This window comes from Pogoniulus pusillus, chromosome Z (assembly GCF_015220805.1).
Source record: "Pogoniulus pusillus isolate bPogPus1 chromosome Z, bPogPus1.pri, whole genome shotgun sequence".
NCBI classification, from domain to species: domain Eukaryota; kingdom Metazoa; phylum Chordata; class Aves; order Piciformes; family Lybiidae; genus Pogoniulus; species Pogoniulus pusillus.
Window position 1 is genome coordinate 111,176,237 of NC_087309.1, and position 241,114 is coordinate 111,417,350.

The following is a 241,114-nucleotide window of genomic DNA, read 5'->3' on the forward strand; positions in this document are numbered from 1 at the left end:
TAGCAAGTTGATGATCCAGATCTGGTTTGCTTTCAAACCCTTCCAGGTTGGGATGTGAAAAGTCAGAATACTGAAAAAAAAAAAGAAAGAATTCCTATTCTTCACGTGAGGCCTGAAAAAGGACTCATCCCTCCTAAGCAATAATCACAACAACATGCGAGAGGAAGCATAAGCTGAATGGATTACCTCACTCCAGCTTCTGACATGCCTTAAGAAGCTTGCATGATTTTGTTATTTTAAGAGTGCAATAGCATAGAAGGACACAGAGTAATGCAAATGTGAATGGCATTTCTTTCTTTTCACTTCAAATCTTTGGAAAGAGGGTGGCTTTTCTGGTTCTGAGCATCCATATAGCAAAAATTGCGCTTCTAGAACAGATAAGGGGGGGAAGTGGAGGATTTACAGAAGGCAGGTAAATAAATAGAAATTAAGAAATCTAAGCATTTTATTTCTATTTTGATCCTGTGCTCTTTTTGCATCCTCTACAAGAAGGCTCCGGGAAACAAATATAGTGCTCTTCAACTGAGGGAAGTAGAGTCAGGCACTGAAAGAGCAGAGCCCTTTCTTCAAACACCAGAGTAATCTTGTGGCTGTTCTTTTTCTCTTCCTGATAGAGCTGAAGCTGCAGTTACTTGGTAAGTAAAATTATAAGATGATATACTTTGGTAAATAGTTATGGCCCCTTTTGATCAGCTGTATGAGATGTGGTGGCACAGCCAGTATGTAAAAAAGTCAGGCTAAAACCTCTTGCTTAGATAAACAAGGAACATGCTTTAGAAGATGTATTTTTCCAGTGCTTTGCTCTGTGGAAAATGTAGACAAAATGTGCAATTTGCTCTTTCTTTTTACAAAGAATAAAATCTAAGGCATGAAAATTAATAAAAGGTGGTCATGTTATGTCTGTGTTTAAACTGGTTATTGTTTCATACTGTTCTACTCTGGTTCATCAGGAGTGCTATCCCATAATCACCAATGAATGCACACCATGTTTGTTCAGGGCAACTCTCACAATGAAATTAATTTACCTTTCGAGAGTACAGCCCTGTTATTCTGTAGGTTTGTCTTTGTTGAGAAGACCATATGACAGGATCACAGCGTGTGATCACTGCTCGTGATTGGCCACTAACTAGATTTAACTCCATTTGCCACTACTCTTTGGACCCATCCATCCAGATGGTTTATCACCCAGCTTGCCCACCCACCCAGCCCATGATTGCTCAGTTTCTCCAAGAGGATCCTGATGGCTGAGAGGTGTGAATCCCTTTGTAGAGCTGCACCAAGTGGTATAAGCATACTCAGAGACAGCTCTGACATTGTGAATGCTAGGGAAACAGAGCTCTTAAAAAAGCTACACTGAATATTTCAGACTGAAAGAAAAATGATAGACAAAAATATGTCTCTGTGTATCTTGGTTCTAATTTAAATTCCTAGAGACTCAAATAAATTTGATAGAACCAAATAACAATTATAGAGTGCCCTTCCTTCTTCCCCCTTCTTTCCCAAAAGAAAGAAATTAGATGTAGAGAGAGAAAAAAAGTTAAGCACACCCAAATAAATTAATCTCACTCATTTTGGAAGCTAAAAATAGAAGTTTAACAATAAATTAAAAAGGTATCTGAGGTAGGGAAGTTACAAAGGTACAGAGAAGGGAAAAACAAATGCAAAATGTGTAAACACAACCCAATTTTGATGGTGATGGCTTTGTCTACCTCATGGGTGATGGCCACGTGGTAAAACAAAGAGGAACAGGAACAGGATGGTGATGCTGGTGAGCAGGGAGCGCAGAGAGAGAGAGAAACAGAAAGTCCCCCTGCATTTATAGATCTTTAGACAGGAAGGGGGAGTGGGCTAACCATTACCTGGTAGTGCTCAGACCCACCTCTGAGGAGGGGTCAAGACCACCTAGGGACAGGTTCAAGGTTACTCCCCCTGGAGGGCTAACCCTGTACACTGTGTTTGCAAGGTGCAGTGCAATAGAGGTGCTGCTGCATGCAGTCACACCCAGTGCTATCGTTGTTGTCTGCTTTGTATGAGGCTTTTGAAAACATCTCAGGGAATGGTACTGGGACCAGAACTATTCAGTGTATTCATCAATGACCTGGATGAGGGCACAAAGTGCACTCAGAGCAGGTTTGCTGATGACACCAAACTGGGTGCAGTGGCTGACACACCAGAGGGTTGTGCTGCCATCCAGCAAGACTTGGGCTGAGAGTTGGGCAGGGAGAAATTGAATGAAGTTCAACAAGAGCACCTAAGAAATAACAACTTCATGGACCAGTTGTTGTGGAAGGCCAAAATAGGCCTAAACATGTCCTGGCTTGTCCAGACATGTTTTCTGCTCTCCCTCCTCCTGCTGTTGGGGGAAGCAACCACAGGAAAGACAGACAAAGGCCTGGTGCCTTCATGTCTCTTCCAAATTGAAAACAGGGTGTGCACATGTGCTTATAAACTTGTTTGTGGTCTGCTATAAAAGGGTAAAAGTAAGCCCTGACTTTACCTAATATGGTCAAATTTAGCAAACTGCCATCCTGATTGGCTAATCTATGGCCAAAGTGCCATTAGCCTCGGGCTGAATGGATAAAAGAGATGAGCAGGTAAAGACAATGCCCTACTGTCATTGCTTCTGCCATTGCTTCTGCCTCATTGCTCTCTGCTATTGCACCTGCCACTCTCTGCCTGCTACATAATAACAAGCCCTATTACTTCGGGTTTGTCTGCCTTTAAACTGCCTTACCCAAGTTTACCAGGAGAAAGCATCAAGTGCCTCACAATGTGGTGGGAAGTGCCACTGGTATTGTGCCAAGTCTGGAGTCAGAGAGAAATCAGGATCAGGTCAGAGATCGTCTGCCTCTCTCCCAGCACCCTGTTAGACCCTGGGAAGATCAACAGCTATCAAGACACCAACAGAACTCCATGTGAATGTTTGGGTACTGTATGTAAAGTGTAGTTAGCCCTGGAAATTCAGAGATAATATTTTTGAATCATAGAATCATAGAATGTTTTAGGTTGGAAGTGACCTCAAAAATCGTCTATTTCCAACCCTCCAGAATAAGCAGGGGCACTTCCCTCTCCCACTAGAACAGGTTGCTCAAGGCCTCATCTAACCTAGTCTTAAACACCTCCATAGAGGGAACAGCCACAGCTTCCCTGGGCAACCTGTGCCAGTGTTTCATCACTCTCACTGTGAAGAATTTCTTCCTAACATCTAGTTTAAATCTCCCTTCTGCCAATTTAAACCCATTAATCTTCATCCTGTCACTACAAGACCTTGTAAATAGTGCTTCCTCAGCCCTCCAGCAGGCCCCCTTCAGATACTGGAAGGCTACTACAAGGTCTCCCAGAAGCCTTATCTTCTCCAGGTTGAAGAGCCACAACTCTCATAACCTGTCTTCTTAGGAGAGGTGCTCCAGCCCCCTGATCATCTTCAAGGCCCTCCTCTGGACTGGCTGCAACAGTTCCACGTCCTTCTTGTGTTGGGGGCTCCAGAGCTGCACACAGTACTCCAGGTGGTGTCTCAGGAGAGCAGAATAAAGGGGCAGAATCACCTCCCTTGCCCTGCTGGCCACACTTCTCTTGCTGCAGCCCAGGACATGTTTGCTGTCTGTGCAGCATGTGCACACTGCCTTTTCCTCTGGGCTGCTCCCCAGCCATTTGCCACTCAGCAGTTGTGAGTAAATTCTTAAAGGCTCTCTCTAACTGAATCCAAGCCTTCTGCCTTAAGCAGAAAGGAGCTTCTCGAGCTCCTCTCATGGGGGAGAAGTATAATTGACCATAAGAACCTCTTCCAGTTCAATTAAGTTTAGTGTTTGTGTTTTGCTAGTTATTTCTTCAGTGTTCTGGAAATTCTGTTTTTTTTTCATTTGTGCAATGTTTTTCATGACCATGTGTCGTGGAGGGCCCATAGGCCTGAAAATAGGCTTATTTATGCCTTGCCCTGCCTGGATATGTTTTTCTGCCCAAACTAGAAGTAAACACATAACAAGCACAAAGGGGCACAATAGGCTTGGTGCCATGAAGTCTGGCCTGCCCAGGGTCTATGTTGTATAAGCTGTTTGTAAACATGTTGTGTAAGCCTCCACACACCCAGCTCATGTCTGCCTAGTGTAAGGTCCATGTGATTCCCATACTTGGGGAAAGTCCAGGCAAGTGGCTTTTGCCTATTATGGCAAGGTTTGGCTGACTGCCAACCTGATTGATCATTCTAGTGGCCAAAGGGCCATTAATCTTGGCCCACATTCAATAAATAGGGGTACACAGGTAAACAATGTGCTCAGACGCCCCTGCGTAGCTCTCATTCATTTGCAGCTCGGACTCCCCTGCTTATGTACTTAGTTGCAGAGCTCACCTAAGCCTGCCTATATATATATGTGGAGCCCAGAGTCTCCTAGCCAGCTGTACACACTTGCACACCACTGTGTTATCAGGATCAGATCCTGTATTGCCTGCCTTTACCTACAGAGCACAGACTCCCAAGCAGCTGTGCGCAACTTGCACGCCTGCTGCCTATCATTGCCTGGTAAGCGCTATTGCCACTGAGCTAACAGGAAGCATATGAATTGTCTGCACATGATCAGTCTGCTAGCCACGTGAGAACTGTGCTCAGACTGCACAGCATCCTTCTCCTGCACCTGAGATCCTGCATAAGAATCCCTGGACAGAGCACCCAGAAGAAGCCAGGAGGCAAGGGCAGAGATTACATCCTTCGCCTGGAGAACAAGGTCAGAGACCATAATTTCCCCACAAGCCGGGAAGATTCATCCTTTCCCCTCAAACCAGAGTATTCCAGCCTCAAAGTCCACAGGCAAAGACTGCCCTGAAGTTTGGTCACTGGCATAGGCTGTGATGTAGCCCTGCAGAGTGATTGATAATTAATAAGAGTTGTGAGTAAATGCTTTAATGCCTCTGTAGTATCAGTTGTCTCTACCATAGAGCAGAAAGATTTTTCATCCCATTCTGCTGGGCAAATAGTATATAGACCCCAAGCGGCATTAAACTACAGGGAAAATCCTCTGTATATAGTTTGAATGTTTCCTAGTTATTAATAAGTTATACTGTAGATATTTATCCTAGAATGTTTTCATAACCATGTAGAATCAATTTTAACATTAATATACAGTGGTTGGGGGTGGCAAGAGTTCAGAATATTGAGTTTAATAAATATATATTTTTATTGAATATTATCTTGCCCCAACTAATTTCTCCCCTCTGCCAAAATCAGCACAGATGGCAGAATACCCCACCATGACACCATGCAAAGAACCTATTGTTAAAAATTATGGTCTGTGGTGAGAGTCTTGTATATCAAATTATAAACTGTATTAATCTCAAAATTAAAACCCACCCATACTACTACCCCAGTGTAGGCTGGAGAGCAGCAGAGGTTGTAGGAGAGGAATGTCACATTTTCCTCCATCTCCACATGAGATTGGCTTGTCTGTACCCAGCCTTTCTGCTTTCAGGCTATTGTGCATGGCTTGCTCTCCCTCTCCTGCAATTCTTTATGTGTGTATACAGATATATATATACATATACACATGCATGATATACATGGTTCCCTCCATTCCACTCTCATCCTTCAAATGCACATTCTTTGTAAATAAAGTGAACATCACTAAATCACCAAAGACTGAGAAATTTATGTATTTTGTTAAATTTTCTGTTAACTCAGGAGTGAATTTACCTTTTCTGTACTTGTAAAATGCAAACAACAGCAACAATAAAACACACCAAAAAACCCACAGTCCTTTCAAAACCTCTGATTTTTTATAACTGTAAAGATGACCTGTGTCCAGTTCTGGACTCCTCAATTCAAGAGAGATGTTGAGATACTGGAATATGTCCAGAGAAGGACTACAAAGCTAGTGAGGGGCCTGGAGCACAGCCCTGTGAGGAGAGTCTGAAGGAGATGGGATTTAGCCTGTAGAAGAAGAGGCTTAGGGGCGATCTCGCTGCTGTCTACAGCTACCTGAAGGGAGGTCCAGTTCTGGGCTTCTCAGTTGAAGAATCACAGACCCACAGAACTTTAGAGGTTGGAAGGGTCCTCCAGAGATCATTTTGTTCAACCTCCCTTCCAAGCAGGACCCCCTAGGGTAGTTTGCACAGGAAATGCATCCAGGCAGGTTTTTAAAGTCTCCAGAGAAGGAGACTCCACAGCTTCTCTGGGCAGCCGTTCCAGGGCTCCATCACTCTCACTGCAAAGAAGTTTCTCTTCATGTTGAGGTGAAGGAAAAGAAAGTACTTGAGAGAGCCCAGTGCAGAGCCACAAAGATGATTAAGAGAGTGGAACACCTCTCTTACAAGGAGAGACTAAGGGAGTTGGATCTCTCTTGGAGAGGAGGAGCCTGAGGGGTGACCTCATTTGTGTTTATCCATATGTGAAAGGTGAGTGTCAGGAGGATGGAGCCAGGCTCCTTGACAGAACAAGGGTGCAGGCTGGGGTACAGGAGGTTCCACAGAGAGGATTATACAATGCTGGAGTGGTCGCTGGAGGTGTTTAAGCGGCCTGTGACCCTGACACTTAGGCACATAGTTTAGTGTTTAACCTTCAGTGCTGGGTCAAGGGTTGGACTGGATCTCAGAGGTCTCTTCCAACCAGATGTTTTCTGTGATTCTGTGACATTTGCAAACATAAATGAGATCACCTCTCATTCTCCTCTCCAGAGACCTATCTCCCTCAATCTTTCCTCACAATTGAGAAGTTCCACTCTCTTAATCATCTTTGTGACTCTGTGCTGGTTGTTTTCAATCAATTCTCTGTCCTTGAACTGCCCAGAACTAGACACAATATTCCAGATGTGACCTCACCAGGCAGAATAGAGGGAGAGGAGAACCTCACTCAATCTACTAGCCACAGCCCTTCTAATACACTGGAGACCTTCTTAGCCACAAGAAGACATTGCTGGCATTATGGCCATCCACCAGGACCCCCAGGGCATACCTTAAGCCTTCCCTTGCTGAAACCCAGGTGGTGGTGCTAAAACAAAGTAACCAAACTTTGTTCCTGTCTTCAGAAATACAGAATGGAAGGACAATTTGCAGGTGATGCTGTAAAGATCACTAGTATGTCTTGAAGCTATTAATTTTGTCTAACCTCTTTGATGCAGCTGCAGCCACCAGCACCTTGCACTAAGCCAAATGAGCTGCATCAAAGCTATGTGAAACAGATGGCTCATGACAGCATCTCAGGACCTCTGTTTGTAGCTTACTTGTAGCTGGCCAGCTACTTGTGACTTGGTGGGAGGAGTTTGGCTGCTGGTTGCCTCCCAAAGCAGAAGAATCACAGAAACATTTTGGTTGGAAGAGATCTTTAAGATCAAGTCTAACCACAGCCTGGTTCGGCAAGAGAGCAGGACCGAGGCTAGCTCAGCTGAAACGCGCTTTCTCGAAGCCTTTTTTTCTCCTCCATTTTGAGGCTCTCTTGATCTGAGGAGCCCAGAAGGGGGCAGGGAGCAGCAGGTGCTAAGTGCTCGCAGGAAGGTGAGTCAGAGGGGCGGTGCCTGGCGAGCGGCAGATTTAAACGAGGAGCATCAGAGGTCTCTGCTGAGCCCAGCGCAGTGCACGCCAGGGGAGGAAAAAAAAACAAACAAAACAAAACAAACAAACAAACAAACAAAACTACAAAAAAAACCCAACACTCACATTAGACCTTCAGGAAAGCCAGACATGGTGCAAACTAGGTCCAAGCTGTACAATACTTGTAAAACTGTGGGCACCCAAACAGAGCCCACCTGTAGGAATGCAGGTGTGCAGACGACTGGATGTGAGGAGTGCTGGAGCCTGGCACTCGAAGTCGAGGGAGACACAGGCATTGGCTGCATTAGGTGTGAGCAGATTAATAGTCTGCTTAACCTGGTAGCTGAACTCAAGGGAGAGGTGGAACACCTGAAGGCTGAAAGGGAATGTAAAAGAGAGCAACATGCTCTGCAGTCCCCCTTGCCAGAGGGAGATGAACGGAGCAACCAAGGAGAATGGATGCAGCTGCTTGCCAGAAGGGGCAAGGGAAAAGCCTTCCAGCCATCTTCACATCTCCAGCTGCCCTTACACAACAGATATAGGGCACTAGAGGTTGAGGATGAGGTGATCCTGGAGCAGGCAGAAGCATCACCGGCTGGGAGGGCAACTGAGACAAATCAGTTGCCCCCTCGCATCAGAACAAGTACCCAGAAGAAAAAGAGGAGGGTAATTGTTATTGGTGACTCCCTCCTCCAGGGAACAGAGGGCCCCATATGCCTGCCAGACCCCTTCCACAAGGAGCTCTGCTGCTTCCCTGGAGCCCGGGTCAGGGATGTTACCAGGAGGCTGCCTACTGTAGTGCAGCCCTCTGATTACTATCCCTTATTAGTTATACAGGCAGGGAATGATGAGATTAATAACAGAGGGCGAAAAGCTATCAAAAGGGACTTTAAGACACTGGGGAAAGCAGTTGACAGAGCAGGGGCACAAGTAGTCTTCTCATCTATACTCTTAGTCACAGGCTGGAATACAGAGAGGAATAGGAAAGCATATTTGATTAACAAGTGGCTCAGAGGTTGGTGCCTCCAACATAACTTTGGATTCTTTGATCTTGGGGAACTTCATCTTGCCACAGGTCTGCAAGCAGCAGATAAGATACAACTGACACAGAAGGGGAGAAAGACCCTGGCACATAAGCCAGCTGGGCTTGTTGAGAGGGCTTTAAACTAGAATGGAAGGGGGAGGAGGTTAAACATGACAGCACCAGAGATAAACCAAAGGGAATTGAGGATGGTAGGCTAGAGCTAGGGGTAAAAGCAGCAGCCCAGCTGAAGTGCATGTACACTGATGCACGCAGTATGGGTAACAAACAAGAGGAGCTGGAAGCTCTGGTGCTGGAGGAAAACTATGATACTGTTGCCATCACTGAAACGTGGTGGGATGGCTCACATGATTGGAGTGCTGTGATCAATGGCTACAGACTCTTCAGGAGAGACAGGCAAGGGAGAAAAGGTGGAGGAGTGGCTCTGTATATTAGGGATGCTCTGGATGTCACGGAGGTAGAAATCAAGGATGATCAAGTTCAGTCATTATGGGTGAGACTTAAGGCGAAGGTCAACAAGGCTGATATCCTGGTTGGACTCTGTTACAGACCACCCAACCAGGAAGAAGAGGTTGATTTATTACTCTGTAAGCAACTGGAGGCTGCCTCAAGATCACCTGCCCTTGTTCTGGTGGGCGACTTTAACCTACCAGACATCTGCTGGGACTTAAGCATTGCAGAGAAGAAGCAGTCTAGAAGGTTTCTGCAATGTGTGGAAGACAACTTCCTATCCCAGCTGTTACATGAGCCTACCAGGGGGGCAGCCCTGCTTGACCTGCTGCTCACAAACAGAGAGGGGCTGGTAGGGGATGTGGTGGTTGGAGGCTGCCTGGGGTCCAGTGACCATGAAATTATACAGTGTTCAATAGATGGAGAAACCAGGAGGGGATCAACAGAACCTCCACACTGGGCTGCTGAAGGGCAGATTTCAGCCTATTTAAGGAACTAACTCAGAAAGTTCCTTGGGAAAAAGCCCTTGAAAACAAAGGGGCCCAGGAAGGTTGGACCTGCTTCAAGAAAGAAATCCTGAAGGCACAGGAGCAGCTGTGCCATTGAGCCGGAAGATGAGCTGAGGAGGGAGGCAGCCAGACTGGATGGGCAGGGAGCTGCTGAAGGGATTAAAGATTAAAAAGAGAGTGTATCACCTTTGGAAAAGAGGGGAGGTGTCCCAGGAAGAGTTCAAGGAAGTTCCTGGGTCTTGTAGAGGAAAAATGAGAGAGACAAAAGCCCATTTGGAGCTCAGGCTGGCCACGGCTCTCAAGGATAATAAAAAATGTTTCTTTAAATATATGAATGGCAGAGAAGGGCCAAGGACAACCTCCAGTCCTTGTTAGATAGAGAGGGGAATATAGTGACAAAGGATGAGGAAAAGGCAGAGGTGCTTAACACCTTCTTTGCCTCAATCTTCACTAGTGGGACAGTTTTTCTCCAGGACAGCTGGACTCCTGAAGTGTCCTGGATGGAGTCAGGGACCAGTAGAGTCCCCCTCTAATCCATGAGGAAGCAGTAAGGGACCTGCTGAGACACTTGGATCCTCACAAGTCCATGGGACCGGATGGGATCCATCCTAGGGTGCTGAGAGAGCTGGCAGCTGAGCTGGCCAAGCCACTCTCCATCATTTATCAGCAGAGCTGGCTCACTGGAGAGGTCTCTGAAGACTGGAAGCTGCCAATGTGATACCCATTCACAAGAAGGGTTGTAAGGAGGAACTTGAAAACTACAGAGCTGTCAGCCTGACCTCAGTGCCAGGCAAGGTGATGGAACAGATAATCTTGAGTGCCATCACAAAGCACCTACAGGATGGCCAAGGGATCAGGCCCAGCCAGCATGGGTTTAGGAAGGGCAGGTCCTGCCTGAACAACCTGATCTCCTTTGATGATCAGGTTACTTGCCTGGTGAATGTGGGGAAGGCTGTGGATGTAGTCTACCTGGACTGCAGCAAAGCCTTTGACACTGTCTGCCACAAGAAGCTCCTGGCCAAGCTGGCAGCTCATGGCTTGGACAGATTCACTCTGATGGGTGTCAAGAACTGGCTGGATGGCAGAGCCCAGAGAGTGGTGGTGAATGGTGCCACATGCAGTTGGCAGCTGTCACTAGTGGTGTTCCCCAGGGATCAGTGCTGGGCCCAGTCCTGTTCAATATCTTTATTGATGATCTGGATGAGGGGATTGAGTCCAGCATCAATAAGTATGTAGATGACACCAAGTAAGGAGCAGGTGTTGATCTGTGGAAGGTAGGAGAGCCCTGCAGAGGGACCTGGACAGGCTGGGTGGGTGGGCAGAGGCCAATGGGATGAGATTTAACAAGGCCAAGTGCAGGGTTCTGCACTTTGGCCACAACAACCCCAAGCAGCGCTATAGTCTGGGGACTGAGTGGCTGGAGAGTAGTAAGGAGGAAAGGGACCTGGGGGCACTGGTAGACAGTAGCTGAAGATGAGGCAGCAGTGTGCCCAGGTGGCCAAGAGAGCCAATGGCATCCTGTCCGGGATCAGGAACAGTGTGTCCAGTAGGACAAGGGAGGTTATTCTTCCCCTGTACTCAGCACTGGTCAGGCCACACCTTGAGTCCTGTGTCCAGTTCTGGGCCCCTCAATTCAAGAGAGATGTTGAGGTGCTGGAAGGTGTCCAGAGAAGGGCACCAGATCTGGTGGGGGGCCTGGAACACAAACCCTATGAGGAGAGGCTGAGGGAGCTGGAGTTGTTTAGCCTGGAGAAGAGGAGGCTCAGGGGTGACTTCATTGCTGTCTACAACTACCTGAAGGGACATTGTAGCCAGGTGGAGGGGTGGCCTCTTCTCCCAGGCAACCAGCAATAGAACAAGGAGACACAGTCTCAAGTTGTGCCAGGGTAGGTATAGGCTGGATGTTAGGAGGAAGTTCTTCATAGAGAGAGTGATTGGCATTGGAATGGGCTGCCCAGGGAGGTGGTGGAGTCACCATCTCTGGAGGTGTTCAAGAAAAGACTGGATGAGGCATTTAGTGCCATGGTCTGGTTGAGTGGCTAGGGCTGAGGGATAGGTTGGCCTGGATGATCTTGGAGGTCTCTTCCAACCTGGTTGATTCTATGATTCTGTGATTAAACTAGCATGACCTAGTCCACCACTGAACCCTTGTCACTAAGCATCACATCTACAAATCTTTTAAACAGCTTTGGGGAATGTGACTCTATCACTCCCCTGGGCAGCCTGTTCCAGTGCCTCACAACCATCTCAGTGAAGAATTTTTTCTTTCTGATATCCAATCTAATCCTCCCCTGGCAAAGCTTGAGGCCATTTCCTCTTGTTCCATGGCTCGGTATTTTGGAAGAAAAAAATGGTGACCAGCAATAAGGTCTCCCCTCAGCCTCTTTTTCTCTCAAAGAACCTGTGTTCTAGACCCTTTGTCAGCTCTGTTGCTCTTCTTTAGACGTGCTCCAACACCTCAATGTCTCAAGTCCTGAGATTGAACACAATATTTAATATGCCGACAGGTGCTGGCATTTGAGATACAGGGATAATTCTTTCCAGTGACAGGGAGTGAGTTCTTACCCTCTTCAAGCAAGCAACTCCTCCTACATCTACAGTTTGCCACACAGGCAATGGCTGTTTTGGTCTGAATTCACCATATGAGCAGCATATGGGATATGCTTGCTGGAGGCAGGTATCTGTGTATCTTGGACTTTGGATCCTGGTAATCTTGGACCATAACAACACATTACACTGTCTGAGGAAGTTATTACATCTAAGCACATCCTGCCTTCTCCTTCCTCACCAATTTTTCTCTTGGAAACAAATGGCAAGGTAAACATTACATTCTTCCTGTAACTCTGTACAGAGCTGTGATGTAAACTAAAGCTGGCGGGTTTGGTGTCCGACCAGGTTGCTGGAGTTCCAGCACTGTCGCTGGAATGTGCTGCTTAGAGAACGGTTTGTAGTCTACTGTTGAGGCCTGGATAAAAGCCTGAGGTCCCAAACACCTGCCCAGATTTTAGCACTCGATCCCTGGAGAGGGCAAGGGAAGTATTCTCACCATCTGAGACGACTATTTGTTCTGGAGCACCAGGTAAGGGCTGAAAACGCACACAGGGAAAAGTAAGAAACATCTCTTTCAGCCACACTTCGACTGCGAGCCTGACTGGGGAAGAGAGCAGTACCGACGCCAGCTTCTGCTGACAGGGGCTCTTCCCGAGGCCTTGCCCACGTTTCCCCTTCGCTCTGGGCTCTCTCCGCCGCAGACAGCCAGGAGGGGGCAGCAGGCGGCAGGCGCTGGGGCTGAGGCCGAGGGGCGGTGCCTGGCGAGCGGGCGGTGCCAGCGGGGAGCGGCGGCGGCGGCGCCGGAGCCTGGGGCGGGGCGGGAGCGGCGCCGAGGCTGCCTGCTCTGCCGAGCCCGGCCGCGGCGCGCCGGGAGAGAGCGAAACAACGGCGGCAAAAACCCCTCCACACCCAGACCAGCGTCCGTCGGTGCCTCGAAGGACGGGAGGCATGGTGCAAACTCGGCCAAAGCCTTACAGCGCTTGTACAAGTGCGGGCACGCAAACAGAGCCCACCCGCAGGCACGCAGGCGTCCAGGCAACTGGCTGAGAGGAGTGCTGGAGCCTGGCACTCAAAGCCGAGGGTGGCAGAGGCAATGGCTGCATTAGGTGTGAGCAGATGAATAGTCTGCTTAACCTGGTGGCTGAACGGAAGGGCGAAGGGAAAGGCTTAGGGCTGCAAGGGAATGTGAAGGAGAGTTGGACATACGGCACCGTGCGCTGCAGTCCCCCTCACCAGAGGGAGATGAGCCAAGAAACCAGGGAGGATGGATGCAGCTGCCTGCCAGAAGGGGCCAGGACAACCCTTCCAGCCATCTTCACCTCCTCAGCTGCCCTTACACAACAGATAGAGGGCACTAGAGGCTGAGGGTGAGGTGGTTTGGAGCAGGCAGAAGCATCACCAGCTGGGGAGCGACTGAAGTAAATCAGTTGTCCCCTCGCATCAGAACGAGTACCCAACAGAAAAAGAGGAGAGTAATTATTATCGGTGATTCTCTTCTGCAGGGAACAGAGGGCCCCATATGCCTGCCAGACCCCTTCCACAGGGAGCTGTGCTGCCTCCCTGGGGCCCGGGTCAGGGATGTTACCAGGAGGCTGCCTACTGTAGTGCAGCCCTCTGATTACTTTCCGTTGTCAGTTGTACAGGTGGGAAATTATGAAGTTGATACCAGAGGGATAAAAGCTATCAAAAGTGACTTTAAGACACTGGGGACAGCAGTTGACAGAGCAAGGGCACAAGTAGTCTTTTCTTCTATTACCCTTAGTCACAGACTGGAATACAGAGAGGAATAGGAAAGCATATTTGATGAACAAGTGGCTCAGAGGGTGGTGCCTCCAACACAACTTTGGATTCTTTGATCTTGGGGAACTTTATGTGGCCCTGAGTCTGCAGGCAGCAGGTGGCGTACAACTGACTCAGAGGGGGAGGAGGACCCTGGCACATGAGCTGGCTGGGCTTGTTGAGAGGGCTTTAAACTAGGCTGGAAGGGGGAGGAGGTTAAACACGACAGCACTAGAGATAAACCAAAGGAACTTGAGGATGGTAGGCTAGAGCTAGGGGTAAAAGCAGCAGCCCAGCTGAAGTGCATGTACACTGATGCACGCAGTATGGGTCACAAACAAGAGGAGCTGGAAGCTCTGGTGCAGGAGGAAAACTATGATATTGTCACCATCACTGAAACGTGGTGGGATGGCTCACATGATTAGAGTGCTGTGATCAATGGCTACAGACTCTTCAGGAGAGACAGGCAAGAGAGAAGAGGTGCAAGAGTGGCTCTGTATATTAGGGATACTCTGAATGTCATGGAGGTAGAAATCAAGGATGATCAAGGTGAGTCATTATGGGTGATAACTAAGGGGAAGGCCAAATGGGCTGACATCCTGGTAGGAGTCTGTTATAGACCACCCAACCAGGAAGAAGAGGTTGATTTATTACTCTGTAAGCAGCTGAAGGCTGCCTCAAGATCACCTGCGCTTGTTCTGGTGGGTGACTTTAACCTGCCAGACATCTGCTGGCACTTTAATACTGCAGAGAAGAGGCAGTCTAGAAGGTTCCTAGAATACATGGTTGACAACTTCTTATCCCAGCTGTTACGTGAGCCTACCAGGGGGGCAGCCCTGCTTGACCTGCTGCTCACAAATAGACAGGGGCTGGTAGGAGATGTGGTGGTTGGAGGCTGCCTGGGGTCCAGTGACCATGAAATCATAGAATTTTCAATAGATGGAGAAACCAGGAGGGGATCAACAGAACCTCCACAGTGGGCTGCTGAAGGGCAGACTTTAGCCTATTTAAGGAACTAATTCAGAAAGTTCCTTGGGAAAGAGCCCTTGAAAACAAAGGGGTCCAGGAAGGTTGGACCTGCTTCAAGAAAGAACTCCTGAAGACACAGGAGCAGCTGTGCCATTGTGCCAGAAGATGAGCCGAGGAGGGAGGCAGCCAGACTGGATGGGCAGGGAGCTGCTGAAGAGATTAAAGATTAAAAAGAGAGTGTATCACCTTTGGAAAAGAGGGGAGGTGTCCCAGGAAGAGTTCAAGGAAGTTCCTGGGTCTTGTAGAAAAAAAATGAGACAAAAGCCCACTTGGAGCTCAGGCTGGGCACTGCTGGTAAGGAAAAAAAAATGTTTCTTTAAATATATGAATGGCAAGAGAAGGGCCAAGGACAACCTCCAGTCCTTGTTAGATAGAGAGGGGAATATGGTGACAAAGGATGAGGAAAAGGCAGAGGTGCTTAACACCTTCTTTGCCTCAGTCTTCAATAGTGGGACAGGTTGTCTCCAGGACAGCTGGACTCCTGAAGTGTCCTGGATGGAGTCAGGGACCAGTAGAGTCCCCCTCTAATCCATGAGGAAACAGTAAGGGACCTGCTGAGACACTTGGATCCTCACAAGACCTTGGGACTGGATGGGATCCACCCTAGGGTGCTGAGAGAGCTGGCAGCTGAGCTGGCCAAGCCACTCTCCATCATGTATCAGCAGAGCTGGCTCACTGGAGAGGTCATTGAAGTCTGGAATCTGCCAATGTGATGCCCATCCACAAGAAGGGTCGGAAGGAGGAATTTGAAAACTACAGAGCTGTCAGCCTGACCTCAGTGCCAGGCAAGGTGATGGAACAGGTCATCTAGAGTGCCATCACAAAGCACCTACAGGATGGCCAAGGGATCAGGCCCAGCCAGCATGGGTTTAGGAAGGGCAGGTCCTGCCTGACCAACCTGATCTCCTTTGATGATCAGGTTCCCTGTCTGGTGAATGTGGGGAAGGCTGTGGTTGTAGTCTACCTGGGCTGCAGCAAAGCCTTTGACACTGTCTGCCACAAGAAGCCCCTGGCCAAGCTGGCAGCTCATGATTTGGACAGATTCACTCTGATGGGTGTCAAGAACTGGCTGGATGGCAGAGCCCAGAGAGTGGTGGTGAATGGTGCACATGCAGTTGGCATCTGTCACTAGTGGTGTTCCCCAAGGATCAGTGCTGGGCCCAGTCCTGTTCAATATCTTTATTGATGACTTGGAAAAGGGGATTGAGTCCATCATCAGTAAGTTTGCAGATGACCCCAAGCTAGGAGCAGGTGTGGAGCTGTTGGAAGATAGGAGAGCCCTGTAGAGTGACCTGGACAGGCTGGATGGGTGGGCAGAGGCCAATGGGATGAGATTGAACAAGGCCAAGTGCAGGGTTCTGCACTTTGGCCACAACAACCCCAAGCAGTGCTACAGGCTGGGGACTGAGTGTCTGGAGAGCAGCCAGGAGGAAAGGGACCTGGGGGTACTGGTAGAGAGTAGCTGAAGATGAGGCAGCAGTGTGCCCAGGTGGCCAAGAGAGCCAATGGCATCCTGGCCTGCATCAGGAACAGTGTGGCCAGTAGGACAAGGGAGGTTACTCTTCTGTACTCAACACTGGTCAGGCCACACCTTGAGTGCTGTGTCCAGTTCTGGGCTCCTCAATTCAAGAGAGATGTTGAGGTACTAGAACATGTCCAGAGAAGGGCAAGAAAGCTGGTGGGGGGCCTGGAACACAGCCCTGTGAGGAGAGGCTGAGGGAGCTGGAGTTGTTTAGCCTGGAGAAGAGGAGGCTCAGGGGTGACCTCATTGCTGTCTACAACCACCTGAAGGGAGGTTGTAGCCAGGTGGGGTTGGTATCTTCTGCCAGGCAACCAGCAACAGAACAAGGGGACACAGTGTCAAGCTCTGCTGGGGGAGGTCTAGGCTGGATGTTAGGAGGAAATTGTTGTCAGAGAGATTGATTGGCATTGGAATGGGCTGCCCAGGGAGGCGGTGGAGTCACCGTCCCTGGAGGTGTTAAAGCAAATCCTGGGTGAGGCACTTAGTGCCATGGTGTAGTTGACGGGATAGGGTGCTAGGTTGGACAGGATAATCTTGGAGGTCTCTTCCAACCTGGCTGATTCTATGTTTCTATGATCTGGCCAATGCTAAGCCTCTTTGGAAAACTGGTAGATATTTGCCTGTCCTGTGGCCTTGTTGTCACATTAGGGAAGGATGATGGCCTTAGAGAAGCTGGATCACAGATGACAAGGAGGGGAAAAGGCTCACTGGTACCTCACCAAAGAGGATAAAGACTCCTGTAGTAGCAGAAAGATCCAAGTTGTCTTGACCTCTTTGTGCCAGCCTTAGGTGATTTTGGAATGATCTCCACTGCAGTACAGCCTGCTCCCAAACTCCATCATCCTGAAGAGCTCATTTAGGACATGCACACCACACTCCCCATTCTCTTCGTTCCCTGCTTGAAGCTCTGAGCACACTCTCTGCAGGCCCTGCTTTCTGAGTTTTTCCTGCTTAATCAAGGCATCTATCCATTTCTATTCAGTAACTGCCTGGTTTCCCAGGGCACCCATTCTCCTCTCTATCAGCACCAGCACATTCCTAGTTTCCTGGACTGTGGTCATGACCACAATATCTCCTGATATTGGAGAAGGAAACTCTGCTGCAGGCCTCCAAGCACACTTTCTAGGTTTTTCAGGTTAAGTGACAGTGGGATCTTTGCAATTCATTTTACCTAGTCCAACACAGTCCAACCTAGTCCATATTCACTCATGTGAATAAGAAACTTGTTCATCTAAACCACATCACTTCAGGCTCCAAACTGTTTATTAGTTAAGTCCAAACAGGTTTGCAACAGAATTGGCCACTAACAGCATCCAGGCATGGAGAAAAAGCAAGGAAATACATAATGTGTGCCTTTTGTAGTAATGCCTGCCTGATCTCTGGGATACACCAACTTGACCTGTGGTACAAAGACCTGCTTTTCATAGAAACTCTAGTGTGGTCACTGATCCAGCCAGCCATGCTGTGCTAGTTTGAAGCAAGCTAGAATGTTTTGGTAAAAGAACTAGATAACGGGCAGTGAAATGAAAACAATTGTGTCTCCTTCTCTCACAGTCACGCTGAGAACTCTGGGAAGAAGAAGTAAAACATTCTCCATTTTGTCTTTCATTTCTGCCTTTGCCTTCAGACCTGGTCACATCTCATTAACCTTGCTGCCACTAACCTTGCTCCCTAACCTCTTGGCTGCACCTCTCTTCTTCCTGAGAACTCGGGTAAGGTTGAGAGGGCAAGGGGAGGTGTTGGGGTGGTTTGAGAGCCCCTCCTGGGGACTCAAGTTTCTGGGAGGGGAGTTGTGCTTCTGTATTGTTTATCCTTTGTATATTTCTGTATATAACTGTATATATTGTAAATAGCTGCTTGTATATCTGCTGCTGTAAAATAAATAGCTTCATTTATATTCCCAGAGGCTGTCTGAGTTAGCTGGGGCAATTCCAAAGTGTGGGGGAGTGGGTAAGAGCCCAAACCATCACACATGCACAGTGCTGGGATATGCTGTGTTCCTGAGCTAACACTAGGTGTTGGCCATGCGCCGTAGAAAATGATACCATGGGCCGGCAGCAAAGCTTGCGTGAGGGATTTAGAACTGCCAAGGTGGGTACAAGCTATGGGCATCTTGTTGCAGAATTATTTCAGACAGCAGTACAATTATATTTCTGCCCCACTTTATCTAGTAGTTATTTCTTCTTATTTTTCTTCCTACTCTGTTTTCTCACTACTCAACCTGGAGCTGTTTAGTCTGGAGAAAAGACTGAGAAGAGATCTGATCAATGTGTACAATGTGTACAAATATCTGAGGGATGGGTGTTAAGTGCCTGAGGCCAACCTCTTTTTGGTGGTCAGCAGCAATAAGACAAGGAGCAAAATCTACAAACTGGAACAGCGAAGGTTTCAGCTCAACATGAGAGGTGACAGAGCACTGGAGCAGGATGCCCAGAGAGGTTGTGGAGTCTCCTTCTCTGGAGATTTTCCAAACCTGCCTGGATGCATTCCTGTGTAAACTACCCTAAGGGATCCTGCCTTGGCAGGGTAGTTGGATTGGATGATCTCTGGAGATCCATTCCAGCCTCTAAGGCTTTGTGATTCTGTGAGCAGTAATGCATTAACCAATCTTAGTCAAACTACAAATATTCACAAGAACTCAGAACACGCTGCAGAACCTACACTGTCCAACGTTTGTGTGTGGGACATCACCAAGCCAGAACATTTTGAAGGAGGTAGGTTTTTTAGTTTCTGTGAATCACTCTTCAGGCATCAGCCTCCCAGCAGAGAAAGAGGAATCTTCACCACGGTAACCAGAGTACGAGTCCCTGTCATCTCAAAACAGTTCTGTTCACAGGGAAGAACATTGGAGAGATGATTTCTGACAACAGTTTTAGCAAAGAGGGGAACAGCAAAGTGCACAGGTTCATTAGTGTATACAAAGGTCAGAAATGGAAAAGGGAGGTCAGGATTCTTGATTCTGACAAAGAACTCTTAGTTACAGCACTTAAAAGGACGTGGAGACACCTAGCTCAGGAGCTTTCAGCCTCTGCACTGAAGAAATGAGTACCTGCATTTTCAGTGATTTTGGAATCTAGTTTTCTACTTCCCACAAGCCTGACAATCTCAACTGCAGGGCAACTAAGGCTACCTCAGCTGTTTGGGAGGGACAGAGAGAGGGACAATGAGCTCCACAGGCACATGATGGGAATGCCTGTTGTCATGATGACCTCTGGGACAGAGAAGTGTGGTGCCTGAGCAGATCTTGGCCGTCAGAATGGCTTCTTGGGCTGTTCCACTGCAGGCAAACTTTTCCTGTTATGGAGCTAGGCAGAAACGGCTTGATCCAAACCTCTGCCCCTGCAGAGGTCTCTGTAAAGAGCTGAGTAGCGTGTGCAAGCAGTGAGGCTCTGCTCTCCATGCCACTTGCACCTTCAAAGCTTCATTATCCCACGGCTGGTCAGACGTGGCTGATCTGTAAGAAGCAGTGTGGGGTGGGAACCACTGCCTTAGTTCACAGGTATCAAGCCAAGGCCATGAAATCTTCAAAAATGCCTTGAAAGAATTTGATTGCTTTGCACAAAACCTCCCAGGATGCAGCCTCTGTAGGCACACAACCCGTCAGAGTTTAAGGACATCTCTGTTTCCCTGGCAGTCAGGCAGTTGGCAACAGGCTACATAATGACTTACACCTCCAGAACTGAGTTACTCACAGTGCTTCCTCAGGTCTCTGCTTTTCCTGAGTGTTTTATAATGATTCTTCCCTCATGCCGGTGTGGTGGTTTGGCTTCTATCCCACCCCCCCTTCACTTTTTAGAAACACCCAGCTAACTCAGACGGGCTCTGGGAATATAAATGAAGCTACTTATTTACAGCTAGCACAATATACAAGCAGCTATTTACAATATATACAGTTATAGACAGGAATATACAAAGTAAAAATAATACAGAAGCACAACTCCCCTCCCAGAAACCTGAGTCCCCAGGAGGGGCTCTCAACCCCCCCTGCACCTCCCCTTACCCCTCTCAACCTTACCCCAGTTCTCAGGAAGAAAAGAGGTGCAGCCAAGAGGTTAAGAAGCAAGGTTAGTGGCAGCAAGGTTAAGGAGATGTGGCTCAGTCTGAAGCCAAAAGTAGAGAGAGAAAATGGCGAAAGTTATCTACTGTTTACCCTTCTTGTTCCCATACATCTCAGCGAGACTGTGAGGGAAGGAGACATCACCAATGTTTTCCTTTCATAGCCAATTATCTACTTTCTCTCACCAAAACATTCTAGCCTGCTTCAAACTAGCACAATCCACCCCTGTCTACTTCGCTCAGAGTATCGCTGAGAACTATCTGATCTAATCTAAACCAATATTTACACTAAAACAATATTTACAAGTTCAGTTCACACTTCATTCCAGCTATCTCAGATGTAGGTGATTCAAAAGCTCAGAACAGTTTGTCTCCTCACAGATGAGACAAGAACAGGGACTCCCAGGTGACGTTGGGTTCGTGCTCACGTACTGTAGATTCTCTCGTAAATTCTTTCAGCGTTGGACGCTGATGGTACCTAGAACAGAAAACTCCTAACAGCTTGTATTATACACTCTGAATTTAAACTCTCTCAGCTAAGGTTAGATTTCTCTGTGTAATACACTGGATTTCACCATTCTCCTGCATTACCCAGTAGGTGTGACCAGGACCTTCAGCAGAAACCACCCCTCGGACAGGTTTCCCTTCGCCCGAAGGAGAAAATACTCAAACAGTTTTCCCTAACAGATTCTTCTCACGTACAACAGGAACTTTATCACCGTCTCCTGTTTGGACCAAATCTGATTGTGCAGGTCCTGCTCTGTTTACTGAACCTCTACTTTTTACCAACCAGGTAGCTTGTGCTAAATGTTTGTCCCAGTTTTTCAGAGTTCCACCCCCCATGGCTTTTAGAGTGGTTTTCAGCAAACCATTGTAGCACTCAATCTTCCCTGAAGCTGGTACATAGTAGGGTATGTGGTAGATCCACTCAATCCCATGCTCTTTGGCCCAGTTTTTCACAAGATTGTTCTTGAAATGAGTGCCATTGTCTGACTCGATTCTCTCTGGAGTTCCATGTCTCCACATGATCTGTCTCTCCAAACCAACAATGGTGTTACGTGCAGTAGCATGTGGAACTGGATAGGTTTCCAACCATCCAGTGCTGGCTTCTACCATCGTCAGCACATACTGCTTGCCAGAACGAGATCGAGGTAAAGTGATGTAGTCAATCTGCCAGGCTTCACCATACTTGTACTTTGACCATCTCTCTCCATACCATAAGGGCTTGATTCGCTTAGCCTGCTTAATAGCAGCACAAATGTCACAGTCATAGATGACTTGGGTGATAGCATCCATGGACAAGTCAACTGACCTATCATATCCCCATCGGTATGTTGCATCTCTGCCTTGATGTCCAGATGAATCATGGGCCCACTGAGCTAAAAACAGTTCACCTCGGTGTTTCCAATCAAGGTCAATGTCAGAGTTGGTATCAACTTGAGCAATCTTAGCAGCTTGGTCTGCCTGCTGGTTGTGTTGATGTTCCTCAGTAGCTCTGCTCTTAGGCATGTGTGCGTCTACGTGCCGCACCTTCACTGGAGTTCTCTCCAGCCATGCATCAATGTCCTGCCATAGATCAGCACACCAAATAGGCTTTCCTTTCCTCTGCCAACCATTCTTCTTCCAGTCCTTTAGCCAACCCCACAGAGCATTGGCTACCATCCACGAATCAGTGTAGAGGTAAAGGATAGGCCAATTCTCACGTTCAGCCACATCAAGAGCAAGTTGAACAGCTTTTACCTCAGCGAACTGACTGGATTCTCCTTTGCCATCTCTCGCTTCGGTAACTCTCCTGGTTGGACTACAAACCGCTGACTTCCATATTCGCTTGTTCCCAACAAGACGACAGGAACCATCTGTGAACAAAGCATAGTTCTTTTCCTGATCAGAGAGATCACCATAGAGAGGAGCTTCCTCAGCACAAGTAATTTTCTCCTCTGGAGATTTGGAACAGTCTGTGCCTTCTGTCCAGTTGGCAATCACCTCCACCAGACCAGGTCGATCAAGATTACCCATTCGTGCTCGTTGGGTTATCAAAGACATCCATTTAGACCTGGTTGCATCTGTGGCATGATGTGGTGATGAACCTTTGCCTTTGAACATCCAGTTTAGAACTGACAGTCTAGGAGCTAAAAGCAATTGTGACTCAGTTGCAATCACTTCAGAAGCTGCTTTCACTCCTTCGTAGGCTGCTAGAATCTCTTTCTCTGTTGTGGTGTAATTTTTCTCTGAACCTCTAGCCACATCCCCAGAAACCAAGTGGATAACCATGGGTCTCATTTGGAGCTCTCTGCCAAAGGCTCCAAGTTGGATTATTTCCACTTAGCAGCCATGTACAGAATGTTTTTTAATGTCCAGACCAGTTCAGACAGGTCCTAGACCTACTGCCTGGACTACTTCTTACTTCATGTGTTCAAAGGCTGCTTGTTGTTCAGGTCCCCACTAGAAATTGCTCCTCTTTCGAGTCACATCATGCAGAGGTTTAACAATCTGACTGAACCCAGGAATGTGTAGTCTCCAAAATCCCACTGCACCCAAGAAAGATAGAGTGTCCTTCATATTGGTGGGAACTGCCATGCTGGAGACGTTGTTGATCACATCCTGTGGAATGTGACGGCGACCATCCTGCCACTGCACTCCCAGAAACTGAATGTCTCTGGCAGGTCACAGTATCACAGTATCAGCAGGGTTGGAAGAGACCTCACAGATCATCAAGTCCAACCCTTTACCACAGAACTCAAGGCTAGACCATGGCACCAAGTGCCACATCCAACCTTGCCTTGAACAGCCCCAGGGACGGCGACTCCACCACCTCCCTGGGCAGCCCATTCCAGTAGCAAATGACTCTCTCAGTCAAGAACTTTCTCCTCACCTCAAGCCTAAATCTCCCCTGGTGCAGCCTGAGGCTGTGTCCTCTCGTTCTGGCGCTGGCCACCTGAGAGAAGAGAGCAACCTCCTCCTGGCCACAACCACCCCTCAGGTAGTTGTAGACAGCAATAAGGTCACCTCTGAGCCTCCTCCAGGCTAAACAATCCCAGCTCCCTCGGCAAAACCTGCTTGCAACAGAATATCAATGATTTTGTTACCTTTCTCGAAGACTTCCTCCACAGTTTGGCCCCACACAATGATGTCGTCGATGTACTGGATGTGCTCTGGAGCTCTACCTTTCTCCAGTGCATTGTGGATGACTGAGTGACAGATCATTGAGCTGTGTTTCCACCCCTGAGGCAAACGGTTGAACTGGTACTGGATTCCTCTCCAGGTGACTGCAAACTGAGGCCTGCACTCCTTTGCTATGGGAATAGAGAAGAAAGCATTAGCAATGTCTATGGTAGCATACCATTTAGCCTCCTTCTGTTCCAGCTCGTACTGGAGTTCCAGCATGTCTGGCACAGCTGCGCTCATGGGTGGAGTCACCTCGTTGAGGGCACGAAAATCAACTGTGAGTCTCCAATTGCCGTTAGCTTTACGCACAGGCCAGATGGGACTGTTGAAAGGTGAATGAGCTTTCTCGATGACAGCCTGACTCTCCAATTGACGAATCAGCTGATGAATGGGCAAGAAAGAGTCACGGTTAGTTCTGTACTGCCTGTGGTGCACAGTTTGAGTAGCAGTTGGCACTTCCAGATCCTCTATGTCATGATGTCCCACAACTGCAGATTCATCTGAAAGTTCAGGTCTAATGGACAATTTCAATTTACCATCCTCAATCTCTACAGATGCTATTCCAAAAGCCCATTTATGACCCTTAGGATCTTTGAAACAACCTTGTCTCAAAAAGTCAATTCCCAAAATGCAAGGCGCATCAGGACCAGTTACAATAGTATGTGTCTTCCACTCTTTACCAGTTAAACTGATCTCAGCCTGTATCTTAGTTGACTCTTGAGATCCACCAGTGATTCCAAAAATAGATATGGACTCTGTCCCTTTACAATTTGATGGCAGTAAAGCACACTGAGCACCTGTGTCAAGTAAAGCCGTGTATTTCTGAACTTTTGAACTGCCAGGCCACCTAATGAATACATTCCAATAGATTCGATTCTCTCCACTATCCCTTTCCTCCTCCTGGCTGGAGGCAGGGCACCCCTAATGCTGAACATGGCATGTAGGGTGTACACAATGATTGGTGTTGTTGTGACTGCAATTGCAGTTGCTTTCGGGAGCTGAAAAAGTGACAGCTACTTTTCTGGCATTGGCAACAATGCCTCTGTTTCTGCCACTCTGCAGATCCCTGACTCTCTTTGAAAGAGTTGAAGTAGGTTTATCATCCCACTTGTTCATGTTCTCACCATATGTGTCACACAGAAGTATCCACAGTGACGCACGTGATTGCTGCTATCTGGGTGGAATTTGTCTCCTCCTGGGCTGGAATTGCCTTGCAGGAGGTGGGCGTCTGTTCCTGACTGCAGAAACATGCACCCATTCAGATGATGCAGGAATGGTATCTCTTACCAGATTGGAAATTGAGGTTGTAAGATCCTCCTTCAGTTCTTTCATGGTGTCTTTAATGCCATTCTCAATGCCTTGATAGAAACTTACTGGCCAAAATGTTAGCATAGGATGAAGGAGCAAGCTTAATCAGCTTCTTCATGAGACCTGTTCCAAGAGGAATGTCATCAGGCTCATGAGTACCATGATCTCCATAAAGCACTTCCTTCACAGCAAACTCTTCAGAAGCTTAATTCCCTGCTCAATGGTGTTCCACTTCTTAGCAGCCCATGGCAGATCATCTCAGGAAGGATATCTCATAGCCACAGCCAACAGAAGGCATGTCCAGAAGCTAACCTTACCAATAGGACTTGCTAGGTATTTGTCCACTCCATTCTCCTTGGTGAGTGGTCCCAGCTGCTTGTCAGACTTGTCTCCTACCTGCAGAGCATTAGCACCAATGCCACGGCATCTCACTAGCCAGTTTAGAATTGGTTCACCTGATTCCCTTGAGTATTCCTTTCTAACTTCGCTGACCTCTCTGAGAGGATCGTTGGAGTCCTGGATGTCATCCTCCTCCTCTTCCTCCTGTTGACCTGGTTGTCCGTGGCCTAGAAACAGAACCTTCCTCATAGCACTCTTAAACTCATTGGAACCATCCTCTTTCTTGGCAGCCAACCTCACAGCACTCTTCTCATTTGAGTATTGGGATCTCAGCATGTTTGCGAGGTCTCGCAGACTAAATGCCTCCTCTTCCTCCTCTTGCTCACCAGAGGTCCCCTCTCTTACATCCTCCTTTGAATCACACTTTGTCAAAAACTGTCTTGTCTTTCGCCTTAGCAGGTGCCAAAAAGGCCTGCACAGCAACAGACTTTAATGTGTCTGCTGGAGGGTTTGAATCACTGGGGGTCTGACTTGGGGTCTGTGAGTTCAGATCTGCCTTAGATCTAACAGGGTTTTGGTCTGCCGGCTGGGAATTCGAACTGGCTGAGCTAGTGTTATCAGTAACATTCTGATTTTGAGCCTGTACTCCTAGGACTCCTGCCAAACCTGGTGCATTATCTTTGTTTATATTCCCGCCAGGAACATTGGCAGCCTTCCCAGAATCTAAAGAGGGGGGTATAGTAACTGGTGGTTGAGACGCTGAGCTGCTCACTTTTAAAACAGAAACCTTTCTAGTTCTTACAGGCACTACATTTGAATTTTTCACACATAATGCCAAAATTAATAACCCATAAGACATAGATTGAAAATTGAGAGTAGCAACACAATTTTACATAAGCAACCACCTAAACAAACATCTGTCATCCCAGTTCTGGGGTGAATTACCCTCATCAGGGCTGTAGTTAAAGCAGTATTTTGATTGCTTGTAATATTATTGACAAGTACCCCTGTAATGTTACTGGTAAGATTTTCAGTGACATTAAAACCAGCATACCCAAGAATGAAATCACTCCAGGACCAGAAAATGCTTGTAAGTTTAGCTTTGACCTTCTTAAAAACTACATGAAGCAAGAAATAGCCAGTTTGGTCTTTGATCCAATTGTACACAAAAAAACAGCAAACAGGCCACACAACAGCCTCCACCAAGTACAATAGCTGCTTTATTAGCTTCATTCTGATTCCCAGAGTTAATTAACAGTCACTCAAATGAATTTGCCCCACACTGGGGAAGCCAAATAGAAGATGCGGTGGTTTGGCTTCTATCCCACCCCCCCTTCACTTTTTAGAAACACCCAGCTAACTCAGACGGGCTCTGGGAATATAAATGAAGCTACTTATTTACAGCTAGCACAATATACAAGCAGCTATTTACAATATATACAGTTATAGACAGGAATATACAAAGTAAAAATAATACAGAAGCACAACTCCCCTCCCAGAAACCTGAGTCCCCAGGAGGGGCTCTCAACCCCCCCTGCACCTCCCCTTACCCCTCTCAACCTTACCCCAGTTCTCAGGAAGAAAAGAGGTGCAGCCAAGAGGTTAAGAAGCAAGGTTAGTGGCAGCAAGGTTAAGGAGATGTGGCTCAGTCTGAAGCCAAAAGCAGAGAGAGAAAATGGCGAAAGTACCCTTCTTGTTCCCATACATCTCAGCGAGACTGTGAGGGAAGGAGACATCACCAATGTTTTCCTTTCATAGCCAATTATCTACTTTCTCTCACCAAAACATTCTAGCCTGCTTCAAACTAGCACAGCCAGCCTCAGAAAAACATTGGTGGTTGTTCCAATTGGCTCAGCTGCCTTCCCAAAGAGGCAGCTCAGGAGCAACCAGAGAGGAGGAAACAAAAGCAAAGGTCATCCTGGGGTTATTTTGCACAGCAGTCTTTGTCTTGTAATAGAAAAACAAATGGAATGTCTGTCTCAGCCCTTTCTCCTAGTGCTTCCAGGACATTTTTTGTTAGGTTTGTCATGCACACATGACAGGTCATAGAAGTCACAGAAATCAGAGAAACATTCAGATTGGAAAAGCCCCTCAAGATCACCAGGTCAATCTGATATCCCTACAAGGTGCACCCTAAATCATATCTCCAAGCACCACAGCCAAACAACTTCTAAACGCATCAAGGCTTGGTGACTCCACCACATCCCTGGGCAGCCCATTCCAGTGCCTGACTGCTCTTGCTGGGAAAAATATTTTCTTCCTGTCTGGTCTAAACCTACCCAGTGGCAGCTTGAGGCCATTCCCTCCTGTTCTATCTCTACTTACTTGTAAGACGAGACCACCAGCAGCTTCTCCACAACCTCCTTTCAGGTAGCTGTATACAGCCATGAAGTCTCCCCTCAACCTCTTCTTTCTCAAACTAACCATCTCCAGTTCCCTCAGTTGCTCCTCATCAGATTTACCCTCCAGGCCCTTCCCCAGCTTCCTTGCCCTCCTCTGCACTCACTCCAGCACCTCCACATCCTTCTGGTAATGAGGTGCTCCAAACTTAACAGAATACTCAAGCCGTGTCCTTATCAGAGATAAGTGCAAGGGGACAATCACCTACCTGCTCCTGCTGGACACAGCATTTATAATCCCAGCCAGGATGTCATTGGCTTTTTTTTTTTTTGCCACCTGGGTACCACTGGCTTTTTCTTTTCCACCCTTCTGCAGATCAACACTGCCACCTGAATTGGCATCATCTGCCATCTTACTACTGACACACTCTTCTTCAAGGTCATCAATAAAGTTGTTAAACAGAAGTGGTCCCAAAGTGAGCCCTGGGGGACATCACTTGTGACTGGCTGCCAGCTGCATTTATATATATATTACATACAAGTTTAAAGCAATACAGAAACACAACAGCCCTCCCTGAAACTCGAGTCCCCAGAAAGGTTCCCAACCACCCTTCCACCTTCTCCCACCCCTCTACCTTACCCCAAACGATGCCTTGTGCCCCAAGGAAGAATGGAGGTCGGCCAGGGGGTTTAGAAAGCAAGTGGATTAATCAGAGAGACAGAGGGTGAGGTTAGAGAGAAATGCAGCTCAGAACTCAGGCTGTGCTCAAACTCCCTTATCTATGTTTGGATCCTTGTTCTTGCACATCTCAGCAAGCCTATGAGCACAGTAGACATCACCATTGTTTCTCTTTTACAGCCCGCAATCTAATCCTTCTCACCAAAACATTCTAGCTAGCTTCAAACTAGCACACTGCTGCTATGGAAGTTTATCAAAGTGTTAGTGTTATTCTTCTCTCAGCAGGCATATCTGTGCTGGTTTGAGGCTAATTGGAATATTTTAATGAGAGAAATTAGATCCTTGGTCGTGAAAAGAAAATAATAATGAAGTCTATATATTTCACTGGTTTGATGAGAGGGATAAAAACACATTATAGAAAGAATTTGTTTGCCACTTTATCCCTGGACATTGCCCTATTTGTTCCTACTTTATCTGTTCTAGTATCTCTCCTCTAATCTCAGCTAACAACTAACGTGTAAGCTTTGCTGGCTTTTCTTTTTGTTTACCTGTCTGAGGTAGAGAGGGAGAAAAAGTGAGGTAGCTTTGAGTCCTTTTGGGCAGTTTCCTTTGTCAGGAAGGGAGTTTCTATTTCTATATTACTTCTAATTTGTGTGTAACTGTAAATACTTGAGAATACTTGTAAATGTATGTCTCAGTTCTAATTTAGATTTCCCAGAGACTGAAATATAGTTGATAGAACCAATAACAATTTTATAGAATGATCTTCCCTCTTCCCCTTCTTTCCCAAAAGAAAAGGAATTAGATGGAGGGAGAGGAAAGGTAAAGCAGACCCAAATAAATAATCTCACTGCGATTTTGAAGTTAAAAGAAGAAGAGTTTAACAATAAATAAAAGGTATATGAGATAGGGAAGTTACAAAGATATAGGGAAGGGAAAACAAGATACAAAATAAGTAAATATACAACCAGATTTGATGACAATGGGTTTGTCCACCAAGTGGGGTGATGTCCACGTGGAAAAAACAAAGAGAACCAGGAAATAGGAATGGTAATGCTGGCAGGCAGGGAGAGAGAGACAAATAGGAAGTCCCCCTGCTTCTATGGATCTTAGACAGGAAGGGGGAGTGAGCTACATGCTATCACCAGGTAGTGTTCAGACTCCTCCCCTGGGGAAGGGTCAAAACCACCTGGGGTCAGGTTCAAGACCACTCCCCCAGGAGGGTTAACTCTGTACAATGTATTGTGTGTATGTGCTTGTAAGTTTTGCCATGCTGTAAATGTATATTCATCTTACTTCCAAGCTGTTGCGGAGAGCAGGAATTAATTCGTGGCTGAGTCGGGAATTTATCAAAAATAGATATTTTTTATTTTCCCAAAAACCCGCCCCCACAACTATATATACAAAGATTAATTTAGTTTGATAAGCAGATTCAGTTGCATGAGAATTAATCTACACGGATACCATCAATAATCTGACTATATTGGAAGTCAGAAGTTGGAAAAGGCCTCAGCTATTAATTAATAGCGGTTTCTTACTAAATTAAGCTAAGCCAAATAACTCACTCAGGCTGACTCATGCGGTCTGTGTTCCTCCTCCAGCAACTGCAGGTGAGTCCTTAAGGGTCGTTAAGGGTCGTTAGGCACACAAAGGTGTCGACAGGAAAGCGAATTCCTGAAGGTCTCTGCAGTCCAGGCACAGGGGAGTGTGTGAGCTCAGGCAGACACATACGTCCAGGCACGGGCAAAATCCAAAGCGGGAACCCCAAAGGCGGGAAGATCCCCAATAGTTATAACCTTCGCTAGACAAAGGGCAGAGTTACCACACCTTAGGCGCGAAAGCGCACGGCCAATCCCAGCCTGGCTCCAGCGCGGGAACTCATGGGGCAGTCGCCCCTTCACGGGGTAGTCCTCCCCCCCTTGATGGCTTCAGGGCAGGCGAGGGGGGGGGAAACCAGGCGGCTTTTCCCCTTTCCCCCCGAAGTCCGGGCAGGAGAGGAATTTAGGGTTACAGGACTCCAGGACACAAGCCATCTGAGCTAGTCTGATAGATTTCAATAGTGGTGGTTGTGGAGGTTCCTAACCCACATAACTTCTCCTTTTTTGGCAACAACATGGGGCTAGCTTGAGTTGATTTCTTGCTAATTACTTCTGGAAGCTAAGGTGAAGCTTTTATGTGTGCCATGGCACTTTATTTATCTGATGATTTTTTGGCTCTTATACAAGTGGCTGATACTGCCTTTTTATCAAAGACTTGGGTGGTTCATGCTGACTGTGATACAGAAAAAAGTGAAATGACATTTGCAAGGTGTGGTGATTATTGTTTTGGTTTGATGGGCTGTAATCCTACTGCTTACAAAAATGCTGCTGTGATTGTTTCATATGCTTTAATGGAGTTGGTTCTCCCTGTGAGTGCAGCAGAGTTTGTAGAGCTAGGAGATCAGGTACTAAGTACTCATATAAGTCTTTTATGTTTAATTCTGGTCTTTGTAATTTTAGTAATTGGGCTACCGTTGTGTGTAGAGAGATCAGGTAATACCACTTTAAGAAGGCATTCCTGTACTCCACGTGGATGATGTAGTCTTATCTCAAACATCTGAGATAAGACTTGAGGCTCAAGGTCAGGAGAAACAACAACTAATAGTTAATAAGAGCATCTGTGAGCAACCCACGGCAGGAGATAAGGGGGAGTCAGCCATTACTAATGAGGCACAGACATTTCTGCCTGCAGATGCTGAAATAGGTCTGGTAGAACCTGGGAAGTGTGCCAAAAGCTTGCTCACTGCTGTTTAAGTCACAGACAGCCAAAAGACTTCTGACTCTGCCAGTCCAGCTGCTACTCAAGTCTCTTCTATTTCTAACATTACTCCTAATCCAAGACTGAGGAAAATGACAAGGAAATCAGGCAATTCTATGTTAGATAACCACTTGGAGGGGACTTCTAAAGCTTTTTTAGCTCCAGCGAAGCCAAAGACTGTAACTTGGACAATCAGTGGTTCTATAGAGGATCTAGGAGAAGGTACATCTAGCAGACTGGATGAGACAGAGGAGGAGGATGAAAAAAATTAGCCATATGGACATTGATAAGGTACTGAAAGCCACAGTATAATGATGATGGCAATGGGAAAGGCTATTTCAAAGTACTTGTTAAGGATGAAGGCTCTGAGGAGTGTAGGAATGTCCTCAGGAGATTTTTATTTCCAGGCCCAGGAGAAGAAGAGGCAAATGAAAAGGATGATATCCAGAATTCTAGTGAACCCTCTTGGTAAGGTTGCCCTGTGGACATACCTTTTGTTGGCTGTGCTAATGAAGTACCCTTCCAGAGATGACTTGTCATAGGCATCTAGGAAGTGGACCACAATTGAGCAGGGAATTAAGCTTCTGAGGGAATTTGCTGTGAAGGAAGTATTTTATGGAGATCATGGTACACAGAATCCTGATGAAATTCCTACTGGAACAGATCTTTCAAAGGAGATTATTGCTTATTGCTCCTCCATCTTATGTTAGTATCTTGGCAAGCAGATTTGTGGGAAAGAGCAATGATGGAAGGCTTCCTACTGTTGGTGAATTCACTGACCAAATGAGACAATTAGAGGACAGTCTGTTACACACTTCTGTAGTGTCTACCATAGAATCATAGAATCATAGAATCAACCAGGTTGGAAGAGACCTCCAAGATCATCCAGTCCAACCTATCACCCAGCCCTAACCAATCAACTAGACCATGGCACTGAGTGCCTCATCCAGTCTTTTCTTGAAGACCCCCAGGGACGGTGCCTCCACCACCTCCCTGGGCAGCCCATTCCAATGAGAAATCACTCTCTCTGTGAAGAACTTCTTCCTAATATCCAGCCTATACCTACCCTGCCACAACTTGAGACTGTGTCCCCTTGTTCTATTGCTGGTTGCCTGGGAGAAGAGGCCAACCCCCACCTGGCTACAATGTCCCTTCAGGTAGTTGTAGACAGCAATGAGGTCACCCCTGAGCCTTCTCTTCTCCAGGCTAAACAGACCCCCAGCTCCCTCAACCTCTCCTCATAGGATTTGTGCTCCAGGCCCCTCACCAGCTTTGTTGCCCTTCTCTAGACATGTTCCAGCACCTCAACATCTTTCTTGAATTGAGGGGCCCAGAACTAGACACAGGACTCAAGGTGTGGCCTGACCAGTGCTGAGTACAGGGGAAGAATAACCTCCCTTGTGCTACTGGACACACTGTTCCTGATGCAGGCCAGGATGCCATTGGCTCTCTTGGCCACCTGGGCACACTGCTGCCTCATCTTCAGCTTACTATCTATCAGTACCCCCAGGTCCCTTTCCTCCTGGCTGCTCTCCAGCCACTCTGTCCCCAGTCTATAGCGCTGCTTGGGGTTGTTGTGGCCAAAGTGCAGGACCCTGCACTTGGCCATGTTAAATCTCATCCCATTGGCCTCTGCCCACCCATCCAGCCTGTCCAGGTCCCTCTGCAGGGCTCTCCTATCTTCCAACAGATCCACACCTGCTCCTAGCTTCGTGTCATCTGCAAACTTACTGATGCTGGACTCAATGCCCTCGTCCAGATCATCAATAATGATATTGAACAGGACTGAGCCCAGTACTGATCCTTGGGGAACACCACTAGTGACAGCTGCCAACTGGATGTGGCACCATTCACCACCACTCTCTGAGCTCTACCATCCAGCCAGTTCTTGATCCAGCATAGAGTGAATCTGTCCAAACCATAAGCTGCCAGTATAAACTCTGGCTACAGAGATAAAAGATGGCATAAGAGAGAGCATAAAATAGATGAAGGAGGAACTTAAAACCTCCATATCCACATTGGCAAAGGAAAAAGATAATATTCCTTCACCTTCTGAATGGGTAAATGTTTCTGCCTTTGGTAACAGATGCTCACCTCCCAGAAGGCAATTTCATCCCAAGAGACAAGTTCCACCTAGATATCAGCAATCATGGATCTCTTTGGATAATCCTGCATGACCAGTTTGGTGAGAATAAAAATAAGTGGGACAGTCAACCTACTTCAGTTCTTTTGAAAAGAGTGAGGGAACAGCAAAATGGCAGAATCAGAGGTAATAGTGCCAGAAAGGTATCTATCACTTATTCAACTTCCCAAAACAGCTGTAATTATTCCAATAATTGCAATTATTCCCAACATAACACTAATTACTGCATTACCTCAGCATTAGGGAGGGCCTTGCCTTCAGCCAGGATGTAGGAAGGGATAATGGAGAAAACTGAATCTATTGCAATGTGCTTATTAGGTGGTCTGGCAGTTTAGAAGTTCAGAAGTAGAAGGCTTTAGTTGACACAGGTGCTCAGTGTACTCTGTGTTGTGAAGGGGTTTTGTTTGGGCTCAGGGAATTAATTGTGAGGCTGAATTTAAAAGGGTTTAAATAATTTAATATTATATATACAAGGAATTCCCCCCTTCCCCAAACTTATATATGCAGGTAACCTACACAAGTCCTTTGTATGCGGTTGTGAGATTATTTTACAGAATGTCTATTTACAGCAAAAACTGGGAATTTAGTAGAGGTTTGGAAAGATTTTAGATAGAGAGTTTTGTGGCATGAAAGTGCCACTGGTAATACTATTGAGAGTCTATGCTGCCCGAGTTGAGATCGCTCAGTTACTCACTGACTGGATTCACAGTTTCAGTGATCCCAAATATGTGCAGCAAAGCTACGTTGTTGACCCTCATGGGCTTGAATAGTTCAGTGCAGGTGTTATTGGGGCGCGCTGTCTGAAGGCTCCACGGGCACAATCGAGCTGGTAATGATGGGCTGGAGCGGCAGCTGGCCAGGGGCACCTTAGTCAATTTTCTCTGGGCTGGTGCGAAGCGCCATGGGTCAAAATCATGCAGCGGCGGTGGTCCCAAAAAGCGGCAAAGCAGCTAGGAGTGGCAGGTGGAGGAGGGGGTGGCAGGAACACTGAATTGTCCCTTTTATGAGGTATGACCCCGAGATTGATGGTCCTTGGCTGTGGGAAGCTTTCTCCTGCAACGAGGTATGGAATATAAACATCAGGCCCTGTGATGGGAAGTGTCCTTGGAGTCTTACTGATTCCCAGGGGCCTAGGCTAACAGAACCATGAGCAACCCACGCACAGCTGTCAGAGGGTGGAATCTGCCGTCCCCCGGGGCGGACACAGCCTCAAGGGGGCTGACCCTGGCCAGCCCCCCTGGGTGGTACTCACAGGTTGTTTACCACAGGTAACCTATCTCTGCCTTACACATAACTTGGGGCCAACCTGTACTGTCCACTTGTGCCAGCCCCAGGCTGGCTGGAAACACCTCCTCTGAAGCACTATATAAGACGCTGCACTACCCTAATAAAATTGTACTGATGTACTGATGCACAGATGCCTAGAAGCTGCTGTCTCGAGTCGTCAGTACCCCGATCTCGCCTCTCGCCAGCCTCCGTACCCCAACACTTGGCCACAATTCTGTCCAGTAAGGGTCTGGCAGCAGGCCAAAACATACCAAATAAGGTGAAATACATGGGTCTGGTACCCCCAAATTTGGAGGGGGCTCAGGTGGATCCCCACCCTAGGTGCATGAGCTTACACAACGTGTTTACTTCAACCTTGCAAGCAGGCAGCCCAGACTCGAAGGCACCAGTCCCATTGTGCTCCTTTGTCCCCCTTAATTTGTTTTCCCCAGGTTTGGTCAGGGCAACACCTTTCAGGGGGACAACATGTCCGGGCATGAATAAATTTGTAAACACGGTCATTTAAGCCTAGATGTGACCCTCCACCACACTCTATTCCCATCAAATTGCAAAGGGAGAGAGTCTGTAACTATTTCTGGAATCACTGGTGGATCTCAAGAGTTAACTAAGTTGCAGGCTGAAATAAATCTAACTGGTAAAGAGTGTAAGAAACATACTATTGTAACAGGTCCTGATGCACCTTGGATTCTGGGAATTGACTTTTTGAGACGAGGTTGCTTCAAAAATCACAAAAGTTTTTTTTGAATAGCATCTGTAGAAATCAATGATGGTAAATTGAAGTCTCGGGTTGTCATGGTTTTTAAAGATAGCTGACAGAAATGAAACTCTCAAATGGAATTGGAGAAAACGTGCAAAATTATATTTGGAGGGAGATGCAGACATTATAAAGCAATTAGCACATCCCTGCCAAACCCCCTAGAATTTTTTCCCCAACCCAAAAACTAAATCTACACTCCCCAGTGCTCCAATCCTCCCCCTTGCCCCAATGCCTCTGCCATCCAAAAGGCCTAAACATGCCTTTGAAGGCCCCAAAACAGGCCTACTGATTACATGTTCTTCCTGATAAAGTGGCTTCTGCCAGACACAGGGCAGGAGGAGGAGGAAAGGAGAATTAACTGACCTTGCTGTGAGTTTATAAAGAGATAGCAAAATTATGGAATTGAATAACAATCTTGTAGTCCCTAGAAGATTTTTTAACCCTTTAATTATCAGCCTGAGACACAGATGAATCTGCAGCTGTGAGACATCATGACACAGAGGATGCAAAACTGGCAGTTGCTTCCCAAACTGTGTATCATAGGCAGCAGAGAACTAACCAGGACTCTTTGGTGCCCATTCATATGCTGATTTTTTCACTGGAAAGTCAGGAAGTCATTAGCAAAACTCATTCACCTTTCAACAGTCAAATTTAGCCCATGTGAGCACTAAATGGAGACTGGCATTTAACAATGGATTTTCATGCCCTCAATGACGTGACACCGCTCATGAGTGCAGCTGTACCAGATACTTTGGAACTCCAGTATGAGCTGTAATCAAGGGAAGCGAAGTGTTATACTACCACAGACATTGCTAATACTTTCTTCTCTATTCCCATAGCAGAAGAATGCAGGACTCAGTATGCTTTCACCTGGAGAAGAATCCAGTACACATCTAATCGACTATATAACGGGTGGAAACACAGCTCAATGATCTGTCACTCAGTCATCCACAATGCACTGGAGAAAGGTAAAGCTCCAGAGCACATCCAGTACATCGACGACATCATTGTGTGGGGCCAAACTGCAGAGGAAGTCTTCGAGAAAGATAACAAAATCATTGATATTCTGTTGCAAGCAGGTTTTGCCATTAAGAGAGACAAGGTCAAAGGACCTGCCAAAGAAATTCAGTTTCTGGGAGTGCGGTGGCAGGATGGTTGCGGTCACATTCCACAGGATGTGATCAACAAAGTCTCCAGCATGGCATTTCCCACCAATAAGAAGGACACTCTATCTTTCTTGGATTTTGGAGACTACACTAAATCAGTGGGAGACTACACTAAATCAGTGGGATTTTGGAGACTACACATTCCTGAGTTCAGTCAGATTGTTAAACCTCTGCATGATGTGACTCGAAAGAGGAGCAATTTCTAGTGGGGACCTGAACAACAAGCAACCTTTGAACACATGAAGTAAGAAGTAGTCCAGGCAGTGGGTCTAGGACCTGTCTGAACTGGTCTGGACATTAAAAACATTCTGTACATGGCTGCTAGTGGAAATGATCCAACTTGGAGCCTTTGGCAGAGAGCTCCAAGTGAGACCCATGGTTATCCGCTTGGTTTCTGGGGACGTGGCTAGAGAGGTTCAGAGAAAAATTACACCTCAACAGAGAAAGAGATACTAGCAGCCTACGAAGGAGTGAAAGCAGCTTCTGAAGTGATTGGAACTGAGTCACAATTGCTTTTAGCTCCTAGACTGCCTGTTCTAAACTGGATGTTCAAAGGCAAAGGTTCATCACCGCATCACGCCACAGATGCAACCAGGTCTAAATGGATGTCTTTGATAACCCAACAAGCACGAATAGGTAATCTTGATCGACCTGGTCTGGTGAAGGTGATCACCAACTGGCTGGAAGACACAAACTGTACAAAACCTCCAGAGGAGACAGTAGCTTGTGCTGAGGAAGCTCCTCCATATGATGATCTTTCTGATTAAGAAAAGAACTATGCTTTGTTCACAGATGGTTCCTCTCATCTTGTTGGAAATAAACAAAGATGGAAATCAATACTCTGGAGTCCTACCAGGAGAGTTACTGAAGCGAGGGTTGGAGAAGGAGAATCCAGTCAGTTCACTGAGGTAAAAGCTGTCCAACTTGCTCTTGATGTGGCTGAACATGAAAACTGGCCTATCCTTTACCTCTACACCGACTCGTGGATGGTAGCCAATGCTCTATGGGGTTGGCTAAAGGACTGGAAGAAGCATGGCTGGCAGAGGAAAGGAAAGCCTATTTGGTGTGCTGATCTATGGCAGGACATTGATGCACGGCTGGAGAGAACTCCAGTGAAGGTGCAGCACGTAGACGCACACATGCCTAAGAGCAGAGCCACTGAAGAACATCAACACAACCAGCAGGCAGACCAAGCTGCTAAGATTTCTCGAGTTGATGCCAACTCTGATCTTGACCTTGATTGGAAACACCGAGGTGAGCTGTTCTTAGCTCGGTGGGCCCATGACTCATCTGGACATCAAGGCAGAGATGGAACATACCGATGGGCTCGTGATAGGTCAATTGACTTGTCCATGGACGCTATCACCCAAGTCATCTATGACTGTGATATTTGTGCTGCTATTAAGCAGGCTAAGCGAATCAAGCCTTTATGGTATGGTGAGAGATGGTCAAAGTACAAGTATGGTGAAGCCTGGCAGATTGACTACATCACTTTACCTCGATCTCATTCTGGCAAGCCGTATGTGCTAACGATGGTAGGGGCCAGCACCGGATGGATGGAAACCTATCCGGTTCCACATGCTACTGCACACGAGATTTAGGCTTGAGGTGAGGAGAAAGTTCTTCACTGAGAGAGTCATTGGACACTGGAATGGGTTGCCCGAGGAGGTGGTGGAGTCGCCGTCTCTGGGGCACTTCAAGGCAAGGTTGGACGTGGCACTTGGTGCCATGGTCTAGCCTTGAGCTCTGTGGTAAAGGGTTGGACTTGATGATCTGTGAGGTCTCTTCCAACCCTAATGATACTGTGATACTGTGATACAACAGCATTCTTGGCTTGGAGAGACAGATCATGTGGAGACCTGGAACTCCAGAGAGAATCGAGTGGCACTCATTTCAAGAACAATCTTGTGAAAAACTGGGCCAAAGAGCATGGTATTGAATGGATCTATCACACACCCTACTATGCACCAGCTTCAGGGAAGATTGAATGCTACAATGGTTTGTTGAAAACCACCCTAAAAGCCATGGGGGGTGGAACTCTGAAAAACTGGGACAGACATTTAGTATGAGCAACTTGATTGGTAAACAGTAGTGGTTCAGTAAACAGAGCAGGACCTGTGCAATCAGATGTGGTGCAAACAGTAGATGATGATAAAGTTCCTGCAGTACATGAAAAGAATGTTAGGAAAGACTGTTTGGGTATTTTCTCCTTCAGGTGAAGGGAAACCTGTCCAAGGAGTGGTTTCTGTTGAAGGTCCTGGTGATACATACTGAGTAATGCAGGAGAATGGTGACATCCAGTGTATTCCACAAAGAAATCTACCTTTATCTGAGGGAGTTTAGAATACAAAGTGTATAATACAGGCCTTTAGGAGTTTCTGTTTTGGCTACAATGTGGCATCCAAAGGAAGGATCTACAAGAAACCTACAGTACATGAGCATGAAACCAAAGTCACCAAGGAGTCTCTGTTTTCATCTCATCTGTGATAAGACAAACTGTTTCCTGTTTTCTGAGCTTTTGAATCACCTACATCTGAGATAGCTGGAATGAAGAACAAACTGAAAATATGGACTTTACTACTCATCATTGTAAATATTGGTTTAGATGAGACAGATAGTTTAATGCAAAATAATGAATTATATGGGGGGGGGGATTGTGCTGATTTGAGGCTAGTTGCAATATTTTGATGAGAGAAATTAGAGCATTGGTTGTGAAAAGAAAATGATGATAAAGTCTATATCATTCATTGGTTTGCTAATATGCTGGTTTGAGGCTGATTTTTACTGAGAGAAATTAAATCCTTAGCTGTGAAAAGAAAGAATAAAAAAAAATAGTAACCTATATTACCATTCTTCTGCTGAGAAACACCACTAGTCAAAATGCAGATTAAATGGTCACTACACACACACACACACCACGCAGCTCTTCACTTCAGGCTGTGCATTCTTTCTGACAGTCCTGTCTCTGGCTGACTTTGCCTTTAACTCTGTAATACACCCAACTATCCTGGAGCCCTGTGTACCCCTAAATTCCTCTCTCTCCATGGCTTGAATGGGAGGGGAAAGCTGCCTGGTTACCCCGCCTCGCCTGCCCCGCAGGCGTGAAGGGGGTGAGCAAAGGGGTCCTCCTCACACGAGGAGTGCCCCATGCAGTGCGCGTGCTGGAATCGAGCTGGGATTGGCTGTGCACTTTTGTGCCTAAGGTGTGGTAATTCTGCCCTTTGTCTAGCGAGGGTATAAATATTGGGGGGCTTCCCACCTTTGGAGGTTCCCGCCTTGGGGTTCATCCCTGTCTGAGCCTTCGTGCCTGCTTGAGACTTCTCCCCCCCTCCCCTCGCCAGGTGCACTGCTCCAAAAGGATTGCTTCACCCATTGACACCGTTTGTAAGAGCTGAATACCTCTTAACGACTCTCCGGCAGCTTCTGCAGGAGAACGAGAGGGGCAGACTGCACGAGGAAGCCTGATCGTGAGTTATTTTGGCTCAACTTTATTAGTAAGAAACCCGCTATTATTTAATAGCTAAAGACTTTTCCAACTTCTGACTTCCAAAATAGTCAGATTATTGATGGTATCCCTGTAGATAATTCTCAAGCAACTCAATCTGCTAATTAAATTAAATTAATCTTTGTATATATAGTTTTGGGGGTGGGTTTTTGGGAAAATAAAATAACTATTTTTGTATAAAATTCCCGACTCGGCCACACATTAATTCCTGCCTCCACAACACCAACCCCTTTTTCCTGTAATCTCCTTGCCATCTTTTTTTGACATCTCACCTCAGATCTCCAGATTTATTACATGAGATATACGTGAGTTGATCTGGTTATTTCCGAAGGGAGGGAAAGGAGGGCGAAAGGGTTTTGAGTTAGGAGCCCTCCTGGAGACTTTGATTGTTTCTGGGAGGGCTACTGTATTTTCTGTGTTGCTTTTAATTTGTATGTAACTGTATATATTTGTATATATATGCTTGTATGTTGTGCTAAGCTGTAAATATAACTTCATTTCTTAATTTTCAGCCATCTGAGTCTAGTCTGAATGATTTTCTTAAGTGTGAGGGAGTGAGTGACTCCCAATTCATCACAGCTAAAAGGGATAAAAAAACAAAAATAAAGCAATTTTTTCTCACTATGTTCTCCAATGCAGTTTCCTTTCACTTCTTTGTTCTGCTCTAACATCTCTCCACTAACAAATAACAACATAAACTTTGCTGGTTATTTTTGTTTGTCTGTGTGCTAGTTTGAAGCTGGCTAGAATGTTTTGGTGACAAGAATTAGATCACAAGATATGAAAGAGAAACAGGGTGATGTCTACTTCACTCATAGGTTTGCTGAGATGTATAAGAACAAGAATAAAAACATAGATAGGGCACTGCTTCTTCTACTTGGGGCATTGCCTGAGCTGCACTTCTGTCTAGCCTTTCTGCCATCTCTGATTAATCCACTTTGCTTCCTAAACCTGTGGCCAAACTTCCATTCTTCCTTGGGACTGGGGTAAGGTTCAGAGAAGTGGGAGAAGGTGGAAGGGCAGTTGGAAGCCCCTTTTACCTTGTATATTTCTGTATACCTTTTACCTTGTCTATTTCTGTCTATAACTGTATATACTGTAAAAATCTGCTTGTATATTGTGCTAGCTGTAAATATAAGCTTCATTCAATATCCAGAGCCGGCTGAGTCTAGTCTGGGTTATTTCCAAAGTGTGGGGAGCAGGTAACACCCAAACCATCACATTTGGAGAATTAACTTGATGCCTTCTAGCATGTATTCTTCTTTGGAGAATTAAGGGCACTGTCTAGCATTGACCTTTGCAATGTTCCGCTTTCTCATGTTGGCATCTTCAGAACCTTCTGTTTTCCTCTTTTCCCCTGTGGTGGAGATGGATTTTCTAAGGCAAGGTAAATGATTTTTAGTTAATTAGCCTCGCACTTTTGTCTTTGTTTCTCTGCTTGCAGACTAAAAAAAGTTATGGTTTCTTGTAATACTTTTGTTTCCCCAAAAGACTTAAAAAGAAAGCAGATACAGTAATAAAGCTTAACTCATAAGAATTGTGTATAAATTACTGTATGACTCAGTTGCTTCTCCAGCTGTATCTAATCTAAAGTGCGTTGCCTGTAAACCAAATGAAACAACTCCTTTCGAGTCATCTTCCCTTCTTTTTCTTTAACACAAATATCTGAGTACACACAATGAACACTTTAAAGAAATGATAAGCTTCTAACTTCCTTTGTGTGATTCTCTTTTCTGTTTGCATTCTCAGTTCTGTCTCTGCAGTTTGTTCCCACTGAATTGAAAATATTCTTTCCAAAGGCATATGGTCCAGATTTGTAAAAGAGAGAAGCAATGAATCCTGCAAGCAATATGATTACATTTACATAGGATCATAGGATGTTAGGGATTGGAAGGGATCCAAAGAGATCATCGAGTCCAACCTCCTTGCCAGAGCAGGACAAGTGGCACGGCTGCATGGCAGCCCACCACATGACAGGAGGTACAACATAGCAGGAGGTATGAAGGAGAGAGCCTGACACCTCTCCTCCTCCCACTAAACCCACTGCTCACAGCTCCTGCCCAAAACCACTGCAGGAAAAAAAACACACACCTCCTGTTGATCCCCAACCTCCTCAAACACATAACTCTGTCCAAAATGTCCTGTTTTCAACACACCTTCCTCTGTAGACAACTTCATAGATTAAAAGCTTACTTTGACCCCAGGCACCTCTGTGCAGAACTCCTTGGGCTGGTGGACTATAGAAGCTGGAAATTGACTTTGTTGGCTCTGTCATTTTCTTGCTAAACTAATCAAAATACTCTAGTTGTGTTCATGGCACTAAAAGAGCGTTTACAGAAATTAAACCAGACATATTTAACAAAATAATAAACAAACAGGCCTGGTATGTATCTTAATGGAACTTCTCATTTGGATCACCTGTCCCTAGCCAGTAGTAAAAGAAAACTGTTAATAAATGTCCGCTCTACATAAACAAATACCATCAGGGAGGAAAACCTTACAGTCTTCAGTTTTATACAAAAATGTATTTTTATAAACATTATGAACATTTTAAATAGCTTTTATTATGAGGTAAGTTGAAAACATTAGCAACATACGCACAGTGTAATAGTGACATCAATAGTGTTAATGACTCAAGTATCAACATTCTCTTTTTCTTCAGAGAATCAGACAGGGTTGGAAGGGACCACAAGGATCATCTAGTTCCAATCCCCCTACCATGGGCAGGGACACCCTACCCTCGATCAGGCTGGCCAGAGCCTCATCCAGTCTAGCCTTAAACACCACCAGGGACAGGGCCTCAACCACCTCCCTGGGCAACCCATTCCAGCCTCTTACCACTCCCATGCTGAACAACTTCCTCCTCACATCCAGTCCAAATCTCCTCCCCTCCAGCTTTGCTCCATTCCCCCTAGTCCTCTCACTATCTGATAACCTAGAAAGTCCCTCCCCAGCTTTTTTGTAGGCCCTCTTCAGATACTCGAAGGCCACAGTAAGGTCAGCTCAGAGCCTCCTTTTGTCCAGACTGAACAGCCCCAACTCTTTCAGTCTGTCCTCATTGGAGAGGTGCTTCTTGTTTTTTAACTTCTAATAGACCACTGCCCAGTTTTGATTTCTGTGCCATTTCATCTCAGTTCTTAATTTCATTCTATGAAATGCAGAAATAGTAAAGGAGAATTAAACATTTCATTTATTCAATTGAATTTTTCATGAGTGTAGTGTTCTATCATTTCACAGTCTCTGTCTTCCTTTAACGTGATCTCTTATGACAAAATGACTTGCTTAATGGATGAAGGAAAGGCTGTGGATATCATACACATGAGCCTTAGTAAAGCCTTCCTCCTGGACAACCTGGCTGCTCATTTTCTGGGCAGGCAGAACCTTTGCTGGGTCAAAAGCTGGCTGGGTGGGCAAACCCCAAGACTAATAGAGAACAGAGTTAAATCCAGCTGGTGATTGTTCACAAGTGGTGTTCTCTAGGGCTCTACTTTTTTGGGTGGGTTTTTTTTTTTTTCACTTCACTTTGAAACAATTTGAAACACTTCCCTAGTATTTAATAACTTCTATTTTTAATTGTCTCCTGTCTGTTATATAATCTGTCATATTTATGCTGCTAATACCATTTCTCTTGTTTCCATTGCTGCTCAACATGAGTCAGCAGTGTGCACATGCAGCCCAGACAGCAACTGTGTCCTGGGCTGCAGGAAGAGCAGTGTGGCCAGCAGGGCAAGGGGGGGGGGGGGGGATTCTGCCCCTTTACTCTGCTCTCCTCAGACTCCACCTGGAGTCCTGTGTGCAGTTCTGGAGCCCCCAGCTCAAGAAGAACATCAAATTGTTGGAGTGAGTCCAGAGGAGGCCAGAAAGATACTCAGAGGGCTGCAGCAGTTCTGCTATGAGGAGAGGCTAGGAGAGTTGAGGTTCTTCAGCCTGGAAAAGAGAAGGCTTTGAGGAGACCTTGGAGTGGTCTTCCAGTATCTAAAAGGGACCTACAGGAAGGCTGTGGAGGGACTATTCACAAGGTCTTGTAATGACAAGAAGAGAAGTAAGGGTTTAAACTGGCAGAGGGGAAATTTATACTGGATGTTAGGAAGAAGTTCTTTCCAGTGAGGGTGGTGAAACACTGGCACAGGTTGCCCAGGGAGGTTGTGGCTGCTCCTGCCCCAGAGGTGTTCAAGGCCAGGTTGGATGAGGCCATGAGCAACTTGTTCTAGTGGGAGGTGTCCCTGCCTATGGTGGGGGGTTGGAACTGGATGGTCTTTGAGGTCCTTTCCAACCAAAACCGTTCAATGATTCTGTAAGTGTCTTAAACCTGTCTTTCATTTATCTCCTTTGGAAATGGGACAATGTTACATTTGCTTTATAACTGAAAAGATCACTGTCTAGATATTGGGACAAATATAATGCTCTGTTAGGTCTGGACAGAATATTTATATCCTACTTTTAGTGGCAGAGATCCAGTATTTACTTAACTATTACAGAAAGGTCATCCAGTTTTACTGTCAAAACTGAATTATTTTCTGGCATCATCAGAGGAGTGATTACTACTCATTTGGAAAGGCTGGACTTCTGAAACTTAATGGTAGAGCCAAATTAACTCGCTTTGCCTTGTGAGCATTCCTAACTGATGAAGAGTGTGTGATCAAAGTCCAAGTATCTGCTGGGCAGGATGAAGAAATCTTGCAGCCTTTCACCCAGCAGATGGCATCAGGAGAACACAAATCATATCCAGTCACTAGATTCTCTCTCCAAACCACTCTGAAATTGTTTCTCCAACTCTGTTGCTGCCAGGAACCAGGCAAAAGCAACAATACACTTTGGATTGAAGCAGGTGCTCTTTATTCCTTGCCAGTGGAAGCATAAGACCCACGCTGCTGTCATAAGAGACTGATCTCCTGGTGTTGCTAAAGGAACCATGAACTCATGTGAACTTTGCTCATTATAATGTCGATATAGAATCATAGAATCAACCAGGTTGGAAGAGACCTCAGAGATCATCCACTCCAACCTAGCACCCAGCCCTATCCAGCCAACTAGACCATGGCACTAAGTGCCTCATCCAGGCTTTTCTTGAACACCTCCAGGGACAGCGCCTCCACTACCTCCCTGGGCAGCCCATTCCAATGCCAATCACTCTCTCTATGAAGAACTTCCTCCTAACATCCAGTCTGTACTTCGCCTGGCACAACTTGAGACTCTGTCCCCTTGTTCTATTGTTGGTTGTCTGGCAGAAGAGACCAACCCCCACCTGGCTACAGCCTCCCTTCAGGTAGTTGTAGACAGCAGTGAGGTCCCCCCTCAGCCTCTTCTTCTCTAGCCTAAACACCCCCAGCTCCCACAGCCTCTCCTCATAGGGTTTGTGTTCCAGGCCCCTCACCAGCTTTGTCACCCTTCTCTAGACATGTTCCAGCACCTCAACATCTCTCTTGAATTGAGGAGCCCAGAACTGGACACAGCACTCAAGGCGTGTTCTGACCAGTGTTGAGTACAGGGGAAGAATAACCTCCCTTGTCCTACTGGCCACACTGTTCCTGATGCAGGCCAGGATGCCATTGGCTCTCTTGGCCACCTGGGCACACTGCTGGCTCATGTACACCTAGAATCCACCCGTACCCCCAGGTCCCTTTTTTCCTGGCTGCTCTCCAGCCACTCTGTCCCCAGCCTGTAGCACTGCTTGGGGTTGTTGTGGCCAAAGTGCAGAACCCTGCACTTGGCCTTGTTAAATCTCATCCCATTGGCCTCTGCCCACCCATGCAGCCTGTCCAGGTCCCTCTGCAGGGCTCTCCTACCTTCCAACAGATCCACACCTGCTCCTTGCTTGGTGTCATCTGCAAACTTACTGATGCACACCTCCTGGCCTCAGTCTACCCACTTCTTAGGCAGACCACACCTTGAGCATACCTCCTTAGGCCCAGAGCAGACCTTGGTCACTCCTCCTCGAGCATGAATGGAAACCTTACATCATGGGCAGGGCACAAGGGGCAGAGAGAGGGGAGTTCAGTCATTAGCAGGTGTGAAGTCTATTACAAGAGATGTTTCTCTAGCAACAGGGGACACTCCACACCCCTCTTTCTGAAAAACAAGAACAGAAGTTGTCTTTCCCAGCAACAAGAGGAAAGAAGGCTACAGCAATAACAAGAACAAGAGGACCAGCAGGACTGGACCCTTAAACCAGAGAAACATCTCTGGGACCCTCACACTGTTGGTAACTATAGGACTTCTTTCTCTTTCCCCTCTTCATTTTACTTCTCTCCTTTCTCCTCTCACTCTTCACTACCTCTTATGGATAAAAAAGTTTTACTGTTGATTGAATTAAAACCCCTGGGCATGAGCCACCTGTGTTTGGCACTTTGAGATCACACCAACAAACTACCATGAGTCCACTGTTCAGACCCTGACATCCCTTGAGAGATCCACACCTGCTTTTCACTCATAAGAAATGGATGCAGATTTTGTCCTTACCTGGTAGTTGCCATACACAGATACTGCCTCACCATCTGGCAACTTTAAGTCACATAGGATTAATTTGTGCAATGAATGGAATTTGGTAACTGCTACTTTTTCTAATGCACACATGCAATTTGTAACAAGGGCTTTGCTTGCAACTTGAAAAACTAGAATGAGATTCTGTCCTAACTTGGGATTAGTCAACTACTCCAAGGTATCTACATATAAATTATATGGGGAAGAAATTCTATTCAGCAAAATAAATGAAAATTAAAATTGCTGAAATATGATAAAATTTCAAAATAATAATTTCTGCTCTTTTGGAAATTTGCAAAAAGGTTTTGAGTCAACTGGCCTATGAATGTTTGATTAGGTGGTTTTCATGCAAGATTGTTTCCTATTTGTTACACTAAATATATTTCACTCAGAAAATTAAATTGTACTTGTGAGGGGTTATGCAAAATGAAGAATCTGTATTAATTTTGCTATCCAGGTGATGGTTGTTGATAGCTATGAATACTGTTTATTAATGTTGAAACTCACCAGAAAATTTATTCACCAGGTTCAAAAATGCACAGGTTGGAAATTTATACATTCAGGGCACAGGCAAAACTAGAGCACTTATTTCTTACAGTGGCAAATGCAAATATTATACTGGAAGTGGCTTTCAAGTATTTACCTACAAAATTATTATTACTCAACTCACAGGGCTAGCCACAGTCCCAGACAGTACCCAAATGCTTTGAGGGAATTCTGTCTTGTCAGCTGCTGAGACTTGATTCTTCCCAGGCTTCTGGGGGAAGGAGGCAGACAATCTCTGACCTTGCCTGCTGGCTCCTCTGGACAATCTGTGTAATCTCCAGGACTTCACATTTTGGCAGGAGACTTTCAGGTGCAGGCAGCATGTCTTGCCATGTGCAGTCTCACCACAATGCCACACTGGCTATGCAGGCCGATCACATGCAGGCATTTAGAGCCTGTTCCTGGTAAGCTCTCCAGGCAAATTGAGGATGCAAAATGAAGTGGCAGCAGCCTGTACTACCTGCTTATCCCGTTTATCAATATCCAGACCAAGACTAATGGGACACTGGACATAAATTAGCCAATCAGAATGGCACTTTCCCAGGCTTCACCATATTAGGTGAAGCCAGGGCTTTTGCCCTTCCCTTCCTGTGGTTACCTCCCCCAGCACAGAAGGAGGAGCAGGGGAACATGTCTGGGCAAGCCAACATAGACAAGCCCATGCTTGCCCTATCAGGCCTACCACCACACTACTGTAAAGCAGCTTCTGCCATGAGGTTTACCCTTTGAAGTCAGTTCTACACAATGTGACATGACATTTATGCCAAAGTGTTGCCCATGTATCACTTCTTACATTCTAATTCTGACAGATACTGCATATATTCTGTTCCAGTGCCATCACTCTGGATGATTCTTAATGCTATATTAAGAAAACAAAAAAAAAAAAAAAAAAAAAAAAGGAATTTTAATAGTTTCTCTTTTCAACATTAATGTCGTGGCACTTTTAGTACTGTTGTCTGGTTGTTAATAAACTGAGTACTTGTCTGTGGCTAGAGCAGCTTATGATATGCAGTAAGAGAGCTCCTACTCAGAGTGGAGACAAGCCCTGAATTTTCTAAAGCCTGTGCTAAAATGAACATTTCACACATACTGAGTTCAAGTACATCCAATTTACTGTTTCATGTTATTTGTTTGTTTGTATTTGTGGCAGTGCTTATTATGTGGCTTATTAGGCTCATTAAGTTTTATTCCTGACATGTTTGTTCATTTATAGCTTTATTTTACTGGTCAAAGGGGACTTCTGCAAATAAAATCAAGCATGACATTTTGGTGATATTTATGATGTACAGCTGTCTGTCTTCTATAGACCTTGTATGCTGACCACCTGCTCTGAGGTTTGCACTTAGAAAGCTATAGAATCATAGAATCACAGAAGGTCAGTGGCTGGAAGAGACCTCGAAACGTCATCCAATCCAACCACCCTGCAGAACAGGATCTCCCATACCAGATCACACAGGAACACATCCAGGTGGGTTTTGAATATCTCCAGAGGAGGAGACTCCACAACCCCCCATAGCAACCTGTTCCAGCCTTCTGTCACCCTCACAGAGAAAAAAATTCATCCTCATGCTTATATGGAACTTCTTATACCTCAGCTTCCACCCATTGACCCTTGCCCTGTCACTGGGCATCACCCAGCAGAGCCTGGCTCCATCCTCTTGGCACTCACCCTTTACATATTGATAAACATGAATGAGGTCACCTCTCAGTCTCCTCCTCTCCAAGCAGCACAGCCCCAGATCCCTCAGGCTCTCCTCATAACAGAGATGTTCCATTCTCTCCATCATCTTTGTGGCTCTGCATTGGACTCTCTCAAGCAGATTTATGTCCTTCATGAACTGGAAGCCCCAAAACTGAACACAGTACTCTAAATGCAGCCTCACCAGGGCAGAGCAGAGGGGGAGGAGAGCCTCTCTTGACCTGCTGAACACAGCCCTTCTAATCCACCTCAGAATTGCATTGGCCCTCTTGGCCAGAAGAGCACATTGCTGGCTCATGGTCAACCTCCCATCCACTAGGACGCGCAGGCCCTTTTTCCCTTCACTGCTCTCCAACAGGTCAGTCCCCAAACTGTACTATTCCATGAGGTTGTTCTTTCCCAGGTGCAAGACTTTACACTTGCCCTTGTTGAACTTCATTCGGTTTCTCCCTTCCCAACTCCCCAGCCTGTCCAGGTTTCACTGAATGTCAGCATAGCCTTCTGGTGTGTCAGCCACTCCACCCAGTTTTGTGTCATCATCAAGCTTGCTGACTGCTCTCTGATCATTTCAATTAACAAAGGTAGACAGTGTTTGTATAGCTTTCACATAAATCATGGGCACCTAAGAAGTTAAGTACCTTTTCCTTTCATATCTCTGCAGATAGTTTTGCACAGAAGACACTCCTCAACTAGTACAATCTGGCGTCACTTAATTAACATTGTCTGACTGTATACTAGCCCTCTGTGGTTGAAAGGAATGTTGAGAGCTCCATGCGACTAAGAAAACAGGGATAAGAATTTGTTTTGCTTAAGTAGCACTCATCAACTGATTGTTTTTAAATATTCTGAACATGCTATATAATTTCCTGTCTTTTAGTCAGAAATTTTGATCACAAAGTAAGATTTCACTTTTATGATCTGCTGGGATGCACCTGTACAATAAATACTCCTTCCCTTACTTTTGTGGTTCTGAAGCCACAAAATGCTGCAGAGTTTTGTTCTTCTTTTTTCTTCTTGTTCTTTCATTGTTTCTGACAGTGAAAATGCACAATATCCAAAACACAAGTATGCCTCTGCCTTTAGCTTTTGCCTGGGGTGAACAGAATAGCTAGACAGCATTTGCAGTGGAATCTTGTCTCCTTCAGTGTGGGACAGCACTTACATATCACCGGAAAGTTATGCCCAAAGCAGCTTTCCCTGTAATCACTGGAACCTTGGGAGGAGAAAATTTCTCCATTGCCCCCAGCTCCTAGATGCATAAACACCGAAAAAAACTTGCAAAAAGTGTGGTTCTTTTAGGCTACATCATATGCCATTATTCCAAGGCTACAAGAGGCAGAGGCTATGGAACAGGAGTAGAGATAATCTAACACTGAAAGAGGCAATTTAACACGAAGTAAAGTGCTGCTACTGCTGCTGCTGCTGAAAAATATTAAGCTGTGACCACTCAAGATTTTTTTCCTTGCAATTTGTAGTTACAAGTCTGCCAAGAGCAGAGCCCATGTACAGTTTTCTTTCAAGTATTTTAAGCAGGTTGTGTCATCCACGAGGATGCTCAGAGGGCTGGAGCACCTCTGCTATGAGGACAGCTGAAGGAGTTGGGGCTGTTCAGCCTGGGGAAGAGCAGGCTCCGAGGTGACCTTATTGTGGCCTTCCAGTATCTGAGGGGGGGCCTACAAAAGAGCTGGATGAATTTAAGACAAGTATCAAGCAACATTTGATTAATTCTCTGAAGTCACACAAGAAGTCTGTATAAGGCAGCAGGTTCTGCTGTTCCTGATTTTTGTTTTTCCAATATTTCACTTTGTTTCTCTTCAATGGGGTAGTGATTTAAACCCCTCAAAACAAAAATCACAGAATCACAGAACTGAAGAGATTGGAAGGGACCTCTAGAGATCATCCAGTCCAAACCCCTGCCAAGCAGGATCCCCTAGGGTAGTTCACACAAAAACACATCCAGGCAGGTCTTGAAAGTCTTCAGAAAAGGAGACTCCACAACCTCTCTGGGCATCTGTCTCGATTCCAATTTAAGTTTCCAGAGACTCAGATAAATTTGATAGAACCAATAACAATTTTATAAAGTGCCCTTCCCTCTTCCCCTTCTTTTCCAAAAGAAAGGGATTAGATGGAGAGAGAGAGAGAGAGAGAGAGAGAGAGAGAGAGAGAGAGAGAGAGAGAGAGAAGTAAGCACACCCAAATAAATGATTCTCACTCGATTTGGAAGTTAAAAAGAAAAAAAAAAGTTTAACAATAACTTAAAAAGGTATCTGAGGTAGGGAAGTTACAAAAGGTTAGAGAAGGGAAAATAGCAAATACAAAATGTATAAATACAACCCGATTGTGGTGGAGATGGCTTTGTCTGCCTCATATGTGATGGCCACATGGTGAAACAGAGAACCCAGGAACTGATGGTAATGCTGGTATGCAGGGAGCAGAGTGGTGCAGAGATAGGTGCAGAGAGGTGCAGAGAAAGAGAGAGGAACAGGAAGTACCCCTGCTTTTATGGGACAGGAAGGAGGAGTGGGCTTACCACCCTTGGGGAGGGGCCAAGACCACCTAGAGTCAGGCTCAGGGTTATTTCCCCTGGAGTGTTAACCCTACACAGCAGCCTGTTCCAGGGCTCTATCACCCTCACTCTATTCTCATGTTGAGGTGAAACCTTCTCTGTTCCAGTTTGTATCTGTTACTGCTGGTCTTATTGCTGCTGATCACCAAGAAGAGCTTGACCCCATCCACTTGACACCCCTATTTTTGTGCACCCCAATATTTGTGCACATTGGTCAGATCTCCTCTCAGTCTTCTCCAGACTAAATAAAGAATAAGATAATGAAACCTTACAGCTGCCACCATGTTAAAATTAATGTTTTTGTCATCTTGCCTCACTAGTGATCTTGTTACATGAGTTTGGCATCTAATACACTGCTATTTCTAGTGCAAGAGAGTCACTAGTGAGAAGTGAGAACCTGTGAGATCTTTAGCTTAACCTGTAGTAAAACACAAAAATCCTCTCTCTGTTTACAGTTTGAATTGTTTGCTAGCTATTAATAAGTTATGGCTGGATATTAAACCCAGAATGTCTTTCATGACCATGTAGATCCTTTCAATATTAAAATACAGTGGTTGGGGGTGGTGAGAGTTCAGAATAGTGAAGTTAATAAATATATTTTTTTAAAATATAATATTATCTCTCACCAATTAATTTCTCCCCTCCACCACAATCGGCGTAGGAGGCAGAATACCCCTCCACGACACCTGCCCCCCCACGCTGTGGAAAATCAACCAGACTAGACTCAGCAGCTCTGGAAATTGAATGAAGCTTTATATTTACAGCTCAGCACAATATGCAAGCAGATAGTTACAATATAGACAGAAATATACGAATTAAAAAGTAATACAGAAACACAACAGCCCTCCCAGAAACCAGAGTCCCCAGGAGGGGCTCTCAACCACCCTTCCACCTTCCCCTTACCCCTCTACCTTACTCAAGATCTTGACTTATGTTTAAGGTAGTTTGGAGGATTGGCCAGGGAGATTAGGAGTGTGGTGGTTTGGGTGTTATCCGCCCCCCCACACACTTTAAGAAACACTCAGCTAACTCAGTTGGGCTTTGGGAATATAAATGAAGCTATTTATTCACAGCTAGCACAATATACAAGCAGATATTTACAGTATATACAGTTATAGACAGAAATATACAAGGTAAAAGGTAATACAGAAACACAACTCCCCTCCCAGAAACCTGAGTCCCCAGGAGGGGCTCTCAACCACCCTGCACCTTCCCCCTACCCCTCTCAACCTTACCCCAGTCCTAAAGAAGAATAGAGATTCAGCCAAGAGGTTAAGAAGCAAAGGTGAGTGGCAGGAGAAGTTAGGGAGATGTAGCTCAGTCAAAGCCCAGCCCAAAAGTGCAGGCAAAATGGCAAGAGTGTTATCTAATGTTTACATTCTTCTTCAGCGAGACTCTGAGGGAAGCAGACATCACCAATGTTTTCCTTTCATAGCCTATCATCAAGTTCTTTTCACCAAAACATTCTAGCTTGCTTCAAACTAGCACCAGGAGGCAGATGGATTAGTCACACAGACAGCAGGTTAGGTTAGAGAGAGAGGTGCAGCCCACAAAGCCCAGAGATTGGCTCAGTTATCTATATTTATGTTCTTGTTCTTATACATCCCAGCAAGTTTATGTGTGCAGTAGACGTCACCATTGTTTCCTTTTCACAGCCTGTAATCCAATTCTTCTCACCAAAACACTCTAGCTAGCTTCAAACTAACACAACAAATAATGCCTGTGGTTCAACAATTCAAACCCGTGGTGATACTTGTTCAACTTTTTCTAATAGTGAAGGTTTTGACAAAGAACAATGAGAATAGCACACATGATTCTAAACATGTGTGCTAGTTTGAAGCTAGCTAGAATGTTTTGGTGAGAAGGATTAGATCACAGGCTGTAAAAGGAAAACAATGGTGATGTCTACTCCACTCATAGGCTTGCTGAGACGTATAAGAAGAAAAAGCAAAACATAGATAATACACTACCACTTCTGCTGCTGGCAAGCTCTGAGCTGCATCTTACTCTCTAACCTCACCCTCCAATTTCTTTTCTAATCCACTTTGCTTCCTAACCCCCTGGCTAAACCTCTGTTCTTCTTTGGGGCTGGGTTAAGATTGAGAGGGGTAGAGGAAAGGTGCAGGAGTGGTTGAGAGCCCCTCCTGGGGACTCAGGTTTCTGGGAGGGGAGTTGTGTTTCTGTATTACCTTTTTACCTTGTCTATTTCTGTCTATAACTGTATATACTGTAAATATCTGCTTGTATATTGTGCCAGCTGTAAATATAAGCTTCATTCATATATCCAGAGCTGGCTGAGTCTAGTCTGGGTGATTTTCTAAAGTGTGTGGGGGGTGAGGAACACCCAAACCATCACAATGTGGGACCACCTCTGATTGTAGAGTGGCATAGTGCAGATTTATATTCCTTTCAATCATTTTGCATTATCTTTTTTTGTTTCCTTTTTTCCCCCCTCCCCTTTCCTGGCTGTTGCTTTTGCAGTGTCACAGAACTGTGAGATGGCATCCCAATCAGGTTGCTTTCTAGGCAGCATTGGGAATTTTTTCCCACATGCATGATTTTAAATCCATCTACAGTGATTTACATCTTCCATTTGTCCATATTCCTGCAGAAGATTCTTCATAAGGTCTTCAGTTTTCTTTTTTTTTTTTTTTTTTTTTTTTTTTTTCTTTTATGAATATTTCCTCATGGATCATTACCTTTTACAGAGATGTTATGCATGCAATGAAGAGCACAAGGCTGCAGGAAAGAGATTAATGAGACTTTACTATGGATACCGATTATTCATTTCTATTCTTGGTTTCTGGTTTTGGCCAAATACAGACATTGTTTCTTATTCAGCAGTGGGCTACTTGCTTTATCAGTCTCTGTTTGGAGACTTAAATGAATATTTTGAATGCCAAGAATATTACCATTCAATTACAGTTTATGTTTCAGCATGTGCTGCTTGTTTATCTTGCTTGCCGTGGGAACCCTGTCAAAGGCCTATAGACCAGTGTGATCAGAGGCCTTGCCAAGAAGGACTCCAGGTGTGACTGAATGTGAATTATGCCAGAGCCAATTTCATAGAATCATAGAATCAACCAGGTTGGAAGAGACCTCCAAGATCATCCAGTCCAACCTGTCATTGCTGCTGGCACTGTGGCAGCCCTGCAGACACTGGGACATTGCTGTGGCAGCACCAGGTAAACACAACAGGGCTGTTGGCACCACAATGCCCACAGCGCAGGCAGTGGCACAGGACAGGCACCAAGGGCCTATACTTGTTCCAGCTGAGACAGATGTGAATCTGGCACTTGGAGAATAGGCATTTTTATTCTCTTGTTCCTGACTTGCAAGAACAACCTTATACGCAACACAAAACGGCCACCAGTGCCTTCCTGTACCTGAACTTCTACTTACAAATCTGCCCTGAGCAGTTGTGAGAAGGAAGGAAAAAAAAAAAAAAGAAAAAGGCATCCAACTCCCAAGCCCCAAAGTAAAGCAAAAAACAACAAGAAAAACTAGAAGGAGATAATTAAAAAACTGCATAACTTCTGCTTAAAAAATGCATTTCCCTTATTGAAGTTCCCTTTGGTTTGTACTTTTTGACATGTAAGTCACTTCTGTGACTGTAGATATCCTAATACTCAAAGGTGTTAGTCTCATTTAGAAGCCTTTAAAGACCACATATTTTTTTTTCATTCTTGAGGCATCTCTTTTAAAGCATTTCTATCAAGCAGGTATGAGGGAGCTGGGGTTATTGCAAGAAAACCCATTCACAGACCAAAGTCTCAAAATGCTTTGCATATCAGGGTTCATTTATTCACAGTATCACAGTATCAATTTATTATGTAACAGCCCGAAATATATGCACTCAGCCAGTAGAGCACACGCCAACACATTAGCATAATTAATCAAGGACAACCCACTATATCTGCATAAACCACACCTTGTTATTCTCAGTAACAAGGTGTCCATTATCTATCCCTTCTGAGATAAGGTAGCCTGCAGCTGGTGGGAACCCATGGTCTGTTATTATTCTCCTTCACTCCATTCCCACAACTCTTCTGCGCTTTGCATTCCCACAAGTTTAATACAATTTGTAGCCTTCTAATGAAAGGTCTATAAACACATGTTTGGAATGAAATAAATGGCTTGCACCAAGCATCTCCCGGTCTCTTCTGATGCCTTTGGCATTTTAGCCTGTGGCACTACCCTGCAATTGTTGGCTCTCGTGAAGGTTCGCAATGTGCTTATGAGGCCTGATTTCTCTTTACACAGTGATGCTCCTTTACACCGTGACCCTTATTCAGCAAGCTGTGCTTAGCCAGTTTACCCACTAATTCTATTAATTTAACAAAGACTGATTTGCAGCTTCCTAGAGTGCCCCTTGAACCTTTACAAAAATTGGTAGTTGTAGTGGATTGAAGTTACTCCCAAAATTAATCACCAGACAAGCTCAGGCTTGGAAGCAAAATGAAGCTACTATTTATGAGCAAGATAAAAATCTGAAAGCGTAAAATACAATGTATATGTACAAAATATGTTTGCATGTATTTAATATGATTTACAATTCAGAAGCAACAGCAAAGACCCCCCTTGGGCAAAAGGAAAATAAAGCAGCTCTTCTCCCCTATCCCCTGTATAAAGGCAAAAGAGAGAAATCAGACAGGCCTCACTTCTGCTGTCTACTTAGTCATGACAAGAGTCCCAGCCAAGGTCAGAGAAGCCAGCCATAGGCACCAGCCAGAGCAAAGAATAGAGAAGTAAGAAAAGAAACAGAAGGGAAAAAAGAAGCAGTTTGTGCAGCACGCTTTATCCTAACCTGCAAGTGAATGGAATGACACAGACTTATCTCTTAATGCTCTTATGTATCCAATCCTCATTTTATTTACCTTTTACCCAAATATAGAATCATCATAGAATCAACCAGGTTGGAAGAGACCTCCAAGATCATCCACTCCAACCTAGCACCCAGCCCTAGACAATCAACCAGACCATGGCACTAAGTGCCTCATCCAGGCTTTTCTTGAACACCTCCAGGGACAGCGACTCCACCACCTCCCTGGGCAGCCCACTCCAATGCCAATCACTCTCTCTGTGAAGAACTTCCTCCTAACATCCAGCCTATACCTCTCCTGGCACAACTTGAGACTGTGTCCCCTTGTTCTATTGCTGGTTGCCTGGCAGAAGAGACCAACCCCACCTGTTTACAGCCTCCCTTCAGGTAGTTGTAGATAGCAATGAGGTCACCCCTGAGCCTCCTCTACTCTAGACAAAACACCCCCAGCTCCCTCAGCTTCTCCTCACAGGGTTTGTGTTCCAGGCCCTTCACCAGCTTTGTTGCCCTTCTCTGGACATGTTCCAGCACCTCAACATCTCTCTTGAATTGAGGAGGCCAGAACTGGACACAGCACTCAAGGTTTGGCCTGACCAGTGCTGAGTACAGGGAAAGAGTAACTTCCATTGTCCTACTGGCCACAGTTCAGAGGAGAGTGGTGATACTGCTAAAAGGACTGGAGGGAAAGTCTTATGAGGAACTGTTGCAGAGTGGAGTTTGTCTGGGTTTTGGAGAATGAAATGCGAGGCTGAATTTGAAAGTATTTAAAAGATTTATTATTATAAACACTAGGAATCCCCTTCCCCAAACTTATTTGTAACTATCCCACGTAAGTTCTTCGTAAGCGGTTGCGGTTGCGAATTAAATTACAGAATGACTATGTATGAGAAATCAGGAATTTATGAAGATAGTTCCACTGGAAGGCTTTGAGAGATTATTCTGGCTTTAGATCAAGTTTTCTCAGCTACTCACTGTCCGAATTCAGTTCTGAAAATCTTAAATATCGTGGATCAGGGCGCGCTGTCTGAGCTTCCGTGGGTCCAGGGCAAGCTGGATGTTGGCTTCCAAAGGCTGGCGCAGATCGAAACGCTGATTGCAATTGTGCCGTCCCGAGCCGTGCTCTGTGTGTGTGTGTGTGAGAGCGAGTGGTACAAGCAAGCTATTTTATTAGGATAATGCAATCCTTTTTATACTATTCAGAAGAGGTGTGTTAGCCAAACTTGGGCTGACATACGTGAGCAATACAGATTGGTTCAAAGTTATAAGTAATTCACAGATTGGCTAATTTTTACCAAAAACAACCTGTGGTACCACCCAGGGGTCAGCCCCCAGCAGGTGTGTGTAGGGTGCTCACAATGTCTCAGACCCAAGGTCTTTTCCCAAAACAACGGCTAATGTTTACAGCTTTATGTCCCTCTGGGGGAGAAATCTTCCCACAGCTAGAAACGGTGGTTTAGTCAGTTCCCAGGGCTCGTGCCATGGGCTTTTGACTCCTCGATGGATGGTCTCTTGAGCCACAATTCTGTATAAATGAGGGCTTTGCAAGAGGACTTTGCAATCCTTCACGACAGGAACCTCTAGTAGTATGGGCAGAATCTATTCCAAAATTAATATACTTTACTAATTTTTATATTTAGCAGTTTCACCACAGACCATAATTTTTAATAATAATAGGTTCTTTGCATGTTCATGGAAAGTATTACTTAGAAGGAAATAAAGAGGGAATTTAGAACACTTAAGAAATAAGTAGCAACTATATAACAAACATTAACTATTTAGAAAAGACAATCCAGTATGCCAGCATAACAGTATGCCAGGTGGCCTGCAGCAAGAGCAGTGTGGCCAGCAGGGCAAGAGAGATGATTCTGCCCCTTTACTCTGCTCTCCTGAGACGCCACCTGGAGTACTGTGTATAGCTCTGGAGCCCTCAACACAAGAATGTCATGGAACTGTTGGAGCCAGTTCAGAGCAGGGCCACCAAGGTGCTCAGAGGGCTGCAGCAGCTCTGCTATGAGGACAGACTACAAGAGTTGGGGCTCTGCAGCCTGGAGAATAGAAGGCTTTGAGGAGACTTTGTAATGGCCCCAGTATCTGAAGGGGACCTACAGGAAGGCTCTGGAGGAACTATTGACAAGGTCTTGTAATGACAAGACAAGGGGTAATGGGTTTAAACTGGCAGAGGGGAGATTCAAACTTCAGGGTGGTGAAACACTGGCACAGGCTGCCCAGGGAGGTTGTGGCTGCTTCCTGCCTGGAGGTGTTCAAGGCCAGTTTGGATGAGGCCTTGAGCAACCTGTTCTAGTGGGAGGTGTCCCTGCCTATGGCAGGATGCTTGAACTGGATGATCTTTGAGATCCTTTCCAACCTAAACCATTCTGTGATTCTATGCCACTCACCCTTGAGTGAGACCCAAGAGGCTCCTTCCTGCTAAGGCAGAAGGCACAATAGAATTCAGTTAAAGAGAGGCTTATGAACATTTACTCACAGTATTATCTCTGTATTCCCAAGGCTAACTACATTTTCCAAAGAGTACCCAAACACTTGTGGGAAGCTTTATCAGTGTCTTCATAGCCATTGTGGCTTCTAGTTCTTCCCAGGGTAACTCTAACAGGGTACTGGGAAAGAAGCAGGCAAACTCTGGTCTGAGTCTGGTTCCTCTTTTGAACTCCAGACTTGGCACAGAGGTTTGCAGAGGTGCAGGCTGGATGTCTTGCAGATGTACAGAGAGCACAATGTTGGTGGCACTTCTCATTATGTCATGATGGCACTTAATGCCTTCTCCTGGTAAACTTGAAGCACTTTAGTTTCCAGGTAGTTCAAGCCCAAAACATCAGGACTAAGGTGGTCTGGAGCACGAGGCAGAGCAGAACACTCTGAGGCATACACACTCTGTTCCACTGAGAACAGAGCACATTGTCCAAGCAGAGCAGAGACAGGGCAGAGCAGACTGCTTGCAATCTAGCTCTATTTGTATTATTTGCCCATATGCAATGGCTCCTTTGGCCACAGAGATTCACCACTCAGAATGGCATTTGCCAAACTGACCATATTAGGTGAAACCAGGCCTTGCTTACCCTTATTTGGGCAAGACACTTACAAGTGCATGAACACCTGTGGGTACCTGTTTATCACGTTGGGAGAGAACATAGTGGCCCAAGCCTTTGTTTTCCTCCCACCTTTGCTTCCCTCATCAGCAGAAGGGTGGGGCAAGCCAGGACATATTTTAGGCCTATTAGCCTTCCATGACAGAGAGGCTGAGGGAGCTGGGGGTTGTTCCAGAAAAAGAGGAGACTCAGGGGGGACCTTATCACTTTCTACATCTACCAAAGGGAAGTTGTAGTGGGGTGGGGGTCAGGCTCCTCTCCCAAGCAACTTGTGAGAACACAAGAGGGCACAGCCTGAAGCAGTGCCAGGGAAGGTTTAGGTTGGATGTTAGGAAGCACTTCCTCACAGAAAGGGTAATTAGACACTGGAATGGACTACCCAATGAGGTGGTGCAGTCACTGTCCCTGGAGATGTTTAAGGAAAGATTGGATGTGACACCTAGTAACATGGTCTGGTCAATGTGGTGGTGTCAGGTCATAGACTGGACTTGATGATCTGGCTGATGTTATTGCTCTGCCACTCTCCATTATCTTTGCCAAATCGTGCCAGACAGGAGAGGTGCCTGAGAACTGGAGGAGAGCCAATGGCACTCCAGGCTTCAAAAAGGGCAAGAAAGAGGTTCCAGGGAGCTATCAGCCAGTCAACCTTACCTCCATCCCTGGAAAAATAGTGGAGGGGCTCCTGCTGGAGAGCATCTCAAGACACTTGGAAGAGAAGAAGGTTATCAGGAGCAGTCAGCATGGATTTACCAAAGGAAGTCATGTTTGACTAACCTGAGAGCATTCTATGATGCCATAACTGAATGGGTAGATCCAGGGAAACCAGGGGATGTAGTCTACCTTGACCTTAGCAAGGCCTTTGACATCATCTCCCATGACATTTTAGTGAGCAAGCTGAGGAAGTGTGGGATGGAAGAGCAGACAGTGAGGTGGGTTAGGAACTGGTTGCAAAATGGAGTTCAGAGGGTGGTGATCAATGGTGCCAGGTCCAGATGCAGAGCTATGACTAGTGGTGTCCCCCAGGGATCAGTGCTGGGGCCAGTCCTGTTCAGCATGTTCATCAATGACATTGATGAGGGCACAGACAGAGTCTGCTCAGCAAGTTTGCTGATGACACCAAGCTGGGAAGCTTGGCTGAGACAGCTGGGGGCTGTGTGGCCATCCAGAGAGACCTGGGCAGACTGAGAGCTGGGCACAGAGGAACCAGATGAAGTTCAACAAGGACAAGTGCAGAGTCCTGCACCTGGGGAGGAATAACAGACTGCACTAGAACAGGCTGGGAGGTGATCTGCTGGAGAGCAGCCCTGTGGAGAGGGACCTGGAGGTGCTGGTGGCTAACATCCATGGCACAGCAATGTGCCCTCGTGGTCAAGAAGGCCAATGGGATCCTGGGGTGTATTAGGAAGAGTGTGTCCAGCAGATCAAGGGAGGTTCTTCTCCCCTTCTACTCTGCCCTGCTGAGACCTCATCTTGAATACTGTGTTGAGTTTTGGGCTCCTCAGGTTAAGAGGGACAGGGATCTGCTGGAGAGGGTCCAGTGGAAGGCTAGGAGGATGATGAGGGGACAGGAGGGCATAACTTATGAGGATAGGCTGTGGGACCTGGGGCTTTTTAGTCTGGAGAAAAGAAGACTGAGAGGGGATTTGATAAATGTTTATAAGTACCTGAGGTCTGGCCAGGAGCGGGGGACAGGCTCTGCTCACTGCTCCCTGGGATAGGACAAGGAGCAGAGGGTGTCAATTGCAGCAAAAGAGGTTCCACCTCAACACAAGGGGGAACTTCTTTACTGTAAGGGTCACAGAGCACTGAAACAGACTCCCCAGAGAGGTTGTGGGATCTCCTTCTCTGGAGCCTTTCAAGGCCTGTCTGGATGTGTTCCTGTGTGATCTGTGTTGGAGAGGATTGTACTCCTCTGGCAGGGGGTTGGACTCAATGATCTCCTTGGGTACCTTCCAACCCCTAATATCCTGTGATCCTGTGATCTCAGAGATCCATTCCAACCATAGTAATTCTATGATTCTAAACCACCACAGTAGCCATGCTTGCCACACAGCAAAGGAATCTCAATAGTAAGAGATTATTTCTTCCTTGCATTCCCTAAAGTTTTGGTGTCACTACTGCTGTGCCCTTGTTACTTGCAGTTCTCAAATACATTAATGTGTTCTACGACATCACTTCTGCCAATACTGAAATGTGAGACAGATCAGAGATGTCTCAGGTGGGAATTGGTGGAGTCACCATCCCTGGAGCTGTTCAAGGCAGGATTGGACATGGCACTTGGTGCCATGGTCTAGCCTTGAGCTCTGTGGTAAAGGGTTGGACTTGATGATCTGTGAGGTCTCTTCCAACCCTGATGATACTGTGATACTGTGATACTGTGAATTACTCATATTTCATCCACCATCAGTAAATGCTGTTGCGGAGGGCAGGAATACATGGCTGAGTCGAGAATTTATCAAAAATAGATATTTTTTATTTTTTCCAAAAATCCGCCCCCACAACTATATATACAAAGATTAATTTAGTTTGATAAACAGGTTCAGTTACATGAGAATTAATCTACACGGATACCATCAATAATCTGACTATATTTGGAAGTCAGAAGTTGGAAAAGGACTCAGCGATTAATTAATAGTGGTTTCTTACTAAATTAAGCTAAGCCAAATAACTCACTCAGGCTGGCTCGTGCGGTCTGTCCTCTTCCTTTCCAGCGGCTGCAGGAGTCGTTAAGGGTCGTTAAGGGTCGTTAGGCACACAAAGGTGTCGACAGGAAAGCGAATCCTTGGTCTCTCTGCAGTCCAGGCACAGGGGAGTGTGTGAGCTCAGGCAGACACATACGTCCAGGCACAGGCAAAATCCAAAGCGGGAACCCCAAAGGCGGGAAGACCCCCAATATTTATAACCTTCTCTAGACAAAGGGCAGAGTTACCACAGCTTAGGCACGAAAGCGCACGGCCAATCCCAGCCTGGCTCCAGTGTGGGAACTCACAGGGCAGCCCCCCCCTTCACGGGGCAGTCCTCCCCCCCTTCACGGCTGCAGGGCAGGCGAGGGGGGGGGGGGGGAAAACCAGGTGGCTTTTCCCCTTTCCCCCCGAAGTCCAGGCAGGAGAGGAATTTAGGGGTACAGGACTCCAGGACATCCCACCCCGGTGGTAATGAGCATCTTTGTCTAGAACTTGAGTGATAGGTAATTCCCCTTCAATTTAGTAACCTATTAATATATATATATAGCTTAGCCTTTTCCAACATTAACAATATATAACACATTAATCACCCCAACAATATTTAACAATACTTAACAAGGCTTAACAATAGCCCCAAACAGTATTAATAAAGCTACACAGTCAATGTGAAGATTGCTCTGTTCCTGGTAGAGCAACCAAGTTCATGGCAGAGCCTTGGATGCTCTGAGTCCATGGCTGGAGGTCACAGTCCATGGGTCCTGATGCCATCATCCACTGGCCACCCCGGTGATATGACTCCATCTCTCATGTAGCTGGCTCTCCCTTTCCCAGGTGCTAGTCAGGTGGTCAGGAACTGGTCCTCTGCCTCGACCTTAACCTGTAAGGAGACAAAATCTGCCTTGGCCTATAAAGGCCAGGCTTGACAATTAATAATTGGGGACGATCCACCGTGCACTGATCCGGTGGTCTTTTCCATTTGCATCTAGGGCTTCCCAAGCATATAAGCCTCTGGGTTTACCCCGTGCCATTGGCACTACCCCTATAGGTTGGCCTTTTGTACTGGGGCAGGTGATCAGTGACCACTGGTGGCTCACCTAGGCAGCAGGTCTTTATTCTGGGGGCTTCTGTAGCTCTCCCCGTGACTGCTGACCTTTAAAAGCTGCCGAGCCACTATTTCAGTAATTCAGTGTTTCGCCTCCCGTGTGGGAGACGAGAAAGGGTTAACCTTTCTGTCTGAGAGCGAGCTGCAGTTCCCAGTGGGGGGGCTGCCGCTTCTGGGCGAGCCGCTCTGGGAGCCACTGCTGGGCGTGCCGTTGCCGCTGGCCCTGGGCTTCTCGCGGCTGCCTCTGGGCTTCGTAGCTGATCTCTGGAGACACTGCACTAAATCCTTCAGCTGCCAGTCTGCCAGCTGCTTTAAGACAGTCTTTGGTACCCCTAAAGTCAGGGCTTGTCTATACCAACTGTTCTTTTCTCTGGGTCTCCAGTCACTCTGTTGGTCTCTGCCCCTTCCCCTCGGGGAGAAGCCTGCAAGACCCGTCCCCCTGGGGGGGCAGTCCTGCACTGGCCGGACCTGCCTGCGTGGAGCCCTGGAATTTTCTGGGGGAGAAGCACGAGACTGTCTCTCCCCAGCCCCTTTTCCTTTAGGAGACCTGAACCCAAACTGCAACCCGTGGGCATTTAAGTCGGTTAACAGTTCAGCCCAAGTCATTACATGCTCTTTAGCATCGTTTTCTGCATTTTTTTCAAGCACCTGTTGAATCTTTTCAACATTCCTCATTAGTTGGATTTGCAGAGTTGCTGGCAAACCCTTCATAATAGGGTGCAGTCTCTCCGGGTCCACAGGGGCATAAAACGGGCAGTCGTAATGCCCCTTATCATAGATAGCCTGGACACAGGCAAGTCTGCGGAGAGCAGTGATGAGCTCAGAGGAGCTGGTGATCTTTACTTCCGTCGGCTCCCCCCGGCAGGCTGGGCGGACACTGCTTGCCCAGTAGGCTATCCGAGCGGTGAGGCTGTGTGTCCCCTCGGGTTCACGTGTCAGGAACACATCATCCTCCCAGTCTCCAGCCACTTCCTGTGAGTCTAGAAGGACCCGGTCCCCACCGGCTCGGGACACTCGATACACATAGTCAGCGACTGAGTCCCCAGGATCTCTCGCATATTTGACTTGTAAGTCACTGAGCTGTGCGTCTGTGAACTGCTTTTTGATCACGGTGGTCCCTGCACCGCCTTTTCTGCCCTTCATGGACTGAGTCCTTACTACAGGCAGCACGTGCTTCTGCACCATGGCGCCCTCCTCACCGGAGCTCTCTTCGCCGCTAGCCACGGGGAAGTCCGGTCGGGACCTGCGCTTTCTGCGTGGCTTTGAGGCTTTCTGCCGCACAGAGGCATGTGCAGAGGAATTCTCTGAGTCTCTAGCAGAGTCTTTTGTGCCTGGTTTCGGGGAACTCCTCTCCCCCAAAGAGCCCCTCGGGGCATTCTCTGCCTTTTTCCCCGATTCCCGCGAATCACTCCATTCAAATTCAGACACGGAGACTGAAGAGGTAGTGTCTGCAGGCGTTACAAGCCTTTCTTTCATCCGGGCAGTCAGTGCCGCGGTCAGGCTCTTTGTCTGCGCCAGCATGCTTTCCCAGATACTTTGGCTCTTAGCTTTTTCTGCTAATAAATCCTTTTCCAAGGCCTGAATTCTTTTTTCATAATTTTCAAATTCGGCCAGAGTCTGGGTCACGACTGACCCCAGAACAACAGAGAAATGCTCCATTGGAGACTCAGGAATCACAGGGTCTGAGCGCTCAGCTAATTTCTCCAGGATTTTCTCCGGATTTTTACAATTTTGCTGAGCCCAAATTAAATCAAGTCCTGTGATTAGGCATCCCTTTTCATGTAGAAATTCTATGATTGAACTACCGTGCATACACTGCGCCATAATGTTGCGGAGGGCAGGAAAACGATATGTGGCCGAGTCGAGGATTTATCAAAAATAGATATTTTTTATTTTTTCCAAAAACCCGCCCCCACAACTATATATACAAAGATTAATTTAGTTTAATAAACAGGTTCAGTTACATCAGAATTAATCTACAAGGATACCATCAATAATCTGACTATATTTGGAAGTCAGAAGTTGGAAAAGGACTCAGCGATTAATTAATAGTGGTTTCTTACTAAATTAAGCTAAGCCAAAGAACTCACTCAGGCTGGCTCGTGCGGTCTATATTCCTCTTCCTTTCCAGCAGCTGCAGGAGTCGTTAAGGGTCGTTAAGGGTTGTTAGGCACACAAAGGTGTCAACAGGAAAGCGAATCCTTGGTCTCTCTGCAGTCCAGGCACAGGGGAGTGTGTGAGCTCAGGCAGACACATACGTCCAGGCACGGGCAAAATCCAAAGCGGGAACCCCAAAGGCGGGAAGACCCCCAATATTTATAACCTTCTCTAGACAAAGGGCAGAGTTACCACAGCTTAGGCACGAAAGCGCACGGCCAATCCCAGCCTGGCTCCAGCGCGGGAACTCAGGGGGCAGTCCTCCCCCGCTTCACGGCTGCAGGGCAGGTGAGGGGGGGGGGGGGGCGAAACCAGGCGGCTTTTCCCCTTTCCCCCCGAAGTCCGGGCAGGAGAGGAATTTAGGGGTACAGGACTCCAGGACAAATGCAAAGAGAAATTTATGTTTTCTGTCATAACCATTTTAATATTTGATCATTTACTTTACTGGAGATTTCCAGTTCTGGCCTTTTTTGTATTTGGGAATAGATTATTCGTAATTGCTAATGTCTTTTCAACTTCCTTTGTGTTCTTTCAAGCCACACTCACAATACACTTTTGAAGAATGAAGGAGGGTAGGACTTTATTCTGTGTTTCCTCAGAAGCCACACTTCTATTTTCAGCTTATATTGCTTGGTTTGGGTTTGATTTGTTTGTTTGTTTGTCTGATTGTTGGGGGGAGTTGGGTTTTTGTTTATTTGTTTGGTTTTTAATCACATCCCATTGCTTATTTCGCTGTTCACTGAGGGCTTTAGAAGCTGGAAGCAAAAATCTGTTTTCTTTCTGATTTCTTCTTTTTTTTTCCCAGTGTTTTCCTTGAAAAAGCTGCTGCTGTCAGAGTGAATGAAATGGCTGCATGATCCTTTACATTCACTCCTCCTGGGGAAGTATTATATTATTATATCATACATATGCACAGAAGATTTCCAATGAGGAAGATTTTCAAGTGTAAGGTCCTGCACCTGGGTCAGTGCAATCCCAAGCACAACTCCAGGCTGGGTGGTGAATGGCTGAGAGCAGCCCTGAGGAAAAGGACCTGGGAATCAGGATTGGTGAAAAGCTCAACAGGAGCCTGCAGTGTGAGTGCAGCCCAGACAGCAACTGTGTGCTGGGCTGCAGCAAGAGCAGTGTGGGCAGCAGGGCAAGGGAGGGGATTCTGTCCCTTTATTCTGCTCTCCTCAAACCCCACCTGCAATCCTGGGTGCAGTTCTGGACCCCCCAACACAAGAAGGACATGGAACTGTTGGAGCCAGTCCAGAAGAGGCCACCAAGGTGCTTAGAGGGCTGCAGCAGCTCTGCTATGAGGATAGGCTACAAGAGTTGGAGAAGGCTTTGAGAAGACCTTGTAGTGGCCTTCCAGTATCTGAATGGAGCCTACAGGATGGCTGGTGAAGGATATTGACAAGGTCTTGTAATGTCAGGCTGAGGAGCAATTGGTTTAAACTGGCAGAGGGTAGATTGAAACTGGATGTTAGGAAGAAGTTCTTTCCAGTGAGGGTGGTGAGACACTGGCACAGGTTGCCCAGGGAGGTTGTGGCTGCTCCCTCCCAGGGGGTGTTCAAGGCTAGGTTGGATGAGGTATTGAGTGACCTGTTCTAGTGGGAGGTTTTCCTGCCTATGGCAGGATGTTTGAGCTGGATAAGCTTTAAGGTCCCTTCCAACCTAAACCGTTCTAGAATTCCATGATTAGAAATTGTGAGAAAACAATTATTAAGAATTATGAAAAATTATCTCAAAGTCTAATCCAAGTGACCAGTGATCAGGTATAGACAGGGGGATTCTAGAGTTCAATGGCCCATTTAAACAGTGTAGCAAGTAGTGCAGCTTTTGTTATCTCCAGCTTTTTCAAGACTAAAGGTAGCTGCAATTCAGAGGAATTTTTTTCCAAACATTCTAATTTTTAGTCAAAGCACATAATAGACATTATCAGATATAATTATTTCTGCCTTAGGGGACAAGATATGATCTTTGCTTCAGTCATTCTATCTTCTAGTAATTGCATGAAGACAAATCCGTGGAACAAGTTACTACATTTTACATTAAGTGTAGAAGGAGATGAATAAGTTTGCATCTTATTTGGAATATCTGGCTTGAAATTAAGGACAGAGGTACTTTAGTGAAACCTTTGTTGTTGGTGGAGAGATGCCATGGGATGCCCTCTTTTGGATTACAGGCACATCACTTGCTTTGTGCCACCTGTGGCTGTCTGCTTCTGGCATTTTCCAGAAACAAAGAGTTCTGCAGGCTGCATGTTACAAAATGTGACTCAGAATCTAGATGGGTAGCTGGATTCAGCTGAAGCTGTAAAGCACTTGTAGAAGCCAAAGACCCTTTTTTATCTCTTCTAAATGGTTTTTTTTTTTTTTTTTCCCTCTTCTAATTATGGCTATTTTTCCCCTTCTTCTACCTATGGCTTGTCACAGACAACTAAGAGTAGTGTGAGTATTAGTTACTAGTTACTGACAAGTAGGATTATTTCACTAAGCCATGGCATAAAGTTAGAGATACAGCCTCTGATCTGTGCCCCTAGGATCCATTTTAAGGAGGAGAGGGAAAAACATTAAGTACAACATTATTCTCTCTGTTTCAGATTATTATTCTAGCTGATTTTGACATTCTTCTTGGCTTATTGCCAGATGATGACCTTAGTTAGGCTAACAGACAGCACCTTACTTTCTGAAGAATCATCATAGAATCAACCAGGTTGGAAGAGACTTCCAAAATCATTCACCCTAAACTATCAACCACCCCTGCTAATCAACTAGACCATGGCACTAAGTGCCTCATCCAGACTTTTCTGGAACACCTCCAGGGACAGTGTCTCCACCACCTCCCTGGGCAGCCCACTCCAATGCCAATCACTCTCTCTGACAACAACTTCCTCCTAACATCCAGCCTATACTTCCTCTGGCACAACTTGAGACTGTGTCCCCTTGTTCTATTTCTGGTTGCCTGGCAGAAGAGACCAACCCCCACCTGGCTACAATGTCCCTTCAGGTAGTTGTAGACAGCAATGAGGTCACCCCTGAGCCTCCTCTTCTGCAGGCTGCACACCCCCAGCTCCCTCAGCCTCTCCTCATAGGGTTTGTGTTCACACCTGCCAACACTGATGGCGCTAAATTCAGGCTGCTTGACTCTTGTTGCGGAGGGCAGAAATACGTGGCCGAGAAGAAAATTTATCAAAAATAGATATTTTTTATTTTTACAAAACCCGCCCCCACAACTATATATACAAAGATTAATTTCGTTTGATAAACAGGTTAAGTTGCATGAGAATTCTACGAGGATACCATTAATAATCTGACTATATATATTTGGAAGTCAGTTTTTGGAAAAGGACTCTGCTATTTGTATATATAGTTGTGGGGGCGGGTTTTGTAAAAATAAAAAATATCTATTTTTGATAAATTTTCTTCTCGGCCACGTATTTCTGCCCTCCGCAACATTATGGCGCAGTGTATGCAGGGTAGTTCAATCATAGAATTTCTACAAGAAAAGGGATGCCTAATCACAGGACTTGATTTAATTTGGGCTCAGCAAAATTGTAAAAATCCGGAGAAAATCCTGGGAAAATTAGCTGAGCGCTCAGACCCTGTGATTCCTGAGTCTCCAATGGAGCATTTCTCTGTTGTTCTGGGGTCAGTCGTGACCCAGACTCTGGCCGAATTTGAAAATTATGAAAAAAGAATTCAGGCCTTGGAAAAGGACTTATTAGCAGAAAAAGCTAAGAGCCAAAGTATCTTGGAAAGCATGCTGGCGCAGACAAAGAGCCTGACCGCGGCACTGACTGCCCAGATGAAAGAAAGGCTTGTAACGCCTGCAGACACCACCTCTTCGGTCTCCGTGTCTGAATTTGAATGGAGTGATTCGCGGGAATCGGGGAGAAAGGCAGAGAATGCCCCGAGGGGCTCTTTGGGGGAGAGGAGTTCCCCGAAACCAGGCACAAAAGACTCTGCTAGAGACTCAGAGAATTCCTCTGCACATGCCTCTGCGCGGCAGAAAGCCTCAAAGCCACGCAGAAAGCGCAGGTCCCGACCGGACTTCCCCGTAGCTAGCGGAGAAGAGAGCTCCGGTGAGGAGGGAGCCGCGGTGCAGAGGCACGTGTTGCCTGTGATTAGGACTGAGTCCGTGAAGGGCAGGAAAGGCGCTGCAGGGACCTCCGTGATCAAAAAGCAGTTCACAGACGCACAGCTCAGTGACTTACAAGTCAAATACGCGAGAGATCCTGGGGACTCAGTCGCTGACTATGTGTATAGAGTGTCCCGAGCCGGTGGGGACCGGGTCCTTCTAGACTCGCAGGAAGCTGCTGGAGACTGGGGGGACGATGTGTTCCTGACACGTGAACCCGAGGGGACACACAGCCTCACCGCTCGGATAGCTTACTGGGCAAGCAGTGTCCGCCCAGCCTACCGGGGGGAGCCGACGGAACTACGGGTCACCAGCTCCTCTGAGCTCATCACTGCTCTCCGCAGACTTGCCTGTGTCCAGGCTATCTATGATAAGGGACATTACGATTGCCCGTTTTATGCCCCTGTGGACCCGGAGAGACTGCACCCTATTATGAAGGGTTTGCCAGCAACTCTGCAAATCCAAGTAATGAAGAACGTTGAGAAAATTGAACGTGTGATTGCAAAGAATGCAGAGGGTGATGCTAAAGAGCACGTAATGACTTGGGCTGAACTGTTAACTGACTTGAATGCCCACGGGCAGCAGTTTGGGTTTGGGTCTCCTGAAGGAAAAGGGGCTGGGGAGAGACAGTCTCGTGCTTCTCCCCCAGAAAATCCCAGGACTCTGCGCAGGCAGGTCCGGCCAGTGCAGGACTACCCCCCCAGGGGGACCGGTCCTTCAGGCTTCTCCCCGAGGGGAAGGGGCAGAGACCCACAGAGTGACTGGAGACCCAGAGGAAAGAACAGTTGGTATCGACAAGCCCTGACTTTAGGGGTACCAAAAACTGTTTTAAGGCAGCTGGCAGACTGGCAGCTGAAGGATCTAGTGCGGTGCCTTCAGAAATCGGCTGCAAAATCCAGAGGCAGCCGCGCCAGGGCCAGCGGCAGCGGCACACCCAGCGGTGGCTCCCGGAGCGGCTCGCCCAGAAGCGGCAGCCCCCCCACTGGGAACTGCAGCTCGTCCCCAGACAGAAAGGTTAACCCTTTCTCGTCTCCCACACGGGAGGCAAAACACTGAATTACCGTAATAGTGGCTCGGCAGCTTTTAATGGTCAGCAGTCACGGGGAGAGCTACAGAAGCCCCCAGAATAAAGACCTGCTGCCTAGGTGAGCCACGTGGTCACCGACCACCTGCCCCAGTACAAAAGGCCACCGGATCATTACACGGTGGATCGTCCCCAACTATTAATTGTCAAGCCTGGCCTTTATAGGCCGAGGCAGGTTTTATCTCCTTACAGGTTAAGGCCGAGGCAGAGGACCAGTTCCTGACCACCTGACCAGCACCTGGGAAAGGGAGAACCAGCTACACGAGAAATGGAGTCATATCACCGGGGTGGCCAGTGGATGATGGCATCCGGACCCACGGACTGTGACCTCCAGCCATGGACTCAGAGCATCCAAGGCTCTGCCATGAACTTGGTTGCTCTACCAGGAACAGAGCAATCTTCAAATTGACTGTGTAGCTTTATTAATACTGTTTGGGCTATTGTTAAGCCTTGTTAAGTATTGTTAAATATTGTTGGGGCGATTAATGTATTACCTATTGTTAATGTTGGAAAAGGCTAAGCCATATATATATATTAATAGGTTCCTGAATTGAAGGGGGATCACTTGTCACTCAAGTTCTAGACAAAGATGCTCATTACCACCGGGGTGGGATGTCCTGGAGTCCTATACCCCTAAATTCCTCGCCTGCCCTGCAGCCGAGAAGGGGGCGGCGACTGCCCCGTGAGTTCCCGCGCTGGAGCCAGGCTGGGATTGGCCGTGCGCTTTCGCGCCTAAAGTGTGGTAACTCTGCCCTTTGTCTAGCCAAGGTTATAAATATTGGGGGTCTTCCCGCCTTTGGGGTTCCCGCTTTTGGATTTTGCCTGTGCCTGGACGAGTTCGCTCACTCTCCTGTGCCTGGACTGCAGAGAGACCAAAGGACTTGCCTTGGTGTTAGGCACACCTTTGTCTGCCTAACGACCCTTAACGACCCTTAAAGACTCCTGTAGCCGCTGGAGGAGGAAGACCGACTGCACGAGCCAGCCTGAGTGAGTTATTTGGCTTAGCTTAATTTAGTAAGAAACCGCTATTAATTAATAGCAGAGTCCTTTTCCAAAAATTGACTTCCAAATATATATAGTCAGATTATTAATGGTATCCTCGTAGAATTCTCATGCAACTTAACCTGTTTATCAAACGAAATTAATCTTTGTATATATAGTTGTGGGGGCGGGTTTTGTAAAAATAAAAAATATCTATTTTTGATAAATTTTCTTCTCGGCCACGTATTTCTGCCCTCCGCAACAACTCTGCATTGTCACTTCCTAAAATTCCACTGGAATTGTAGTCTCCATCTACAATACTGATGGCAGTGAACCGTGTAGTCCAGGGTAACTGTGTGTTCTCTCTTACTGTCGTGAACAAAGTGGCTGATCATGGTTTAAACAAGCACAGCTCTGCTGGATAAAGCACTCTCTGGGTGAAAGGGCCCAAAGAGTGGTGGTCAATGGAGTTAAATCCAGCTGGCAGCTGGTCACAAATGGTGTTCCTCAAAGCTCAGTGTTGGGATCACTTCAGTTAAGCATCTTTATTGATAACCTTGATGAAAACATAGAGTGTGTCATCAGTAAGCTCACAAAAGACACCAAGTTAGGTGGCGGTGTTCTGATCTGCATGAGGGTAGGGAAGTTCCACAGAAGGACTTGAGTAGATTTGGTCCATGGGCCAGTGTTAACAGGATGAGCTTCAACAAGGGCAAATGCCAGGTCCTGCACTCAGGTCACAAGAAGCCCAAACAATGCTACAGGCTTGGGGCAGTGTTGCTGGAAAGCTGCCTGGCTGAAAGGGATCTGGGGGTTGTAATTGACAAGCAACTGAATATGAGCCAGTAGTGTGCCCAGGTGGCCAAGAAAGCCAATGGCATCCTGTCTGAGATTAGAAAATCAGTGTCCAGCAGGAGTAGGGAAGTGATTGTCCACTTGTACTCTGCTCTGGGGAGGCCACACCTTAAGTACTGTGTTCAGTTTTGGGCACCTCATTACAGAAGGGATATGGATGTGCTGCAGCAAGTGCAGAGGAGGGCAACGAAGCTGTGAAGGGCCTGGAAAATAAATCTACCTGAAAGGACCTTGTGGGGAGGGTTCTATCACAGGCAGGTAGTGAGAACAAGAGAGGATGGCCTCAAGATGCTGCTAGGTAGGTTTAGGCTAGATATTAGGAAATTTTTCACCCTAGCAAGAGTGGTCAGGCATTGGAATGAGCTGCAAAGGAAAGTGGTGGAGTCACCAAACCTGGATGTTTTTAAAAGTCATTTAGATGTGATGCTTGGGAGTATGGTTTAGGGTGCACCTTGTAGAGTAGAAGTATTGGTTGGACTTGGTGATCCTGAAGGTCTTTTCCATCCCAGCTGTTTCTGTGATTCTGTGATCATCACAAAAAGACAACACCGGTTTGGTGCTGGTTTCAGATATGTATTATCACATAATATATCTTTTCTAGTCCATTTTTTTCTGACATAAACATTGGGCTTTTTCTCACATACTGCTGGCTAAGGCAGATTCTCTCAAACTGCTAGCTGCAGCCTGTCTGTGAGCTTTGTCAACAGGAGTGCACAGTAAATATTAAGGCACATCAGTGTCTCAGAATGAATTTTTTTATCTATTTAAGATTTCATCATAGAATCATAGAACACAGAATCAACCAGGTTGGAAGAGACCTCCAAGATCATCCACTCCAACATATCACCCAGCCCCATCCAGTCAACTAGACCATGGCGCCAAGTGCTTCATCTAGGCTTTGCTTGAACACCTTCAGGCATGGTGACTCCACCACCTCCCTGGGCAGCCCATTCCACTAGCAAACCACTCTCTCTGTAAAGAACTTCCTCCTAACATCCAGACTATATCAGTTCCCCTGAGAACATTTTTAATATTTTCTGGAAAGTCTGAGACAGTTCCTTGACAGTTTCTTTCTTAATTGATATTTTGCTTACAAACAGACATTGCAAACCTTTGGCCCCGTTCACTCCCCATTTTCCCCATCTGCAAAATGATCTATACTTCATAAAGTACCTGACAATGTTTCTTTCCCTGACCTTCCCAGAATCTCCTGGTACTTTACATGGCCAAAGACTGATCTGTTTCTGCATGTTCTTCTTTTTGCCTACCCCTTTACACGTTCCTGTTCCTCATTTGCCTATCACCTCTCATTATTTAGCCTGCTTTTAAAATTATATCACCAGGGGCTATTTAAAAAAAAAAATCAGTATTAGTTTGCAGAATGTGATATTTTTCCTAATAATTACAGAATCACAGAATGTTAGGCATCCTGGCCTGGATCAGGAACAGTGTGGCCAGTAGGACAAGGGAGCTTATTCTTCCCCTGTACTCAGCACTGGTCAGGCCACACCTTGAGTGCTGTGTCCAGTTCTGGGCTCCTCAATTCAAGAGAGATGTTGAGGTGTTGGAATGTGTCCAGAGAAGGGTGACAAAACTGGTGAGGGGCCTGGAGCATAAACCCTATGAGGAGAGGCTGAGGGCATTTAGGTTGGAGAAAAGGAGGCTCAGGACAGACCTCATTGCTGTGTACAACTACCTGAAGGGAGACTGTGGCCAGGTGGAGGTTGGTCTCTTCTGCCAGACAGCCAGCAACAGAACAAGGGGACACAGTCTCAAGTTGTGCCAGGGGATGTGTAGGCTGGATGTTAGGAGAAAGTTCTTGCCAGAGAGAGTGATTGGCATTGGAGTGGGCTGCCCAGGGAGGTGGTGGAGTCACCATCCCTGGAGGTGTTCAAGCAAAGCCTGGATGAGGCACTTAGTGCCATGGTCTAGTTGATTGGCTAGGGCTGGGTGCTAGGTTGGAGTGGATGATCTTGGAGGTCTCTTCCAACCTGGTTGATTCTATGCTCTATGATTCTATGATTATCTAGGCCAACCTCCCTGCCAGAGCAGGATCACCTGGAGTAGGTCACACAGGAATGCACCCAGGCAGGTTATATAAGTTATCACATTCTATTTATTCACTATATTGCCTTAATGAGCCTTTAAAAGGATTTTTCTCCTCTCTGAGGCATAAAATTCACTACAGATTACACTGTTAGCTGCTTCTCTATTTCCTTTGAAGTAATTTTATACATAGTTTTATACTGAGATAAAAGATCGCATATCAAAACAAAGGGTTTTGAGTCCTTCTTTGGCAATAAAGGAAACAGTCAACCCTTCCAACTGACAATCTGACAAATATTTGTTAGCGTTTAAGATAACAAATGTATTACTGAGTCCTCTCTGTAGTGGCATTCTTTCTAGTTTGGATTTTTTTTCTACAAACCCTAGTGCCTTGAATATCCCATGAATCAGTATGTTGATGTTGTAGTCATTATGGCACAAAGGTGATTTGTCACTGCTATGGGTGCTTGTCTGATTTTTTGTAGATTCTAGATTAATTGTATTTTTCACAGGATCACAGAATGTCAGGGGCCAAAAGGGACCTCCAAAGCTCATGCAGTCAACACCCCCTGCCAGAGGAGGATCACCTATACCAGATCACACAGGAATGCATCCAGGTGGGTCTTGAATATCTCTAAAGAGGGAGGCACATCCTGGGCAGCCTATTCCAGTCTTCTGTCACCCTCACAGGGAAAAAATTCCTCCTCATGTTTCCATGGAACTTTCTATGCCTCACCTTCCACCCATTGCCCCTTGTCCTGTCACTGGTGGAGTCATCGTCCCTGGAGCAGTTCAAGGCAAGGTTGGATGTGGCACTTGGTGCCATGGTCTAGCCTTGGGCACTGTGGTGAAGGGTTGGACTTGGTGATCTGTGAGGTCTCTTCCAACCTTGGTGATACTGTGATACTGTGATACTGTGATCTCCATGCAGAGCTTGGCTCCATTCTCCTGGCGCTCACACAGCTCCCTCAGTTTTTTCCTCATAAGGAGGATGTTCCACTCCTTAACCAATTTTTTTGGCTCTGTGCTGGACCTTTCGAATGAGGTGTGATAGAAAAGAGTTTACCATAACAGATAAAGCAGTAATGCACTTTCATTTGATGAGACAGATCTTCTGTTCAAATACATCTCATGGATTTGTTTTGAAATATGAACACGAGTTCTCCAAATCTACTTTGTTGCGGTTTATACCTTTATATCTAATCTAGTGTTTATCAAAAGCCCTGTGATTTGTCTGTATTTCCACTACAGGTTTTTTTGTTTGTTTTTGGTGGTTTGTTTTTTTTTTTTAAAGCAAATACTTTAGAAGATACTAAGGAGATTAGTGCATATTGCACATTGTTTTCATCCTAGTTGTGCTAGGTTCTGTTGGATTTAGGACAGCTACAAAGATTTCATATTCCTACAAAGTTCATTCGCTGAATCCTACTGCAAGTGCATCCATTCTTTAACTTGGCCAGCTGCAGAGCACAACAGTCACAGAATCACAGAATTAACCAGATTGGAAAAGACCTTTGAGATCATCGAGTCCAACCTATCACCCAACACCTGCTAATTTACTAAACCAAGGTACTAAGTGCCTCATCCAGTCTCCTTTTAAACATTTCCATGGACAGGGACTCCACCAGCTCCCCAGGTAGCCTATTCCAATGCCAATCACTCTTGCTTGTTCTTCTGCCCCTGTACTCAGCACTGGTCAGGCCACCTCTTGAATACTGTGTCCTGGGGCCCTCACTTTAAGAAAGATGTTGAGGTGCTTGAATGTGTCCAGAGAAGGGCAACGAAGGGGTGAGAGGCCTGGAGCAAAGCCCTGTGAGGAGAGGCTGAGGGACCTGGGGGTGTTCGGCCTGGAGGAAAGAAGACTCAGGGCAAACCACATCGCTCTCTACAGCTACCTGAGAGGAGGTTGTAGCCAGGTGGAGTTGGTCTCTTCTCCCAGGCACGCAGCAACAGAACAAGAGGATATAGCCTCAAGCTCTGCCAGGGCAGGTTTATGATGGATGTTGGGAAGACGTTCTTCACAGAAAGAGTGATTGTCATTGGAATGGGCTGCCTGGGGAGATGGTGGAGTCCCTGTCTCTGGAGATGTTTAAAAATAGACTGGACAAGGCAGTTAGTGACACGATTTAGTGAATTAGAAGGTGTTGGGCGATAGATTGGACTGGATAGTCTCAAAGATCTTTTCCAACCTGGTTAATTCTGTGATATACTCTAAAGACAAAATTTTGTTTATGTTATTAATATGCTCTATGGACTATAGTCCAATATTTCATTTTTACCTACCTAAGTCACAAGAAAAAATGTTAGAATATATGTCATGCATACAAGTATTCCTGTGACAGGTGTGCATTTTGCCCATGTGGTTAGGACTTCCCAAGATTTCCAAGAATACACTGAAACCTTCCTCTGATTACTGAACCAGAAATCCTCAGAAAGCCTGCGAAGGAAAATTTAGTGTTTCAGGTTTGTAGGTGTGGTAATTTAAGTGGTCTCATGCTCCCATAAGACTACAGAGACCAGTAGATGGATCTGGGCATCACAGTTGTGTCAGAAAGCTGTGTGCCCAGGTGGCCAAGAAGGCCAGTGGCATCTTGGATTGTATTAAAAATGCTATGGCCAGCAGGAGCAGGGAGGTGATTGTCCCTTCGGACTCAGCTTTGGTGAGGCCACACCTCAAGTACTGTGTTCCATTTTGGGCAGTGCACTACAAAAGAGATGTGAAGATGCTGGAGTGGCTCCAGAGGAGGGCAACGAAGTTGGGAAAGGGCTTGGAGAATAAATCTTCTGAGGAGTGACTGAGGGAGCTGGGGATGGTGAATTTGAAAAAGAGGAGGCTGAGGGGAGACCTCATTGCTGTCTACAGCTACCTGAAGGGACATTTGAAGAGGCTGCTGCTGGTCTCCTCTCATAGGTGATTGTAGACAGAACAAGGAAAAAGTGCCTCAAGCTGAGACTGGGGAGGTTTAGATTGGATATTAGGATAAAGCTTTTCATGGAGAGAGTGGTCAGGGGCTGGAATGAACTGCTCAGGGAGGTGGTGGAGTCATCAACCCTGGATGTGTTTAAGAGTTGTTTGAATGTGGAGCAGCTTAGGGATATGGCTTAAGGTGAATCTTGTAGAGTAGAGTTCTAGGTTGGACTTGGTGATCCTGAGGGGCTTTGCCAACCTGGATATTTCTGTGACCCCAGGATGTTGTAATATTGTTATTGTGTTCCATTTTCCAGTATCACAGCTTTTTAAGCCAGAATCTGAGTGATATTGCCTTCTTTCCCTTCCCCTCTCCTCCCTTCACATCTCTCCATGGGAAGAGTGGCATTCCTACTTCTCTCATGGTTTGTGTGGGAGATGGCTTCTAGCTGGCAGAGAATTCTGAGCTGTATGTTGGGGCCTAGTAAGCCTAAAATGGTGAGGGCAGTTATGGCCTACTCTCAGGCCTGCCATGAGCAGAATAGGTGGGGGATTCTAGATGGATTTAGTCCGATAGACTTGGCTTAGCTTGTGGATGTGCTCCTTCTACCCAATCGCCTTCTGCATATATGTGCTTGTCAGTAGAATCTCTCTTTCAGCTTCCAGTCAGTGTGCAGTATTTTCATTCTTACTCTCCAAAAGGTGTTGTCCAGGCCTGGGTAGCTCATGGCCCCAACCTACAAGAGTAAGTTCTCATTAAAGAACATTTCTAAACAAATTACATTAACCAAGTTATGCTCCATAGCTTGGAGGACAAATCCGATTGAACCATCATGGTTTGTTAAGCATAAACAGCGAGGAGGAATGGCTTTATTGCTCGTTAGGTCTGGCTTCTCTCATGTGGACATGTAACACAGCATTCTTGGATGTTCTCTTCTATCTGTTTCCTATCAATGCAAGTTTTAATGAAGTATTTCTTGTGTGCAGATTGTAAGTTAGACATTAATGTATACATCATCCATAGGTTTGCACAAATAATCACTTTTCATGGGCCAGTGGCTTTATGCTTTCTGATTACACAAAGGAATGCTTTAAAGCAATACTAAGAAGCTGTTCAGATCCAAGTTCTCTAATGATGCATTTGTTAAATCTTACTCTTTTTTTTTCCTAGGGGAAACCCAGTAATCCTTTAAAACCTGCTTAAGCAGGACATCTATGGCAGCTGAACCAAAATAATGTTATACACTTAGAAACACTCAGGATAAAGAAGTTTGAAATTTTCAATATGAACAAATGGATACAAAAATAATGAGGGGAGTGTGGGGGGGAAATGTTGATTTATGCTTCAGGTCTTGGGGTGGAGCTGCAGCGAGTTCATAAAATTATTGGTCGTGCCACACGTCCCCTGAGTAAACAATGTGATCTTTCTGCTTTTACTTTCATCATACTACATAGTGAGATATAGTTACCATCCTCTATCTGTTATGCTTAATTTGAAAAATATTCAGATTGATTGTAGCCAGCCAAAAACATTTTAAAAAACCATAGAATCATAGAATCAACCAGGTTGGAAATGACCTCCAAGATCATCTAGTCCAACCTATCTCCCAGCCCTATCCAGTCAACTAAACCATGGCACTAAGTGCCTCATCCAGCCCTTTCTTGAACACCTCCAGGGACAGTGACTCCACCACCTCCCTGGGCAGCCCATTCCAATGTCAATCACCCTCTCTGGGAAGAACTTCCTCCTAACATCCAGCCTAGACCTCCCCCAGCACAACTTGAGACTGTTCTATTGGTGGTTGCCTGGCTACAGCCTCCCTTCAGGTAGTTGTAGACAACAATGAGGTTATCCCTGAGCGTCCTCTTCTCCAGGCTAAACAATCCCAGCTCCCTCAGCCTCTCCTCACAGGGTTTGTGTTCCAGGCCCCTCACCAGCTTTGTCACCCTTCTCTGGACGTGTTCCAGCACCTCGACATCTTTCTTGAATTGAGGAGCCCAGAACTGGACACAGGACTCAAGGTGTGGCCTGACAAGTGCTGAGTACAGGGGAAGAATAACCTCCCTTGTCCTGCTGGCCACACTGTTCCTGATCCCGGCCAGGATGCCATTGACTCTCTTGGCCACCTGGGCACACTGCTGGCTCATGTTCAGCTACTGTCTACCAGTGCCCCCAGGTCCCTTTTTTCCTGTCTGCTCTCCAGACACTCTATCCCCAGCCTGTAGCGCTGCTTGCGGTTGTTGTGAACATCCTGGTAGGAGTCTGTTACAGACCACCCAACCAGGAAGAAGAGGTTGATTTATTACTCTTTAAACAACTAGAGGCTGCCTCAAGATCACCTGCCCTTGTTCTTGTGGGTAACTTTAACCTGCCAGTAATCTGCTGGGACTTAAACACTGCAGAGAAGAGGCAGTCTAGAAGGTTTCTGCAATGTGTGGAAGACAACTTCCTATCCCAGCTGTTACGTGAGCCTACCAGGGGGGCAGCCCTGCTTGACCTGCTGCTCACAAATAGAGAGGGCCTGGTAGGGGATGTGGTGGTTGGAGGCTGCCTGGGGTCCAGTGACCATGAAATTATAGAGTTTTCAATAGATGGAGAAACCAGGAGGGGATCAACAGAACCTCCACACTGGGCTGCTGAAGGGCAGACTTCAGCCTATTTAAGGAACTAACTCAGAAAGTTCCTTGGGAAAGAGCCCTTGAAAACAAAGGGGTCCAGGAAGGTTGGACCTGCTTCAAGAAAGAACTCCTGAAGGCACAGGAGCAGCTGTGCCACTGTGCTGGAAGATGAGCTGAGGAGGGAGGCAGCCAGACTGGATGGGCAGGGAGCTGCTGAAGGAATTAAAGATTAAAAAGAGAGTGTATCACCTTTGGAGAAGAGGGGAGGTGTCCCAGGAGAAGTTCAAGGATGTTGCTAGGTCTTGTAGAAGAAAAATGAGAGAGGCAAAAGCCCATTTAGAGCTTAGGCTGGGCACTGCTGGTAAGGAGAATAAAAAGTGTTTCTTTAAATACATGAATGGTAAGAGAAGAGCCAAGGACAACCTCCAGTCCTTGTTAGATAGAGAGGGGAACATAGTGACAAAGGATGAGGAAAAGGCAGAGGTGCTTAACACCTTCTTTGCCTCAATCTTCACTAGTGGGACAGGTTGTCTCCAGGACAGCTGGACTCCTGAGCTGGCAGATGGAGTCAGGGACCAGTAGAGTCCCCCTCTAATCCATGAGGAAGCAGTGAGGAACCTGCTGAGCCACTTGGATCCTCACAAGACCTTGGGACTGGATGGGATCCATCCTAGGGTGCTGAGAGAGCTGGCAGCTGAGCTGGCCAAGCCACTCTCCATCATTTATCAGCAGAGCTGGCTCACTGGAGAGGTCCCTGAAGACTGGAAGTTGCCAATGTGATGCCCATCCACAAGAAGGGTCATAAGGAGGAGCCAGAAAACTACAGACCTGTGAGCCTGACCTCAGTACCAGGCAAGGCCATGGAACAGGTCATCTTGAGTGCCATCACAAAGCACCTTCAGGATGGCCAAGGGATCAGGCCCAGCCAGCATGTGTTTAGAAAGGGCAGGTCCTGCCTGACCAACCTGATCTCCTTTTGTGATCAGGTTCCCTGCCTGGTGAATGTGGGGCAGGCTGTGGATGTAGTCTACCTGGACTGCAGCAAAGCCTTTGACACTGTCTGCCACAAGAAGCTCCTAGCCAAGCTGGCAGCTCATGGCTTGGACAGATTCACTCTGTGCTGGATCAAGAACTGGCTGGATGGCAGAGCTCAGAGAGTGGTGGTGAATGGTGCCACATGCAGTTGGCAGCTGTCACTAGTGGTGTGCCCCAAGGATCAGTACTGGGCCCAGTCCTGTTCAATATCTTTATTGATGATCTGGATGAGGGGATTGAGTCCAGCATCAGTACGTTTGCAGATGACCCCAAGCTAGGAGCAGGTGTGGATCTGTTGGAAGGTAGGAGAGCCCTGCAGAGGGACCTGGACAGGCTGGATGGGTGGGCAGAGGCCAATGGGATGAGATTTAACAAGGCCAAGTGCAGGGTTCTGCACTTTGCCCACAACAACCCCAAGCAGCACTACAGGCTGGGGACTGAGTGGCTGGAGAGCAGCCAGGAAGAAAGGGACCTGGGGGTGCTGATAATTAGGCTGAAGATGAGGCAGCAGTGTGCCCAGGTGGCCAAGAGAGCCAATGGCATCCTGGCCTGCATCAGGAACAGTGTGGCCAGTAGGACAAGGGAGGTTATTCTTCCCCTGTACTCAGCACTGGTCAGGCCACACCTTGAGTCCTGTGTCCAGTTCTGGGCTCCTCAATTCAAGAGAGATGTTGCGGTGCTGGAAGGTGTCCAGAGAAGGGCCTGGAACATGAACCCTATGAGGAGAGACTGAGGGATCTGGGATTGTTTAGCCTGGAGAAGAGGAGGCTCAGGGCTGACCTCATTGCTGTCTACAACTACCTGGAGGGAGGTTGTAGCCAGGTGGGGGGTGGCCTCTTCTCCCAGGCAACCAGCAACAGAACAAGGGGACACAGTCTCAAGTTGTGCTGGGGGAGGTCTAGGCTGGATGTTAGGAGGAAGTTCTTCACAGAGAGAGTGACTGGCATTGGAATGGGCTGCCCTGGGAGGTGGTGGAGTCACCGTCCCTGAAAGTGTTCAAGAAAAGACTGGATGAGGCACTTAGTGCCATGGTCTGGTTGACTGGATAGGGCTGGGGGATAGGTTGGACTGGATGATCTTGGAGGTCTCTTCCAACCTGGTTGATTCTATGATTCTATGAAAGTGCAGAACCCTACACTTGGCCTTGTTCAATTTCATCTCTGCCCACCCATCCAGCCCATCCAGGTCCCTCTGCAGGGCTCTCCTACCCTCCAACAGATCCACACCTGCTCCTAGCTTGGTGTCATCTGCAAACTTACTGATGCTGGACTCAATCCCCTCTTCCAGGTCATCAGGACTGGGCCCAGCACTGATCCTTTTTTATTTTAATTGTTTTCTCTTTGTGCTTCTCTGTCTTCAGTTATGACTACCCATGAGTTTAAAATATCATTCAGGATAACCTGATCTGTTTATCATACTTCTGCCAGTTTCTACATGATTTGTAACCCTTTAAATTTATATTCTACATCTATCTGGCATTAACATATCATTCCCTCTGATACTATCAACCTCAACTTTTAGAAACAGTTTTTGAAAGAATCAATTTACTTACATCATAGTTTTCTGTTCAGGATAAAAAAGCTCCACTTTGTGCTAGTAGTATAATAAAGACCTGATCTTCTTAAGGATGTCCCCACTCACTGCAAGTGGTTTAGACTAGATGACCTTTAAATGTCGCTCCAGTACAAATTATTCTATGATTGTGTTAATCACAAACACTCGATTTCTATAGCAATAAACTGAAGTAGTAGGAAAATAAAGAAGTTCTCTGCCCCTAAAGTATAGGGAGGTGACCCCCTCACACTTAAGTAAAATCACCCAGACTAGACTCAGCTGCTGGAAATTGAATGCAGCTTTATACTTACAGCTTAGCACAATAGACAAGCAGATATTTACAATATATACAACTACTTACATAAATATACAATTAAAAGTAACACAGAAACACAACAGCCCTCCCACAAACCAGGGCTCCCAGGAGGAGCTCCTAACCACCCTTCCACCTTCTTCCCATCCATCTACCTTAACACAGACTTTGCCTTATGTTCAAGGTGAGTTTGGAGGGTTGGCCAGGGGAAGCAGAAGGATTAGTCACACAGATAGTTAGGTTAGAGAGAGAAGTGTAGCCCCAAAGTCAGAGAGCAAACAACTCTTATCTATGTTTATGTTCATGTTTTTATACATCTCAGCAAGCCTATGAGTGAAGTAGACATCACCATTGTTTCCTTTTCACACCCTACAATCTATTTCTTCTCACCAAAATATCCCAGCTGGCCTCAAACTAGCAGAGGAAGATAGAGAAGACAGGATTTAATAAACTTCATTCTTCTAGGCTTGAAACAAGGATTTAATAATATCTAGTACTAAGATAATGAAGTGAAAGCTTTGAAATTGTAACTCATTTCCTGATGATTAAAGTCTTATTCAGGGTTATATATAAGGAGTTTAATGCAAAATTAGAAACATACTGAGAAGAATAAGCTTCTTTATGTAGGAAACAGTGAAAATTGTCTTTAAAATTGTCAGCTTAAAATATTAATATTAATTTTAAAAATTTAATTTTAAATTTAAAACTTTAATTTTGAGTATCTGTCTTGAAGGTAAATATTATCCATGATGTACAATTAAATGGAATAGATGCTGTGGAGAATGAAAAAGAAATACTGCATATTAATTCCTGGTAATGAAATTTAGGAAATATATATTATTATTATTATTGTTGTTGTTATTATCTTTCTGAATAGCTGAGAGCAAGTAGAAAGTTGATACAGAAGAGCAGAACTAAATATTGGAGCAAAATGTATAAATAAGATCATAATCTTAAACATTCTGTGGGAGCACTTCCTATGAACAAGGGAAGAAGAAGCAAAGACAAGACGAGGCCTTTGGTGAAAAGCCCTCTGACAGATTCCTATTGTGTTTTCCTCTATCCAGTGTAAAAGCATAAATAATTCAATTATAATAATCCTTGAGTTGCAGCCAGAAACAACAGCACAAGGACCAGGATGAAGAAGTGATGGGATTCTTCAATCTTTTGCTAGCATCATCTTGTCCAAAATTCGTGGTATAGCAGCATCACTTCTGTTCTCTTTAGTGCTGCTTATCTGCCTTTTAAAGGTTGTTGATTAAAAAGAGTAAAAAATCAGATCACTAACAAACTCACCTCTAACAGAAGAAGTCCTACCTAGTGAAACAGTAAATGCTCATCCAACACAAAATGCTGACTTTCCATAATCATTGAGGTGTTCTGTATTTTGAAGATTGAAAAGAGGGAAAAAAGGCCCTGATTGATGTTCATGGTTAACTCATGGAAGTTGCTGAATCATGAAGCAACAAATTCTCATTTGTGCTTCTGACATCCTCACAAATGTGCTTTGACTAGCGGATATAAAACGAAAAGCAGGGTTTTGTTTTGAAAGAAAATTGTTCCTTTGCTGCGGAGCATAAAACATTTGGGAATAACGCTTCAAGCGCTTCAGGAAGTAAGACATTTAAGCAGTAATCAATTTCATACTGAGCTGGGGTCTTTTTTCAGCTTCAAATATGGGAGCAGCCCAGAGATGTGGAAGGAAAAAAGGAGAGGCTGCCCAAAATTTTCTGTGTAGAAGTTTGGAATTAAAATCTAAGATTCACACAGAACACATGCTGAGAAGTCTGCTATTATTACCACTATGGCAGTCAAGTATGTTTAGCATCTGTACAGGGTTCATCCTATAGGGAGAGTGACCTTGAATGTGACTCTAGATGGTCTTGACCCCTCCCCAGGGGTGAGTCTGAACACAGATCCATAAAAGCAGGGGCACTTCCTGTTCTCTCTCTCTGTGCTCCCTGCCTCCCTGCTTACCACCATCACCATCCTGTTCCTGTTCCTCTTTGTTTCACCATGTGGCCATCACCAATGAGGTGGACAAAGCCATCACCATCAAAATCTGGTTGTATTTACACATTTTGTATTTGTTTTCCCTTCCCTATGCCTTTGTAACTTCCCTACCTCAGATACCATTTTAATTTATTGCTAAACTTTTTAACTTCCAAATCAAGTGATGTATAGGGTTAACACTCCAGAGGGAGTAACCCTGAACCTGATCCTAGGTGGTCTTGGCCTCTCCCCAGGGGTGGGTCTGAACACCACTAGGTGATGGTTAGCCCACTCCCCCTTCCTGTCCCATAAAAGCAGGGGGACTTCCTGTTTCACGCTCTCTCTGCATCTCCCTACATACCACCATCACCATCTGTTCCTGGCCTCTCTTTGTTTCCCCAGGTGGCCATCACCATCAAAAAATCAGGTTGTATTTATACATTTTGTATCTACTCTTTTCCCTTCCCTATCCTTTGTAACTCTCTTGTAAGTTATTGTTAAACTTTTCTTTTTAACTTCCAAATCGAGTGAGATTCATTTATTTGGGTGTGCTTACTACTCTCTCTCTCTCTCTCTCTCTCTCCATCTAATCCCTTTCTTTTGGGAAGGAAGGGGAAGAGGGAAGGGCACTTTATAAAATTGTTATTGGTTCTATCAAATTTATCTGAGTCTCTGGAAATTTAAATTAGAACTGAGACAAGTGAGATTCATTTATTTGGGTGTGCTTACCTTTTCCTCTCTCTACATCTAATTCCTTAATTCCTTTCTTTGGGGAAAGAAGGGGGGACAGGGAAGGACATTCTATAAATTGTTATTTGGTTCTATCAAATTTATTTGAGTCTCTGGGAATTTAAATTAGAACAGAGACATAATCACAGAATGGTTTACGTTGGAAGGGACCTCAAAAATCATCTATCTCCAACCCTCCAGCATAAGCAGGGACACTTCCCACTAGAACAAGTTGCTCAAGACCTCATCCAACCTGGCCTTCAACACCTCCAGGTAGGCAGCAGCCACAGCCTCCCTGGGCAACCTGTTCCAGTTTCTAGGTAATTGATTTCAACCTGCTGCTAAGCTTCAAGGCAAAGAATTCTGGGCAGGAAGAAGACCATTTTGAAGCATGGCCCCTGTGACACGTGGTAGTCCAGCACCAGTCACAAATTCCAGTTGTGAGAGGTACAAATTCCCAGTCCCAAAATTAAGACACAAAGGGTGTCAAGTGCATCCGCTTGTCTTTTTTTACACTCACACAACTTACACACATGAGGGTAAGGAGGGGGGAGGAAGAGTGTAAGAGAAGGGGGAGGAAATTAAGAGAAAGAAATACTCCCACAGAGAATGAAGAAACTACTCTGGAGAATCTGCATCCTGCAAGGCTGTTGCAGAATGCGTAAGTGGATGTCCCACTGGGAGTCAGTGGTTACTCTTCTTTTGTCTGGCTGCCTCATCAAACATGCATTTTCTTCTGGGAACCTCTTAGCATCTTCCAAGAGTGATTTGCTTAGCCACACTCACCACCCAGTGGTACTGTACATGCTCAGTGCCACTACTGGGGGTGGGTCTCCATCGTTGAGCACTCTACTCAGGCTTGATTTCTCTGAAGTCACTTCACAGTCAAGAAAGAGGAAGCCTCCTGTCCTGTAGTTGAGTCAAAATGAACATCATCTTCCAAAAACAGGAAGCCTCCTACTGCTGTGTGTGTTGAGTGACACTGGCTTTGTGGTCCAGAATGGTGGTCTGTTTGTCCATGTAAGCTGTGCAGCTGGGCATGCAGTCCCAAGACAGTGTACACAAGCTCACTTTGCATCTCCCAGGACTGGCCCCTTGCCCAGTTGGTGGTGTGCTTGCTAGGGTTCGAGCTCATGCATAGGGTTTTCAGGAAGGTGTAAATAGTATGCCTGCCCTGGATTTCTCAGAAGCTTACCTCAAAATCAAGTTTTCACAGTAAAGAGCCAGTAATTTTGAGATGTTAGGATATTTGGGGGATTTTTTTCAGTCTCTGGCAGCACCTTCACAGCTTAAGCCTTCCATATCAATAGCACAGAATCATGTAGGAGGCCTACAGGCTGTGTCCAGGAGCAATGCATCCCAACAAAGAGAAAAAGCAGGGAAGAATGCTAGGAGGCCTGCCTGGCTGAGCAAGGAGCTCCTGGACACACTGTCACAGAAAAAGAAGCCAGGGAGGTCAAAAGGAACACCAAGAATTTCTACAGGTATATTAGTGGTAAAAAGAAGCCTGGGGAAGTGGGGGGACCCTCAGAAAGGAAACAGGTGAAATGGTCACAAGGGACATGGAAAAGGCTGAGGTTCTCAATGACTTCTTTACCTCAGTCTTCACTGCAAAGGCCTCCAACCACACTCTGGAGCCATGGAAGATAATGGCAGGGGCTGGAAGGAAGAGCTGCCCATCATAAGTGAAGATCAGCATTGTGATCACCTGAAGAACCTTAAAGTGTCCATGTCCATGGGACCCCCCATGGGATACACCCACAGGTGCTGAGAGAACTGGCAGATGAGGTTGCTAGATCCCTCTCTATTCTGTTCCAAAAGTCCTGGCAGTCTGGTGCAGTCCTCACTGACTGGAAAAGGGGAAACATAACCCCCATTTTCAAAAAGGGTAGGAAGGAGGAGCTGGGGACAGCTCCAGGTGAGTCAGTTCCACCTCTGTGCCCAGTAAGATCGTGGAGCAGATCCTCCTGGAGGCACTACTGAGACAGAAGAATAGTGAAGAGGTGATTGGGTACAACCAGCATGGCTTCAGCAAGGGCAAATCCTGCCTGACAAACCTGGTGGCCTTCTATGAGCAGGTCACAACATTAATAGATGAGGGACAAGCATCTGATGTCATTTACCTGGACCTGAGAAAGACCTTTGACACTGTCCTACACCACATCCTGGTCTCCAAGCTGGGCACACATGGGTTTGATGGGTGAGCCAAGAGTTGGAAAAAGAACTGGCTTGATGGCTGCACCCAGAGAGTGACTGTCAATGGTTTCATCTCCAAGTGGAGGCCAGTGACAAGCAGAGTCCCTCAGGGATCAGTCCTGGGACCAGTCTTGTTCAACAGCTTTGTTGGTGACATGGACAGAGGCATTGAGTGAAGCTTCAGCAAGTTTGCTGACAACACCAAGCTGTGTGGTGCAGCAGCCAGGCTGGAGGGCAGGGATCCATCCAGAGAGACCTGGACAGGCTGCAGAGGTGGGCGCAAGCTGACCTCAGGACATCCAACAAGATCAAGTGCAAGGTCCTGCATCTGGATCAAGGCAATCCCAAGCACAAATCCAGGCTGGGCAGTGAGTGGCTGGAGAGCAGCCCTGAGGAGAGAGGCTTTGGGGTGCTGGTGGATGAGAGGCTCAACATGAGCCAGCAGTGTGCACTTGCAGCCTGGAGGGCCAATCAGATCCTGGGTTGAATCAGGAGAAGTGTGGTCAGCAGGGAGAGAGAGGTGATTCTCCCCCTCTACTCTGCTCTGCTGAGACCCCACCTGGAGTACTGCATCCAGTTCTGGAGCCCCCATTACAAGAATGATGTGGAAGATGTTGAAGTGTGTCCAGAGAAGGGCCACTGGGATGATCAAAGAGCTGGAGCACCTCTCCTACAAGGACAGACTGAAAGAGTTTGTGCTGTTCAGTCTGGAGAAGAGGAGACTCTAAGGTGTCAGCGTTTAATCTGGTGGAGTGCTATGGGAAAATGACTTTTGGTTCACCAATATGGTTAGATGGTCAAATCCACTTTATTTCCATGATACGGTGACTTATATGCATTATAGCAAGAGGTGTGCTCCACCAAGATTGATTACAGTCAGAGGGTCCAGAGTTACTTGTAAGGCATCAATAGGTCAGCATACCATGACAATCTGAGGGTCAACCTCTGGGGCTGGCTAAACTCTGCCCACCTGCAGCTGCACTCCACCCCCTGCAGCTGCATGTGGGGGGAAGCTGCCCTGTGCCTGCTATCTAAACTCCCAGGATGGATTCGAGGTCTTCCCAGCACGGGTTGCTCAAGTTTATCATTTCTGTGTGCTCTGATAACAAGAATTCTCCAACACTAAGGTGGCTTTATTGTGGTCTTTCAGTATCTGAAAAGGGCCTACAAAAAAGCAGGGGAGAGACTTTTTAGGCTATCAGGGAGTGACAGGACTAGGAGGAATGGAACAAAGCTGGAGATGGGTAGGTTCAGGCTGGACGTGAGGAGGAAGTTGTTCAGCATGAGAGTGGTGAGAGCCTGGAATGGGTTTCCCAGGGAGGTGATTGAAGCTCCATCCCTGGAGGTGTTTAAGGCCAGGCTGGACGAGGCTGTGGCCAGCCTGATCTAGGGTAGGGTGTCCCTGCCCATGGCAGGGGGATTGGAACTAGATGATCCCTGTGGTCCCTTCCAACCCTGACTGCTGGGCCCCATCCTCTTTAACATCTTTGTAGATGATCTGGATGAGGGCATGGAGTCAGTCATCAGCAAGTTTGCAGATGACACCAAGCTGGGGGCAGATGTGGCTGGGTTGGAGGGCAGAAGGGCTCTGCAGTGGGACCTTGACTACCTGGACAGATGGGCAGAGTCCAATGGGATGGCATTCAATAGCTCCAAGTGCAGGGTGCTGCACGTTGGCTACAACAACCCCATGCAGAGATACAGGCTAGGGTCGGAGTGGCTGGAGAGCAGCCAAACAGAGAGGGATCTGGAGGTGCTGATTGATACCCACCTGAACATGAGCCAGCAGTGTGCCCAGGTGGCCAAGAGAGCCAATGGCATCCTGGCCTGCATCAGGAATGGTGTGGTCAGCAGGAGCAGGGAGGTCATTCTGCCCCTGTACTCTGCACTGGTTAGACCACACCTTGAGTCCTGTGTTCAGTTCTGGGCCCCCCAGTTTAGGAGGGACATTGAGATGCTTGAGCATGTCCAGAGAAGGGCAACAAGGATGGGGAGAGGCCTTGAGCACAGCCCTACGAGGAGAGGCTGAGGGAGCTGGGATTGGTTAGCCTGGAGAAGAGGAGGCTCAGGGGAGACCTTGTTGCTGTCTACAACTACCTGAGGGGTGGTTGTGGCCAGGAGGAGGTTGCTCTCTTCTCTCAGGTGGCCAGCACCAGAACGAGAGGACACAGCCTCAGGCTGCGCCAGGGGAGATTTAGGCTGGAGGTGAGGAGAAAGTTCTTCACTGAGAGAGTCATTGGACACTGGAATGGGCTGCCCGGGGAGGTGGTGGAGTCGCCGTCCCTGGAGCTGTTCAAGGCAGGATTGGACGTGGCACTTGGTGCCATGGTCTAGCCTTGAGCTCTGTGGTAAAGGGTTGGACTTGATGATCTGTGAGGTCTCTTCCAACCTTGGTGATACTGTGATACTGTGATACTGTGATTCTGTGATTCTATTATTCTAGGCAGTGGTGTTCCCCAGGAATTAGTACTGAGTCCAATTTTGTTCCATATCTTTATCAATAACCTGGATGAGTGCACCCTCAGCAAGTTCACTGATGATACAAAACCAGGGTTGTGGGGCTGACATCCCTCAGGTTCTGCTGCCATTCAGCGAGATCTGAACAGGCTGAATGTTGCACAGAGGCAAACTTTAGGAAAGTCAATAAGGACAAGTGCAGGGTCTTGCATCTGGGGAGGAATAACAACAAGTACCAGTACAGGCTGAGGGCTGCCCTGCTGGAAAGACCTTGGAGTGTTGGTGGGCAGCAAGTTCTGCATGGGCCAGCAATGTGCCCTTGTCGCCAAGAGAGCCAATGGCATCCTGGGGGGCGGCAGGAAAAGTGTGACCAGCAGGCCAAGGAGGTTCTTCTTCCCCTCTACTCTGCCCTGGTGAGACCACACCTGGAATACTGTGTCTAGTGCTGGACTGCCCAGTTCAAGAGGCAGGGACCTGCTGGAAAGAGTCCATAAGAAAGCCAGGAAGGGAGGAAAGAGAGGAAGGAAGGAAGGAAGGAAGGAAGGAAGGAAGGAAGGAAGGAAGGAAGGAAGGAAGGAAGGAAGGAAGGAAGGAAGGAAGGAAGGAAGGAAGGAAGGAAGGAAGGAAGGAAGGAAGGAAGGAAGGAAGGAAAAAAGAAAAAGGAAGAAAGATAGAAAAAGAAAGAGGAAGGAAGGAAGGAAGGAAGGAAGGAAGGAAGGAAGGAAGGAAGGAAGGAAGGAAGGAAGGAAGGAAGGAAGGAAGGAAGGAAGGAAGGAAGGAAGGAAGGAAGGAAGGAAGGAAGGAAGGAAGGAAGGAAGGGAAAAATATATCCTACTAACTCATTTACTGAGAAGATATTCCAGTCACTGTCATAGTAAGAGCTAAGACATTGATCATTTATTTTGTAAATGCAATATACAGCATCATAAGACTGTAAAGATATTTGTCAAGTCTGAGGAATGAATGTCACAGCCACACTAAACAAAAATGATAAAACACAAATATACAAACCAACAAATTGCTGTAAAGGTCAATGATACTTTATCAACAATATCTAGTAGTTCACAAAGTCATAGTAAGACACTGTTATTAGGGTTAACTTGCAATAAATGTAAGTTTAAATTCTCCTCTACTGTTTTTCACAGATCAGGACATAATTACACATAGCACTAGTCTATAAAATAAGTAAGAGAGTTCAGTATATCTAATCCTCAGTACCTACAATCACTAATATCAGGAATACTTAGCTCCTGGAATTGTTTTCATCCCCTTCTGTATGTGTTAGTACATATAAGTACACTTCTCTATTTAATTAAAATATGTAGTAAAATCACTGTCAATATTCACTTTTAGATTATTGTGCTTGTCTCTGAAATGCTTATGCAAAATCCTTTGAAACAGCTTCAATGAAATTTGGAGCAGACATGAGTATTGTAAACGTGCAAATAATGGCAAAAAGGGTAAATGCAACTAGGCATAATCTGTCTATGACAGCGGCTGCGAACTTCCACTCGCTGCAGATCTCTTCACCTTCATCTTGCTTTCTGAAGCGCGTTGCTATGAACTGAACTTCCTCCAAGATCTTCACAATCACTGGCACAGTATCCACCAAGACTTTCTTCTGAAGAAGCTCAATGTCTTCTGGTAAGGGACAAGTAATCTTCCCGCTCTTGCTACCCAGATTATTCTTCTGGGAGCAGCACGGATTATCTGCCATGTGGTAGCTATAGATTGTGTTGCCGTTGCTGGACTGGTGCCCAGGTAGGACATCCATCTCCATGCTGTTCAGGCTCAGATGGTGCTTGGGAATATTGTATTTGCAAGAGAGAGGTTTTATCTTTTCCCCAGGCTTTTTCATCCTTAAAAACCAGGCACACCAGTTCAGTAGGATTATGCGGACCTGGAAGAGAGTGATCATAATAGAAATACAGTCAGGTTCTCTGCATATTAAAATCTTTTTGCAATGTTTTGTGAATATTATAGTTATACCTTATTTTATATATTTAGTTATATCTTAGTCTATATATTATAAAGATCATCCAGTTCCAACCCACTGGCACAGCAGGGACACCTCCCACAAAACCAGGTCACTCAAGGCCTCGTCCAGCCTACCCTTGAACACTTCCAGGGAAGGAGCAGCCACAACTTCCCTGGGCAACCTGTGCCAGTGTTTCACCATCCTCTGTAAATGGTGGTGTTTCACTACCCAGACTGTAAAGAACTTCTTTCTAACATCCTGTTTAAATGTCCCCTCTGCCAGTTTAAACCTATTGCTCCTCATCCTGTCATTACAAGACCTTGTCAATAGTCCCTCCCCAGCCTTCCTATAGGTCCCCTTCAGATACTGGAAGGCTACTATGAGGTCTCCTCAAAGCCTTCTCTTCTCCAGGCTTCAGAGCCCCAACGCTCTCAGCCTGTCCTCATAGAAGAACTGGTCCAGCCCTCCGAGCATCTTCAAGGCCTTCTCTGGACTCGCTCCAACAGTTCCGTGTCCTTCTTGTGTTGTGCGACCACTTTAACCTGCACGAGGCAGATTGTGCCTTATAGTTGATGTCAAGGTCAAGAAATGAGCTAACTCTACAGAGTGAATCCAGCATTTTCTCCCAATTACTTGAACTTCCTATATCTTGTCAGAAGTCTGAGTCTGAGTTCTTATTATGTTAATTTCTGTCCAAGACAGTAAAAAGGCTGTGAAACCTTGTGTAGTAGCATCTTCTGTGGAGGACAGCAAATCAAATCAGTAAAATCTTGTAATTAACCATTTAGACTTGTTTGGGCTGGAGAGATCATCTTGACCTGCCCTCCTGCAATGAGCAGGGCCATCTGTAACTAAGAGCAGATTGATCTTACTGCTACACTTGCCATTTGGAGGTCTCATGCTGAGGTCTTTAACCTCTCATCCTGGGCAAAGGGATGAGTGGAGAATCTAAAAGGAACCAAGTTAGGGTATATGGACCATCAGTCCAGCAGGCAGAGGGTAAAGAACAAGGATAGAAGGATGCTGGGGGGTGCACATGGAGGTGAAGTTATTGTTTTCCTGCTTATGTTACCCTTGTCATTGTGGTCTTGCCTGAAAAGCTTTACCACAACCTGCAGCTTTTGGGGACATCTACTGAGACCTCCAGGATCCTGCCAGTCATTGCTGGCTGTACTACATGAGCACTGAGCCCAGCCTGCAGTCTGGATATCTCTGTCTGCAGGGATTCTTGCAGCCTGAACTTCGGTATATACGTCAACCTTGGCTAGGGTGCCCTCCACCCTGGACAGACAGGAATCTTCCTTGAAAACCAAGCCAGGGCATTTTCCTTGTCTCTTGATATAAGGATGGGATTTTTTTTTTCATTGATTCCTATTTCCCATACAGTGCTGAAAGCTTCCAACCGCAGCCCCAGCTCTGTGGTCAGGGTAGCTGGAAAGTAAGAGCAAATATCCCATTCAACAGCTGTGTGCTTCCACCCAAACCACTGAAGGGCTGTCAGTGGTTCCCAACACAGTATCACAGAATTTCAGCATGGCAAAGATTGGAAAGGACCCCTAGAGGCCATCCAGTCCAACCCCTTCTCACCAAGGAGTACCCACAGACAACTGTCCAGGACCACAATGTCCAGATGGGTGTGGAATCCCCTCCAGAGAAGACTCCACAACCTCACAGGGCATAAAGTCCATCAGGTATTATGTATACAGAATAAACATTTGCAATGCGCTTGTGAGAATCCTTCAGGGAAGACAGGTGTCCTCTTTAATGACTTTATCATTATACTTCTAAGGGAGATAACTTGGTGTTCAGGAGAGAATGGAGATAAACTTTAGTTTCACAGCTGAATATGAGCCAGTATTGTGCCCAGGTGGCCAAGAAGGCCAATGGCATCCCAGCTTGGATTAAAAATGCTGTGGCCAGAAGGAGTAGGGAGGTGATTATCCCCTTGGACTCAGCTTTGGTGAGGCCACATCTTGAGTATTGTGTTCAGTTTCAGGCACTGCAATACAAGAGAGATGTGGAGGTGCTGGAGTGGGTCCAGAGGAGGGCAATAAAACTGGTGAAAAGCCTAGAGAATAAATCTTATGAGGAGTGACTGAGGGAACTGGGAATGGTTAGTTGAGGAAGAGGAGGCTGAAGGGAGACCTAATTGCTGTCTACAGCTACCTAAAGGAAGCTCTGTGGAGAGGCTGCTGCTACTCTCTTCTGAGAGATAACTGGAGACAGAAAAAGGGGAATGGCCTGAGACTGAGACTGGGAAGGTTTAGATTGAACATTAGGATAAAGTTTTTCACCAAGAGAGTGGTCAGGGAATGGAATGAGCTGCCCAAGGAGGTGGCTGAGTTACCAACCCTGGATGTGTTTAAGAGTCGTTTGGATGTGGGATATACTTAGCGATATGGTTTAAGGTGAATCTTGCAGAGTAGGGTTCCAGGTTGGCATTGACAATCCTGAAGGTCTTTTCCAACCTGGATGTTTCTGTGATTCTGTGATTCTGAGCTTTGGCCCAAAATTCCTAGTCCAGTACTTCTCCAGTGTTGGGGTTTGAGCAGAACTGAAGTGAAAAGAACAGGCAGAGTGACTGAACAAACTTAGGTCATTCTGATAAGGAGGCACAGCTGCAGAAAAGTGGCCTTGGGAGGCTGGCAGAGAAGCTGCTATCTGTAGCTGAGCTGTGCTGTGAGGGCTGGCTGCTCAGCCCTGGGAACAAGCAGTGTTGTGGCTAAGCTGCTGCAAAGGGGGATTAAGGGGGGTGGTTGGTCAGGTCTGCCTCTGTGTGTGGACAGCCCATTTCTGCTTTGTAAGCCTATCAAAAGTACACTCCCCTGTACTCAACTCCACTCTATAGGTATCACACTTAGCTCCAGTAAATGGATTGACCATTATGCATCACACTGGTGTAAGCCTGGTGTCTCTCCCTCTCCCATATGGCCTAGAAGAGAGACCAACTCAACACTCCAGTCACTTTGGCCATGTTTGACTCCAGACCACACTTAGCCTCCAAGTTTGTTTTAGTTAGTGCACAACATAGGTGCAGGGATGGGAAAACGATCGCTAGCACTTTGAGTTGCTGCTGAAATCACCCAGACTAGACTCAGCCAGCTCTGGAAATATGAATGAAGCTTATATTTACAGCCAGCACAATATACAAGCAGATATTTACAGTATATACAGTTATAGACAGAAATAGACAAGGTAAAAGGTAACACAGAAACATAACTCCCCTCCCAGAAACCTGAGTCCTCAGGAGGGGCTCTCAACCACCCCTGCACCTTCCACCTGCCCCTCTCAACCTTACCCCAGTCCTAAAGAAGAATAGAGGTATGGCCAAGAGGTTAGGAAGCAAAATGGATTAGTCCAAAATGGAGGGTGAGGTTAGAGAGTTAGATGCAGATCAGCCAGTCCCCCAGCAGAAGCAACAGGGGACTCCCTTATCTATGTTTTTCTTTTATTCTTATGCATCTCAGCAAGCCTATGAGCAAAGTAGACATCACCACTGTTTTCCTTTCACAGCCTGTAATCTAGTTCTTCTCACCAAAACATTCTAGCTAGCTTCAAACTAGCACAGGAGGAGGAATGAATTACCAACAAATGGGAATAATAATACCAGAAGCCCAAACCAATGTTTTTAAATTCTGCAGTGTGAGCTCCTCTTTGTCACAGCCCCGTGAGGTTTTCTGTGAGCCTTTCTGCTTCTCTCCTACTCATGAATCTTTTACTCTTTATCCTGAAAGACCATTTCCCTGTTCTTCATTTTATCCTGCTTTTATTGAGAGCTAATGGCATCCTGGCCTGCATCAGGAACAGTGTGGCCAGTAGGTCAAGGGAGGTTATTCTGCCCCTGTACTCAGCACTGGTCAGACCACACCTTGAGTACTGTGTCCAATTCTGGGACCCTCAATTCAAGAAGGATGTTGAGGTGCTGGAACATGTCCAGAGAAGGGCAACAAAGCTGGTGAGGGGCCCGGAGCACAAATCCTATGAGGAGAGGCTGAGGGAGCTGGGGTTGTTTAGCCTGGAGAAGAGGACACTCAGGGGTGACCTCATTGCTGTCTACAACTACCTGATGGGACATTGTAGCCAGGTGGGGGGTGACCTCTTCTCCCAGACAACCAGCAACAGAACAAGGGGACACAGTCTCAAGTTGTGCCAGGGGAGGTATAGGCTGGATGTTAGGAGGAAGTTCTTCCCAGAGAGAGTGATTGGCATTGGAATGGGCTGCCCAGGGAGGTGGTGGAGGCACCGTCCCTGGAAGTGTTCAAGAAAAGCCTGGCTGAGGCACTTAGTGCCATGGTCTAGTTGATTGGATAGGGCTGGGTGCTAGGTTGGACTGGATGATCTTGGAGGTGTCTTCCAACCTGGTTGATTCTATGATTCTATGATTTCAATATTTCATTATTTCCTCCATGACCACCACAAACCATTAGGAAACTATAAGGTAGCAGCAGCATGTAGCTGAGCTTTACCTGATTACAATGTCCCCTGAAACTGCTTGTGGACTTACAATGGAAAACCACAGAACAAAATAAAGGTCCCAATTACTAGTAATATTTCATCAGTATCAGTGGAAAGGAGAATAAAAAATAGATTCTCCACATCTGTAAGATTCCAAAATATTAATCCAGGCAGACTTATTAGAAAATGTTCCTGTGCCTGCCTTAGCTCTGTAAGGAGATGTGAGTTGAAAAATCCCTGTTCTATGGGTATGGTACTTTTTCTTTCAAAACAAAGAAATTTCCCACTCCCTTGGGAAATGACATTTATAAATACAGCGGAAAAAATATAATTTCCTAGACAAATATAAATACACAGAAGACAATCAATACAGCTTTTTGCTTGCTCAGAATTCAAAATGCCTTGTTTCTTTGAAAATGCAGACATTCGGTTACTAATCACTTTTTCTCATACCAATCAATTCAGGCTGCAGTGTAGGGCTGTTGGGAAACATCTCAGGCATGATGGTGTGGTGGTTTGGCACAGATGCCCTTAAGAAAGCCACAGAATTCTCCAGGAGGAACAGAGGAGTCCAGGAAGTTGACCCCAGAAATACTTATTTTGTTACTTAATCCCACAATCCTGCTATCACTTTTCATATGGGCAGCAAAGCCAAATCTCTCTCTTTTCTCTGTCTTCCTTCAGCTCTCAGTGAGTCCTTATCTTGTAAACCCATGGGGGAGTAACCTGCCTGCAGCCTTCAAGGCCACAGTGAATTTCTTGCTGCACAATCAGGCCTGTTTGGGTCTAAGGGGAGACAATGGGGAGGGAAGTAACTGAGTATTGGGGTTGTATGGTTTAGCTTGGTTGGGACAAGTTCTCATGTATGAGGTGTCAAAGATTCATGTATTCTGTATTTTTTCCCGTACTTCTTTAAATACACTTTTCTGTATTCCTCTCCAATTCAGCAAGAGCATTTTTATTTTATTGCCTTTGAGAGTAAAATAGCAATTATTTCTGTCCACTCTCTGAAGCCAAGACAGATGGTATGAGCTCCTGTTCTCATCTGCATTATCACATCTCTGTTTCAGTCTGGAGAAGAGAAGAGTGAGGGGGGATTTGATAAATGTTTAGAACTATCTGAGGGCTGAGGGTCAGGAGGGGGGAACAGGCTCTGATCACTTGCTCCCTGGGATAGGACAAGAAGCAATGCATATAAGCTGCAGCAACGGAGGAACAGAACAGGGAACTTATTTATCGTAAGAGTCACAGAGCACTGGCACAGGCTTCCCAGAGAAGCTGTGGAGTCTTCTTCTCTGGAGCCTTTCAAGGCCTCTCTGGCCACAGTCCTGTGTGACTTGAGCTAGATTGTATGGTCTTGCTGTGGCAGGGGGGTTGGACTTGATGATTCTCTTTGGGTACCTTCCAACACCTAACATCCCGTGATCAACAGGCTAGCCCTACTGTGATCCTTCCCTAAAAGGCCCTCCCCTAACAATAACACAGCTGTATTACTAATTTCCATCACAGTCAGCCTGCCTGACCTAGTCCAGAGAGAAAACTCTTCCATTAAAGCTCTCCCAAGAGGAGGCATCAAGACCCGAGCGAATCTGTGCTTGTCCAGATTTAAAGCATAACAAAAGAAAAGGCTGAAATGTAACAAACCTCATGTAGGTAAAGCAAAAATCCAGAGTTCTCTTGTCTTTCCTCACACAACTCTGGAAATCAGGAGGAAGGTTTTCTACAGTGAGGGTTATGGAATACTTCAACAAGTTAACGAGAGAGATAGAGGAGGCTTCATCCCTGGAGACAGTCAGGGTCAAGCTTAATGGGGCCCTGAGCAAACTGATCTAGTTAAAGATGTCCATGCTTACTGCAGGGGGCTTGGACAAAGTGATGTAGAAGGGTCCCTCCCAACCCAAGTCATTTTTTTATTTCCTCACTCTGTGTTTGGTCTCTCCATATCTCTTGCCTGTAAAGTAGTGTTGGTGGTCAGTAGAGGTAGGGTGATGGAGCTGTAAACCACACTTGATGTTACCCACTTCCAGGCTGCTCCTTAGCTGGATCTTCTTTAGTGCATTTTCCATGATAGCTCAGCAGATGTTATCAAAAGTGCCAAGCAGGCAGCAGCTCTCATTTCTCAGCTAAGTAGTCAACAAATGCCCTGACTGAACACCTCAGATTTAAATTCCCCTCTTGAAAAAAAAAAAAAATTAGCTTAACAAGTCATCAGGTTTGATATAAAGGAGGATAGTGTTCTCAAAAGTTCAGTAAGGGAAGAATGAACACCTAGAGAGTCTAAATACTAGCATCTCCTCCCTCTTACACCTATAGACTCATAGAATCATTTCAATTGGAAAAGAACTATAAGATCATCACCTCCAATCATCAACCTAAGACCACTATGGTCGTTAAACCATGTTCTGAAGTGCAGTGTCCACACATGTCTTGAACATTTCCAGGAATGTGACTCCACCACCTCCTTGGGCAGCCTCCTCAATGCCTGACTACTCTTTCAGTAAAAAATACATTTTCTAATACCCAATCTAAACCTCCTCTGGCATACCTTGAGGCCATTTCCTCTCATTCTATCACCTGACACTAGAGAGAAGAGACCAACTCTTTCAGATAGTTATAGACAGCAATGAGGTTTTCCTTCAGCCTCCAGACTAAACAACTGAACTCCCCTCAGCTGCTCCTTATAAGACTTGTTCTCTAGACCCTTCAGAAGCTTTATTGCTGTACTCTGTACATGCTTCAGCAACTCAGTATCTTTCCTATAGTGAGGGGCCCAAAACTGAACACAGTTTTTTAGGTGCAGCCTCACCAGCATTGAATACAGAGGCACAATCACATCCCTAATCCTTCTGGCCACACTGTTCCTGACACAGGCCAGGATGTTGATGGCCTTCTTGACCACCTGGGCACATTGTTGGCTTACGTTCAGCCATCTGTGAACCAACACCCCCTAGGTGCTTTTCTGTCAAGTAGTTTTCCAACCACTCTGTGCCAAGCCTGTAGCATTGTGTGGGGTTGTTGTGACTTAAGTGCAGGATGCAGCACTTGATCCTTTTAGACTTCATACAACTGACCTTTGCCCAATGATCCAGCCTGCCCAAATCCTTCTCCAGAGCCTTCCTACCCTCAAGCAGATCAACAATCCCACAGAGTTTAGTGTCATCTGCAGTTTTACTGAGGGTGCACTCAATGCTGAACAGAACTGGTGCCAGTGCTGAGGCCTGAGGAACACCACTTGTGACAGGCTGACAACTGCATTCACCAAAATACTTTGGGCCTGGCCTTTCATACAGTTCTTTATCCCATGAGCCAATCTAAGCCACAAGCAGTTGTTTTCTCCAGGTGGATGCTGTACTTAATGTAGATAACATCAACATCCTTTCCCTTATCCACCAGGCTGGTTACCTTGTCATAGAAGGAGGTCACATTGGTCAAACAGGATTTGGCTTGACCTTCATAAACTCATTCATGTCGACTGGGCCAAATTATCTTGACTTTCCACCTAGGACACATGATGGCACTTGCTATGATCTGCTCCATGACTTTTCCCAGCACTAAGGTCAGACTGACAGGACTGTAGCTTCCCAGATCCTCTTTCCAGCCTTTCTTGCAGGTGGGTGTCACACACACTAACCTCTAGTCCACCAGAGCCTCACTGGTTAGACAGGACTACTGAAAAATAGTGTATAGAGTGGCTAGTAGATCACAGGAAGGTCAGCTCCTCCTCTACTGTGCATTCATGAGACCTCACCTGAAGTATTGTGTCTGGCTCTGGGCACCTCAGGTCAAAAAGGACCAAGAACTACTGAAGAGAGTTCAGTGCAGGGACACAAAGATGATTAGTGGACTGGAACATATCTGAGGAGAGGGTCTGAGAGAGTGGGTTCTGTTTAGCTTGAAAAAGAGAAGGCTGAGTGGATTGTCTTAGTAATGTTTAGAAACATCTAAGGGGTAGGTATCAGGAAGATGGGGGCAGACCCTTCTCAGTGGTTCCCAGTCACAAGTCAAGAGGTAATGGGCATAAAATTGAATATAGTGAGTTCAACCTAAACGTGAGAATGAACTTCTTTACTTTGAGGGGGCAGACCACTGAAACAGGCTACCCAGAGAGGTGATGGAGTCTCCCTCTCTGGAAACTTCCAAGGCTGACCTGGACATCTTCCTATATGATCTCTTTTAGGTCATCCTGCTCTGGCAGGGAAGCTGGACTCAACAATCTTCAGAGGTCCTGTCCAACTCCTGCTATTCTGTGATTCTGTGAAGGTATATAGACAATGAAACTGAATAAATATTCTAAGGCCTCAAGCTGTTCTGACACAAGCTGAGTGCCTTCCCCTTCAACTTAATCCAGCAGCTAATTTCATTTAAGGAGGAGATGAGAACTCCTGCTCTATTGATACTCTTGTAACTATGTGGTTAATCGGGGTTAGATATTTGTGGTAAACAGATGTCTATCTTTGCCAGGATGAGGAGAGTGCAGGGAGTAAGCAGACAGTAGGAGTATAGTCTGGGGCTGGAATTGCACAGAACAAGTTTCAGGTAAGCAATTCCTTTCTTTCTACAGATGGTGCATTTTTGGATTCATGTGTTTTAGCAAGGAAAAATCTTTCAAGGTAAGAAATACCTGCTGTGGATGGACAGGGAAAAAAATGAATTGAATTGAGACTTTGACACACATCCCTAACAGCTGAGCCTCATCCATGCTTTGTAGAGGAATAATGCCCACTTTTGTGGGGGTTACAGAATCACAGAATTAATCAGGTTGCAAAAGACCTTCAAAATCATCAAGTCCAACCTATCAACTAACACCTGCTAATTCACTAAACCATGGCACTAAGTGCCATATGCAGCATCTTTTTAAACATCTACGGGGGTGGTGATTCCACCACCTTCCTGGGCAGCCCATTCCAGTGCCAATCACTATTAATGTGAAGAACTTCCTAATATCCAGCTTAAGACTACCCTGACACAGCTTGAGGCTGTGTCCTCTTGTTCTGTTGCTGGGTGCCTGGGAGAATAGACAAACCCCACCTGGCTACAACTTTCCTTCAGGTAGTTGTAGACAGCAGTGAAGTCTGCCCTGAGCCTCCTCTTCTCCAGGCTGAACATCCCCATCTCCTTCAGCCTCTCCTCACAGGGCTGTGCTCCAGGCCCCCTGAGCATCCCTGAGCCTCCTTTTCTCCAGGAGGCTCAGGAGTGACCTCATTGCTGTCTACAACTAGCTGAAGGGAGGTTGTAGCCACATGGGGGTTGGTCTCCTCTCCTAGGCAACCAGCAACAGAATAAGGGGACACAGCCTCAAGTTGTGCCGAGGGAGGTCTAGGCTGGATGTTAGGAGGAAGTTGTTTCCAAAGAGAGTGTTTGGCATTGGAGTTGGCTGCCCAGGGAGGCGGTGGATTTTCCATCCCTGGGGGTATTCAAGAAAAGCCTGGATTGGGCACTCAGTGCCATGGTCTGGTTGACTGGATAGGGCTGGTGCTAGGTTGGACTGGATGATCTTGGAAGTCTCTTCCAACTTGGTTGATTCTATGATTGTATGATCAGGCCACTGAACAATATCCTCGAGAAAACATAGGGAAGTACTTTTTCACTGTGAGGGTGACAGAACACTGGAACAGGCTGCCCAGAAAAGTTGTGGAGTCTCCTTCTCTGAAGACATTCACAACTTGCCTGGATACATTCCTCTGTGACCTAATCTAGGTGATTCTGCTCTGGCAGGGAGAGTGGACTAGAAGATCTTTCAAGGTCCCTTCCAAAACTTAACATTCCATGATTCTATGATTCTGTATTAATTCAGAACTCATCTGCTCTGTTGTCTTGAAAGTAAGTTAATTCTAAACTTGGTGCCATGGTCTAGCCTTGGGCACTGTGGTAAAGGGTTGGACTTGATGATCTGTGAGGTCTCTTCCAACCTTGGTGATACTGTGATACTGTAAATGATATTACACTGTAAGAAATAATTTTTGGTACGCTTCAATGGTGCTGGATTTTTTTCCCTTCTTTTTTTCTTTTTTTTTTCTCTTTTTTTTTTTTTTAATTTAATTTGCATTAATGCTTTATTTTATTTTTGGAGAGCTAAAATTAGAAAGCTGTGCTGTGCCAGGCAGACATTGGTAGCCATGTGACGTTCAACATAACATCAGGATAATTGTCCTGCATGACAAACATGGTGAACGAGATGCCAGAGGATGCTGTACAGTCAGACTTTGGTGAAACTCAGGTGGGTGGGTAATTGACAGTAGCTGTTTGTATCTGCTTCTGCTTTCATTCCTTTTCTTTTTGCAAACACAAAGCACAGCTTGCCTACTCTAAAATCTATTCTCAGGGGAAGAAGGGGGTGGGGGGAAAAGGCACAATTTTCTTTTAACTGCAAAATCTAAAGCAAATTTATTCCTCCTGAAAGTCAGATCTCAGTAAGCAGAGACTCTGTTGCTGTAGATAAAGGACTAATACTTCAAACGAACACACTGAGAATTGGTCAGACAGCAACAGACAAAACTTCTTCCACACAGACAAACGGATGTGGCTTCAACAGAAGGCAGATTTCCAAGCCAGAGAAATCCAGAGGGTACACCACTACAGGTAGATCAAGGCCAATAGTGTTGCCTTTCTGTTTCTGCTGGTGGTGCAGTAGCAGTGAGCTCCAAGCTCTGAAAATCATATCTGGGTTCAGTATTCAACACCCTCACTGGACTCAGGTATTGGGATTCCTGATCTTCAGAAACTGAGAGATCCAGTCCATAAATTGGAATAGTTGCAAGACAGAAGTAGACTGGGTTCACTTCCAGTTTTTGTTTTGGGTGATTACAGCTCTGTAATGAGCCGCAGTGAGAATCTCTGTAAGGAAATAAGCCAGATAAACTGCTCAGCAGAGGAAACTAAATGCTCAGTGGTTCTAAATGTCACACTTTAGCAGTACTGGTGCCTGCTGGATAAGAAATCAAAGGTATTGCCCAAGTGGTCAGCACTTGCAAAGTGAATGGTCTGCAAGGTTATGCAGCTATGACTTAACTACACATTGTGAGTCTAACAACAACAACAACAACAACAACAACAACAACAAATAATAATTGTTGTTGTTGTTGTTGTTATTATTATTATTATTATTATTATTATTATTATTATTATTGTTATATAATGGTGATAATGCATAGCATTTTTAACAGAACCCCAAATTTCCTGTGTTTGTTCTTTCCCTTCAATAACAAACACAAGTGTCAAGCATACTGTCTGTAGCTGACTCTTCAGAAAAGCTGCCCCTCATCTACAACTAAGTTACTCTACTTTTCAGATCTGATTTTCTTTCTGTAGGCTGTTGAATATTTACCAACAAAGCTGCTTACCCATTTGGGCATCTTTCCTGCTTGTGGGTCGTGATGATGAAACTGCAGAACCAGGACTGTTACCACCACAGACAGACCAACAATGACCATGATACTAGCAAAATACTGAGCTGTAAGTAAAAGGAAAACTTAGTTAGGAGGGGCTAAAAAGCAAACAATAGGCAAATAATACTGCTTGACTGTGCTTTCAGGAGCTATATTTGAGAAGCACTGCATCACATCCAAACACACCCTTCTCTGGTCCTCTGCACTGAAGCATTTGAAGCCTTTGAAGTTTTCAGTGTACATGTTCAGCTCCCTCTTCTCCAGCTAGGGAATGGCCAGAACCAGTGAAAGGTGTAAAGTGCTTGGATTTTGTTCCATGAGAAGAAGGAAGGGCAACTTGCTAAGGACCACTTCCATGACTTCTGCCAGGACAGTGAAAAGCTGACCAGACCAGATCCACTGAACACCAGCATCCTCAGTCACGGATATCCCATAGCACCAGTAGAGATGCTGATGGGAAATGCTGTCCTCATGGTGTCACTGGACTCCCTAAGGAGGTGTCATTAGACCTCTCACCTTGCCCCATCACTGCTCACAAGGAGTTAGGCATTTCTTTTTAGCACCCTTCTCAGCCTTCAAGAACAATTCCTGTGGTTCCTGTGAAAGCATGCTGTACCCTTGCTGAGTGCTAAATTTAAGCCTGCCATAAAGGAAAGAAATCAAAACTCTGAAAGACAGAAATGAACTTGCAAATGTACCTTCTAAGTGGCAGTACAGCTAGCTACTGCTTTAAATAGAAACAGAGGTATCTTTGCTCTCATTCCTAGACTTTTCCTTTCTCTGGCACTGCAGATGACTTTGCAGAAGGGCAGAATTCATCTTCTGAATGACTGTTACACCTTACTTTGCACACACATGTTGATGGAAATGAGGCTTTGAGGACACCTTGTTCCCTCCAAAAAGATAGGCTCTTCTGCAGAAGATGAGGTGCAGAGAACCTGCTGGGCCAGGGGTAAATACTTACTGATGTGAATGCAAATCCCGCGAAAGCTGAGTGAGTGCAGGGAACAAATGCAATCACTTAGTTTGCACAATTGAGATGTTTCTTGGCACAAACGAGGTCTGGATCACCGTGGGAAGCAAAGCTCTACCCATCACACTACAGTGTAGAGGAGCATCAGTGCCTTCATTTCCAAAGGTGTTAAGCAGTCTGCTGCTATTTCTATTCAGGTTTTATCACTTGCTCTTTAGAGAAAAGAAGATGGCTTGTTCTTAACATGTTTTAACACAACAGTCAGTAGGTACACTGAAATGGGAGTCAATTGAGGGGGCAGCTGCATATGCAGAGTGAGAGTCTCTGCTCAGCACAGCTTTACAAAAAAACAGAGAATGTAGAGAATATACCAAAGAATGGGGGAACCACTTTGCAGAAAAATAGAAAAAAAGGAAGTATCCTGCCCCCACCTGCCTCCTTGTCACCTGTTTAGGCTAAGAGGTGCTTCACAATGCAATTGGAAGTTGAAGTTAAAGGAGAGTGGCCTCATCTGAGAAGAATCAGACCTCTTTTCTTGGTGTCTTAACATCAGCTTTCCTTTGGTCTCCCATAAAAGACATTCCAAACAGCATCTGTGAGAATTTCCTATGCTGCTGCAATTCATAGTTTGAAGACAAAAGTCAGAAGGCAAAGAAATGTAGGAGGCAAACCATGTTAGGCACTAGTAGTTTGTACTGGCAAAGGTTGGGAGTATTCATCCAGGTCCAGGTAGGTGTGGATGCATACTTGTTTTTAAAAAACAGACCCTGAGAATACAATGCAGATTTCTAAAGTGTGTTGAGTTGTGTTTTCAGACCTTCTCTCTCAAATATGGAACATGTCCAGAGAAGGGCAACAAAGCTGGTGAGGGGCCTGATCACAAACCCTATGAGGAGAGGCTGAGGGAGTTGGGGCTGCGCATCCTGGAGAACAGGAGGCTCAGGGCAGACCTCATTGCTGTCTACAACTGTGCTAGTTTGAAGCTAGCTAGAATGTTTTGGTGAGAACTATATTACAGGCTGTGAAAGGAAAACACTGGTGATGTCTACTTCACTCATAGGCTTCCTGAGAGATACAAGAAGAAGAACGAAAACATAGATAAGTCACAACTACTCCTGATGGGGAGCTCCGAACTGCATCTCTTTCTCTAACCTCACCCTCCATTTTGGACTAATCCACTTCATTTCCTAACCCCCTGGCCAAACCTCTATTATTCCTTGGGACTGGGGTAAGGTTGAGAGGGGTAGGGGGAATGTGAAGGGGCAGTTGGGAGCCCCTCCTGGGGACTCAGGTTTCTGGGAGGGCTGTTGTGTTTCTGTATTACATTTTACCTTGTCTATTTCTGTCTATAACTGTATATACTGTAAATATCTGCTTGTGTATTGTGCTAAGCTGTAAGTATAAGCATTCAATTTCCAGAGCTGTCTGAGGCTAGTCTGGGTGATTTCCAAAGTGTGGGGGGGCAGGGAACACCCAAACCATCACAACAACTACCTGAAGGAAGGTTGTAGCCAAGTGGGTGTTAGTCTCTTTCTCCCAGGCAACCAGCAACAGAACAAGAGGACACAGTCTCAAGTTGTGCCAGGGGAGGTCTAGGCTGGATGTTAGGAGGAAGTTGTTGGCAGAGAGAGTGATTGGCATTGGAGTTGGCTGTCCAGGGAGGTGGTGGAGTTGCCATCCCTGGAGGTGTTCAAGAAAAGCCTGTCTGAGGCACTTAGTGCCATGGTCTGGTTGATTGGGTAGGGCTGGGTGCTAGGTTGGACTGGATGATCTTGGAGGTCTCTTCCAACCTGGTTGATTCTATGATTCTATGGCCAACAGCAGTGGCTTTTCTGCAGACCAGCAATGAGTCTTTCTACCTAAAGACCAAATTACTTGCATCCTTTTACAAACCATATGCTGCAGAAGGTTTGTTTATTCTTGTAACCTGATGCTGACCCAACTATTTCTCCAAAAACTGAACAAGCTTTCCAAGTGTCCTGCTTTTCCTTACATGAATTCCTGAGGATTTTCAGCTGGACCAGATCACACTGGTTTGATGACCATGGTGCTGCTGGTTTATGGATGGACTTACAGGTCTTTTCCAACCAAACTGTGATCATCAACTGGTGTATTCAGTTCAATAGCTAAAATATTTAACTTGGGATCACCTATAGATCGATTATGCTGTACTATTCTGTTAGAATAAGGATAGGTTTTCAGAGGTCAAGATCATGTAAAACCAGTTTTGAGGACTTGCTAAACAGAGGCTTCTTGGGTGCAGAAGCCACATGGATGAGCAATTTTCCCCAGCCAATCTGGAGTTAAGCAATGAATTAGGAGAAGCTTTTTAACCTAAGAAAACTGTGAAAGGGAGGCCAAATGGAGAAATGGTGGACAAAAGTTGAAAGAAAATGGTGTTGGGAGACTAGAGCAAGAAAACCATGAAAAATTGTGAAACAGCATAGAGGGGCTCATCTTCAGCATGAACAAGAGAATGAAGCCTGGAAACATGCAGGGGCAACTGGAACTCTGCATGTGGTCATGAACCTGTAACTACCATGTACAACTCTTAAGGGGAAACAGAACATAGAAGGCAACTTGGGTTGCCCTCTATATGAAAGAACCACTTGGCTGTGATGAGATCCTTTATTGAATGAATGAAAGCTCTGTGAGAGCTTGGGGATCAAATTCAGTAAAGAATCCAATGAGAGTGATGCTGTGGCAGGAGTGTGTTAGGGACCACACGATCATGGCAATGAAGCCTTCCTAAAGCAACTGAGGGAAGCTTCTGTATCCTGGTTGTTATGAGGGCTTGGACCTGTTGAAAAGGTAACTTGGTATAACACAAGCAGTTGAGAAGTGCATCAGAAATGCAAGGGCTAAACAGAGGTGGTGCAGAGCTAGCTCTGCTCTTCAATAGTGAGGAAAAACTAACCAAGGCTGTAATTATTACAAAAGAGTGGCAGTCAGTACCATGAAGGGACTGAAGAATGAGAACTGCAGATTATAGACCTTGGACTTCCAGTGAGCAGATTTCTCATTCTTCAGGGAGCTATTAGCTGGGAACCTTTGAAAGACAAAGCAGCACAAGAAAACTGTGGAAGCAGCACAAGAAAACTGTGAGGGCTTAAAGTACAGCAGCTCCAAGTAAAACAAAAGTTCCTTCTATTAACCTGAGATACAAACAAACACACCAGAAGCCAGGTGGGGGTTGGTCTCTTCTCCCAAACAACCAGCAACAGAACAAGGGGACACAGTCTCAAGTTGTGCTGGGGGAAGTCTAGGCTGGATGTTAGGAGGAAGTTCTTCACAGAGAGAGTGATTGGCATTGGAATGGGCTGCCCAGGGAGGTGGTGGAGGCACCGTCCCTGGGAGTGTTCAAGAAAAGACTGAATGAAGCACTTGGTGCCATGGTCTAGTTACCTGGATAGGGCTGGGTGCTAGATTGGAGTGGATGATCTTGGAGGTCTCTTCCAACCTGGCTGATTCTATGATTCTGTGATAATGGCTAAACCGTGCTGATGGTGGAGCTGCAGTGCAGGAAAGAGTGGGATGTAAGAAGCAAGGATAGGCTGCAAAAGGAAAGTTTGGAAGCATTATGTGAGAGCTAGGGCTCATGTTAGGAATGTTAAAGATCTAGATTTGAGACTGCCAAGTCAGTAAATGGTAACTGGAATAGTTCCTAGGCAGACAGTAAAAAGGTGAGCAAGGACATCATAGACATGCTGCTGAATGTTTTAGTGACAATGGATGGAGATAATGCCAAGTACCTGTGTGCTTTGCCTCATTTTTCACTACCAAGAACTCTTATATCTCTGTGCTTAGAGACCTAGGTCAAGGACAAAACCAGACACCAACAGTGGGTGAGGATGGGATCAGGGATTGATTGTGACATCTGAAACTGTTGAAGTCCATAGGACTGGACAGGTATCACTAAGCATCCTAAGAGTATCTTTGCCGGGACTTGGAGGTGGGGCAAGGTGGAGAAAGACAGACCTTGTACACCCCTTCACAAAGTCCAAAAGGACAACCCAGACAAGTGGAAGAGAAATTTCTTGGGGAACTGAGAGAAAAGGCATGAGGGAAGAGTCATCCTGCATTTTTAAAGGATAAATAATTTCTTATGGGCACAGAACCATAGAATCATTTTGTTTAGAACAGACCTTTAGGGTCATCAAGTCCTGCCATTGTCTGCTGCTAAACCACAGCCCCTAGCAGGAACCTCTATGAACCTTTTAAACACCTCCAGAGACAGGAAGTCAGATATCTCCATGGGCAGCCTATTTCAGTGTTTCATATCCCTTTCAGTGAAAAAGATTTATCTAAAATCTGATCTAAACCTCCCCTGGCACAACTTGGGCCACTTAACTCATCCTGTGACTTGTTACTAGAGAGAAGGGAGAAGAGACTAACGTCTGCCTCCCTCCAACCTCCTTTCAGGTTGTGATGGTTTGCTGTTACCTGCCCCACCCACCCACTTTGGAAATCACCCAGACTAGACTCAGCAGCTCTGGAAATTGAATGAAGCTTATATTTACAGCTTAGCAGAATAGACAAGCAGATATTTACAGTATATACAGTTACAGACAGAAATATACAAGGTAAAAGATAATACAGAAACACAACAGCCCACCCAGAAACCTGAGTCCCCAGGAGGGGCTCTCAACCACCCTTCCACCTTCTCCCATCCCTCTGTACCTTACCCCAGACGTTGCCTTGTGCCCAAGCAAGAATGGAGGGTTGGCCAGGGGGGTTACAAAGCAGGTGGATTAATCAGGTTAGGTTAGAGAGAGAAATGCAGCTCAAAGCCCAGGCAGTGACCAAATGTCTTATCTATATTAAGGATTCTTGCTCTTATACCTCTCAGCAAGCCTATGAGTGAAGTAAACATCACCATTGTTTCTCTTTCACAGCCTGTGATCTGATTCTTCTCACCAAAACATTCTAGCTAGATTCAAACTAGCACACAGGTAGTTGAGTGAAGAGTTCTCCCCTCAGTCTCCTTTTTTTTCCAGACTAAAACACCTCAGCCCCCTCAGCCAGTTGCTCATAAGACCTATTCTCTAGTCCCTTCACCAGCTTCATTGGCCTCCTCTGGACTAATTCAGGATCTGTGTCTTTCTTATAATGAGGGCCCCAAAACACAATTTCCTTTTATAATAAAATGACAGTATTTGTGGACAACAAAAGTACAGTAGATATACTTTTGTAGTTGGTTTGGGCTGAACTGGAGTTAATACTCCTCAAAGCATCTTTTTAGTAGTATACTTGCAGCGCTGTATCTGAGTGGTGATAATACAGCAGGGGTTTGGCTGCTTGCTGAGCTGAGCATCCAGGCTGGGTTTTTCCAACATCTCCCAGCCTCCAGAGTGTGCTGAGAGGACACAGCAGCTGACCCAGGCTGCCCAAAGGGATTTTCCATGCCATATGACAACAGCTCAGATATAAGAACAAAGTGAATGAAGGAGGTCTGGGGAAATTTGTCTCTGGTGTCTGTCCTCCAAGGTAACCAAGCACAGAGAGCTCTGCTTCCTGAGACCAAACATCATCCTGCTGATGGGCACTAGAGGCTAACATCTCTCTCTCTGCTTTTGCTTTCTGCATGGCCTATTGCTCTGCTTATTGTAATTATTGAATTGCTTCTATCTTGTCATTGGCTTTTGTTGTCCGTGTAAGAAGGGGAGTAATAGAGTGACTCTGAGCCCCAGCCAGGGCCAAGCCACCACACTTTTCCATCATCTTTAGCAAGGCTTTTGACAGTCTTCTACTTCCTGAGGTTCTTCCCAACCTTAACTATCTTTTTATTCTATGAAACAAGAGATTCCATTGCATGGGGATGAACAAGTTTCAGAGCATCAAAGCTGAGTGTGCTCTCATGTGCCAAGGTATAGTTTGCTTTTGGGGTGTAACAGGAAAGCATTATTCACAGGGTTGGTACAGGCATCCCTCACTTTTATAACTGTGTCCGTTTAGCCAGTTGTTCTATCAGCCAATAGTTTGTAGCCTTGCTGAGAAGGAGAATTAGGAAAAGAAGAGACTCATGGGTTCAAATGGGAACAGATTTAATACAGTAATAATAAAATTATCAATTCTAATATTAAGTTGACAAAGCTATACACAGATCATGTACTGCCACAAGCTATGCACCCCCTGCAATGAGTGCAAGATATCAGGCAGCGTGAGCACTACAGCTCCAGCAAAAAGGCAACATGCACAGCACACTGGAGAACAAACCTCAAGAGCAAAACAACAGGTGAAAGCCTCAAAAGATGGCAACCATGGAGAAGAAGAGACTGTCCTTAGTAAACATTATTCAAGAAAGATGTTGAGGTGCTTGAATGTGTCCAAAGAAGGGCACCAAGACTAATGAGGGGACTGGAGCACAGCCCTGTGAGGAGAGGCTGAGGGAGCTGGGGGTGTGCATCCTGGACAAGAGGAGGCTCAGGGCAGTCATAGAATCACAGAATCATAGAATCAGCCAGGTTGGAAAAGACCTCCAGGATCATCCAGTCCAACCTAGCACCCAGCCCCATCCAGTCAACTAGACCATGGCACTAAGTGCCTCATCCAGGCTTTTCTTCAACACCTCCAGGGACAGTGACTCCACCACCTCCCTGGGCAGCCCATTCCAATGCCAATCACTCTCTCTGGCAACAACTTCCTCCTAACATCCAGCCTAGACCTCCCCCAGAACAACTTGAGACTGTGTCCCTTTGTTCTGTTGCTGGTTGTCTGGCAGAAGAGACCAACCCCCGCCTGGCTACAGCCTCCCTTCAGGTAGTAGTAAGCAGAAATGAGGCCAGCCCTGAGCCTCCTCTTCCCCAGGCTAAACAATCCCTGCTCTCTCAACCTCTCCTCACAGGGTTTCTGTTCCAGGCCCCTCACCAACTTTGTTGCCCTTCTCTGGACGTGTTCCAGCACCTCAACTTCTCTCTTGAATTGAGGGGCCCAGAACTGGACACAGTACTCAAGGTGTGGCCTGACCAGTGCTGAGTACAGGGGAAGAATAACCTCCCTTGTCCTACTGGCCACACTGTTCCTGATCCAGGCCAGGATGCCATTGGGTCTCTTGGCCACCTGGGCACACTGCTGGCTCATTTTCAGGTACTATCTACCAGTACCCCCAGGTCCCTTTCTTCCTGGCTGCTCTCCAGCCACTCTGTCCCCAGCCTGTAGTGCTGCTTGGGCTTGTTGTGGCCAAAGAGTAGAACCTTGCACTTGGCCTTGTTAAATCTTATCCTGTTGACATCTGCCCACCCGTCCAGCCCATTGAGGTTCCTCTGCAGGGCTCTCCTACCTACCAACAGATCCACACCTGCTTGGTGTGGTGTCATCTGCAACTTTGCTGATGCTGGGCTCAATCCCCTCGTTCAGATCATCAATAAAGATGTTGAACAGGACTGGGCCCAGCACTGATCCTTGGGGCACACCACTAGTGACAGCTGCCAACTGCATGTGGCACCATTCACCACCACCCTCTGGGCTCTGCCATCCAGCCAGTTCTTGACACCCATCAGAGTGAATCTGTCCAAGCCATGAGCTTGGCCAGGAAGTTCTTGTGGCAGATTGTGCCAAAGGCTTTGCTGCAGTCCAGGTAGACTACATCCACAGCCTTCCCCACATTCACCAGGCAGGTAACCTGATCATAAAAGGAGATCAGGTTGGTGAGACAGGACCTGCCCTTCCTAAACCCATGCTGGCTGGGCCTGATCCCTTGGCCATCCTGTAGGTGCTTTGTGATGGCACTCAAGATGACCTGTTCCATCACCTTGCCTGGCACTGAGGTCAGGCTCACAGCTCTGTAGTTTTCTGGCTCCTCCTTTCAACCCTTCTTGTGGATGGGCATCACATTGGCAGCTTCCAATCTCTGGGGACCTCTCCAGTGAGCCAGGACTGTTGATGAATGATGGAGAGTGGCTTGGCCAGCTCAGCTGCCAGCTCTCTCAGCACCCTAGGGTGGATCCCATCCGGTCCCATGGACTTGTGAGGATCCAAGTGGCTCAGCAGGTCCCTTACTGCTTCCTCCTGGATTACAGGGGGACTGTACTGGTCCCTGACTCCATCTGCCAGCTCAGGAGTCCAGCTGTCCTGGAGACAACCTGTGCCACTATTGAAGACTGAGGCAAAGAAGGTGTTAAGCACCTCTGCCTTTTCCTCATCCTTTGTCACTATGTTCCCCTCTCTATCTAACAAGGACTGGAGGTTGTCCTTGACCCTTCTCTTGCCATTCATATATTTAAAGAAACATTTTTTTTTCCTTACCAGCAGTGCCCAGCCTGAGCTCCAAGTGGGCTTTTGCCTCTCTCATTTTTTTTCTACAAGACCCAGGAACTTCCTTGAACTCTTCCTGGGACACCTCCCCTCTTTTCCAAAGGTGATACACTCTCTTTTTAATCTTTAATCCCTTCAGCAGCTCCCTGCCCATCCAGTCTGGCTGCCTCCTTCCTCAGCTCATCTTCTGGCACAATGGCACAGCTGCTCCTGTGCCTTCAGGAGTTCTTTCTTGAAGCAGGTCCAACCTTCCTGGACCCCTTTGTTTTCAAGGGCTCTTTCCCAAGGAACTTTCTGAGTTAGTTCCTTAAATAGGCTGAAGTCTGCCCTTTGGCAGCCCAGTGTGGAGGTTCTGTTGATCCCCTCCTGGTTTCTCCATCTATTGAAAACTCTATGATTTCATGGTCACTGGACCCCAGGCAGCCTCCTACCACTACATCCTCTACCAGCCCCTCTCTATTTGTGATCAGCAGGTCAAGCAGGGCTGCCCCCCTGGTAGGCTCATGTAACAGCTGAGATAAGAAGTTGTCTTCCACACACTCTAGGAACCTTCTAGACTGCTTCTTCTCTGCAGTGTTTAAGTCCCAGCAGATGTCTGGCAGGTTAAAGTTACCCGCAAGAACAAGGGCAGGTGATCTTGAGGCAGCCTCCAGTTGTTTAAAGAGTAATAAATCAACTTCTTCCTGGTTGTGTGGTCTAGAACAGAATCCTGCCAGAATGTCAGCCCTTTTGGCCTTCCCCTTAATTTTCACCCATAGGGACCTAACTTGATCACCCTTAATCTCTACTTCCATGACATCCAGAGCATCCCTAATATACACCGCCACTCCTCCACCCCTTCTCCCTTGCCTGTCTCTCCTGAAGGGAAACTCCTGAAGAGTCTGTAGCCATTGATTATAGCATTCCAGGGCAGACCTCATTGCTCTCTAAAGCTATCTGAAGGGTGGTTGTAGCCAGGTAGGGTTGGTCTGTACTCCCAGCACCCAGGGTCAGAACAAGAGGACACAGCCTCAAGCTGTGCCAGAGCAGGCTTAGACCAGACATTAGGATGAAGTTATTCATGAAAAGAGTGATTGGCATTGGAATGGGCCGCCTGAGGAGGTGGCGGAGTAACCATTCCTGGGGGTGTTTAAGAGGAGGTTGGATGAGGCACTTAGTGCCATTATTTAGTTAATTAAAAGGGTCAGGTTGGACTCAATGATGTTGGAAGTCTTTTCTAACTTGGTTAATTCTGTGATTCCCATGTACACTGAGCATTACATTTATACAGTGGAATACCATAATAACAGTTGCCCTGGCTTTCCCTCCTATTCTGTTCAGCAAATGGCTAACTCAAAACTGTTAAAGGCTTTGATCAGTATGAAGACATGCATACCATGGCTGGCCATGAATGGAAACAACTTTCTTCTCAGTCAAATACGGTACTTCTGTCTTACTCAAAAATGCAGCTTGCGTGACTACAAAATTGATTCTGTAATCCAGTCTCAGCAAAACCAGGACACTGAGGTCAGCCTTCAGAGTATTATAAAGAGTTCATGTTGTGCTAGTTTGAAGTGAGCTACACTGTTTTGGTGAGAAGAAGTAGACTACAGGCTGTAAAAGGAAAACAAGGGTGATGTCTACTTCCCTCAGAGTCTCACTTAGGAGTATGATAAGAAGAAATTAAAACATTAGATAACACTCTCACCATTTTCTCTCTCTTGCTTGTGCTGCTGGCTGAGCAACATCTTACTCTCTAACCTCACCTTCCATTTGGATTAACCCACTTTGCTTCTTAACCTCTGATCGAGCCTTGATCCTTCCTTGAGACTGGGGTAAAGTTGAGAGGGGCAGGGGGAAGGTGCAGGGGTGGTTGAGAGCCCCTCCTGGGGACTCAGGTTTCTGGGAGGGGAGCTGTGTTTCTGTATTACCTTTTACCTTGTCTATTTCTGTCTATAACTGTATATACTGTAAATATCTGCTTGTGTATTGTGCTAGCTGTAAATAGAAGCTTCATTCATATTTCCAGAGCTGGCTGAGTTTAGACTGGGTGATTTCTAAAGTGTGGGGGGGCAGGGAACACCTAAACTGTCATACCATGTGCATGGGCTATTTATAGTGCTTCACAATATAAATTTGTCTAATGAACAGATAAAGGGAATGGACCACATATGACCTTCATCACGGCTCCAACAAGTGTGTCTCTAATACATCTGATACACTCCATTATTCCAGCATTAGGGAAAAACTTGCAACAATACATGCTGTCAAGGAGGCATATTCATGAGGAAAATGCCCTTTTCATTTCATAGAATCATAGAATCAACCAGGTTAGAAGAGACCTCCAAGGTCATCCACTCCAAACTATCACCCAGCCCTAGACATTCAACCAGACCATGGCACTAAGTGCCTCAGCCAGGCTTTTCTTCAACACCTCCAGGGACAGTGACTCCACCACCTCCCTGGGCAGCCCATTCCAATGCCAATCACTCTCTCTGCCAACAACTTCCTCCTAACATCCAGCCTAGACTTCCCCCAGCACAACTTAAGAGTGTGTCCCCTTCTTCTGTTGCTGACTGTCTGGGAGAAGAGACCAACCTCTACCTGGCTACAGCCTCCCTTCAGGTAGTTGTAGACAGTAATGAGGTCCCCCCTGAGCCTTCTCTTCTCCAGCCTAAACCCCAGCTCCCTCAGCCTCTCCTCACAGGGCTGTGCTCCAGTCCTCTCACCTTCTTTGACTTTGTGATCCAAAAAGATAATAAAAGATTTGTGAACTTGAGTCGACAGTTGATATTACTGAGATGCCAAACTGTAGTAAAACCCAGTCAGTCCCCAAATATGCTTTGAACAACTCTTGAGAAGACTCACACGTTGTGGACAGAGCAAAGGAAATCAACTTACCTATTAATGGGACTGAGTCAGAAGTTGCAGGCATAATCTCAGCCACAAGCAGCATGAATACTGTCAGGGAAAGCAGAACAGTGATACCTGCAGGCAGGAAGCATGAGGGGAAGAACAAGGAATGTGAACGCTGCAGTTCCTTCTCTTGATGTACTTGCTGTTAAACATAATCTTATCCTGATCTAAGGCAAAGACAAACCCATGACTTCATGACTGTGAGCATAGATGTGAACTTTCCCAAAGTGAGAGCATCTTTGGATGCATTAGAGGTTGGATGAGGCATTTAGTGCCATGGTTTAGTTAGTTAGAAGGGTTATGTGGTAGGTTGGCATTGATGATTTTAGAGGTCTTTTCCAATCTGGTTAATTCTATGATTCTGTGATCATCTGTTGGTTTTCACTTTTCACAATTACCCTTGCTCCTCTTAAACTAATAGAGAAATCTTTTCTGTCAGGAGAAATTAAGCTTGCAGAACTGGTAAGCTGCATTGTTATCCCAAAACATAGTGCAAACAAAGCCCAGATGGTTAGTGAGGGCTAGAACAGACTTCCATGGAAATTAGACTACTTTTTGGCTGCTGCAAATTATATAATACCTTTCAAAGAGCACCATCCTGCTGCTTTTAAAAGCTCTTTGTTCTGTCTGGGAAGACAGTTGCTAAACTTAACTACTGTGGTGGTGAGAATTCACAAGGCCAAGCATGTATGTTGTCTCCTATTTTTGTGTTAGCACTGCATTTCAGCTCAAATATTTTTTCCCCTCTCATAGAATCACAGAATCAACCAGGCTGGAAGATACTTCCAAGATCATCCAGTCCAACCTAGCACCCAGCCCTAGCCAGTCAACTAGACCATGGCACTAAGTGCCTCATCCAGGCTTTTCTTGAACACCTCCAGGGACAGTGACTCCACCACCTCCCTGGGCAGCCCATTCCAGTGCTGATCATTTTTATTTCCCATAAGCTGCATTTTACATCTTTTAAGACAGACTGCTCAGATCCCTGATTGTTCTAACAATGATGAAGACATTCCATATTATTTAAAGACCTCTATCAAGATTGGAATTGTGCATGATTAACACTTAAGGCATTGCCTGCGCCAGTCTTGTTTATCTCCAGCTCTCCCCTCTCACCTCTTGGGAGAACCCCTCCCTTCTTTGCCAACACTAACTATAGTAAATCTCATGTAGCCCTTCCTTACCTGTCCCTGCCTTGCATTTGTGTGGTACTCATTACTTGGTGAATTGGGAGCTAAACTTGGAAGGTGAAAATCCAGTGCCTGGCTGCTGTTGCTCATAACCCTTCACTCTGTGTCTTAGTGTGTCCTGTCTGAAAGACAGCTAACCAATAGTGAAATGCATTCAGACAAACTGAAGAGCGGAACAGCTACAATGGTACAACACTATCACTGCTGCCTGCAGTAAACTGACAATTTCTGCCTCATCCTGGGTTAAAATCCAATATATTTTTGAAGTGTTTAGCACAAGCTGTGTGAATGCCATACACAAAGCCATTACCTTAGTTTCTGCAACCAAGCAAGTGCTTCTGTTGCTCCTCCTGGGAAATTTATGATCATCAAGCACCATGAAATATTCCTTTTTCTATCTTGTAGAAAGTGTTTACAAAATAAATTAATTCTTTAGCACTTACCCAAAGAAATCTTCTCCCCTGAATCAGCTGGCAAAAGGAAAACAAGCAGAGCCAAGCCGGAGATGAGAACACAAGGAATGAGTAGGTTCAAGCCATAGTAGAGGGTGCGTCGACGCATGGTGATGGTGTATGTCACATCTGGATATGGTTCTTTACAGCATTCATAGTACATCTCATTCCTCTTTCCTGGGATACCTAGAGAGAGTGAGATCAGACTGGTGGTCATAGCATCACAGGATCACAGGGTGTTAGGGGTTGGAAGGGATCTCCAGAGATCATCAAGTCCAACCCCCCTGTCAGAGCAGGATCCTAGATTCTAGTTCAGATTGCACAGGAACACATGCAGACTCCACAACCTCTCTGGGCAGTCTCTTCCAGTGCTCCATGACCCTTACAGTAAAGAAGCTCTTACTCATTTTGAGTTGGAACTTCCTGGGCTGTACTTTATTCCCATTACCCCGTGTCCTATCCCAGGGCACAACTGAGAAGAGTTGGTCTCCTCCCTCTTGACCCCCAGCCCTCAGATATTTATAAACATTGATTAGATCCCCTCTAAGTCTTCTCTTCACCAGACCAAACAGTCCCAGGTCCCCCAGCTTCATCTCACAGGGCAGTGCTCCAGCCCCTTCAGCATCTTCATAGCCCTCCTTTGGACTCTCTCCAGAAGATTCCTGTCCCTCCCAAAGTGGGAAACCCAAAACTGAAGGCAATATTGCAGGTGAGGTCTCAGCAGGGCAAAGTAGAGGGGGAGTAGACTGTCATTGTATCTGCTGGCCACACTCAATGAACCACATAACCCTTGGAATGGAGCAAGAACAAATAATGGTTTAAGACAGAGTGTGTGACACCTCTGCCACACTGTGTTTTGAAGAATGCTTCTAAGTGTCCTGTGGCAGTTATTAAGGGAGAAAAGATGCCCCCAAATCAATTATCAGGCAAAAGTAATTTCCTAACACTTGTTGCTGGTGCTGCACACATAGATAGATAAACCAAAGGGGACAAAACCAAAGTGCCTCTGTTCAGTGTTGTTTCAAAGCAGAAATAAATCTCTATAGGGTTAAATATGACAAGGCAACTAATGCTTATTTTGTGAGTGTCATCAGCAATTCAAGGCACCATTACAAGATATAGGCTGTTCCTAGTCCATTTTCTGTGTTTTTTAGGATCTACTTTCTCAGGTTTTCTAGGGCCTTCTAAGCCATTAGGACCTGGCTTAGCCAATAAAGGTCATTTGGGCCACATCAAGACAGTTCTGGTCATCTGAACCTCAGCAATGAAAGATCTGCAAGCAGTAGACAAAGATTAATTCTGTATAGCACATGTTCTGCCTATCTGCATCCAAGGAGTAGTGATAAACAGCTGATATCATGTTCTCTAGCCCATGCAGCAGATTTTCTTTCTGACAAATGCCATTAGTTCTTTTTTTTTTCTTTTCTGCCAATCTCTTATAAATATTTTCTTGTCCAGGGGAAGAAGGTAAAAAAAAAAAAAGAAAAAGAAAAAAAAAAGAAAAAGAAAAAGAAAAAGAAAAAGAAAAAGAAAAAGAAAAAGAAAAAGAAAAAGAAAAAGAAAAAGAAAAAGAAAAAGAAAAAGAAAAAGAAAAAGAAAAAGAAAAAGAAAAAGAAAAAGAAAAAGAAAAAGAAAAAGAAAAAGAAAAAGAAAAAGAAAAAGAAAAAGAAAAAGAAAGATATGGCTTAATTTTCAAAGGAAATGTCAAGTTAAGCTTTAAGTCTGTCATATCTGAGGGATCAGAGACATAGTTTCCCAGCATAGCTGTATTGTAGGGTTGGTCATGGAGACCAAGCTACAGCAGACTGTCTGAGATGTCATGTGACAGAGGCTGCAAGCAGCACAGGAAATATCAAGAGGGCTGAAAGAACTCAGCACCTAGTCTCTCACGTGCCATCATTGCTCACCTCTTTTTTGTTTCTGTGCTGTAAGGAGCAGTCCAAAGAACATTCTCTATCGCATCACTACCATCAGGAATCAGGACGCACTTACCTTCAAGAACCTTGACTAAAACTCATGCTAACATCTTAGCAGAAGTCTGCAGCAGCCTACCCCATAATAAGCTGCTATTTCCACACAACGGAATCTGGTACAGATGCAAGATTTTGTGGGAAGGAACTGGCTTGGTATCAAGGGTCTGTATCTGCCACCTCCAATGGACGGTTTCACTGTTTAAGAGCATCATCTCAGAACTAGAAACTGGAGCTGCTGCCATAAGACACTGATGCTTTGGTGTTGCTAAGGAAATCATGGACTCAAGAGAACTTTGCTTATTATAATATTATGATACCAAGGCACACCTCCTGGCCTTAGGCTACCTGCCTGCAAGGCAGACTACACCTTGAGCATGCCTCCTTAGGCCCAGACCACACCTCAGCCACTTCTCCTTGAGCGTGTGTGGAAATCTTACATTGTGGGAGGCACAAGAGGCAGAGAGAGAGGAGTTCAGTCATTGACAGGTGTGCAGTCAGATATAAAAGGATGTCTTCCTAGGAACAGGTTGGAGCTTCAAGAGTTCAAGGCCTCCAAGAACATAAAGAGCTTCAAGAGCTTCTTCCTGATCTTTCAGCTTCATCTCTGCACTTCACTACAACAGAAGAAACCTCTTCCAGCAACAACAAGAAAGAAGTCTAAGAACAGGACCAGCAGTACTGGACGCTGGACCAGAGAGATGTCTTTGGGACCCTCACGTTGATGGCTATAGGACCTCTTTTCCTCTTCAATTTTCCCCTTTCTCCTCTCACTCTTCTCTATTTCTTATGGGCAAACAATTAAGTTTCACTGCTGATTGAAGTAAATCCCCTTAGTATGAGTCGCCTGTGTTTTGCACTTTGAGATCATACTAACCAACCACCACAAGTCCACTGTTCAGACCATGACATGTGCACATGACAGAAGATGTGACAGCAAGTACATTCTAGCAGAAGCATGGCAAACTTTCCATCAAGGATTAGTACTCAGAACTGGTGAGGCCACATTTTGAGTATTGTGTTCAGTTCTGGTACTACAAGAAGAACACTGAGGTGCTGAGTGCACCCAAAGAAGGGCAACAAGGCCCATTAAGGGCTTGGAGCACATGGCCTACAAGGAGCATCTGAAGGAGCTGGGGTTGTTCAATTGCACAACAATTGCTGTCTACAACTACCTGAGGGAAGGCTGGAGCAAGGAGGGGGCAGCCTCTTCTCTTTGGTGACAAGCAACAGAACCAGAGGAAATGGTTTCAAGCTGTGCCAGGGGAGGTTCGAGGCTGGATATTAGGAAATATTTCCTCACTGAAAGGGTTGTTGAACACTGGAATGGTCTGTCCAGGAGAGTGGTGAAGTCACCATCCCCAGAGGTGTTTAAGCAGCCTGTGGACTTGGCACTTAGGGACATAGCTTAATGTCAACCCTTCATTGCTGGGTCAAGGGTTGGACTGGATGATCTTTGAGGTCTCTTCCAACCAGATATATTCTGTGTTGCTGTGATACAGCTATGCCTCACCTAGGATGCTACTTAAAGGTTCTTTTACATGTCCAGAGTGGAAGACAAAAAGTCCTTTTAGCAAGCTCTCCTTAGAGTAATCTAAGCTCTGTTGATTTCCATTGCATTGCTTCTGACAGCTTGTTGTGGGGCACTTCAAATTCCTTCTCCCAGCCTCTGCCTCCAGAGGTTTCAATGGAGAAAAAGAGAGTGCAAAAACTGTTTTCCCCTGCTGCCCCACAGGCCTGAAAGGGGAACAGCAAAAGGCATCTTTTCCACATGTGTACTGACTCGTGTGGAAGCCCACACAGAAACTGGCTGGTGGTAGGCTGGATTCTTCATGACCAGTATATATGGCAAATGGACCCTTTGTCTAGAAAAAGCATTAAGAGAGTGAGGGGAAAGGTGCAGGGTTCCCACCTTCACAGAGTTCCAGCTTTACAGTGTTCCTGCTTTTGGACTGCCCCCGCTTTTGGACAGCTCCTACTTTTGCATGGCTCCTGTTTCCCCACCATGCTCACTTTTGGACAGGCCCCCTCTTCTGCACCATTCTGTACAAGTCTACAAGCTTGGCAAGTCCTTAGGTCCGTTTGAGACAGATGCTGGAGGCAACCAGGTCTGGCTACTCTTGGACCACACCACAGTCAACTTCCTGCTCACTACTCTGAGCTGGAGAAAATGCCAGCAATTTGGCTTCCGTCTCGTGCTGCTGAGGCAGCATCGCTCCACCAATCTTTGTTTCATGGAGACTGATCAGACTCCTGCCATGTGGATCCTCACAATTGGATATAATTTGCAGGAGGCTGCTTCAGAGAAATTCAGCAAGGACTCATTGCCAATTTCCTATCTCTGTTCATGAGTAAAAGTTGTTTTCCTTAGATTCCTTGCTCAGCCTGATTTATAGTGGTGTAAAGCTGTCTTTGTAGCTTAGCCTTTTCCATTTTCTGACTTTCCTACATCTCTAAATTTGCCCTTAGAAATCCTTTGAAAATTTTCCCAACTGAATTAGAGCCTGTAGATAAACTTTTAACTAGTTCTGTATATAGTTTGGAGGTGGAATTTTGGGGAAAATAAAAATAAATCTGTTTTTGTAATTTCTGCCTTGGCCAATTAATACTCCAACCTCTACAATTATAGTGCAGCTTGCAATGAAAGGTAATTCCATTGTGGAATTTCTTCACAAAAAAAAAAAGGATGCATAATCACAGGAGTTTACTTAATTTGTGCTCAGCAAAGCTGTAAAGATCCAGAGAAAACTGTAGCAAAATCAGCTGAGAGTTCTGACAGCAGAATATTATACTGTGGTCTTGGGTTTAGTGCTGGCCCACACACAGGTCAAATTTGAAATTTATGAAGGAAAAAAACTGTGTATTCCAGGAAAGAATTCAGACCCTGGAAATGGATTTATTCAAGGAAAAGAAATGGAGCCAGAATGTTTGGGAAACAATGCTTGTCCAGTCTAGAGGCTTTACAGATGCCTTGAGAGCCCAGGTGGAAAAATCACAGGACAAGTTTCCTCAGATGTCCACTCAGCTACCCCCCTCTCTGCATGAGCTAAGTGATTCAGAACCATGGGAACCAGCAAGGGAGGAAGAGACTGTCCTAATAGATAATGCTGGGGAAGGGAACCCTGCCAAATCAGGTGGAAGAGACACTGCCACTGTTGATTCAGAGGACCCTGTTGTGTCTGTCCCTGTGCAATGGAAGGCTAAAAAGTTGAGCAAAAATCCAGGTCCAAAATAGAGAGGCAAGTGTCAAGGAGAGCTATGGTGAGGAGGACACTGTTGGACAAAATATGGTGACTACACCCCAAATATTGGAGGTGGCAAGGGTGGCAAAAGATGAGCCATCACCACAATTAACAAGCACTATACAGTTACTCAGCTGGGTGACTTGCAAAATAAATACACAAAGGAGCCAGGTGACTCAAGAGCAGAACATACCTATCGAGTCTTCTGAGCTGGTGGAGATAAAGTCTTTTTAGACTCTGAATAAGCAACCAAGGACTAGGGGGATGATTGGAATGGGCTGCTCAGGGAGGTGATGGAATCTCCTTGAACATCACAGGAGATGTTCAAGGAAAGACTGGATGAGGCACATGGTGCCATGGTCTAGTTGACCGGATAGGGCTGGGTGACAGGTGAGACTGGATGACCTTTGAGGTCTCTTCCAATCTGATGGATTCTATGACTCTATGTGTTCCTGACTCACAAACCCTCATGCAGCCTGACCATGCAGATAGCTTACGGGGGCAGCAGATTCCAGCCAGCTTACAGAAGGAAGCCAATGGAGTTAGAAGTCACCATCTCCTTTGAGCTGACCAGGGTGCTCTGTAGGCTTGTCTGGGTGCAGGCAACATGTGATAAGGGAAAATATGACTGTCCCTTAAATGGCCCAATCAGTCTAGAGATGCTCCACCCTCTCACGAGGGATTGCCAGTGAGCTTGCAGATCAGAGCCTTCATGAATATGGAAACAAGTGAAAAGGTGATCATGAAAAATTGCAGATCGAAAAATATACAGGAGCACTTCATGATGTGGGCTGAGCTCTTGGTAGACTTGAACATCCGCAGGCTTCATTTCAAGTCTGACCCCCATGGAGGCAGGTACTCTGGTGGGAGGAATCATAGCAGCACCATGCAAAGATCTCCGTCCCATAAAAGATTCCCATAGCAACCCAGGGTCATCTAAGTCCCCCCGACAAAATAAGGAGAGAGACCAAAACAAACAGAGCAACTGGATGCATAAATCCTGGCAGTCACAGTTCCCTAGAAATAGATGGCATAAAGAAGTCCTCTCTCTAGGTGTACTCAAAACCATGTTAAAGCAGCTGTCAAATTGGCAGATAAAGACTTGGTACTCTACATTCTGTACTGTACTTGTGTGACAAGCCCAGAGGCTACAACTCACCCAGCAGGCACAGCAAGCCCAGCAGCAGCAACCCCACTCCATGGTGGATTCTGCCACTTCTCCAGGAAGGAGAATTAACTCTTTCTCACCTCCCAGACAGGAGGCAAGATATTAAAATTGTGTCAGCAGTGGCTCAGTCAGGTTTTAATGGTCAGCAATCATTGGGAGAGCTACAGAAGCCACAAAATTAAGACCTGCTGCCTATTTAAGCCATAAATGGATGCTTACCACATGCCGGATTCAAGTGGGACAGCCCATGCTGGTCAAATTACCCTCTATTGGGGTTGTGACTTTGGCTAAGCTCAGGCGCTCACATGCCTCAGAAGCCCTGGATGCCAATGGGAAGACCCAGTGTGTCAGTGTGCAGTGGATTGTCCCCAGCTATAGTCCAGCTATTACATGCTAAGGCAAAGTTTGTCTCCTTGCAGGACAGGGTCAAAGCCAAGGACCAGATGCTGGCACATCAACCAGTACCTGACCAGCACGTGGGAAAGGGAGAACCAGCTGCACAGGAGACAGAGGCATATCACCAGGGTGGCCAGTGGATGATGGCAGCAGGACCCAGAACGCATGACCTTCAGCCATGGACTCAGAGCAGTTAAGGCTCTATCATGAGCTCTATTATCACTCTGCCAGGGACAGAGCAATTAATTTGCTTATTTAGCTGTGTAGCATTGTTAAATATTGTTTGAGCTATTGTTAAGTGCTGTTAAATATTGTTAATTGCTGGAATTGTATATGGGAAGGCTAACCTATAAATAGCACACACAGCTCACTGAACTGCAAGAGGTTATTACCCAGCACTCTGAATTCCTAGGCAAGTCTGTCCATTGCCACTGGGGTGGACTGTTGTAGGGCACTCCAAATTCCTTCTCCCCACTCTGTCTCTCAAAGTTTGAATGGGGAAAAAGAGTGCATGAAAACTGCTTTCCCCTTACATAAAATGAATTTGAAGTAACACACTAGCAGCTCACTCTGAATAACTAGTTCTGAGCATGGATTCTTCTTTCAGAAACACAGTTATCTTCCAATGCACAGGAGGGAAGGGAGATATATTGAACTCGGTTATTTGCAGTTGCTAATTTCTGGTTGACATGTTGATGGTTTTCTAGGTGAGAGGCACTCATCTCTGCAAAAGCTCATTCCAGTTTTGCTGAAATAGTGTTCTTTACACTGATCAGTTCCTGCATGATGTGGTAGGGGAAATGTGATCAAACTACTCTGCATACACAGGAAACGCATCCTAATTTGGTACTACCTCACTGCTCAGATGCATTGGAGCTACACTTCTTTCATGTACTCTGTTACAGGCAATAACTTCAGAGTACAGTGCTTTCAGAGAGAGTTCAAAGAATGTGGCTGAAAGGCTGTCTCTTTTCTTTTTTCATACCTCTTACATAGAAACTTCTGATATCTGTATTTCATAGATTCTTAGGTCCCCATTGGAATTGATAATGCCTATACATTTGGAATGCACCTTTGAAAGCTATGCTGCTGAAAATATGAGCCCTGCCAATTTACCCACTAAATCCCATTCTCCATTCGAGATGTAGTTGGAAATATCAGCCTCAAGCATCTGCAGGTCAATCAACCAGCCACTGTGAGTCCAGGACCCAAACTTCAGATCACATTTCTGCACATCGAAAGGGAACCAGCGGACATCAATGTAACAAGTGCTCTTCAAAATGCCTGTGGACAGAAATCAGTCAGAATCAAGCATGTGCAGGGTGCAATTCATCTCTGCCCTTCTTTTTCACACTGACTGTGACCAATTTTCTTCAAAATTCTGTGTGATGCAGTTATGGGGTAATAAAACAAATAATAGAGACAGGAAATACTTCCATGAATGCTTCCTGGGGCACCACTGGAGATTCTTCCCATTCCCTTGAGGTAGGTTGCCTAAGAGACTCTGGCTACCCAGAAGTAGCTCAGCTGTAGGTTGCCTAAGAGACTCTGGCTACCCAGGAGTAGTTCAGCCTGTCTCCTGATGCTGGCTGGCCCCAGGAAATCACAGGCAGTGCTGCACAGCCTGAGCGGGCCACAGGGTATATAGATGTCACTACACTGTGGCTGGAAGGCTGACAAGCTCTTTGAAAAGAATTCCTTGTCAGACCCTGCATTAGACTCACAGCCCCTTGAAAATACACCCTCATGTTAAACCCTACTTGGTGCTTGTTTTCAGTCTTCTACATGTTAACCTGGGCCTTGAATGTACCCTTGATGTGTCTAGTTCAGTATCATTATTTCATGTGGCATTTTAAACAGTTTAGGAGACGAATACTTGAGGATTTTTTTAAGCAGTTTAGGACATTAATACTTGTGTGTTGTTGCAAATTAATGATTTCCTCTTTTTTTGTTGTTTGGTTGGTTAGTTGGATTTGGTTTTGACATTCAACTGAGAGAACAAACTTTGTTCTTGGGACCACGGATATGGCTGTGGGACTTCCACAGCTGCCTGGCAGCATGGAGGCCTTTGAGAGTCAGGAAGATGATCTGCACAGAGCTCTTCTCTGCAAACCATTACCTCTGTGGGCTTGCAGCTTTGCAGTCTTCACCTTGCCTCACCAGCTCATTCCACAATGGCTAGTTCAGGAGCACTATGTTAAGGACAGGCAGCTTCTGCTTCACTGGAAAATTACCTTCAACACTGCCCTTAGCCTGTCTGTATGCCTACCTTAGTTTGAGTAGTGAAACACTGGAGCAGGTTTCCCAGTGGGAAACCAGTAGATGCCCCATCTCTGGAAATATTCAAGGCTAGGTTGGATAAGTCTCTGAGCAACCTGGCCTAGTTAGAGATGTCCAGGCTTACTGCAGGGGGTTTGGACTAGATGACCTTTGAAGGTCAAAATATCCTACAGTTCTATGACAATTGTTTCTGTGAATCCCAGCTCTGAGTCAACTAACTGAGCAGTCTGTTTTTCTGCAGTTAATTCTTGATCCACTCTTCCTGAAAGTAAAAGCTCCTGAAGTGGGATCCTTGATTACCACTGTTGCCTGCTCCTGCAAAGGCCTGAGGACACTGTGGCATAATCACATGTGCAAGACCATGTCCCTGCACGAACACTGCCACTCAGGTGGCAGGATTCTCCCTACATTTGTCTCTTCGTGTTCTAGGAGGTCTGACTTCTACCACTGCTGGCATTTTTGGACCTCCATAGAGATGGGTATCTCTGTAGGTTACATAGAGATACTTCTCCCAATTTCTCCTGAGTCTTGGCTCTTCTCCTTTGCTTAACAGCAGACAGCTGTCACCTTATTTTCCTTTTTTGCTTGGCCTTCACATACCTTCTTTCTCTAATGGAGAGTAGCAGTGAGTGCAGCCTTCTTTCAATCATGGGAAATAAAGCTTTCATGCAGTTCTGAGAACACCAACATTTGCACTCTTCTGTTTCCCAGTGTCTCAGTTTAGCTGCTTCTGTGAGCCCTCATTGCCAGTCAGTAGGCTAATTAACAACTTTTTCCATCTAGAATTTTGCAAAGTAGTTTGGCAACAGCTAAATCCCTATAATAAAGCATTTCCTGTGCTTCACTCAATGGATTTCCCTTACCACTTTTTCTCTCCTTACTCTTTCCTTGGGCTCTTAAGAAACCAATTTCTCATGATGTAGTTAGTAGTATGCTGAGAGAAGCAGAACACCTGATCTGCCCACACTAGCACCCCTCCATATCACCTCCCTACCTGGAGGGATGGAGAAGTCTTCATTTGATATTTGCCAATTTTATTCCTGTCTCATATTGCTCCTTGGAGAGCAACCTTACCCATGGTTCTGTCCCAGTGTTACCATGGGAACAATTTAATGGAGGTAGAGATCAACAGAGACCCAGATGCTTGGAAAGGCTTATTTGTTCCCTGGTGAGACCTGTGGGTATGCTTGAGGTCAGTGTATCAGCAGGATATCAGCAGGAAGTTTGGACACTTCTCATCTGTTGCAGTGGTTGCTCACTGCAGCTGTGGGTGTAACTTGTGTATTTATAGAACCATAGAACAGCCTAAGTTGGAAGGCACCTCAAAGATCATCCAGTTCCAACCTCCCCACCATAGGCAGAGACACCTACCACTAGAACAGGTCACTCAAGGCCTCATCCAGCCTGGCCTTCAACACCTCCAGGGAGGGAGCATTCACAACCTCCCTGGGCAATCTGTGCCAGTGTCTCACCACCCTCACAGGATCACAGGATGTCAGGGGTTGGAAAGGACTCAAAGAGATCATCGAGTCCAACCTCCCTGCCACAGCAGGACCATACAATCTATCTCAGATCACACAGGAACACATCCAGACAGGCCTTGAAAGTCTCCAGAGCAGAAGACTCCACAGCTTCTCTGGGAAGGGTGTTCCAGGGCTCTGTGACCCTTACAGTAAATAAATTCCCCCTTGTGTTGAGGTGGAGCCTCTTGTGCTGCAGCTTCCATCCATTGCTCCTTGTTCTCACTGTAAAGAACTTTTTTCTAACATCTAGTTTAAATCTTTCCTCTGCCACTTTAAACCCATTACCCCTCGTCCTGCCATTACAAGACCTTGCAAATAGTCCCTCCACAGCCTTCCTGTAGGTCCCCTTCAAATGCTGGAAGGCCACTATAAGATGTCCTTGAAGCTTTACTCCAGATGGCAGAGCCCAAACTCTTGTAGCCTGTCCTCATAGCAGAGCTGCTGCAGCCCTCTGAGCATCTTGGTGTCCTCCTCTGAACTCACTCCAACAGTTCCATGTCCTTCTTGTGCTGGGGGCTTCAGAACTGCACACAGTACTCCAGATGGAGTCTCAGGAGGGCAGAGCTGCTGGAGCCCACAGACACTGAATCGGTAGTACGGATGGAGAGCAGGCTAACAGTCAGGTTTGGCTGGCTGTTTGTGTTTTCACTTGGAGTTTTATCCTTAGCCTGACAGGAAGATTGCTACCCCTGGGGTCTCCTATGGTGACACTCTCCACTCTCCAGGCCTCTCTACTCTTAAGGAGAGGCTAAGCGGACTGCACATGGAATGTGTGCATTGTTGTGCTCCCTCAGGCATTTGCCCCACCTTGCTGCAAACAGCACCTCAGCTGAGCCTCTCCATGGTCTAAGCAAATTGCTCAGGAGAGTGATTCATTGATGTGTGAGTTGGAAATACACCACCAACAAGGGACCTAAATTATTTCAATGGGTCTGCTCCGTAATTACACAGCTTGAAAAATTTCCACAGACTGCCTCTAAACACCTTAAATTCATTCATGAAGAAAAGTGCTTGCCCTTATTTGGCTTTAGGCAAATAAATTTCTCTCTGTGCCATACCTGGAGGGATATATTGGCAGGATCCAGAATAATTCACCAGCACATTTGTGTGAAATGTTGAATCAAATCTCTCATCCGCACTGTAACACAGTCCAAACAAAACAACAACAGAAAGAATCGCAGAAACAGTCAGCTGATGTTGGAGTTAAACTGTTAGCACAAAAATTAATCATCTGGCTGATTTTAATGCTCAGAATGTCTGGATAAATCATACAATTATACAATGGCCTGGGTTGGAAGGCACCCCCAAAGGTCATCTAGTCAAACCCTCTCTGCAGTAAGCAGGGGCTACACCTGGCTGAAGATTCCGTTCTCAGTCAGTATCTCAGACAGATAGTGTTAGCATGCAGCCAGGTGTGCTGTTTGCATGCTGCAGTGTCCTCAAAGAAGCAAGAGACAGAGCTGTCAGAAGTCTGAGAGAGAAGGCAGAAATACAAAAGTGCAAAATAAGAGCAAAAGTGTATCCAAAGACCAGACAGTAAGGGTGATGAGGGCTTTCTGGGGCTGCTGCCACAATCGGGCAGCTCACAGTGTAAATTAAGTTATCTACTACCCATCTGTCTGTTACAAGAGTAATGGTGGCCTGAGACAACCATACCACAGCCTCTAAAAATGCAGAGGGGCCAAGGGTTTCTTCAAGCAATGGAAGAAGCCACTGTTTGGTTTAGATCTGGGACTTGCAGAAGGAGATTAATTGAGATGCTTGAGAGAAAAAAAATAGATTAAATGGACCAAGAAATGAGAGTTTCCTTAGGATTCCAGTAATTCTGAGAAAAGTAAGGGATCAATGAGTTGGACAAGGACAAGAACTATTTAAGGAGGAGGCCTGGGGGGTTGCTTTGAGAGGGTCTCTTGACAAGAGATTAATTACAAATGGTTCTCCCAGGTGACGCTGTACAGTTCAATGTTACACAGCAACACCACCTTACAAATCCTCTCTCACAACCAAGTGTGGAAAAACTCAGACCTTCTCTTCCTCCTGTGACCTGCTCTACTTAAGTCTGGGACCTCAGTCCTTCACATTGTTGTCCCTAGCACAAAACAAAGCAGGCAAAACATGGAGTGAAGAATGAGTGTAAATTAAAGAAACCAAGGAAAAGGCAAAGGACTGTACAGATTCATTACTTCTTGTGGAAGGAAAGGAAACAACAGGCTGTGGAGAGCTGCTGTATCCTGTACCTTCAGTGCTTCATCCCTCACAAACTGTGGATGACCATAATTAATTCTTGCACAACGACAGGAATCCAGAGCAGAATAGGGAAAGATAATAGAATCTTTGAATCACAGAATGGTTTAGGTTGGAAGGGACTTCAAAGATCATCTAGTTGCAATCTCCCCACCATAGTCAGGGACACCTCCCACTAGAACAGGTTGGTCAAGGCCTCATCCAACCTGGCCTTGAACACCTTTAGGGAGGGAGCAGCCACAGCCTCCCTGAGCAACCTGTGCCAGTGTCTCACCACCTTCACTGGAAAGAACTTCTTACTAACATCCACTTTAAATCTCCCCTCTGCCAGTTTAAACCCTTTCCTCCTCCTATCATTACAAGACCTTGTCAATAGTCCCTCCCTATCCCTCCTGTAGGCCTCTTTCAGATACTGGAAGGCCACTCCAAGGTCTCCTCAAAACCTTCTCTTCTCCAGGCTGAAGAGCCCCAGGTCTCGTAGTCTGATCTGCTTAAAAGGTGTAGATAATGTATACTCCAGCTGGCTGGGCTGATGAAATTTTGCTCTTGAGAAATGAAGGGACTAACCTACATACCCTCTAATGCACTAACAATTAATTGTTTGTGAGAGCTGGTGGAGAACAAGGAAGGGCTTAGTGACTTAGAGAAAATTCTGGTCTCATTTTTTTAAGGTGAAATTACAAACACATCACCCTGACTTCAGAGGTAATGAAGTGAAAACATTGGACACAAGATCTGTCGAGAGCCAGCTGCATCATATCAGTCTAATTTAAAGATTCACAGACTGCATTAGGTTGGAGAACACCCTCAAAGGTCATCTTGTCCAACACCACTGCAGTGAGCAGGGACACCTCCAATTATATCAGACTGCCCAAGGGCACATAAGTCTGATATTGAATGTCCCCAAGGATGAGCCCTCAACCACATACCTGGGCAACCTGTTCCAGTACTTTATGCCTCTCATTGTGAAGACCTTCCTCCTTATGTGTAACCCAAATCTACCCTGCTCCAGTTGAAAACCAGTGCCCCTCATGCTACAGCTAAAAGCCTTTCTAAATCCTTCACTAGCCTTCCTGTAAATCCCCTTCATATATTGAAATGTAGTTCACAAAGATTCATAGAATGGTTTGGGTTGAAAGAAACCTAAAAGATTATCTAGTTCCAACCCTTCTGCCATGGGCAGGGACATCTTCATTGAACCAGATTGTTCAAGGCCTCATCCAGCCTGGCCTTGTACACCTTTAAGAAGGGGGCATCTATAACCTCCTTGGACAACCTCTTCCAGTGTCTCACCACCCTCATTGTAAAGAATTTCTTCCTAATGTCTAGTCTCAATCTGCTCTCCTCAAGCTTAAAGCCATTCCTTTTCATCCTATCTCTACAAGCCCTCGTAAAATATCCCTTCCTGGCTTTCTTGTAGGCCCCTACCAGGTACTGAAAGGCTGCCACAAGGTTTTCCTGGAGCCTCCTTTTCTCCTGGCTGAACAGTCTCAGCCCTCCTTTCCACATAGAGGACATGCTCCAACTCTCTGATCATCTTCGTGGTCCACCTCTGGACTTACTCCAGCAGTTCAATGTCTTTCTTGTGTTGGGGGTCCCATAGCCGGACACAGTAGTTCAAGTGAGGTCTCACCAGATCACAGCAGCAGAATTACCTCCCTCAGTCTGCTGGCCATGCAGTCAGTCAGTCTTATTGACTAAGAGGAGTCAGGTGAGATAATCTAAACCTCCAGAACTGTAGAATAATTTCAATTGGAAAAGACCTCTAAGACCATCGAGTTCAGCCATCCACCTAGCACCACCATGGCCACTAAACCAAGTCCAGAAGTGCTGTGTCTACATGGTTTCTTGACACCTCCAGGGATAGTGACTCCACCACCCACCCTGGGTAACCTTTTCACTCTTTCTGTAAAGAATTTTTTTCTGATATCCTATCCTCCTCTGGCATAACTTGAGGCTATTTTCTCTCACTCTGTTGTTAGTTGCTTGGGAGAAGAGACCAACCTCACCTCACTATAACCTTGCTTCAGGCAGTTGTAGAGAGCAATGAGTTCTCCATTCAACCTCCTCTTCTCCAGACTAAATAATCCCAGTTCCCTCAGCCACTCTTCATAAAACATCTTCTCTAGACCCTTCACCACCGTTGTTGCCCTTCTCTGGATATGCTCCAGCACTTCAATGTCTCTCTTGTAGCGAGTGGCCCTTCTCGTATCCAGAGAAGGGCGACGAGGCTGGTGAGAGGCCTTGAGCACAGCCCTACGAGGAGAGGCTGAGGGAGCAGGGATTGGTTAGCCTGGAGAAGAGGAGGCTCAGGGGTGACCTTATTGCTGTCTACAACTACCTGAAGGGCGGTTGTGGCCAGGAGGAGGTTGCTCTCTTCTCTCAGGTGGCCAGCACCAGAACAAGAGGACACAGCCTCAGGCTGCGCCAGGGGAAATTTAGGCTGGAGGTGAGGAGAAAGTTCTTCCCTGAGAGAGTCATTGGACACTGGAATGGGCTGCCCGGGGAGGTGGTGGAGTCACCATCCCTGGAGCTGTTCAAGGCAGGATTGGATGTGGCACTTGGTGCCATGGTCTAGCCTTGAGCTCTGTGGTAAAGGGTTGGACTTGATGATCTGTGAGGTCTCTTCCAACCCTGATGATACTGTGATATGATATGATGCTATGAAAACTGAACACAGTATTTGAGGTGCAGCCTCACCAGTGTTAAGTACATGGACACAATCACTTCTACACTCCTGTTGGCCATGCTGTTTCTGACCCAGGCCAGGATGCTAGAGCACACTGCTGGCTCATATTAAGCTGGCTGTCAACCAGCACTCCCATGACCTTTTCTGCCAGAAAGATTTTCAGCCACACATCCCAAAGCCTGTAGCATTGCATGGGGTTGTTGTGACCCAAGTGCTGGACCCAGCACTTGGCTGTGCTAGTTTGAGCCTAACTAGAATGTTTTGATGAGAAGGATTAGATCACAGGCTGTGAAAGAGAAAACAAATGGTGATGTCTACTTCACTCATAGGCTTGCTGAGATGTATAAGAGCAAGAATCCAAACATAAACAAGGCATTTCTTCTTGGGGCATTGCCTGAGCTGCACTTCTCTCTAACCTCACCCTCCATCTCTCTGATTAATCCACTTTGCTTCCTAACCCCTCTGGCCGAACCTCCATTCTTCCTTGGGGTACAAGGCAAAGTCTGGGGTAAGGCAGGGGAGTGAGAGAAGGTGGAAGGGCAATTGGGAGCCCCTCCTGGGGACTCAGGTTTCTGGGAGGGCTGTTGTGTTTCTGTATTACCTTTTACCTTGTATATTTCTGTCTATAACTGTATATACTGTAAATATCTGCTTGTATATTGTGCTAAGCTGTAAATACAAGCTTCATTCAATTTCCAGAGCTGCTCATCTTAGTCTGGGTGATTTTCCAAAGTGTAGGGGGGCAGGGAACGCCCAAACCATCTCATCTTAAATCTCATAGAAATGATCTCGACTCATCAACCCAGCCTGTCCAGATCAGGTTCATAATGTCTTTGTCACACCATATTCTTATAAATTAGCTACAGCTCTGTGAACCAGACCATACGACTCATTTTTACAGACTAAAAAGGAATAGAGAGTGTAAGGAGTAAATGAGAACACTTAAACAATGCAGATCACTCCAAGCCTCTTTCAGATATCTCACAGTGAGGGCCTGGGTATGGCAAATGGATCTTGGTGGATTGAAGGAAGCAGCAGAATGAAATTCAGTTAGGATGATAGCAAAGTATAACCCTTAAAACAGCCAGAGAAAGATGCACCAGTGAAAACCTGGTAGAACAGGAAGGCATCTACTGTTTGCAATAGATCAAAAAACAAATTTGAAATTAAGGTGTTATTCAGAGCAAACTCAAAATCTCCTACTCCTGGAAAGCATGAAGGAAACATCTCTCTAGAGACCTCCCACAGCATTCAACACTGCAGAATTGCTGGCTAGGTTCAGCTGTAGAGGTGGAAAAGAGATTAGAGAGTGTTCACAGGGGAAAAGGAACAATGGAGAGATTTATGAAACGTGAATAAGGGAAGTGAGAATCAAATCTCTCTGTTTAGCTCAGGTAGGAGCACTATAGCAGAGATATGGCAATAACTTTCCAGGAGAGCCATGGTAATTCTAAGGAGCATATGGATTGTTTTCTCTTTGCATTCACTGGGGGGAAGGTAAGTTGCAGTGAGGAAGACTTGAACTGGCTGCTATTAAAATCTAAGTCGTGTTTGTTCACTTTAACCGCTACTCTTTCAAAGAGCCAGATCCCAGATGGCAAAAGCCACGGAATAACAGTGAAGCACGGCTGATTTCCAGAACCTAATGCTCTAGTCCTAGGCTCCCACTAGCCATTGCCCATCTTACTTACCTGTTATACAGAAGAATGTCCGGTACCCAAATCTGATCAGCTGGAAATCGCAGGTTCTGCACCCCTGGGTATTCAGACTGATCCCAAGACAAGTAAACGTCAACCCAGTGCTGTTGGAAATACACATGGCAGGTTATATGAGCTAGTAAAACACTTCTAAAATGTCTGCCATATCACAGGAACAGAATGGACGTTGCCAGTAGCAATGTGTCATGGAAGGCCTGTAGGCCCAAAAAGAGGCTTGTTTATGCCTTGCCTTGCCTGGACATGTTTTTCTGCCGGGACCCCTGGGTGTAAACAGGTTGTGTAAGCCCCACACACACTCAGCTCGTGTCTCCCTGAGGTAAGTCCATGTGATCCCCATATGTGGGAAAGTCCAGGCAAATGCCTTTTGCCTATTATGGTAAGGTTTGGCTGACTGCCAACCTGATTGGTCATTCTAGTGGCCAAGGGGCCATTAATCTCGGCCCACATTCAATAAATAGGGGTGCACAGGTAAACAACATGTTCGGACCCTCACTTGGAGCTAGGCTCAGCTGCTACAAAGCTATGTTGCTAGCTCAGCCACTCAGACCCCCATGCTCGGGCTCCATTGCATAGCTCCGATGCTCAGAGGCCCAGACCTCCTGCTTTGACCTACTCGCAGCTCACCTGCCTGCTTACCTTAGATGCAGAGCTCATTTAAGCCTGCCTATAATATATATATGAGGAGCCTATAGTCTCCTAAGCCAACTGTGCACATCTGCATGCCACCGTGTTATCAGGACCAGATCCTGTATTGCATTTACCTACGGAGCACAGACTCCCAGCAGCCACGCACATCCTGCATGCCTGCTGCCTATTATTGCCTGGTAAGAGCCGTTGCCGCTGATAATAACCAGGAAGCAGACCCTGGAATGTCTGCACACACACATGGCCTGCTAGCTGTGACAACCGTGCCAGAGACAGCACGATATTCTCCTCCTATATCTGAAATCCTGCCAGCTGAGAATTCCTGGACAGAAGCATCCAGAAGGAAGCCAGCAGCACCAAAGGCAGAGATCGCATTTTCGCCAGGAGAAAAAGGTCAGAAACCTATTTCCCCAGAAGCTGGGCAGATTTATCCTTTCCCCTCAAGCCGGAAAGATTCCAGCCTCAGAGTCCACAGGCAAAGACCCTGGAGAATTGGACATTTGTATAGGCTGTGACATGATCCCGGAGGGTGATTAATAATTAACAAGAATTGTGAGTAAAAGCTTTAACACCTCTGTAAATATCTGTTGCCTCTGCCATAGAGCAGAATCAGCTCCAGCCCGCTCTGCTGGGCAAATAGCATAAAGACCCCAAATGGCATTAAGTGGCAGGGAAAACTCCTCTCTCTGTTCATAGTTTGAATGTTTGCTAGTTAATTAATAAGTTCCTGAACATATTTTATCCTAGATTGCTTTCATAACAGTATACCGACCTTTAATATTAATATTCAGTGGCTGGGGTGATGAGAATTCAGAATATTGAGATTAATAGATATTTTTATATAAAATTATCTCACCCCAATTAATTTCTCCCCTCCACCAAAACCAGCGTAGGTACTGAGAATCTCCCTCCATGACACAACGGCAACAGTTCAGTGCTTGGCCTTAATTATTAAGAAATGTTGGCATGCATACTAAAGAATCTGCAGTGTGGTGGTTTAATGCTGTGAGCTGTAATTGAATTTAAGGTCTAACCTCTATACCTTTAGACCTGAATCCAGGCACTCCAAACCTCTCATAGTGGGCTGTCAGAAGCAAAAGTCAGTGTGCACCGCCATGAAGTACACTGCTTCTGAGCTGAGGTGGTTTGAATGACTTGGTTATCATTAGCAGTATGTGGGCTGCAGTCCTGAGACCTCTTCTTTGGAGGAAATAATTTAGTTTGTTAACAAGTATAGGTGATTCTCTTAATAAGTGAACTTTGTACCCAGTGGGGTTGTTTCTGATCTCTCCTCCATCTCAACACAGTTTATTCAAGAAAGATGCTGCACAGCTTTTGTGCTGAACCTTGTGACTTAGAGCAATACTCTGTGGGAGACATGCAAGGGAAACATCTATCAGATGAATATCTCTGCAAAGGGACCCACAAGCTCTGTCTTAATGATCTTGTAGTCCTCTAGGTTGGTCTAGGTTGGTTTTTGTAGTAGGAAACAACTAATTTCTGCTGCAAATCCCATCAGGTAGCTGAGGAAGAAACAGCCTGTTCAGCTGCACCCATTAAAATGAGACAGCCTTTGGCTGCTAATGTGAAAGCATAATTAATTCAACTATTCAGGTATCCCAGAGGTGTTTCCCTCTAGATGTGCTTCTTTACTGAGTGCAAGCCTTTAAAGAGGTTGCTTTACATGCCATAAGAAGGGGCTGTATTTCTTGCCCTACACAGCCAGCAGCAGACTTAATGGAAACTGCCTCTTCCAAAAGCCTCAGTGAAGATCAGTTTTACTTATCCTGCATGGCTGGTGCTGGCCACTGCTCATCTGGAGCAGGTGACAGAAGATGGAGGAAGAACATTTATGAAGCAGCTTTGTAAAACAGAAGGGAAAACAATGTTCATGGTGCCACTTGTGGTTCTTGGTCTCCTCAAGAGGCTGAGCAGTCTCCTAAACTGGCCAAATAGGCCTGAACATGTTCTGGCTTGCACAGACATGTTTTTCTGCACTCCCTCTCTCTGTTGTGGGGAGAAGCAACTGTGGGAAAGAGGACAAAGAACCTGAGCCACTGGCTTGCCCTGGCTTGTTTTACTCCTGTTTGCATCCTGTGGTAAACAAAGTACATACATTTGCCTTGTGCCTGCCTCATGCAAGTCCTATGTTTTTCCCAAATTTGGGTAAAGTAAGCCTGTGACTTCACCTAATATGATTAAGCCTGGATAACTGCCATTCTGATTGGCTATTCTGTGTCCAAAGGCCCATTAAGTCTCAGGCTACACTGATAAAGGAGATGAGCAGGTAGACTCAATGTGCTCTGCTGTTGTATTCATGCTTGCCTGCTGCTGCTACTGCCACTGCTTGCTTATTGTTAGCTGCTGTTACTGCCATTGCCTCTGCCTTAACGTGCTCTCTGCTTCTGGCAGTGATTTTGCCATTGCCTTCTGCAGCATTATGCTATGCTAAGCTATAAGCTAGCTCTCACAAAGTAACAAACCCTAATACTTTGGGTTTGTCTGCCTGGAAACTGCCTGCTTTGAGTTTACCAGGAATAGACATAAATGCTTCCTCATCATAGGCTTTCATAGCCTGCATAGACTGCACATTGCAAGACATCTTGCTAGAAGGGACACATAGATCATCCAAAGGAGCCAGGATAAGGTCAAAGATCACCTGCATCCTTTTCCACAACACCCTGTGAAGCCTGGGAAGAACCAGAAGCCTCAGCAGCTGACAAGACACCGATAGAAAGCGTTTTGGGTACCATCTGAAGCTGTAGTTAGCCTTCTGAGTAAATACTCAAAGCCTCTTTAGCAAAATTCTATAAACTCTTAATTGAATGCTGGACTTCTTCCTTAAAGCAGAAAGGAGCTCCTTGAGTCCATCTAGTGGACAAGTGAACCTTCTCCTCAAATTCAATTGAGTTGATGTTGTATTATTGCTAGTTATTTGCTCTAGATCTAGTTATTCCTTTATGTAATGCTTTCCATGACTGTTGCAAAAGAATCTAATTGTTATTAAAAATAGTGAGGGGGGATGGTGAGAGTTTTGAATACCAAAATTAATAAACAGTATTCATTTTGGAAAAAATACCATCTCACAATTAATTACCCCTCCATTACATCTCCACTGTCAAAGTGAAGCACCTGTGTATCAATTCCATGTCTGGGGACAAGTGCTGGGGATCTTTGAGCCCTGCCCTCCATGAGGGCAATCCTGGCCGCCTGATTCAGATATAGGTGGGGATTTTCCCAGAAGTCATTTAGTGCAGGATGCCTGGGATGACAAGTTTAAGGTTGTTAATATTGTTCTTCAGCTAAGAAATCACACATAGTGATTTGCTGTTAGAAAGGTCTTTTTTTCTTTATTGAAACAGTTTACTCACCATCTGCAGCCAAGCATTTGTGATCAATACCTGATTCTTCTCATCCTTTGAACAAAAGGGGAAAGAGAAGAGAAGGGAAGGGGGAAGGGGGAAGGAGGAAGGGGAAAGGAGGAAGGAGGAAGCAGGAAAGGGGAAGAAGGAAGGGAAGAGAAGGGAAGGGAAGGGGGAAGGGGAAGGGGAAAGGAGGAAGGAGGAAGCAGGAAAGGGGAAGAAGGAAGGGAAGACAGGGGAAGGGGAAGGGGAAGGGGAAGGGGAAGGGGAAGGGGAAGGGGAAGGGGAAAGGGGAAAGAGGAAAGGGGGAAGGGGAAGAGGGAAAGGGGGAAAGGGAAAGGGGAAAGGGAAAAGGGGAAGAGGGAAAGGAAAAGGGGAAAGAAGAAGGGGGAAATGAAAAGGGGAAAGGGGAAGGGGGAAGGAGGAATGGGGAAGGGGAAAAGGAGAAGGGAAAGGAAGGGGAGAAGGAAGGGAAGAGGGAAGAGAAGGGAAGGGGAAAGGGAAGGGAATGGGGAAGAGGGAAGGGGGAAGAGGGAAGGGGGAAGGAAGGGGAGGAGGAAGGGAAGAGGGAAGAGAAGGGGGAAGGGAAGAGGAAAGAGAAGGGAGGGGAAGGGAAGGGAAGGGAAGGGAAGGGAAGGGAAGGGAAGGGAAGGGAAGGGAAGGGAAGGGAAGGGAAGGGAAGGGAAGGGAAGGGAAGGGAAGGGAAGGGAAGGGAAGGGAAGGGAAGGGAAGGGAAGGGAAGGGAAGGGAAGGGAAGGGAAGGGAAGGGAAGGGAAGGGAAGGGAAGGGAAGGGAAGGGAAGGGAAGGGAAGGGAAGGGAAGGGAAGGGAAGGGAAGGGAAGGGAAGGGAAGGGAAGGGAAGGGAAGGGAAGGGAAGGGAAGGGAAGGGAAGGGAAGGGAAGGGAAGGGAAGGGAGAGAATGAGACTCAAAGTATAATTGCATTACCAGTAGAAGCGTTTCTATTTCTTTTAGAAAACTCACACTCTTTGGGTAAAACAAACAAACCAACCCCACAAAAACAAAAAAAGAACCCCACATAAATTTTCTAGAGTATATTATAGTCTTGGTGAGTGCAAACACATTGAAATGCATTATACTACCCAGAAAATAATATCTCTTTCTGTCTTTTCAACCTGCACATCTTGTATGGTTATCATAAATTATCAACAACAGAATTTAAAATAATAGGTAATTGTTCTTATTTTGCTGGAGACAATCAGACTGCTTAGCAAGAGCAGAAGTTTATCCTACTACCTAGCTGGTCAAAATACGATGATTTCCAGTACCACACATCATGCAGTAGTTGGAAAGATTTTGTGTTGCATTTGCTGCCACTGCAGAACAATGGTGAGAGTGCTGGAATTGCAGATCTTTTGTACTACCGTTGTTTAGCTTAGGCTGAAAGGGAAGGAAGGGCTGGCCTTGGCCAAACAACGGTATATGGCAAAAGCACACAAATGCTGCCTGAGAGGGAGCTCATGCAGCATGCAGACAGAATATGTGTCTGTAGATTCAGACCCAGCACGCAGAAAACATGAGGAAGCAGCTCTGACTCTCAGCAGATCCACATCCCTGCTTAGCACTGTTTCACATAGCACTACAGGCATGCCTCACACTTCCCAGGAGCCAAAGCTGGGGGAATCAGTAGGAATGTATGGAGCTGTATGTCCAGCTCTTTCCAGATCAAAGTGGAGCTGTTTATTCACTTTAAGAGCGTTATCTGCATTTAACTTCTAGCTCCCCAGAGGGCACTCCATCTCCTGGTGCAAGCCATTCCATGCTGAGGTGCATCCTTGGTTTTGATGCTGTAGCTGGGGGGCAGGCTTGACCAGTGCAGCTACTCTCTGAGAAAAACATTCTTGGCCAAGAGACATACCAAAGACACAACAATTTTTGCCTCTGACTAAAGCTCAGTTCTCTGGTGCACATGTTCAAAGGTACATTCTATGGCTCATTTGTCCACTGCAAAGCAGAAATACCTTCAACCTGTTTACTTCTGGATTGCAACCTTATGCATTGATTTCCCCTTCCTGTAGGCAAGTTGAAATAAACTACTGAAATATTACTCTTCTTTAATTAATTACATTGTTGTTTGATTGTTTTATTCTTGTTCTTCCACAGCCAGAAAGAAGCACAGAGCTTGTGCAGACCCCAGAGATTAGCTATATGAGAAGGATGATGAGACCTCTGAAGAACAGAGATGTTCTGGCATCAGACAAAGCTGATGTTAAAATCTGCATCCAACACTGTGAGCTGCAGCCCACTATTGCTGGACTGTGGGATACAGCATAAAGGAATGGAAATGTGAAAGCACCAACAGGATAGAAAGACTTAGGGCAAGTATGCTACAAGAACAGACAGACCAAGCTTCACCAAGACCCAAAATAATATATTAGCCTAGCAAATCTCCATGGAGAACCTCCAGTGCCTAAACATGGGCCTAGGCTCAGGCTCACTTCTCATTAAGTTACTTGCCAGGCTCATGATGTTAATGGGGTGATGCCAGTGCCCAGCTCCTCTGGATGACTGAGCTACTTATTCATGTGTCTGTGTGTGCATTCATGACCTAAGAAGTGCATGTCTGTTGTCTGCAGCGTTTGGGGTTGGAAATGTTGCAGTCGTAGACTACACTGGCAGCCATTTACAGAATGACAGAAACATCCAGGTTGGCAAAGCCCCTCAGGATCACCAATGCCAACCTAGAACCCTACTCTACAAGATTCACCCTAAACCATATCCCTAAACACCACATCCAAATAACCTTTAAACACATCCAGGGTGGGTGACTCTACCACCTCCCTGGGCAGCTCTTTCCACTCCCTGACCACTCTCTCCAGGAAAAGGTTTATCCTAATGTCCAATCTAAACTTCCCCAGCCTCAGGCTGAGGCCATTCCCCCTTGTTCTGTATCCAATTACCTGTGAGAAGAGGCCAGCAGCGGCCTCTCCACAACATCCATTCAGAAAGTTGTAGACAGCCATGAGGTCTCCCCTCAGCCTCCTCTTCCTCAAACTAACCATCCCCAGCTCCCTCAGTCACTCCTCATAAGATTTATTCTCCAGGCCCTTACCCAGCTCCATTGCCCTTCTCTGGATCTGCCCCAGCACCTCCACATGTCTCTTGTATTGTGGTGCCCAAAATTAAACACAATACTCAAGGTGTCACCTCCCTGCTCCTGCTGGCCACAGCATTTTTAATCCCAGCCAGGATGCCACTGGCCTTCTTGGCCACCTGGGCACACTGCTGGCTCATATTCAGCTCCTGTCTATTGCAACCCCAGACCCCTCTCTGCCAGGCAGCTCTTCAGCCACACTGCCCCAAGCCTGTAGCATTGCTTGGGGTTGTTGTGATCCAAGTGCAGGATTTGGCATTTGGCCTTGTTGAAGCTCATCCTATTAATGTTGACACATTGATCTAAGCCTATCCAAGTGCTTTTGGAGACCCTCTTTACCCTCATTCAAATCAACACTGCCACCTCACTTGGTGCCATCTGCAAACTCACTGCTGACACTCTTTATGCCTGAATCAAGGTTATTAATAAAGATGTGTGGTGGTTTGGGTGTTCCCTGCCCCCCCACACTTTAGAAGCACCTAGCTAGACTCAGTCGGGCTCTGGGAATATAAATGAAGCTATTTATTTACAGCTAGCACAATATACAAGCAGATATTTACAGTATATACAGTTATAGACAGAAATAGACAAGGTAAAAGGTAATACAGAAACACAACAGCCCTCCCAGAAACCTGAGTCCCCAGGAGGGGCTCTCAACCATCCCTGCACCTTCCCCCTGCCCCACTCAACCTTACCCCAGTCCTAAGGAAGAATAGAGGTTCAGCCAAGAGGTTAAGAAGCAAAGGTGAGTGGCAGGAGAGGTTAAGGAGATGCAGCTCAGCCAGAGCCCAGCCAGAGAGTGAAGACAAAATGGCGAAAGTGTTATCTAATGTTTTTCCTTCTTGTTCCCATACCTCTCAGTGAGACTGTGAGGGGAGTAGACATAATCATTGTTTTCCTTTCACAGCCTATGATCTAGTTCTTTTCACCAAAACATTCTAGCCTGCTTCAAACTAGCACAAGATGTTAAACAGAAGCAGTCCCAACACAGATCCCTGAGGAACACCACTAGTGCCCAGCTGCCAATTGGATTTGACTCCATTGACCACCACTCTCTGGGCTCTCCTGTCCAGCCAGTGCTTTACCCAGGAGACTGTGCTCAGTCAAGCCATGAGCAGCCAATTTGTCTACAAGAATATTGTGGGGAACAGTATCAAAGGCTGAGCCACCATCCCTGAAGGTGTTCAAGAGAAGCCTGGATGAGGCATTTAGTGCCATGGTCTAGATGACTGGATAGGGCTGAGTGCTAGGTTGGACTGGATGATTGTGCTAGTTCGAAGCAGGCTAGAATGTTTTGGTGAGAAAAAGTGGATAATTGGCTGTGAAAGGAAAACAGTTGTGATGTCTCCTTCCCTCACAGTCTCGCTGAGAGGAATGGGAACAAGAAAGTAAATATTAGATAACACTTTTGCCATTTTTTGTCTTCACTCTGCTTCTGGCTTCGGACTGAGCTACATCTCCCTAACCTCTCCTGCCACTAACCTTGCTTCTTAACCTCTTGGCTGAACCTCTGTTCTTCCTTAGGACTGGGGTAAGGTTGAGAGGGGCAGGGGGAAGGTGTAGGGGTGGTTGAGAGCCCCTCCTGGAGACTCAGGTTTCTGGGGGGGGGAGCTGTGTTTCTGCATTACCTTTTCATTTGTCTATTTCTGTCTATAACTGTATATACTGTAAATATCTGCTTGTATATTGTGCTAGCTGTAAATAAATAGCTTCATTTATATTCCCAGAGCCCGACTGAGTTCGCTGGGTGTTTCTTAAAGTGTGGGGGGGAGGGTAACATCCAAACTACCACAATGATCTTGGAGATCTCTTCCAACCGGGTTGATTCTATGATTCTATAATTCTCGACTGATTTAGGACCTGTATATAAAACTTAACCAGTTTTGCATATAGTTTGGGGGGCAGGGCATTCATGAAGATAAAAATGACTCCATCTGCATAATTCCTGCCTCATCAAATAGTTGTCCCAACCAAATCATCAAGGTGATATGTTGGGAGAGATACAAAACACACTGGATTAACAAAGGACGCAAAAGCATACACCAGTTCCTGATGCGTGTTTCTTTGCTCATCAGGCTGGAGATGCAGGATAAGATCTCATAAGTAAACACCCATGTCCACATGCTTTTCTCATTTTGCTGCTTGGGCCTTTTCTCATGTGAATGGTTGGAGCTAATGTCTCTTCAGCATTTTGCACCTAAGGCTGAGCCACATCCATACCTGCTGCCACTGTGAATGGTTGGAGATAATGTCTCTTCAGCATTTTGCACCTAAGGCTGAGCCACATCCATACCTGCTGCCACTGTGAATGGTTGGAGATAATGTCTCTTCAGCATTTTGCACCTAAGGTTGAGCCGCATCCATACCTGCTGCCACTGGCTTCTCTCTGAGGACATCCCTCTTGGTCTCTGTCCTATCATGGAGAGGCACATGTCTGTTTGCTGAGAGCAAGCAACCTAGTCTGTCTTTAGACTTTGCACTGAGTAACAGCATAAGACTGCCAAGTCCCACTGTCTCTGACAACCCACAGAATTCTCATCCCTTGAAGAGCCTTCTGGGAAAAGCGTGAAAAATCCTCTGCAGGAAGTGCTAAGCTATCAGGAAGGAGCAAGGGAAGAAATGCCAGTTTCTGCTGTCAGCCAAGGCATCAGAGGAGACATCCCTCACACTTACGCACCAACTGGTGGCTGAGATTTGTGCCTTACCTGTATTTTTGCTCACGTTGTCCAGTTTACACTGCAGCTGTGGAGGAAAAGAAATCCCGCATGTTCTTTGCCCTGAAGATGTGATGTGACCTGAGGCTGTGAGTACCTGCCTCAGAAAAATAGTTTTATTTTTCCAAGATGCAGACTCTCAGAAGCACCTGAACATCGGAACTGCTGTGAAGTGTCTGGCATTATTGTCTGCAGCACCAATTTTGAGACTGTTTGACCTCAGTCCCTCAACAAGGACCCCTCATCAAAGACCCATCAAATTTCAGGGACTTCTTGTCCCCATTCTGCTATGGTGTGTCTGGGAAGAGTGAAGACACCATCATTGTCCAAACATTTCACAGATCCTTCTGATGGAGAGCCCAGAAGCTGGGTCAGAGGGCTTCATGTGGCTTTTCAGCACAGTGCTATTCTCTGACTGCTTGGATGAACTGACATACACACTTGGTTCCTGTGGGAAAGGATGTTATGTCACCATCCAAAACCAGCCAGTCTTCCATTCAAATCCCAAGTCATCCACACATGCTATGTAAGTGGCTTGTATACTCTTCAGGGAGTCATCCATGTCTTTTGTGGGTCAGCCAGCAGGTATTTCAATAAACAGGACTAGACACAAACTACTATTTCAAGCTATTTGATATTCATTGGTTTGTTTGTTTGGTGTTTTTGTTTCAGCACTTCAGATCACAAGAAAAGCAGTGGGAAGAGGGCATAGCAAGGTCCCAAATAGGCCAACCCTGAGTACTCATCAGACTCACACTCATGCTATCTGCAAAGCTGCCTCTGCCTTTTCCTTCTGTGTTTGCATGCCCCTATGACAGCACAGAATAGTAAGGGGGTGTAGGAACGTTCCAAAACCCAGGTGAGCTCAGGGATAGAAAATGGGAGGCAAGTTTTTTTTCTGAGGATCTGAAGTCACTGCTTCTCAGGAGCTAAATTCAGCAACCACAGTCTTAAAATAACCTTCCAAACACAGGAAATTAAGAGATACCTGGTTCAAGGCCATCCCAAACAGCTTTAATTTAACTGCTTTACTGTAATTGGTGGTTTTAGAAACATAAGCAATTGCAGTGCCCCTGCCCTGTGCCAGCTTGGGCCTATTTCTCAAGCTTGTCCAAGTCCCTCTGAATGGGATCCCATCCCTCCAGCATGTCAACCTGAGTGCACAGCTTGGTGTCATGCACAAGCTTGCTGAGGGTGCACAGTGCCACTGTGCATATTGCTGACAGCAATGTTAAGCAGCACTGGTCCCAGTAGCAATCCCTGAAGGATGCCACTTGTCTTTGGTCTCCACTTGGACACTGAGCCATTGGCCAGAAGTCTCTGAGTGTGGCCATCCAGCCAATTCCTTACCCAGTGAGTGGTCCAGCCCTTAAGTCCATGCTTTTCCCACCATCCTGGTGACCAGGATGTCATGCAGGACAGTGTGAAAACACCTTACACAAGCCCAGGTAGATGACATCAGTTGCCCTTGCCCTGTAACTCCATCACAGAAAGCCACAAGTTTGTCAGGCATGGTTAACCCTTGATGAAGCCATCTCTTCACCGCTTTCTGTATGCCTTAGCAAAGCCCTCAGAAGTATCTGCTCCACGATGTTGACAGGCACAGAGGTGAGACTGACCAGCCTGTAGTTTCCAAGATCTTCCTGTTTTTCCCTTTTTGAAGACAGGAGCTATGTTTCCCCTTTCCAGTCAGCAGAGTGTCCTGGAGTCCTGTACCCCTAAATTCCTCTCCTGCCCGGACTTCGGGGGGAAGAGGGAAAGCTGCCTGGTTTCCTCCCCATCTCGCCTGCCCTGTAGTCGTGGAGGGGGTGAGCAAAGGGGTCCTGCCCACACGAGGACTGCCCCATGTGGTGACCGCGCTGGAGCCAGGCTGGGATTGGCGGTGCACTTTCGCGCCTAAGGTGTGGTAACTCTGCCCTTTGTCTAACGAAGGTTATAACTATTGGGGTCTTCCTGCCTTTGGGGTTCCCGCCTTGGATTTTATCCCTGCTTGGAAGCTCGTGCTTGCCTGAGAGCTCCCCCACTGTCCCCTCGCCTTGGATGAAGAGAGATCTTCAATGGAACGGCTTCCCCACTGACATCTTTGTAAGAGCTTAATGATTCTTAACGATCCTCCTACAGCCACTGAGAAGGGAGCGAGAGAGAGACAGACCGCACGAGGAAGCCTGATCATGAGTTATTTTGGCTCAACTTAAGTAAGAAATCACTATTAATTAATAGCTAAAGCCTTTTCCAACTTCTGACTTCCGAAATAGTCAGATTATTGATGGTATTCCTGTAGGTAATTCTCATGTGACTGAATCTGCTAATTAAACTGAATTAATCTTTGTATATATAGTTTTGGGGGTGGGTTTTTGGGAAAATAAAATAACTGTTTTTTAATAAAATTCCCGACTCGGCCACACATTAATTCCTGCCTCCACAACACAGGGACTTCACCAGATGGCTATGACTTCTCAGATATGAGGACAGTGTCCTTCAGATAAGACAGAAATTATCTGAAGAAAGTGACACTTCAAGGACTGCATCAAATTGTACTGGGTAATGTCTTCCACTTTCACCTTGTCACATATAGTCTACTGACAGGAAATCCTCACTTGGAGAACTCTCCAGTAAAGAGCTGATTACACATCAGCTCTTGGAGACTCAGCTTGGACAACCTCATAATTGAGAAGTACATAACCTTGAACTGAACAGATTGATGAAGGTGTCTCTGGAACAGGCTCCCCAGAGAAGTTGTGGAGTCTCTTTCTCTGGAGACTTTCAAGGCCTGTCTGGATGTGTTCCTCTGTGGTCTGTGCTAGATTGTGTGGTCCTGATCTGACAGAGGGTTGGACCCTTCCAACCACTAATATCCTGTGATCCTGTGATCTCTGATGTTAATATATGCCTGAATTAAAATGTTTTCTTATGAAACACTTCCTAAATAAACCCAAACAACAAAAAACAAATCATATGGCATTACATATTTGGGCAATCTGATAGCTGATGGAGTGGTTTTCTGGGTCAGTGGCAGCTGGAAGGGTGAACATGAAGGAGTAAAGTACAATAGGGTTTTGCCATATGCAGGGAGCTGAAGAGCCCAACTGTTGGGGTGGCTCTGCAAAAGAAAGCACTGTCAGGGGACAGGCTGACAGCTAGAATCATAGAATCATAGAATCAACCAGATTGGAAGAGACCTTCAAGATCATCCAGTCCAACCTAGCACCCAGCCCTATTCAGTCAACTAGACCATGGCACTAAGTGCCTCATCCAGGCTTTGCTTGAACACCTCCAGGTCAGCAACTCCACCACCTCCCTGGGCAGCCCATTCTAATGCCAATCACTCTCTCTGGCAACAACTTCCTCCTAACATCCAGACGAGACCTCCCCCAGCACAACTTGACCCCTTGTTCTGTTGCTGGTTGCCTGGCAGAAGAGGCCACCCCCCACCTGGCTACAGCCTCCCCTTAGGTAGTTGTAGACAGCAATGAGGTCACCCCTGAGCCTCGTCTTCTCCAGGCTGCACACCCCCAGCTCCCTCAGCCTCTCCTCATAGGGTTTGTGTTCCAGGCCCCTCACCAGCTTTGTTGCCCTTCTCTGGACGTGTTCCAGCACCTCAACATCTCTCTTGAATTGAAGGGCCCAGAACTGGACACAGCACTCAAGGTGTGGCCTGAGCAGTGCTGAGTACAGGGGAAGAATAACCACAAGCAAAGAAATAAACGAAACCAGGAATAAACCACCCAACCCCAATGCTGCAGAGGCCCCCCTTCTTGCACCAGGCTAGTGAGTGTAATTGCCAGAGTCCTGCCTCTGCATGCCAACAACATAGTCATTACTGAAAACCTCACAGGTGCTTTTGCCTTTGGTGGGGGGTTTTGAGGCATCTATTACCTCTGCAGCATTGTGCAGCCACTTTGTAGTTCATTGACTCACAGCACTCTCCCTAAAATTAGTCTCTTTATGTGTAGGGCTTAAAACTTAAAAAAGGTGTGATACGTTTCTGGACTGGCCATCATTTTCTGTCTCACGCAGTTACACTCATTGACTACGTGGCTTTGGGGCTGGGTGGTTTGTTCCTGGTTTTGTTTATTTCTTGGCTTGTTTGCTCTTTGTCTGGTTTGGTTTGGTTTTGCTGTCGTTTGCTTTGGGGGTATTTCTGGTGCATATAAATTTGCAGTGTGAGGAAATGTGAAGCCTTGCAAGCTAATCAAGTAAACTTTTCCTTGGGACTTGCAGGTGCAGGGTGGTTGCTGATATAGTGGTACTAATGCTCTGTCTCAAAGATAATGGTAAATAATATCACTAGCAGAAAGAAAGGAAGAAAATAGATTGGTTTTATTGTTTTTAAACACTTCATGGAATCATAGAATTGTCAGTGCTGGAAGGGACCTCAAGGATCTTCTAGTTCCAACACCCATGGCAGCATGGGCAGGGACACTTCACACTAGCATCAGGTTGCTCAGAGCCCCATCCAGCCTGGCCTTAAAAACCTGCAGAGATGGGGCTTCCACCACCTCCCTGGGCAAGCTGTTAGAATGTCCCACCACCCTCACGGGGAAAAATTTCTTCCCAACATCCCTTCATCAGTGCTTCCACACAAAGGATGTAGACCTCTTCAGATAAGGTCCCTTGCAAATGCTAATGGAAGCAATGAAAACCATGGTTTCATCATTGACGGTGGCAGATGATTTCTGCCCAGCAAACTCCTATCACACTGAGCCAAGGTGAAAATCTCTTCTGCTGTGAACGATTCCACGTGTCCTCTCTTAATTGCTGTATCCTGACCAACCAGCTGGGATCTTAGACAAAAATAAGATGAAGTTCCAGGTACTCTTGAGTGCAGTCTACACTTGCATCCCAGTGAGTCCAACAGCACTTTTGTGTGCCTCGGGACACTACACTTCTGAGAGAATGAAGTAATCTTTTACTTCCAGGGAGCATGGTTCATGAGGTTCCCTCAGGCTAGGACCTTGCTTAGAACCCTGCTCTGTTATGGTAATGAACCATTCTGGATACACAAGTCTTAGGGGTGGAAAAAAAAAACAAAACAACACAATTTTGTGCTTTGCTAGTGCCAAGACTGATATTGTCTGCTCCCTCCCTAGAGCAAGAAGTGACTATGTGTACCAGTTCTTTTGTCTTGTGCCAGGCAGAGCAGCTGAGGAGGCAGCGTATGTTTATCTCTGGCCTCCCATTTGAGTGAACAGATAGTTGTTTAGCAGGCAACTATGGTTTGCCTCGTGGCCTGTGGCAATCACCACTCTAATTTTAAAGGAGAATTATCTTCAGTAGCTGAAGTATGCAGACACTGCAGTTTCTCCAGCCAGCTGTGGAGGCTGATGGGCTGTGCCCATGCTCATGACCCGTTTGGCACTGGCATATTCTTGCATTACTTCCTGATTTAAGGATTCATGGAAGCATTTCAGATTTTCAAGCTGGTGCTTTAGCCGTTTCTTGATGTCAGTGATCCTTCTGCTATACAGACTTCACAGAATCACAGAACCTTAGCGGTTGGAAGGGATCTCCAGAGATCATCCACTCCAGCCCCACCCCCGACCTCGCCAAAGCAGGATTCTCTAGGGTAGTTCACACAGGAATGCATCCAGCCAAGTTTGGAAAGTCTCCAGAGAAGGAGACTCCACAACCTCTCTGGGAAGCCTGCTCCAGGGTTCTAGAACCCTCACTCGAAAGAAGTTTCTCCTCATGTTGAGCTGAAACCTTCTCTGTTCCAATTTGTAGCTGTTGCTCCTTGGCTTATTGCTGCTGACCACTCAAAAGAGATTGGCCCCAGGCACTTTATACCCACGCCTCAGGTATTTGTGCTCATTGATCAGATCTCCTCTCAGTCTTCTTTTCCCTAGAATAAACAGTCCCAGGGCTCTCAATCTCTCTCTGTAAGAGAGATGCTCAAGTCCCCCAGTGGTACTTTGGTGAGCTGGACTCTCTCCAGAAGGTCACTCTCTCTCCTGAACTGAGGAGTCCAACACTAGACACAGTATTCCTGACGTGGTCTCACCAGGGCAGAATAGAGGGTCAGAAGAATCATAGAATCATAGAATCAACCAGGTTGGAAGAGACCTCCAAGATCATCCACTCCAACCTAGCACCCAGCCCTAGCCAGTCAACTAGACCATGGCACTAAGTGCCTCATCCAGGCTTTTCTTGAACATCTCAAGGGACAGTGACTCCACCACCTCCCTGGGCAGCCCATTCCAATGCCAATCACTCTCTCTGTGAAGAACTTCCCCCTAACATCCAGCCTACACCTACCCCGGCACAACTTGAGACTGTGTCCCCTTGTTTTGTTGCTGGTTGCCTGGGAGAAGAGGCCACCCCCCACCTGGCTACAGTGTCCCTTCAGGTAGTTGTAGGCTCCCCGGACCTGCTGGACACACTGTTCCTGATACCACCCAGAATGCCATTGGCTCTCTTGGCCACAAGGGCACATTGCTGGCCCATGCAGAACTTGCTGCCCACCAACACTCCAAGGTCTTTCCAGCAGGGCAGCCCTCAGCCTGTACTGGTACTTGTTGTTATTCCTCCCCAGATGCAAGACCCTGCACTTGTCCTTATTGACTTTCCTAAAGTTTGCCTCTGTGCAACATTCAGCCTGTTTAGATCTCATTGAATGGCAGCACAACCTGAGGGATGTCAGCCCCACAACCCTGGTTTTGTATCATCAGTGAACTTGCTGAGGGTGCACTCATCCAGGTTATTAAGATATTGAACAAAATTGGACCCAGGAACACTACTGCCTAGAATCATGGAATCAGTCAGGGTTGGAAGGGACCACAGGGATCACCTAGTTCCAGTCCTCCTGCCATGCGCAGGGAGCTGCTTTCCAGCAGGGCAGCCCCCAGCCTGTACTGGTGCCTGTTGTTATTCCTCCCCAGATGCAGGACCCTGAACTTGTACTTATTGAACTTCATGTGGTTATTGCACTTCATGTAGTGACTTCACTGCCAAGGGACGTTGTGGGCCCCTCCAGAGGAGACAGGCACCTTTTTACATCATGCAAGACAAACACCTCAGGTGATTTTGAGATGTTCTTAACAGCACCATGAGTACAGTTTGAAAAAGACCATAAGCCTAGGACAAAGTCATTAGTGCCATGACACAATTAACTTCTAACAGCTGCAGCATGTGCAGAGATAGAGTGAAGTAAAACTTCACTTCTTGTATGTACAATGATGTAAAGTCAGAATCATTTAGACTGGAAGAAACCTTTAAGATCATCAAGCCCAACCATCAGCCTAACACTAAGAAGTCTACTGCTAAACCACATCCCATATCCACATACCTTTTAAACACCTTCAGGTATGATTCAACCACTTCTGTGGGCAGCCTGCTCTCAGGCTTACCAACTCCTTCAGTGAAGAAAATTTCCTGATGTACAACTTAAATCTCCTCTAGTGTGACTTGAGGCCATTTTCTCTTATCTGTCACTTGCTACTTGGAAGAACAAAACATCACCCAGTTTGTTACCAACATCCAACCAGGTAATTGTAGAGAGCAATAAGGTCCAGGACCTCAATGTCTTTCTTGCAACAAGGTGCCCAAAACTGAGCACAGTATTCAAGGTGCAGCTTCATCAGTTGCATGTACAGAGGCACAGTCATTTCCCTACCCCTGCTGGCCACACTATTTCTGATACAGGTCAGGATGATGTTGGCCTTCTTGGACATCTGAGCACACTGCTGGCTTATATTCAGTGGGCAGTCAGTTAATGCCCCCAGGTCCTTTTCCATCAGGCAGCTTTCCAGTCATTCTTCCCTAGACTTTAGCATTGCATGATGTTGTTGTAATCCCCAATACAGTACCCAGAACTTGGCCTTGTTGAACTTGATACCATCAGCCTTGGTTCATTGACACATCCTATGCAGGTTCCTCTGCAAAGCCTTTCTATCCTCAAACATATCAACACTCCCACCCAACTTAGAATCCTCTGCAGACTTACTGAGGGTGCATTCAATCTCTTCATCTAGTTTATTGATAAAGATATGAAAGAGAACTGGTCCCATCACTGAGCCCTGGGGAACACCACTTGTAATCACAGTATCACAGTATCATCAGGGTTGGAAGAGACCTCACAGATCATCAAGTCCAACCCTTTACCACACAGCTCAAGGCTAGACCATGGCACCAAGTGCCACGTCCAATCCTGCCCTGAACAGTCCTAGGGACGGCGACTCCACCACCTCCCCGGGCAGCCCATTCCAGTGTCCAATGACTCTCTCAGGGAAGAACTTTCTCCTCACCTCCAGCCTAAATCTCCCCTGGTGCAGCCTGAGGCTGTGTCCTCTTGTTCTGGTGCTGGCCACCTGAGAGAAGAGAGCAACCTCCTCCTGGCCACAACCACCCCTCAGGTAGTTGTAGACAGCAATAAGGTCTCCCCTGAGCCTCCTCTTCTCCAGGCTAAACAATCCCAGCTCCCTCAGCCTCTCCTCATAGGGCTTCTGCTCGAGGCCTCTCCCCAGCCTCGTCGCCCTTCTCTGGACACGCTCAAGCATCTCAATGTCCCTCCTAAACTGGGGGGCCCAGAACTGACCAAGCGGGTCACCTGATCATAGAAGGAGATCAGGTTGGAGAGGCAGGATCTGCCCTTCCTAAACCCATGCTGGCTGGACCTGAGCCCTTTGCCATCCCTTAGGTGTGCTCTTATCACCCCCAAGATAACCTGCTCCATCAGTTTCCCTGGCACTGAGGTCAGGCTGACAGGTCTGTAGTTCCCAGGTTCCTCCATCCGACCCTTCTTGTGGATGGGGACCACTCTGGCAGTTTCCAGTCTCCTGGGACCTCTCCGGTGAGCCAGGACTGCTGGAAAATGATGGAGAGCAGCTTGGCCAGCTCAGCTGCCAGCTCTCTCAGCACCCTGGGATGGATCCCATCTGGTCCCATAGACTTGTGGGTTTCCAGGTGGCTCAGCAGATCCTGAACTAATTCCTCATGAATTTCCAGGGCAACACACTGCTCCCCGACCCCATCCCCCACTTCAAGAGGCCACTTGCCCTGAACTCCTCCCTCCTTACTGTTAAAAACTGAGGCGAAGAAGGAATTCAGGACATTCACCACCATTCTTTGGGCCTGTCCATCCAAATCTTTTTCTATCTAGCAGAATGTCCAGCCATAAGAAGCCATTTTTAGCAGGAAGGTGCTGTGTGACACACTGTCACAGTTCTTTACTAAAGTCTGGGTTGACTAGGTCCCAAACCCATCCCTCATCATTATGTTTGCAGATGACACCAAGCTAGGAGCAGGTGTCAATCTACTGGAAGGTAGGAGGGACTTCACAAAGGGACCTTGACAGGCTGGATGGTTGGGCAGAGACCAATGGGATGAGATTTAACATGGCCAAGTGCAGGGTTCGACACTTTGGCTACAACAACCCAAGCAGTGCTACAGACTGGGGACAGAGTGGCTGGAGAGCAGCCAGGAGGAAAGGGACCTCGGAGCACTGGTAAAGAGTAGCTGAAGATGAGGCAGCAGTGTGCCCAGGTGGCCAAGAGAGCCAATGACATTCGGTCCTGGATCAGGAACAGTGTAGCCAGTAGGACAAGGGAGGTTATTCTTCCCCTGTACTCAGCACTGGTCAGACCACACCTTGAGTCCTGTGTCCAGTTCTGAGCATCTCAATTCAAGAGAGATGTTGAGGTGCTGGAACATGTCCAGAGAAGGGTGACAAAGCTGGTGAGGGGCCTGGAGCACAGCCCTGTGAAGAGGGGCTGAGGGAGTTGGGGGTGTTTAGCCTGGAGAAAGGGAGGCTTGGGAGTGACCTCATTGTTGTCCACAGCTACCTAAAGGGAGGCTGTAGCCAGATGGGGTTGGTCTCTTCTGCCAGGCAACCAGCAACAGAACAAGGGGATACAGTCTCAAGTTGTGCTGGGGGAGGTCTAGGCTGGGTGTTAGGAGGAAGTTGTTGCCAGAGAGAGTGATTGGCATTGGAATGGGCTGCCCAGGGAGGTGGTGGAGTTGCTGTCCCTGGAGGTGTTCAAGCAAAGCCTGGATGAGGCACTTAGTGCCATGGTCTAGTTGATTGGCTAGAGCTGGGTGCTAGGTTGGAGTGGATGGTCTCTTCCAACCTGGTTGATTCTATGGTTCTATGATGCTATGATTCATCCACCCAGTGGGTTACCAGGTCATAAAAGGAGACCAAGTTAGTCAAGCAGCACCAGCCTTTCATAAACCCATGCTGACTGGATATGACCAGCTGGTTGTCCTGTATGTGGTGTGTAATGGCACTGGAGATACTCTGCTTCATAACCTCCCCCAGCACCAAGGTCAGAGCAGCAGATCTGTAGTTCCTCAGATGCTCCTTCCAGCCCTTCCTGTTGGTGAGCATCACTTTTTCTCCTATCAACTAGTAGTTCCCAGGAACTGCTGATGAATGGTGGATAGTGGCTTCACGAGCACCTCCACCATCTCTCTTAGTAGGTCCCATCCAGACCCATAGACTTGTGTGGGTCCAATTGGTTTAGCAGGTTGCTAACCATTTCCTCTTGGATTATTGGTGTTTCATTCACTTCTCAATCTCTGTCTTCCACTTTAGGCAACTGAGTAGCAGAAAAACAACAAGCCACTCTCCATCATTTTCCAGCAGTCCTGGCTCACTGGAGAGGTCCCAGGAGACTGGAAAGTGGCCAACGTGGTCCCCATCCACAAGAAGGGTCGGATGGAGGAACCTGGGAACTATAGACCCATCAGCCTGACCTCAGTGCCAGGGAAACTGATGGAGCAGGTTATCTTGGGGGTGATAAGAGCGCACCTAAGGGATGGCCAAGGGCTCAGGTCCAGCCAGCATGGGTTTAGGAAGGGCAGATCCTGCCTCTCCAACCTGATCTCCTTCTATGATCAGGTGACCCACTTGGTGGCTGTGGGGAGGCCTGTGGATGTGGTCTGTCTGGACTTCAGCAAGGCCTTTGACACTGTCCCCCACAGCAAACTGCTGGCTAAGCTGGATGGCAACACTCTGTGCTGGGTTAGGAACTGGCTGGAGGGCCGAGCCCAGAGAGTGGTGGTGAATGGTGCCACATCCAGCTGGCAGCTGTCACTAGTGGTGTGCCTCAGGGATCAGTGCTGGGCCCCATCCTCTTTAACATCTTCATAGATGATCTGGATGAGGGCATGGAGTCAGTCATCAGCAAGTTTGCAGATGACACCAAGCTGGGAGCAGATGTGACTGGGTTGGAGGGCAGAAGGGCTCTGCAGTGGGACCTTGACCACCTGGACAGATGGGCAGAGTCCAAGGGGATGGCATTCAATAGCTCCAAGTTCCAGGTGCTGCACTCTGGCCACAACAACCCCATGCAGAGATACAGGCTGGGGTCGGAGTGGCTGGAGAGCAGCCAAACAGAAAGGGATCTGGGGGTGCTGATTGATACCTGCCTGAACATGAACCAGCAGTGTGCCCAGGTGGCCAAGAGAGCCAATGGCATCCTGGCCTGCATCAGGAATGGTGTGGTCAGCAGGAGCAGGGAGGTCATTCTGCCCCTGTACTCTACAATGGTTAGACGTCACCTTGAGTACTGTGTTCAGTTCTGGGCCCCCCAGTTTAAGAGGGACATTGAGATGCTTGAGCGTGTCCAGAGAAGGGCGATGAGGCTGGGGAGAGGCCTTGAGCACAGCCCTACGAGGAGAGGCTGAGGGAGCTGGGATTGGTTAGCCTGGAGAAAAGGAGGCTCAGGGGAGACCTTATTGCTGTCTACAACTACCTGAGGGGTGGTTGTGGCCAGGAGGAGGTTGCTCTCTTCTCTCAGGTGGCCAGCACCAGAACAAGAGGACACAGCCTCAGGCTGCGCCAGGGGAGATTTAGGCTGGAGGTGAGGAGAAAGTTCTTCCCTGAGAGAGTCATTGGACACTGGAATGGGCTGCCCGGGGAGGTGGTGGAGTCGCCGTCCCTGGAGCTGTTCAAGGCAGGATTGGATGTGGCACTTGGTGCCATGGTCTAGCCTTGAGCTGGGTGGTAAAGGGTTGGACTTGATGATCTGTGAGGTCTCTTCCAACCTTGGTGATACTGTGATACTGTGATACTGTGATAACTACTTCTACTCCTAAAGACTGAAGCAACGAAGGCATTAAGTACCTCATTCTGCTCATTATTGGTCACTCTGTTTCTCCTTGCATCCAATAAAGGATGGAGATTAAAGTTACTTCTTTCCTACTGCAAACAATCTAATGTAAAGACTGCAATTAAATTTGTTTTAAAGGATATTGACATAATATATGGCTTTACACAGGAATATCAAATACAACTGAAGAAAGTTTTGGTATGACCCCTCCTAACTGTCTGACTTTGAAAATGCACGGCCACAGCCTCAAGGCTCAAGGTCTCCTTTCCCCCCCGCCCAGCTTTCAAATGACTGCAAGAAAATGCCACTAGAAAAATGATTGGAGCAAGATATTTAGAGCTAAGACACTTCTACAGAACCCATAATTGCTTTCTGCATTTTACTTGACATTAGCTGTAAGATTTTACTTGACATTATCTGTAAGAGCTCTTCTATTCATTAAGAGGACTATGCACTCCTGCCATGAATAAGTGACTCCAGATGAGAGTACTAATATCCTGTCTCTTCCAGTTCAATGCAGTTGCTAACACATCAAAAAAGAAGGCTGCTTACCCTGCCTAGGTGCTGCTGTCTGCCTTCAGGACCACCACAACTGGGAAGACTGCCACTTGTATGGCACAATGCTGGAGGGCTAGACTTTCAGGGTGCTGCTTATCCCTCCAAGGATCATAGAATCATAGAATCAACCAGGTTGGAAGAGACCTCCAAGATCATATAGGCCAACTTAGCACCCAGCCCTAGCCAGTCAACTAGACCATGGCACCAAGTGCCTCATCCAGTCTCTTCTTGAAGACCTTCAGGGACGGTGTCTCCACCACCTCCCTGGGCAGCCCATTCCAATGCCAATCACTCTCTCTGTGAAGAACTTCCTCCTAACATCCAGCCTATACTTTCCCCAGCACAACTTGAGACTGTGTCCCCTTGTTCTATTGCTGGTTACCTGGGAGAAGAGGCCACCCCCCACCTGGCTACAATGAGGGGCTACAGGAGCGCCCTAGGTGCACTATGCATTTGCAGGAAGACTGTGAGAACTTGAGTAAGTTTAAATATTTGAGGTGTCTGTCAAACTGCTTTGTAACCACACAAAGTTTTGCATATCTCTCTATTACCTATCACTTCCATGACAGTGGTACTAGAAACCACCCCTTAATCCTGGCTATGTAAAGGAAGAACAAAGAATGAAGAACTAATGTGCTCAGATATTTGCTGTGCTAACAGCAAAACTGGACAGCATCATTCTTCTGGCTTATTTTTTCCATGTAAGTGAAATTAACTCTCTCTATATCACAGAATCACAGAAGCTGGAGAAGACCGCTGAGATCATCAAGTCCAGCCTAGAACCTAACACCATGACATCAGGTAAACTCTGCCACCAAGTGCCACGTCCAATCTTGCCTTAACCACCTCCAGGGATGGTGACTCCACCACCTTCCCAAGCAGTCCACTCCAGTGCCTAATCAACCTTACCCGTGAGGAAGTGCTTCCTAATATTCAAACTAAACCTCACCTAGCACAGCTTCAGACCATGCCCTCTTGTCCTGTCACCAGCTGCCTGGGAGAAGAGCCTGACCCCCACCTGACTACAGCTTCCCTTCAGGTAGTTGCAGAGAGTGACAAAGTCCCCTCTAAGTCTCCTCTTCTCCAGGCTGAACACCCTCAGCTCCCTCAGACTCTCCTCACCAGACTTTCCCTCCAGCCCCCACTCCAATCTCGCCACTCTCCTCTGGACCTGTTTGAGCACCTCAATGTGCTTCTTTCAATGAGGTGCTCTGAGGGGCTCAGAGCTGCACAAAGTGCTCAAGGTGAAGCCTCACCAGTGGCAGTACAGGGTTAAAATCACATCCCCAGTCCTGCTGGCCACACTATTCCTGATACAGGCCAAAATGCCATTGACCTTCCGTGCCAGCTGGGAGTACTTCTTGCTCATATAGCATGGCTTAACTTGAAGAAACACCTCTATCTTGGAAAAAGGGATTTGGATTATTATGTTAACATTTTCTACAGGTCAGTTCTCCAGTTTAAAAAAAAAAAAAAAAAAAAAAAAAAAAAAAAAAAGTTGCAACCAGTATAAAGGGCTCTGCCTCTCTGCTCTGTGTTAGGTGTTTCTAACCCCACCTCCAGACAGCACCTTAGAATCATAGAATCAACCAGGTTGGAAGAGACCTCCAAGATCATCCTCTCCAACCTAGCACCCAGCCCTAGCCAGTCAACTAGACCATGGCACTAAGTGCCTCATAGAGGCTTCTCTTGAACACCTCCAGGGACAGCAACTCCACCACCTCCCTGGGCAGCCCATTTCAATGCCAATCACTCTCTCTGGCAACAGCTTCCTCCTAACATCCAGCCTAGATCTCCCCTGGCACAATTTGAGACTGTGTCCCCTTGTTCTATTGATGGTTGCCTGGCAGAAGAGACCAACCCCCACCTGGCTACAGCCTCCCTTCAGGTAGTTGTAGAGAGCAATGAGGTCACCCCTGAGCCTCCTCTTCTGCAGGCTGCACACCCCCAGCTCCCTCAGCCTCTCCTCATAGGGTTTGTGTTCCAGGCCCCTCACCAGCTTTGTTGCCCTTCTGTGGACACATTCTAGTATATCAATATCTCTCTTGATTTGAGGGCCCCAGAACTGGACACAGCACTCAAGGTGTGGCCTGACCAGTGCTGAGTACAGGGGCAGAATAACCTCCCTTGTCCTACTGGCCACACTGTTCCTGATACAGGCCAGGATGCCATTGGCTCTCTTGGCCACCTGGGCACACTGTTGGCTCATCTTCAGCTACTCTCTACCAGTATCCCCAGGTCCCTTTCTTCCTGGCTGCTCTCACCTACTCTGTCCCCAGCCTGTAGCACTGCTTGGGGTTGTTGTGGTCAAAGTGCAGAACCCTTCACTTGGCCTTGTTCAATCTCATCTCATTGGCCTCTGCCCACCTAGCCTTCGGCTGCAGTGCATGATAAAAAACACAGTGAGAGAAGATGTCAATTTCATCATAATGTCTGATGGAAAAGTGCTATATTTGAACCCTGCATGTGGCCTTCAGCTACCACACCCTGCATTGCCCTGAGAAGAATGTATCATTAATCATTTAAAGTAACACACAGTTCCACAGTTATTGAATTTTTTTGTTTAAGACAAGTGGAAAAAAATACATAATTAATCTTCTTGCAGTCCATGTTGTACCAGAGATGGTTGTGCTTTTAGGAGGATATTCAAACCTCCAAAGTGTCAAACTCCAATTTGAGATGGCATGCTGGCAGCATTATATAAATTGGTTATGTGCTCCTACACAGCCATTAGACTATTGCCCCTATTCCTGGCTTCATTCTTCTCACCAGAAGTGAAAGCTTTTTGTCAGCAGCTTAATGCAAATTATGTTTTGCTCTTAGGAAGGAAATCGGAGAAGGCTAAATGGGGGTAAATTGGAAGACAACAGAAATAGGGGGAATGGGGCAAAACTATAAGTGGGTAGATTCAGACTGGATGCTATGAGGAAGCTCTTCACCATAAGGGTGGTGAGGCACTGGAGCGGGTTGCCCAGGGAGGCGGTGAAAGCGCCATCCCTGGGAGTTTTTAGAGCCAGGTTGGATGTGGCTCTGAGCAACCTGATCTAGTGTGTGGTGTTCCTGCCCATGGCAGGGGTGTTGGAACTAGATGATCCTTGGGCTGCTTTCCAACCCTGACAATTCTATGAAAGCATGTACTACAGCATTTAGGTAGGACACTTAACCAAAGGTGGTCTGCTTTCATCTTAGCCTAATTAAGAGGAAAATTATAGCCTGAAAGATCAGTTTTGTTATGTGGAATGATGTGCTTGTTTAAGGCTCATTGGAGTATTCTAATAGAAATTAGATCATTGGTTGTAAAAAGAAAATAATGAAGTCTCTATCACTCATTGGTTTGCTGAGAGGGGTAAAAAGCTGAAGTACAAACAGTTCCACCCTCTTTGCTTCTGAGTGCTGGATTCTGGGTGCTAGGTTGGACTGGATGATCTTGGAGGTCTCTTCCAACCTGCTTGATTCTATGATTCCTTCACTTCCCCTTTGCTGTGCTCTAGTCTCTTCTACCAACCTTGGCTAACAGACAACAGCTGATCCTTGATGGTGGTTTTCTATCTGGGAGAGAGAGAGGATGACATTGCCCCCCCTCTGGGCTTCTTTTCTTTGTCCAAGGGGGAAGTTTGGATTTCTGTATTATTTCTCAATTGGATATAATTGCGAATAGATGTAAATATATTGTGTACACATGCTTGTAAACTCAGCTTTCTGCAAACAGAGCTTCATCTTACTTCCAAGCTGTCTGAGCCGGTCTGATTTCAATTTCAGCTGGGGGGGGCGGGGGAGAGAGTTTCCAACTCACTACAAATGGGTGCTGCAGAGAAGGGAACTGCCAGTAACTTACCACATCTATTATCTGTAGCAGAGAAAGTTGGAGCTCGACTACCAGGGGCTGGGAGTCATTTACCACTGGCCGTTCGAGACGATTGTAGTTTCTCAGCAGCTCTCGGTACAGACGCCTCTGGCTTTCACCCTGCTGAGAGACTAGGGGGAAAGAAAGAAAGCACCTGTCATTAGGGCTGGTCACACTGCTCACCTCTTTTGCTTTGCTGAAAAGTTCTCCATCCTCTTTAACATCTTCATAGATGATCTGGATGAGGGCATGGAGTCAGTCATCAGCAAGTTTGCAGATGACACTAAGCTGGGGGCAGATGTGACTGAGTTGGAGGGCAGAAGGGCTCTGCAGTGGGACCTTGACCACCTGGACAGATGGGCAGAGTCCAATGGGATGGGGTTCAATAGCTCCAAGTGCAGGGTGCTGCACTTTGGCCACAGCAACCCCATGCAGAGATACAGGCTGGGGTCGGAGTGGCTGGAGAGCAGCCGGACAGATCTGGGGGTACTGATTGATACCCGCCTGAACATGAGCCAGCAGTGTGCCCAGGTGGCCAAGAGAGCCAATGGCATCCTGGCCTGCATCAGGAATGGTGTGGCCAGCAGGAGCAGGGAGGTCATTCTGCCCCTGTGCTCTGCACTGGTTAGACGTCACCTTGAGTACTGTGTTCAGTTCTGGGCCCCCCAGTTTAAGAAGGACACTGAGATGCTTGAGTGTGTCCAGAGAAGGGCGACGAGGCTGGTGAGAGGCCTTGAGCACAGCCCTATGAGGAGAGGCTGAGGAAGCTGGGATTGGTTAGCCTGGAGAAGAGGAGGCTCAGGGGAGACCTTATTGCTGTCTACAACTACCTGAGGGGTGGTTGTGGCCAGGAGGAGGTTGCTCTCTTCTCTCAGGTGGCCAGCACCAGAACAAGAGGACACAGCCTCAGGCTGCACCAGGGGAAATTTAAGCTCGAGGTGAGGAGAAAGTTCTTCCCTGAGAGAGTCATTGGACACTGGAACGGGCTGCCCGGGGAGGTGGTGGAGTCGCCGTCCCTGGAGCTGTTCAGGGCAGGATTGGACGTGGCACTTGGTGCCATGGTCTAGCCTTGAGCTGTGTGGTAAAGGGTTGGACTTGATGATCTGTGAGGTCTCTTCCAACCTTGGTAATACTGTGATACTGTGATACTGTGAATAGGTCTGTAATTTCAGAGAATCATAGAATCAACCAGGTTGGAAGAGACCTTCAAGATCATCCACTCCAACCTAGCACCCAGGCCTATCCAGTCAACTAGACCATGGCACTAAGTGCCTCAGTCAGTCTTCTCTTGAACACCCCCAGGGATGGTGACTCCACCACCTCCCTGGGCAGCCCATTCCAGTCCCCCAAAAAAGGCCCCACAGGTGTGGCAAATATCTCTTTTCTGCACATGTGTGCTGGTTTGAGGCTACTTGGAATACATTAATGAGAGAAATGAGATCACTGGCTGTGAAAAGAAAATAATAATGATGTCTATATAACTCATTGGTTCTGCAAGGGACATAAAACCAAGAAACCTAAGCAAGTCAGTCAGTCTCTGCTGATGCTGCATTAACTGCCTCTGCCTGAATCTGTGTAGCCCAAAGTAACAATTTCCTTATAACTCCTTATCGCCTTTCTGCAACTCACCCCTGCACATAAGCCCTTCTGAGATAAGGGAGGGGGTGGGAAGAAGGAAGTGAGTTAGTTGGGAGCCCTCCTGGGCAATCTGGCTGCTCAGGAGACGTTTTGAATCTCTGCATTACTTTTAACTTGTATATAATTGTGTATAGTTGTAAATATCTGTATCTATTGTGTGTATATGTTTGTAAATTGTGTCATGCTGTAAATAATATCTTCATCCTTCACTCCAGCCAGCTGAGTTGGTCTGGTGAATCGGGGGAGGGGAGAGGGGTGTGTGTGGAAATTCCCAAACCACCACAACATGTGACTGATGAGCTCTGGGAAAATAAACAAACAAACGAACCTACTGAACTACTAAAACCCTTAACTCATTACTAACACAGAAACTACTGACAGCCTGTGGGGCTCTGAGCAAATGTCATCCTTTCTTGCTACCCCTCCTGTCAATCATCACCAGTGACATGGCTCCAAAATCACAAGACAACTTCCTAGAAGACAGTCAAGAGAATTCTTATTTTATATTGTTCTTAACTCCTAGGGGATGCCTACTGTGAGCTAGTGCTGGTGTTACTTGGACATAATGTGTGTTTACCCAGCATAACTAACAGGTATTATTTCTTGGAGATGATGTACCAGTACCTTTTCTGTGCTCAGGTGTGCTGGCTTCAGGCTACTTGGAATATTTTAGTGAAAGAAATTAGATCATTGGCTGTGAAAAGAAAATAATAGCTGGTGAGGGGTCTGGAGCACAGCCCTGTGAGGAGAGGCTGAGGGAGCTGGGGGTGCGCAGTCTGGAGAAGAGGAGGCTCAGGGCAGACCTCATTGCTGTCTTCAACTACCTGAAGGAAGGCTGCATCCAGGTGGGGGTTGGTCTCTTCTCCCAGACAACCAGCAACAGAACAAGGGGACACAGTCTCAAGTTGTGCTGGGGAAAGTATAGGCTGGATGTTAGGAGGAAGTTGTTGGCAGAGAGAGTGATTGGCATTGGAATGGGCTGCCCAGGGAGGTGGTGGAGGCACTGTCCCTGGAGGTGTTCAAGAACAGCCTGGCTGAGGCACTTAGTGCCATGGTCTAGTTGACTGGCTAGGGCTGGGTGATAGGTTGGACTGGATGGTCTTGGTTGTCTCTTTCAACCTGGTTGATTCTATGATAGCTGTAAATACCTGTATATATTGTATATGTGTGCTTGTAAATTGTGCCATGTTGTAAATACAGAACTTCATTCCTTAACTTCCATCTGTCTGAGTTAATCTGGTGAATTCATATGTGTGGTGGTGGTGGTGGGGAAACTCCCTAACTGACACATCAAGAAACAGTAAGGGGCATTCTTCATATTCTCTTCCATTTTTTCCTTCCAGGTGTTAGGCTACTTCCCTTGCCTTTTTACCTTCTGATGGCAGCAGAGTTTGTTAACATCTAACAAGGTGGTGGTATGAAGGCTAGAGGCTTTGACATGTACAATGATACTGAATTTCTGGTGTTAAAAGTTTAATGCAACTTCCATTGGGAAAAGACTTGACACAGAAGCTGTCATGAAAACACATGAGCATGTTAAAGACTAGCATAATTTCAGCCTGTGCTTAAATTTCCAGGTGTCTCTGTTTCCCAGCTTTAGAGTAGCTATGGAGACCATCCTTCTAACCTGTATGACCAAGTTTCCTTGCCATAACAACCATGAAAGGGGCAGAGTAGGAGTGGTGGTTTAGGTCTCCTCCTAAGCATTTTGGAGGACATACTGCTCAGGAGCTTGTGTCCTCCAAAACAGAGTAGGTAATGGTCCTCTGGTAGCAGCCAGAGGTTTACACGACAGCTGCTCCTAACAGAGAGATGGTCATGAGCTACAATCTCCCTAAGGCCATGACAGTCCCTGTCAGCCCGTGTGCATGTTCACTGAACTTGTAGAAATCCAGTTCCTGTCAGGCAGTCTGCACTATCAATTATTACTACTTCAGACTGAAGCATTTTTAATCCACTGCAGCTCCTGGTCTCTGTGTGTTATTGCACATGAGACCAAGACTCCTTTCACATTGGTCATGATGAATACATTTTGGACCACACAAACAAACTGTAATAACCAGTTCTGCCTTCCCCAGACTCTCACTCTGCTCACCAAACCTTGCAAGTGTGTGTCCTGGAGTCCTGTACCCCTAAATTCCTCTCCTGCCCGGACTTCGGGGGGGAAGGGGAAAAGCCGCCTGGTTTCCCCACCCCCCTCGCCTGCCCTGCAGCCGTGAAGGGGGCGGGGACTGCCCCGTGAGTTCCCGCGCTGGAGCCAGGCTGGGATTGGCCGTGCGCTTTCGCGCCTAAAGTGTGGTAACTCTGCCCTTTGTCTAGCCAAGGGTATAAATATTGGGGGTCTTCCCGCCTTTGGGGTTCCCGCTTTGGATTTTGCCTGTGCCTGGACGAGTTCGCTCACTCTCCTGTGCCTGCACTGCAGAGAGACCAAAGGACTTGCCTTGGTGTTAGGCACACCTTTGTCTGCCTAACGACCCTTAACGACCCTTAACGACTCCTGTAGCCGCTGGAGGAGGAAGACCGACCGCACGAGCCAGCCTGAGTGAGTTATTTGGCTTAGCTTAATTTAGTAAGAAACCGCTATTAATTAATAGCAGACTCCTTTTCCAAAAACTGACTTCCAAATATATATAGTCAGATTATTAATGGTATCCTCGTAGAATTCTCATGCAACTGAACCTGTTTATCAAACGAAATTAATCTTTGTATATATAGTTGTGGGGGCGGGTTTTGTAAAAATAAAAAATATCTATTTTTGATAAATTTTCTTCTCGGCCACGAATTACTACTGCCCTCCGCAACATTATGGCGCAGTGTATGCACAGTAGTTCAATCATAGAATTTCTACAAGAAAAGGGATGCCTAATCACAGGGCTTGATTTAATTTGGGCTCAGAAAAATTGTAAAAATCCGGAGAAAATCCTGGAGAAATTAGCTGAGCGCTCAGACCCTGTGATTTCTGAGTCTCCAACGGAGCATTTCTCTGTTGTTCTGGGGTCAGTCGTGACCCAGACTCTGGCCGAATTTGAAAATTATGAAAAAAGAATTCAGGCCTTGGAAAAGGATTTATTAGCCGAAAAAGCTAAATGCCAAAGTATCTGGGAAAGCATGCTGGCGCAGACAAAGAGCCTGACCGCGGCACTGACTGCCCGGATGAAAGAAAGGCTTGTAACGCCTGCAGACACTACCTCTTCGGTCTCCGTGTCTGAATTTGAATGGAGTGATTCGCGGGAATCGGGGAGAAAGGCAGAGAATGCCCCAAGGGGCTCTTCGGGGGAGAGGAGTTCCCCGCAACCAGGCACAAAAGACTCTGCCAGAGACTCAGAGAATTCCTCTGCACATGCCTCTGCGCGGCAGAAAGCCTCAAAGCCACGCAGAAAGCGCAGGTCCCGACCGGACTTCCCCGTAGCTAGCGGCGAAGAGAGCTCCGGTGAGGAGGGCGCCGCGGTGCAGAGGCACGTGTTGCCTGTTATAAGGACTCAGTCCGTGAAGGGCAGGAAAGGCGCTGCAGGGACCACCGTGATCAAAAAACAGTTCACAGACGCACAGCTCAGTGACTTACAAGTCAAATATGCGAGAGATCCTGGGGACTCAGTCGCTGACTATGTGTATCGAGTGTCCCGAGCCGGTGGGGACCGGGTCCTTCTAGACTCGCAGGAAGCTGCTGGAGACTGGGGGGACGATGTGTTCCTGACACGTGAACCCGAGGGGACACACAGCCTCACCGCTCGGATAGCCTACTGGGCAAGCAGTGTCCGTCCAGCCTACCGGGGGGAGCCGACGGAACTAAAGATCACCAGCTCCTCTGAGCTCATCACTGCTCTCCGCAGACTTGCCTGTGTCCAGGCTATCTATGATAAGGGACATTACGATTGCCCGTTTTATGCCCCTGTGGACCCGGAGAGACTGCACCCTATTATGAAGGGTTTGCCAGCAACTCTGCAAATCCAACTAATGAAGAATGTTGAGAAAATTGAACGTGTGATTGCAAAGAATGCAGAGGACGGTGCTACAGAACACGTAATGACTTGGGCTGAACTGTTAACTGACTTGAATGCCCACGGGCTGCAGTTTGGGTTTGGGTCTCCTGAAGGAAAAGGGGCTGGGGAGAGACAGTCTCGTGCTTCTCCCCCAGAAAATCCCAGGACTCTGCGCAGGCAGGTCCGGCCAGTGCAGGACTGCCCCCCCAGGGGGACCGGTCCTTCAGGCTTCTCCCCGAGGGGAAGGGGCAGAGACCCACAGAGTGACTGGAGACCCAGAGAAAAGAACAGTTGGTATAGACAAGCCCTGACTTTAGGGGTACCAAAAACTGTTTTAAGGCAGCTGGCAGACTGGCAGCTGAAGGATCTAGTGCGGTGCCTTCAGAAATCGGCTGCAAAATCCAGAGGCAGCCGCGCCAGGGCCAGCGGCAGCGGCTCACCCAGCGGTGGTTCCCAGAGCGGCTCGCCCAGAAGCGGCAGCCCCCCCGCTGGGAACTGCAGCTCGTCCCCAGACAGAAAGGTTAACCCTTTCTCGTCTCCCACACGGGAGGCAAAACACTGAATTACCGTAATAGTGGCTCGGCAGCTTTTAATGGTCAGCAGTCACGGGGAGAGCTACAGAAGCCCCCAGAATAAAGACCTGCTGCCTAGGTGAGCCACGTGGTCACTGACCACCTGCCCCAGTACAAAAGGCCAACCTATAGGGGTAGTGCCAATGGCATGGGGTAAACCCAGAGGCTTATATGCCTGGGAAGCCCTAGATGCAAATGGAAAAGGCCACCGGATCAGTGCACGGTGGATCGTCCCCAATTATTAATTGTCAAGCCTGGCCTTTATAGGCCGAGGCAGGTTTTGTCTCCTTACAGGTTAAGGTCGAGGCAGAGGACCAGTTCCTGACCACCTGACCAGCACCTGGGAAGGGGAGAGCCAGCTACACGAGAGATGGAGTCATATCACCGGGGTGGCCAGTGGATGATGGCATCAGGACCCACGGACTGTGACCTCCAGCCATGGACTCAGAGCATCTAAGGCTCTGCCATGAACTTGGTTGCTCTACCAGGAACAGAGCAATCTTCAAATTGACTGTGTAGCTTTATTTAATACTGTTTGGGCTATTGTTAAGCCTTGTTAAGTATTGTTAAATATTGTTGGGGCGATTAATGTGTTACATATTGTTAATGTTGGAAAAGGCTAAGCCATATATATATATTAATAGGTTCCTAAATTGAAGGGGGATCACCTCTCACTCAAGATCTAGACAAAGATGCTCATTACCACCGGGGTGGGATGTCCTGGAGTCCTGTACCCCTAAATTCCTCTCCTGCCCGGACTTCGGGGGGGAAGGGGGAAAGCCGCCTGGTTTCCCCACCCCCCTCGCCTGCCCTGCAGCCGTGAAGGGGGCGGGGACTGCCCCGTGAGTTCCCGCGCTGGAGCCAGGCTGGGATTGGCCGTGCGCTTTCGCGCCTAAAGTGTGGTAACTCTGCCCTTTGTCTAGCCAAGGGTATAAATATTGGGGGTCTTCCCGCCTTTGGGGTTCCCGCTTTGGATTTTGCCTGTGCCTGGACGAGTTCGCTCACTCTCCTGTGCCTGCATTGCAGAGAGACCAAAGGACTTGCCTTGGTGTTAGGCACACCTTTGTCTGCCTAACGACCCTTAACGACCCTTAACGACTCCTGTAGCCGCTGGAGGAGGAAGACCGACCGCACGAGCCAGCCTGAGTGAGTTATTTGGCTTAGCTTAATTTAGTAAGAAACCGCTATTAATTAATAGCAGACTCCTTTTCCAAAAACTGACTTCCAAATATATATAGTCAGATTATTAATGGTATCCTCGTAGAATTCTCATGCAACTGAACCTGTTTATCAAACGAAATTAATCTTTGTATATATAGTTGTGGGGGCGGGTTTTGTAAAAATAAAAAATATCTATTTTTGATAAATTTTCTTCTCGGCCACGAATTACTACTGCCCTCCGCAACAGTGTGGAACAAGCTTCGTTCCAACACAGCAGCCATGCCTTTTAAAGCTAATAATAAATTTAGCTTTTAAAGAGTTTATAAATAGGTTTAATCTGTGCTCTCTTCAGTTCTATTAATGTTAAATGGAGTTCTGCTGCTTTCCAGTACAGCAGTGCCTGGTGAAGAAGAAGGAAGTGTATTTTGGTTTGTTTTGGTGAGCTACATCAACACATTATCTTCATGGGCCCTCTCTGTTCCTCCATAACACATTACATGCCCATGGGGATTCAGAGGAGCAGATGTTGTAAGAGCTGCTCCAATAGCCCTTGATGACACATCAATGTTGCATGCTGCATTTCCACCATTGGCAAACAGAAATTCTGGCTGCACTACTTCTCCTTCACCAACTTAAGCAAGCTTCCCTGCAAGACAGTGATTCAGGTCCTCTGTTAGGGCCTTAGTACTTGCTTTTCGGTGCTTGGCAGACTCCAAATCCTTTGTTAGTTCTTTCTGTGGAAGGGAAACCAGTGAACTAGACAGCCTAATCTAGTGTGAGGTGTCCCTGCCCATGGCAGGGGGGTTGGAACTAGATGATCCTTGTGGTCCCTTCCAACCCTGCCTGATGTCTATGATTCAATGATTCTATGAAAATCTCTACGTATTGTTCTGTGGAAAAAGGCTCTGCACCTTGAGCAAATTTGCTGTCTTTTCACTCACCTGCCCATTCTCCTTCATCTTCACCACCCCGACCCCCCAGCTCCTAAATTCCTTTGATTTAAAGAAGAAATGCTTGTACTATTATTCTCATCTTAAGTACTTGAACAATATTTGCTTTCAACCTTCCTTTTAAACTGCCTGCCTCAGCTTCTACAAGGAAATGTGCTTTTCACCAGGCTCTGGAAGTCAGCTGGGCATCTAGATTGCTCTGGTACCATTGCTGTCATGGTGCATCAAAGCAGCACTCCATTAAGAGAGGTCTGAATTGGGACAAATCTGAGCATAACCCTTTGCTGTGTGCCTCAGAAGGCTGGTTTTGTAACGTGTGCTCCAACCTCACTGAAGCCACAGGCCTGTCCTTGTTAAACTTCATTAGCTGAAGGAGTCCAGAGCTGCAATTCTGCAACTTGCTTTCCATCCTTTCTTCACAGGTTTCTCCTCTCTGCAATGTGATCCTATAACTTTGCAACCTCTTGTGTCTGAAATTGTTAGCACAGCCTTAGCTGATTTATTCCTAAACCTGCTGCATTAGCACTGGTGACCACATTTCTGGGCTGTGTGATCTTGCTTATAGAACTATACAGATTCAGAAGCAGTGGAGTCTTTGAGGTGTGTTGTGGTAGGCCTGATAGGCCCAAAATAAGCTTACTACATATACTGGCTTCCCCAGGCATGTCTTTCTGCTCCACCACAGAAGCAAGCGCAGGAAAAGGACACAAAGGAACCCAGAGCCACTGAGTCTAAGGACTCTGGCCTGCCCAGAGTCACGTGGTAAACAAGGTACACACAGCTTGTGTCTGCCCTGTGCAAGGCCTGTGCTTTTCCCAAATTTGTGTAAAAGCAAGCCTATGGCTTTGCCTAATGTGGTAAGGTTTGGCTAACTGCCATCCTGATTGGCTATTCTGTATCCAAAGGGCAATTAATCTCAGCCCACATTGATGTAAGGAGATATGCAGGTAACCAGCGTGCTTTCTGCTGTGCTCTGCTGTTGCCTGCTGCAGTTGCCTACTGCCTTACTGTTTGCCAGTAAACTCCACTGTCTTGAGTTGCCAGGAGCAGACCCTGGATGCCTGCATGCAATTGGCCTGTGTGGTCAGCATGACAACATGCTGAGACTGCACATCGCAGTATCACAGTATCACCAAGGTTGAAAGAGACCTCATCATCAAGTCCAACCTGTTACCACAGAGCTCAAGGCTAGACCATGGCACCAAATGCCACATCCAATCCTGCCTTGAACAGCCCCAGGGATGGTGCCTCCACCACTTCCCTGGGCAGCCCACATCGCACGACATCCTACCTCTACACCTGAAAGTCCTGCTTAGAAGTCCTGGAGATACACAAATCATCCAGAGGAGCCAGGAGACAAGGTCAGAGATTGTCTGCCTCCTTTCCCCAGAAGCCTGGGAAGAATCAAGTCTCAGCAGCTGTCAAGACAGAGTCCCCTGGGTACTGTTTGGGACTGTGGCTAGCCCTATGAGTCAAATAATAATAATAATAATAATAATAATAATAATAATAATAATAATAATAATAATAATAAAATAATTTGTGAGTAAACTCTTAAAAGCCTCTTTGTAATTCTCCACTGCATTCTGCCATAAGCAGAAAGAGCTCCTTGAATCCATCTACTGGGCAAGTGGCACACTGACTGTGAGTGGCATTTGACCCCAGGAGTTTTCTCTTCCAGTTCAATTAATGTTTATATATTTTGCTGGTTATTACTAGATCTAGATATTATCCATGGAATGTTTCCATGATTGTGTAAGTAACTACATATTATTAAAACTAGTTTTGGGGGGTGGTGAGAGTTCTGAATATCAAAATTAATACACAATAGTAATTTGGGAAAACAAATCATCTCACATCAATTAATTTCCCCTTTGTTACAAAGTGTCCTGAGCCATGGCATCTCTTGGTATCACAAAGACCTGGGAAATCAAATCACACTGCCATCTCTTGGAGAAGGAGCTAAAGTGGGTGACAAATCAGACTTGCATGTCCATGGAGTTTTCCTTTAAAATATAATCTTCAAATACTTGTTATTTCACCCACCAGAGATATTTCTGTTTTCTTTCCCCTCTAACACTTGTGCTAATGCATTGTGACACTACATTTTGGTGTCCTAAACAGAATGTTTCCTGGTGATGGAGGTGTCTGGATCTCTCAGGATTATTAGTAGAATAAGATTAACCACTGCCTACACAGTAGTAGACTGTGTCTACACCAAGGTACACCAGTGCCTAAGCAGTCACAGACATCTAGCCAAAAACAGTGGCATTGTTTCACCTTTTAAGCTAGGCTCAAAGCTAGATGTCAGTATTGAAGTTTGCCAGGTTAATTTCCCAGAAGCAATGTCAGACTTTCTTGTCTATGTATGTTGCAGGTACAAGTAATTAGTAAAGAGCATGATGCTTGCTAGATAAATGGCCTCTGAGCAACAAGAGTTTCTTATGTCCTACTACCTCAAGCAGCATCCTCATTGTCCTGAATTATCTCTGAAGCAGTAGGAAAACAAAAAGATCAATAAAGCTTGAAGGAAGAGCAGTGCGTGATGTTTATCTCATGTTTACCAAGACTTCTGACACTACCTCTGAGAGCAGCCTCACAGACAATTGTCTGTGCTTTAGGCATTAGATAGGTAAACAGTGAGATGGGTTTAAAAGTGACTGAACTGCTCAGGCTCAGAAGATGGTAATTAGCAGCACCAGATCCAGATGAAGGCCAGCCAGTGGTGAAGCACCTCATCAGTGGATTCTGTGGTCAATACTGTTTATTATCATTACACAATCCCTGCAAAGGTGATGGAGTAGCTCATTTTGGAGGTCCTCTCTGAGTACATGGAAGAAAAGAAAGTTATCAGGAGCAGTCAACATGGATATACAAAGGGGAAATCATGTTAATCTGCTAGCCTACTGCGATGATGTGACAGAACAGATGGATACAGGCAGAGCAGTGGATGTTGTCTTGACTCTAGCAAGGCTTTTGATTCTGTCTTCCATAACATCCTCTTACACAAGCTTGGATAGTGTGGGTTTGAAGAGTGCATGGTAAGATCAATCATGAACTAGCTAAACAACAGAGCTCACTGGTGTGATCAGTGGTGCAGAGTTCAGTTGGAGACTTGTAACTAGTGGTGTTCCCCAGGGGTCAGTACTGGGTCCAGTCTTAGTCCTATTCAACATCTTCATCAATGCCCTGGTTGAGGGCATAGAGTTTACCTTCAATAAGTTTGCTGACAATACCAAACTGGGAGGATTGCTCAGACATCTGGAGGCTTTGTGGCCATTCAGTGAGGCTTGGACAGACAAAGCTGGTCACAAAGGAACCTAAGGAGGTTCAACAAGGATGAGTGCAGAGTCCTGCACCTAGCGAACAACACTATGCACAAATATGGATTAAGAGTTGCCTTGCTGAAAAGCAGTAGAAGGACCTTGGAATCCTGGTGGACAGTAAGTTATCCATGGGCCATCAACATGCCCTTGTGGCCAGGAAGGCCAATATTATGCAGTAGTACATTAAGAAGACTGTGTCCAGCAGGTCAAAAGAGGATCTCCTCCCCCTCTATTCTGCCCTAGTAAGAATACACCTGGAGTATTGTGCCCAGTTACGGGTTCCCCAGTTCAATAGGATCAGAAGTATACTAGAGTGCTCAATAGAGGATTCTGAGGATGATTAATGACTGGGATTTCTGTCTTATGAGGAAAGGCTGAGAGATCTGAGGATTTCTGGAAAAGAGAAGACTGAGAGGAGAGCTTATTAATGTTTTCAAATTAGGGTAGGTGACAAGAAGAATGTGCTAATCTGTTTTCAGTGCTGTCCTGTGAGAGGATGAGGGGCAACAGATACAAAGTAGAACACAGGGAGTTCCATCTTGAGGTGAGGACAATCTTCTTTAATGTAAGATTGGTGGAGCACTGGAACAGACTGCCCAGAGGCATTACAGAGTCACCTTTAGAGACTCCCAAGACCTGTCTGGAAACATTCCTGTGTGACCTGCCCTAAGTGATCCTGCTTTGGCAGGGTTGTTGGACTCAGTGATCTCCAGAGGTCCCTTCCATTCTGTCATTCCATGATTCTATGAATGATGGGATAGTGAACCCTCAGCAAGTTTTCCAATGGCACAAAACTGGACAGCGTGGCTGATACACTGCATAGTTTGCTGCCACCTAGAAAAAATTGACAAGTGGCTGACAAGAACCTCACAAAGTTCAATGAAAGGAAGTGCAAAGTGTTGCACCTGAGGAGGAGCAACTCCAAGAACCAGGATCGTCTGGGGGCCTGTCTCAGTTCTAATTTAAATTTCCAGAGACTCAGATAAATTTGATAGAACCAATAACAATTCATAGAGTTCCTTTCCCTCTTCCCCCTCCTTTCCCAAAGAAAGGAATTAGAAGTAGAGAGAGAGAAGTAAGCACACCCAAATAAATGATTCTCACTCCATTTGGAAGTTAAAAAGAAAAAAAAAAGTTTAACAATAACTTAAAAGAGGTATCTGAGGTAGGGAAGTTACAAAAGGTTAGGGAAGGGAAAGTAGCAAATACAAATGTATAAATACATCCCGATTGTGATGGTGATGGCCACGTGGTGAAACAAAGAGAGACCAGGAACAGATGGTGATGGCGGTATGCAGGGAGCAGAGTGATGCAGACAGTGAAACAGGAAGTCCCCTGCTTTTATGGGACAGGAAGGGGGAGTAGGCTAACCATCACCTGGGGATGGGGGCAAGACCACCTAGGGTCAGGTTCAGGGTTACTCCCCCTGAAGGGTTAACCCTATACAGGGCCCTTCAGTGGAGGGGCAGGTTAGCAGAAAAGTCTAGGAGACCTTATAGACACCAAGCTAACCGTAGGCTGGCAATGCACTCTTGCAGTAAAGGCCACCAGCTTCCTAAGCTGCATGAAGCAGAGTTTCAACAGAAGGCCACAAGAGATGACACTTTCTTTCTACTCAGCACTGTCGAGATACACTTGGAATGCTGCTTTCAGTTCTGGGATCTTCAGCACAAAGAGGACATGGCACTACTAGACCAAGAACTAGATCACAGCATCACTGGATAAGGGAAGAGCAACTGATGCCATCTTTCTTGACTTATGCAAAGCATTCAGCACTGTCCCACACAACATCCTGGTCTCCAAATTGGAAGGGCATGGATTTGATGGATGGACCATTTGGTGGGTAAGGATCTGGCCAGATGGCTGAGCAGAAAGAGTTGAGATTAATGGCTCAATGTCCAGATGGAGACCCATCATGAATGAGTCCCTTAGGGACCAGAGCTGGGACAGGTGCTGTTTAACATCTTTGTCAGTGACATGGACAGAGGGATGGAGTGCACCCTCAGCAAGTTTGCTGATGACACCAACCTGTGTAGTGCTGTTGACATGCTGAGGGGAAGGCATGCAACAGGAGGAACCTTGACAGGCTGGAGAGGTGGGCCTATGCCAACTTCATCAAGTTCAACAAGATGAAGTGTAAGGTCCTGCCCTTGGGTCAGGGCAACCCCAAGCACAATTACAGGATGTGTGATGAGTGGATTGAGAGCAGCCCTGCAGAAAAGGATTTGGGGGTGCTGGTTGATGAGTCGCTTTGATACAAGCTGGCCATGTGCACTGATAGCCTTAAAAAACAACTGTATCCTGGGCTGCACCAGAATATGTGTGTCCAGCAGGTCGAGGGAGGTGATTCTGCCACTCTGCTCTACTCTTGTGAGATGCTACCAGGAATATTGCATCCAGTTCTGCAGCCTGCAGCACAAGAATGACATGGATCTGTTGGAGACGGTCCAGAGGAGGCCCACAAAGATGACAAGAGGCTTGGGGCACCTCTCCTACAAGTACAGGCTGTCTGTTCAGCTGGAAGAGAAGGCTCCACAGAGACCATATAGCTGTGGGTGTCTAATCCCTGTAAGTGTTTAAGACCAGACTGCATGAGGCTTTGTGCAACCTGCTGTAGTGGGAGATGTTGCTGCTTATGGCAGAGGATGATCAGAGGGCTGGAAGTCCTCTCCTATGAAGATAGACTGAAAGAGTTGGGGCTGTTCAGTCTGGAGAAGAGAAGGCTCAGAGGAGACCTTATTGTGGCCTTTCAGTATCTGAAGGGGGCTACAAGAAAGCTGGGGAGAGACCTTTTGGGGTGTCAGGTAATGACAGAACTAGGAGGAATGAAGCAAAAATAGAAGTGGGTAAATTTGGATTGGATGTTAGGAAGAAGTTTTTCAGCATGAGGATGGTGAAAACTGGAACAGGTTGATGGGGAGGTGGTGGAAGCCTCATTCCTGGAAGTCTTTAAGGCCAAGCTGGATGTGGCTCTGAGCAACCTGATCTAGTGTGAGGTGTCTCTGCCCACAGCAGGGGGTTTGGAACTAGATGACCCTTGTGGTCTCTTTTAGCCTTGACAATTCTATGATTCTGTCTGCTCGAAGCCAGCAGCTCTGCATGCCCACAATCTAACCCAGACTGAGCTCATTTCTTGTTGCCAGTGATGGCAAGGAGAGCTCAGACCGAGGGACGTGTCTGTTGGGGCTGAAGTCTGCTCAGTGTTGCCTGGAAGGAATGGCTGTCAAAACTGCAGTTAGCTCTGGCTAGACTATCCAACTGCTGTCAAGTGCTCCCATCTTTCCTAGGAGCTATGGTTGCTTGATAATCCTGCTCTGTTTTGCATGCAGAGCTCCCTGAGGTACAAGTGAGAGTTCAGCCCTTGCCAGTTCCCTCACTTTTCTCCAAGTAGTCAGCTCAGGGTGACCTCATTGCTGTCTACTACTACCTGAAGGGAGGTTGTAGCCAGGTAGAGATTGGTCTCTTCTCCCAGACAACCAAAAACAGAAGAAGGGGACACAGTCTCAAGTTGTGCCAGGGGAGGTCTAGGCTGGATGTTAGGAGGAAATTGTTGCCAGAGAGAGTGATTGGCATTGGAATGGGCTTCCCAGGGAGGTGGTGGAGCCACCATCCCTGGAGGTGTTCAAGAAAAGCCTGGATGAGGCACTTAGTGCCATGATCTAGTCGACTGGCTAGGACTGGGTGCTGGGTTGGACTGGATGATCTTGGAGGTCTCTTCCAGCCTAGCTCAACTTAGTGTCCTTGGTGTGGGCCACATTCTGATTTGCTGTGTACAGTGAATAATGAAACATGAGCAAGAGGGTAGGTGAAAATGCATGAATTTCCATGAGGTTTCCAGCCGTGGTGGCTGTAGTTATCAACCATTTTACCTGTGGTTCACACTGTCCTCTGGTTTTGTTTTCATAACATTCACACTTTTTAAGAGGGCCAGCTGCTAACTGACTGTTTTCTAGCAGTTGTTCATTTCTTTTGGCAGAGACATGGGCCTTACACACAAGTTGTTACTTTACTCATACTCACACATGATTTTGGGAGTTAATTGGTATATAAAGCACCAACAGGTTTCAGACCAAACAGAATATTCTTTCCATATCACTTTATGTAATACACATGCATTCTAACATGTCTCTGAATGACAAAAGATGTCTCTCTTTTTTTCTTTAATGTCCTAAAACCATAGAATGGTTTAGGTTGCAAGGGACCTCAAAGATATTCCAGTTCCAACCCCTCACCATACACAGGGACAACTCCCACTGGAACAGGTCACTCAAGACTTCATCCAACCTGGCCTTGAACAAGTCCAGGGAGGAAGCAGCCACAACTTCCCTGGGCAACCTGTGGCAGTGTCTCACCACCTTCAATCTAATGTACTTCTTCCTAACATCCAGTTTCAATCTCCCCTCTGACAGTTTAAGTCCATTCCTCCTTATCCTGTCATTACAAAACCCTGTAAATAGCTCCTCCCCAGCCCTCCTGTAGGCCTCCTTCAGATACTGCAAGGTCTCTACAAGGTCTCCTCAAAGCCTTCTCTTCTCCAGGTTGCAGAGCCCCAACTCTCATAGCCTGTCCTCATAGAAGAGCTGCTGCAGCCCTCTGAGCATCTTTACAGCCTCCTCTGGACATGCTCTAGCAGTTCCATGTCCTACTTGTTTTGAGGGCTCCAGAACCATACACAGTTTGCGTAAGTGGTGTAAGTTACAACCAACAACACATTCCTGGGCCAATACACTCCTGGACCATCTCATTGTTGCTTTAAAATATTCTCAAATAGATTTATTTGGTTTTAAATATTCTATCCCCCAGTTCAAGAAGGACAGGGAACTGCTTGAAAGGGTCCAGCACAGAGCTGCAAAGATGATGAAGTGTCCTGCTTTGAGGTTAATTGAAGTATTTAATGAGATAAAGTGGATCATAGAATCAAACAGATTGGAAGAGACCTCCAAGATCATCCAGTCCAACCTAGCACCCAGCCCTAGCCAGACAACCAGACCATGGCACTAAGTGCCTCATGCAGGCTTTTCTTGAACACCTCCAGGGATGGTGATTATTGGTTATAAAAAGTAATGAGTGTGCCCATATGGGCAGGAGAGCCAATGGCATCCTGGTCTGGATCAGAAACAGTGTGGCCAGCAGGACAAGGGAGGTTATTCTTCCCCTGTACTCAGCACTGCTCAGGCCACACCTTGAGTCCTGTGTCCAGTTCTGGGCTCCTCAATTCAAGAGAGATTTTGAGGTGCTGGGAGGTGTCCAGAGAAGGGCAACAAAGCTGGTGAGGGGCCTGGAGCACAAACCCTATGAGGAGAGGCTGAGGGAGCTGAGGGTGTGAAGCCTGCAGGAGAGGAGACTCAGAGGTGACCTCATTGCTGCCTACTACTACCCGAAGGGAGGTTGTAGCCAGGTGGGGGTTGGTCTCTTCGGCCAGACGGCCAGCAGCAGTCTCAAGTTGTGGTGGAGGAGGTCTAGGCTGAATTGAGGAGCCCAGAACTGGACACAGGACTCAAGGTTTGGCCTGTCCAATGCTGAGTACAGGGGCAGAATAACCTCCCTTGTCCTACTGGCCACACTCTTCCTGATACAGGCCAAGATGCCATTGGGTCTCCTGGCCACCTGGGCACACTGCTGGCTCATCATCAGCTACTATCTACCAGTACCCCCAGGTCCCTTTCTGCCTGCCTGCTCTCCAGCCACTCTGTCCCCAGCCTATAGCGCTGCTTGGGGTTGTTGTGGGCAAAGTGCAGAACCCTGCACTTGGCCTTGTTCAATCTCATCCCATTGGCCCCTGCCCACCCATCCAGCCTGTCCAGGTCCCTCTGCAGGGCTCTCCTACTTTCCAACAGATCCACACCTGCTCCTAGCTTGGGGTCATCTGCAAACTTACTGATGCTGGACTCAATCCCCTCATCCAGATCATCAATAAAGATATTGAACAGGACTGGGCCCAGCACTGATCCTTGGGGAACACCACTAGTGACAGCTGCCAACTGCATGTGGCACCATTCACCACCACTCTCTGGGCCCAGCCCTCCAGCCAGTTCTTGACCCCTATGAGAGTGAATCTGTCCAAGCCATGAGCTGCCAACTTAGCCAGGAGCTTCTTGTGGCAGACAGTGTCAAAGGCTTTGCTGCTGTCCAGGTAGACTACATCCACAGCCTGCCCCACATTCACCAGGCAGGGAACCTGATCATAAAAGGAGATCAGGTTGGTGAGACAGGACCTGCCCTTCCTAAACCCATGCTGGCTGGGCCTGATCCTTTGGCCATCCTGTAGGTGCTTTGTGATGGCACTCAAGATGACCTGTTCCATGACCTTGCCTGGCACTGAGGTCAGGCTCACAGGTCTGTAGTTTTCTGGCTCTTCCTTACGACCCTTCTTGTGGATGGGAATCACATTGGCAGCTTCCAGTCTTCAGGGACCTCTCCAGTGAGCCAGGGCTGCTGATAAATGATGGAGAGTGGCTTGGCCAGCTCAGCTGCCAGCTCTCTCAGCACCCTAGGGTGGATCTCATCCAGTCCCAAGACCTTGTGAGGATCCAAGTGTCTCAGCAGGTTCCTTACTTCTTCCTCCTGGATTACAGCGGGACTATAGTGGACCCTGCCTCCATCCACCACTTCAGGAGTCCAGCTGTCCTGGAGACAACCTGTGCCACTATTGAAGATTGAAGTAAAGAAGGTGTTAAGCACCTCTGCCTTTCCCTCATCCTTTGACCCTATGTTCCCCTCTCTATCTAACAAGGACTGGAGGTTGTCCTTGGCCCTTCTCTTGCCATTCATATATTTAAAGAAACATTTTTTATTCTCCTTATCAGCACTGCCCAGCCTGAGCTCTAAATGGGATTTTGCTTCTCTCATCTTTCCCCTATAAGACCTAGCAACATCCTTGAACTCTTCCTGGGACACCTCCCCTCTTTTCCAAAGGTGATATACTCTCTTTTTTATCTTTAATCCCTTTAGCAGCTCCCTGCCCATCCAGTCTGGCTGCCTCCCTCAGCTCATCTTCCAGCACAGTGGCACAACTGTTCCTGTGCCTTCAGCTCTTTCTTGAAGCAGGTCCAACCTTCCTGGACCCCTTTGTTTTTAAGGGCTCTTTCCCAAGGAACTTTCTGAGTTAGTTCCTTAAATAGGCTGAAGTCTGCCCTTCAGCAGCCCAGTGTGGAGGTTCTGTTGATGCCCCTCCTGGTTTCACCACATATTGAAAGCTCTCTAATTTCATGGTCACTGGACAACACGAAGCCATCATCATTTATTTCCTTCTCAGTTTAACACTCTAATCTTGCAGGGATATTTTTAGCATCATAATTTGGAGTGGCAACAGTACATACAGAAATGTGGCATGATCTAGAGCTTTGGTAACTATATTAAACCCCCCCTCAGAAAAGCCCAACCCACCTTACTTTGTATATTTTACAGAGTTCTGAGAATGTAAAGTATGCCACTGCCATATGTCGCTTAATCCCCAGAGATGCAGATGTGTCCTCTCTGCTTTAATCTCTGGCTGCAAATGCACTATTTCTTTCAAAGCCTTTTGATTTCAAAATGCATGCCATCACACCTCCAGGGGAGAGTCCTCACCCAAGAAACAATGGCATTACATCAGCTGCCCCAACCCTGTGTGTGTATCTGTGTGTGTGTGTGCACGTTGTGTATTTGAAAGCATCATTCATTTAAAACCACTTTTTAATCTACTTCCCTTCTGGGCAATATTTGACTCTAATCTTTTTCTCTGGCTATGCAGATTGTTTCTGCATCTTACACACACAATTCATTAGATACCCAGAGGAGTGTGAGAAATGCCATGCTTTCCTAGGCAAAATACACACACACACACACACACACATGCATATATATATATATATATACATATATATATATGAAGGGAATAATCTTCCTGATATTGGTCATTTCTGTTCTCTCGCAGCAGATAAAGGACTTGCAGCACAGATGTGCATTAAAGGGTATGCTAGGAAAGGTTTTATCTCAAAGATTTCAGGCACATGATAACATGCTAAAAAGAGAATATAGGGCATTACATAACGAAAGGATGGGATTATATTTTTGGCCCTGCTGGCTTGATGCAGATGTTTTAAAGACTGAGATATATATGTGAGGTGAAGAAGCACACTTTAAGACAGTAACAGTGGGATACCTCTCGAATGTAGGACAGTTATCCAACATGCCTCTTTGCTCCAGGTTAGAAACAGAAATGACTACAGGCAGAAAGGGGGAAAAAAGCTGTGATTTCAGTGCATTGCTAGCCCACATTAGCTCCACGTAATTTAACTGTAAGCACTACAATCCCAGATGTGGAGAGAGCACAGGAGCAGCCATCTGGAGCAGTGGTGAAGAGGGGAACTCTCCTTACTAGACAGAAACCTATAGCCTTGACAGACTCTTGACAGCCATGCTGAGGTTTGTAGGGAGGAACAGCAGTGGAAGTCAAAGGAAAGAAACAAGCTCCTATGACAAAATGAGATACTGGTGGTCATTCATGTACCAGAGTGGGATTTAGGGCTCCTCACTCCCACTGTCTTGCTGACCAGTTTGTCACACCTCTTCACGTTTCAGCAACCAAGCCACCAGTTTGTCACATCCCTTCACCTCTGCATCTTTCAGTAACCAAGCCACCAGTTTGTCACATCCCTTCACTTCTATATCTTTCATCAACCAAGCCACCAGTTTGTCACATCCCTTCACCTCTGCATCTTTCAGTAACCAAGCCACCAGTTTGTCACATCCCTTCACCTCTGCATCTTTCAGTAACCAAGCCACCAGTTTGTCACATCCTTTCACCTCTGCATCTTTCAGTAACCAAGCCACCAGTTTGTCACATCCCTTCACCTCTACATCTTTCAGCAACCAAGCCACCAGTTTGTCACATCCCTTCACCTCCACATGTTTCAGCAACCAAACCACCATTTTGTCACACCTCTTCACCTCTATGTCTTTCAGCAACCAAACCAGTAAACCAAGGGAAAGCCCTTCCTAGGAAAGCACTATGAACTTCACAATCCAAGTGCTGTCAACGAGGTAGCCACGGAGAGTTTTCAGAGACTCTGAAAAGGCTCACAGTGAAAGCCTACTGAACACCACAACAGACACACAGGGAGAGCTCAGATCTGGGAAAGTCATAGGATAACAGAAAGCTGTAATAATGAGTTCAGTGGAAACAGATAGGCAAGTCTGGCAAGGACTGAGAATGTAGTTAAGTAGGAAGAAAGTTCTTTTCCTAATCCCAGTGCAGATAATAATAGTGATAAAGGCTGCAATTAAATTTGCAGTTTACTGTGCAACACATTTCTTCAGGCTCTACTTCCCACCCTGAAAATATCACAATCTAATTAGAAAGAAATCCACATCAGGGTCAGCAGGACCATGAAAGTCAAGAAAGACAAGTTAACCTCCCAGGAAGAAAAAGGTCCCCAGGACCTTTTGTCCCCAGGATAATAAAAGAGTAAAGATTAAAACCCAGATTTCATTTTCCCAAGCAGTATTCCCCACCACAGACATGCTTTTACTAGACAGAGAGAGCTTGGTCTTTTTTTCAGAGCTGAGGGAGAGATCTTGCCTCAAAACCATTACCTCTGTTTTTACTGAAGTAGTATATTTGTTTACATTGTTTAGAACCATAGAATTAAACAATGTTTGGGGTTGGAAGGAACCTTCAAAGATCAACTACTCAGAACAAAGGGACACAGTCTCAAGTTGTGCCCACGGAGGTCTAGGCTGGATGTTAGGAGGAAGTTCTTGACAAAGAGAGTGATTGGCATTGGAATGGGCTGCCCAGGGAGGTGTTGAAGAAAAGCCTGGATGAGGCACTTAGTGCCATGGTCTAGTTGACTAGCTAGGGCTGGGTGCTAGGTTGGACTGGATGATCTTGGAGGTCTCTTCCAACCTGGCTGATTCTACAATTCCAAGATACTCCAACCCTCCTGAGGTGATGCAGGAGCATATTTAACTACATTAGGTTGCTCAGAGCCCAGTCCAACCTGGCCTTGAATATTTCTAGGGATGGAGCCTCTACCACCTCTCTGGACAACTTGTTTCATGCTTTCCTCACCTTTATTGTGAAAAAAAAAATCTTCTTAACATCAAGTCTAAATCTACACTCTTACAGTTTAAACCATTACGCTTTGTCCTACCACAAGCCCTCCTAAGAACATTGTCCCCATCTTTCTTGCAAGCTCCCTTTAAGAGCTGAAATGCTGCAATAAGGTTTCCATGAACTCTTCTCATTTAGTCTTCTTTAACTTCTCTAAGCAATGGCATAGGACAGGTTGAATTAGAAGTGTTACAGACAGTGGCATTGTGGAGAAGAACTGCCTTGTGCAGCCAAAGATGCTGCAGTGATTCTTTTCCCCAGAGATATTGTATTGGGTCTTTCCCCTTCTCCTTTTACAGTGCTGGTCAAAGACAATTACTATGATCCCAGAGATGGCTGTTATCCTGAATGATGAAGTTCCACCTTGCCAGCCTGCCAGCTGTACTTGCACAGCAATTCTGAGCAGCAAAAGTACAAGGTGCTGAGGTTGCACTAGGCAAGGCTAGTGATGTCTCCTCCTGCCTTCCTCCCACATTGCTCACACCTCAGTTGCTGCTTGTGAGCACAGCGAGAGCTGCACTGGCTGGAAGGTACAGGCAAGGCATGAATGTCCAAAGTGAACACAGCATCTGGGAATGCAGAAAGAACTGTAAGCCTGATTGGCCAATAATGCTGAGTAATGTCCAACATGCTGTTAGGCCTTGTGAAAGTAATGTAGGCTACCTTGATGGAAATTTTGTCTGCATCTTGGATGACTCCTTACTTGTCCTCCTTTTCAGTGCTTGGTACCTGAACTGGGAAGGATAAAGACACATTTTTCCCAAATCTGAAGTAGATCCCCACTTGAGAAGAAAAGCTTTAATAAAACATCTATAGACAAGACTCAGCACTGCCGAGTTTTCAGTAGTCTAGGCTAAACTTGCTGCCTTTCTATGTGAAAGTTGCTGGCCTGCTAGCTGGCTGGTGGTAATTTGGAGGCTGTGACAGCCAAAGTGGCTGCTTATCAAGAGATTTTATTTCCAGGTGGAAGAAATCTGAGACTTTGGTGGTCCAGGTCTTCAAAGACAAAGGGAGTTCTAAATAGAAGCATGAAAACTCACAGTGAGGAGTCTGAATTTATTTCACACTGAAGACAAAACTGATTCAAAGGCTGTGTTCATGAGAAACGTGGCTGGCTCTGAGCAAATCAGATATGAGACTGATCAAGCATGGACTGCAGAGATTTGACCTTCTGGTCAAACTGAAATTGTAAGAAATGCTTTGTTTAGGTTGATTCATCTCAGAGTTGCTTATGTGCATCTAATGTGACTGAGCATCATCTATATCATGAAGTTTTTTTGCCTGAATGTCAAAAGGTCTGAGGCCCAGCATTGCTGGGAGCTGGAAGTGCTGTTCAATATCTTTACTGATGATTTGGACAAGGGGATTAAGTCCAGCATCAGTAAGCTTGCAGATAACACCAAGATAGGAGCAGGTGTGCAGCTGTAGGAGAGTAAGAGAGCCCTGCAGAGGGACCTGTACAGGCTGGATGGGTGGGCAGAGGTCAATGGGATGAGATTAAAGAAGGACAAGTGCAAGCCACAACAACCCCAAGCAGCACTACAGGCTGGGGACAGAGTGGCTGGAGAGCAGCCAGGAGGAAAGGGACCTGGGGGTGCTGGTAGATAGTAGCTGAAGATGAGGCAGCAGTGTGCCCAGGTGGCCAAGAGAGCCAATGTCATCCTAGCCTGCATCAGGAACAGTGTGGCCAGTAGGACAAGGGAGGTTATTCTGCCCCTGTACTCAACACTGGTCAGGCCACACCTTGAGTACTGTGTCCAGTTCTGGGCTCCTCAATTCAAGAGAGATGTTGAGGTGCTGGAATGTGTCCAGAGAAGGGCAACAAAGCTGGTGAGGGACCTGGAGCACAGCCCTGTGAGGAGAGGCTGAGGGAGCTGGGGGTGTGCAGCCTGGAGAAGAGGAGGCTCAGGGCAGACCTCATTGCTGTCTACAACTACCTGAAGGGAGGTTGTAGCCAGGTGGGGTTGGTCTCTTCTGCCAGGCAACCAGCAACAGAGCAAGGGGACACAGTCTCAAGTTGTGCTGGGGGAGGTCCAGGCTGGATGTTAGGAGGAAGTTGTTGTCAGAGAGAGTGATTGGCATTGGAATGGGCTGCCCAGGGAGGATGGAGGTGTTCAAGAAAAGCCTGGCTGAGGCACTTAGTGCCATGGTCTAGTTGATTGGACAGGGCTGGGTGCTAGGTTGGACTGGATGATCTTAGAGGTCTCTTCCAGCCCGGTTGATTCTATGGTTTCAGAATCCTAGATATTATTGTTGGTTCCTCAGGTACAAACCTCAAGTCCTGATATCATTTGGATCAGTATGGATATGAAATATGTGGCTGTCCTTGCTGTGCCTGGCTAGTCAAGCCTGCATTGGCAACATCACTGGTTCTAAGAGCAGAAATGAACTACGACAAAAATTAGGTGCTTCCATACAACAGCGACCTGGGAAGCCTGATTTTTGTCTTACTTTGTTGTTTTAAAACTTTGTGAGCTTCGATTTAATGCTCCTGAATGATGTGCAAACCAAGCAAAACTAAAACCAGTGTTCTACATGTCCAGGTGGACTATGACTGTCTCAATACAACAGCAATGCCTGAAGATGCTTGGTCACTTAGGGTCAAAACTAGCCTGAAAAGCAGAAAGTGACCTTGCAGTGTTTGACTCACCCTCTTGTGTTCCTCGGCATACACACTTTCTGTGTCTGTGGCATCATTTTGACCCAAAGACATAAATATGTGCAGGGTGAGTGGCAGGAGGCTGGAGCCAGGCTCTGCTGGGTGATGCCCGATGACAGGACAATGGGCAATGGGTGGAAGCTGAGGCATAGGAAGTTCCACGGAAACATGAGGAGGAATTTTTTTCCCTGTGAGGGTGACAGAGCACTGGAACAGGCTGCCCAGGGGGGTTGTGAAGCCTCCCTCTCTGCAGATATTCAAACCCTGCCTGGATGTGTTCCTGTGTGACCTGGTATAGGAGATCCTGCTCTGCAGGGGGATTGGACTGGATGAGGTTTGGAGGTCCTTTCCAGCCCCTGACATTCTGTGATTCAGTGATTCTGTGAGCTTGGGAACACTGGAGAAGGGTAAGGCCTCTCCTTACCCACAGATCTGCCCCATCTTTTCTCTATCACTCTGTCCCCTCATTGTTGTTGTCAGGCAACACAAAAGTACATCTGACAATGGCAGGAGTGCTGAAGTGCTTGGACTGACAAACCAACCCAACATCTTTTAATTATAAAGTAGATGGATGCTCTGGACTCTAATTAATCTTCTGACACCATATTAGGAAGCTTAGACCTTGCACTGCTGCAGAGAGCACACAGCAGGAGAGCTGTTTGGCTGTATCAGAAAGCCAAGCCCTCTGCCTGGAACTCTTTAAGCTGTCATAGAATCATACAATCAACCAGGTTGGAAGAGACCTCCAAGATCATCCAGTCCAACCTAGCACCCAGCCCTAGCCAGTCAACTAAACCATGGCACTAAGTGCCTCATCCAGGCTTTGCTTGAACACCTGCAGGGATGGTGACTCCACCACCTTCCTGGGCAGCCCATTCCAATGCCAATCACTCTCTCTGGCAACAACTTCCTCCTAACATCCAGCCTAGACCTTCCCTGGCACAACTTGAGACTCTGTCCCCTTGTTCTGTTGCTGGTTGCCTGGCAGAAGAGACCAACCCCACCTGGCTACAGTGTCCCTTCAGGTAGTTGTAGACAGCAGTGAGGTCTGCCCTGAGCCTCCTCTTCTCCAGGCTGCACACTCCCAGCTCCCTCAGCCTCTCCTCACAGGGTTTGTGTTCCAGGCCCCTCACCAGCTTTGTTGCCCTTCTCTGGACATGTTCCAGCACCTCAACATCTCTCTTGAATTGAGGGGACCAGAATTGGACACAGTACTCAGGGTGTGGCCTGACCAGTGTTGAGTACAGGGGAAGAATAACTTCCCTTGTCCTACTGGCCACACTGTTCCTGATGCAGGCCAGGATGCCATTGGCTCTCTTGGCCACCTGGGCACACTGCTGCCTCATCTTCAGCTACTATCTACCAGCACCCTCAGGTCCCTTTCTGCCTGGCTGCTCTCCAGCCACTCTGTCCCCAGCCTGTAGTGCTGCTTGGGGTTGTTGTGGCCAAAGTGCAGAACCCTGCACTTGGCCTTGTTTAATCTCATCCCATTGGCCTCTGCCCACCTATCCAGTTGCCTTTTATGAACTGTGTGTGAGGCCTGAATGTGAACAAGGCCAATTCAAAGATACTGCCCATATACCACTTGAAAAGTTTGTAACTGCAAACCACCTAACAACAATTAGATTGTTCTTTTTAATCTCCTCTTCTTATTGCCACAGCTGTCCAAGGCAGATTTCAGTTTGACTTTTTCAAAATGGGAAAATATTCAAGGGAGTGTCACTTGCCATGACCTGCTCTGCCTCTTTGCAGACTCAGGATGAAGAAAGTTCTTCAAAAAGAGTACAAAATGGCCAAGAATTATGGAAGATATTTTCTGTGTCATTATATGAACTCCTACTTTTGTGGGTTTTTTTCTCCAAAGCAACTGATTCAGAGGTGAGGAAAACACTCAGTAGCATCCTCTTCTACATATTGCACTCAGCATCACTGAGACCCATTGCATGACTCACAAATACCTCTGCTCAGTAAAGTCTCCCAAGGGCAGCACAACACATACATTGACCCTGTGGAGTGAGTCACAGACTCACACAGAACCACACAAAGTCAGGAGCTGGAAGTCCTGTTCAATATCTTTACTGATGATCTAAATGAGGGGAATGAGTCCAGCATCAGTAAGTTTGCAGATGACACCAAGATAGGAGCAGGTGTGGATCTGTTGGAAGGTAGGAGAGCCCTGCAGAGGGACCTGGACAGGCTGGATAGGTGGGCAGAGGCAAATGGGATGAGATTGAACAAGGGCAAGTGCAGGGTTCTACACTTCGGCTACGAAAACCCCAAGCAGTGCTACAGGCTGGGGACAGAGTGGCTGGAGAGCAGCCAGGCAGAAAGGGACCTGAGGGCACTAGTAGATAGTAGCTGAAGATGAGGCAGCAGTGTGCCCAGGTGGCCAAGAGAGCCAATGGCATCCTGGCCTGCATTAGGAGCAGTGTGGCCAGTAGGACAAGGGAGGTTATTCTGCCCCTGTACTCAGCACTGGTCAGACCACACCTTGAGTCCTGTGTCCAGTTCTGGTCCCCTCAATTCAAGAGAGATGTTGAGGTGCTGGAACGTGTCCAGAGAAGGGCAACAAAGCTGGTGAGGGGCCTGGAGCACAAACCCTGTGAGGAGAGACTGAGGGAGCTGGGGATGTTTAGCCTGGAGAAGAGGAGGCTCAGGGCTGGCCTCATTGCTGTCTACAATTACCTGAAGGGAGGCTGTATCCAGGTGGGGTTGGTCTCTTCTCCCAGACAACCAGCAATAGAACAAGGGGACAGAGTCTCAAGTTGTGCCAGGGAAGGTCTAGGCTGGATGTTAGGAGGAAGTTGTTGTCAGAGAGAGTGATTGGCATTGGAATGGGCTGCTCAGGGAGGTGGTGGAGTCACCATCCCTGCAGGTGTTCAAGCAAAGCCTGGATGAGGCACTTAGTGCCATGGTTTAGTTGACTGGCTAGGGCTGGGTGCTAGGTTGGACTGGATGATCTTGGAGGTCTCTTCCAACCTGGTTGATTCCATGATTCTAGAAAAGGACCACCAAAGCTCATCCAATCCAAACCTCCTGTAGAGCAAGGTCTCCTACACCAGATCATACATGAATGCACCCAGGCAGGTTTTCAGTATCTCCAGAGTGGGAGACTCTACAGCTTCACTGGGCAGCCTCTTCCAGTCTTGTGTCACCATCACAGTGAAGAAATTTCTCCTCATGTTTACATGAAACTTCCTATGCCTCAGCTTCCAACCACTGCCCCTTGTCCTATCATTGGCATCATTGAGCAGAGCGTGGCTCCATGCTCCTCGTGCTCACCTTTACATATTTGTAAACATTGATGAGGTCACTTCTAATACATTCCAGAATGGCTTTGGCCCTCCTGGTCACAAGAGCACACTGTTGGCTCATGGTCAACCTCTCATGCACTGAGGCCCCCAGATCCTTTTTCCCTTCACTGACTTTCAACAGGTCAGTCCCAAACCTATACTGATTCCTGGGTTTGTTCTTTCCCCAGTGCAAGGCTTTCCACTTGCCCTTGTTGAATTTCATTCAATGTCTCTCTGCCCAACTCCCACCCTAAGTCTCCCTGAAAGGCAGCACATCCCTCTGGTCTGTCAGCCACTCCTCCCAGTTTTGTGTCAAGTTGAGGCCACTGAGACAGTGGGCAGCTGGAGTACAGCACGTCCTGTAAGAGATGGAAAGACATGCCTTTGATCAGCTTGGGGATGAGAAAACATGAGAAACTTCTCCAGCTGCATTCAGCTGCCATAAGGAATGGCTCTGTAAAGAAGGAGCCTGACTCTTCTGAGAGGTCGAGAGCAACAGCACAAAACAGATACAAGGTACAACATGGAGCACTGCCAGGATATCAGGTGAACCTGTTTTTCTCTGAAGGGCAGACTGTCATCATTGGAGATCTACCCAGCTTGACTCTCCAGTAGAAGCAACCTGCTCCAAGAACAGGGTTTGAATGCAGAAACCTAGTCTGTATAGATCACATCCTCTCTCACCTCAGCTGCCACAGGCATGTATTTTCCAGTTTACAATCTAATTTTATCTCTTGGTGTGGTGCAGATCTAAGCAGCCAGAGCTTCTCTACTGCATAGCCACAGCTGAGCTTGAGAGAACACAGTGTGCACTCTTGTCAGTCCAATCTGCAAACAGGCTTCAGGCTGTTTGAGTCCTCAGTGCAAAATGAGAGCTCTCCAAGCCATCCCCTTCCCTCTAAGTCCCTTTTCTGTCCAAATCTATAGAATCAAGGAAAAGACCTTTAAGATCACAAAGTCCAACCACTGTTTAACTCTACTAAGTCCAATGATAAACCACAGCCCTTAGCATCACATTTATGCATCCTTTAAACACCCCCAGGGATGGGGATTTAACCACCTCCCTAAGAAGCCTATTTCAGTGTTTGAGAACCATTTCAGTGGAAAAGTTTCCTAATATCCAATCTAAACCTCCCCTGGTGCAACTTGAGACCATTTCCTCTCATCCTATTACCTGTTACTAGGGAGAAAAGACCAATGCCAATGTTGCCGTGATCTCCTTTTCATGTGGTAGCAGAGAGCAAAAAGGTTTCCTCTCAGCCTCCTATCCAGATTAAACAACCTCAGTTCACTCACCCACTCTTCATAAGTCCTCTTCTCCAGGCCCTTCACCAACTTCCTTGCCCTTCTTTGGACACACACTGCTGCACCTCAATGTGTTTCTTGTATCAGGTGGCTCAAAACAGTATCCAAGATGTTGTACTCAACAGTGCTGAGTACAGGTGGAAAATCACTTCCTTGGTCCTGTTTTTCACACTATTCGTGATATAAGCCAGGACTTATATTCATCTCTTGTTGATAAACACCTCCACATGCCTCTCTGCTGGATAGCTCTCCAGCCACTCTTTTCCAGGCATGCAGCACTGCATAGGGTTCTTGTGACCCAAGTGCAGGACCCAGCATTTGGCTTTGTTGAACCTCGCTGGCCTCAGCCCATTGACTCTGTCTGTCCAGGTGCCTCTGTACAGCCCTGCTATCCTCAAGCAGATGAAAACCCCCTCACTTTGGTGTACTCAATCCCCTCATCAAGATAATTGATAAAGATACTAAAGAGAACTTTGCCCAGCACTAATCTCTGGGGAACACCACTTGTGACTGGCCACAAACTGTATTCATTTCATTGACAAATGTTGCATTAGGGACAGAAATTAAGACTGTGCCTTGCCCCACAACATTCTGCAAGCAATAAGTACTAAACACATCCACTTCTGCAAGGTTATAAGGACAGCAGACATCTTTTTCAGCACTCTGGTAATCACAGCCTCTCTAACTGAGCAAAGCCAATTGATAGGAAGGCAGAACAGAGTTACATGCACCACACTGTTGACATGCATTAGTACTCATGCTGAGTGTAAGTTTTCTTTCCATTCAATTTACTGACTACATTGCAAGCCCACACACATCATCTGGTTCTGGCCTCTCTCTTGGTCTCACCTGCTTTGCTCAATGCAGAGAGTACTCATAAGGAAAACTTTCCTCAAGCCATGTTTCATAGAATCATAGAACTGCCTGGTTAAAAAAGACGTTAAGATGGTAGAGTCCAACCATAACCTAACATCTCCCTGTACACAACTGCTGGACCATATCCTTAAGCTCCTCATCCAAATGTCTTTTAAACACTTCCAGGGATGGTGACTCCACCACAGCCTGTTCCAGTGCCTAATGACCATTACAATGAAGATTTTATTCCTACTATCCAATCTAAACCTCCTCTATCTCAACTTAAGGCCATTTCCTCTCATCCTATCACTTGTTATCTGGGAGAAGAGGCCAGTCCCCACTGCTCTAAAACCTCCTTTCATGTAGAAGGCAAAAAGGTTCTTCATATTCTTTCTATTTTAAATTTGCATGAGCTACACTGATATCTTTGTGTAATGCTCAAGGAGTGGAGTGATGCAATTCAGAGCATCAACGGAATGTGTGGGATTGAGGTGAATGAGATTTTCAGGCCTCACATTAAGAGACTGAAAGATTATAAATTATCTGACTTTACCATCTGGTTCTAGTCTGGTAGCATTTATGAGATTCAAGGCTAGAGGTCCTTCACTATGCACCTAAAACACCAGTGAGAACACATTGTACTCTATTAAGGCAAAGGACTTCTCACATCTACATCCATTCAACAGGTTTTCTTTGGATTAAGTCAGTTTGATGAACACAGCTCACTGCTGTTTTATCAGTCCTGCCCATCTGATGCCTGAAATTTAGACTCCATGTATAAACATTAAAGTACCAGCCTTGGTTCTCCCTGCTACACAGATCTACAAACTAGTGTCACCTCAGTCTAGTTAGCTCATATTTGGTAACTTGTAGCTTGGCAGAAGAATCTGGCCTTTTGACACTGTCTTGCCAATGCTACTCCTGCAGAAAGAGCATCTTCTTGCATGGAAGCAAGCCAATAGGTTATTCTTTGTACTCAACACTGGTCAGGCCACACCTTGAGTCTTGTGTGCAGTTCTGGGCCACTCAATTCAAGAGAGATGTTGAGGTGCTGCAAGGTGTCCAGAGGAGGGCAACAAAGCTGGTGAGGGGCTTGGAACACAAACCCTGTGAGGAGAGGCTGAGGGAGCTGAGGGCATTTAGGTTGGAGAATAGGAGGCTCAGGACAGACCTCATTGCTGTCTACAACTACCTGAAGGGAGGCTGTAGCCAGGTTGGGGTTGGCCTCTTCTCCCAGACAACCATCAACAGAACAAGAGGACACAGTCTCAAGTTGTGCTGGGGGAAGTCTAGGCTGGATGTTGGGAGAAAGCTGTTGCCAGAGAGAGTGATTGGCATTGGAATGGGCTGCCCAGGGAGGTGGTGGAGTCACTGTCTCTGGAGGTGTTCAAGAAAAGCCTGGATGAGGCACTTAGTGCCATGGTCTAGTTGACTGGCTAGGGCTGGGTGCTAGGTTGGACTGGATGATCTTGGAGGTCTCTTCCAACCTGGGTGATTCTATGATTCTATAATTCTATGATCTTTGTAAGGATTTGCTCTGTGATATCAGCAGTTGTGTTCTGATGTGATCCCTAGAGCTCATCTAAATCAGCAAAGGTGTGAAAAAGAATTAAACAAGCGTAGCGATGGAATTCAGCTCCATATAACAAGTGACCCCAGAGCAAAGCTGCTTTGCACTAGCTGGGTACACCAAGTCAGGCTGGGTTACTCCACAGTTCACATCATTTAGCTGGTTAGAATGTTTGCAGCATCCCTTGCCACAGGATTTGTCCCATACTGGTAAGCACTTCTATTCCCACCAAAATGCAGAGGAGGTGCTCTGTCCTCAGACTGCCTTTGCCTTTGTTGCCTTTTCAAAGCCACATGGCCACAGTATGACCCTGATGTCAGGCTGCACAAAGAAACTAAGCTGTCTCACTGATTTGTGTGACAGGCATGGCACTTCTCTGGCCTCGGGTTTTAAAAAAGGATACAAAAGCACAGTAATTAGAACGTGCAGCTTCTCTGGAGGCCAGCAAAATGCACATTAAACCTTCCTGGATGTTCAAACTGAGCAGCACACTTAGCTGAATGTAATGCTCCTCACAGAGGCTAGGTGCTCATGTAGTCGTGTTTCTCAGAAGAACTACCTTGCAGGGTCATCTGCACCATGGGCCCCAGGCTAGAAAAAGGAGAAGGGAGTGAGTTTGATCACTTCCTTCCAATCTTTCCCTCGAGCCGGGTTTTCAGGTCCCTTCACCTGAGGTAGTTAAGTCGTTCCTTCCATCCTTTGGGTGCTCCTTCAAAGACCTGGCCTGGAAGGTGTGTGTGCCTCTGAGAGGTTTCAGTGGGGACTGAAGCAGGCTTAAACCCAGTTTCCTGATTATATAGGATACATGACATAGAGAGTCTGTATATTAATAAAGCACCACTAGCTCCAGGCTCTTCAGGAAGGAGGGCTGCAATGATGAACGACATGTCTATCAGGGCTCCTAGCAGTAGTGTTGGCAGACTCAAGTTGAATAAACAGTTGTAGAAAGGACTGGAAAAAGATACCATGTTCTTCACCTTTGGTTTTGTTCTGGTTGGGTTTTTAACTTTGTCAAACCCTTCCTGTCAAATAGTCCTACAGGACTACAGGAGTTGAGGAACTGCTGAAACCATTTGGCACTGTGAGAGAGAGTGATGTTAGTTACACTGGACTTGCTATGACAGCCATGTGAGTGCACTGAGGAACCTGAAATACTCATTAGCAGCTTACTGCTAAAAGTCTCTGCTATAGATAACATGCTAACACAATCCTGACATTTTTATCTTCTGCTTCAATGCATCCCCTCTCCTCTCCCCTCCTCTCCTCTCCCCTCCCCTCCTCTCCTCTCCCCTCCCCTCCTCTCCTCTCCCCTCCCCTCCTCTCCTCTCCTCTCCTCTCCTCTCCCCTCCCCTCCTCTCCTCTCCTCTCCCCTCCCCTCCTCTCCTCTCCCCTCCCCTCCTCTCCTCTCCTCTCCCCTCCTCTCCCCTCCCCTCCCCTCCTCTCCCCTCCCCTCCCCTCCTCTCCCCTCCCCTCCCCTCCTCTCCCCTCCTCTCCCCTCCTCTCCCCTCCTCTCCCCTCCTCTCCCCTCCTCTCCCCTCCTCTCCCCTCCTCTCCCCTCCTCTCCCCTCCTCTCCCCTCCTCTCCCCTCCTCTCCCCTCCTCTCCCCTCCTCTCCCCTCCTCTCCCCTCCTCTCCCCTCCTCTCCCCTCCTCTCCCCTCCTCTCCCCTCCTCTCCCCTCCTCTCCCCTCCTCTCCCCTCCTCTCCCCTCCTCTCCCCTCCTCTCCCCTCCTCTCCCCTCCTCTCCCCTCCTCTCCCCTCCTCTCCCCTCCTCTCCCCTCCTCTCCCCTCCTCTCCCCTCCTCTCCCCTCCTCTCCCCTCCTCTCCCCTCCTCTCCCCTCCTCTCCCCTCCTCTCCCCTCCTCTCCCCTCCTCTCCCCTCCTCTCCCCTCCTCTCCTCTCCTCTCCTCTCCTCTCCTCTCCTCTCCTCTCCTCTCCTCTCCTCTCCTCTCCTCTCCTCTCCTCTCCTCTCCTCTCCTCTCCTCTCCTCTCCTCTCCTCTCCTCTCCTCCCCTCTCCCCTTCCCAGAGGTTCCCTTTATTCTGCTTCGGCAGCTGTCTGTAAAAGTGCAAACCTGTATACTGCCAGTAAAAGCACCTAACAAAATATCCTCTGCATTATTTACAAATGCAGCTTGAGTCTTCATGTGCCACTCAGGGAAATTAAGCATCCCCACTGATGCATCAGTGAAAACTCTGCATTTAAAAGACAATATTTACACAATACACAACGACTCAAAGTGGGACTAGACACAGCAAGTCAGGTTACAGCTAGATGCCATCACCTGCCTGCTCTTTCAGCTCCTGAAGTAGCACAGAGATGCCTAAGAAAACAACAAAAAAGAAATCAAGGTTCTTAATTTGGCAAGATGGAGAAGCATTCTCCTGCAATACCATTGCTACGCTGGGCAGCTGAAATGTGGAGCTGTAATGACAAACTGCATGGATTTCTGCACGTGCAGGAAAAAATAACCAGGAATTATCTGCATTATCTACAGGACAATAATAATAATCCAGACTCCCATGCCCCTGTGCATCTGAAACATGTGGACCACTTTGTTTGCTTTAAAAGGACAATCCTCCTTTCTCTGTGTACACACTGTGAGTAAAATGCATGCACTCTCACACTTGGAATTTTCAGGTTTAGAATTTACAGTTGATGCAGCTTCAGCTGTTAGAGAGCAACAAAAGCACAATTTGTGTAGAACCTTGAGCAAGTTCCAGGATGGTGGCCATTTCAACCTCCCTTCTGATATAAAAATCCTTTATTGTGAGCCCTGCAGTCCTCTGCACTTTGGAGGAATCACACAGTTCCTACTTCTGTCTGTAACAGGCTGAAACAGCTGGAGAGCAGCCCTGAGGAGGGGGACCTGGAGGTGATGGTGGAAAAGAGTCTCAACATGAGCCAGCAGTGTGCACTTGCAGCCTGGAGAGTCAACCAGATCCTGGGCTGCACCAGGAGAAGTGTGGCCAGCAGGGAGAGGGAGGTGATTCTCTCCCTCTACTCCGCTATGCTGAGACCCCACCTGGAGTACTGCATCCAGTTCTGGAGCCCCCATTACAAGAAGGATGTGGAGATGCTGGAGTGTGTCCAGAGAAGGGCCAGGAGGATGCACAGAGGGATGGAGCAGCTCTGCTGTGAGCACAGACTGAAAGAGTTGGAGCTGTGCAGTCTGGAGAAGAGGAAGCTCCCAGGTGACCTTCTTGTGGCCTTCCAGTATCTGAAGTGGCCTGCAAAAAAGCTGGGAAGGGACTTTTCAGGCGATCAGGGAGTGACAGGACTAGGGGGAATGGAGCAGAGCTGGAGGTGGGGAGATTCAGGCTGAATGTGAGGAGGAATTTCTTCAGCATGAGAGTGATGAGAGGCTGGAATGGGTTGCCCAGGGAGGTGTTTGAGGTCCTGTCCCTGCAGGTGTTTAAGGCCAGGCTGGATGAGGCAGTGGGCAGCCTGCTCTAGGGTAGGGTGTCCCTGGGCATGGCAGGGGGGTTGAAACTGGCTGATCCTTGTGGTCCCTTCCAAGCCTGACTGATTCTATGATTCTATGAAACTTCAGAAGGTATTTTGATCACAGGTAACACCTGAGACTACAGAAGCCCATTATTATTTTCATCAGATGTTCCCAGCTTATAACCATCACTGTCTAGAAGATTTTTTTTTTCTTTAGCATACCAGCAGTCAGGGGAGGAAAAAAAAAAAAAAAAAAAAAAAGAAAGAACAACCAAGGGGAGAAAAAAAAAAAAGAAAAACCAACCAAGACCGAAAAGAGAAATCAGAAGTAGTAAATGTATGTATCTATGCAGCTATGAATCTTCCCAGGTGATGCATAGAAAGCAATCAGCTAAGAATTTTCTTCAGGACATTTTTCTTGGTAGAACAACAGCATTTCAACATTACACCTACACGGCTCTTACAGCCACTCTGTCCTGTCTGGAGTTATCACTTACCATTCCACCCTCACCCCCCCTCCACCCCCCCAAAAAAAAAGCATGGATTGGTCACTTTTCTACAGGACAGCAAGAACATATTCATTTGGAAACACATTTCAATTCATTTCTAGAAGTGAAAATAACTCACTCTTCATTACTAAACAAAAAAGCCTCACATCTTTTCCTGCCTGAGAAGATGCCCAACACTGATCCACAAAGTTATTCAAACTGATTACAGAACTCAGTGAAACCAGCACTGGACTTCAACAAAGTTTAAACTACAAGCACAAGCAAGCCCTTCTGAAAACAGAGTTGGGGTAGGATGTGGCTACTGGTTAGGGGGTGGGGTGGGGGGGAACAGAATAAACCAAAATAGAATAAAATTAAATAAAACAAAACAAAATAGAATAAACCAAAATAGAATAGAATAAATAAAAAATAAAAGAGAATAAAATAAAACAGAATAAAACAAATTAGAATAAAATAAAACAGAATAGAATAAAACAAAAATAGAATAGAATAAAACAGAATAAACCAAACCAGAATAAAACAAAATAGAATAGAAGAAAACAAAAATAGAAGATAATTTAGAAAAACAGAATTAAAAAAATTAGAATAAAATAAAACAGAATAGAATAAAACAAAAATAGAACAAAACAGAACAAAACAGAATAAACCAAAATAGAATAAAATTAGATAAACCAAAATAGAATAGAACAAAATAATAAAATAAAACAAAATAGAAGAGAATAAAATAAAATATAGAATAAAACAAAACATAATAAAAGAAAACAATAAAACAAAATAGAATAAAATAAAACAAAACATAATAAAACAAAATAGAATAAAAAATAGAATAAAACAAACTAGAATAAAACAAACCAGAATAAAATAAAATGTAATTAATGAAGTTAGATCTAAAACAAATAAACAGCCCAAACACAAAACTGGACAACCATAGATGAGCTTACCTTTAAAGACAGAAAGGAAGAAGGATGCCCAAAGACAGAGTCCAGAATAAACAAATCCCAAGCACTTTTCTGTAAGCATTTTCAAAACAAGCTGGCTATCCTTTCTGAGCAGAGGGTGAAAGGGGATGAAGTCTTGGAGACAGCCTGCAATGACTGATGGATTTGGCAATTACAGTAATAACACATCAAACCAGCTTCCCACCAGGAGGGAGAAGTTCATTTGCTCCTGTGCTTCTCCAGTCCCCAGGAGCCAAATCAGCTCAGCTCTGGGTCAGTAAATCGAAACACGAAGGGTCTGGTTACTTTGCTCGGGACTCACATTCCCAGGCACTCTGAGACTTTTCCTGGTCAGAAGCAAGTGCTACAGACCTTCGCACACAGCTGTGTGTGTAGTGCAAGCAGGGGGAGTGTGCTGCCTGGGAGATGCTCTCCACATCCCCACAGATTGCACCTAACTTGAGCCAGCACGTCTGCAGCACTTTCAGTGCTTGCACTCGAGTGCCTCTAGAGCTGCTTTCTGGCAAAAGGAGTTTGTGTCCCTCTTTGCTCCCTCTCAGCTGCCCGTGTGAACTGCTGCAAGCATCTGTGGAGTGGTCCCTCTGTCATGCAGAAGCCCTTTCTGCCAGCAAAAGCATCAGGGGAGATTTGATGGCGTAGAGACTGAGGAAGGTGAAACTAGCTACCCTTCTTTTTCATTAAATGCTTCCTGCAACCACTCCCACCAGATGCAAGGAATTGACCTGAGTGAGTGCTCTCTCCCCCAGCATCCACTGCTGCTGGCTCCCCACTGTGGAACTTTGCTCTCACCTTGGCTCCCCTGGGACAACTCTACCTTCCCAATCCATTTACTCACAGGCAAAGGCAAAGCAAAGGTTTGAATACGCTGAGTAGTCGTTGCCTTTGCTGAGCCTCTCGGGGCTTCTGACTGCGCAGGGTACAAATACAGGCTCAGGCGGAGAGCAGCATAAAGCGGTGACTCCACACAGGAGGGATTTAGGCAGTGCAGTAGTGAGGCTGCACCAGGCAGTGCAAGCTGGTAGGAAAGCAGAGCCCTGAGACAAGGGGCAGAGGGTGCAGTGAGGAGGAGGCTAGGCCTGAGGTGACGAGTGGCAAAGTACAGCCTGGCTGGCACTGGAGAATCTCACAGCTGAAAACATTTGCTTTGGGATAAGCCACCTAGAGCCAGGCCTGGAGCTGTCACAGGTAGAAGGAATCCTCATGGCCAGGGGTTGTACCACTGCACACCCCCTCCCGCTAGGCTGCCCCCAGCAGGCATGTGAGGAAACAGCAGATGCAGCACCAGGGAAAAAGAAGAAAGGCAGCTCAGGCCAGGCAGGGACAGCAACACCACTGCCATTGTTAACAACACTGAGCATCTTTCTGCAGTTTTCATGCTTTCATCTTCTTTTATTACATACTAAATAGGCTTGGGATCCCAGAACCACAAGGGGTTGCTATGTGCCAGTGTGGCTGTCCCTTGGGCTCATCCATTGTCAGGTCTCCCTACTGCCCTGGCACACAATGGTGCCAGTAAGCTGATGGACAAAGCTCCTTGTGCATCTGCCCAGAGAGATTCACAGCAGCTGGATCACAGCCTCCTCATCCAGGCCAAGTTCTTGCAGGCTGGATGAGATGAGGCTCTGTGCTTCTGCTTCCTGGGCATCCTTGTAAAGCTGTCCCAGATTATGAGGCACGCAGGGTAGCAGGGGATGGATAACAGCAGGGTGTACACAGATGTGCCATGCAGAGATGTAGCAGTGAAAACCACCTACTGGAGCCTAGGGCAGTGACCCGGCAGCTGCTGGTGCAGGTGCTGCAGGGTTTGGGAGGCTGTGGGTGGCTGGAGGTTCGGAAGCTCCTCCTGTCAGGTGGATGACAACTTGATGGTGTTGCAGGTGATGGCAGAACACGCTTCTCAAATTTCATCACCCTCCCATACTGTGAAAGATGGAGCTCACCCTCTTTTTGAAGAGAGGGAACTTGCTCTCAGCCCACTGCAGGATGCAGGTGGAACTGGTTGAGGGTTAGCATCACAAAGCTGTCCTTCATTCTAGCTATCCAGGCATATTGGACAGCTGTTGTCCAGACCTGTGGCCATGCTCTTCACACGCCATTGTAGGCTGGGGGAAACTGGGGATGACAACCACTCCTTCTCACCAAGGCTGCAGCAGCCAATATCATGCTAGAAAGAGAAGAGAGACCACTGTGATGGAAGAAGTGCCCAGGTCTGTCAAGAAGGAAACCCTCCCAGCTCTCCAGAGTGACATGCTTCCACCCAGCTCACCTCTCCTTATGCAAGCACAACCCCTAGGTGCCCAGGCTGCCTCAGACTAGTGGAGCCAGGAAAAGTCCTCTGATAGCTGAGCACTGAGAGCTGCACTCAACAGCTTCCCCAGCAAGATGTCAGGACAAATAACTGCCTTGCAGGACACCCTGCATAGTCCTTCAGTGCAGGTGTGAGCTGGCTGGGTGAAACTCAGAGCCCAGATATGAGCATCAAGGAAAGTAGGGTTACTATCTAATACTTGAGGATATCACAGTCAACTGCTTGGACGTGTCACAGTCTATCCCTGGGTGACTTCACCATCCATCATGTGGGCACATCACTCCCTGTAGAACTCCCCTAGCAGTTACCCAGCCACAGCACACATGTCCAACAGCATTACAGCACTGCCACTGCCCACTCCACCCTCTCATCTCTTGTGTTCAGCATCAGTGTTCCACAGCAGTCACTGAGCCCTTGGCTATGTCTTCTCAGGTCCTAGTCAGGTCCTTTTGGCTGTGGCAGAAGTCATTGGTGGAGGTGTTAAAACAGCGTTGGCCCCAGTACAGGATGCTTGAGAGACACCATTTGTCACCCGTCTCCATCTGGACATCAAGCCATTGGCCACTACCCATTGGATGCAACCCTCTAGCCAATTCCTTACCCATCAAACCATCCACCCATTGAATCCATATCTCTCCAATTTAGAAAAAAGGATGTTGTGGGAAACCATGTCAAAGGCCTCTCAGAAGTCAGATAGATGACAACTATTGTCCACTGATGTAGTCACTCCATTGCAGAAAGCCACTAGATTGTTCAGGCAGGACATTCCTTTAGTAAAGCCATGCTGGCTGTTTCAAATCACCTTCCTGTCCTCCTTGTAGCCTATCAGAGTTTCCAGAAGGATCTGTTCCATGATCTTCCCAGGCACAGAGGTGAGGCTGAAGGTCAGTAATTCCTGGGGTCTTCCTTTCTAACTTTTTTTCCAACTGGGTGCAATGTTTCCCTTCTTCCAGTCACCAGGGACCTCATCTGACTGACAAGACTTTTCAAATGTCATGGGCAGTGGCTTGGCGGCTACACTGGCCAGCTCCCCTATGACTCTGGGAGGTGTAAGGCGCAGTTGTGCTAGTTTGAAGCAAGCTAGAATGTTTTGGTAACAGAACTAGATAATGGGCAGTGAAATGAAAACAATTGTGTCTCTTCACTCACAGTCATGCTGAGAACTCTGGGAAGAAGAAGTAAAACATTCTCCATTTTGACTTTCATTCTGCCTTTGCCTTCAGACCTGGTCACATCTCATTAACCTTGCTCCCACTAACCTTGCTCCCTAACCTCTTGGCTGCACCTCTCTTCTTCCTGAGAACTGGGGTAGGGTTGAGAGGGCAAGGGGAGGTGTTGGGGTGGTTTGAGAGCCCCTCCTGGGGACTCAGGTTTCTGGGAGGGGAGTTGTGCTTCTGTATTGTTTATCCTTTGTATAATTCTATATATAACTGTATATATTGTAAATAGCTGCTTGTATATTTGCTGCTGTAAAATAAATAGCTTCATTTATATTCCCAGAGGCCGTCTGAGTTAGCTGGGGCAATTCCAAAAAGTATGGGGGGGCGGGTAAGAGCCCAAACCATCACAGCAGTCCAAAGAGCATTCCATCTCATCACTGTCATCAGGAATCATGGCCCACTTACCTTCAAGGACTGTTGTGGAGGGCCTGTAGGCAAGAAAATGGGCTTATTTATGCCTGGTCTCCCTGGACATGTCTCTCTGCCTGCACCAGGGGTAAACAAGCACAAAGGGGCACAACAGACTGGGGCTATAAAGTCAATTGCCCAGGACACCTGGTTGTGTAAGTCCCCACATGCCCAGCTCGTGTCTCCCTGGTGTAAGCCCATGTGATCCCCATATTTGGGATAGTCCAGGCAAGTGCCTTTTGCCTAGCATGGTAAGGTTTGGCTGACTGCCAACCAGATTGGCTATTTGAGTGGCCAATGAGAGCATTAACTCTCAGCCCACATTTGATATATAGGGGTGCACAGGCTCACGTGCAGCCCTCCCCATATTACTTGCGGCTCCGCCACATTTCTTGCTTGCCTGCCTGCAAACTCCTGGACAGAGCAGCCAGCAGAAATCAGTAGCATAAGGTCAGAGACTGCCATTTCCCCTGAAGCTGGAGGATTCCAGCCTCAAACTCCACAGGCAGAGACCCTGAAGAATTGGACACTTGCAATAGGCTGTGATGTAGCCCCGGAGGGTGATTTCTGATTAATCCAAATTGTGAGTGAATACTTGAATGCCTCTGTAATTTCTGTTACCTCTGCCATAAAGCAGAAAGCAGCTTTAAGCTCAGCTTTGCTGGGCAAATAGTATAAGACCCCAGGTGGCATTAAGCCACAGGGAAAACTCTCTCTGTTAATAGTTTCAATGTTTGCTAGTTATTAATGAGTTTCTGTAGATATATCACACAGTATCACCGAGGTTGGAAGAGACCTCACAGATCATCAAGTCCAACCCTTTACCACAGAGCTCAAGGCTAGACCATGGCACCAAGTGCCACGTCCAATCCTGCCTTGAACAGCTCCAGGGACGGCGACTCCACCACCTCCCCGGGCAGCCCATTCCAGTGTCCAATGACTCTCTCAGGGAAGAACTTTCTCCTCACCTTGAGCCTAAATTTCCCCTGGCGTAGCTTGAGGCTCTGTCCTCTTGTTCTGGTGCTGGCCACCTGAGAGAAGAGAGCAACCTCCTCCTGGCCACAATCACCCCTCAGGTAGTTGCAGACAGCAATAAGGTCACCCCTGAGCCTCCTCTTCTCCAGGCTAACCAATCCCAGCTCCCTCAGCCTCTCCTCATAGGGCTGTGCTCAAGGCCTCTCCCCAGCCTCATCGCCCTTCTCTGGACACGCTCAAGCATCTCAATGTCCCTCTTAAACTGGGGGGCCCAGAACTGAACACAGGACTCAAGGTGTGGTCTAACCAGTGCAGAGTACAGGGGCAGAATGACCTCCCTGCTCCTGCTGGCCACACCATTCCTGATGCAGGCCAGGATGCCACTGGCTCTCTTGGCCACCTGGGCACACTGCTGGCTCATGTTCAGGTAGGTATCAATCAGCACCCCCAGATCCCTCTCTGTTTGGCTGCTCTCCAGCCACTCCGACCCCAGCCTGTATCTCTGCATGGGGTTGTTGTGGCCAAAGTGCAGCACCCTGCACTTGGAGCTATTGAATGCCATCCCATTGGACTCTGCCCATCTGTCCAGGCGGTCAAGGTCCCACTGCAGAGCCCTTCTGCCCTCCAACCCAGCCACATCTGCCCCCAGCTTGGTGTCATCTGTAAACTTGCTGATGACTGACTCCATGCCCTCATCCAGATCATCTATGAAGATGTTAAAGAGGATGGGGCCCAGCACTGATCCCTGAAGGACACCACTAGTGACAGCCGCCAGCTGGATGTGGCACCATTCACCACCACTCTCTGGGTCCGGCCCTCCCGCCAGTTCCTAACCCAGCACAGAGTGTTGCCATCCAAGCCATGGGCTGACAGCTTAGCCAGCAGTTTGCTGTGAGGGACAGTGTCAAAGGCCTTGCTGAAGTCCAGACAGACCACATCCACAGGCCTCCCCACAGCCACCAAGCGGGTCACCTGATCATAGAAGGAGATCAGGTTGGAGAGGCAGGATCTGCCCTTCCTAAACCCATGCTGGCTGGACCTGAGCCCTTGGCCGTCCCTTAGGTGTGCTCTTATCACCCCCAAGATAACCTGCTCCATCAGTTTCCTTGGCACTGAGGTCAGGCTGATGGGTGTGTAGTTCCCAGGTTCCTCCATCCGACCCTTCTTGTGGATGGGGACCACGTTGGCAGTTTCCAGTCTCCTGGGACCTCTCCAGTGAGCCAGGACTGCTGGAAAATGATGGAGAGTGGCTTGGCCAGCTCAGCTGCCAGCTCTCTCAGCACCCTGGGATGGATCCCATCTGGTCCCATGGACTTGTGCGTGTCCAGATGGCTCAGCAGGTCCTGAACTAATTCCTCATGAATTTCCAGGGCAACACACCTCTCCCTGACCCCATCCCCCCATATATCCTAGAATGTCTTCATAACCATGTAAAACAATCCTTTTAATATTAAAGTGCAGTGGTTGGGCGCGGTGAGAGTTGAAATACTGAAGTTAATATATATTTATAAATATCCTCTCACATTAATTGATTTCTCCCCTTCACCCCAACTGGTGTACAGGCAGAATACCCCTCCACGAGTAATTGATGCAGCGAGCCAGGATGCCAGGAACTATGGACCTGTCAGTCTGGCCACACTGCCAGGCAAAGTCATGGAGCAGATATCATCCTGAGTACCACTATCAGTCTAGTCAGCACATGTGCATGAAAGGCAGGTCCTGCTTAACTGACCTGACCTTCTATGACCAGGTAACTTGCTCAGTGGGTGAAAACAAGGCTGTGGATGTAGTTTGGCTGGATGTTGGTAAAGGTCTTTGATATCATATCCCACAGCATCCTTCTGGAAGATCTGTCTCTGTATGGGGTGGATATTCCTGAAGTTTTGTGGTGAAAGGAGTTAAATCCTGCACATGGCTGGTCACAAGCAGTGCTCATCAGGGCTCAGTACTGGGACCACCTCTCTTTTATATCTTTTTCAGTGACCTTGATGAGTGAATTGAGCACTCCCTTGTTAATTTTGCAGGCAACAGAAAGCTGGATGGCAATACTGATCTGCTTGAGGATAGAGAGGCTTTACACAGTTACCTGGACAGACTATATGGATGGGCTGAAGCCCACTGGGGTCAACAAGGCCACATGCCAGATCCTGCATTTGGGTCACAACAACTTGAGAAACGAGTGCTGAAACAACAAAAGCTGTCCAGCAGTGTTAGCTGACAGCTATCTGTACATGAGCCAGTAGCGTGCCCAGGTGGCCAGAAGGACAACAGCATCCTGGCTTGTATGAGGAACAGGATAGCAAGCACCAACAGTCGCCCCTGTACTCAGCACTGGAGAGCCTGCACCTTGCATACTGTGTCCCACTTTGGGCCCCTCATTACAAGACAGACATTGTGATGAGGTGTCAAGGTCCAGAGAACAGAGATTAACACTATCTCTGTCCAGAGGCACAAGACCTGCTCTTACAGATCTCCGTGTTGTGAAATTAAGATGCAAGTGAGGCCACGTATCACCACAAAATGATTTATTAAAGCTGGACAAAACAGAGAGAGAGAGAGAGAGAGAGAGAGAAGGCGGGAGAAGAGATAAAGAGCACAACCGCAAAACAGAGAAGAAACAGGGAAGGAAAAGAGCTGGGATTATATTACCATCAGCCACAGACTAAGGGGGAGAGACAGGTGCACGGCCCAGGGATGATCCGTGAAGCACGCCAGGAGTTTTTCTGGTGGTGCTCTGGTGGTAGTCTGGTGGAGGTCCACACTTTGGCAGGCATTGCTCATGTCTTTTTATACTGTTTTATAGATCAGTGTCCAAGTGCAGCTCCCCAGGGAATCTTCCTGTGTATTCATGCATTCCCAGGGGACCAGTGGCAGCACCAGGGGAGGGCCTCTGCCCCTTCCCTGCACTGCTTATCTGTCCATACCCTGAATACACGTAAGCATTTTCTCTTCAGGGTAGCTGACATGAGATGTACACATTCTGGGCATTCAAGCCAGGCTGAGATCCAGGAATTTTCTCCAAGGCATTGGTTGATATGCATCCCTGAGCTTTTGGCCAAGCACCTAGTCTGAGTCTGGGAGGTTAACAAAGGCAATCTTTAACTTTGTTGATGAACGAGAGAGAGGATTTAGACTCTCACATGAGGCAGTGTGTCCAAGCTGGTGAAGATTCTGGAAAACAAGTCTTATGAGAAATGGCTGAGGGAACTGGGGCTGTTTAGCCTGAACAAGGCTGAGCAGAGACCTACTCACTCTCTGCTACTATGTCAAAGGAGGTTGCAGCAAGAGGGGTGTTGGTCTTTACTCCCTAGTAGTCATAGGTCAAGAGGAAACAGCTTCAGGTTGCACAAAGAAAAATTCCTTCACTGAAAGAGTTGTCAGCCACTGAAACAGCCTACCCAGGGAAGAGGTTGAATCACTCCTGAGGTACTTGAAAGGATATGTAGACATGGTTCTTAGGGACATGATTTAGCAGTGGACTTAGTAGTGTTAGATTAATAGTTGAACTTGATGATCTTAGAATTCCCTTCTAACCTAAAGGAACCAGAATTTTCTTTAATCAGAAACTCCAGAAAGTTGCTTCCATTTTTCCACTGAGTCTAGTTCAGAGACATCCTAGCATTTCCCTTGCTCTTGGGCTTTCAGTCTACAAGACATCGTAACAGGTCTATTTGTCAGTTACAAGCAGTTACAATTGTCTAGAAAATCTATAAATTGTAAGGTAGAAGAAAATAAATAGGTCATGTCCTGGGCTGATGGAGCAGCTGGAGTCTATTGGTTCTCCAAACAAACACTTCCAAAACTCATAACTAGGAAGTTGTACCTTGACTGCTTCCTGAGGTTTGCTTCCTTTGAAGCTGAGTTACTTCCTTTGAAGCCCTGGTTCAGATTTTGTCTCTATTCCTATGTATATCCAGCAACAGCCAAACTCGAAGCACTAACAAAGTTTTAAGAGTCAGGACAGAGAATGACATTTACTCTGCCTACAGGCAAGTGCACCAGATAGGTTGGTAGCCCTTGCTTCTTGGCAAGAGTATTTAAAATCAAGCTAGCAACACACATCAGCCTCTCCAGTTTACAGAGTCATAGAATCATAGAGTGGCTTGGGTTGGAATGGATCATTGAAGACCACCTAGTTTCAACCCTTCTGCTATGGGCAGAAACAATTTTCTCTGATCAGATTGTTCTAAGCCCCTTCCACCCTGACTCTGGATGTTTGCAGAGATGGGGCATACACAGCTTTTCTGGGCAAGCTTTCAAGTATCTCTGCTTCTTTTTTCATAGTTTTTCCATTATACCTAATCTAAACCTAGCTTCCTTTAGTCTAAAACTATTGCTCCTGACAGTTGTCTGAATTGCTTCCACTTTTCTTCCTAGGTAGATCTGTCACTGAGTTACTACAACTTGAACCTTAGGGAGTTTTGTGTTTCAACTCCTCATTCTACTCCTTCACCTCGTATAGCACCCAATGAAAATGCTATGTGGAGCCTTGCAGAAGGCTTAGCTGCATCCATTGACCTCTGAGCAGCATGACACAGCCACAGGGCAACATGAGGAACATTGTTGTGCTGAAGAGCAAGGCAAAGTTAGAAGTTTAAGATGCTTGAAGGTCTGTGTATGCGACATGCCAACGCATCTGTCCATGCAAACAGTCAACTCTGATCTACACAAACAAGACAGGAACATGAAAAATGGCAGATAGAAAAAAAAAACACCAAAAAGGTGAATACAAGTTTAAACAAAGTGCTCACGAACAATGGGCATTATGAAGACAATCACAAGTATCAGTAAAGATACAAACTTTGCAAATCCAGGACCATCAAGGATGTGTCAACATGGTGGATAAGGATATTAAAAGGAAAAAAACATATCAGGAAGGAGGGGGGGGAAAGGTTTATATAAGAGCCAAATCATGTGGGTGAGACTGAGCAGCCCTGAGCCAGATGGACACAGTAAAAGAGGTCTGGTCTGTTTTGCTCTGACCATATGTGTGTCTGACTGGATTTTGTGCTCAAAGAGGGCACTGAGGTGATTTCCTACAGCTAAGAGAACATAGGGGACACTTCCTAAAGCTGGGAAGTTCAGCTTAGTAGAGAGAAATGGTGACCTGAAATTAAGCTTGCCATCTCAATTCTCTCAGCTGACAATACCACTTCAATAACACCAGAAACTTTAACTGGACAGATGGGCAGAGTCCAAGGGGATGGCGTTCAATAGCTCCAAGTGCAGGGTGCTGCACTTTGGCCACAACAACCCCATGCAGAGATACAGGCTGGGGTCGGAGTGAGTGGAGAGCAGCCAGACAGAGAGGGATCTGGGGGTACTGTTCGATACCTGCCTGAACATGAGCCAGCAGTGTGCCCAGGTGGCCAAGAGAGCCAGTGGCATCCTGGCCTGCATCAGGAATGGTGTGGCCAGCAGGAGCAGGGAGGTCATTCTGCCCCTGTACTCTGCACTGCTTAGACCACACCTTGAGTCCTGTGTTCAGTTCTGGGCCCCCCAGTTTAGGAGGGACATTGAGATGCTTGAGCGTGTCCATAGAAGGGCGATGAGGCTGGGGAGAGGCCTTGAGCACAGCCCTACGAGGAGAGGCTGAGGGAGCTGGGATTGGTTAGCCTGGAGAAGAGGAGGCTCAGGGGAGACCAGCACCAGAACAAGAGGACACAGCCTCAGGCTGTGCCAGGGGAGATTTAGGCTTGAGGTGAGGAGAAAGTTCTTCACTGAGAGAGTCATTGGACACTGGAATGGGCTGCCCGGGGAGGTGGTGGAGTCACCATCCCTGGGGCTGTTCAAGGCAAGGCTGGATGTGACACTTGGTGCCATGGTCTAGCCTTGAGCTCTGTGGTAAAGGGTTGGACTTGATAATCTGTGAGGTCTCTTCCAACCCTGATGATACTGTGATACTGTGATAACTGCATCACACCAAGGGTTTCTCTGTGAAGGAAGACTCTAGCCTACTGTAAAGCAAATTAGAAGGAAAGCCATGAGCCTTGCTGTGAATACAATGCTGTTAGGTTGTTTACTCACTCACCTAAGGACTTTTTTTTCCCTCAAGGATGAACTTTGATAGTTACTTTTGGAGAGTTCACAAGTGGAAAACAAATCAAAGTGCATTTATTTGTAACCACAGACAATCTCAGCATGTTAGTGACACTGTCACACTAATGCAACGAGACTGTTTGCACAACCTGGGAGCAGAGTCAGGGGCACATCTTACATCCTGATAATGCCACTACTGACACTTGGCTTTAAGGCCCAGGATAAGTGCAACTCTAAGACAGAAAACTCTATGTATATTTGATTTACACAACCCTGAACAAACATTCTGACTTAGCTCCTCTGGCCTTTGTGTGTGAACAGGCTGCTAAACACACCTTTAGCTTTAAGTTTCAGATGAGGCAGTTTTCAGTCAGGCTTACAGGAAGGCTGCTGTAAGAGCTGCTGGAGTCTTTTCTCCAGGCTGAACTTAATCAGTTCCCTCAGGCTGTCACCAGGAAAGGTGCTCCAGCCCTCTGATCATCTTCATGGCCCTCCTCTGGACCCACTCCAGCAGTTCAATATCCTTCTTATGCTGGGAGCACCAGAACTGGACACAGTACTCCTGGTGGGGTCTCCTGAGAGCAGAACGGAGGGGAAGAATCACTCCCCTTGGCCTGCAGATCACACTTCTTTTGATGCAGCCCAGGACACAGTTGGTCTTCTGTGCTGCAAGCACACATTGCTGGCTCATGTTCAGTTTTTCATTAACCAACATCCTCAAGTCCTTTTCCTCAAGACTGCTCTTGAGCCACTCACCCAGCCTATATTTGTGCTTGGGATTGCCCTGATCTATATGAAGGACCTTGCACATGGCCTTTTTCAGTTTTGTGAGACTGGCTTGGGCCCATCCCTCTGGATACCATCCCATCCCTCCAGCATGTCAACCTGACCACACAGCTCGGTGTCATCCACAAGCTTGCTGAGGGTGCACAATGCCACCGTCTATGTCACTGACAAAGATGTTAAACATCACTGGTCCCAGTACCCAACACCAGACAGACACCACTGGTCACTGGTCTCCATGTGGACATTGACCCATTGACTAGAACTCTCTGAATGCAGTCATCCAGCAAATTCCTTGTCCAGTGACTGGTCCACTCTTAAAATTCATGATTGTCCAATTTTGGTACAGCAATAGACACTTTACACGGGCCCAGGATGGTGACATCAGTTGCTCTTCTTTATACACTGATTCAGGTACCTTTCTGCCAGACAGCTTTCCAGACACACTTCCACAAGTCTGTAACACTACTTGTGGTTGTTGTGACCCAAGTGCAGAACCTGGCATCTGGCCTTCTTGAACCTCATCCTGTTAGCATTGAGTCAATGTCCCCAAGTCCCTCTGTAGAGCCTCCCTACTCTCCTGCAGATCAACACTGCCACCTAACTTGGTGTCATCTGCAAACTTACTGCTGACACACTCTGTGTCTCTATCAAAGTCATCAATAAATATGTTAAACAGAAGCGATCCCAACACTGAGCCCTGGGGGACACCACTTGTGACCAGCTACCAGCTGGATTTAGCTCCACTGACCATGACCCTTTGGGTCCTTTCCTCCCACAATGCTTTCTCCAGGAGAGCTGAACTTGTACAAGCCATGAGCAGTCAGTTTGTTCATGGGCATTCTGTGGGAGACAGTGTCAAAGGCTTTTCTAAAGTTGAGATAGACAATATCCACAGCCCTTCCCTCATCCAAGAGCAAGGTCATCTTGTCATAGAAGGAGATCAGATTCATCTGGCAGGACCTACCCTTCATAAACCCATGTTGTCTGTGTCTGATTCCCTGGCTGTTTCCTGTGTGGCGTGTAATGGCACTTGAGATGCCCTGCTCCATGACCTTCCTTGGTACCAAAGTCACAGTATCACAGTACCATCAGGGTTGGAAGAGACCTCACAGATCATCAAGTCCAACCCTTTACCACACAGCTCAAGGCCAGACCATGGCACCAAGTGCCACGTCAAACCTTGCCTTGAACTGCCCCAGTGACGGCGACTCCACCACCTCCCCGGGCAGCCCATTCCAGTGTCCAATGACTCTCTCAGTGAAGAACTTTCTCCTCACCTCCAGCCTAAATCTCCCCTGGTGCAGCCTGAGGCTGTGTCCTCTCATTCTGGTGCTGGCCACCTGAGAGAAGAGAGCAACCTCCTCCTGGCCACAATCACCCCTCAGGTAGTTTTAGACAGCAATAAGATCACCCCTGAGCCTCCTCTTCTCCAGGCTAACCAATCCCAGCTCCCTCAGCCTCTCCTCGTAGGGCTGTGCTCAAGGCCTCTCCCCAGCCTCATCGCCCTTCTCTGGACACGCTCAAGCATCTCAATGTCCCTATTAAACTGGGAGGCCCAGAACTGAACACAGGACTCAAGGTGTGGTCTAACCAGTGCAGAGTACAGGGGCAGAATGACCTCCCTGCTCCTGCTGACCACACCATTCCTGATGCAGGCCAGGATGCCACTGGCTCTCTTGGCCACCTGGGCACACTGCTGGCTCATGTTCAGGTGGGTATCAATCAGCACCCCCAGATCCCTCTCTGTCTGGCTGCTCTCCAGCCACTCCGACCCTAGCCTGTATCTCTGCATGGGGTTGTTGTGGCCAAAGTGCAGCACCCTGCACTTGGAGCTATTGAATGCCATCCCCTTGGACTCTGCCCATCTGTCCAGGCGGTCAAGGTCCCGCTGCAGAGCCCTTCTGCCCTCCAACTCAGTCACATCTGCCCCCAGCTTGGTGTCATCTGCATACTTGCTGATGACTGACTCCAGGCCCTCATCCAGACCATCTATGAAGATGTTAAAGAGGATGGGTCCCAGCACTGATCCCTGAGGGACACCACTAGTGACAGCTGCCAGCTGGATGTGGCACCATTCACCACCACTCTCTGGGTCCGGCCCTCCCGCCAGTTCCTAACCCAGCACAGAATGTTGCCATCCAAGCCATGGGCTGACAGCTTAGCCAGCAGTTTGCTGTGAGGGACAGTGTCAAAGGCCTTGCTGAAGTCCAGACAGACCACATCCACAGGCCTCCCCACAGCCACCAAGCGGGTCACCTGATCATAGAAGGGGATCAGGTTGGAGAGGCAGGATCTGCCCTTCCTAAACCCATGCTGGCTGGACCTGAGCCCTTTGCCATCCCTTAGGTGCACTCTTTTCACCCCCAAGATAACCTGCTCCATCAGTTTCCCTGGCATTGAGGTCAGGCTGATGGGTCCATAGTTTCTTGAATCCTTTCTTCCTTTCTTGTACACTGTCCTGGAGTCCTGTATACCCCTAAATTCCTCTCCCTCTGTGGTTTGAATGGGAGAGGAAAAAGTTACAAAAAGATCTGTTTCCCCCCCCCTGCCCTGCAGGTTTGAAGGGGGGAGCAAGGGGTCCTTCCAGTACGAGCAGTGCCTGTGCAGTGCCTGCACTGGAATCGGGCTGTGATTGGCTGTGGTCTTCGTGCCTAGGCAGTGGTAACTCTGCTCTTTGTCTAGGAAGGGTATAAATATTGGGGGACTTCCCACCTTGGGGTTCCCACCTTAGAGATCGTGCCTGCCTGAGCGTTGATGCCTGCCTGAGACTTCTCCCTCCCTCCTCACCTGGCCTGGATAGATTCTACAGAACCACAGAATGGTATGGGCTGGAAGAGACCTTTGGAGTCCAACCTCCTGCTAAAGTACGCAGGCCTGGATCAGGTTGCATTGGAATGCATCCATGTGAGTCTTGAAAGTGTTCAGAGAAGAAGACCTCTTCATGCTCTGTCACCCTCAAAGTAAAGAAGTTTTTCCTTACGTTCAAGAGGAACCTCCTGTGTTCTCCTTTGTACTGTTGTTCCTTGTCCTATCACTGGGCACTTAAAAGAGCCCATATCCATGTTCATGACCTTCACCCTTTAGATAGCTACACACACTGATAATATTCCCTGTGTCTTCTCTTTTTCAGGCTAAAGCGACTCAGAACTCTCAGCCTATCCCTCTAAGAGAGATGCTAACCATCTTTATGGCACTCCACTGGACTCTCTCCAGTAGTTGCCCATCTCTCTGGAACCGGGGAGCCAAGAACTGGACACTACTCCACATGCTGCCTCACCAGAACAGAGTAGAGGAGGAGGAGAATCACCTTTGACCTGCTGGCCAATATATTGTTAGCCTTTTTGGTCACAAGGACCTGTTGCTGGCTCATGGACTCTCAGGTCCTTTTCTGCAGAGCTGCTTTCCATCAGGACAACCCCTAACCTATGCTGAAGCACTGAATTATTCTTCCCCTGGTGAAGAAGTCTGCAATTGCATTTGAACTTCATGGGGTCCCCCTCTCCCAGCTTTCCTGCCTCTCTAGGTCTCACTGAACAGCAGCCCAGCTCTCTGGTGTGTCAGCCACTCCTCACAGTTTTGTATCATCAGCAAACTTGCTGAGGATACTCTGTTCCTTCATCCAAGTTGATGAGTATGTTTAACTGCATCAGTACTGACCCCCAGGAACACCACTAGCTAAAGGCCTACAACTAGACCCTGCATTGTGGATCACACCACTCTAAGCCCTTCCGTCAGCCAGTTCTTCATCCACCTGTCTACTCATCTAATCCTCACTTCCTAGCACCCAGCCCTGTCCTATCAACTAGAGCATGGCACTAAGTGCCTCATCCAGGCTTTTTCTGAACACCTCCAGGGATGGCAACTCCACCACCTCCCTGGGCAGCCCATTCCAATGCCAATCACTCACTCTGACAACAACTTCCTCCTAACATCCAGCCTAGACCTCCCCCGGCACATCTTGAGACTGTGTCCCCTTGTTCTGCTGCTGGTTGCCTGGGAGAAGAAGCCGACTGCCACCTGGCTACAATGTCCCTTCAGGTAGTTGTAGACAGCAATGAGGTCGCCTCCGAGACTCCTCTTTCCTAGGCTAAACGACCGCAGCTCCTTTAGCCTCTCCTCACGGGGCGTACTCGCTGCGCGTCCGCCTGTGTTTACCGCTTCCCGGTGCCTTGGTTACGGAAAAGACGACGGTGCGCGGCTGCTGCTTGCTGGTCACCGGCAAACGGTGCAGCATAGCAGAGGGCCGGCACCATCGGGGAGTGAACGCAGCCCAGCATTGCTTCGCGCCGCCCGCGCACCTCGACCGCCCCTCTGCGGCCAGCAGTCTCCCCCGGGACGGGCAGGATCAGCGCGCACCAGGCTCCGCCGCGTCCGCTCCGGGAACAGAAAGACAGACAGACGGGCGGGCGGACGGGCTGGGAGGGCGCACGCCGCGCCGGGGGTGCCAGCGAGGCGTCGGCAGCCGGGACGGGTGGCTTCGAGCGCGCCCCGGCGGCCAGCGGTCGGTCGGTTGTGTTCTGTCTGACGGGGAACAGCGCTGCTGGGATCTTGGCTGCGCGGCACAGCCTGCCCCACAGCCTGTCCGCTTTGATCTCTCCCAGACCTGCCTCCCGTGCTCCTGGTCTGTGGAAGAGGACAAAAGACACACAGACACGCAACTCAGTAAGAGCTATCGAGCAGGTATGTTTAGCACAGCGCCGGGGGTGGGGGATCGCGCCGCCAAACCTTCACAGCCTGCACTGGCACAAGCTGTTATTTGCTTTAGAAGAGCATACATAGTCAAGGTAAGAGGTAGGCCTAATGAAGTCATTTCATAGAGCAGGTGTAGTTATTAAAATTAGTTCTTGGAAGTCCTTAACATAGGAATCCTGTTCTCTGCCCCGATTTTGCCCTCCTAGTGGTCTTCTGGTGGTCGTCTGAGGTGAAGGCCAGCAGTCTTCCTCACTGTACTTTTCACCTTCAGTCCAATTTCACAGCTGGCTTCCTCTTTTTTAATTGCTTCCTTACCTTCAAGGTCCCAGTTTCCTTTTATCTCTGGACCAGCATCCTCCCTCTTCGTCGAGAGATACAAACTTCGACATTTATGGTTACATGTTACAGCTGTCCAGCTAAGTGCTACACACATCTTCTTAATCAAGAGTGTGCATCTGGTCTGCGGGGCCCTGCATTCGTGAAACTTAAGAGACCCTTCACCAATATTCTTCGAGTCTCAAATCCTTGCTGATGAATCCCAAACATCCCAAAGCTACCCTAAGGTCTCAAAATCCCCCCAACCCTCATAAAGACCTTCTTGACTTTCTTCAACAGCTCTTGACTCCTTCCCAGAGTGTGCCCTGCAGCCTGCCTTGATGCCCCCAGTCACCCTCATCCCTATGCCAGCAGCCCAGAAAACCCTAAACCCTGCTCCAGGGTGGTCCTGGTTACCCCTGCATCCTACTCAAGTATTCCAAATAATCTCCAATCCTGTCATAGTACACTCCTAAAACATATTTCAAAAGCCCCCAAACAGGTCAGAATACTTCAGAGAATGTCATGCAGATGTTGTGATGTGAATACAGTGAAAAGCTGCCCAAGTTACCCCAGGCCTTCTTCACAGCCCCAGAAAATCCCAGGTCTTATTTCTGGAGTCCTGGAAAGTCCTCCTCCAAACATGTCCAGACCCTCATTTCCCACAAAGACACCACAAACCTTTCTCCTAACACAGAAAACATCCACAGGTCCTTCATAAAAGCCAACAAAGTCCCAAAATTCTGCCTCCAGGTCCCCAGAGATTTTCCTCTTTCCACTGCAAGGACTCCAAAGCCTTGCTTCTGAGACAGGAAAATAAATCAAATCCAAGTGCCCTGAAGACCAGCCTAAAATGGCCCAAGTGGTCCCCAACGCCCTAAACTCTGTTTCCAAGCTGTTCAAACCTCTCCCAATGTCCCAGATTGAGAACTATAGGGTTAAAAATCCTCTGGGGACTAGAAGATTGTTATTCAACCCCATAATTCTGCTATCTCTTTATAAGCTCACAGCAAGGCTAGCTCGCTCTCCTTTGCTCCTCCTCCTGCCCTGTGTTGGATGGGAGCCACTTTATTGAGACAAATATCTAAGGAGCAGACCTGTTTTGAGACCCCCGGAGGCTAATGTTTAAGGCCTCTTGAATGGCAGAGGTGGGGGGGGGGGGGGGGAGGACTGGAGCACTAGGGATTATAGATTTAGTTTTGGGCTGGGGGAAACTTCAAGGGGGTTCACCATGGGTGCTGTAGCTGTATACACAGTTATAGACAGAAATAGACAAAGTAAAAGGTAATACAGAAACACAACAGCCCTCCCAGAAACCTGAGTCCCCAGGAGGGGCTCTCAACCACCCTTCCACCTTCCCCCTACCCCTCTCAACCTTACCCTGGCCCCAAGGGAGAATAGAGGTTCAGCCAGGGGGTTAGAAAGCAAAGCGGATTAATTAAAGAAACAGAGGGTGAGGTTAGAAAGAGATGCAGCTCAGCCAGTTCCCCAGAAGAAGTACCTCATCTATGTTTGGATTCTTGTTTTTATACATCTCAGCAAGCCTGTGAGGGAACTAGACATCACCACTGTTTTCCTTCTACAGCCTGTAATCTAGTTCTTCTCACCAAAACATTCTAGCTAGCTTCAAACTAGCACTTATGTATTCAATGATTTTTGCAAAATGCAGTTTAATATACATAAAGTTTAAGATATGTGTAAACTATTCATGCAGTTATCTTAGCACATGCTTAGGTTTATCTTTAAGGGTCTTACAGAGGTCATCTGGGGAAGCATACCCCAACTATTTTCTTTTATTTGGTCATGGGTGACCTCTAGATATAACCTGTGTTTCTCCTGGAAGGATAGGCTCCAAACATGCCCTAAACCAGACAGTGGGCTGGGTGTTTCTAAAACTGGTGACCTGGACATGGCCCAGACTTGCCTGGACATGTTCTGCATCCAGAAAAACCAGGTGCACGTGTGGCACATGATCCGACCTTGTGGCACACATAGCAACTGTATATACCTCTGGTCATCTTTGGACAAACTCGATTCCACAGGTGAAAGTATTGAGTTTCTCCCTTTAACTTCCATCTGCTATTGGTCATTATTGCCTAAGGAAAGTTATATTAGTATTGCCCCAAAGGGTATTGCCTTGTATTGCCTGAAGAAACAAGAAGGGCTGCTGCCGAGGCTGCAGCTAAAAAAACCCTCTCGTAGCAAACAACTCTACAGCTGCCATGTGAAAAGCTGCAGGGAGAAGAGGTGCTCCAGAACTGTGAGCCTCACCATGTGCACCGATAGCCACCCTGAGCACCAGAGAAAACCCCAAGCTGCAGCCTGCAGCCGCCTGCAGCCGCTGCTTGCCTGCACACAGCAAAGGGACATGTCCCTTGTAACAGCAGCATAGCCATGAGTAAACCTGGCAAATCACAGAATCACAGAAATAACCAGAATTAAGTGCCTCATCCAGTCTCCTTTTAAACATCTCCAGAGATGGTGACTCCACCACCTCCCTGGGCAGCCCATTCCAATGCCAATCACTCTTGCTGTGAAGAACTTCTTCCCAACATCCAGCCTAAACCTGCCCTGCTGCAGATGCAGACTGTGTCCCCTTGTTCTGTCCCTGGTTGCCTGGGAGAAGAAAGCAGTCCCCACCTGGCTACAGCCTCCCTTCAGGTAGCTGTAGAGAGCAATGAGGTCTCCCTTGAGCCTCCCCCAGGCTGCACACCCCCAGCTCCCTCAGCCTCTCCTCACAGGGCTGTGCTCCAACCCCCTCACCAGCCTTGGTGCCCTTCTCTGCACATGTTCAAGCACCTCAACGTCTTTCTTAAGTTGAAGGGCCCAGAACTGGACGCAGGACTCAAGGTGTGACCTAATCACAGTATCATCAGGGTTGGAAGAGATCTCACAGATCATCAAGTCCAATCATTGCTGAGTACAGGAGCAGAATAACTGCCCTGATCCTGCTGGCCACACTATTCCTGATATAGGCCCAATCTAACCTTGTAAAGTCACCCATAAAGGTTCGATGTGTCCCCGCCTTGCTTAGTGGCTATAAAGTCCCCTAGTGTGCCAGCAGCATTACTGACATGAATCTCTTTCCAGTTTGAATTAATGTTTGCACTTCTGGTTCTGTTTAACTGCTCAAACTGCCTCTTCCCTGTGTAAATAACCACAACCCTGCATTCATACCTTGTGTAGGAGTCTAAATCCTCTTGGTCATCAACAAAGATTGCATCGTCTCTCCCTAATCAATAAAGATAAAGATTGCCCTTGTTAACCTCCCAGACTCAGACTAGGTGCTTGGCCTAAAGCTCGAGGATGCAAATCAACAGACAATGCCTTGGAGGAAATTCCTGGACCTCATTCTGGCTGGAATGCCCAGGATGTGTACATCTCACATCAGCTACCCTGAAGAGAAAAGGCTTCTGTGTATTCAGGGTACGGACAAGGACAGCGCAGCGAGGGGGCAGAGTCCCTCGCCCAGTGCTGCCGCCGGGCCCCTGCAAACACAGAAGTACACAGGAAGATTCCCTGGGAAGCTGCACCTGGACACCCACCTGAAAAACTGTATAAAAGCTAGGAGCAAGGCCTACGAAGTGTGGACCTCCACCAGACTACCAAGGCTGCATCTCCACAGCTGCACCACCACCACCACCATCACCACCACCAGAGCTGTTCTACACTGTAGGAACGCCTGACGAACTCCACAGAAGATCATCCCTGGGCTACACGCCTGTCCCTCTCTCTCTCCCCCCGATCTTTGACTGAGTCTAATGCGACCCCAGCTCTTTTCCTTCCCTGCTTCTTCTCTTCTCCATCCTTCTCTTTATCTCTCCCTGCCCTTCTCTCTCTCTCTCCCTCTGTTTTGTCCAACCTTATCCTTTAATAAATAGTTTTGTGGTGATTTATGGTCTCGTTTGCACCTTAATTTCACAACAGGGAAATCCATAAGAACAGATCTTGCTGCTCTGGACAGAGATAGTGTTCATCTCTGTTCTCTGGACCTTGACACCTTGTAAGTAAGTTTTCTGGTGAGATTTAATATCAATATTTTCCATCATTTTCATTAATATTTCTACCTGCTTAGTAATATTAATAATTCCTCTCATATAATTCATATAATTTGTTGTTTTAAAAATATGAAATCTGCTGGCTCTTCAGATATAGAACTTTGATAGTGATTGTAACAATAAAAGCAATAATGGAGACCTCCACAGGGATGGAAGAAGTTCCTTAACCCACTACACTCTGCTTCAGGGCCCTCAAACACCTGTCTCTGCACTCACCTGTAGCCTACCCAGCTGCAGGATCCCACCCTGTTGGACTACGTGCAGCAGCCCTGACATCCCATGTCTATGTCTCCCTGCAGACATGCCCCACAAGAATGCAGAAGCAGCTTGCTGCCTTACCAGGACATGACCATATGCTTTCAGGTCCAAATTTGGTCTGCCACTATGCTCAGACTGAGGAGCTTCCAGGATGTTGTCTCAGCACCAAGGAACATGACAATAAAGAGTGATGGGCAGGGCCAGGACAAAGAAGAGAATCAGTGGGCATACAAGGGCTACCCACCCAGAGAGGCCAGTGCTTTGGGCACAGGAGCTGCCTGCACCATGACAATGCAAAGGAGCCCAGGACAGCCAGAAGAGCAACAGTTTTTGACTGCTTCCTCAGCTCCTTTGAAGACTTGCTGCTGAAACTGACACTGTGCTACTGTGAGGCCAGCTCCTGAGGGAGTAAGATCTGTTTGGAGAGGAGAGCCCCTCTGTCTCCTGCCCCAGCTGGAGACTCTCCAGCTGTAGGTGGACAGGCCACCCCTCTGTGGGTGACTGGGATTTTGAGGCCTGCCACTTTTGTGGTGACCAGCAAACTTATGCAGAATCAGCCTGAACGTCTTTGGCTTGTCAGTGGTGACAAGCACCACCCATTGGCAACCTTTTCTCTCCCCCTTGCATACTACATGCCTCTCAAACCAGCATTCCCTAAGCAAGACCTCCCCTCTTCCCTTCACAAATTATTGGTGAAGGGTAAACAGATTAAGGAGTGGCTGGGCAGGGGCTACAGCTGCACCTGCCACCTCTTTTTTTGCCACTGTGATTCCTTAGTTCCAGAGAAAACCCAGTGAAGATTCTCTGTTTTCCCAGACTTTTATGAGAACATGTCCTGCACTGATCTTCAAAGGGGAAAGAATAAAGAGCGTTTCTGTCAATGTATGAATGGCAGAGAAGAGCCAAGGACAACCTCCAGTCCTTGTTAGATAGAGAGGGGAACATAGTGACAAAGGATGAGGAAAAGGCAGAGGTGCTTAACACCTTCTTTGCCTCAATCTTCAATAGTGGCACAGGTTGTCTCCAGGACAGCTGGACTCCTGAGCTGGCAGATGGAGTAAGGGACCAGTACAGTCCCCCTCTAATCCACAAGGAAGAAGTAAAGGATCTGCTGAGCCACTTGGATCCTCACAAGTCCATGGGACCAGACGGGATCCACCCTAGAGTGCTGAGAGAGCTGGCAGCTGAGCTGGCCAAGCCACTCTCCATGATTTACCAACAGTCCTGGCTCACTGGAGAGCTCCCCAAAGACTGGAAGCTGCCAATGTGATACCCATCCACAAGAAGGGTCGTAAGGAGGAGCCAGAAAACTACAGAGCTGTGAGCCTGAGCTCAGTGCCAGGCAAGGTCATGGAACAGGTCATCTTGAGTGCCACCACAAAGCACCTACAGGATGGCCAAGGGATCAGGCCCAGCCAGCATGGGTTTAGGAAGGGCAGGTCCTGTCTCACCAACCTGATCTCCTTTTATGATCAGGTTCCCTGCCTGGTGAATGTGGGGAAGGCTGTGGATGTAGTCTACCTGGACTGCAGCAAAGCCTTTGGCACAATCTGCCACAACAAGCTCCTGGCCAAGCTGGCAGCTCATAGCTTGGACAGATTCACTCTGATAGGGGTCAAGAACTGGCTGGAGGGCTGGGCCCAGAGAGTGGTGGTGAATGGTGCCACATCCAGTTGGCAGCTGTCACTAGTAGTGTTCCCCAAGGATAAGTGCTGGGCCCAGTCCTGTTCAATATCTTTATTGATGATCTGGATGAGGGGATTGAGTCCAGCATCAGTAAGTTTGCAGATGACCCCAAGCTAGGAGCAGGTGTGGATCTGTTGGAAGGTAGGAGAGCACTGCAAAGGACTTTGCCAGGCTGTATGAGTGGGCAGGTGCCAATGGGATGAAATTGAACAAGGCCAAGTGCAGGGTCCTACAGCTTAGCCACAACAACCCCAAGCAGTGCTACAGGCTGGTGAGCAGCCAGGCAGAAAGGGACACAAAGATTCTGGTAGATACTGACTGATGATGAGCCAGCAGTGTGCCCAGGTGGCCAGGAGAGCGAATGGCATCCAGGCCTGCATCAGGAACAGTGTGGCCAGTAGGACAAGGGAGGTTATTCTTCCCCTGTACCCAGTACTGGTCAGGTCACACCTTGAGTCCTGTGTCCAGTTCTGGGCTCCTCAATTCAAGAGAGATGTTGAGGTGCTGGAAGGTGTCCAGAGAAGGGCAACAAAGCTGGTGAGGGGCCTGGAACACAGTCCTGTGGGGAGAGGTTGAGGGAGCTGGAGTTGTTTAGCCTGGAGAAGAGAAGGCTCAGGGGGGACCTCATTGCTGTCTACAACTACCTGAAGGGAGGTGTTATGGAGGGGTATTGTGCCGCCTACACCAATTGAGGAGGGGAGAAATTAATTGGTGTGAGAGGATAGTCTATAAAAATATATAATTTGTTAACTTATTAACTTCAATATTCTGAACTCTGGTCACCCCCAACCACTGAATTTAATATTAATAGGATCTACACGGTTACGAAAGACATTCTAAGAATAATATCAAACAGTAATGTGTTAATAACTAGCAAACATTCAAACTATAAACAGAGAGGAATTTCCCCACAGCAAATATCTCTTGGGGTCAGTATGCTGTTTACCCAGTAGATGGGCCCAAGCTCTTTCTGCTCTATGGCAAAAGGCAGTAGAGAATTACAGAGGCATTAAAGCATTTGCTCACAAATTCTGATTAATCAATAATCACCCTCTGGGGCTACATCACAGCCTATACAAGTGTTCAGTCTTCAGGAACTCTGCCCTTGGACGTTGAGGCTGCAATTCTCCTGGCTTCAGGGGAAAGGAGAAACTTCCTGACTTCTGGGAAAGGACAGTCTCTGACCTTGTTCTCCTGGCTTCTTTTGAGTGCTCTGTCCAGGGACTTGTAGGCAGGACCTCAGGTGCAGAAGGAGTTCGATGCTGTGCAGTCTCAGCACAGTCTCATGCTGGCTACATAGGCTGATCGCATGCAGACAAGTAGAGCCTGCTCCTGGTAACTCAGCGGCAATGGTGCCCAATGGGCAGTGGCCAACAGAGCCAATGACATCCTGGCCTGCATCAGGAATGGTGTGGTCAGCAGGAGCAGGGAGGTCATTCTGCCCCTGTACTCTGCACTGGTTAGACCACACCTTGAGTATTGTGTCCAGTTCTGGGCCCCCCAGTTTAGGAGGGACATTGAGATGCTTGAGCGTGTCCAGAGAAGGGCAACGAGGCTGAGGAGAGGCCTTGAGCACAGCCCTATGAGGAGAGGCTGAGGGAGCTGGGATTGGTTAGCCTGGAGAAGAGGAGGCTCAGGGCTGACCTTATTGCTGTCTACAACTACCTGAGGGGTGGTTGTGGCCAGGAGGAGGTTGCTCTTTTCTCTCAGGTGGCCAGCACCAGAACAAGAGGACACAGCCTCAGGCTGCGCCAGGGGAGATTTAGGCTGGAGGTGAGGAGAAAGTTCTTCACTGAGAGAGTGATTGGGCACTGGAATGGGCTGCCCGGGGAGGTGGTGGAGTCGCCGTCCCTGGGGCTGTTCAAGGCAAGGTTGGACGTGGCACTTGGTGCCATGGTCTGGCCTTGAGCTCTGTGGTAAAGGGTTGGCCTTGATGATCTGTGAGGTCTTTTCCAACCCTGATGATACTGTGATACTGTGATAGTGTGATAAGGCAGTGGGTGTGCAATAGGGTGCACGGCTGTACGGGAGACTGAGCTCTGTAGACAAAGGCAGGCAATACAGGACCTAGCCCTGGTAACTCACCGCAGTGGCATGCAGGTGTGCACAGCTGGCTGGGAGCCTATGGGAGCCTCTGTCTCCATGAAGTAGATGCACTGCGGGTGGGCATGCAGGCAGGCATAAACAAAAAGCAGTGCAGGTGAGTCTAAGTGAGCACATTGTTTACCTGTGTATCTCTATTTATCAAATGTGGGCTGAGATTAATGGCCCTTTGGCCACTGGAATGACCAATCAGGGTGGCAGTTAGCCAAAGCAATACCATATTAGGCAAAAGCCATGGGCCTGGGGATGGCATGGGCCTAGCACCCGGTAACCATGAGCTGGGCACATGGGCTTACACAACCATGTTTACACAATCAGGGGTCCTGGGCAAGCCAGACTTCATGACACCAGGCTTATTATGCCCCTTTGTGTTTACTTATGTGTTTACCTCTGGTGCAGGCAGAAAAACATGTCCAGGCAAGGCAAGGCATGAAATAAACCTATTTTGGGGCCTATGGGCCCTCTACTACAGGTGGTTGTAGCCAGGTGGGGTTGGTCTCTTCTGCCAGGCAACCAACAACAGAACAAGGGGACACAGTCTCAAGTTCTGCCAGGGGAGGTCTAGGCTGGATGTTAGGAGGAAGTTGTTGTCAGAGAGAGTGATTGGCATTGGAATGGGCTGCTCAGGGAGGTGGTGGAGTCACCATCCCTGGAGGTGTTCAAGCCAAGCCTGGCTGAGGCACTTAGTGCCATGGTCTAGTTGATTGGGTAGGGCTGGGTGCTAGGTTGGAGAGGATGATCTTGGAGGTCTCTTCCAGCCTGGCTGATTCTATGATTCTATGATACTGCTTGCAGTACAGTGGTACATGCATTTTAGAAAGCTAATATTAATTCTGTCTTTGTTAGTGATGGCATTAAGATAGAGTGTCTTTACATCTAAAAATGCTGCTGTACCAAACCTGAGATAACAAAGATTCTCTGTTTCCTTATCACTGATGTCTCCACAGGTGTCTTTCCCTGCATTAACAAAGTGCCCCTCAAAAGTAGCAGGGACCAGGAATAGCCAGACACAACCTGAACTTTGGGACTTTGGGGATAGTGCACAGGTTTAACAGGCTACGGAATATTAACTTCTCAGCTAAGGGAAGTGTAAAGCCTCATCTTAAGGAACTTGAGCTTTTTGATACAGGGGGGTGTACATGTAAAAGAGGAACATGTGGTAGGCATATCGTGAAATCTGTGAATTCTGATTACCTTAGCCCGTTGGAGAAAGAAAGAGAGGTATTTAAATCCAGGAATTTAGGATAAAAGGAGGCTGTGACCCCACAGGGTTCTGCCTGGTGGACTCTCCCTTTGTTTGAATAAAGTTCTGCAGAACTCCTCTGTCTCCTTTGTGAACATGAACCTCAAGTGACAGAACATTTCCTTACATGAGCACACTCATACTTCATTAGTAACTCAAGCTTTTGTTTTGGTTACCTAACTCCCTGAGTTACAAATCCTTGCATGGCAAGATGCCAAGGAAGGCATGAGATATGAGAACTCCTGCAAGATGCAACTGGACACAGTAACACCCAGCCACTGACCCATCAAAGGATGCTCTAGAAAGGTGCATACCTGATGGTGAGGCAGGTGCAACCAGACACCCTCCACAGGATACGTGGCATGTGCACTGATGGAACTGCTTGATGAAATTTGCAAGCTGCAAAGAGTAAGCCTGAAGAGCTTTTTTCACTCTAGAGGACTTGGAGCACAAGCTCACAGTGAGTCACCTACATGCATGTTTTCTGCAGCTGAGTCACACACAGCACTGCGTTGCAGAGCCAGCCGCGGTAGAGTCCCACGCAGTCGCTCACACAGCTGTCCCACTCCCACCCCTGCCCGGGAGGATGGGAAGGAAAAATCTGGAGCAAAATGCAAAACCCCCATGGGGTGAGATAAGGATAGTTGAACAGAACGATACAAAGAACAACAACAGTAAGCCTGTCATGTATAAAACCCAGTAAAATACGGCATAACCACTGAAAAAGTGCCAGGCTTACCACAGCCCCAGACCAGCTCAGAGCCTGCACAGCTGCCGTGGTGTTTATGCTATGGAAACCCTCGCTGGCTAGCTCAGCTGCCTGTCCCGGGTGTGTGCTCTCCCAACTGCTTGTGAACCAAGTTAACCCTGTCCTAGCCCAATGTGGAAGTGCAGCTGTGCTGCTCACAGGGCGCCTTCAGTCCAGCCTCCTTGCCACATCAGGGCCGTCCTCAGAAGTAGGTCTGGACACTGTGCCTTTGACAATGCCAAACGTGTGATTGAAGCATCAGACTTGCAGGAACAAAAGGAAGAGAGGAAAAAGAGGAAAGCATCTTTAAAGAGGGCTACAGTGGGAAGAGAGGGGAGGGGTGGGGAGGAAGGGGGAGGAGAGCAGTAATAAGAAGATTAAAATTGAGCTTTGGAGATTGCAAGTGGTTCTGCACAGCAATTCTCCTTACATGGAAGCAGGATGAAAAGAGCAAGGGGGCTTTTAGCTTTTTTTGAGCAGGGAGAGCCTGTTGTGTTTTTTTTTTTAGGGACAGCAGAAACTACGATCACTTTATAAACCTCGAGAGATAAGGCAGAATGGACAGGATGAAACAGAGCCAAGTTTCCATAATTTCTTCCTCCAGGCATGGTGTGCAGAGTGATTGAATCACTCTTCTACTAAAGAAACATGATGCAGGCAGCCAAGTAACAGCAGTACTGTCCATAATATGTTAATAGGGCCCAGATTTCCTGAAGTGAGATCACAAGGGGTGGAACTTATCCAGGCAGAAGGTACCACACTAGATGTTTCAGCTAGTTAATATTTTTCCTTCCGGGCTTCTCTTCCACATAACTTCCCCAGAAATCTAGGTTTTGTTCCCATTTTGTAATACGTGTGGTTCTTTGATTTGTTTACTTCCATTCCATTCAACAAGGCCAAGGTAAGGTCCTGCACCTGGGTTGGCACAATCTCAAGCACAAATCCAAGCTAGGTGGGCAGCCCTGAGGAAAAGGACCTGGGGGTCATGGGTTGGTGAAAAGCTCAACATGAGCCTGCAGTGTGAGTGCAGCCCAGACAGCAACTGTGTGCTGGGCTGCAGCAAGAGCAGTGTGGGCAGCAGGACAAGGGAGGGGATTCTGCCCCTTGGCTCTGCTCTCATCAGACCCCACCTGGAGTACTGTGTGCAGTTCTGGAACCCCCAACACAAGAAGGACATGGAACAGTTTGAGCCAGTCCAGAGGAGGCCACCAAGATGCTCAGAGGGCTGCAGCAGCTCTGCTATGAGGACAGACTATGAGAGCTGGGGCTTTGCAGCCTGGAGGAGAGAAGGTTTTGAGTAGACCTTCAAGTGGCCTTTCAATATCTGAAGGGGGCCTACAGGAGGGCTGGGGAGGGACTATTGACAAGGTCTTGTAATGACAGGATGAAGAGGAATGGGTTTAAACTGGCACAAGGGAGATTTAAACTGGATGTTAAAGTTCTTTACAGCGAGGGTAGTGAAACACTGGAACAGGTTGCCCAGGGAGGTTGTGGCTGCTCCCTGCCTGGAAGTGTTCAAGGCCAGGTTGGACGAAGCCTTGAGTGACCTGTTCTAGTGGGAAGTGTCCCTGCCTATGGCAGGAGGTTGGAACTGGATGATCTTTGAGGTCACTTCCAACCTAAGCCATTCTATGATTCTATGCCACCATCTGACTTGAGTCAAGATGATTGAGGGAGCTGCCTGCAAAGAGCACACACATCAAGACACGGCACTGTGAGTAGGGCCACTGATTTCAAACTTGATAAGAATTCCTGGGATGTTTTAAAGTACCAGTTGCTTTATTTGTTTATTTTATTTAACGTTGCAGAATGTCACTATATCGTTGCTGACAAAGATGTAATCAGCCCTGGAGCCAGTACAGATCTCCGTTTGCCATTGGTCTCCACCTGGGCATTGATTGCAACTCTTTGAGTCCATCCTTCTAGCCAGTTCCTTATCCATCAGGTGATCCATCCACCAAGTTCAAGTTTGGACTCACTCCAACAGCTTTGTGTCCTTCTAATGGTGGGAACACCAGAGCTGGACACAGTATCCGAGGTGGTGTGCTGGCTTGAGGCTAATTGGAATATTTTAATGAGAGAAGTTACATCACAGGTTGTGAGCAGAAAATAACAATGATGTCTGTATCATTCATTGGTTTGCTGAGAGGGGTAAGAAGTCAAAATATAAACAATCAGTCTCAGTGTCATGTCTGGGATGGTCTGATTTGCTTGATCTAATCCGGTTGTGGGAGGGAAGGCTCCTAATCCACCGCAGGTGGAGTCTCACAAGAGCAGCGTAAAGGGGAACAATCACTTCTCTTGACCTGCTGGCCACAATCCTCTTGATGCAGCCAAGAATACAATTTGCCCTCTGGGCTGCAAGAGCTCACTGCCACTTCATGTTGAGCTTCTCATCAATCAATACACCCAAGTCTCTTTCTTCAGAGCCACTCAACACACTCTGCACCCAGGCTTTGTGTCACAACGTGTCCCCAGGACTTGGTGGCAGTATTACATAAATATGAACCAGCTGAGAGATCAAGACCAGGATTTAGCCTGCAGTAAAAACACATTTGTGTTCCTGTTCGTCTTAGTTGCAGTTTCTTCTCATGACTATCTACAGAAGAAAGAAATGTGGAGTAGCATCACAGACTGGCTTAGGTTGGAAGGGACCTTACAAATCATCCACTCCAATCTCTCTGACATGGGCAGGAACAGATGCCCAAGGAGGCAGATGCTCAAGGCCTAATCCAGGCTGGCCTTGAACACCTCCAGGGAGAAGGTATCCACTACCTCCCTGGAATACCTGTTCAAGAGCATCACCACCCTTGTACTACAGAAGTTATTCCTAATGCCCAGTCGAAACTCACTCTACCTCAGCTTAAAACCATTCCCCCTTGTCCTATCACTAGACACTCTTATAAAAAAAATCTTTCTGGCCTTCTTGAAGGATCCCTTCAGGTATTGGAAGGTGTTGTGGAGGCAGGAATTAATGTGTGGCCGAGTCGGGAATTTATACAAAAATAGTTATTTTATTTTCCCAAAACCTGCCCCCAAAACTATATACACAAAGATTAATTTAGTTTAATTAGCAGATTCAGTTGCATGAGAATTATCTACAGGGATACCATCAATAATCTGACTATTGTGGAAGTCAGAAGTTGGAAAAGGCTTTAGCTATTAATCAATAGTGTTTTTCTTACTAATAAATTGAGCCAAAATAACTCACGATCAGGCTGACTTGCTCGCGGACTGCCTCTGTCGTTCACCTTTCAGCAGCTATTCGGTGGGCCATTAGGAGTCGTTAGGCTTACAAAGGTGTCAACAGGAAAGCAGTTCTTTGAAGATCTTTCTGCATCCAAGGTGAGGGGATAGTGGGGGAGCTCTCAGGCAAGCATGAGCATCCAAGCAGGGATAAAATCCAAGGCGGGAACCCCAAAGGCAGGAAGACCCCAATATTTATACCTTTGCTAGACAAAGGGCAGAGTTACCACCCCTTAGGTGTGAAAGCGCACAGCCAATCTCAGCCTGGCTCCAGCGAGGGAACTCATGGGGCAGTCCTCGTGTGGGCAGAACCCCTTTGCTCACCCCCTTCATGGCTGCAGGGGGCAGGCAAGGGGGGGGGGGGGGGGAAACAGGTGGCTTTCCCTCTTCCCCCAAAGTCTGGGCAGGAGAGGAATTTAGGGGTACAGGACTCCAGGACAGAAGGCAGCTGTAAGGTTTCACCAGAGTCTTCTCTCTAGGCTGGACAATCCCAGCTCTCTCAGCCTGTCCTCAGAGCAGAGGTGTTCCCGCCCTTGGATTACCTTTGTGGCACTCCTCTGGACTCACTCCAGCAGCTCTGTGTCCTTGTTATGGTGGGGACACCAGAACTGGATGCAGTATTCAAGGCAGGGTCTCACAAGAGCAGAGGAAAGGGGAACAATCACCTCACTTGACCTGCTGGCCACACTCCTCTGGATTCAGCCAAGGATACAATTTGCCTTCTGGGCTGCAGGAGCTCACTGCCACTTCATGTTGAGCTTCTCATCAATCAATACACCCAAGTCTCTTTCTTCAGAGCCTCTCACTTAACACGCTCTGCACCCACCCTGGATTTGTGCCAGGGTCTGGCCCAACCCACACGCAGGACCTTGCACCCTGACTTGTTGAACCTCATGCAGCTGGCACTGGCACACTTCTCAAGCCTGTCGAGATCCTCCTGGATGGCATCGCTTCCCTTGAGTCAGTTCACCACAGCACACAGCGTGGTGTCATTGGCAAACTGCTGAGGGTGCACACAATGACACTGTCCCTGCTGCTGACAAAGGTGTGAACAGCCCTGGGCCCACTACAGATCCCTGAGGAACTCCAGTGCTCTCCACCTGGACCCTGACCCATCACAACCCTTTGAGTCCATTCATCTAGCCCATCTCTCTATCTAGCCCACCCATCCATCAGGTGGTCCATCCATCATGTCCATGTCTCTCTGTCTTAGAGACGAGGATGTCCTGTAGGACAGTGTCAAATGCCTTGCACAAGTCCAGGAAGGTGACATCAGCTGCTCTCCCCATATCTGCCAGAGCTGTAACTGTGCTGCAGAAGGCCACCAGATTCGTCAGGCATGACTTGCCCTTTGTGAAGCCTTGATGGCTCTCACCAGTGTCGCGGAGGGGTGTTCTGCTGCCTACGCCAGTTGTGGCAGAGGGGAGAAATTAATTGGTGCAAGAGGATATTCTATAAAAATATATATTTATTAAACTCAATATTCTGAACTCTCATCACCCCCAACCACTGTATATTAACATTAGAGGGTTTCTACACCGTTATGAAAACATTCTAGGATTAATACCATGCTATAACTTATTAATAACTAGCAAACAGTTCAAACTATAAACAGAGAGAGGAGTTTCCCCACAGCTTAATACCACTCGGGGTCTACATACTATTCACCCAGCAGAGTGGGCTGAAAGCTCTTTCTGCTCTATGGCAGAGGCAGCAGATATTACAGAGGCATTAAAGCACTCACTTACAACTCTTATTAATTATCAATCACACTCCGGGGCTATGTCACAACCTATTACTAGTGTGCAAACCTCAGGGGAGCTTTGCCCGTGGACTTTGAGGCTGGAATCCTCCTGGCTTCTGAGGAAAGGAGATTCTTCCCAGCTTGTGGGGAAGGTGACAGTCTCTGACCTTGTGCTGCTGATTTCTTCTGGATGCTCTGTCCAGGGATTCTTAGGCCTCAGGTGCAGGAGAAATATGGTGCCATGCAGTCTGAGCATGGTCTCAACGCTGGCCAGGCAGGCCAATCACATGCAGACAATGCAGAGTCTGCTTCCTGGTAACTCGGCAGCAGTGGCGCTTACCAGGCAATGATATGCAGCAGGCATGCAAGGTGTGCATGGCTGCTGGGAGACTGCACTCCATAGGTAAAGGCAGGCAATACAAGATGTGTTCAGTTCTGGGCCCCCCAGTTTAGAAGGGACATCGAGATGCTTGAGTGTGTCCAGAGAAGGGCGACGAGGCTGGTGAGAGGCCTTGAGCACAGCCCTACGAGGAGAGGCTGAGGGAGCTGGGATTGGTTAGCCTGGAGAAGAGGAGGCTCAGGGGTGACCTTATTGCTGTCTACAACTACCTGAGGGGTGGTTGTGGCCAGGAGGAGGTTGCTCTCTTCTCTCAGGTGGCCAGCACCAGAACGAGAGGACACAGCCTGTCATGGAGAGTAGCAAAGGCTCTCTAAGCTTTTGCTATATTGTGTAGTTTCTAGTGCCTCACATTCAAGCCAGAAGCATCGAAAAACCAAAACAATCTTTCAGTCCCATGGGAAGATTTCTCCCTAGGGTAAGTGAGAGGTAAACACTGGCCATGTTTCCTTTTCACTTGGCCTTGCTTTCCAGACAACAAGGTATTGTTTTGGTTAAGCAGAAACGACTTTCTTAGGTCTGCCCAGCACCTGCAGGTGGGCTGGCCTGAGGAGTGGTCTTTATATTGTTTTAGGTAATGTTATCCAATTGTGTAAGTTGATTACTGTTTTTTACCAATGTATGTTAACAACGTAAAAGTGGTCCGAATTGTGGGCTAGTCCTATTTTGGAACATTATAAAAATGGTGGACAGGCCAGGATCGAGGCTTTTCCGCTTTTTGCCTTTTGCTCTGGATCTCACCCTCGCTCCTGTCCTTCCCCGGACTCAACAACAATAAACTGCCGATCTAGCCTCGCCTCGGGCGGACGCCGAGTCGCAGAGGCTAAAGCCTGCATGCCTGGACCCTGATCGGGAGAAAGGGACTCCCTACCAAGCTACAGACTGTGAGTAGCTGACGAACTATTAACTCGAACCAGAGACTCAAAGAACTCTCTTTAAACATCGTAGACTCTTTAATTTGCCATTTTCGGAAATGTTACTTTGATCTCAATCAAAAAGAATTCACAGTGGTGGTGTAGTTTCGGGAAGAGGGAACTTGCATTCTTTGCAATAAATCACTGATAAAATAGTCAACGCCTCGCGTATTTCCCCCATAAATTCTGCCGCGAAACTGCGTTCCACGACACAGCCTCAGGCTACGCCAGGGGAGATTTAGGCTGGAGGTGAGGAGAAAGTTCTTCACTGAGAGAGTCATTGGACACTGGAATGGGCTGCCTGGGGAGGTGGTGGAGTCACCATCCCTGGGGCAGTTCAAGGCAAGGTTGGACATGGCACTTAGTGCCATGGTCTAGCCTTGAGCTCTGTGGTAAAGGGTTGGACTTGATGATCTCTGAGGTCTCTTCCAACCCTGATGATACTGTGATACTGTGAAGATCTGGTCCTGATAACACAGCGGTGTGCAAGTGTGCACAGCTGGCTGGGAGACTGTGGGCTCCACATATACATAGGCAGGCTTATGCGAGCTCTGCAAGTGAGTACACAAGCAGGAGAGTCCGAACCATCAGGAGAGTCCAAGCTATGTAGGGCAGTCCGAGCATGAGCAATGGAGTCCAAGCTATGCAGGTGAGTCCGAGCACGGGGGTCTGAACTATGCAGGGGAGTCCCAGCACGGGGGTCTGAGCTATGCAGGGGAGTCTGAGCACGGAGGTCTGAGCTATGCAGGGGAGTCCCAGCACATTGTTTACCTGTGTACCCTCACTTATTGAATGTGGGCTGAGATTAATGGCTCCTTGGCCACTAGAATGACCAATCAGGTTGCCAGGCAGCCAAACCTTGCCATAATAGGCAAAATCACAGGCCTGGACTTCCCCAAATATGGGAATCACATGGGCCTTACACTAGGCAGGCATGAGCTGGGTGTGTGGGGGCTTACACAACAAGTTTACAAACAAGGGTTCTGGCAGGCCAGACTTTGTATCACTAGGCCTGTTGTCCCCCTTTGTGCTCATTATGTGTTTACCTCTGGTTTAGGCAGAAAACCATCCAGGCAGGGCAAGGCATAAATAAGCCTAATTTTGGGTCTACAGGCCCTCCATGACAACCACTCACCTTCTGACTTTCCCTCAGCAGAGTTACCAAGAGGTTCTGTTCCAGGAGCTTACCTGGCACAGAGGTGAGGCTGACTGCTCCACAGTTCCCTGAGTTGTCTTTGCTCCCCTTTTTACAAATGGGAGTTATGTTTCCCCTTTTCCAAGCTGGGGGAACTTCTGCAGACTGCCACTTCTCAAGTGTGGTGGCTGGTGGCCTAGCAACCTTGCCTGACAGTTCCTCCAGGACCTGTGTGTGTATCTCATCAGGTCCCATGGACTTAGGCACCTTCAGGTTCTCTAGGTGTTCCCAGTCCTGATCTGTGCTTACTGTGCATTCTGTCACTCGGTCTTCTGAATGGGCCAAAATCTGCCCTACAGAAGTCCAAGGTGGCCATTCTGCTACCCCCTCTCCTTTCTTCCCTGATAATTTAAACCCCTGTAATTTTGTGCTTATTATTCCTCAAACATCCTCCTGTCATCACATCACTCACAAGTCCTTCCCTCATAAAAAGCAGCTGGACCAGAGGAGCTTCTTCCCTAGTTGACCTCCTCCTTAGCTGTGCTAGAAGTTATCTTACACACACGGGAGAACTTCCAGGATGGTTCCCTTTCTGCAATACTGTATTCTCAGCAAGCATCTGGGAAGTTGAAATCTCTCACTAGAACAAGTGGCAGCAGTTGTGAAACATCTCTCAGCTGCTTGTAGAGTGCTTCATCAGCTCATCTGCAACATTGATTGGGTGATCTGTAACAAACTCCCTCCTTTTTGTAGTGAGAAGCCTGGAGCACAGCCCTGTGAGGAGAGGCTGAGGGAGCTGGGGGTGTGCAGCCTGCAGAAGAGGAGGCTCAGGGCAGACCTCTTTGCTGTCTACAACTACCTGAAGGGAGGCTGTAGCCAGGTGGGGAGTGGCCTCTTCTGCCAGGCAACCAGCAACAGAACAAGGGGACACAGTCTCAAGTTGTGCCAGGGTAGGTATAGGTTGCATGTTAGGAGGAAGTTGTTGGCAGAGAGAGTGATTGGCATTGGAATGGGCTGCCCAGGGAGGTGGTGGAGTCACCATCCCTGGAGGTGTTCGAGAAAAGCCTGGATGAGGCACTTAGTGCCATCGTCTACTTGGTTGGACAGGGCTGGGTGCTAGGTTGGAGTGGATGATCTTGGAGGTCTTCCAACCTGATTGATTCTATGATTCTATGATTCTACACATAGACATTAAACTCTGTCATCTCTATCACTAAGCCTTAGACAATCATATCCCCCTCTGATGTAGAGGGACACTTCACCACCTCTCCTTCCTTGTCTGTCCCTTCTGAAGAGCTGGTATCCATCAGCTGCAGCACCCCAGTCACATGTGTCATCCCACTGTGCTTCCATGGTGGCTACTACGTCATAGCTGTCTTGCAGGGTGAATAGAATGTTAAATAAAGTAGGCTAATGAAACAAATATCGATCTTTTATGAATAAATATTGAAACAAATAGATTAATGAGGTAACTAGAGCACAGGAGAGAAACCATTTGTTAGCTGTGTTTCTTTAAGATAACACAGCATACCACTGGAAGGGGAGACCATCCTGGCGACACAGAAATGCAGACCTCAGACAGGAAGGTGATGAACTGGGAAGTAAGCAGTATCCTTGAAGATAAAAAAAGAACAAAGAATCCTCTGAATGATTCCAACTTTCACTAATGACTCCGTTCCTCTCTGAGCGTGTGAACCTTGGGGCCAACTAGCCAACAGACTAGGGAGGACCTAAGGGGTGGTTGTGGCCAGGGGGAGGTTGCTCTCTTCTCTCAGGTGGCCAGCACCAGAACAAGAGGACACAGCCTCAAGCTGCGCCAGGGGAAATTTAGGCTTGAGGTGAGGAGAAAGTTCTTCACTGAGAGAGTCATTGGACACTGGAATGGGCTGCCCGGGGAGGTGGTGGAGTCGCCGTCCCTGGGGCTGTTCAAGGCAGGATTGGACGTGGCACTTGGTGCCATGGTCTAGCCTTGAGCTGTGTGGTAAAGGGTTGGACTTGATGATCTATGAGGTCTCTTCCAACCTTGATGATACTGTGATACTGTGATAGTGTGATACTGTGAAAAGAGGCAACTATTCTGAAGCCCCCTCCCCAAAATTCACCAGAGAATGGGAGTGCACATGAAGAAGAGACATTTGCATATATCAATGAGCTCCCAGAAAACTGGTGAATAGGTTAATGATTTCTCAGAACAGCAATGAATGTGCATTGCTGTGTGTCTTATGAGGCTGTATTCAAACCCTGTTTGGCGTGCATGGGCTTTGCAAAATGATTTCCTCTGGCATCTATCCGTCAGCAAATGCCTTTTGCTCCCTACAGCCTTCACAGTGGTGTCCAAGAGTTTGAATCCGAGATTTATTTTGGTAACAGCAGCACAATGGCTTCAAGTTACCCAAGCTGTGTGCACTCCCACTGGCCACCTTTTTAGAGGCAGTGACCCTAGTTCCCACCAGGTTGGTTGTGGATGCTTTCATAGTGACCAGTCTTTCAGCTCCTGTGTCTTTAGTGACACATGGATCACTATCCTCCACTTCCATGGAGGTGGCCAACTCCCAAACCTCACTAGCACACTGTCCCATGGATATCAGCATACCATTTCCAGGCTTTTCCCTAGCAAGCACATTTAAAGCCCTATTGATGAGCTCTTGCCCCAGGAACCTTGTGCCCTCTTTGAGACAGGCCCTCCCTACCTGTTGCAAGCAGGTCCAGTGTCTTGTAAAGCAAGCTGTAGTCAAAGAAATTGAAGTCCTGCTGGTGACACCTGATGAACCAGGTTCTTCCTGGCTCTGCTTTCACCATTCCCTGCAACTGGAGGTGGGGGAGAAAACAACTGTTGCTCCTTTAGAATCATAGAATCATAGAATCAACCAGGTTGGAAGAGACCTCCAAGATCATCCAGTCCAACCTATCACCCAGGCCTATCCAGTCAACTAGACTATGGCACTAAGTGCCTCAGCCAGTCTTCTCTTGAACACCCCCAGGGATGGTGACTCCACCACCTCCCTGGGCAGCCCATTCCAGTCTCCCAAAAAAGGCCCCACAGGTGTGGCAAATATCTCTTTTCTGCACATGTGAGAAGAGACCTCCAAGATCATCCAGTCCAACCTATCACCCAGGCCTATCCAGTCAACTAGACCATGGCACCAAGTGCCTCATCCAGTCTCTTCTTGAAGACCTCCAGGGACAGTGCCTCCACCACCTCCCTGGGCAGCCCATTCCAATGGGAAATCTCTCTCTCCTCATCCCTTCGCCAGTCATCCTGAGCCACTTAAGTCCTTCTTTGTCACCCTAGGGCTTCTTGTGGCTACTCATCACTTCCCACATGAAAGTTCAACAGTGGGTAGTAATCAAAGGGCTGTACTGTAGTTGGAAGTCTTTTAGTTTATATCTTTGGACTGGGCCCTGAGAGGTCAGCAGACTTCCCTGAAAAGCAGATCTGGTTTGCATGTTGGCTTTTCCACTCCCTTCAAAGTGGGACACCAGTGACAGTGATGTGTCATTTTTCCTTTGTGGGAGTGGGTTTGATGTGGGGTATAGTGTGGCTGTGCCCTGGTGACACCTGTCAGTACGGTAAACCCCCACTTTTGTCATTGTGTCTCTGTGCAGAGCACTGTACCTGTTTTTGCAAGGAGACTTGGGAGGGTAGGATGGTTTCACGAGAGGTTACAGCCAAAGACACTCCTGCCACACCTGCTGTGTTGTGCATGGACTTGATGCCATTGTCCCCCATCTTCTGAGTTATGCCAGTTAGGTAGGCAGAGTGAGGATGGAGACTCCTCCATGTCAGGAGCTCTGCCTGAAGAGTTTGTTTAGGAGAGGTCAGGGTGCAACTCCAATTGTTTATCTCTACCTTACACTCCCTGATAGTCCCCAGCCTACTCAGAGCTCCATTAGGAGGAGCTTCCCAACCTGTGCTCAGCTCCTACAGCCATGGTCTCTGCTACTACCCAACACCAGCACGATGGCCGGGCACACCCTGCAGCTTGACACCTGGGTGGCAGCACGCTCAGACTGGAGCTGCCTGGGAATCCGCATCGGTATGGCCACAGCTTTACATGGGGTAGTTACTGTCTTACCCTGGCTGTTTCTCAGAGCGCTTCCTGCACACCCTGCCTGTACAGACTGCTGTGCCCTGTTCGCCTGCCTTCTGGGTTGCCAGAGATCCCTGGGGGTGCCTAAATAGCCTGCATTTGCTCCGGGCAATGCTCCCTTGTTATGGAAGCATAAAAACCCCAGCTAAACTTGTTTGGTCACCGCCCCTCCTCCTCCCGTGGCAGGGTGCAGGAGCGAGCAGAGGCGCAAACAATGCGGGTTGGCTCCCATAAGCTTGCCCTAAGGGGTAGCAATCCAGCACCAGGTGTCCTGTGCAGCCCAAACATTGCCTGGCTGCTTCTGGGAAGATAAGTGCAGGTTACGTGAGGCACAACGCTTTGAATTCCTTGGCCAAACTCCTGCCTGTTGGACAGTTTAATTTTCAAGATGTAATTAAGAGGTGGATGGTTTGAAGAGGAGCACAATTCTTAGCGGTTCTGCAGCTCCCTCTACAGGAGTGGGCACTGAATCTCCAGCAGCTCTCCTCCATTAGCGGCTCTTCGACTAAGATCCTGCGGGCAGGAACGTTCCTGCCTGCACAGCGTTTCGCAGGATCACAGGATGTCAGGGGTTGGAACTGACCCAAAGAGATCATCGAGTCCAACTCCCCTGTCACAGCAGGACCATGCAATCCATTCTAGGTCACAGAGGAACGCATCCAGACAGCCCTTGAAAGCCTCCAGAGAAGGAGACTCCACAACCTCCCTAAGGAGCCTATTCCAGTGCTCTGTGACACTTACAGTAAAGAAATTCCTTCTGTTTCACAGCAGCCACGTGTCTGCAGCAGCTGAGCGTTCAATGACTCAGTTTTCCACTCCTTCCCTCTGCCTTTGGCATCTTATTTTTACCCTCAGAATTATAATTGTGATGTTTGGAAGCATCTTTGTACAGGAAAACTCTCCCAGGATATTTGTGCCTCCTTAGTGAGTAGGTTTTGGGCTGATTTTCTATGAGTCTCCATAAGATTTAAGACTTAGCTAGTTTGGGCTCACTCAGCAAGTGTGTGATGACCTCATTGCTGTCTACAACTACCTGAAGGGAGGCTGTAGCCAGGTGGGGAGTGGTCTCTTCTGCCAGGCAACCAGCAACAGAAGAAGGGGACAGACTCAAGTAGTGCTGGGGCAGGTCTAGGCTAGATGTTAGGAGGAAGTTGGTGCCAGAGAGAGTGATTGGCATTGGAATGGGCTGCCCAGGGAGGTGGTGAGTCACCGTCCCTGGAGGTGCTGAAGAAAAGCCTGGATGAGGCACTTATTGCCGTGGTCTGGTTGATTGGACAGGGCTGGATGATAGTTTGGACTGGATGACCTTGGGGATCTCTTCCATCCTGGCTGATGCTATGATACTGCCTGTTGTGTGTACTTAGCATTGTTCCTGTTTTCTGCTTTCCTGTTTTCCAAGCTCTCACTGCCTTAGAGTGTGCAATTCTGTGTTTATAAGCACCCTTTGTGTAACTGCAAATGAAATCAACACGATCCGGGGATGATTTTGTAACAATAATTGATATTCATACCGAAATTTTAATATTAACATTGAATGCTTTTGGATATAAAATTACTACACCCCTCAGCCTGGTTTGCAAGATCTGCTGGGTCCTGGTGGGACTGCATTTGGACATGCAGGCTGCTGTCCCCAGAAAAGCATTCTGTCCGTCCACCTAGAACTAGCTTGTAGCACAGAACTGCTGCTGCTGTCAAGACCAGACACACTGAACTCATGACTCACACTTGCTAGCAGTATTTACTCACTCCTTTATCCTATCCTTCAGAATACAGTAACCTACAGCTAATTTCAAACTGTCACTTTTTAGGATCTGAAACAGCACTTCATATCATCATCCTCCTGAGCACAACTTCATGCATAGGTGATGGAACAGGTCATCTTGAGTGCCATCACAAAGCACCTACAGGATGGCTAAGGGATCAGGCGCAGCCAGCACAGGTTGAGGAAGGGCAGGTCCTTGTCTCACCAACCTGATCTCCTTTTATGATCAGGTTCCCTGCCTGGTGAATGTGAGGCAGGCTGTGGATGTAGTCTACCTGGACTGCAGCAAAGCCTTTGGCACAATCTGCCACAAGAAGCTCCTGGCCAAGCTGGCAGCTCATGGCTTGGACAGATTCACTCTGATCTGAGTCTAGAACTGGCTGGAGGGCTGGACCCAGAGAGTGGTGGTGAATGGTGCCACATGCAGTTGGCAGCTGTCACTAGTGGTGTTCCCCAAGGATCAGTGCTGTGCCCAGTCCTGTTCAATATCTTTGATCTGGATGAGGGGATTGAGTCCAGCATCAGTAAGTTTGCAGATGACACCAGGATAGGAGCAGGTGTGGATCTGCTGGAAGGTAGGAGAGTCCTGCAGAAGTGTAGGCTGGATGTTAGGAGGAAGTTCTTGGCAGAGAGAGTGATTGGCATTGGAATGGGCTGCCCAGGGAGGTGGTGGAGTCACCATCCCTAGAGGTGTTGAAGAAAAGCCTGGCTGAGGCACTTAGTGCCATGGTCTAGTTGACTGGATAGGGCTGGGTGCTAGGTTGGACTGGATGATCTTGGAGGTCTCTTGCAACCTGGTTGATTCTATGATTCTATGATTCTATGCACGTCTGGCAAATACAGAGACCTTTGGTTTCTGCCATGCGGCAGACCTGACGCAGCCTTGTATGAGATTCTATGATTCTGTGATTCTATAAAGACTGTAAAAAGTTTAATATAGTGAGAAAATATTAATATTTTCTTAAACTACCCTTTATTTAAAAAAAAATGCAAACCAAAACATAAGAATTTGTAAATATATAAAAGTATAAAGTACTTGTAAGTGCTTCTTGCTTCCCCATACCGTAGGATTCAGGAGCGGCAGGCAAATTTAGTGTTGTATCTGTTCAGTGTATCAGGTCCAGTGCTGAAGAACTGACCAGCTAGTTTTAAAAAGACAGCTAATCTCATTCCTCTGACAGGTCAAAACTGATCTGGCTTCACCTCAGTTTCAGGCTTTCTTCCTGATCATTTTGACAATCATCAGTGCTTACTGGTAAGAGCAAGGCTGGAGCTGTAGGAACTATCAGGTTCCCTAGACAGATGCAGCTAAGTGTTCTACAAAGGGAGAGACTTTCATCCGCTAGCAGTGAAGAGAACTCTGGCACTGAGGAAGTTCCTCTGTGCAGTGTTCCTCAGTGGATGTGAATCTTTTTCTTTATTGGACTGCTCAGTCACAGGTCCAATTTTCAGTTTCTTTCTTACTGGGATCCCCATTGCAGGATGCTGATACAAGGAAAATCAAGGAATGCTGATAAAAAGGTCTCATAGAGCAGATGCACATTTTGAGGGTGTCTGTGGCAAACCATAAAATACCAAACTCTGTAGAGATGTTTGTTTATAGTAATCAGTTGATGATCTGCAAACCTAAACAAGGAGTGTCTGCAGTTACTGTAGGAGATCTGTGATAAGCAATCTTGTAAAGGCCCAGGCCTGCAGTGACTAAGGAAAGCAGGAAGGAGATAAAGCAGCAGAGATATCCTGACATCAGCAATAAAGAAGGGTCTGCAGACCAGAGATGAAAAAGACCCTGTGAGGAAGACTGTGGGGGGTGTTCATCGCAGATAACCATTCCAAGACCACCAGAGTGGGTAGGAATTGGGGCAGAGAATGGAAAAATACCTGTATTAATGAACTCCAAGAAATAATGGTAATGACCCTACCTCTTATTATGAATATGCCTGCTCTTGTGACACAAACTGTGGCTTGTGCCAGCATGGGGTGTGCAGGACTGATGGAGCCATCCTGCCTGCACTCAGCACTGTAATAACATCTACCTACTGCGGAACTCTGCATGAGTTTTGGGGTTCAATTCACAGATCAGTGTGTGGTATGAAGAATCACCCAAGTCCAATCTCTTTTTTTTTAGCAGTAAAATGTTATAGGATAAAGTTCTCAGGATGTACATCTAAACCAGAACACTACACTGCTGTGTAAGTAGCATAAAATGAGAACTCAAGCTGTACTCATTGCATTTGTTAGAGTAGCTGAACTCCAGATGGGATAGCCAGTTCTGGGCCCCTCAATTCAAGAAAGATGTTGAGGTGCTGGAACATGTCCAAAGAAGGGCAACAAAGTTGGTGAGGGGCCTGGAGCACAAATCCTATGAGGAGAGGTTGAGGGAGCTGGGCCTCTTTAGCCTGGAGAAGAGGAGGCTCAGGGGTGATCTTATTACTGTCTACAACTACCTGAAGGGGCATTGTAGCCAGGTGGGGGGTGGCCTCTTCTCCCAGGTAACCAGCAATAGAACAAGGGGACACAGTCTCAAGTTGTGCCGGGGTAGGTATAGGCTGGATATTAGGAAGAAGTTCTTCCCAGAGAGAGTGATTTCCCATTGGAATGGGCTGCCCAGGGAGGTGGTGGAGGCACCGTCCCTGGGGGTCTTCAAGAAAAGCCTGGCTGAGGCACTTAGTGCCATGGTTTAGTTGATTGGATAGGGCTGGGTGCTAGGTTGGACTGGATGATCTTGGAGGTCTCTTCCAACCTGGTTGATTCTATGATTCTATGATTCTAATAGCATCCTGGCCTGCATCAGGAACAGTGTGGCCAGTATGACAAGGGAGGTTTTTCTTCCCCTGCACTCAGCACTGGTCAGGCCACACCTTGAGTACTGTGTCCAGTTCTGGGCCCCTCAATTCAAGAGAGATGTTGAGGTGCTGGAACGTGTCCAGAGAAGGGCAACAAAGTTGGTGAGAGGCCTGGAATATAAACCCTATGAGGAGAGGCTGAGGGAGCTGGGGGTGTTTAGCCTGGAGAAGAGGAGGCTCAGGGGGGACCTCACTGCTGTCTACAACTACCTGAAGGGACATTGTAGCCAGGTGGGAGTTGGTCTCTTCTGCCAGGCAACCAGCAATTGAACAAAGGGACACAGTCTCAAGTTGTGCCGGGGGAGGTCTAGGCTGGATGTTAGGAGGAAGTTCTTGCCAGGGAGAGTGATTTGCATTGGAATGGGCTGCCCAGGGAGGTGGTGGAGGCACCATCCCTGGAGGTCTTCAAGAAAAGACTGGATAAGGCACTCAGTGCCATGGTCTAGTTGACTGGCTAGGGCTGGGTGCTAGGTTGGAGTGGATGATCTTACAGGTCTCTTCCAACCTGGCTGATTCTATGATTCTATTCTTCTAGCCCTGAAGAACAAATAAATGTCAGCTGCACAGATTGCTGAAAGGTGCTTGTTGATGTTCCTACTTGGTCTTCCCCCAAAAGCACCTATCATCTGCAGAAACATACAAGAGGTCACTGCATTTTTTAAGTGGTCATCTTTGCCAGCTCTCATGCCAGTTTCCACCACACCAAGCAGTACTGTATCATTCCTAAAAAAGTGAGCTGCC

General features: G+C 47.0%; 1 protein-coding gene across 1 annotated transcript; it reads right to left on the minus strand.

The window, feature by feature from the left end:
* Window positions 1-90,869: 90,869 nt before the first annotated feature.
* On the minus strand, window positions 90,870-197,460 carry LOC135193198 (neuronal acetylcholine receptor subunit alpha-7-like). The gene is made up of 10 exons (XM_064176742.1): window positions 197,382-197,460; window positions 161,076-161,215; window positions 138,815-138,859; window positions 134,772-134,881; window positions 129,206-129,285; window positions 125,461-125,628; window positions 117,560-117,754; window positions 115,912-115,998; window positions 103,761-103,870; window positions 90,870-91,887 (listed from the first exon to the last, which is right to left on the minus strand). The coding sequence occupies exons 1-10, from the start codon at window positions 197,458-197,460 to the stop codon at window positions 91,366-91,368; spliced, it is 1,536 nt and encodes a 511-aa protein (XP_064032812.1). The 3' UTR covers window positions 90,870-91,365.
* Window positions 197,461-241,114: the final 43,654 nt, after the last annotated feature.

Coding starts and splice junctions, on each gene's coding strand:
- LOC135193198 (XM_064176742.1), bottom strand. CDS start 197,460: ATGCTTACAGAAAAGTGCTTGGGATTTGTTTATTCTGGACTCTGTCTT. Junction 129,286..134,771: donor GACATTCTTCTGTATAACAG/GTAAGTAAGATG, acceptor ACTGTGTTACAG/TGCGGATGAGAGATTTGATT. Junction 91,888..103,760: donor CAGGAAAGATGCCCAAATGG/GTAAGCAGCTTT, acceptor ACTCTCTTCCAG/GTCCGCATAATCCTACTGAA.